Here is a 288,358-nt window from a genome sequence, read left to right as displayed (position 1 = left end):
CATAAATATTTATCATGTGGGATTTCTCACTATTTAATAAAAGCTGTTCATGATTAGATGAAATGCAAGCTTTGATAATTCAAGAAGGATTGCAGTAGTTTTGAATGAAAAAACCTGAGTTTTGAGAGCAGTTTAGAATGGGACACATTCATTTTTTAAAATAGAAAGACAAAAATTCTCCCTCTCTCCAAAATATCTTTGGCAAGGTCCTGCCAAATGTTTTTCCAGGGGTACTTGAGTACTGCTCTGTAGAAATGGAATCTCCCTCATGGACAACACTCTGCCTTCTTTTCTGAAAGGCACACTCCAAAATTCTGACTCTTAAGCAGAAGAATATAATGGCCCACATAGATTTTATGAGGATGGACAGCTGCTTCTGTTGACACAGGGAAAAAGTTCCTTGAGCCACTCAATTTGCTCTTGGCAGATTTCCAGTTGGTGCTGTGTGGCATCGACTATAAGGCTGCACTAGGAATATTTATTTTTAACATTCCAGGTAGAATAATGAATGAGTCTGCAGTAAATTTGGCACAACATGCCTTTAATCTGATAATGTATGATGGGAAGACTGCTGTATCTGTGATGTTAAAAAATTTCTCTGCTACTTGGCAGGTTTTATCTCATCTTTGTAGAAGGAAAAAATTAATAAAATTACAGATGTGCCATCATGTTTATTCACCCATCAGTCTTAGCTTCTGCTTGTGAATTTCACACATTCTGTGATTTCTTTTTTTTCATTCTTCTTTTACTGTTACAGAATGATTCTGATTCTTATGCAATTACTGATTTCAAAGGAAGCTGTCCTGCAGTGGGGAAGTTGTATTGGTGGAAGAAGTCCTTGAGCAGTGTGTCAGGATTAGTATGTACCTGTTTTGCATTTTGTAGCATTGTAGTATTAATGCTCTGAATAATATGTGGACGATTATTATGTGGATCATTGGTAGGGTGCAAGGTTTACTGCTCCTGTCATGCATTACCTTAAAACTGGGAATCATTCTTTCATTTTTATAGCAAACCTATTATCAGCTTATATAACACTACATTTTTAGTCAGCAGATGCTGACTACATTTTTAGTCAGGTGATGCTCCAGCTCAGAGGTAAGGGATTGCTTTGGCTTAACTAATATTTTCCCAAAGTTTATATTAATGTGTTTATTTAAAGCTATGGTCACACTAAGAAGCAAAATTACAGGCTGCATGCAGACTCTTGATAAGGAAACAGGGAAAATCTATATCAGGAAGATCAAAGAAGCACCTGAAGTTAATTATAAATTAGCACAGAAGAGTAGCTGCCAAAGCACTTTAATTATTACTGGAGGTTAACCAACCCTGGTATGATCTTGTGTGTGGTTAAGTTTACACCAGAGATCTTTCATTGTGTTCATTTGCACCTAAGATAACTGAAGGATGAATGACTTCCAGTCTAAAAGAAGACACTGGAGATGTCATTTCCATTTTTTGATGTTCTTTACATCATAGTGCCTTCTACATTGAGAGCAATTAGAAAACCCCATTAAAATAAGATGTAGGATTGATAAGTAAAACTAAATTTCACTGTTAAGATATTTTTTTCCATGATGAGATCAGTAAAGAACCTAAAACTTTATCATTGATTTAGTTTCAAAGCTGACACCTATCAGAGCACAGTGTGTCTCTGCTTTAGAATACATCTGGTCAAGACATAAGTATTTATTTGATGACTTTTTATCACCTGCATTTTCCAAAACATGCTTTCTTTCAATTTGAAAAGTATAATTTTATACTCGTGATAAAGGAATTATTCAAAGAGAATTATTTATTTGATTCATATGAGATTATTTTCTTGCTTATGAATCAGCAAGTAAGTTCTAATTAGAGCCAATGGAAAAACTTTTAACAATTCAAAAGTTCATTTACTCTGTTCTCTACCATTGCTGGTCCCTGTGGTTTCATTGAAACTATTTCAGTTTTTTAAAAACTAGAGTTGTGCACATTTGTGTAGAAATTCTCAGTCTTGGGTTTATGCCAAATCTTCTGCGTAACTGGAAAAAAAGACTTTTGCAGCAATTCTTTATATATTTGAAGGTTGTTATTGTATATTCCATAACATGTCTTCTGTAGGTGAAACAATGCCAGATCTTTCAGGTTTTCCCCACAGAATGTGGTCAGATTGTGTTGCATTTGTGGGGCTCCCAGACGAAAGGAGGAATGATGAATCTGACTCCATGTTCTCAGAAGACTAACTTATTATTTTATGATACTATATTATATTAAAGAATGCTATACTAAACTATACTAAAGAATACAGGAAGGATACTTACAGAAGGCTAAAAAGATATTTATGAAAACTTGTGACTCTTTCCAGAGCCCTGACACAGCTTGGCTCTGATTGGCCAAAGAGTGAAAACAACTCCCAGCAGAATCCAATGGAACAATCTCCTGTGGGTAAACAATCTCCAAACACATTGCACATGAGCAAAACACAGGAGAAACAAATGAGATAAAAATTGTTTTCCTTTTCTCTGAGGCTTCTCAGCTTCCCAGGAGAAGAATCCTGGGCAAAGGGATTTTTCCAGAAAATATGGCTGTGATAAGATGGTGTCCATTATCCATGCTACTATCTTTGATCCCCAAGGGATCTGCCTGAAAAAAAATATTAATACACAACAAATGCATACAGAACTAGACAAGACAGAGGCACCAATGAAGAAGAGCATGATGAGTGTGTGCAGTAGAGTTAGAATGTATAAATAAGTGCATAACGTAAATAATGAAGGGCTTCTGCTCAATCATAATGGTTACTCGTACAGGAGTTCTGTTTTCCTGCAGACTCCAATGATTGCAGAATGAAAATTTGAGAATTTGAGAATTTTCATATCATTGTGTCTCACAATAGTTATTTCCAGGGTTCTTTGGGAAAGCTTAACAAAAGTATATCCCCTTAACTGAAATTATCACATGAAAAGGGAAACAAACTCTCAAATTATATATCTGCAGCAAAGTTGGGGGCCGTCTTCTTCAGTATGAAATCAAGCTGCATCATGAGTAATAGGTTCTTACAGTAAAAATTGATTTACAATATTCAATTGAAATTAGACACATTATTATATTAAAAAATAGCTGAACCAGAATGTGCTTACTTCTATGTCATTCTTGATCTTTGGCTCTCTCTTTATTATCCCACAACTACCTGAATATAGTGAAACTTGTTTACTTCCATTGAAAAATCAGCTGTGCAAGCAACAGAACCCCGTTGGAAATATTGTGATGGAAGAGAGAAACTTGGCCAGTGCGACAGCACATTGATCTTCAGCTGCAAGGTGGGAGGTTTTCAAGTCTTTCTATAAACAATGCACTGGAATGGGTCATAGAATAAACCCTTTTCCACTGCACCATTGATAGTGGGTTAACCCCAATGCAAGAACACATAATGCAGCTGCCACAATATTCTATGTTTAGGGGTGGCTAGATTGCCAAAAATGTATTCTTGGGGCTAATGCTGAAAATGTATTTTTACCAATTTCTGTTGAACGAGTTATACACGTGTTAAAAAGTGTGATAACTCTAGTCATTGCTTTAATATCACTACCTGGCTGTTGCTTGCAAGAGCAGTGAAGATAAATCTGCTAAGTGCCCACCTGCTGCTTTTCTGGATTGTTTTCAATGTTCTCACTGGGAGGCATCAGACTGCAAAAGTGCTACAGGGAGGAAAAGGCTGTCTACCTAACAGCAGCCCTAACCCTAACTCTAACCGTGTTTTGATTACAACCAATGTGAAAACTGATGGTTCCTGAAGTGTACGAAGCTGAGCTACCTCCTATTTACACAAAATGGAGCAACTCCAGCCAAGTCAGTGGCAACAGTCCAGAGCCATACCAGAATCAGAGAACTTCAGCAGTGCATTCTTCCTTTCCTCAGTCCATGGGGGGATCCTGAACAAAACTCACAATGGAAGCTGAATTCATCAACGTTTCAAGCAAAAAATGTACTGGCATCTGCCTGTCTTTCAAGCTCAGATTAATTTGGCTGTGTGCCAGCTGGTTCACAAAAAATGTTCCAATTTGCAGATTCTTGCAATCAAAAATTAAGCAAAAAATATCCCGAGGAGTGTTTTTGGTATTCCAAATGTGCCTGTAAATTTCTGTGTGTCTTTGATATCCTCAGGCAATATTTGTGTCATTGATTTCTTTCTGAGGCTTAATCTGCATTTTAAGGTGCCTTATGATTATCTCAGAAGTACAGGTGTGGAATTTTCTAAAAAAAAAATTAAAACAAGATGTTTCTGAGGCGCAGGATGAGCTGGTTATGGTATAAAAAGCCCTACTGTATCAAGCTTTACTGCCTACTGTTTCTGTCCTCTCTATTCCTAAATCCTATAAATTTTCCAACTCTAAGTAGTGTTTACTGCAGGGATTATTTCAGTCAGATCCTTATGCATGTTTCTCTACCCAATGGCCAGCTTTATGTGCCAGATACATTGGTTTCATTCTCAACATGTTCTAAGTCTTTCTGCCTGCTTTTCAGGATGACTTGGTAGATGAAGTTTGTGTGCTTCAGTGATAATCCTGGAATTTGTTACTGGTTTTTCTTTTCTTTTTCTCTTAAATTATATTTAATTATTTTGTTGGCAACCTTTTTCTTTAGCTTTTTGAAACCTGTCTATAAACAAATTAGGGGGAACAAATTTTGCTGCAACTGGATTAGGAACCTTGGACACAGCATCAATTACATCACATTTGAAATAATAAATCCATTTTCTTATTTCCTTCCACATATTAATGAGAGATACACAAAGAAATTAAATTTTTACCATTTGATGGACTATTCCATTAGTTTTTACATTTAGATTGATTTTTTTTTCCATTTAAGAAAGAATGTACCTTTTTATAAAAAACCCTTTGGTCTGAGTTGTTCAAGTGTGAGTAAACATGATTCAGTTTTATGTAACATGGCCTATTAGTTATGCTTATGCTAGGGAGCTTTTAGCCTTTAAGAATAGCATGTTGCTTTTAAAATTAATTTGTAATTTATATAATATTTGCCAATGTAGCGTGCATTGTGTGACATATAAAAATCATGTTGCAACTGTCTGGAAAAACTCAAGAGACCTTTGTTGACAGATGCACAGCTTGAACCTAAGTTGCCAAATGTACCTGCAGTGTCTGGTACCTGGTAACTCAGGAAAACCTTTGCAATTAGATAAGTAAATTTAATTCTTTTGCTCTACTGTACATGTGATGAAAGCTGATGTACTGGAATTAAAGGTAATTGCTCAGAAATCTTGAGGGTCTTGGGGTGTTTTTCCTCCCTTTTTAAAGCATGGTCTTTCACAGAAGGGTGATTTAAAAGAAGTTATAGTGTTTGCCAGCAATGATCTACTAGGAGGTTTGGTGGCATTTGAAGCTTTATCAGGATGTATTGTGTTCTCAGTAAGAATTGATTGTGTGAATCATAAGGACAAATGCATTTCTTGAAACTAGGCAACTTTCCCTTACACCATTCCAGCGCCATTACTTGCAGGGACCAGAGTGTCCAGTCATGTAATGGAAGCCATTTGCAGAGAGAAATAATTTCAAGAGTCCCCCCCAAAAAAATTCAGCATCTAGGAGAAAATGAGAAACCCCAAGTTGATACTTTTGTAAGCAATTTACAAATTGATTAATATACAGCACTTTGGGGGAAAAAAGAGTGTCACTATATCTGGCTTGTCTCGTACTTTCACAGGAATTTGGTCCTTGTGGTCCTTTCAGAGGGTGCCCTTCCATGGTAACCCTGGTATGTGGTATTTGCTGGGTCCCCTGTACGAAAGAGAAATTGAGAATCTGACTCCATGTTCTCAGAAGGCATATTATGTTATGTTATGTTTGTTATAGTATATTAACTATACTAAAGAATAGAGAAAGGATACAGACAAAAGGCTTAACAAGAATGATAATCAAAACTCAAGACCTTCTCCAGAGTCCCGACACAGCTAGACTGTGATTGGTCATTAAGTAAAAACAATTCACATGTTGGATAAACAATCTCCAAACCACATTCCAAAGCAGCAAACACAGGAGAAGCAAATGAGATAATTATTGTTCTCCTTTTTCTCTGAGGCTTCTCAGCTTCCCAGGAGAAGAAATCCTGGCGAAGGGATTTTTCCAGAAAATGTGACCATGACACTGGTACTCACAGTTTGTTAGCTCCAGTAATTATCCACAGGGATGGAATTCAGGCCTGGGGTAGAGCTGCAGAACTGAGCAGTGTTCACTCCTTACATGTGGCTTTTCAGTTGTAACTGGGGGCTTCCAGGTCAATGTTCCCTGCAATATTTAAATTGACTGTCTTGAGGCGTTGTGGGTCTTGAGAGATGGGGGCATTGGGTGTAAATCCTGAGTGAAGAAGGCTGAAAACTGAAAACAAATTTTATTTATTTGTTTTTAAAGCTATCAGAGTCAAAGAATTAAAATGGTTATGTGTGGTTGACAAGCAGGAAGGCAGGAAAGCAAAAGATGGAATTGCAGTGTCTTGGCCCCATGACTGTTGCACAAACTCCGTGACCAGACTGTGTCAAAGCAGATTAATCCAGTAGTTATCAGCCCCAGCTGTAAGCAGGCAGTTGTGTAAATGCTACACGAGATACTGCCAGCAGGACTCTAGTTTAGACCCTTCTGTGGGCAGGAATTCATTCAGGCACATTTTGATTTGAAAGCAGGGGGCAGGCTCAGCTGGTTCCTTTGTCTTTCATACCAATTTAACACCTCCTTTCCATTGCTCCCTCCACTTCCCTCCCATTTCTTCATTTCTCCAAACTGACACTCTGTCAGGTTTTCCTTAACTGGCCAGGAAATGAAATGGCACCATGGGGTTGGCCCTCTTTGCCCCACTTGGCAGAAGTGGGGTACCAACATTGTCCTGCATTTGGGTCTCACTGCTGGGCAAATTATGAAAGAATCAGTGCAGATTTTAATTTTGAACAAGTCCTTTCTGTACCGCTAGATATTACTTACAAAAACATCGGATAATTTTTTGATGAAAATAGATTACACTTGCTTTTGCTTTCCTTTAAAAGATAAAATATGTCATGGTTTCTGGGGTCATGTTTTTCCATTTGTTTTGAAACAGAAGGGACTTTGCCTTACAAACGACATTCAAACATAGCCCATTCTCTTTTACATTTTTAAAAAATTTCTTTCTTTTTCAGTATTTTCTCTCCCTTGTGTTCAGCTTTGCTAAGGGCTGTTCAAGTGACAGCCAAATATTAGTCTACACTGCAAAACTACTTGCTACTTGGACAGGACTCCTGCACCCCTCTGCTCCAGGGAGAAGAATTGTTAGTCTATAAACACTTTGCCCTTTGAGGTTCATTTCAGAGTACATTTAATTTTCTACAGCCCTCTGTGCTCTCCCTCATTCTGGCGAGATGTAGAATGACTGACTCTAATGTGCTGGACAGGTAAGATCATAGCCCTGATGAGGAGAAACTCTTATTCAGCTTACAAAATCGTGGAGCAAGTGACAGAGAATGTTTCCAGGAGTGAAAATTTAGGAAATGGGGAAAGACTGTGATAATGCCTAGTCTCTCTCTGCCCTTGCCTTGTAAATTTGTGTGTCAGATGTAGGGTGCATTGACAGAGTGAGAATTTTACATGAGTTCTGCATCCCCTGGAGAAGATTTCAAGTCATAATTGGAGGCAGCCTGAATAAATATGAATCAGTAATGCGAGACAAAAGACCAGAATCCATTCAGATCCATTCAATTCCCAAGTGGGAAGGAGTGAGCAGCTCTTTGCAGAACACCAGTGGGGCACTTGCTGCACCCCTTGTGGCTGCTGATGCTTGTTTCTCCACATCACAAAATCTTAGCAGAGTGGGCAATGAGAACACTGCTGGAGCTTAAGCTCAAAATCTGTCTTTGCCCTGAGAACCAAATTTTGTTGTTTATGCCTCTGATATGTAATGTCTCACCCCAGATTAAATTTGACCTAGTGAAACAAGGTTTATGCTTTTCCTACTGTTCTCTCACAATCATTGAATCTGAATTTTAGTATAAATGATATTTTAAGTATTTGGGTGGTGGTTGTTTTTCTAATAGAGGCATGAGAATCCCTGCCTGCCTGCTAGATTTTAGTTGTTCTGCAGCTGCAGTGAGCTGTGTGAGTAACAATTCTTTAACCAAATAATAGTCTGGGATTTCAAGACTTCAGTCCTACACTCTTGCATACCACATCCATTTCCCTTTCAAACAATCCCTTGTAAAAGGGAGGAACTTCTTTTACCCCCAGAAACCTTTCCAGGGCTGGGAGTAAAGTCAAATGTCAGTGTTGAAATAAATTTAAAAGTTATATGTTTCATGTGCTTCTTTCTTGGATGCAGAAAACTTCTAGTTTTCTACAGTATGATTACTTCCCAAAGCATAAATAAATAGGACAGATTAGCCTTGCTTGGTGTTAGCAAGATCAGTCAGACCTTAATGAACTGTTGCATAGTAATTGGCCTTTGAAGAATTCTCTCACAGCTGCTAGTGAGATAGATAAAAAATTCCAAAATTTACTTGAAATTATTTGAACCTCTCCATACCTCATGTAAATAAGATTCTGTTATCTTATAAAATGAGGTTTAAAAAAAAAATTGAATCCAAATCAGATTGGTTCATAGGCTGTGGCTCAGTACATCCTACCTGATCCAATTGTAAGATAAATGGAAAGATGTAGGCTCTGCTTCTACTCTGAAATCACAAATGTTACTGCCACTAATGAGAACAAATCCCTGAATTGCTTTTAAGTGCTCCAGAAAGCAAAAGTTACTTACTGCAGCTGACTACTTTGCACAATTAGTGGATCCTCATCCTAAGATAATGGCACTTACCTGCCAACACAGAGTCAATTAACAGCTCTGAAGATTTCACAAGACAGCAGTAATTTCTGTCACCACAGGGACATTAGTACACTTCAGAACTAAAAGGGACCTGAAGGAATGTGGCTATTAGTAAATGCCCACATTTTTGTGCGTTCAAAGTCAGTTTCATGTGGGTTGATCCTGCTGCATAAATGCAGCTATACATTCATAATGAGCATCATGTTCCATTTGATGATGTCAGTGCCAATCCAGGAAGATTGCACTGAGGTGATGAAAGAATCCTCTGTTGGCTGAAGTTAATGGGACTTGCTTTTCGAGCGTTTAAATGAAGAGGTAGTGCTGGGTTCAGTCCCTAGATAACTGGAATCTATTAATGTTAACACAGTGGGATTACCAAACAAAGAGAGGCAGCAGGGTAATTCTGGTGCAGGCAGCTGGAGAGAGGACTCCCTTCCCCCTTTTCCCAGCACATGAAGAAATTAGTAACTTGTCACCATGATATTTTCTGAAAAATCCCTTCACCAGGATTTTTTTCTCCTGAGAAGCTGAGAAGCCTCAGAAAAGAAATGCAAACAATAATTATCTGATTGCTTGGAATGTGGTCTGGAGGTTGCTCACCAACAGGTGCATCTTGGATTGGTACCTTGTGAATTGTTTTTACTTAAAAACCAATCCCAGTCCAGCTGTGTCAAACTCTCTGGTCAGTTATGGGTTTTTATTATTCATTCTTCTTAAGCCTTCTGATGTCTCCTTTCTCTTTCTTTAGTACAGTTTTAGTCTATAATCGCTGGTGTTATATGATATTTTATAATTAATATAATTGATACGGTATGATATGATATATAACATAATTGATACAATATAATATAATATAATATAATATAATATAATATAATATAATATAATATAATATAATATAATATAATATAATATAATATAATATAATATAATATAATAATATAATAATATAATATAATATAATATAATATAATATAATATAATATAAATCAGCCTTCTGAGAACTTGGAGTCAATTCTCATCTCTCACCTCGTCCTGGGACCCACAACACCATTAATTAATTAATAACCACAAAATGCAGCCAGCAGATGTCCTGCATTTTCATGCTGGAGGCAGAAACAGTTGCTTCAAAATTGATGTGTAGAAGTGAGGATCAAGAGTGGAAATTACTTTAGAAGCTACTGGGAGATTTTAATCCCCTTCCGTGAGAATTATAACTCTGTCATGAGATAGCTGTAGGCCACAGGACACACACCAGAAAGAACAGAATAGTTCTCAGTGCCATGGGGATCAGTTGTGCGAAACTCAATGGCCTGGTTATTTCTTTCCTCTTTTTTTTTTTTTTCAGAGTGTGTGAGGTGTCCTTTCAGGCACTGTGGAAAAGCAGCATTGCATTCTGCTGCTTTCTATTCAGGTACTCTGAATCACAGCAGGAGGAATCTGATTGGGATACAGATGGTCATGTATCTGAGACTGAAACAGAAAAAATATAGAATATGTAGGATATTGCAAGTTTTTCTTTGATTAAAGGACACGTATGTCCACATTAATTAAAAAATCAACCACCTACACTTTTATTTTTCTCAGGCGCCATCTTTGCTTTCATTGCTAAGGACACAATAAATCAATCCTAATTAGAAACCTAATTGAACAGTCCAAGGAGTAATCAATATTAAACCAAATGTTTCCAATGATGATCTGTCAGTTTTCTTTTTAGGCTGCTGCCAAAGTCATATCTTTAATTGCTTCTTTTAAATTGATTTCTACAAAGATCTTTCAGCTGGATTTTAAACCAGCACCTAGTGGACTATCTAGGTTCATCATAAATCAATAGCCTTATTAGTAATTTGAAAGTCAAATGACTAGGTGACATCTAGTAAATTAATGAAAACTAATAGGTGGAAAAATATTATTTAAATATTTATAAAAACCCCACCACTCTCAGCTAAATCCCAAACTCTCTCTGCAACAGCGTTTCCACTGACACGTATCAGCTGATTTATGCCAGCTGAGGATCTTATGCTTACAGGAGGAGGCAAATTATGAGTTTTCCTTTTTTGTTCTAAATAATTTACACTAACATGTGAATAAAAGAGAGTATGAGAAACACTGTAGTAATCAAGAATTGAAAGAATGATGCTTGTCTGTCTCAAGAGCAGTGGCAGCAGCGAGTTAGCATAAAAACCCAGGGTATTTAAAGCTGTGCATTGCTGGGACAAATCCTTTCAGTTTGAAGAAAATTATTGGAAAATTCCATAAGAATTTCAAGCTTTCCGATGAAAATATAAATTAATTTTTTTAAAATAAGTATTCAGCTGAATTTTTTTCTGAATTTCTCTGAAGCCAAATGTGTGGCAGATCCTGACACCTCTGTTACAGGTGGAAAAAATAAATCAATGTGTTGTGGAGGAAAAAAATGCAACAACACTCTCTTCCCCCTCAACCAAAAATCAAGTTCTAAACTTTGGAAATTTTCATATGTATATATCCACTAACAAAATTTCAATGTGATATGAAGAGACCCATTTCTGACTGTTTAAAGTTTGAGTTTTCCTAGAGGATTGTCAGTGAAAAGTTACACAGGTGTGTTCTTTGGGACCTTAACTGATTACATCTTTAATCTTTGCAAAAATACAGTGAGTTTTATAAAATAACTTATGAAGTCTAAGAACAAAACAATAAAAATTGGATTTTTAAAACATAAAGTCCCTTCTCAAGAGACAGGGAGGATGAAAGTCTTCAAAGCTTTCAATATGTTTTGAGAAAAAGGAAAAAAAAATTAAGTCACATATGTTGAGAGTAATGGAGATGTGCTTGACATCTGCAAAGAAAGAGTGCAAATGCCCAAAATTTTGCTGATATATCAAGCAAAATCTCTGTGCAGGGAAAATAAATTGGTGTCCAAGTGAAAAAATGTAATTTTGGAAAATGAATTGGCATTCATTTAATAGCCCTGTAGCTTATGTTCAATAAAATCAAACCAAAACCAAAAAAAACCCCAAAAAATCCAAACAAACCCAACTTCAGGGAAACTATAATTATTCACCAATATACCTTTTGTTTTGCTTGGTTTGCTTTGTTGCTAAATACTTGTCTAGAGTCCTGGACACTCCATGTAAGTATTCTGATATAAACACGTCTGGTAAATTAATGTGTATTAAATGTTATGTTATGTTATGTTATGTTATGTTATGTTATGTTATGTTATGTTATGTTATGTTATGTTATGTTATGTTATGTTATATTTTAACTGGAAGTTTTCAGTTATGCCTTCCAGCTGGAAATATTTAAATTATTTGGTATCAGGGAACCATCCACCTTCAGTCATTCTCCACACATGCCCTCTCTTCCCGTGATTTGTTTATTGTTTATTCTGATGTGTTACCCTGCACTGTAAATATATACATCCTGATTTGTCAAGTGTCTTGGTAGCTAAAATGGTGCTATACCTGGGAGAGACATTTTCATAAACAAATATTTACAGCACATCTTATATTTGCCTATATCATGACATAAAAACACTTTATTTGCCTTAATTCTGTTCAGAATACGTCCACTGGGATAGCAGTTTTTTTAAAGAAATGCACATGGGGAAATAAGGGCCTAAAATATACAAAGCTGAAAATTTTTTTGGTTTTTTTTGTGTTTATTTTCATCTCTGCATTAAAAAAGTGAAACAGATGGTTGTCTGTTATCTTCCTTTTTAATATATTTTTTACACACATCTATGCCAGCTTCAGAGAGATAATTGTGAAAAGGCTTTGTCTTACAAAGCAAGTCTTTTCAAGTAGAAATTGATTTTGAGTATACTCGGGTGACACAATCACAGAGGGCACTTTCTTGAAGGGTTCAAGGCAGCTTTTAACCATAAGGGGAATGGAGTTTTTTAATGAATCTTGAGTGGTGAGAGCTAATGTATCTTTTGAAAACTAAGTGACTGAAATAGATTGTGCTTCTATGAAGTGATTTATGATTTTTCAGAACTTTTACATTAAAAAAAAAAAAAAAAGCCCAAACCATCAAAAAACCTCAAGTCCCTGCAAAGGATAACCAAGGCCCAAAGCCCCACTCTTTCCCTAGTATTCCTGAATCATTGGTATTCCACTAAAGAAATATTGCTTGAATGAAATTTAAGTAAGATCTTACCCCCAAATGAATGTATTAGATGTTAATTACTAAACTTCAGTCTTCTTTAATCTACAGTGCTTTTATTTACTTATGATTAAATTGATTATTTACTTAACGTGAAGGATTTGTGAGTCTAAAATATTTTTTTTCCAGCTTCATTAGTTGGCTTAATGAAAGACACTCTGCTTTTCTGCATCCATCACTCCTCATTAAAGCTATTTGTTTAGTTCAGTTAGCTGAGAGGTGCCTAGAGAGAACAATCAGTCCTGGCCAAAGAAAAATCTGAATCTGCGACCCTAAACTTGGGAGATAGGAATCCCTCAGAAGTAAATCAAGCCTCTCTACAGTGGTCATTTGCTAGGCAGAACAAATTTTAAACAGTACATTTTTGAGAAATATATTTTGTTTTTTCAGAAATGACTGGTTTTGCTAGTTTGGGTTGGTTTATATTAAAAAAAAAAAGAAAGACAGGACAGTGATTGCTCTTAAAAACCATTAAGCATCTGCTTTGCTCCATTTATTTCCTCTTGAAAGGACAGGTGAGAAGGAAATCAAAGCCTCCTAAAGGTATTTCAGATTAGCCATCCAAAATCATGAATAGTTGCTGAAAAGGACATGTTTTGTTACCATGTTTCATTGCAGTTATTCAGCATTTACAGATTAAATCCCAGATATCCCCATTTATCCAGGGTCTGCTCCTAGTAGTTTCTATTTCCACACAGTGGTAGAAAGAGAGGGCAGAATTTATTTTTCAATGAGAAATACCCTAAAGTAATATAAATAAAAATGGCATTGAGAATGTTAGATTGGAGAATTTAGTGAACTCTAGCTTTCCAGAGCAGGAATTCAGTTACTTGCCACATAGTTCTAAGAGCTTCTGAGTTATCAGCATTAGATTTTGGCACATTACTTTTGGTATCATATCATTTCTTCACATGCTAAAGCATTTCAGAGTTTGGCATAGTGTTCCTAAGTATAGAGTTGTATTGAACTGCAGTGTTTGAAGTACAGTGGGCATCAAATTCATCAAGAATTCTCTCTTGCACTTGTTATCAAATTTCAGTGATCACATTTAAGTATTTTAAAGAGGTTAAATGATACAAGTTCCAAATAAAATTAGAACCTTGATTAATACTTAATGTTTTCTAATCTCAGGGTTTTCTGTAAATCAATATGACTCTTGAAGAAACCATATTTAATATCTGAGAAGTACCTTAGCTCATAGGGTTATATCTCTACAGATACAAGCTTACTTTTCATAATTCAGAGTAACCTCAGTGGAATATGATGTCAAATAGAATCTCATTTCTTATTTAAAGTATCTAAACTTTTAAATACATCCATGAGCAGAGCAAAAGGCAATGTATACTGCATGAAAGATTTCTTCAGACAGTTCTGTGCCAGCATCATATGAAACTCTCTTAACATATTCATGAGGTCTGAACACCACAGTAATCTTACCTTGTGTTACTGGTTTAAAAACAGTGTTCACTTTTAAAGTTAATTTCACTTTAACCTTTCTTTTTTATTATTAAATAGTTTGTTTCAAACCAGCCGGTGAAAATAATATGTGTATGCATATTTCTGGCATATCTTATTTGCATAGAAATAAAAGATTAGACAGAAGTAACTATTAGCTGCCTATCTTCAGTGTGGTGGTTGGTGCTAGAGCTGAAGAGAGGAAATTGCCATTCTGTTGTATTGCAAGGTGCTTTGTGACTTTCAAGTGTTAGTTTTCTGTCTTGAAATCTATCTAAATAAAGGGGAAATAAAATTGGATGGGTGAAATCCTGAATGTAGTTACACAGAAGGCCAGGAAAAGATAGACAGCTTTTTATCAGAGAGAAGATTTTTCACAAGTATCAAATATCAGACCTCCTATTTCTCAAATCTAACTCTTAGTCTTCAAGGGAGATTTACAAAGTGCTTTTAAGGTCCGAGATGTAAACTAGATGTTACTCTTCAAATTGTCTTTTGATATTTGCACTGCCTGATATTTTGTGTTATGTGGGATGGTATTTCTTCATACAGATTACTTTGGCTGTATGAGCTTTATTGCTTTGTAGAAAAACAGTAACTTTTTTCTAATGTTTAACATTTTCTATTAAGAATCTATTTCTAAGCAAAGTTCATATTTATTCATCAGCAGATTGTAAAGATAATTTCCTGTCAAATCTTCTTCCCACAGAACATGGTTTAGCTCTTCCTGTGTTTTAACATACAGAGGTCCACTTTGTTTTCAAAAGAGGTTAGACTTTGATTATTAGTGCACAGTTATGAGGCTGAAATAATACTGAAACATTTCTGCCAACCTGGAAATTATGAGTGGAAGCAAACAATAAAATCCTCTGCATATATTTTAGTAATGTGCACATAAGGAAAAGCAATTTCATGCTGGGCCATGAAATTTATGGAATCCTCCTTTATGGAACTCACCCTATATCCAGCTCAGGACTTCTGCCACCATTTAGAGAACATCCTGCAGGTTGTCTTGTGCATTTTCCATTGCTTGTATTCTTCTCTTGAATATTGCACTGAATTTTCATATGCCTAAAATTTGCTTGAATTTAAAAATAAAATATCTGAACTTTTGAAATGCTGTCTCTGCTTTCCTAGTTGCCATTTATATGCAGAAGTTATATATGTGGTTGATATGCAGAGTATCTACTCAGTACAAAGTGAATTAGGAGCTGGTTCTAGTGAGGAGAGGATGAAGAGGTTTGATAAAAAAATCATCAGCAGAGTACAACATTTATTGTGAGCATGTTTTTAAAGAGTTTATTTCCCTGGATGCATGTCTTTAAATGTGGAGGCAAATTTTCTTGAATATGAGATAAATTTTGGGTTAAAAAATTGTATTTCCTGCAAACAAGTGCAAACAAGGCCTGTGGTCTTGTTCCTTTTCCAGTAAACCATCTGCTGCCCTCCAATGAATCTCTCATTAACACACTGTATTTCCACTGTAGAAGGAGCAATGAATGGCACTGTGATCAATTTATATCAGTCATTCAAAACAATTTTATTTTTACTACCAATACCAACTTGCCCATAGTTTTAGTTTAAAACATGTATTTAAATCTCTGTAAAAACCTTCAAGTGAATTTGGAGTCCTGTGCATTTTGCAGTCCCACCTAAGGCAATGTCATTTGTAATGATTCTGAGACTCACTTATTTTCTCAGCCTTCTCCAGGCTGCTTAAAGGAGGGAGATCTTTAGCACTGTCAGAGAGGGGTCCTGCTCTCCTGTAGCCACAGGAGTCTTATATGGTGTGGAAGATTGTCACTCTGGTTTTTTAAGATTTTGCAAGCCTTCTGATGTTGACTTTCTTGTAGTGAACTTTCTTACACACTTTCTGTAAAGAACTCATTGTTTTGCATTCCTTTATGGAAGAAGAGAGAGTTGATCGACTGTTGGTTTGACCAGTGTCATTGGAGAGGTGGCGCTGTCACCCTCCAATCCACCGTCACTTCTGTAAAACTATAAATATTGAAGTCAGAAAATAAACTTCTCTTTTTTCCTTCACCTTGAGAGCGGTGGTGTGCTTGTGCTCTTTTGTGTCCTGCAGCAACAGAGGATGCCATTTTATAGATTTGAATTTTGTATTTTTTGTTTTAATCTCAGTGCGATGGATTTACCCCAGCCAGCAGCTAAGCACCACATCTCCCCACACTGTGACAAAACTTCTGTTGAGGTAAAATGTTTAATAAAGGAGGAGGGAGGAAAAAACCACCCAAGATAATGATGTGAGACCCAGCCATTCAGCTCCATCGTGTAGTACAAACTCAGATGAGTCCCACAGGAAGTCATCAGCAGTGGAACAACAGGGCATGGATGGATGGTCAGTCCAAAAGGGGATGAAGCTCCTGTTCTGCAAGTCAAGGCACTTTCAGGGCTTGTACCACATCTGTTCTTCCTGGTGTTCTTGTCAAGCAGAAAATATAGTATTGATATTTTCTCTATTAAGCTGCTTGTTTTCTAGTAGAAAACAAGGAGAAAGGAAATTCTGTGTCCCTTTGCTTGTAATTTCATTCTATTAAACAAGACTGTTTAAGGGAAAAAAAGCCATGAACTGTGCCTCATAATCTAAAATCACTGATGCCAGCAGCTTCCAAATCGTTGCTCTGATTGTGGTTTAGTTTAATGTGTAGGTTATTTGACTTCATGTGGAGGGAAGCATTGCAAGACAAGGTACCAAGCTAAGAAATAAAAATTATTTTCTCCAGCTCCTTTTTGCATGTTGTTGTTATAATTCAATCACTATAGCATATTATTTGGAATATATTTCTAATAGACTGTAGTGTCTGTCTCTGTTTCTCTCACTGCACACCTGTCTTGTAAAGCATTCTGAGGTCTGCTCATGTGTTACTGTTATTCATTATCTTTGAATTGTTCCCAGTGAATTCTACCTGGATGTTTTCAGTCAGTTGTCCACAGAGTCTGGCCACTGCAGAGTGCCAGTGGGAATCTTGTGGAAGATCTTCCCTCTGTTCACACAATCCTGATATCAGATAGTCCAATGCTCTTGGTGCAACCAAATATGCATTGTCTTTCCTCAGGAATGGGCTGTGGGATTTGGTCAGAAATGGTCATTAGTATTGCTGATGCATTCACTCCTTAAGCTGTTACAACAAGGTCCCTGAACTCTTATCTTTGTTGTATTCATGTAACAGTTCTAAAGTCATACCCTTGGCTGAAATATCAACCCTCACAGAAATTTCTGTTGTAAAGACCCACAGGCGTTCATTTGTTTACCTGTTCTAAATTAAAGATTTTTTTTCTATTCTAGACTGTGAATAAAACAATAAGTCTTGAAAAACAGTTACTGAATGTGTTTTTAATTATTATTATTTAGGCTCAGGTTATCCTCCAAAAAGGGCTTAAACTGAATTAACCTTCTCTACCAACAGTAACTCAAGTAATTTGAATAATTGCAGAGATGCTTTTCACAGTCACCCACTCCAAGATGAAAAGGTTCAGCCTTCTGTGTATGATATTGTATCAGCCATCATGTGTAAAATGTACATGGATTTGATATGGAATCTAATAAAAAGAGTTTAATAAAAATAAAGTTTCTTCTGGCCTATTTCTAAAGGCTTGGCTGAGAAAATTTTGAGAGAAATGCAACTGTAGAATTATTTTGCATTTTCTCCAGAGATCTGCCCTTTTGTTTCTTCCCTTTTGCCCTTTTGTACCATGCTTATCGCACAGAAATCTTATTCTGTGAAAAATAGCTTTTAATTATCTTGTTGTGTGGAAGTTGCTTCTTGGAAATGGATGGTGCAATGAGTGCTAATATTTAATTTCTTGTGATCTGAGTGGAAAACTTAGGTAATAATATAAAGGGAAGGTTGCTGGCTGGATAGTAAAGGGAAGGGAATAATTGGTTTGATGTGAGAAACATCTCATATCAGAATTGAGAAGAGACATGCAATTGACTGAAAATATCCAGACAATTAATCAGGCAGAGAACATTCTCAGGAACGTGATGTCCCAGCATCATCTCAACATCAAAGATGAGTGTGGTTCCCAGGATTCAATCACTCCAGGATTCCACGAACTCTGGGATTCCACGGACCCATGGTGAGCAGGATTTTCATTTAGTCTGTAGTGTGAACCTCAGTGTCTGCAGGCTTACATATTAAATTTCTCTCTTGGTCATCACTTCATTATCATCACTAGAATTAAATCCTTACTGTAGTAAGAATTCCTTATCCCTCTCCTGTCTCCCTGCCCCACTGGGTAGGAGGAAGTAGAGCCTAGGAGGAAGGGAAAGGGTGGGAAGAAGGTGTTTTTAAGATTTGTTTTACTTTGGTTTTGATTGGTAATTAATTTCCCCAAGCTGAGTCTATTTGGCCCACAATGGTAACTGGTGAGTGATGTGTGAGTCCCTGTCCTTCAGCTCATGAAGCTTTCATTACATTCTCTCTCCCTTCTGTCCAGTTGTGGAGGAAGGTGACAGGGCACCTTTGGAGGGCGCCTGGAATCCAGCCAGAGTCAACCCACCACAGAAATCTACTTGACCTTAAAGATCCATTTTATGCCAGGGCCATTTATTTCTGTTATGCATAACTTTACAAATGTATTAACATAGAGATCAAAGTTTAGATCAATAAAAAATAAGGAGTTTGGGGCAGAATTGCCACTGAACATGAAATGATAGCCCTTCTTGAAAAATCTCAAGTGACTGTCACATTCACGTTTTCTGGAAAAATCCCTTCACCCAGGATTCGTCTCCTGGGAAGCTGAGAAGCCTCAGAGAAAAGGGGAAACAATAATTATCTAATTTGCTTCTCCTGTGTTGTGCTCATGTGGAATGTGTTTGGAGATTGTTTACCCACAGGAGGTTGTTTCATTGGATTCTGCTGTGAGTTGCTTTCACTCTTTGTCCAAACAGGGCCAAGCTGTGTCAGGACTCTGGAAAGAGTCAGGAGTTTTCATTATTATCTTTTTAGCATTCTGTAAGTATCCTTTCTGTATTCTTTAGTATAGTTTTGTTTAGTATTCTTTAATATAATATAGTATCATAAAATAATAAATTAGCCTTCTGAGAACATGGAGTCAGATTCATCATTCCTTCCTGCCACGGGGCTCCCTGCAAAGACAATAAGTGACCTAGGGGATTTACAGTCCAGTGTCTCAGTATTTCAAACCCCTGCTTGTTCACAGAAAGATTCTGATGTTTGTGCTGCCTAAGGAGTTCACAACTTGCATTCTCAATCCTGATATTGTGCACATATGAACAGAGTATGGCTGGTCTTGTTCAGGGCATCACTCCTAGGATTAGGAGAGCAAAAGCAGCTCCCACTGCACTGCAGCTCCCTAAACATGCATCTCACAGTGTCTGTTCTTGTTTACTGTGGTAAAAAATGTAAGTAAGAATCCCCCTAAACTCTTTTTTCTGTCATTGTTGCTACACAGTAGGAAAACTTGGCAGCTGTGTGACCACACTCTGGAATATTTTCCACTTGTAGAATCTGTTTGTTGGTTGCTCATTTAAACAATGATATTTTCTGCTGCCTGAATTTTAATTGAGCTGTTCTGTGCAAGTTTGTACATATAATCATCCAATGCTTTTCTTTAGCAGTAGGTGCAGCCAAAAATTATTATTCTAAGAGAGGAATTTCCTAATGACTCACAAAACTTCTCAGTAAACAGGTTATATTGTAGACTCATATTATGCAAGAACTGTTGCAGAATTTTCTTTCAGTTTCACTTAAAATATATAAAGGGTTTTGATGAAGCCTCACTACCTGTTTTAAATGGTATATTGAATAGTTTTTGGCATCACTGAGGTTGTACTGTACAATGCACTGGAACTGAGTAGAGTAATCAGATGATCTGCAGTATTCATAAACCAGATCTGATGGCACTCTTAAATCTCTTTTAAATAAAAGTTTTAAAATATGCATGGATAGTTATCTGAGTGTTGTTTCTTGTTTAAATCCATACCTTATGGCAAGCACTTTTCTTGCTGTCTACTTTCATGCCAGGAAGAATTTCCCCCTCAGTACATACGTTAAGTTCTAGGAAGGTCACTCTGTTCATTAATTATTTGCTGTGGTTAACAAAGTGATTTAAAGCTGTGTAATGTTTTTACTAGCAGGTTTCTTGCATTGTTAAGCAGAAAAGAAGAGGGAGGATAAAAAGTGGCTCAATAGGTACAAATTGGTGGCTCACAGATACATTCTGCTGACAGTTCTGATGGCAAAAGGCAGTAAGAGCACGTTACATTTTATGTAGATAAAGCAGGTGATTACAGAGTGAAATGTTTATCCGTATCTTTTAGCTAGTGTACTTTGTTGAAAATATAGTGTTTTATCTTAGATAGAGTGTCTAATTTTTTCTAAAAGCTGCCAAATCTTGCCTAATCTTTGCTGGTAGGAGATGTCAGATTTAGCTATTCATAAACTCAGGGCAATTCTCATTCAGTTCAAATTACTCTCTGTATTTGAACAAACAACGTGTGACCATCTCATTAAGATCACATTTCTCTGGTACCTCTACAGCATTACTGAGATGCTTTGTGTTTCCTGTGATGTAAAAGATCCCTTATTTATTAATAATTCTGTTGATGTAACAGTTCTTGTGGTACAGGTGAATCCCATGAGATGACAGGAAAGTGCAGTCTGTGAGAAGCAGAGCAAACCTTGCTGTGAAGTTCGTCAGGCAAGATCAAGGTGAAATTAGTGCAAAGTAAAAGGAGATTGGAGAACAATGTCTGTTTCAAAATAAAGCAAAATTTTATATATAGAGACCTGTTTGACGTTCCTAGACCTAGAGCCTAATTTAGATTTAAATATGGTATTAAAAGAAAATGTTGGTTATGGATACATTGTGGCCAATGCCTTCTCTTTTTCAGAACTTTTTAAGGAAAAAAAAAGTTCTTTATTCTTAGAATAAAAGTGGGGTGTTCTAGGCCAGGTCTGTAATTTAAAATGGGCATGGAAAGCAGACATTATTAATTTGGACTTCATTAATGAGAAACAACAGCAGTATCTGATCTGTACCAGCAGTGAAATAAATCAATGCATTGGGACCCCACTGAGCACTCAATAATTAGAGTGTAGATTTTGATCTATGAGAACTGTTATATTGAAAATTTATAGTAGTGGACAGGGAAAGTTTGAGAGAATCCCTTCTACCAAGAAGGCTTGGCATTGCCTGAACTTAAACCAGGTGAGAATAAGGATGATTGTGTGTGGCACAGGTCCACCTTTCACAGAAAATCTCTGAGCCTGATAATGAATTTAAAACTATTTTGAGAATGCTGAGACAGGCCAAAATTGTTGCACCAGTGGTGAGTGGAGAAAATGCCAGAGATAACCATGTTAAAAAAAATATTGTTTGGGCTGCTACCCAATGGCTTTTCTGCCTCTAACCGCTTTATCTTTAGTCCCTGCAAGTCAGGTCAGACATTTCAGACATTTAGTGATGTAAAACTCTTCTGACTCTGTAGCAGAACTTGCCAGCACAAGATCTGCTAATGGAATACCCAGTGCAAAGCAGCTGGAAAGCGTTCACATTGTTTCTGACCTTGCAAGAGACCACTGCAATATAATTTCAAAAACCAGCGGTGATTCAATTTGCTGAAATGCTTGGGGAGTCAAAGGCAGCTCTGAACCATTCTTTCTCTGGAGACATTTGTCTCCTGTAGATTGGCATGTTCTCTAGAATGAAAGAGTCATTCAGATATGAATCACCAGTAGGTTTTATCACCAGTAGGCCTTCATCACCAGCAGGCCTTTTGCTGACAATAATAATGAAATTTGGAGAAAATACCAAAACACCTCAGTTCTGAGGGTAGATTGTATCAAATGGCTTTGATTTGTATTTCCAGAATGAACCTGGTGTTTAGCTCCATCTTTCTCATCCCTTCTCCTTTTTCATTCTATCTCTCTTCCCCTCCCCAGGAAAGAAAGGATACAACAGAACTGTGTTACCAAGCAAGCTGAATTTCCAAGCATGCAAGTACCAGGCTGCACTACCCTGTAATGGTCACACATCACTATAAAGTGGCTGCATTGATGAAAGCACAATTTTACTTTGCTAACTCACCCATTTATCATGCTCCTTCAAGTGTTAATTTTTATAGCACCCAGAAACGTATATGGTACTTCACATATATGTATAAAAAATATATAACATATATATATATATACATATACACAAACACACACACATAGATAGATAGATAGATAGATAGATAGATAGATAGATAGATAGATAGATAGATAGATAGATAGATAGATAGATGTTAATAAATGGCAATGCAGATAATCTGGAGCACTTTGTTATAAGCAATGATGCTATATACACACAAAGTTCACAGGAACAGTTCCTGTGATTAACAGAAAAGGAGAAAACCAAATTATTTTATCTTGCAGTGTTTCATTTTGGGCAATTAGTAAAGTTCAGATTATTCCTTCTGGGGAAAATAGCTTATATTAATGATTTTTTCTACTAAACTGTGGCACTTTGTATTTGCTGTTTATTACTCATTACAGTAAGGAATTGACTTGAACTTAATAAAAATGAATAATTTTATGCTATTAAACACAGGAATGTCACAAATCCTCCCCTGCTGTCAACCACACCAAAGAACAAGGTCCTGTGATGCCTCTTTCCTCCCCTGAAGCCACCTGTGTAAACCTATATTCCAACTTCTGTAGTCAGAAAGTTGAAATGATCCTGTGAAGCTGTGTCTGAACTGCTTCAGACGTGGCTCGTTCATCAGCTCTGACAAATGGAGGTGTCCCAAGAAGCATTAAGGACTTTCACAGGCTTGGTTTTCTCTGTGTTTCTTTGTCCCACACAGGAACAAAGCTATGGCTGCTCACTTCCTATTGAGCTGACAGTCAGCAGATATTTTGTTTATTATTTTTATAATAATTATTATAAAATTTTATTATAACAATTATTTATTATTATATTATTATTGCTTTTATTATTATTAGAAGTGTCAGGCACGGTTTTTCCTTGTTGTTCTGTGTCAATTTGGAATTGCTTAAATCCAACATGACAGCAGCACTTTGCCTTCAGTGCACTCTTGCTTTGTTTCCATTTTAAAGACGTCTAATTTTGTTTCTAGGAGTATCAGTGAGTCTTTTTGCTATTAAGAAGGTCATGATATTTGGCATCATTAATTGAGCTGCATCACTGCTAGTAACAGGGTATCATTCACACATGTCTGGGATAATATATTATTAGCAGGACCCATTCATTAGTGTGCCAATTTGTTTATAATTAACTGAAGAAAGTTATGGCATTAGAAAAATTATTAAAGTAGCTGACATAAACACATTTAGTAATGATAGCAATGCCAAATGTAAAAGCTTCCAAGAGGAATTACTGATTTTAATACAATGATTACTATTAATGTTTGAAAGCCCTGTGTAGGTGTGGCAATTATTAATTCTATGTTCTTTTAAATCCCCTTTAAATATCAACTTGCAAGTTATTAGTATCTCTTTAGAAATGTTGCAGAAAGCCCCCCAAGGGCTTTAAAACTTTTTAGCACAAAATATGCATTTTGAATAATAAAGTAAACCTCTGAAATCTCAACACACTCAAATCGAAGAAAAACACTTGGATTTATCTTGCCTATGCCCTTTCTGACACCACTGTGAACTTAAAGGTAAGGTGGGGAATTGTGCTTGGAAAAAACTCATCCCATTAAATGCTGAAAACGAGAAGAAAAGATCTTGGTTAGAAAGCGTGAAAAATGGCTCTTGCATTTGAAGGTTGTATAGATTGGATTTTTAAAATAAATTACGCATTAGCTAAGTATTTCTGTTTTGTCTCTATGCTAGCAAGAAAGTGATATTTCATTTTGTGGCTGCAAAAAAAGCCGACATTTCAGAAAAATAATTAATAATTGCTGCTTTGTCTTAGCTGTACGAGAAATTTGATAAAATTTTCCTTAATTCCAGAAATACTGTGACTGAGGTGGGAAAAAATCAGACTACAAAGTAGCAAGATGTCTGCTCTATTAGTCTTAGATGGGAAAATTCAGGGTGCAACAATTCAAAGGTGAATGTGGGATTACTGCTCTCTTGAATTACATTTAGTTACTGGTACCAAGACTACAGGCAGATTGCAGAGTTTACACACTCACTTCCATAATTTTGGACTGAATTTCTCAAAGATCTAAGTGCTGCTAATCCTACTGATATTAAGGAATCACTTGGTAACCCACAGTTTTGAATGTCAGATCATTTGGGTCTAAAAAGAAGCACAGTTAATGCTACCTACAGGAAAGGCTGCCGGGTTTTTTTGGTGATTAGGCACTGTGGGTTTTTTGGTGTTATCAGCCACACAGTGTTGGACACAGGTTTTAAATAAAAGTTTTTAGAGAAAAAAACCATTCCAGTGAAACACTACTAAATAGAGAGCATATGTCTAAGCTTTTAGAATACATTTTTGTTTTTACAATTGCATGGATGAGACTAATTATGCCTGTTATACAGAGACAAAAATACTATCTGTCTAGATGCAACTTCAGTGCTTCAGTTTGGAATTCTGTTCACAAAAAAAAAAAAGTGAAAAGTAAATTCCAAGACTTCCTTAAAAATATGGCAGTAATTGAACCTCATGGTTAAGTAATATCACTTTCTTCTATGTGTAGAGGCAGTGAAAAAAAAAAAAAAGAGAATCCTCCCAGTATTTCTAATATGGAATAATTTGGCTGCAACATTTTCTTTTGGATTATAAAATTAAACCCACGTTCACTGCCAGGAAAAGTGATTCTTGGAGGCAGTAGTGTCTGTGCTCAAAAGCAAAAAAGCCAACTCAAACAGACTCACTGCCTGTTTTTCTGTTTTTCCATCATCTGAGAGTAACTGCAGCCATTTCTTAGAGGGACTCATCAGAGAGTACATCAAGGCAGGAAAATGGTAAAAAGGGGGAAAAAAAGTGTATGCATGAGAGAAACTCAAGTAAAATGCATTGAGCTGTTGTGAATTGGATAAATAAATTCTGTAAATGACAAACTTAGATTTAATTTATTTATATTTCCTCATTTATTCAATTTATTTTTTTCCTGACATCCAATTCAAACTTCCTTTGGTGCGACCTAAGCCATTTCCTCTCATTCTATCACTTGCTGCTTGGGAGACCAGCCACACCAGGCTACAATCTCCACTCATGTTCAGAGTAATTTGTAAACTGTCATTAAACTCCTAAACCCCCTTTGTTTCCTCAGCCAAATGCTTCTAACTTAAAATCCTAAACCCACAACCTTGAAAATATATTCATCACACCAATTGCTCTAGAAAAACCTCTGTGTGTGTTAGTGGGATATCCCTGTGAGTAAGTAAGTCAGCTCACTTACTAGTTCTTTACCACTCACACTCAAAATTGCATGCTATAGAGATAGAAGGTTAAATCTGAGTTAAATCCCTTGCAAAGAGATATTATTTTCATAGTGAACAAAATCCCACAAGAATTTGGGTTCGTAGGTTATGGTAATAACAAACATTGCGTACATCATCTACCATTTTCTATGTTTCATGTAGAAGTACAATAATTTCCTTTTAAATATGCAGTCAGAGCAGTATGATCATCATCATTAGGTTTTACATAAACAAGCAAAATGGTAATTTAGATGTAGTATCCATAGCAGTACTTTTTGCAAAGCAAAAGAGACCCATTAACCAGCATTACAATTTCCAAAGAAAAGCAGGATTGTGAATGTGTAAAACTAGGCAGCTTGGTTGCTGGAGAAAACATCCTGATTTTTCTTTGAAGCTGGATAAAATACTTAAAAGAACTCACTAAGAAAAGAATGAAAAAGGAAAAGAAAAGCCTGTGGCTATTACTCTATAAATAACACAATACTGGGGAGTCCAATTAATTTGAGAGTAAAATTAACTACACAGGCAATAACCATTAACATTCAGGTTCAGAATAATAACATTTTTTAGTACTGGACCACAAATTGCTTACTCAAATACTGTTTTTCATAACATAGAACAGTCTTAAAGCTCCTTGTAATATCATAGGTTTTCTTACTCATTAATATTACCTGTGCTCTTTGCAAGTAAAAGTGAGCAGGGGGGAGTCAATACAAATTAAAGTTGTTCCATGCCTGAGGAAGGAAGAATAGTGCAGTTGGAGTCTAGATAAATTGTTCCTAGATAAATTCTGGATGGAATGTGTTTTCTGTACTTGTAATTCATTTACACTAAGCATTTAATCTCTGAATGACAGTTAACTTGACAACCCATATAAATATTGCCAAGGATTTAATTTGTCAGAACATACAAGAAAAAGACATTGTGGTAACAAAACGTGAAAATGCCATGAAACATGAAGAATTTTATAATCTTTATTTTCAATATTTTATAATCTCAAAATGCTAGCAATACTGAATTAATTGCTAAAATTGTCATCATATTCCTCAGCCCTAGCTCTTCCTGCTTCCATGATTCCTTGTGATTCACTCAGTCTTGAAAGGAAAAAAATTAAATAATACAGGCTTGATGATTTTCTATCAGAGTGAAGTTTATCTAAACCAGCAGTTCTATAGTCAGAGGCAACAGTGTGGTGCTTTCTTGCTTGTGGACAGCTTTATCTCACTGAAAACGGCCTGAGGAATAAAATGGTTCATTGTAAGCATCTTATTACCAGATGAAAGGAAGAACACAAATATCTAAATGTAATATCTAAACAACTTCCTCAAAGCCAGCAGCAGTGTCTACCAAGTCTGTGTTGTCAATTATCTCACATGATCATTCTGAGACATGTTAAAAGCATAACAAATTAAAAAGAAACAAAAAGGACCTGCAGTCAACATTCTTAGAAAGCAAGTACCGTTTTCTGCCAACCAATGTGGTAAAGAATATTAGGTAACAAGCCCAGCATGGGCAATTTCCCTGGCATCAACAGAATTGTATTTGCTTATAATTGGGTTTATTTTGGCCCTACAGATTAACTGCAAACAGAGAACTTACTGCTGCATTGCACACAAAAAACAACTGATTCAGGAGTTTACATTCAGCAAAAGAATTTACAGTGAATGGTGAATCTTTTCAGCTTCTACGATGAATAAATTGTGCTATATCAACATGTTCATCATGCCCTTAATGTCTTCTGAAAAGGTTAGTCACAAAGAAGTACTGAATGCAATGGTGTAGATTTATTTTTTCCCCTGCATTTACAAACAAAAGTTAGGTCAATTAGAAGCAATCTAGCAGCAGGACTGATACTGGATTCTTCCTGCAAAGCGTATTTCACACACACGAAATGAGCACTTCTGTTCATACAAACAACAGACAGAAACATTTTCCCACAATACTGGAAAATCACAAAGATGGCACAGTAAAAAAACCCAATAAACTGGGTTTTAGGTTTTGCTCTTCAGCACTATCCATCACTCTTTGTCAAGGAACCTCACAGTTTAATACTGATCTTTGACCCTCTATCTATGCTCTCAGTGAACATTTGTATTCTATTAAAATTGGCTTTCCAGGTGATTTTTTAAATGCACCTAGAATGCACATTTCCTTCTTGACTTGTTTTTCATGTACCATTTGAGCTCAGAAATATATGCACATAAAGTTGGGCCCAACACAACTGAGGGGGTCACACAGAATATTTAGCCCCCCCACATTAATTTATTGTCATGTCAACAAAAGGAACAATGAGAAAATACATATTCACTCAGGAAGTATTTAATTAGTGCTGAATATATCTACTCATATTTATTGTATGAATAGACTAAAGAGTTAATCTTTGTATTCCCTTGTTTTCATTTACTTTTCAAGTTTCTCTTCAACTAAGATTAAAATATTCATCCAATGAATTCATGATAAAAAACAGATGGCAGCAAATGTCTGTCTAAATACTGTTAGACATTATTCTTGCCTAATCTTACATCTCACTGATTTTTTGTGGACTCCATTCACACCAAAAGATCATAACTTGGTCATTTTGTCAGCTGAACAGGGCTTTGTCTCTTCCTCCCTTGCCAGCCTGAGAGTTAATCACACAACTATAAAGTGCTGCTACACTTTTTGGGTTTGAGTCTTGCAAAAATTCAGAGGCAAAAGCTGAGCAACAGTTTCCATTGAAAAACACAAACCCAAAATCTTCACACATTTAACCACACTGAAATCAATTTAGTTCTGTGGCAGTGCTGACATGACTAACACTGGAAACCAGTGCAGGAGCTTGAACAAGTAAAGCCATTCCCTCTCCAGCTGGACTCAACTTTCCCTCCAACCCTCCCTTTTCCTGGATTCAGATTCACCCCCTAAATGTCTCCCTCCCTCCCCCTGTGAATAATGTGTGTTTTATGATTGGCTTTTTACAAATATTTAAATGAATATTAGATGTGTTATGTTAGAAAGTTATGCTGTATTAATTAAGTAGCGCATTAAATATAGTTTTAGGTTATAACATAATGTTAAAATAGAAGCTATGCTATGTAAGATACTTTTTCTAAAGAAAGGACTCGCACTGAGATAGCAGCCACAGGACACCTGAATCTTTCAGAGAAAAAGAATTTATTGCTCCATTATCAGGAGAAACAAACTTCTTCCTGCCTCGCTCAGCCCTGAAGACAACATTGGGATTAAGATGAAAAAGTTGTCACTGCCCAGACAGAATCCTGTGTTTGGAATTTATGCATCATGTATGAGGTGTATGAATATGCAACAGGCTGTTGCTTTTAATGGTTAATCCTCCATTAACGTGGGGCCTTTTTTTGCCCAGAAAAGGTACCTGGACCATCCGTAACTCTTTGTTTTTATTGTCTCATATTGTCCTAATCCAAATTGTCCACATTTTTATTACTCTAATTATATTGCTATGTTTATAACCATTTTATTACTATTAAACTTTTAGAATTTTAAAAATAAGTGATTGGCATTTTTCACACCCCCCAGGGCAAAGACTAGGTAATGTGTGTTGTAGCCAGTTCATCACAGTTCTTTTTTTAACTGCAGGTATCAGAAAATACTAAATAAGCTTGAAAAATATATTTCCATGAAAATCATCATAGTAAAGAGGCTCCATTTCATCGTGTTTTATAGAAAATTTTACCATTATCTTTGGATTGCAGATCTAAATTAAATTATTTTCAAAAAATCCCTGGAATTTTCAGTGTTATATGATTTTTAAAAGGGTTTCAGGAAAAGCAATAGTTATTTACTTTAAGAGTCCAAACAACTCTACATCTGGCTTTACATCTCCCTATAGCTTTAGACTCTAACGAGTCTGTCCATACTTTCAGTTTTTCTCCTCTGTAGAGTCTAGGAAAACTGAACATAAATCACCAATTGATTTCTTGCACTGACCCACACACTTAAATTCAGAAATTGTGAGGTTCTTAAAAAACAGCGAGCTCTTTGTTAAAGCAAACATACAAAAATTAAAAAAAATAAACGAATAAATAATCAGTCTGTCATCTCTCCAAAGCTTTGTGAATTCCTCACATTACTGTGTCTGGAAACAGGAAAACACCCCTGTGCAACGCTCCCGTTGCAGTGAAACAATTCAGATTAGCAAAAGAGGTTGTAACTTGCTGAGAGGGAAATTATAGGGCAGGGGGAGGATGGCTGGGAGGCCCCAGGTGCAAGCAATAAGATGGGACAGCACACACCTGCAGTCTGTTAATTGCATCAGATTTCTGCACCACCACCCCTGTGAGCTGAGAAGGTCTTGTGGTGCGAGGGAATTGGAGAGAGATAATAAATAAGGTTAGTGGCTTTAACTAATATCTTTCTGTCCATGTTTAACTGTGTCCTTCAGGTATAACTTTTATAATCCTGGGAGTTTCAGAGTGTGCAATGACTGGTGTCATGTTGTGAGGTCTCCAGGATGAGGTGAGAGATGAGAATTTGACTCCAAGTTCTCAGAAGGTTGATTTAATATTTTCTGATACAATATTATATTAAAAGAAGTTATATGCTAAAACTATACTAAAGAAAGAAAAAGGAGACATCAGAAGGCTAAACAAGAATGATAATGAAAGTTCATGACTCCTCAGAGTCCAACACAGCTGGCTGGGATTGGTAATTGAGTAAAAATAATTCACTTGTTTGGATAAACAATCTCCAGACCACACTCCAGAGGAGCAAAACATGGATACGCTGAGGCTTCTCATCTTCCCAGAAGAAGAAATCCCGGCGAAGGGATTTTTCAGAAAATACCACAGTGACAGACTGGAGTTTGTTTCTTGAGTAATATCACAACAGATATTATCTAAAAATGTGATAGCTTAGAAAAATTTAGAAACCTTTGAAAACTAGTGGATAAAGTAGCTACTTTATGAAACTTTATAAAGCTTGCCTATTATGTGCACAAAAAAAACCAACCCACAGGTCTCCACTTTTTTTTTTTTTTTTTTTTTTTTTTTTTTTTTAATTTCTAAATTCTCCTTCCTTTGCTTGAGGTAAACTTCTGAAAATCTAATTTACTCAATTACTGCCCTGACAGGGAGCTGTACAGAGCTGTGCTGCTAATCTTAATAGGGTGATGCCCCCCCTTATTTGTGCTTCTATTTGTCCTGTCCTAAGATAAGGGACATAGGAGGGGTTAGCCCACAGCCCTTTAGAATTTTTTCCTGAGTTTCTGATGAGTACAGACACACAAGATGAATTTTAAGTCTTTAAGTGCTTGAAGATAAATATGTACATCCTATTTGCTATCCTATTGTGACAAAGACCCTTATCTTCTCCTGTGGGCTTTTTTTTCTCCTGCAAAGGCTTTCATTTTTAGCTCTCTGGAGTCATTGTGTTTGTCTTCAAAGTTTGTGGTTATGGCTGCTTCCAGGGAAAAAGGCTCCAGGGTGGGTGAGATTCTTTAGGCTTTGCAGATGCACAGCTGCTTGTCATTGGTGTGCTTGTAGTGGTTGATGCTGTTATTTTGTGCTACCCATCAAAATTTAGTTTAGGATCTGTGACCTCCTGCTTGGACAATTAATTTGGAAGTAATGGAATACTGCTGCAGTGCAACACAGATTTCTAAGCTGTGTAAACTTTTAAAATGTGTATAAAACTATGCCACAATTCTCTACTGCTGCTTCTGTATTGCTGCTTTTATGATATAATAAATTGTGAAATCAAAGCCACTATTCTATTCTAGTGAGATAAATTAATTAGGAATTTTTTTTTTTGAGATAGTGACTTGCTGCTACTGCATGTAAAAGTAACCATTTATTAGCTTTCCACAGGGTATCGGCTTCAGGTTTTCCAGTGCCAAAAGATGTGGAGATTGTCTCAGCCTCTGGGGTGTTTTTTTTATGGACACGTACAAGCCTTAATCAGCTGAATCAAAATGTGGAAGAGAGGAGTTAAAGTTGTCATTAGCCTGCTGTAATTTGTAAAAAATAACAAAGCCATTTTTGTTGTGGTGTGGTCAGAAGGGTCTGATGCAGAGGCACCAGTGAAAACAGGGCTGATCTGGACAAGCATCTTGTGCTTTGGTCTCCTCTTCTCACAGCCCATGGAGCTGCTCCTTGGCCTCTCACTGCCTGGTCACACATGAGGGTGCAGCTTTCAGTGATTATTTTTATCTAATCAGTGATAATTTTTATCTAATCAGGCAGTCACTGCTTTCTGCAGACAGAGGCTGTGAACCTGGCAGCCTCTCTCTGTTGGGGCTTTATGAAGTGTGTGAATCACTGTTTATTGGTGGTTCCAACAGGTCCCTTTAGCTCCTTCCTTCTCCCTTTTCAAAGGCTTCCCTTGTCTTTTCTATGCTGGACCATTCATGATTTTCTGGGCAATATAAAGTATGAAGGTCTGTAATGAAATGAATAATACTGAGGTGTATGAATATTTTAATTTCATTCTTGAATACCTTTTCCATCTGACACTAAAAGGTTACTTGCTGTAATTATTAGAAGATGAAGTTACAGTAAAACACTCTGAATGCTGAGTCAGGGTCTCTTTAATATTTTGCTTATCAGAGTTAAAGAATGTAAAACATTTCTCTACACATCTAGGCTTCCTCATGAGACAGGAGTAGTAGCTCACACTGAGTAGTACATAAATTCTGTAAGAGATGTCCTTGTGTTATTTAAGGGATAAATCAATTTTTGGATAATTTCTTATAATGCTGAACAGCTGTGAGACACAGTTCTTTATCTGCTCTGGGGAGCTGTTTGGCCTGACCAAATAATGCAGGATTTGGCTTAGAACCTCTGCCAAATTAGTGTGCAGAATAAAAAAAAAAGAGATTTAAAATTCCAAACTCAGCAGACTTACATTTGTAAACCTCAAAGGTAAAATTATTAATGAATGTATTGAGTTTTTCTATTGCATCTTGTTTCAGATTTTTGCATGTAAAATTGTTAAATCTAGTCGTTGTCATTCTAAAAGCTAGGCAACAAGGAAAGGTTCATGTGCTCCAGGTTAGATAGCTACACAGTCACTTCATGTGTTTTTTCCTTTTTTCTCAAATAAGAGATTGTGTTATGTTGTGACAGTGAATGTGTTTGGGTTTTGTAAAAATATAAATGCTAATTGATATTAAATGGTAAAACTTTAAACAAACTCTGAGCAAATAGTTCAACAAATCAACATAAAACCCATGAGCACCCTTCCAGATTCACAAATCCTTTTGTTTAAATTTTAAAAAATCCCCTCTCTTCCAATGTAGGATGATACTGATGTGCTTTTTTTAAACTCACTGTTATCTCAGTGAAGTCTTTCAAAAGACAGACACCATACAGAATCTCACTTCAAGTTTAAAAAAAATTAGATTAATTTTTGGGCTGAAAATGTAATAATTTTACTTTTACTAAAACCATTTCTACTAAACCTGGAACAGATTTTCTAAAGCAAAGAATTTGTCTCATTGCTGGCATGGCTCCCATTGTTGGAAATATTATTGTTTATGCACTCCTTAGAAGAGTTTGCAAAACTCATTTTACTGAATGTGAGTTACTGTTATCGATGTAATTGTGAGAAAACCTCAATAATTATATCTCATGTGACTGCAGTTCTCTTTCCCTGGATAATGCCATCTGTGATTTTTCTCTGGCTGCAGGAGGACTGACTTTGGGGGATATCTCATCACCCTTTTGTGTGAAAGCAAGGAGCTGTAAAAGCCTGCAGAGCAGAGTTCAAGCAGCTGCTGGGAAATTATCACTGACTCGTTTTTTTCTCAATTCTGGATTTATCTCCAAGTGCCTGCAAAAATAATTCAGATGCAAGCTGTGCTTCCCTTGAGAGATGTGGGGTTTTTTGCTGGGTTTTCAAGTGAATATAGGAAGGCAGAAACTGGCTTGTGCAAGTCACTAAGTCACTGCAAACTGGCATTGTGGTTTTTTCTTAAGATTAAAAAAATGCAGTTTTCTGGAAGACAAGCTTTTGTTTGCCTAAAAGTTATGGATTGGATATGAGAATAATTTGAAGAAACTCTACATCCTGCTTAGCAGAGCAGCTACTTAAATCCTTTTTGGCATCAATTGTGTTGCTGTAAAGAGGTTTAAATCTTTCAAAGGGGAAAGCAAAATCTCTAAAGAAGAAATATTGATATATCAACTTAAAATAACTTCCAAACATTTCTTCAGAGGTTCTATATAGCAGAGCATAAAGAATGTCATTAGCAATGGTATGTAACTGCAAATGGAAATACTTTTGCAGTAGCACAGTAATGGGGAAGTAATAGGAATTAATGTGGATGAAGAAATAAGATTAGTCCTCCTAGAAAAATAAGGAAAAACAAATGGATCCCTTCAAAGCTATGAAGAGACTATGGGAAAAGTACTGTGGTACTCCTGGAGGAAAACCTCAAAAGAAGTGTAATTTCAACATAACCTGTGAGCCCTCTGAGTCACATATTTGAGGCCCCCCCATATGCTTTAGAGCTCTAAAAATCTCTTTGTATATGCAAGTCTGAGGCCATGAAACAGCTGGATAAAATTTACCTGGTTAGTATCAGTAAGTGGCAATGAAGGAGTAACCCAAGAAGAAAATGTACCTCTTAGCTGAATTGAGTTCTGGATCTAAATTTGGAGAGTGGCTTACTTCTTTCAATGGAGAAATGAGCATTCAGTGTGAAATTGTCTTGAACTTCAGAGAAATTTGGACATTTCTCTCCTTTTAGTCATACAGTTGCAAAATTTTGAGTAATAATATAAGAAGAATATTATAAGAATATTATAAGAATATGGAGCTTACAAGAACTATATAAGATATCCTTGCCTCTGAAAGTTGGCAGTTAAACTGACACAACTCATGGATAGATATCTTCAGTTGAGATTTGAGCACAGAAGTGGTTGATGGAGGGATGTGTGTGTTTGTTGCATTGGGGTTTATTTGTTTTAGTTTTGTTTGTTCATTTTATGTGTTTGGGTTTTATATAGCTGGGGGAAAAGGGAAGGTAAAAAAAGATGGTGGGAAAAATACTCTGGATGAATCAATTTAGCAGTGATTTGGAAAAAGCCCAGCCTTTTTCCTTTGTCTGATTGTGGATTTTTGTGTTTGTTTGGGGTTTATTGCTGTTGCTGGAGTAGAGGACAAGCTCAGATCCTTTGGGAAAGGAAAAAAAAGGCAGGAGTGGAAGCATCAGAAAAAAAAAGGTTGCTGGATTACCATAAGGAATACTATAAATGCTTAAGAAACCATGAAAACTATAACATCTCAACTTCAGCTTATCAGAGGAATGGACCTTTTTATAAAAAAGGGAGGAAAGAAGTGAATCAAATTTCTGTGCATTTTTGTTGTTCATCTCTGTCTAGCATTGGTTTTGGTTTAGAATATTTCTACTGTTTGGAGAGGTTATTATAAGATGAAGCTTAAATCTTAGGTGGAATATTTTGGATGACCAACGGATGACCATTTGCTTTTCTCTCATTCTGTTCAGAGCTGTAGCAGGTTATTAAGGTAACTCTCCATTAAAAGTGTGCAAAATGTCTAAGAATAAGAGTAGTTAATGGGCAATGTAAGACTGAAAAAGCTGGAGTCAGAAAGAAGAGGCTGGTAGCTGTCTCCATCTTTTTCCCTATTTTGAGATAGTATTGACTCCAAATCAATTATAGCCACAAAGTGGCATGCATTCCCCTCAAAAACTGAATTTAGTATCAGCAGTGACGTTGTTACAGTAATGATGAAAAGAATGATAGCTCTGTACAGGCTGCCAAATAAATGAAATTCAGTGAAAAGAAGCAGAACAGTGGTTGAATTATGCTTAAAACTTCAGTTGTCTAGTAGAAATATCTGGGAAGCATTCTATTTCTATACATTTCCTGCTTCCAAAATTTGACATCTCTGTAACTTTTATTTCCTTATGTATGCCCTTGTGGTTTTTATTGCAAGGGGACCTGTGTAAAAGGAAGACCTGCATTTCTGAATTGATGTTTTCCCTTTTCCTTCGAAATCCTTAGTATTTTACATATCTTCAGGTGATTAAAAAATTGTTTTAGATAGAAACATAACTACTGAATGACTCAGCTGCCATGACTCAATAGTATCTCTCAATTCAGTGAGTCAGACTCTTCATCCTGCAGAGCAGCAGCCCAGATGATTTCTGAAAGAACATTTGCAAAGGAAATTGTTCAGAATATAGCTTGAAATGTTTTAGTTAATGTGTGCAGATACTACACAAAGCCTTATACAGACAAGACTTACTGCTTTAATTTTGTACTCATATTCTTGTTTTAAAGAGTACTGAGGAGATTTTATTTTCCCTTTAGTATGATTTTATATTAGAAGCTTTTAGAGCTGAACTGGTGGCAAGAGGCTGAGTTTCTCTTTGCTGCTTCGTAAATATGAAATTTCAGGATTTAAATGGTCAAGTAGTTTTTTCTCAGGCAATTGAGTTGTCAAATTGACTATCAGCTCTTGAAGAGTCTGTTGACAGTCTGATAGATTCTTCAATAGTCCACAGCAATGCTTATGTTTATTTGCAAACACAGTGAAGCTAAAATAATCCTGGAAGCAATTACATTACATTTTTTTATCCAAGGATTTTTTTGCTTAGGTGCTTTAGATTCATTGATTTCTATTTTATATTTGCCACTGCTTTTAGCAACAGGAGATTCCTCATCTCTGACTTCTCTTCAGCATCAGACTGGACAAGTATTTTATGATGAGTTCTCTAGTCAGCAGGTAAATCCATTAGGGGTTTTTTTGGTGGTTTTTTCCCCTCCACATGAATGATTCAATAGAGAGAAAGCACAACTTGCATCCCTTCATCTGATGGGTATCAAGCAGTAGCACTGACTCAGGTTATCAGTGTCTTGTTAACATCTAGAGAAAGCTGAGCTCTGTGCTTCCCATTCACAGGAAACAAGCAATAAATTCTTGGTCCTAAAAGCATCCTTTGGAGTAAGGGATGCAAATAGGAAATGAAATAAGGAATAGCATATACAGGTTTCACAAGAGAAATTGGTGGCTGTTACCCTGGCAGGAATCTGGAAATAAACTCTTCAGCTGGTGAGCCCTTGCTGGTAAAAGGATGGGCTTGTAATCTTCTAAGATTATGGCTAAGAGTACATGCATAGAATTCTATACATCACAAACTTCTCTAAACAGATCAAAATTCTTAAATGTTCTTAAAAAGTTATTAGGGTGTCTTTAGTTGCCCCTGTTTAAAGGCTAGCTTTGCACAAGACATGTCATGAAAACAACTCTCTCCTGTTATTCCTAAAGGTAGAGATTGCCTTAATTAACAAGAACATGCACTCAGTCCCTTCAGCTTTCCATCTTTCATTGAGGACTGGGATTTAAGGAGCAGAATGTCCTTTTCAAGCTTCATTTTTTTAAAAGAATGCTCTGCTTTACTAGACCTGTTTTTCAAATTCTGTGTAAAAGACCTTAGGATTGTGAGGCCTTTAGTATAAGCCAGCTAGTTGAACCCCTTGTGAGAAAGCACAAGGAGTAATTAAACATAAAGAAGATGCTAGGGAAGTCATCTTTCTTTTCAGTTTGATTGACACCGTAGGTGTCACTGGGACCTGACTTTGCTCAGTTTCCCATTGAGAGATCATCAGAAAACACTTATGAAAAAAAAAAAAAAAAAAAACAAACAGGAGAAGTTTTGCTTCAAGCAGGTAGGAGATGGATTTTCTCAGACAGGAGGACATGAAAAGGAATGGGGGAGGCAGGAAAAGTAGCTTCATCTCTCCCCATCTTCTTCTTCAGTAGTTTCCAAGCAGTGCTTATAGCAGTCTCCGAGTTACTCAAAGGTGCAGCCTGAATTACACTGGAAGTGAATGAGTCCAAGGCTTCAACTTATTCATTTCCCCATTACCTCAAGGTATGACTGACTCAGTCCTTAAATTCTAGTGCTGTCACAAGGCTTGTATTTTTATGTTGGCTATGGCAAGCTCTACTGTCTGTTGCTCTTCTGAATTTGGGGGTTTATTCAGTGGAGCAAATTATGCTCCCACTGTCATCAGAGACAGGTTTTTAGGTCAGTAATAATAAAAACTGCTCAAGGTAATGTTAAACTCGAGTTTTTCTCCTTATAGCCTGTTCCAGCAGTTCTCTAAACCTACCTAGCTGATTTAAATTGCTAAGCAAGGCTTGTGAGAGGCAGGGATTTTCTTTTAGTCAGAGCTTCTAGAAACATGAATGTTCTCCTGAAGCAATTTATTTTAGCACATCTATTTGGGGGCTCGGAGACTAGAGAAAATATCCTGGAGTGCCTTTGAGCAGTAGTAAACTACTTAACCCTGAGTCCTAATGCCCTGACTAGAAAGAGTTGGTCTGTCTAATATGCAGCTCTTGTAACAGAGAGAAAAAAGAGGAAATATATTACAGGAATCACTGTTATTTTACAAGAAGAAAACAGGAAAAAAGTAATTGTGAATACCATATAGCACCTCTAAAATGTTCATTTGTTAGAATCTAGGTATCTCTTTCTTGGTTACTTCTGAGGTTAGTTAAGTGTATGTTGGTATTTGCAAAGACAGCCTCACTTCATCTCTTCTCTTTGCAGTGTCACATACTTAAATAAAATCCATTTCAGTCATGATCTATCAGGAATGCCAGCAAGAGATGTGAACTCATCAAACACTGCTGTTTATATGGATCCCATCTGAAGAGTCAGGAGAAAGGGGAAGGACATGGATTTTTGAGAACAAGAACTCTAACTCCTGCTTTTCTGCTAAAAATGAAGCCTTTTAGCCAAAGGTCTTCTGTTTACCGTTTAACTTGAAGGAGTTAAATTTTCATGCACTTCTAAACTCTGCATGCGGTCCCACTGACTTGCTGATACATGAAGTTGTAGCTAGGAATGAAAAAGCTTAAAGATACAAACCTGCAACAGACTTTTTAACAACATAAGGCCTTCCCTGATAAGGGGGAAGATATTTTATAGTTGCTTTACACACAGCCTGAATTAACATTTGTATGGCTGGAGAATTCATAAATTTTAAATTCTTGAATTGGAATATAATTCTTGCTGTATTAGTGCTATAGTGGGTTTTTGGTTTTTTGGTTAATTATTAGATAAAATGGTTTTGGTCCAATTTAGTGACTGTAGTTAAAGATGGTAGAAGACAATGTGGAATGAGCTCTGTGAAAAGAGATGCCCAGCCTGTGGGTTAAAGGAAAAAAAAAAAAAAAAAGAAGGGATATTTTGTGAGGTTTTTTTATTGTTTCTCAGTTAACTTTCTTTTTCTTAACACAAGAGAGAGCGTGTGAGAAGTGCAACTAAGAGCAACTACCTCTGGCCTGAAAAGGCCTTTACATTTCTATAGCTCCACGTGCCTCAGGAAGGAGCACAGTGCAAGGCTTGCTAGGGAGAGCAAGCAAACAAACAAACCAGTATGAATTAAGTACCCACTCCAGAGACCATGCTCATTTTAAAAGAATGTCAAGGTTGTATCATGTCATCTTACTGTGCTTACCAGCAGTAGCACCTGTTGTCAAAGTAGCAGGGCAGTAGGCTACAATGAGGCCTGCAAAACCACATGGATGAAATAGCTTGTTACAGCCTTTTCCCTTCCTTCCAGAATGTGGCATGAAGATATTTCTGATCCATCTGTCACAGCACCAGTAGTGGAATGTACCTGGGTATTAATTATTGATAATCATGCAGAGGTAGATTGTGGAATTTGCAGGCAATCCTGACATGGGAAGAGATGAGAATCTTGACTCCATGTTTCAGAAGGCTGACTTATTATTTTATGATATATATTATATTAAAAGAAAATTATATACTAAAACAATAGTAAAGAATAGAAGAAAGGATTTTATCAGAAGGCCAGCAAGGAATAGAAAGCAATGATAAAATCTTGTGACTGCTCACAGCCTCCACACTGTTGGCTGTCATTGGTTATCAAGTAAAAACAATTTCACATGCTGGGTAAACAATTCTGCAGATCACATTCCAAAGCAGCAAAACATGGAGAAGCTGAAGCTTCTCAGGAGAAAAGATCCTAATGACGGGATTTTTCAAAAAATATATCTGTGACAGTAGATGGTCACTGTTTGCATTCCAAAAGCACAGCTGGGGTCTACCTCTTCTTTCTTAACTTCATGGTTTGGAAGTCTAGCAGGAAAACATGATTAAATAGGCATTACAATACCAATCAGAGGTAAGAAAAACTAATTGAAAATACTATGAGAAGACTTTGGGGTCTTTTTTGTTTTAAAAGAAAAAATTGAACCATGGAGTTGATGTGGCCCAATAAGCTGTAAAAGTTAGAATGAGAAGAGAGTAGTCAGGGGCAAGGAAGAATCTGTGCTCACTAATTTGATTGTCAGTGTGACAGGAGTTTGTTCTAGTACCCTGAGGCTAGACTGTATCTTCCAAGTCCATTAGCAACTTCTCTTGACTGCCCTGTACAGCATTTCTTAACAGATTACTATTCTCCATATTCAACACCAACCAAAAATACTACAATGACTCTACTGCTCTTAAATGGAGGGAAATAAAGTGCTGATGTACAGCCCTTGGAACATTCTAGAAGAGCATTTGCTATCCATAGTGAGAAGCTGCATTTGAAGCAATATGCACTTGAAATCAAGTATAGTAGGGATTCAAGTGAGTGAAGGCAACAGTTGAAAATTATATGTAGCTCAACATGAGCATGTTCTCAAATTTGAAAATGTTTTATTAGAATTAGCGGGAGAGTAAAACGCTTTGTGGGGTGTGGCATATGTCTTTATTGACTTTCAGTTCTGTTAAATTAAGTTGTCAGGATTGTGAAATAAAACAGTTCCCCTAGGTGTGTGTGTATGTGTATAATGTAAGGTCAGCTGGTGATTTGCTCAGTGGTGACCCTCACACTCTGCACAGGGCACTGAGAAGGTCTTTTTGTGGAGGCAGCCTTTATCTCCAGAGGAAAGGAGCTAGATGGACGGAGAGAATTGAGGAGAAAGGGTTTGCATTTAGGTCAGCATACTCTGGGGTGCAGAGCTGCAGTGCAGGGAAGGACAGCAGGGTCAGCTGGACACCAGGATCCTAAGGGGGCTGAGAAAATGCTGCTGCTGTGCAGAAAACCATCATTTTTAAGTGCCCTGAGTTAGAAGGGCACCTACAAACCTCCTGAGTTTGGAGGATCTCAGCATTTTTGTGCTTAAGAAATAGAATTAAAATGAACAAGCAAAACATGGCAAAAACCTTCAAACAAAACAACAAAAAACCCCAACAAAAACACTCCTAAAATGTCACATTAGTTCAAATATGGTTTTGAGTTGTGGCAGCAAACTTTATGCCAGCTCTAATGCTATCTGCATTGAGAATTGAGTTATTCTTTCCTTGCAGTGGCACATGACTGGAATTATTAGAGTCCCTTTTCTTCTACAGTGGTATCTTTTGCCCCAGCAAGCTGCAAAGTTCAGCCCAGCTATCAGTGTGATTGATCAAAATGTAGAACTGATTTCTCAGAACCCTTATCTCCTCAGTTTACACAAGAAATTGGTTTAATTAATGGTCCATCAGCACTGCAGAACCAAGGGCACTGACAAGGTGCATCTGTGCATGTGCCCAGCATGTTCTGGGAACAATTTGGGAAATCTCAGTTTATGTAGTAGGATTTTGGAGTAATATTACTCATTTGGGACATATCAAGCCTACACTGATCGGAATAGCTCTGTTTCACGTCATTGAGAATAATTTTGTTTTGTTTTATATTTTCAAAATGATGACAAGTGTGCTTGGAGGGTCAAAAAGCCGCCCCAGATGTGATGAGAGATGTGAAATTATGATTTCCTCAGAGTGAACGAGAGGAAAATTAAACTGTCACTGGAACTGAGAGAGTGGAGCTTATGTTTTAGAGTGAAACTCCTGACAGATTATATGTTGTCTTTTATATGTGGTGTTTTCTTGTGTTGTGCACAGTAAAGAAAAAGCTATGTTTTAGGATACACAATGGTAGCAATTAATGGTGTTCCTTGGTTCTCATCTAGGCACTTAGCTTGTTTGCTAGACTCCCTTGCTTATATCTACTTTATTAATTTCACTTTAAGGTGTGCTTATAAAATGCAGCAGATGGGTTCCCCTCTAGAAATACATGCAAAAAGCTAAAAGAAATTAATAATGTCCTGTTTGTAAATTGTTCAAATGAGCATTATTTTCACCTTGGCCAGGTACATCTACATTTTGTTAGATATAGCTGTCAACTGGCTTGTTTTTTTGACAGCTCAATGTCAACAAGTGTCCAGATCTCAACAGCTTTTAGCAAATTTTGGTTCAAATCCTCCCTGAGTAGCGAGATTTTTAGGATCCTTAAAGACCTGCAGTAATGTCTGCCTTGGTTTGCGTGGCAGAGTATGATTAAAGGGGTTTTTTTTGGTTTGTAATTTTATTTTAAAAAACAATAGCAACAAAAGTTACAGACAGAAGGATAGCTCACTTTCTGTGGAGCATCTCTAATGAGGAAATGAGGTGCTGAAGTGAATGGTGTATTGACTTACTCTGCTGTAGCACATCAACAATGAATTTCAATTTTTAGAGCTGGAACAACTCCAGCAGTTGAGGCTTGTAGGAGTTTAACAGCTGAGCCTTGGCTGAGGATTTTGACAGCCCATCATCCATAGGAGGGAAATGGTAGTCAAACCAATGGCTGTGGGTAGTCTAGATACAGTTTTCTTATGGAGTTGAGGATTTTTGTTGTTTAATTTTATGATGCTTAAAAAGGAAATGAAGACAATAAGAAGGTCATTCAGTAGTAGGAAGTGGAAATGGACTTACCTTGATTTTTCTTGGGCCAACTTTCCCAGAAGCTGCACTGAAGTAAAGAGCACAAAATATCTCTAACCTACTTATCCCCTCACACATACCGCTGGGAAAGAAATGGTCTGACCATTTCAGGAGACAAAACTGAAACTTATTTTCTTCCACTTTCTGTCCTTCTCCCCTCCTAAAAGCACTGACAGTGCTGGAAGCTTAAAATTCACGGCTGAGATCCACAGTATTTATTTTCAAAATGGAAAGGCTTTTCTCTTAATAATTTCTGTCAGGCACTAAGAGCTGTACAGAGCTCAGCAGCAACAGACAGAAGTAACTACAGTTCATGTGTCTTTTCTTCCTTATCTCTGAACATGAGCAGAATAACTGAGCAGTTTCTTGTGAAGTTAAAACTGGACTTTTAGTGCTGCTGTTATTCAGAAATGGGCAACCACAAAAAACTGGCCATGTTTGGTTGAAGGGACAAGGGTATCCACAGTTGCTGCCTCTAACTAAATTCTTCTCAGCCCCTGGCCTCTGAAATATCCTTAACTCCACAGTTTCTCATTTCCCCTAAGGAACATGCAGTATTATAAAATAATTTTAAAATCTTTAGAGCCTTGCAGAGGGTTTCTCAGTGTCTGCACTTGTACACTCCATACCCTCTCTGTGTTCCGTATATTCTGGTTTTGATTGCAGTATTGATTGCCACCGGATTAAAGCCTCAGTCACACTGTTGGTTAACCCCATCACCTGGGACACACTAAATTAAATAGAAAATCTGCCAGCTGCTTACAGGAGCCTTTTACTACTCTTCTCAAGAAATGCACCTGAATATGCAGCTAAATTTATCTGCTTATAGTATGTATTGAATTTTCTTATACCATTTCCTACATACTCTTAATCTATTGAAAGATGAGGAATATTTTCTCCCAGTGGGTGTGGGGATGTGTTATTTAGTTTAATCTTTATAAAATGTGATTGTGCCTTTCTGCAAGAAGAGAGGGACTGTCAGGAAAATTCAATAATGGGGTAAAATTTACTTTTATCTGCTTCTGAAATTAACATAGAAAATAATCTTTAGTGAATTACCCCAGGTATAATACCACTCGATAAACCTGTCTGAAATAAATTTTATCCAGAGTTTGGTGAAAGATGAAAATTGAGAGGAGGTAAGAATAACTGGCTTGGCTGATCAAAGTATATCAGTTCATAAATAAAGAATGTAAAAGGTTTTGAAGATCTGAGCTTGTAGCTCAAGCTCCTGGGAAGACTGGGCTACCACGACTGGCACATCTCAGGTAATAAGCTGGCATTGCAAGGGCCCTGTTTTACAGGTATTCTCCAGGTATTTAATTTGTTGTAAAACAAATTAAACAAAAATTGTTGTTTTACAACAAATTAAATAATCCAGCAGAATTAAGTTTTCTATTTTGGGACGCAATTTTGAAAGATACATTAGCTGTTGTTTGTATCTGCCTATCAACTTTCTGCCAAATATTCAAGCTCTGAGCGTTTTCTCCTTTTCTAATACAGAAAGGCAGATATTGAAGAAAATTCTGTACTGTTTCAGTTATTATGCATTTTTTGTTCTTTTTAATACAAGAGCAGTGATGCTATGTCAAACTCTTAAGCCTATTGGGCAGCTATTAATATTTTTTTCTTTTCTTCCCCTGCAGCTAAGAATCAATCCCCATACACTTTTGTCTTACTTCTTTCTGTGTTAAAATTCTATCCTTGTCACCAGAATATGTTCATAGGTTTTTCCATTTGTCATTGAGCATGTAAATTCAGAGCGAGGGGGTTTTATTTGGGTTGAGTTTTTGGCCTTTGCTGGGGCTTTTGTTTGGTCTGGTTTTGTTTTCTTGGTACTGTTGACTTGTGTTTTGTTCTTCCAAATAAAACACAAGCAGTATAATTAGAGACTCCATGCCTGCGAACAAAATGTTTGCTCTCTCCAAGTACAGGAAGAGTGCTAAAATGTGAAGACACTGAATAGAGGAAATAAGAGATTTAAAATAATACTTGTTCAGCTAGTGCATTTCAAGGAGTTCAGGAGGTGAGAGAGAAGGGTGAAGAAGAGGGTCACATCCATTAGCATTTCAGCAAACTGTAATTGAGTGACCTAAATCGGTCACTTATTTATTTAAAGCTCCGGCTCGAATTTTCAGTAATTGCTGATGACTTCAGATTTTCTTTTGAAAGTTTGGTCACTTTGATTTCCATGTTTGGGATCAGTCATAAATGCCTTAGCTTTATGGAAAGTTTGAGAATGAAGGAACTTTTAGAAGGTGGTCTATGACAGCCTGGTGCAGACTGCCTTGAGTTTTTCTCAAATCCAGGACAGTTCTCAGTATTGGTGGTGGTATAGACAGTTACTAGTATTTTCCTTGTTTTTGTAGTTATTGAAATGAAGCAGTTTCAGAGCCTTAACTTCATTTACATCAGCAAAGAAGTACAGAAGAGAAGCTTTCCTCAATTTGTGCTTAATCTGTCTGACTTTTGGAGCTGTTAGAAATGGTGATAACCCCACTCAGACGCACTCTGTAAATATAAATTAGTGCTTGCTGAAATGGCACAGGTTTCTCCAGAACCCTTCAAAAGTCAGCACTAATTTAGAGCACAGCATCCTCCTGAAAAGTAACTTTCCATTAAGAGGACTTTTCTTCTAATTCCTGTATGGAATTCCAAAGTTCAAACTATTCTTTTCTCATTTCCCAAAGACTATGCATGACTGATTTCAGCTATAGGATTTTGCAGCTCAGCAGAAAGAACAGTTGAATTGCTTTCAGTTGAAGATCAAAAAAATCTGCTTCAAAGATTATGAGGATTTTCCTTTATATTTTAGTATTCTGCAGCAAGTTCTTTCCTTCAACATTCAGCACTGGAGATATTTGAGTGCTGTGGCACTGCTCTTATCTGTGTGCGTTCTTTTTAAAATCTTTATTGATTTTAGTATAAAATATTTCTGCTTCTTAAGGTTTTAGGAGGAAGTAAGACTGTTTATACACTGACAAATGTAAACATTAATAAGACAGGCTGGCCTGTAGCACATAGAGGATCTTGATCATTAATTGACAAGGAGAACCATTAATCTACAGAATTCCTTAAATACCATTTTGAAGATTTGCTTAGGGATTAGGTAGCCACTGGTATGAGATCAGGGTCTGAGAATAGTGGATTCTCATAAAGTGCTAAGAATAAAAGAGGACACATCAAACCTAAGTTCTGTATTTAAATTATTCATAGACATTCAGGGAATGAATTAGATTGGAAATCCATAAAAAAAAAACTGGATTGTGTGTGCCAGTAGCAAAAATATTCCTGTAAGACACAGGTTTTCTAAAACACGTTTCAGCAACTTTGCATTCTTCATCCTTTGTGGGCTGGTGCACAATCCAAATGCAGTTATCAACCAAAAGAAACTCTGAGCACTTCATAAAATCAGTGTTTATTCAGACCAGGAAGAGATACAAGCATCTGTATCCCCACCTAGACAGGCATGGAAGTGATCTGGGACTCACAGAAAGGGGTTGGATGTTTTCATTTGCTGTCCAAGAAATCTGCAGCACCAAACAGGGAAAAAGCATTTGTTGTGTTCTGCAGCAGATGAGGGAAGTGACCCCTCTGAATATCTGAACTCCAAAGTTTGTGCTCTGTGTGGTTTGCATTCACACTATTGAGGGGACTTGGGGCTGCTCAGTGTGTTGTCTCCCATCTGCGCCATGGCACAAAGAGCAGCTCTGGCTCCTCAAACAGATCAGGGATCCTCTGAACTCGAGTCATGAGCAAAGGAACTTTTGTGTCTGACTCGAGTTCAGGCTGAGTCTAAGTCTGTCATTATCTCTGACAAACTTCATGAGTCACCTTGGGCAAGGTATTTTCATAATCCTCCTTTGGTTTAGTTTTGTTGGGGGTTTTTTGCATTCCTTTCCTTTTTCCTTTCCTTTTTCCTTTCCTTTTTCCTTTCCTTTTTCCTTTCCTTTTTCCTTTCCTGTTTTTTTTTTTTGTTTTGTTTTTTGTTTTTTTTTTTTTTTGGGGGTTTTTTTTGGGTTTTTTTTTTGTTTGTTTGTGGTTTTTTTTGGTTTTTTTTTTGGGTTTTTTTTTTTTTTTGTTGTTGTTGTTGTTTTTTTTAGTGGGTTGATTTTGGGTGTTTTTTGGGTATTTGTGCAGCTGCTTCCTTGCTAAATATATTGGTTATTAGGTCATAGAGGAAAGGAAAATCTTCCAGTGGAAGGCACCACAGGACCACAGAGGTAGATCCTCAAATAAAATGCTGCAGGACAGGGTTATAATCATCATTATTCCAGGGTGCTTTGCTGAGGGCCTGCTACTCAGAGCACTACACAGAGTAAAATAAATCCTTTTTTTTTTTTTTTTGCACTGGGAGTTGCAAACTGTTATCTCCACTTCCTTGAAAGTGCCTCTCTCTCCTGCCTTTCACAAGCTGTCAAAAAGAAAATGAAACTCCTGGCCTGAAAAAAGAGAAATGCAGAGGGAAAGGCAAGTGTTTGCTCTGCATATCAAATTATGCCTTATCACAGGTGGGCTCAGAGCTGGCTGCAGCCGCCAGACCCCAAATTGCCCAAGGCTCCACAGCTGAGCTGGAACTGGTGCTCTGCAGCTGCCCAAGGAGGCAGGAGATTCTCAGGACCTGTAGTTTAGAAGTCATGGCCCTTGGACAGTTTCCATTATTGCTATTAAATTGTCTCTTGAGTGTAATATAATGAATTTCCCTTGATGCCTTTCCAGTGTATTTATTTGTTTAACTGTGGTGCTCCTTGGATGGAGAAATCTTTTCCCACAGTGTTGTTGGATTTTTGGGGTTTTTTTCTTCTTTCCCTCATTTCCTTCTTTTTACAAATGCACAGTTCACTCACGTGGTTTAGCCTTTATTTATAAAAACTCATTTTCATATTCTTTTATTGCAACTGTACCTTTCTTATATACTTCAGGGGCTTTTTTTTTTTTTGAATAAAGGGTGAAAACATGCCTCAGGAACACAAGGGAAGAAAGCTGGTACCTTCATTTAGCCTGGTGGGGAGGGTTGCTGTCTTCAAGTGCATGTTTTCTTCCTTTCTGCTGTCAGCCGCCCTTCTGAGCCTTTCTCACCTCAGATTAGTAAAGTTGTATTTACATCTCCTTAAATAGCAAAGGTAATTAAACCCCCACATTTCTAGCCTGCCCTGTTCAGATCCTATTAATCTAGGGAATGAGTTGCATAGGAAATATGTAATAAAATTTCAGTGGTTCAAAAAAGGAGGTGGGGACACTATTTATTAAAAAAGTAAATTGGAGGGGAATAGGCTATTTGTTTTGTTCCATATCTCAGGTGAAAATAATTGGCTCATTAATCACAATATCAGCTTGGTCATTTTAGGAAAGTCAGGCTAAAGAATGAATAGAAACAAAGCACAAGATTTTAAAATTTAAAAACAAACATTAAGAATGCCAGTGAAAGAAAATTCAGTAAATAAACCCTTGACATCTTGTTGCTTTTATATAAATAAACATTTAGAATTAAATGCTTTTCATGTGTCTTTCCCAGTTCTTTTAGAATTACACACTAGAAACATATGTATTTATATATACACACATACATATTCACACAGGAGCATGAAAGTTAAAGTTGATTTATTTCCTTCAGATTTTTCTGGTTAAGAGTTCTTTTGGCTCTGCTAGCTTTCCACAAATCCACCATTTCTTTCCCAAACTACCCTCTACTATCTTTGAATGCAAGTAGTTATTGCCAAAGCAGAAACCCTGGGATCCTCCCATTCTGAAAGGTCCCTTGATGTTTCAGGTGTCATAATTCCCTGAGGCAAGAAGAATTTTATTTTAGTCTCAGCTTTGAAATAGCAAATTTTCATTTTGCTGTCTGTTATTTATTTATTTTTTATTAAAGAACAAATATCAAGTACTTGGGGAGATCTCATCTAAATATATAGAAGCTAGAGAAGATATTTACCAATGAATAGTTTTTCATATAATGTTTAAAAATATTTTTTCCTAATTTGGAAGGCATTTGGCTGGGTGTGGCAGTGTAATCTGTCTGTCTCTTTGCTGCTGGATCTCACCTTTCTGTGTTTTCTCCCCTGAACATCCCCACAGTATTATTCTCTGATGTGGGTCTCCAGAGCAACAAAAACCCCAGAACTGCAGCACCACCACAGATTCCTAACTGCAGGATATCTCATGATGGCTTGCTTTTGCTTGCTGGTTTTGAAATTGAAAGAGAATTGTGTCATTAGACGAAGATAAGAGATATGGGAATTTTGCAAACAACAGTGATGATGATGGAATTCCTGGGTGATATGGAAGAGAAGCTATAGTGCCTGTGATGAAGAGCTCTGCTAAATGGCAAGAAAATATGTTCACACTTGACACTATTCCTCAGGGAGGATGGGAAATGCCAGAAGTAGGGCATGTGGCATGAATTACCCCCCTACAAGTGTACACACACTGAGTTCTTTTTTGGAAAAGGTCAAGAACTGGGTTGATCCACTGTCAGATGTAGAAAGCAGCTCCAGCAAAGAGCTGACTTCTCTGTTGTGTTCCTTTCGTTTCCTCTTCCAGAGCCCAGAACTTTCTGATGTGGGAAACACTCTTCACCAGTTGGAATGTCAAGCTTCATTCTCTGTTCATTCAATTGTCCTGAATGACCCAAGCTTAACATGTGATAGGGCAAATCAGCTACCAATGGATTTATTGTTTTTTACATCTGGAAGGACTTTAATACCTTTGCCTTACTCCTTTCTTCTTTTCATTTTTGTTCTCATGTTTTTCACTCTATTATCTCTTCTCTCACACATATCCCAACCACACCTGGTGAGGGATGTTCATGTTTTAAAGTTTGTCTACTCCTGCCTTATGGCCTCTTTTAGTCAAGGAAATGTTGACTCTTTCCTTACTAACCTTGCTTGAAATAAAACTCACACTAGGCGCAGTTTTGTCTCCAAAACTTTTGCTCAGAAACAAATCCAAACCAAAAAGCAGCCAGGAAATCAGGGCAATTTTCCCTTCACTTCAGAAAGGTAAATGAGAAGCCTGGTTTTGAAATTGTTTAGTACCTCTTGCCTCTCATCAGGTAATGTCCTACTATCAAGGAAGATTTGGTTTTTTTAATGTAAGTGTGAATTTCACTTACAGTGAAACCTGTACAGTTATGGAGAGGAGGAATGTGCAGCCTCCTCAAGTAAAACACATGTGGAATCAACATAAATTCTGCTCAGGCTGAGCCTGTAAGAGGATTTTCCAATTCAGCTATGCAAAATTGGGTCAGGCCAAAGCTTATATCATATTGTTGATTCTTCATGGGGTTTTTGGGTTTTTTAATGCTTCCATCCCTTACTCCATTACTTAGAAAAGTGAGTTCTGTTCTTCAAATTAGAACCTAAATAAGGATAAAATTTTGCATGGTAGAAAAATAATATTTTTCTTCTCTTCTCTTCTCTTCTCTTCTCTTCTCTTCTCTTCTCTTCTCTTCTCTTCTCTTCTCTCTCTTCTCTTCTCTTCTCTTCTCTTCTCTTCTCTTCTCTTCTCTTCTCTTCTCTTCTCTTCTCTTCTCTTCTCTTCTCTTCTCTTCTCTTCTCTCAACTTGTAGCTCTGAAATTTGAGATATTCAGAGCACACAGATGAAGGCCAAGGAGTTTTGACAATTATTTTTGCAGGTCCCCTATCAGCACATTGTGTTTGACAAATGGCTCCAAAATGGGAGAGCATGCTTTTATCCTTAGGTTTTGCACTGTACTGTAAATCTAAGCTGAAGAACTCTGGTTTTGAAATTAGCTCTTAGACATGTAAATAACAAATTGTTGGAATTTACTTTAAAACCTTCCCTATCACATTCCCATTGTCTGGATGGAACACAAGCCAATTAAAAAGATTGAAAAATATATGTCAGATATGTAATGTATGTAATATATAAATATCTCAATATAAATATATGAGTATGTGCATAAATCATTCAAACATCTGGAAATTTTAAGATCAAAGCATTCCAGCAATTGTTCAGCCATTTTCCCATGTAAACATTATATTAGTGCATTTTGCCATGGAAAGAAGAAGTTATTAGAAAAATACTTAATTTTTTAATATTAATTCTGAGTTGTGTTTATACTTAATTGTTTTATATTAATTCTGAATTTGTCTCTTCTACTGGTTAATTAATCATTCAAAGTTGAGTCCTCAAGTCCAATTTCCAGGTTGTTTTTCTGAGCTTCCAATTGGACAAATGAAATCTGGTCCTTCTTTGGTGACATTCATGAGAATACACAGCTGATTCTGATTGTCACCTAATTTCTCAGGCACAAAAGCCTGTTTGTACTGAGAAATTTGGTGAAAACGAGTAACTCATCTGCATCAGTGTGTGTCATGTTGCCAACGATTTCCCTAACACAAGGCAACTAAGAATATTTTCTCTCCAAACCAAATTGCTATTGGTTTTTAGTGAGGTTTGCTTTTCATTTAGTGGGCATTTGTGTTGATTAGGTTTGCATTGTTCCACTTTTTTATGAATTTTCTTGGTAGTAAAATTACCCAAATAGTACATATTAACATGAAAACTATTTCTGAGGAGGAATTTTCATGCTTTCATGTGACAGAGGTGTACTGCTGTCAATGCATCTCAAAGGGAAAAGAAATTAGATTATTTCTCTCCATAAAAGTCCTGCTTTTAAAGAACTATTAATGCAGATGAGTTCATCAAGCATTTATCATGCCCATATAATTCCTTTCTGAAACTTCACTTAGATAAAAAAAAAAGAAAGAAAACCAGTCACTGGTATTTGTGTTTAAAAAGCAGATAAAAGTGCTGCTGGAGATTGTACTCCAAGTGCACAGCTGTAAATGGAGAAAGCATCTTTGAAGAGTGATGCTCTGTACTTCAAACAGAAGTATTTTATGAGCTGCTTGCAATGGAAAACCAGAACTGGAATTATTGTTTGTCCCATGCCTCTGTTTGCTCAGCTCTAGAATATTCAAATGGTTGCTTGTGAACTCTGAAATCACAGATGGAGTTCTACAGAGCTCCCAGTCCACAGCATCATTTAAATATGTTGTGTGAAGACAGAAGCTTTCTCAAGAGGGAGTAAAGATGAATCCTAGGGGAGAAGGCAATGAAACCCCGCAATTTTTAAGGTTTTTCTCTCTGGTTGGTAATGTCAGCAAGGATAACAGGGGGCCAACAAAGAGCAAGTCCATCCTGAGCTCCTGTGTGCAGGTGAATAATCCCATAGAACCAGGGATGTTGATGCAGCTCCCCCTCTATCCTGATTACATCTGAGATTTCCAGAGATGTGCCTTGGCTGCAGTGTGTCACATTTCACACACTCGTGTGTGTAATAAACTCCCAGAGAAAATACCTTGCTGGAACCCTTGGCAGGCCATTTCAGCAAACTGGAGTAAAACACAAAGTTCATTAACAAGCTGTTTGTGTAAAACAGACCATTTCCACATATTTCAGTGGGTTTCATTGGTACAAGGAAAGGAGAACAGATTTTAAGATGTGTTTTCCTTTAGATGAGAGTGATACAAAGCACAACTGCTGTAAAACAGTATTTGTCCTCCTACTCTTCTGGCATGTGTTTTAGATTACATCAAAAGCATAGCTACTCGTTGGCAGTAAAAGGGCCACGGTAAAATGGGCGGGTAAAAAAAAAACTTCAGTGTGCTGAGAAATCTAATTTTGGACACCTGGATAAATCTTGAGAAGCTTTATCCATGCCTCATCAAAATATGACAGCTGGTACCTACAGCACCAGATTTTCCTAAAAGTTTTCAACATGTAGTTTGTGTTCTATGATCCTGATCCGTACTTGAACAGCAAGTTTTTAAGGAGGGTAACTGTAAAATCTTTATTTACATGAGTATTCTCTACCTGGGATTAAGTAAAGTCAGTAAATTCTGCCTGTGACCAAATTTTTCGACTCAGCCATTTCCTCAAAATGTATGAATCTCTGTGTACTGTGGCACAGCTGATGTATCCAGCAGGCATTTTAAGACTGGTAAATTTCTAGGGTTTAAGTGCTCCATTTTTGAACCTTCGTTCTACCTATTTTTTTTTTTTTCACCTCATATGAAACATGAAATCCAGGGGCTGGTGGTAAAGGTCTGACTACAAATTAAAAACTCCTTCTAATGTAACAATAAATCCTGTTTGCTTTTAAGAAGTTTGTTTGCATGTGTGATATGGCATTTTATTTTGGAAAAAGCCTGTGATTGGTCAGACACAGCAAAGTCTATGGTATCCAGTCATGTGCATTGCCTGGATAATACACTGTAGTTCAGAGAGGTTTGTCTTTGGCCCCTGAGTTTGATGGCTGGTATAACCTCTCTCACTAGTTGATAGACAGGAGGCAATCTTCAAGTAAAACTTGCTTTCCATTTTCAAGTCTGGGTTTGCCTAAATAATAAATTCAGAGTGGTAGTTTCACTGTCTTTGATTCTGTTCTGTCTTCCCTCATCCCTGCAGCTACCTTTGCTAAGTAAAGCAAAAGCTGTCTAATGCCAAATTATTCGCTGTACAGAAGTTGGGAGGGGAAAGTTGCTTTTCCACCTTGGTTTTCTGGAGCTGGCATTCCTGTTGGACAATCCTGGGAAGTGGGCACAGTCCAACAACAGCACTGAGCTGGCTGAGTGAGCTTCTGCCCTGAACCACCTCTGGATCACCTGCTAGGGAACTCCAGGGAGTCGTTTATGGACAGTCTTGGGCTAAAACAAGGCAATTCCCACCTGTCACATCTGTAAGTCACACATGCTGCTCTCCTGGAGGTTTGCAATGCTTTACAGGTTTGTTTTGCTGATGCTTGTCCTAGTTGAGGTTGCACTGAGTTGCAAAACTTGAGTTCTTCTGGGGCAGGAAAAAGCATTTGGCTTATCTTCTGGGCCCAGGGAGCTGTGAAAAGCTGCAGTGCAGAGATCAATAATTATGAATGAGAATCCCATTTCCCTCAACAGTGGAAGGAAGCAGGAGTAAATAATGTCTTTGCAAGAAGTTCCTTGTAAATCCAGACAGGCCATATCAGGTTTGAATGGACTGAGTCAGACTGACAAGTGCTGATAAGAATGATTCTTTGAAGACTTCAGATTCTCAGATAGAGAGGAATGGGTATTTCCACACATAAAAAGAACACTTTGAAGAAGGCAGTATCAGTGGTTACTGGAAGATCACACTATTTGGGAGATGGTAAACACAGCAGAAGACAGAATTCATTCTGCAGGTAGATTGTCATCATCCTATAACAATGAATAAAAAAGGTCAGGCACTGTGCATTCACTGTCAGTTTTTTCTGTCCTTGCCTTATTTATGTTCCTCTGCAGTTACTAGCCAGAACAGAGCACAAGAACTGCAGCTTGCACTGATGTATGGAGTTTGTTCATGGATTATGGATCTATTAATGATTCTAGTAATAGAAACTGTTCCTCAGTTCCATTGGACAATTTGCCTCCAGGTTAATTTTGTTCCAAAATGTGATGATCAGTCATCCACCAACCCTGTGGGAATTGCAATGGATTAATTTCCAAAACCATGAGGGACATCTTTTAAATCTCTCTTTTAAGGTGTGGGAGCTGGGAGTAAGATAAGCCCTGTTCCATGTTGGAGGTCACAAACTGTTTTGGGTTTTGTGGCCATGCATTTGCTCCTGTCCCTGGCATTAGATGGCCCCTGTACCACCAGTGTAGTTTGGAGAGGTTATGGTTGGGGTATGAGCAATACAATAATTTTGGCAGAAGTCTCTTAATGTTCCCTATGGTAGGCCAGGCTGGAAAATGACTGAATTTTGTGTTTATTTCTCCATATTCTCCATCCATCTTCTAATGATATCACTTTTGATCCCAGAGGGCTTGGCAAACCTTTCCTAAAGGAAAGAAAAAGGCCATTTGCTGACAGTATAATTTGAATGTGGAATTCTTATCTTGTAGCTGTTTCATGGCTGTGCAGAACAGCATAACAAATGAGTATGTGTGGGACTTATAAACTCTGCTTTTCTGGCTTCCTGGGGCAGGCAACAACAGAAAACATGAAGAAAGAATATTGAAACCCATTTTAGCTTTGTATTTTTTAATTATTAGTGCTGGGATTCAACATAATCCTTATGGGAATTAAACTGCATGAAACTAGTTTTTATAGCAGAGTTCAGATTATGTACCCCAGTCACTGTTTATTGCTTCACCCCAGGGGAAAAAATCCATCAGAAAAAAAATCAATGCCTTTGTACTAATTCTCATTGGACTCCTATTGATATTGTATGATTTAAGAATCTGCAGTTGCATATTTTTATGTCAGCAGACATTTGTATTGTGCCGTGCTGCATTTATGTGTCAGAACACACTGCTGCTTAGTTGTGCCTGCATTTTTTATTATTCAGGATAACAACAAGCAATTGCTTTCAAGACACAGTAAAGCACAACACTTAAGCTTGTAGATGAGTAGGATTTCAAATTCTGTCTGCTTCTTTTTTCACAGTGACTTACTAGGGATTTGAACCTATGGGAAAATGAGGGATGAGTGGACCATGTCACTGCAGTTATACTCTTGATTTATTTTTAGTGGTTTGGTTGGGGTTTTTCCCTTCAGTCCTATCAACTCTTTGCAGTGTTAGCAATTGTGTTAAGGCAAAAAAAAAATTAGTCAGATATTTCATTTTATTTGGGCAGCACAAAGTTATCTCTTAGAAAGTTCTCTCCTAGCTCTTAGAACTGTACAAGTGGTATAAATTAGATTTTGAACTACATTTATTTGTTACTTACTTTCTTTTGAACATTTAAAAATCTTGTTTATAATGTTTCCCTTTAGACTGGAGAGCCATCCTCTCCCTCAGAACCTTGTTCTGTTCTCATAGGACACCATCAGCTCTCAGAGATTTCTGTTCCCAACCCTCTCACCTCGAGCTCCTGCCTCACTTGTTCTTTGGGACAAGCAGCTCATGTGCTCCTGTGGCTGCTCCATGCTTTACCTCTCTTTACTCACCTCCAGCTCCTTTCCATTTTCTTTACTTTTTTTTCCCATCAATTATGTGTATTTTTGACCAGCATTCTTCACATTGCTGTTCTGTTTTTCAGCTGATTATTGAGCTTGGTGCAAATGCAAATAAATCAGCTGGGGCCAGAAGCCCAGAACTGGGGCAGTCTTGGGGCAAGTTTTGGAATTTTTAATCATACAGGAACTTGAATGCAGGCCTTAACCAGAGGGAAAAAGGAATCTTTTTATTTTAAGAACCAGTGGCATCTTGTCAGTTTTTCATCTTTAAAAAACCTCATCCCACAAGACCTATAATAAACAACAACAAAAGCAGACTGGAACTAAAGAATTTTCTCCCTCTGCTTTTCAGCTTTTTATTCTCCTGTCTTTCTCCTGTATCCCTAGAAACCAGAGAACTTTAAGCTCTCTTTCACTTCATCCTCTGGCCTGTCACCCCATTGCAGCAGACACAAATAACCTTTTCTTCCAGAGGCCTACTCTGAGAAAAATAATTTCCTTTTGATCATGCCAGTACCTGAATTGTTCATCCTGGTTTAATGATGGTGGTGTCTTTGTATTCCAGCTTGGCTTCCTCAGGATAAAGATTTGTTAATGAACAAGTGCCCCTAGATTCTGTCAGGCTGGTGCTGCCAGCTTTATCTCTGCTGGCACAGATACCTCCTCACCTTTACCTCCTCACACATTCAGCAGAACTACTCTTGTTTTCTTGGCAGGCTGCTACAATCATAATTTGCTTTCTTTTTGAACCTGGAACATCTTCCCAAAGGTTCATTTTTTTTTTTTTTTTTGTTACCATCTTGGCTGGATATACTCTTCTGTTTTTATTCCATTTCCCAGGTGCTAAAAGTTATTTAGAAGTGTAAGTGCAGGGATGATTTTTGCCTGTGCATGTTTGCCTGCCTGCATGCAGAGAACTCCTGGGACCAGAGAATTCATTATTTGTGCCTGTGCTATTCCTTCCCTCTGCTTTTATGTGCCTGGCAAATTGTGAATTCCTCAGAGCAGGGACGATGGCTCCTGATGTACTTGTAGGAGAGTGGGTGTTCTGTGAGTGGTATTGCAATAATATTTATTAGAAGTGTTTCTCCTTGGACTGAATGCCCTGAGAGGACAAAATTCAGTGAATAACGCACCATTGTCCCTTCTGGAAATTACCAGAACTCTCTGGATCAGTGTTTCACACCGAAATCCCACTTTCTCCTCTGACAATTCCACAGAGTCTCCTGTGACAAAGCACACAGTGCCAGGAAGGCAGGGGATGAACTTGAGCTGTCTGCAGTGCAAATCCAGCTTTCATGCACTCCTTGTACAATGTAAAAGCTTTTGTCTGCTGGGTTAGGTCTAGGAGAGAAAAATTGAAAGCAGCAATATTAAAAAATATCCTCCCAAAACATACAGGTATGCAGCTTTGTTTCTCTATTGTTTCACTCCTGGGCCTGGCCCACCCCCGTCTGCCCCCAGAAAAACAAAAATTAAAAACTCTTTAGGGTGCATATTTCCATGTTCTTCAGGAGTAACTTGCCAAATTTTAGTGCTAAACCCCTGCCTGGTTCTAATTCCCATTGACAGCAAAGTATATCACCAATCTGTGCTGCTTCACTTTTTCCCAGTGCAATGGATTTGGATTAACTTCTCTGCCTCTTAGCCTAGCAAAGTATATTTTTTATTAATTGAGTATTAATTAATTATTAAGTATTAATTAATTAGTTTCTAGCTGCACAATACAGTATGCATGTATTTTAGTAGTCAGATGGATTACCTTGGCGATTTTTTCCCTTAAAATCCTCTTTCACTGCTTGTGGATGTAACTCAGCATCTGTATCTTTGGAGAGAGTATTAAAATAGTAGGGGATTCATGGTGATTTAAAATGAACATACACTTCAAAAAATCTCATTTCTTATACTGGTCTAGTTCATAGATTGCTGGACAAAGCATTTCTTAATGCCTCATTTTAACTTGCTGTATAATAGAAATAAATTACCTATTTAATGGGAATGTTATAAAGACTAATAAATTATTTAGGCAGGATTGTAAAGTATGTGATCCACATTTGCCTTAGAATGGTACTGATTTATTCTGTGATATTCTTCACACTTTTATTTTTAGGTGGCAACTACCCACTGATATGGTAAAGAAACTGGAAAGTCAGAAATTTTAGCACTATTGTTTCAAAATGTTCAGCTAGAAATCCAAGCCAAACATCTAACTGGAATGAGAGGCGAAAATAACCTATTAAATGCTCACTGCAATAAATTAGAAACACTGTGATAAAGTACACTGAAGAGAGGAAAAACCCTTGCCAGACTACTTCAAAAAGGTGTTGTTTAGGAAAATCACTCCCCTGAAAGTTGGGAAAAGGAAAAATGGGCTTTTATTCCTGGGGAAAGAAGGTTATTTAATGGAACTGCCACTTCCGAGGGAGTGGCATTAATGGCTGACAAAAGGGAAAATGGGCACACCTTCTCATCCTGCTGGTTTTGAGTAGTGACTGAACTTACATGAGGGCTCAGAGAACATAACCAGCCACGTCTTCAGGAATTACATCCCATACTTCTGTACCTAACGATTTTTGGTGAAGCTGAAGCTTAAAAAAGGAGCCAGCTGCAGCAGAAGAGCATGTGATGAGCAAAACCTGGATCATGGCAGGATTCAGTGTTTAATCCACGAATGACTGAAATTAAACACTTCAGATCCTTTGAAATAGTCCAAATTTTTCTTTTTCTAGTGTACTATCATAGCTTTTACTGAGTTTGTCATAACAATTTCCCTGAAACTCCTTGTAGGCTAACAATTTCCACATGGCAACACTTGTAAGTGACAGAAGTTTGTTTCACTGAAATCTTGCAAAGCAATGTTGGCCAGTAGAAAAGAGTGTCTAAAAAGTAAAGAAGCTTGAGCACCTGTCAAGGTCTGAGAAGATATTCAAAACAATGAGCTTGAATTATATATATATATATATATATATATATATATAAAAAATATATAATGTATATAATATATAATATATAATGTATAATATACAATATTTATAAATTAAATATTATATATTATAGATCCTAGATTATATATATATTATAATATATATAATATATATAATATTATATATATATATAATATATAAATTGTACATTTGTTTATTTATCTATTTTTAAACTGTGACACCTAATTAGTGCTGCTCCAGAAATACTTTAAACCATATAATGTCATATATAATTGCTGTTTTATGAACAGCCTTAATTTTGGAAAGATTTAAAAGCTATTTTTCCTTTTTATTTTTTTTTCCTTTCTTTTGCCTAATTATATCCAGTCTCTTAATTCCAAGGTTGAGATATTGACACGTGCCCCCTTTTTTTTTTTTTTTTTTTTTTTTTTTTGGTAAATGGTAATTTAATTTTATTTTTATGGTAAATGTAAATACTTCATTATAATAGTATAAAATAAAGTCTAGTATTTTGGGGAAATTGCTGCTGTGACAAAATTATCAGCAATTACAAGGTATTAGTTCTGAAAATGTAAATGATTGCCAAGTTCAAATAGCTGTAATGCTTTATCTCATAATTCTATAACATCATTAGAGACATAATTATGTAATATCATTAGAGATGGAATCCTCACATCCAACTTGTTTTCCTGCCCAGTTTGTCTTTAGGAAAACTCAGAACAATTTGTGCGTTGCTTATTCGTAAATATGTGATGAAAGAGCTGGAAATATTTCTGTTGACTTAGCTGTTCTGAATGCAGAGCAGCGTTTAGAAGAGCAGCATTTACAAGCAGATAATTTTGGAACAAGGGTTTGTAGGAAACCATGGCTCACACAGGCTGGAGTGCTGTCTCCTCACACACATTTGCAAACAATTCCCTGCATGCAGCCGTTGCTTTATGTAAATATATACAGTGATAAGTTATAATGCACCCCATAAAAGAATTCCTTGGAGTGAGTTGTTGGGGAATTTCTCCTAGAGGAAGTTACACTTGAATGCACAGGCTGTGTAAAGTTACCAGTTTTCAGAAAACATTAAAAAATGAAAATGGTGCTCTGTTGTGTGAGGAATGGCAGCACTGGTGCAAAGTTATCTGAGCATCTGTGGCAGTGGGGGAGCAGAGCTGGCCCCAAATTACCCAGCTGCCAGAATGGATATTTGCACAACTGTGGCGTTCACTATTTCCAGTAACAGCTGGAAAAATCAGCTGGATCCTCACTGTGCATAGCCAGTGCCTGTGCTGCTTGCAGCTTCTAGGGGACATGGAATTACTTGTCTCCTAAGATGCTAAGAATAGAGAGAATGCAGCACTAAAAATATCTGCAAGATAATTACAAAAAAAAATGCATTTGAGACTTTAAGCAACATTATAAATAACCAGAATGCTGTGCTGGCTTGATTTCTCTGTGACCAGCTATTAAACTTGTTAATGTTCTTCCAAGACCTTGCAAACATCTGTGTGCAGTTCCTGTCTTCAGCACACGCTCCCACGTGCTGGAAGTTTTTAAACCTTAAAGTGGAATTCCTGTCTTATGCTCTCTGTGCTTTGAGCACCCTGCCTTGCCAGGCAAGAGGAAAGGCTCAACAACTGGAGAATCCCTCCTACCTTAAGAATTGTGAATTATTTTCTGATCTATGAGTCTGTCACGCCACATGTCTTATGCAAGGTGCTGCATGTTGAAGCACAGATTTGTCACCCCTGTGTGTCTTGCACCCTCTGCCAACAACTCAACTCTTCTCTTCTCTTCTCTTCTCTTCTCTTCTCTTCTCTTCTCTTCTCTTCTCTTCTCTTCTCTTCTCTTCTCTTCTCTTCTCTTCTCTTCTCTTCTCTTCTCTTCTCTTCTCTTCTCTTCTCTTCTCTTCTCTTCTCTCTTCTCTCTTCTCTCTTTTCTCTCTCTCACCCTTTCCAAGTGTCTGCAGCCACAGCTGGATGTGGTTCTCTCTTCCTGGTCTCTAGCAGGTGCTTCAGGCCAAACCGGCTGCTTTCACTGTTTGTGTAGAGTAGATTGGAAACATGTGGCTCTCTAAAAGTGCAGTATTCAAAAATTACAACATATGTAAAAGTGAGCCCCTGTTTCCTTTTTATAGACTGCTGAATAGTGAGATACATAAAAATATTTTGATCTCTGTGGTCACTGTTGCCTTGTGCTGTTATTGATCACTACAATTTATCTTTAAGACAAACATGGGCTCAAACTACCTATGGAGTGCAGGTGATGTTTTCTACAGACAAGTTGATGTTATCTCTGTTTCAGTAATTTTGTAGAAAAAAAACCTCGGGCTTTATACGGGCAAGAAGTTGGAGAAACAAATACCAGAACCTAGGGTGTTAATTGGAATTGTTATTATTCTGAGGGGTTAAGGGGAGATCTAAAACACATCCACATGTTGTTTCACAGGAAACTGTTGGCAGTATCATTCATGCCAGAGGAACTTCTGCTCAGTCAAGAGTAATACAGGTGCTGTTTCTGGGTAAAACACAAGGCACAGCAAAATCTGCTGGAAAACTCAATTTTCCTGTACCTCTGACTCATGTAATAATCTTTAACAATCTGTTGATTCCACTGTGCCCTTAACACTGCAAGGCATTATGCTGGGGTAAGAGCACAGCATGGATCCATAGGCCACGATGGAATTAATAATTCCATCCAAGAATTCCAAGAGGCAGGTTTTTATAATCATGTTCCTCCTGGAAAATGTGTCACTGCAAACTGCCCCACAGAAATTGATATACAAGAGACAATTATGGCTCTCCTGCTAATTTGACTCAGGTAATATTCATCTTTCATGAATGTTTTCCATAAAGTAAATGACCACTTCTGCAGACAATCTAAAGTCAAAGTGAACAGACAGGCTTCTGAAACTACCCCAATAAAACATGACTTGAGGGAGCTTAGATATGATACACAGCATTCTTTTCAGATCTTTCCAGATGATGAAATCTCCATGTGATTCAATCTCTCCTAGGAAAATTCAGTCAAGGATTTAATATCTGAAAGCTTTACTCTCAACAAGAATTATTTAGATTTGCCATCCTTGACAGGAGTTATGATTGTGAGACCAAGCAGAGGAAGTCATGCTACAAAACAAAAAAATTATTTAAATATGAACTGGTTCAAGCCTGAAATGACACTTTGAATGCTTCTGTCTCTCTGCTAAAAAAATTTGGTGTAAGAGAGGGGTTTTTCTTTAACTTTGTTCATTGTTAAATACACAGAAATCTAACATTTAAGTGCCTAGGCGCAATGCACACAGGTTAGAAAAATGGAGGTGGTACACATTGCATTCAGCTGCAGGCACAAGGATTGGTATCTCACACATACCCAATGTGCCTTCCAAGATATTCAGTTGATCTTTGGACTCTGATTTCTAAGAATAGGAAAGTAAGGCAGATTAGGAAAGTGATGCCTGACAGAAATGTAAAGCTATCTTTGATACGGGTTTGGTGGTTTTGTGGTATTTTTTTCCCTCCTGCAATGCATGCCCAGGTAAAAAGTGTTCAATAGCAAAGCATGTGAGGAACACTAAAAGCCAAGATAATTCACTTCTTTAGTGTGATGATCTTTCTTCATCTCTTAATAAAATAAGCTCTCTCTGAATGGCTGCCAGATCTGGTGAGATACAGTCAGCAAAAATGCCTAAAGCACGAGACATGTTTTGGAAAGTGCTGTCCAACTTTTAATTCTTGTCTTTGCACTGCTTGTGTTGCACTTTTTCTACTGTTTAGAAAGGTCTCAGCACCCAATATTGGTGGCAAGATCCTTTTTGTGCAACAGGATGCTTTTTGTGGTTGTCAGTGCTTATTCAAGGTGATCTGTCCACAAGTTTGGGACATATTTTTAGAATCTCCTCTTTAACTGTGAGCATTTCCAGAGCATTTAACTCAAGTGATACTTCTTGTTTTAACAGCTGAACAATGTCTATGAGAATACAGAAAGCTATAAAGTAATGGTAAATCACAAAAATATGATACACAGAAAACCCTTATTGACAGATGCTGAAAATAAGAATGTAACCTTTGGCGGCTTGTTTTGAATTTGAATGAGTGCTCTTGTCATCTGCAGCAAAATATTCATAACTGGTATGAGAATAACTGGCATTTATGGGCACCTAAATATTGTTATTTCCTATCTGTGTTTGCAGAAAAAGGGCAGATCTTCCTGAGGTTAGCTCTTGGTATGCCACTTCTAGGGCAGATGGGGAAATAAAACACTGAAATCAAGTGATTTTAGCAATGAGAGAAGGTAAGGGAGCATCAGTCCAAATGACAAGCTGAGGCTCACAACATTCATTCTCCATACAGGAGATTTGGTTCTCTAGGAGTAAGAAAGAGTCTCTATTTTAAAAATTTTGCCTGCTATTGTTTATTAAAGAAACCCCAAAAAACTACCATCCACACAGACTTCTGATCAAGAATGTCAGCAGAGTTTAAAGGCTGAACTCTTAATACTTTTAGGTCTGAGCAGCTACCACCTTCTAAACTGTGGTCTAGTTTATTTAGACTACTCAGTTTCTTTCCTTTTGAAATTTGAATTAAAATTTCATGCATCTTTGGCCTTTTGAGCTGATATATATTTGTTCTTTTCAAATCCTAAGATGATATTCTTTAATTGAAAAACCATCCTATCATATATGCACCTCAAATGAGACTACTTCACTGGAAACAATATATTATCATGAAAAGTATGTTTTTGTAGTGCTAAAAAGTTTTCAGATGGTTTATCACAAAAATCCCCTCAGACTATTCAGAACAAGACTGAATTCAGGTAAAATTGTCATTTCATGTGACAATGCAAAGCTAATGTTAGCCAGTAAACAACAATACATTGCTTTGCTGTTAAGAATATAGCCATGAATGACCAACCTGAGACTCTACTTTTGCACTTTTAAGTATTTTTAAAGCAAGGTGTGCAGCAGGGGGAAAATTTAGAAAATCACTAGAAAATGCCCTGTTAGATAAAAGCCTTGCTAATTGCCTCCAGAGCCTCTGTGTGAACACAGCTATTTTGTACTCTGGTTGGAGAAGTTATTGTGGAAAACTTCTAACATTCACTTGAAAAAATGTTGAAAAAGGATCATGTGTTCTGCATTTTTTATCAGCACTAAAAATAGCTGCAGTGCTGAAGGTGATCTGTGTAGCAGTGATGTAATTGTGAACCAAACCTGACATTTTGGTGTCTTATCTGCATGTCTTAAAAGACTGTAGTAGGATAAAGTGCACTTTAATGTAATTTTCCTTCTGTTGTGGTTGGCCAGTAAGCTGTCTGTGTACATGCATGCTTATGTTTTAGATATAAATTTACATGTATTTGATGATGTAGAGATATACACACACAAATACACGTCATTTAGGTCTGCAAGCAAAATTGCGCAAGCAAAATGATACTTACAGACACATTTTTACATTGATTGTAAAATCTAAGTATGACCTTCCAAAATCTGTTTCCCTTTATATCTCCAGCCAAGTAAGTATTCGGTGCTACCCAGTATAAAATGACATGTGACAGCTACTTGCTTAATTATAGTTTTTGCAACTACCTCTTGATTACCATACACAAAAAGGCTCAGTGATTAGTTTTGACTGAGTAACTCCTGTTTATAAACGACACAGAAAAAGACACATGGTGTTGGAGGATGAAATTTTGGTCCTTCAGAAAAATGAAACCAAAGAACCTCCCACAGCAAAAGAGGACAATCTCAATCCATGCTCTGCACAGTCACTGCCAGCAGATGTTGGCCAGGCTGGAAAGATCAGGCAGGCAAGGATAATCAGGAATTCTCCTGTCAGAGTTCCAGCTGGGAATGAATGGTATGGTGTCAGTAATCTGTGCTCCTGGAAACCGTAGCTTTGTAAAAATCAGTATATAAACATATAAATGAATAAATTCCTGGAACCTGGATCCCTTCTGAAGACTGTACAGCCCATCTCCCAAAGTATTACCCAGGGATCTCTGATAGCAACCAAGACCTAACACCTTTTCCCTAAGGATGTGGGGATGCTCTGCAGGCTGTGCTCACATCACCAGCACAGCTTTTCCTGCTGGGTGCTGGTGGCTTGCCCCAAGTGCAAACGTGGTGAGAGAACACACAGTGGGAGACCTTGGGAAACGACTCTAGGTGATATCCTGGTACAAGGGATGATACCTGAGAAGATATTTGCTGTCCATAAATATTTAAGCAAGTACTGTAGGAAGAAGGCTTAGGGTTTCTTGCAATGTTATATTTCCTTTAATTGTCAGTATATCCTTATCAGCTGGTAGATGTGCTAGGTGTTCTGCTATTTGTCAAGAAAAACTGATCAAAATGTGTGGGAACAGCTGTCAAGCAGCAGGAGGAAGAGGGAGCTGACTGGATCTTTCTGGTCATCTTCATCTCTGACTAGATTCAGTCGGGTTTTCTGACTTCTGGAATGGTATTCTTTGCTAGCTTTTCCTCTTTAAAACAAAAAAAAAAAAAAAATCAACCCCAAACACAAACAGCTATTGTTAGGGAATATATTTTACCTTTTGAGGAAACTGATGGTTGAATAAGGTTCTATAGTTTTCCAGAAAGTGAAGATGAGTTTTATTTTCCACTTGGTACTTTTGATTATTTTTTCTCTTTGACAGTGTGAGGCAGTGCTCCTCTATCTGTGTAATTTTTGTGCAGCTGAAAAAGCAGAGATGAGGCAGCTCATTGCTAAGAGTGTCCAGTGAAATGTGGCCATGTCCTTCAGTTCTGCTTGTGCTGTTGTGTTTTTCTGAGAAGCTAGTCAGAGAAAGTCTGTTCAGAGGCCTGAGGTCTCAGAGCACAATAATGGTAATGCTTATTACACTCACAGTTTTTACTGTACCTTGTAGGCTTACCCACAGATTTAAACCCCTTTCCCTTTTTATTATGTTATCAAATAAAAATGTTTGCTCCATGATAAAAAAAAAGGGAAAAGTAAATTCTAAATCGTGCATTTTACCTATAGCCAAATTGCTGCAGTATAAAGTAACTGTTCAAGTCCAGATTTATAGGGTTTCCCACCAAGAATTTTTATTCTGGTAATTCTGCTGTAGTTACCAGAATTGCAGTGTGCTCACATTTAAATCCACAGTCACCAGTGAGAGATTCCATGTAAGGCTGCTGATGAAAAGTGTTCCTGAGTGCAGACCCCATGGGAAGCTGAGAAGAAAAAACAGTATTATCTCATTTTCTTCTCCCTATTTTGATGCTTTTGGAATGTGGCTGGAGATTGTTTATCCACAGATGCATGTTTGATTGGTTCCATGTGAATTGTTCCTACTCAATGACCAATCACCATCAGCTGTGCCAGACTCTGAGGAGTCACTCACGAGCTTTTATTATTCATTCTTGTTACGCCTTCTGTCTGTATCATTTCTCTTTCTTCAGTATAGTTTTAGTATAGCATTCTCTTAATATAGTATAAGTACATATAAATAATGAATCACCCTTCTGAGAACATGGAGTCAGATCCTCATCTCTCACCTGGTCCTGGGGACCTCACAAACTCAACACTAGGGCAAGGAGCAATGGGGTCAGACTGAAAGAGGGGAAATTTAGGTTGGATATATGGACGAATTTTCTTGCTGTGTGGGTGGTGGGGCACAGGCTGTGCAGAGATGTGGATGTCCCATCCCTGGAGGGGATCAAGGCCAGGTTGGAAGGGGCTTGAGTGACCTGGTTGAGTGGAAGATGTCGCTGCCCATGGCAGGGGGGGTTGGTTCTCGAGATCTTTAAGGCATCTTCCAAACCAAACCATTCTGTGACTCTGTGGTTTGGCACCATGGTGTGGTTCACTTAAGTGAAGTGTTGTCACCCTGTTCTTCTAAGCCTTCTGATGTTTACATTCTTGTAATGAACTTTCCCACACACTTTTCTGTAAATAATTATTGTTTTACATTCTTTTCTGGATGAGGAAAAATTTGATGGACTGTTGTCTTGTCCAGTGTCATTGGAGAGGTGGCACTGTCATCCTCCAACCCATTGTCACTCTTGAAAGTCTATAAATGTTGGAGTCTGAAAATAAACTTCCCTTCTTTTTACTTTGGAGGTTCCAGCATGTGTGTCATTTTTATTTTGTCTTCTATAGCAACAGGGTGTGGGTTTTGGTTTTTTTTTTTGGTTGTTTTTTTTGGGTTTTTTCACTTGCCAATGGGCATCAGCACACTGCTGCAATGTGATTAGGAGTAACTCCAATCTTGTCTGGGCTGATTCTAGACATAGGCTGCTCATTATAGTATGAAATATAGCAATTCAGAGCTCAGCACCTTTCTTTCAAGTCTTTGCTAGGTATCTCCTTCTAGTGTTCTTAAAAAAAAACATCCCGAGACCAAAAATGTAGGTCCACATCAGCAAGCCTGCAGAAATCAAGAGGAGACTGATTTGATCCACAGCATTTGTGTTTTCCTTGCACCTCCATGCACCAAAGCCTCAGCATCTTTGCTGGAAGGAAGCTCAGTTCTTCTCTTGCTAACTCTGCATGTGTTCCATGCTTTTTGTGTCTGAACATGGAAGTGCTCAAAATGACTCTGCATTCTAATTGTAATTTTAATGTGTGTTTTTACTCAAAAAGGCCGAGGCCTCCAAAGTTAGTCAAAGATCAGATGTTCGGCCCATTCTCCACCTCTGTGATTTTTCTCCTGTTGTTGGACTTGGGGTTTTCCTCTTTGAGAAGCAGATTTATGGTAACTGTACATCTATCTATATGATAAATACATACAGCAGAAATTAGAATACCTTAAATTGATGTGCCCCAAGGGTTGTTGAACAGCCCAGGAAGCAATGCTGTGAGCTGATACTCAATGTGAAGCCAGTCTGTAAAAGACAGTCTGGCACTTAACCAGCTCCAAAACAGGTTAGGACTGTTGCTTAAGGTAGCAAACAGAATAAAAAGAACAAATAGAGAAGAGAAAGGAAATAAAAGAGAAGGAATTTACATACAAATAAAAGCTGCTGGAAATGGACTCTAGTAATCCCAGTGCTCTGGTTTACCTCATCAAATTTTATCTCCTCACCAATCTGAGCAGAGATGAAGTGATATGGAATTGCATTCACACATCTTTCAAGGCAGGGAGAAGAGCAGAGTGAATTCATACCTTTTTCTCTTGGATGGAGCCATTTTTACCCAAGTCTGCAGTACCCACAGAACAACTGCATTTAAAAAAAAAGGACTTGGAAGGATTGGAAGGAAAGTTCAGCCACTGAAATGGAGGCCAGCCCACTGTGAAATGTCAGGGTTTATATTTTAGTTTTCTTCCAGTAGCTGCTGCTTTTCTCTTGGGATATTTTTTTCCTTCTTTTTAATAAATTCTCTTTCTTGCCTCACTTGAGCCCTGGGGTTTTCTCAGGGGTTTTATTAAGTGGTACTGGAGAGGAAAAACACTTGGGGACATAACACCTCCACACCCCAGACCTTTGCCCTGTATTTGCACACCAGTAGCTACAGTGGCCTAGACAGATCTCTGGAGGGAGAATGGAGAAAATCCTCCCTTGCTGTAGCTATTGGTGCGCAGGTAGAACTTTCTATCAAAAGTCTGCAGAATTCTGATGCTCTGCAGCAACATGCTGAGATCAGGCTTGGGTTAATGAAAGCAATGAAACCAGCACTTAGCTTCCAAATTGATTTCCATGGAGACACCTACACAGTAATAGTGTTTGGACTTTTTTATTCAATAAAAGTTTGAGCTATAAATATTCTCCATTTGCTTAATATTTACAGTTGTAAAATACTTTAGGATAGCCTACCCGTCACCTGTCATTCAGCATCTCTATAAATGTCGTGAAAACATCATTGTGAAATAAAAACTTCTTGTTTCCAGCCCACAAACCCTATTTCCACACACTCACAAAATCAAATCAGAGACAAAAAAGGGGAGAGAAGGAGCTGGGGGGACAGGGAGCGGGAGGAATACAGTACAGCAGGCGACAATGCAGTACTTGCTACACAGTAGCAAAAGAAATGGGTACAAAATTTAGTCTGCTATAATGACAAGCTTCTCAGGACATTTGTGATGGACCAGCGTTGTCCAGTGCACTTCTGAAGGACCACTTGAAATCCAAATTCATTTTCACTGTTTTCCTGCAATTCCAGGCAGCGCTTGGATTTGCGGTTCTGGATAGGACCTCCCTGTAAAGATTGAGGCAAAAAGAAAAAGAAAAAGGGGTTTGTGTTAAACACTGACCTTGTTGCATTGCTGCTGTGGGCTAATACAAGTTATAAAACATTCCAGTGTCCATCTACTGTGAAGAACTTTACAGTCAGAGACAAGGTAAGTGCTGGATTTGGAATGAAGGTTCCTTTGTCACAGGCTGGTTTAATCTCTGATGCAGTTTGCAATAGTCTCAATTGCCTGGTTTCCATTTCAGCAAATGGGATTTCTGGAATTGAGCTGTGTTTCTACCCATGCATTTTAACCATAAAGAAGCCAAAGATTTCCTGTTTGCTTGAGTTCCCTGATTTTGTGGTTCTGCTGCACTTCTGAACACCAAATAAGGCAAAAGCCAGCCATGGTACGCTGCATAAATGATAAAATGCAAAACCTGTTTTTTTCCTTGAATACTGAAATGCCTTTTATAATATTTTCTTGCTAACTCTCAGTATTGATTCTGTTTAATTCCCAGCTTAATGCTGCCTCATTAAAGCCTTGTCTTCATTTTTGAGTTGCATCAAGCTTTAAATCTCTGCTATCACACAAAAACCTATAGACCTCAATTACAATTAAATTGTCATGCAGGTGACTTAAATTACATTTCCCCCTCTTTAAATCTATTTTCAGTTGGTTCTTTCCTCCTCTCTCATGTCTAAGGAAGGCAACAGATAACATGTACACATCAGTGTCTGGGAGGTTTCTTCCAAAATACATGGAGCGAGAGTAGAGCAATTGCTCTGAAAGTGGCTTTGTCTAAAAAGGACCTTGGACTTGTGTAGAGAATTACTGCCTTAATCTGTAAATCAAAGAAGGAATTTGGTGCAGATTAGTACACCTGAAGTATGGAAAGAGCAGAAGCATTGAAATTGCTTATATGTATGATGGGAAAAAAGAGTTTCTGTAAAAAACCCAAAGCAAACACCCAATTCCATACAAACCCCCACCACCTCATAGCTTGTTCAAGTCTGTGTTATACCTAGTATTATAAAGTCATTACAAACTGGGAAGGACATTGGCATAAACCCCACAGAAAGGCTGTGTGCTGCTCCCCAGCCAAGGGCAGCAGCCTGTGCCACTCAGTGCAGGTTCTGCTCCATGCACATAGGTGGCTGAGGGTCCCCTCCTACACCACCAGTAATGCTTAGAAAGAACTTTCTCAGCTCAGAACCTGCACTGGGAGCTGAGGAAAGTTGTCCCACTTTGTCTTGTTAGAAAACTGCCTTAGTTGGGGTCCATTATTTGCCTGACTTCTGGACTTGGGATATGACTCTGTGCATGGCACTCTTGGGCTTCTCCTGTCATTTCTAATTTAATGGCATAAGAATAGGAAAAGAATTCCCTCTCTCCATTTTTTTGTGAAGTACAGCACTTGGAGCTCTCTTAGGTAGAGGAAAGCACAATGTTAAAACTTAAAGACTGCCATGAGGAGTTGTAATTTTTCTGCTTAATTCCCATTTGTGTCAGTGGTTAAGGGTTTTTTTCACTTGAATGGGCTGAAATGCCATGTGGATTTGGGGGTAGAGGAAGGAGGCTGTTCACAGTGGAGACAACATTTTTTCCTTTTTTCTAAATTTTGTAGAGCAGACCTAGGTGTTATAGTAAATGTATTCATGAGAAACACTAATATAGGCAGCTACACAAAGTGTAAACCATTCCTAAGGAAAAACAAAACAAACAAGCAACCAAAAAAACATATAAAAAGCCCCCTCACACTCCTTCACTCTTTCTGAAGTGCCCTCATGTGAAATCTGGCTTTTATTTAACAGAAACAAGTGAGATGGGAGATAAAAAGCCAAGGAAGCTCTTTTTGATGTGGGGAAAGTGCTCTGCATTGGCTACTGAAAACCAGCCTGCTGAGCACACTGGAGCTGCTGTATGGAATATAAAGAGACATCAAAATTAAGCAGTGGTTAATGTGTGTGAATTGAGTATTGCAGAGAGCACAGATGCTTCTAGCAAGATGTGGTTTTTTTAACCACAAAAGGGAAATGTGAAGGCTCAAGCCCTGTGAGGAGCTAAGCTGTCCTGTTTCTGAGATGAGAGGCGTGTGCAGAGCCACTGCTTCAGCATTCAGAGTAGGTGCAGTGTACACTTTACTCAGACTCGTTAAGAAAATCAAATCCTCCCCAAAGAATTAGGCCCAAACATTCTGCAAGTGTTTTGAAACCCAGTGGCTGCACCCCGGGGGCTCTTGTGAAATCCAGCTGTGGTGAAGGTGTGAGGACAGGGCAGGAGCACAGCTGGATGAGCACTCACAGCTCCCCTCCACAGCAGCTCTGCAGGGAACTGGGCAGATCACTGAAATCCTCACAGAACCCTTGTTCTCCTCTGCACAGAGCCTTGCATGTGCCTTACAGCAATGGCCTGGGATGCAGCAAGGAGGAAAGGCAGCATGAACACTGCTGGCTCTCAGATCCACATGGACAGGGAGGTACAAGAGCAGTGCCTGCTTCAGCTCTGGCTCTGCTTTGGCTTTAGAACTGCTCTGAAGTACAGGGAGGAAGGTTTCTATGGTAGTTACTTAAAATTTCCTGTTACTTTTCTACTTAACTGTGTTTGTTTTCACCCCTTCATATGCCCAATCCAAGCCTGGGACAGTGGTATTGTCCTGTCAGCTCTGGATTGCTGACAGTGCACCTAATACAGGTTGCAAGGCCTGAACTAGTGAGCTGTGTAAGGATTAAAGCTCACAAACTGAGTAACTCCAGGAAAAAAAATGAGCAGGCAGGACTGAGGCATCAAAAGCTAACACTGTCTTTTGCTCCTCTACCTGGCTTGGCCTCCAAATTCCAGCATTCCTGAATGGTTTCTGCAGTCTGTTGTCATCACTAGCATTTGGAACCCTAAAGCCAAATGCAGGCAAAGGTGCCCTTTAAATTAATTATTATTTTGCCCTTTTTTTTATAGTAAGCAGTTATCCAAACTTGTATAAAACTCTCATAGCTGGATTTACTGCCTGCTTGGCAAAAGGGTTTACTGTGTTGCTACACTTCATGCTCAGTGAAAGGAGAGTTGCCCATCTGGGTTCCTTCCCCCATTCTAGGCAAGATCTCTGAACTTTTCCAATTTAAAGGCAAAAGTTGATAGCCCAGAGTAATGTCTTTAATCATGAAACATTAGACATAATTCTGTAGGCTGAAACAAGTTCCAAGAGGCATTGTGGGCAATTGAACAGAATTAGGATTAAGATCACTGATGATGAGAGACAGCACAATGGAGTCTCAAGAGGATAAATAAGCATCCAGGTCAACTCTTCTGTAAAAAATGGACTGAATGTGTCAGCACTAACAGGTTTGACTGAAAACTGCTTGGTTTTTGCAAAGCAAATTGAAGCAATTCTTGTGAGAAACACAAATGTTCTCAGCTCCTGCTGGTACTCAGACACACAGAAGACTGGTTGGGTGATTCGTAAGTGTACTTTTAATGCTAGCACTGTCTCAAGTCAACATCCTGGTACACAGAGTGGAAAGCAATGCTTTTGACTTCCTTTAGAGTTATTGCACTTTCTGCATTTCTACTGGATGTAAGGGGTTTCCTTTCCAGTCTTTCACTACTGCAGAATTTATCCAATAACATGGCATTTAAGGACACCATCTGATGTGTCTGCAAGCCCTTGCAGTACAAAGTTGTGACATGCTAGTTTTTGCTGAACTGTTCTATGGGATCTTTTTTGGTTTACTGGGGGTGGTGGATGCACAGTTACCAAACCTGATCACTTTGTAAGACCTGGTCACTTGTAGAGAAGAGGGATGTTAAATGAGGGCTGGAGGTGGTCAGCATTACTGAAAATCAGACTGATGGCTGTTTTTAAGGAGTTACTCTTAAGTGAACACTTTTCCTTTCAGAGTTTCAACCTGCTTTTTATATTAAAGCTCATTTTATTCTACCTGAAAGAGAAAAAACATGCTTGTCTAAACATGGATTTTTCAGAAAAAGGTCTTAAAAGGTTAATAAGTATATCCAGCCTCCTATCACAGACACTGTATAGATCACTGCATTCTCTAGTCTATTAACTTTCTATGTGGACCTCAATCAGTGACATCAAATATTTACATGTTCGCTCTGCCTTTGAGGCAGAAACTCTAATCTTTGCTGTTGCTTTGATACATTTGAATCAAAGAATTATGGTGAGGAGTATGAGACAATCTACACTTCAAACAGAACACTTGATCTCCTTGTGCATTTCCCAGGAAAACTGGGGTACATTTTCAGTGACTGTTAGTACACCAAATTTAAACCTAAAGAAAATTACTCAAATTATACAAGGCATTTTTTTCCTCCGTGTGATTCACCTCTGAATGGATGTGGAAGCAATAAGAAAATATTCACAGGAAGAAGGGAATAATTTATCCCATGCATTTTCAGTATTGCCCATTTCTTAGAAACATTGGATGATGTTATTCAGTTTAAATTTTCTGCTTTTTAGCTGTATAAAGGATATAGATATATATAATATAGAGGAAATTTATTAACCTCTTCTTGAATCCGAAGAAGTATGACAAATTTTCCAACTCTTTTGTCTAACAGGTGTGCTCTAAGTAAAGCAGGCGCTTTAAACTATCTTTTCCTGTTCAAATCTTTCATCAATTAACTTGAACTATTTTAATTCAAATATTTCTCCCTGAAGTATATTGATAGCTGCCCTTACTCAAAGACATGTTTCCTAATATATTTTATATGACTACTGTGAAAATGAGGTGCATTTAACTGCTTTTATATATATGAAAGCAGGTTTATATATTAAAAATACATTGTTATCTGTTCAGCTATTTGGATCTTTAGTTAAAGGGTAGCTAGGCACGTGAGAATTTTTACAAGACTCACTTAAAATGAGAATTTATTTTTCCAATACTAAGCAAAACAAATTATTATGAACAATGTAAACTTAGAGTGTTATAGTAGGCATCAGCCAAACCATTTGTTAAGGAAAATGTAATTTTTTTCCCTCCTCCTGCACTCAAGTTCTGTTGTCAGGTAGCCACCCAAGCACTTACATCCACTTGCTGGTACTCAGTGTGTAAATATTGTGAAACATCCTCTGACAGTGGGATTAAACACACCATTCAACAGTTACACAACTTCAATGTCTACATCACAATTTTGTCTCATTCCTTTCCCAAGACATCTGAGTGTTCAGGTTTTACATGATCATAAGTGCTAAATTCTCTAATGCTGCACTACATTTTTAATACTGCAGCTGTGACAAATCAAATGAAGCAGCCTCATCTGTATGTCCAGAGCAGGATTTAGTAACTAGGCGTCTGTGCAATCATTTTCTGATTTGCTTACTCTAAATTGGATGGTCTGATTTGCTTACTCTCTCCAGAATGTAGAAATACACAATATTGTTAATTAAGGTATTAAAATAAAAGCAAATAAACCTGCTACAAGGAAATGCAGCTTCATTCAGAGAATGTAATTGGAATAGAAAAGAAATTAGAGAGATGCAGCATAAAAATCAGAAATGGAACACATGGATCTATACCTATCACTAACATTTCTCCACATATCTCCACATATAAAAAAATTATCACAGATTTATAAAAGGTTGCAGTCCTGGAAATAGCAAAATTAAGAAAATAATAACTTGAAAATAATTAAATTCAAGCCTTTACTGAAATACCAAGAAGCTATTCAGGATATCACAGCTGGAAATGTGTTTCACTAGAGAAAATTGGGATTAGACTACAAAACCAGAAGTTTTGGAGAAGAATACATTAGCCAGACTAAGATATTTTACAGAAAGTAAACATGAATTATTACTCTATCAGCAATGGCCAGGAAATCTTCCTGACATGCTAGAAAAACACACAGAAACAACTATTCTAGGTGTATGATGTGATTTTTGTAATTAGTTATTGAACAGTCACAGGGCTGGGGGGTGGCTGTGGCAGAGTGGAAAGCAGATTAAAAAGGGAATCCTTTATCCATACACAGCCCTGATTAATAATTATGGTAAATGCAGAACTTACAGCTGCATGCATTGTTTGGATTTTATTTGGCAGCAAATCCAGGTGATGTTGTGTTATGTTGATCTTCCGAGAGCCAGGATTGCCTAGCAAGTCATTTGTGGAAAAGGAAGGACTGGCTTGATGCTCTGCAGTTGAGGGTGATGTGCTGGGTTTTCCTGAACACAGCTGTCCTGAGTAACCACTAACAAGACTCAGAAATCACTGCCTTTTTGGGAACTTAAGGGAGTAAGCTGCAGAGATGCATGTTGATGAGGGATGATTCACAGACTGATATTTCTGATTTTATTTTCCTCATCACTAAATGGGATGATGGTCACACTTGTCTTTTGTGCCTTCCTTTGCCCTAATCTGCCTGCTTATCCTACTGGGCAGCACTCAGAAAACTCCATGTGCAGAACCCACCACATTCAGTGCTCACTGGCTACTCAGTGCTCTAACTGTGATACTCAAGTACTAAATTAGAATTTAGGATGTGTTTCTAAACTATGTCAGCTTACAGCAACAACTACAACTGCTACATTTTATACTCTCTCTAGTAGAAGAGTTGGATATAGGCAAATCCTGCATTTTAAACACCTCTGGAGTTATATGTGAGACTTAACCTATGGAAAATATCCAAAGTTAATGCTTTGCCCAATGTTTTCTGCAGGGTAATTCTTCTCCAACTAAATCCAGAATTCTTTACTTTCTTTTCATTTATTGTACCATGCAACAGCTGCTTGTGTAGTGAAACAATACCTTGATACAACCAAGAAAAAAACAGGAATGCTGGAGATATTTGCTTCATTTGTTTTAATACTGCATTTTGTGAAACTCTCAGAGAAGTTACCTTTTTCATTCTAACATAAATTATTTCTGCAAAAACAACTCAGGCTTGATTCATCTGCTGTGATCTAGCCTTGCTTCAAGATGTTTAAAGTGTAAGACAGAGGAAGGCAACAAAGATGTTTTGAAGTGTGATGGACTATTCAGAGGGTGGGGAATTACAAAATACAGTAACATGAAATAAAAACAGGACTTTGCTTAGTAGGGGAATGAAAATTAGCGTTCAAAAGTGTGCATAGCTGTGAATAGCACTGAGGAACTGGTAAACAAAGCTTCTAAGGAAAAAATAAGTGTTAGGTTAAAAATTTGCTACAACTATTGGTGATTTATCAGAGTATAGGAAAACTGCTGAATTCATTGTCTCAGACATCAGTGCTCAGTGACTGACTAGATGTTTTTGATGGGCTGAGTTAATTTTAAGAGTGCTGATAACTCATTTTAGGCATGCTGAGATGATCATTCAGATAAACCAAGCCTCAATCTTCTCGAAGAGAGCAAGTCAGGGGTCAAGAAGGAAATCCTCCTCATGGACTTACAATGAATTGCTGGCTCACAACAGCTCATTTCTGTGAAACAGCAAGCACTGACCATTGCCTGGGGCAGTCTTCTGGATAAGGTAAATAATCCACTTAATTAATTTTGTGATCTGTGATGCAGCAAATTGCACACTCCTAGGTTTTGCCTTCCTATTTGGTTTTAATAAAAGTAATATCACTGTGGTACATAGAATTACAGAAGTGTCCTTTTAGATCATTGAGTTCAACCCTATCAATTCAACACTATCAATTTCATAACCCAACCAAACCATGTCCCTAAGTGCCACTTCATGGTGTCTTTTAAATATCTCCAGGAATTGGGACTGCACCCTGGGCAGCCTATTCCCCTGCCTGACAACCCTGTCCTGATATCCAATCTAAACCTCCTCTGGCACAACTCGAGGCCATTTCCTCTCGTCCTAGCACCGAGAAAGACACCAACACCCACCTGGCTAAACCTCCCCTCACACAGAGCAATGAGGGCCCCAGGAGCCTCCTTTTCTTCTGACTATACACCCCCATGTCACCATGATATTTTCTGAAAAATCTTCTTTGCCCGGGATTTTCTCCTGGGAAGCTGTGAAGCCTCAGAGAGGAATGAAAACAATAATTATCTGATTGCTGCTCCTGTGTTTGCTGCTTTGGAATGTGTCTTGGGCATTGTTTACCAACAGGTGAATGTTTGATTGGTTCCATGTGAATTGTTTTAATTTAATGACCAATCATGGTCCAGCTGTGTTGAGGCTCTGAGGAATCACAAGTTTTTATTATTCATTGTTGTTAAGCCTTCTGATGTATCCTTTCTCTTTAGTATAGTTTTAGTATAGCATAATGTAATGTAATATATAATATAATATGATATAATATGATATTATTAATATGATATGATATGATATGATATGATATATGATATGATATAAAATATAATATAATATAATATAATATAATATAATATAATATAATATAATATAATATAATATAATATAATATAATATAATATAATATAATATAATATAATATAATATAATATAATATAATATAATATAATATAATATAATATATCAGCCTTCTGAGAATATGGAGTCAGATTTTCATCTCTCACCTCATTCTGGGGACCTCACAAACATCATCACAAATCCCCGATAGTGAGGGATCCAAACCTATGCACATTCACATCTTGCAGCTGTAGCTCATGCCTAGGAGAACCTCACTGCCTTATTCTTTTTCTCTTTCTCTCCATGGATGAAAATACTGTTCTAATATAGCACAAATCTGTGAAGAACACAACTTCACATTGCTATTTACCAGCCTTAGCATAGGTTATACCTAGTTACTCTTCTTCAGCCAGATAAATGAGAAACTCCTTTCAGCACAACTAGGAAACCCAAGATTTTTATATTTTTCCCAGACATGTTAACAGATTTCCAAAGGTTTATGGGGTTTAGATGAGATTATTTGTGAGAAATAACTCCCTTGGAAAACAAAAATACTGAATGATGATTTTATTTCTTTTGTGTGTGTGTTGTATTTAATTAATCTAAGTTTTCTAATCTGAATGCTTCATAAGAAGGAGGCTTAATGCATTTTAACCCAGAAACTGAACTACTTGCACTATCATTATATGCTTATGGTTAAACCAGTCTCTAGGGCCTAAGAAATAAATTGAGTGCAAAGTGAAGAAAATTAGGAAATGAATTTGCACCAGTATTTCAATTGATCTGCATATTCTAACATGGAATTTAGGCTGGGCTCCTTGGGACTCTGATCATAGTGTCTAGTTATTGCAAATGGCTTTTTCACCACTAACCACACAAATCTGATTATAACTGATATTGGGAAAGTAATGTCCTTGCTGCTGCAGCACAAACCTTGTGCAGTTTACTCAGACAGCAATGAAAATAACCTATTTTTTTTGGTCTGATATACTGAGTGCCACCACTCTTGGTTTCAGGACACCAGACTTGATGGCCTGATCATTTCACTGAATAACAAACAGACGATTACTTGGTAGCCAGATCTCGCTTACACACATCCTGCTTTTGTCTCCATTGGGAGTAAAGATGCAACTTTTACTGACTTGATAGGGAGAGAGTCTTGGGGCTTTAGCTGCTCACAGTGACCCCAAGATGGGTTAGAAAGTCTCTTTTCCCAGGGCAGCGGTCGAAGAAATAGTCAGAGCTCTTCAGTTCTCGTTCTCAAGGTTGTTTTTTGTTTCTTATCTATAAAATTCTTTCTCTGGCCTGCTGAGGTCTGTTCAGCAGGACAGTCAGAGGCACTCTGCCTGTCCCTGGGGTGGTGTTATATTTTTATACTAAAAACTACGTGTATATTATTTACAAGAACTTCCCAACACCTATCACCGATGTTAGACAGTGAGCTTCTACTCTAAACCAATCCAAAAGTGCCAACATCACAGCAGAAGATGGAGGCTAGGAAGAAGAAGGAAAAAGGACAAGGAATGCCCAAATTCCTCCATCTTGGGACTCTGAGCCCCCATTCTAAAAACCACAAAAATCTATTTTTCACCCTGATAAACTCACTATCATTCTACTTAAACTTTTTTGACTTGTAATTTTTCATATAAAGGTTGGTAATTGTTTTTGTATGGGTCAAGATCAAAGGCACATGGGGGTCTTGGGCTCTGTGCCAAGGTCTCTGAGCTCCCTGGGCAGGGGCTGGAGCCATCCAGTGCAGCCAGAGGAATTTCCTGGGTTCCAACATCAGACTTTTGTTTTCAGCTGGGAATTTAGAAATAATAACAGCAAAACTCTTTCCATCCCTCCCACAGCTGGGGAATGCAGAAGCCAAGCAGAGACTGGTGATGCAAAGGAGGAAGCAAAAGCAGAGTTCAGATCTCCTGAACCTCAGGCCCTTCCCTTGCTGGTTATCACTCTGGTTGCAGGAGACATTCTGGATTTGGCCATGGTTTGGCATGCCTGACATGACAATGCCATGCAGAGCCTGGCAGCACCTGTCATCTGCAATTGCTGGATGCAGTCTGGACAGCTGAAATGAGCAAGAATCATGTGCAACTCAAACAAATAATTTCTTTGTAAACAGATGTGGTATTTAAAATTAGATGCTAAAATATGCAAATAGGGTATCTGTTTTGAACGAAAAACACGGGTATGTGCTAACTTTCTTCGAAATTAATTCAGCACAAGTGTCTTTGGAGCTTAAATGTGGTTCTCAGGAGAGTAAATACTGCATAATGTGATATGCTAGAAAAGATCTGAAATGCACCCACTAAAAGCTCGTTTTACTGCTGTATTCCACACCAACTTTCTAGCTGGCAAGTTCTACACCGATTTGCAAAAATTCAAACTTTCTGCTAGAAAATTACTCCAAATAGAAAACTGAACTGATACAATGAAATTTTGGTTACCACTAGCTATGGCAATAATTAACAAGTAAATTTAGCATCAGTTGGCAATAACTGCCAAGTAAATCTAACATTAGTTGTTAAAACACAATATTGTATAGTAATATTTCTTTTCCATTTTTTTTGTAAATGCTAATGTTTTTAGCATTGACATTTTCATATTTAAGTTGCAGTCAAGTATTCAAAATGGAGAAAACGTGTATGCATTTAAATTTTTGTACTTCTCCATTCCATTCTGCATAAATGATACTAAAGATGTTTATAGGCTTTTAGTAAGACATAGTCCACGATGAATAAAAAAGAAATATTTTAATGCACCTCTTTTAAAATTCATATTGTCATATTGAAATATGACAAGAATATTAAGTTACACATTTAGGGACCAATTTATGAGAGAAAAATGCAAATTGAAATATTAACTACAGTTTTCTCATGTCTAAGCAGAACAATGGCTCAGCTTCCTCATCCTCCAACTATCACACCTTCTGCTGTTACCCAGTTAGTTCAAATATGAAGTACAGGCAAGCTGGGGTAATATTTGAGAAAAAAATCAGCAAAGAAGACCTAAATATAGAAATGCTGCTGATACACTGGACCTCTACACCAACACTGAGCCATGGGGTTTGTGGAAGTGCTTTTTTATGTCTGAGGTTCAAAACTCCACACTTGGCAACACTGGTTACTTAAAAATCAGATTGCCTCACTAAAATACAGGGCTTAACCGAGTCTATTGGCTCATTTAATGGAATAATTAGGTTCTGTTTTTCTTTATATTTCTCCTGCAGGATGCAAGTCTGAATTTCTTTGAACAGGATCACCATCCCTTCCTGTTCTGAGCTGCCAGGCAAACAGCACTGCCTAATTACACAGCTCTGTAGCAGTACAGCATGGCTTAAACTACAGAGACACACTGAGAGTATTTGCATCCCTTGTGGTTAGAAATACCACATAAATCCAAATCCTTTGCAAATCAATGATGCTGCTTTGCCAGCCTGTGGCTCTCATCATGGAAGAATCTGATGAAGGGGATGGGGACCACTGTTCCCTCAGACACACAGAGCCCTGCTGAGATGAATCTCTCTTGTATGCTGGTGTCCTTGGCTAATGGATGGGATGCAAACAGGAGTGGACATCAGAATTTGGCTGCTGTAAAATGGTGTTGGGCTCTGCTTCTGCATGCTGTGTGCTCAGCAAGGGGGCATCTGAAATTGGTACAGAGAGATTCTCTGCTTGCTTCCTAGCCCATCAGTTTAATCTTGCTATGCAGCTGCACTCCTTTGCTTCTCTGGGCTGTGGCACTGGGTAACCTAGCACTGCACTACCTTTATTTTCACTAGATAAAGGTGGGTAAGAGAAACTTAAAGGCAAAAGCCTTTAGGAGGAACGAGATGTAAATTCAGTAATTTTAAGGTCTATTGTTTCTTTATACAGCTAAACAGATCTCCTTATCTAATACCTATTTAAATAAGATCTAAATAATCATATTTATCTGAGGACTACCTGTAACAACTCAGTAATTAATATGCTTGTCTGTCTTCCCTCTTCTTTCCCAAGCAATTCCTACTATGATATTTAGGAAACACATATTGTAACTACAGCCATCAGCAACAAATTTTATTTTCAATTTCTGGCCATAGCATAAACTACTCCCTCCAAGCATTTAAGAATAGGAAGACATCCTGTGGAAACCTTCAGCAGTGACTAGAATGACAATTCTCCACACCATGCACAAGATATGGGAACAGGAGGGTGCTGAGAGCAGGCCCTGCACATCTTCTCCCTCCCAGGAAGGAAGTGGTGAGTGCCCATCCCTAGAGATGCAGATTCTTCCTACCTTTCTATGGCAACCACACTGGAAGCTGAATTACTGAAATTAGCTAAGTATGAAACAGCTGTAAATGATTAATCCCAAGTTTGTAGCTCAGCCTGGTGTCCTTTCTTTTGCCTCTTTTTACACGGAGCTCTCCCCTGTTGCATTTCTCACAACAGCAAAAAGTGAGAGCGTGGCTTGTCTGGTTAGAATGGAATGGTCACATCCCTGTCCAACTAAACAGAATCAGGATAGCTCATGATAAAGAGTAATTACAGAAAAATTTTCCTCTTTTGCCTTTGTTATGCCTCTGGAGGAGCCCCAACGAGGTAAGTGAACAACTACTTTACTGCCACCCAGGTGAGTACATAGAGACAAATTTCACTTGTAGGCCAGGCAACTGACTCTGCATCAGCAATAAAGCTGGAAAATCAGATTGGAGACTGAGAGACTTCTTAAAATCCTGCAAACTTGGGATTTGTTCTCTGAAAAACCTGGTTGCAGCACTGAGAATGTACTGCTTCTCCAGAACATCAACAAACCTAATCCTATCAGAAAACTGACAGGATGGCCACAAGCAGTTTCTACCAAGAGATGTCCTGAGGCCTCACCTGCCCAGGTGCTCTGGCCTTCATTTCCCACAGCCCCTTCTCTGCCACCCACCAGACCCTGTAGCACCATCACTGCAGCAGTCCCAGCAGCTTCACTGAGCTCTGGGCACAGTGACACTGAGCACTGAGGATAGTGACACTGAGCTCTGGGCACTGGGGACAGTGACACTGAGCTCTGGGCACAGTGACACTGAGCACTGAGCTCTGGGCGCAGTGACACTGAGCACTGAGCACTGGGGATAGTGACACTGAGCTCTGGGCACAGTGACACTGAGCACTGGGCACAGTGACACTGAGCACTGAGCACTGGGGACAGTGACACTGTAAAATGGGTACAGAGACACTGAGCTCTGGGCACTGGGGACAGTGACACTGAGCTCTGGGCACAGTGACACTGAGCACTGGGGACAGTGACACTGAGCACTGGGCACAGTGACACTGAGCACTGAGCTCTGGGCACAGTGACACTGTAAAATGGGGACAGTGAGAAATGCTGCTGAGCTGGTGCTTCGTCCCAGCCCTGGATTCCATGGGAGCTGCTGCTGCTGCCAGCAGTGTCTGCACCTGCTCCTGGCCAAAACCAGCTCACAGCCTGAGGTTTTGCTTTCCTCATGCTTCATGATGCCAAAGCAGCTTCCTTGAGACCAAGTTTCAAATCATATTTTACTAAAATTCTGACCTTTTTCCACCAAATAATTCTTGCCTCTATCTCCTCTGCCTTGTCTAATTTCTAATCACTTACTGGGCTTTTTGCTGGAAGCTCTAACTTGGTTCTGATTAAATGAAAAAGTGATGAGACAGACTGAACTAGGTGAGCTGTCAAACACCTAGAAAACATTATAGCATAAAAGTATTTCCAAAACAAACACTTCTCTAAGAGAAGACTTGACAAACAGCCTGAACAATAAAATTTTTGAACACCACCCAGTCGATGGGACTCTTTTCTGGGCTAATTTACATAATTTGACATAATTACTGTTGTAAACACTTGAAGAAGCTTTGCAAGCAAGAATGCCACCAAAGTCTACATTTTATTGGGTCTCATTGCATTTGGCAGCTGTACAAAACTGTGGAGCATGGAAATGTGCTCAGATAGATCCTGATTATACAAACACATACTACAAGCTTTGAATGCTCAATGTAAGTTTCTATACAGGACAAAGATACCAGAGGTAGTGATTCCCTCCAAGTGCCTGCCCATCAAACCACAGTTTTGTCCACGAAGTAACAGTGGACATCTGGCTGCCTGACTCCAACTGCCTGCAACTGAAGATAGCCAGGGAATTTAAAACTTTAAAACCAAAGTAAAGGTAAAATAAAAAAAGAAATAAAGTTTGATATATATGCACAACATATATATATAGATGTGTATACACATACTTCTGATCTAAAAGATGTGGCTTAATAATTAATTAAATAGTTCTTTAATAGATCTACAGAAGCAAGGAGTCCCCTAACTGAGGGTAACCCATCTTCTTCTTTTGCCATGTGGAATTCACTCATCATAACACAGTACAAAGGAGGATGAAAGTGTTACCCAAAGGATTTTTTTTTTTAAAGCTGTACAGTTTTCTATCAACCAGACTGCTGTCCGTGTCCCATCACAGACTACTGTGGGGCCTCTCAGATTATAGTGCTTCCTCATTCAAACTAATTTACCATAAATGTCTGCCAGGAAAAATACAGATTTTTGTGCTGGTCAGGGAAATCTAGTACAGCTGGTTTATCCTGCTTTGGGTGGCCAGTCTTTTCCTGTTCCCCTTCTCAGAGAATTCCCCACTTGCCCTGCTGTATTTTTACTTACCTACACCATCAGACATTCCCATGGAATGGCTCAAGAGCCCAGAGAAGTCAAAGCATAGCTCCAGCTAAAAGAAAGTGCTACAAAAGGCTACAACCAGCATCTACATTTTAATTAGTAGTTCAAAAATTTCAAGGCAATATAAGCATCAGTACGATACAGTAGTCCTGCTCACTGCACATATGGAAAAGAAAAACCAGAGCTTTAAAGATGTAATGAAAAGAGTCGTTTTAGAGAGAACTTCCAAGATGGCCACACAAATACATCTTTTCACCAGGCTTAATGGCTGCACTTCATATGGAGTTCATCAGCTGATCTTGGCAAGCTCTGACTACATTCATTAACTTTCTTCTAACTTAGAGAATGTACCCCATTGAGCAATAATGGCATTTTAATTGTATTGGGTCTTAGCAAAATCCTTTTTGAACAGAAAACTTTTAAGTCTTTCATTTGTCTCTTAATTTATCATGAAGAAACAACTAACTAGCTTTCACTTCTCTCAGGGAAATGTTCCTTTGCAGAAGGAAGAGAGAGGCCATAGAGTTAAGTTTACCAGTGCTGCACCTTCCTTGAGAGATCGTAGCTGGAACGGAGAATTGCAACAATCCTGTACTGCTATATCCCATTTTTAAAGATTTTAACAGCTAAATTATCAAGGCCTTCTACTGCTGTCCCCTGCCCCCAAAGTAAGATCTAACATAATCAGTATTATGAAACAGCAGTAGTATCCTGGAGTAGAAACCATTAATTGTCACTAAAACCTTGGGGTATACAGTGCAATCACTGGAGAGGTGAACCATGCTAAAATGTTACTGAAATACTCTTCAATTTTAATTATACTTTTTAGTAATGGTATAAAAAAATCAAGTGCAGAGATGGATACACTGAGGCTCCCCTCATGAAAAGACTAGTGTTAAAATTTGTGAGAAAATATAATTGAAACTTTGCCCTTGAGTGGCCAACTTAGGGATTTAAGATCTGTTGCTTGAGAGTTACCTCCTAAAGACCTAGACAACTTTCAAGTATAAATACAAAATAAGCTAATACTATGCTTTAATGAATAATGTCCAGATGCTTTCTGCACCAAGATTGATACTAACTGTATTACAAATGTCCTAAAGTATATGGATAATGGCTCTTAAAGAAATTATTGGGTTGGCAGAAAAGATATTTGCAAATCCACATGGATGTTACAGAAAAATTAAATGTAGGAAAAAAAAATTGCTTTTAATGGTGGGCCTCAGCCTGTGGGCTGGAGTACCCAACTAGATTTGTTGACTCAAAACTGCAGAGGAGCAACTATGATACCACCAAACTCACACTGGACATGTAATTTCATTGATTCACCAGCGTGCCAGCAGCTGACATGGCAGAGTTCCACTGTGTTAAACTTACCTTAGGAAAAATTAATCTTTTTTTGAAAAACAGAATTTGACTGTCTTTGGCTTCCAACCATTGGAACCTGTTTTGTCTTCAGGACATGGGTTACCCTGAGGACAAACCACGTTCAAATGGTTGGAAGTGTTCCACTGTGGAAGCACTGAGATGCCTTGAGTCACCCTGCTATTTCCTCTGAGCTAAACCAGAGTGATCTCCCTCAGTCTTAGAGCACCTTTTCTAGCCCCAGAACTTTTGTGGCTTCTTTACTCTCCCTTATGTTTCTAAATCAGTTAGGAGCGCAGACACCAGGCCTGGCCTTAGTGTCCTACCAGCATTCTCATCACTGTGAAAGCACCTCTCAGCCTTTCCTTGAACCTCTTTCTGCCTCTCTCACACTCATGTGTAAAAGCCTGAGCCTTTTTAAAAAAGAAACTGCAGAACTAGCTCATTATGAGGCTGTTATCACCAATGATCCACTACCACCATTTGTGAGTAGCTACTTCTAAAAAAAAACCATACAGATTTCTGTTCCTCTTTCCTAAATAGGTTACTCTGCATTTGACTCCACTAAAATAACCTTTTTTTTCCACTCCCCATAACAGTACTCTGCCTTAGAAGCTATTAATGGTGAACTCAGAAAATATAATACAAGTTTTTTACCCTACTGAGGTAGCTGACATTGGGATCAAAACTAAACTTGCACAGAGCTTCCTGGCTCTGTGCAAAGCAAGCGAGGATAAATGTGGTTCTGTTCTGCTAATAAACAGATTACTCACACTTCAACACAGAAACAGAGCTTTAAAACTTTCTGAAATGGCTGCTGGGCAAGAATTACCTGAGTAAATTGCCAGTAAAGCTTCATTCTCTTGGCTTTGGCATAATTGCACTCAATGAGCCTGGGCCTGCTGTTCACATCCACCAGGCATCTGTTGTCATCATCGTCGATGGTGGGGCTCAGAACACCCACGTGGAGCTGCTGACTGCTTGTGTAATAAACATTCTGCAACAGGAAGCACAAACAGGATTTGTGGCCTCTACACAGAAGCAGCACTTTCACCCAAAAGCTAATGGCAAAGATAAATATGCTGAATGGCAGCAGGCTGACCCCATAGTGGCTTGGAAATTATCTCCTTTCATGCAGGAAGCAACACAACATTTTAAAAGTTGGTCTAAATTAACAATTAATTGCTTAAATATTAGTTAAGTATTTAAGAGGAAATATGCAAATACAACTGATTATTGTCTCATCATGTGACTTTTTACTTCTGTTTTCCTTTCTGTTTCTGAGGGTCTTCAAAGAGGAAGATAGACACCCTGGGATTGGCTTGAATATGGCCATTAGCTCTGATCAGACTATTTCATCTGAGGATAACACCTCACTGGAGAGGTAAAAACAGAGAACAGCAGCACAGGAGTTCAGAGCATCTCAGTCTTTTATAGGACAGGGAAAGATAAATTAAGTTTTCTGCAAACAAATGCTAAAATCCACACTTGAAGCAGTTACTATAGAGAAAAAAAAAAGTTGTTAGCAACTGGTGACAGATACAGGCATGAGAGAGAACAGAATGGCCACATTTCAAGGCATTTGTTCTCATTTTACATTTTATAAGTCAATACACAGACACAAGAGACAAGGAAAAGGGACAGACACTGGCTGCTCTGTATTTCTAGCAAAGAAGGGCCCTCAAAGGCCTCAGGGATTACACCTGGGACCAAAGACATGAGTTTATTATGTTATACAAATTCTTTCTAGTCTGTTTGACTACAAAGATATGTGGAAGGTTTCTCTAGAAGAAAGAAAGGAAGAGGAAGGATGGAGAGGATATGTCCTCTTTCAGATTGGCAGGTTACGTGTAAGCCCATGAAGGTAATACAGGATTATACCACGACTGCCTGATTGCTAATCACAAATAGACTTTATTTTGCTAAAATCAGACCTTTTCCTTGGAAGGACCATGAGAAAGTTTAAATGGAAATATCATGCTCCAGTTGTTAAGTCTGTGATAACTCAGTGGTGGCAGAGTCACAACAGACAAGAGTGGACAGAAGCACCAAATTAATGCCCCTGCCATTTACTGTAGCTATTCTATTTGTCTGTAACAAAAGGGAAACTGGAAATTATGCTGGATGTATTTGGGAATCTTTTTGGTGCCCAGATTTTCCTGTTTTTTGTTCATTGTTGGTGTTGGAAATTGTTTTATGTGTGAGTGTTCTCCTTTGTGAACACTCTGGTAAAATAAGAGAGAAAGCAGAAAAGCAGAACAAGCCAGGTCTGATGAAAGATTTTGGAGCTTCCTGTAATAAGTAAAAAAATAAAATGAAATTTTAAAAAATTGGAATGCTGTAAGTAGTCAATTCAGGGATTGAATACAACCACAACAAATGGTGGTGTTCTGGTCAAGACTGTGTCCCCAGTTTACCCTTCTGTAACACTGCCAGGGCAGACGTCACCTGGCATCTGAGCTGCATTAAAGTTAATTAATTTACCATTAATGGTTTAGACTAATCCAAGCTTTTGCCCCCTTAATGAAGTTTCATTGTTTTCACCCCACAGAAACAACAACAAGCTTGAGCTGGCAGAAGTGAGGTGAGTGGCTGAAGTTTTAAGAGGTTGAACAGAGAAAAGTTGAATAGTTTAGTCATGCCCTACAGGAGGAGAGCAGGGTAATACAAGGAACTGGCACAGCACAATTCCAGAATGGATGGTTATGATTGAAGTAAGGATAGAAGTAAACTCTACGAACTATAACAAGATCACTCTGCATCCACAACTCAGGTTATTAACATTCCTGCAAACAAAACTGATGCCTTAGAAAACTGTTAAACATTAAGAATGCACTTTCTAGACAAGCCAAGAGCAACTATTTTAGACATGTATATGATCTACTTAGACTTTTTTTGGAGAAACTGAGGTAGTGACTGAGCAAGGCTAAAAGATCAAGATGATCTTGCAAAGGGATTTTTAGGACACCCTACAGATGAACTTTTTGTTGCAGCTCGTTTACCTCTTACCTGAAAATACTACTAGAAAACATAAAGGGAAATTGTCAGTTATTTAAACTTTTAACTAATAGGAAGGGATATTTAATTTCAGCATGCTGTCACTATAGAAAACAGGATATGAGAACATAAAGGGGGGGTTGCATTTTTTTTCTTAATTATACGTATCAGTCACTGGAAACAGATGAGCAGGCTTGGCTGTAACTCTGAGAAGTGCACTCTATGGCATAAGGTCTGCACAAAGAAAGCAGTGTGCCTGCAAACCCTCGTGGCTGAGCTGTTTTTATCAGCTCACACCCCTCAGCCTTTTGCAGCAAAGGCTGCAGTAATCATTTCACCTTCTGCAGGGACAGAACAAACCCAGTTCATATTACAGCTCTGCCAGCTTCTTCTGGTGTCAGTGCAGCCATGGCTCAGCCTGAGCCTCCTTCTGGGCAGGAGCAGAGCCATGGCTCTGGCTGGAGGAACTACTCAATTGCTTGTTGGCAAAACTGTACAGAAGCACAACAATCAAACACAGATTCAATTAGCAGGTTGCCAATTAAGAGAGCTTACCTGCTAATATAACTGTGTTTTTCATTGTGGGCCAGTTGGAAACAGAGGTGAGAAATCCGGAATTCTCACCCAGCATTGGGAAAGGCACTTTTCAGCTTGGTAAGTGGCACAAGCTCAAACAAAAACAGAACGTGGGAGGGTGGCAGCCTGTCCAGCAAGGCTCTTCCAAGATGTTGCTTTGCTTATCCAGTAATGTGGAAATATTTAACTGTTCTATGTATCATTACAAACATTTTAGTCTCTTATACAATAAATCCATTTCTTATTTCACTTCAGAATTTAACACGTTGCACAACCTTGCAGCTTGACTGCTGTCTTTTTCTACTGGAGGAATCAAATTAAAACCACACAACTTCTAAAAATTCAATTTGAGCAGCATGTCAGCCAATAGGAAGGCACTGGTTTGTGTTGCACTTGGCCAGAAAACTTTTCTTAAAACCTACCAACAGCCCCTCGTTCCTCTCCCCTACTCTGAGACTTAAACAGTCCCTGCACAGAGAGAACACAATAATAACTCTGTTGGGATGAAGGGAGGAGATCCATTTGGTAAAAGAGAGTTAACTAATACTGATTACTGTTCTAGTCTGAAACCTAAAGCTACTAAACATGAAACCATGGTAAAGCATCCCTTTAAACAGTTTCATATATTCGAAATACTTTAATTGCTTTCATACAAGACCTTCCTGTTTCTATTTGCTTACTTGCATTTTCCAAACTACTTTCTGAAGGTTTGTTTTGTTTTGTTTGAGGTTTTTTTGTTTAAGGATGGTACACAAATTAGTTGTCTGGAACAGGCCATAGGAGATTACCTGAGTTACATGAACTGAATTACCCTCTCAAAATGTACATGTTAGCTATGCACACTCTCCCTTTTTTTGGAACATTTTTTAACTTGACCTTCAGGTAAAGTATGGCCTTACAGAATAAAACCATGCTCATGCTTTAACATCCTGTAGCTGTATAAACACACAGCTTGCACTTGTCATTTAAACAAGCTGTTAAATATATCCTCCTTCTTTAGGAGGATGCTTTTAAGAAGCATCAACAAGCACACAAGCTGTTTTGCAGTGCACTTCAGCACAAAATGGACAATTGAGGCACTCTTGTTTAAAACACTTGAAAAGATACAGGTGAAATGCATTTCACTGACACATTTGTTCTACAATATTGCAAACATTGCCATCAACCAACACAACAGGACAGAAATTCTGCAGTAATTCAGGGCAGTGATTTGTTGAACAACCCTCCAGTACTGTCCTAGAAGTCCAAATGACTGAATACTAAATATGAACTTCTGAATTGTTGGGGTAACTTTGAAATTTTTACTTAGAACTTGGACTTTTCATTTGAGCTACAACAGCAAATGTCACAGCAGTGTTTGTTCAAGGGATTAAGCCTTAGACAAAAATTTATTTCGATCCACTGCAGTCAAGACATTTGCTGTATGCTGATTTACAGCATTCATTCCAAGTTCCTTAGCAAAACAAGCACAGATTTTCACATCACCATCAAACACATACTCCCGGAGGAGCTACTGAATTTCCACAGGAAGAATCCTGCTTGAATATTGGTACCAAAGCACCAGGTAACAACTCTCTTTGTCTGTAACAAAATAAGCCTCCTTACATTTCATTAGTCTGTTCTAGCCCACAGCATTTTACCATCTTGTTTTTTCACTCCAGCAGCATTGATGTACAACTATGTCTCCTGGGCACCTGGCAGGGAGCACTTCTGTTCAGGAAATCACTTAGCTTTGACAAAAGGCACTCACCTTCTCAAAAAGGGAAGCTGCAAGAATTCAGCACTACTGTCAGTGAGAAACTCTGTAAAAACCTGGGAAGGATTTGTGATCCACAAAGGTTCAGAGTCAATGTGTGCCCTGAGCCTTTGGCACTGCCACCTCTCCTTCAAGCATTCTCCCACCACCATACAGGGACTAAACTCTTCCTAGGCAATCTTCCCCCAGACTGTAAAATGTGGGGGTTTCTTGTAAATTGTTTCCATTATTTTTAATATCTGCTGAGAAACTTGGCTTGCAAATACCCTTTTATGCAACTGAAGGAACAATAAGTCTGTAGCTTTCTTGAATTTATTTTACCAGAAGTGTCCTATCTAAAGCCATCACTTCATTTCCATTTGCTCTACCCAATAATCTGTCTATTCACATTAAGACAAGCAAACTGAGATTGGTATCACATAATTAAAACTAATTAAATGGTTCCCCAAACCCTCATATGAGGTGAAAGTGTGAGGTTTAGTCAAGGCATACTTGTTTTTGTTAAACAATTTATCTTTTATTCTTAAGAAAAAACATTTATTTGTCCTGGAAAAAGATATCTAAAGGATATTCAAAGGATTCATGAGAACATGAATGAGTGGTAGTTGAGAGCTGCACAGGATTCTCAGGAAATTATCATAATGACTAGGAACTATTAGAGAAAATTAGGTGTTTTAAATGTTCTTCACACATCCATTTCAGATGAACTTTTGCTCAATGTTATTTTTGCTCAATTTCTTTTTCTATTTAATACTCTAAGCTTAACATTTTCTAAGAGTTTGCTGCACTAAGAAAGCTTACAATATTGCCAAGAGCTGTATTCAGTACTGCTACTCAGACCAGCTCCCGAAGTAAGGAGAAGCAGCTTCACCCTTTATTTGTCATTGCACCAAGCCACACCCTCACTCATTTTTGGGGAATGCCAGGACTCTCCTCTCTCCTGATGCAATCTCACAAAGCAAATCAGCAGGGAAGAGAAAATTGAGAGTTTATGCTTGGAGTCATGGTCTCCCCTAAATCACAGTTGTTAAATTCATAACAAAGGGTCTCTTGGTTCTTCTTTTCCACCCATCTCCTCCGAGACAAATTCTGCTTTCAGCTGCAATCTTGAAATATCACTTGCACAGCCCTCTCATTGCTGAAGAGTTCATCCTCTGCTCAGCTAGCGCTCCCTGAAAAGCCCTGCAGAGTGCACACACAGGTGCCAGGGGGCAGGGAGGGAGCACAGCACAAAGCAGAGCTGAGCAAGGAGGCTCAAAATCAGAAAATAACAGTTAGTGATGTATAAAGGTTTAGAGCTGAGATAATGTATATGGAACCTACACGTGCATGTAGAATACTTCCTTGCTGATAGTAAAGATCTATGACAAGGTTTGGTTGCTTCTGTTTTACACAGGGGGATGATGCTAAGCACAAGCCACAGAATTTCCTCCTGCACTTCAGCTCTGATCCAGCCTGGTCAGCGAGAGCCAGACCAAAAGGCTGGGACAGACCTCACCGTACAGACCAGCCACTCAGTCAGGGCCTGCCAAACTGAAAGGTGCTGCTGCTCTTTCTGAAAACCACCAACTTGATCACCTTGGCAGGTTTCCTGTAGGGCTGGAAGGATAATTTTGGTGCAACACTCACATATCATGTAGCTGCGTCGCAGTGGCACGGAGCAGAACACACCTAAACCTGCCACGGGAGAAATTAAACCCAAGGTGATTCAGCCAACATTTTTTTGCCCAGTGAAAATATTTCAAACACTTACCCAAGATAAAATCTGCACAACCCCCCATGATGCTGTAGAGTACAGGGGAGGGTAAATGAACTCTGCTTACTTGGACACAAATGCACAGCTTTGGCATTTTCAATGATGTCATGTAGAACTTCTGTCCTTGAGAAGTTTGCCCTAAAAGGTCAAATTGTGACTCCCATTGCAATTAACACTGAAATTCCACTGACTTTGAGTGTGATGGGATTCTTGGATCCAAGTTTGTTATTAAACTTTGAAAAGCCACCAGACTTCATAAAGACTTCAGAGCTGAAGTGGGTTGCCAGTTGCAGTAAATTATTCATAGGAGCTGGTTTATCATGTAGCAAAAAATTACACTTAGATGTTCAACTTAACACAAGATGATTATCTGAAGGATAAATTGCCAACTCCCCACTGCAAGTTTAGAGCAGTACATACCAATTTTCAGGCTGAAAGCCATTTGTAATCCTTGTGGCAATGTTCCCAGATGAAATCATGCTGGAGACTGGTACATGTCTCTGCATTTATAATGAGCAAACTTAATGCTCACCACCAGCAGTATTTATTTGCTACTTTGCCTTTGGCATAATAACTGAGGGATATGAAGCCTGATTCACCACTGCTTTATTCCGTCTTTGAACCATATTTTTTTCCAAATGAATCCATGAAGCCATTTATTGTCAGGATTAATATATTAACATACCAGGTCCAAAGTCTCATAGCAGATTCATACTTGACTGTAACTCCAGATAAGGAGCAGTCTGATGGATTCCAGTAAATCCAAACTTAGCTCCCATTGCCTTTACTTGGCTGTCTGTATTGTTCCTGATTCCTATTCTGGAATTTCTTGCTACATAAATACATCAGAAAGAAAGAGCTTTCCATCCCTGATTAGAAAATGCCCAACAGAATCCAAGTGCATTCTGAACAACACAAACATATACATCACTAAGATAAAAATCAAGTGTTTTCCCATTTATTATTCATGTAGGAAGTGGCAGAGGAGAGAGGCTGTGCTGTCCTGTAGCAACAGCATCTCTGTGTCTTGTGCTGCCCTAAAACACTGCTGAGGAAGGAAATACACGAGAACATGGGCTGAGAATTATAGAAAGTTACTCCTAAGCCAAAGGTCAACCCTCAGAAGATTCATGCTGGTTTTGGAGGCAGGTTTTCAGCTTGATGGTTCAACTTTAAAACCATTATGATGATACTTTATCCATGCTGAGGATCAATTAACTTTGAATCTTGCCTCAGTGAAGAGCTGTCAGGCAGCTCTGGTATACCAAGTGTAGCAACACCTTAACTTAGATTTTAATGGTATTAAAGTGAGATTCACTATTTCACTTCAGTGTTCAGATTTTTATCTACTGAATTAAGGCACCAGCATACTGATTATTTGACCTACTTGTTCTTCTTCATGTCCATGCACTAATTAGGACCTGAACTCCAAGCAACAATATTTGATAGTAGTAAAACCAAGGTGCTCAGAAACCTTAAATAACACACTGTGGTGCTAGGAATACATGCTTAAAATCACAAATATGTTAACATTTTGATAGAAAATAGACAGGTACTAAATGCCAGATCTTTTCTTTTTAATTTAAATTCATGAACTCATATTGCAGTGGAATACTTAATTGTGGTTTTGCCTACTTTGGTATTCTGCATTGGTTTTATTTTAAACAAGCAGACAAAAATCCTATTACTTAAGCTCCACTTTTTAAATTGAATAAAGCTGTCAATCATGGGGTTTATATATGCTCTCAGTATTTACTGCCATAGTTCTCCTAATTCTGGTAAGTACAGAATTAACAGGACCTGGATAAATTAAAATTTACTTGATTTGGTTCCTAATGTTTCCCTGGGTTTTGCTCTTCTCTCTGCACAAGATCTCTACATCTCTTCCACAAGACAAAAAAAAAAAAAAACAAACAAAAAACCAAAAAAAAACCCCAAAAAAACAGTGCAGCCAAAAAATCCAGAACCATTCTGGCATCTGTGTCCTGATTTTTTAAAAACATGTTGCCTTATAGCTCCTGTGACTTGGACCTATCTGCAGTTTCCTTCACCCTTTCCCACTAACCTCTCTTTAACCTTCACAGTTTTCTTTCTCCTAAAGAATCCCATGTCTTTCTTACCCTGTTTTCTTTTCCTTCAACACATACTCCCCAGGAAACAAACAGCTTTTGTTTCCACACGCTGATGGACTGGCCCGTCCTTTAAAGCTGACTTCTAGGCAAATTAAAATCTCAGCTAGTTCACTGCCATCTGTGTATAAGCATTTGGTAACTCAGCATCAATAACTCTAAAAGCAGGGCTTTTTACCTTTTCATAGCTAGACCTCCAGATTAGAATGGGCACAGTCATGTTCAGATAATTGTGTGTTTATGTAATGCACATCTTCACCTTGAACCTCTTCTCAATCATCAAATCTTGCCATACAGCCTATTTTTCCTGCAATAAAATACAACTTTTCCACTTAAAGTTGACCCTTGCTGGTTTCCTCGCTGATGTCAAGATTCATGCCCACTTCAAATCCCTGAATGCTTCTTAATTTTGGTTTCCAGGCTACCTTTCTGAAAGGCAACATCTTTCCTCTTGTTCTGTTTTCCACACTGCTTAAACTCACTTGTCTTCATTTTCAAAGCCCTTCTGAACCCTTCTCACGTTACTTATCAGCCAAGCAAGTATTACTAGCTTATGATCCAGCTCCTAATTGCCAGCCTTCACTGTTCTCTGCCCATTCCACAGAGTTTCCCGAATGTTCAAAATGAAAAAAATAGAACAGTAATTTTAATTTTTCTGATTAATCCAAGAATGCTCTGTCAGTACCTCCTAGCATTCCCTTCTCCTCTCTCCCAGGATCTCCTGTTTCTAATACTGTGTAGGCTTTGGCTCTTCAAGTCAAGGGTGTACTGAGTGTATCAAGTCAAGGTTTCAAGTCAAGGGTGTATTGAGAGTATCAAGTCAAGGTTTTATTCTGAGGTTGTAGAGGACTAGATATAAAAGACATCTGGGTAATTATTGGAGTGCTTAGAACTGCAATAATAAGCATAACAATAAAAAAGATGCAGTGCCAGGGATGTATCATGTAGCTTACCACTCTTCAGAAACTGGTTCTTCTAGTGGTATAACTTGAGAGTTTTCTAAAAAAATTTTGTCATTTCTACCAGTATTATGTTTTCTAAACTAAATTTGATGAACTTTTTGTCTACAAGGGATAAGTTAATGCAAATTACAGCCAAATGCCACACCCTCTTAAGATGCTCTACAGTAAACACCTTGATCTCAAGGTTTTTGAAGTTCTTGCTTGTTTGTTTGAGGTTTTCAGTTTGTAGATTCATTTAGTTTTGCTTTGTAATCCAGTCCTGTCATGTTTAATTTTGTATGGCAGTGAGCAATGGCTGTGGAAACAGAGGTCCTTTAATTCCTCTTGTGTTCCACAAGTGCTGTAATTTTTCATCATTTTGTGACAGGAACAAAGGCAGGTAGTTAATGTACAACTGTGGAAGAATCCCCAGCTCCCTAAAGGTATAGCTTTACACATAAGCCTATTCCTTCTCCTGGCTTCACTTAAAGGAATCACAAATCTGTTTCTAAGATCAGATGAGCCAGTCTCACCCATTCTTAGAATCATGTCTGCATTTGATGTCAGTTTTCCAGAGGTACTATACTGACAGCAACACATGCAAATTCAAGAAAAAAATTATCTAAAATGTAGTTACTTTTTGTGCTAAAGACAATAAAATAGAGACATTAAAGCTTCTACATGGAAGTGAACACATTTTAACCTAAGTTGTTTTGTGACAATCTCTCTTTTGTTGCTTTTTTTTTTTAACTACTAGCAAGGACATATTCTCCCCCCACAGAGACACCTCAAAGAACAATACAACCACAAGAGTTCATCAGCCAGAGTTAAGTTTATAAAGTGACCCTCATGCAAGCACCTTTAAGAAGACAAACTGAAATATCAAACCACCTGCAACCAAAGAATCCGCTTAGAGACTTCAGTTACAATGGCAATGCCAAAATTATTATGCAAATTAAAACTAAAATAATAACTTAGAACATCCCAGTGTGTCAGAGCACTTTGACAGAAGTGAAGCTCGGAAGTTTTCACCTAGTCCCATTAGCAGTGTTTCCTTCAGCAGCAGTTTTAACCTCCCACTTGACCTCCTAACCTCTCTGAAATAATTCTACTCTGAAAGTCTTATTATGGATACTATAAAAGCTGGAACATGACCCTTCTGGAGACCCACAGGATGAGAAGCACCAATGGTCTGGAGCACTACCGGGGTTTCAACACAGTGAGGAGGGACAAAAGCCTCTGCAGTGCAGCAGAGGGCCTCAAACACCAAAACAAAAAGAATGAAAAAGAATTTCATTTTATTCAAGCACAAGAATGTGAGAGAAACTCAGCACAGATGCACAGCAGTAACACAGACAATCTTCTTCAGTGTTTTGTCTCTCACCTGGTTTCAGGAATTGTCTTACAGCTGAGACACTGCCATCGGGGAACAACATCTTAAAGGGTTATTACTTGCAGGTACATTGTGCATTTCCATGCACAGAACATTCAGTGCTGCACTTTCAGTGACAAACAACTGGTTTTGGATCAAGCTCCACCACTTGAGCTGCTCAGTGGGTACTTCTGTAGTCCTTTCCCAGGTTAGAATTAGTCACTTTTCAGAGTTAAACCTGGCACTATTTGCCTCAGGTTATCATGTCATACATGCCTACGTTGACAGAAAAGACAAATACTATATGTAGCCTAGTTTCATGCTCAGTAACATTATTTTTAATAAACTATAACAAATGAGATCTCTGTCAGGTTTAGCTGCATGCTTTGTCATAATATGAATAAAATTTCAGACATCTGATGTCTGTGCTGTGATGTGCTTTTCTTTGAATGACTTACATTACTTAACAGCCAACTTTACAACAGAGTATGGAGGAGACAGCTTGAATTCTGATGTTGCAGGCATGACTGATAACCATCAAAGCAAAGAGCACATTTACCATTTTTTGTTGATTATCTCTGTCATCAACAGATGAGCTTTTCTCTTTTTATAAAAGAACAAAGGCTTTCTTTCCCTTTGGGTTTGTGCTGTGGCTGTTCAGCAGGCAGGGGTGAGAGGGGCAGCTTGGTGCAGTCTCCCTTTCACAGACAAAAAAGGAAAGTTACTCTGTTCCCATCTGGGCGCACTCAGGAGTATTTTTTGTCTTAAACCACGTTAAGTCCATTAAGCTGAAGAAAATAATTTCTCCTATTTTAAATGGACAGCATCAAAATCCAAGCAAATCTTTAATCACAGTAGCCTACAAAAAGTAAAAATATTATTGTATTGTATTTTAAGTAATAAAGCCTATCACTTCAACTGATTTGTTTCACTCTTTACCGTTGCTCTCTCTCCATAGACAGACAGGAGCTCATGAAGTTTTATCCATCCCAACTGTATCCTAAAAGAAAATTTCTTCCCTGAAATACTTTTAAGCTTTCCAAGGCAAGTGGAAAAATATATGTGTCTTACTAGAATAGGCACTTTCCCTGCCTGCCAAATGCCTTGAAGGAGTGGCTCCACTGTTTTCAGGGTGACAGCAAATGACACTCAGAGAAAGAAGTCACACCTAAAATTTAAATGAGGATCCTGCACACTATGACCTCATGCAGAAGCTGGAGCTTCAATCCTGCCTGTGTTCATGAATAAATTGCCAAGTTCACAAGGCTCTGCAAGTCAGATTGAGATGTGTCTCAGGCTGGAATAGCGTGCTCATATCCCAGAGATTCCTCTTTTATTCTGCTCTTCTGGCACCCAAAAGAAGGGCAAAGAAAAGCATCATCTAATATATTTCTATCACTATATGTACTTTTTGTGCTAATGGCATTTTTAATGGAAAGATGGAAAAGAAGAATGCCCCTAGAAGCAACTATACACCAAGATTTCTTACCATGAGTATTTAAGTCTTAAAAGATTTTCTGAACTAGGAACAAATAAACAAACAAAGCAGTTCAAAAACTGCTCTGATGTCAAGGAGGACAATAATTCAACTGCCTGAGCTGTGAGGGAATCCTTACTGTGCTTGGCTGAGCGAGCTTCACTTCTCTTACACCTGCAAATGTTCCCAACTCTGTGTTATGCCCTTTGCACAAACCAGGCTGTAAACCTTGGCAAGAAATGAAACTGCAAATACTGTGATATGCAAAGGCATGTTGCTTAATCATGCAAATGGTATGATATATCCCCCCATTTTCATTCATTTCATTTAATTTCATTTCTGGGCCACTCAGTCATGCAGTGAAGGCTAGACATCAACTCAGGGCTTTGCAGGCTAAGCAGAAGAGGCTCAGATTTCTGACTAGCAGCTTATCAGATGGATGAGGCAGCAAAATAAAACCAACAGCTCTAAACCCAGGATGTTTAAATGACCTTCAAGTACAACACTGAATAGCTAAAATAGCTCTGCTAAGCTCCAGGCCCCAAGATACCACTGGGATGTGACGCTGAGCTGCCTTCAGCACCAAAGACAGATTATGTCAGGTTTTTCCCTGCATTTTCTGCATGCCTTAGGAGGTTTTATTTTAATATCTGAAGTAGATTATCTCATAACAGTATCAACAGGACACAGATTTAAAGAAAATAAAAAGCCTGCTGTTTTGCTGTTTAGAATTAATACAAAAACTAGGCACATCAGTCTCTCATAATTAAAAGTCACTGAATATTCACAATATAAATAATAGTTCTTTCAAGACTCTTTTAAGTAATTTAATTTTACAATATCCTTTTGATTGTTCTAAACCAACAACAATGCCTACTGTTAGCTTCTTAATTTGCATATGAATAGAAACACTAGTAAGGATTATTACAATTGTTTAGTGTACAATAAACTATTTAGTGATTTGTATTATTTTGTGCAGATTGTATCTAAAGCACAAATCTATGGCCCTACACAGGCCCTCTAGGGCTAGATGTTCCCTCAGAGGGCAAGGGCATGCTCTGGAGAAATATTGGTTTGGGAATTAATTAATAATTAGTGGAATGGAATTGTCCCCTCCTTCCTAGGGGACACTGGACCATGCCCACAACAGAGGGAATGCTGTGCTAGCACACTGCCAAGGGGAGACAACACATGGGGCAGTCCTGCCCCATGTATGCACCCCAAACTGTGCAGGGGGAGGACAGTGACCCTCTCAATTCCTAGAGACAGCTCCAAGGCCCAGAGAGCCTGTGCAGGAGCTCAGGAAAGATGCAGTTCATATCCTGTCCTTGTCCCAGCTGGGCTGTTACGACCTGTGATATGAAATGAGTGCCGCAAAACCCCAGAAGAGCAGAGCTAGGTTTGACCCAAAACCACACTAATTGTATCTAGCTTTTCCCCCTGACTAAACCAGACTGAAGTAAAGCATCAGATTTTTAGCCAACAAGCTGTTGGTCCAGATCTCCCCTAGCTACACACCTGGAGGACTCAACCACAGTCAGCTGCAAGTTATTCCTTCAGCATGCTCCTTTCCAAGCCCACTGCTGTCAGCCTCTTAAGCAGAGTCTCAGGGCAGAAATTTGTCAGTCTCCAGTGCAACTCACCCTGTGACTTGCACCTGTCAGATTCACTGCAGGAAGACAGTGGAACAGTTAAAATCACACCACCCACAGTCTTGATCATTCAATACGAAATCTCTTTGCATGCTTCAAGCAAACAGAGCCCTTTCCTCATGAACTAGATTGCATCAGCCCTAAAAAAAGGTGCCAGAAAATTTTATTCCTTCAACAGTCATAGAACAATCTGGGAGATGCATGGGAAGCTGAGGTGACAGGCTACATCCTCATCTGAGATGCTGAAGAACACTGATATACCTGATCCTGGTACAGGGCTGAGCACTCTCTAAATAAAACTAACTTCACATTCTCCATGGCACATGCGGCACCAGATTTACTTTCCTGTTACACAAAGTATTTCTCAGACGTTTCTGCAGCTGCTTTACACTTAAAGCCTGAATTAATTATTATTTAATTAAACTTATTTCATAGCTGTTATCCAGGAAGCATTTAATTAGGCACTGATTGAAATCCTTGGGCCAGGCTTGCTGAAATTAGAGCTTTAGTCACTGTCCTGTTATCCCAAAGCACCCAGAGTTTATGCTTCATGATCAGCTGGGGGGCTTCATCCCCACTGCTATTTACATTATTGACTGACTGCTGCCGCTGTTGGGTACTGAAGATGAAATATTTCATTGGGTTACTTTATTTGGTTAGAGTTACCTTATCTCTTTAATGATTGCTTTGCTCCTTTAAAGAAGAAGTGTCAGAAATACCAGAGATTCTTTTATATCTATCTCAAGTCTTGGAGAGCTTTTAGCCTTTTGGGGAAGTGATGGAGCTGAGATCATGGAACCTTTTTTCACCCCTGTCCAGACAACATATTTGTCTTGGAGTGGGCAAATTTGGGAAGAGATTGAATTATTTTCCCACACAGGGGACTCCTCTTGCCCAAGATGAACTGTGTTTCATCTGCATTTGTGGACAGAATAGGAAAATAAAGTATCATGAGATATTTTCCTTAAGCAGAGGAGTTGGACTAGATGAACTCCAGAGGTCCCTTCCCACCTCAAACATTCTGTGACTGTGGAAAATAGTTTCCCTTATGGAGGCTGAAAACGAGGCTGAAAACTGCTGAAGAGCAACGAAGTTGGAGGGACAGGAAGAATCCTAAGAGGTAAATGTCTAATTAACAAAAAAAGTTAATCAGTATTGATGTTTAGAAGTCTCAGCAGTGCCAAAGAAGCTGAAGTAAACATCTAACCTGACATAGTATTTGTAGGTGGTGTTGCTTCTTCTTAGTGACCTTAACTACAGTGTTATCTCAGGGAATATTGATCAAATTACAGAATTCCTTCAAATTTATATGCAGCAAGCTGAGTCTGCAGAGGGCAGATTTAACTTACTAGAGAACACATGACATAGGATATTAGAAGATATTTGGAAGCCAGAAATGGGCACTCTGCAGGATACAGTTACTCCATAATCATTGGGTGTGCTGAAAGTGGGGAAATTTGGTGCCTCAGAGGGCTAACCATGTATGTCACACATCTGGCAGAATGACATGCAGCTCACTTGACAGCTCAGATTTAAATGTACCTTGAGTGCTCAAGAAGGTCCCAAGAGTCTCAGTCTATCTTTACACAGACACTCACAGTGACTCTCGTTACTATCATACTGAATTTAAAAATGCCATCTGGGGAAAAAAACAACATGCTCCAGAAATGCTTAACACCCCCCCCCTCCAAATTCATAATTGCTAACAAGAATGAGGTTAAACTTGATGAGATGTTTAATTCAAGGCAGTAAGTGAAAGGACTAAGTGTTGTGACTGCATTGGACACAAATAAATTAAACTATGATTGATAATAATTTGATAATTGATCCAGCAGTGCAGACAGCACACAACCCCGAGATCAGCTGGTACCCAAAATATGTCCCATATAAAGAAAACACGTGCAGGCACAATTTAACAAAGGAAACCTTTTTAGCACACTGTATCCCTGTAATGCAATGGTATTTGATAATTTCTATTTGAACAATTGAAGATTTCCTCGCATAAACACATTTAAGGCCAAGTAAAAATTTTAAGGATCTGTGTTAATATAAAAGAGAAGATCAAATTAAACCTGCAAACCAACATGAAATTTACAGCTCTGATTTACCATGACCTAATTCTTCTATACTGAGTTCTGTCCCTGCCCTTTTGGTTGCAGACCTCCATCCCAAAGGCAAAGCAGCACTATCTAAAAAATTCCAAGTTTAATGCAGTAACCTCAGTTTTATCTTTTTAAAATATGTTATTTTTACCAAAACTAGTGAGTTCATGAACTGTGTTGATATTTTTAATTTTCCAAACTGCCATTTGTGAGTCAGTCAATGCAGACTTCACAGTTTTAAGGCTAATTTGAGAGCTTGAAAGCACCAAAAATAACTACTGAAATGGAATACGCATGCTCGACAAATCACGTCTTTAACACAGCAAGAGCAACAAAGCTCCAATGTCCACAATCAGTGCAGTTCCCAGCCAAAAAACTCCAAAGTTAATTCTGTAGTAACATCAGAATTACTTAAATGCATTCCTCAGCTTTTCCACTTGATTGCTTTGAGCCTTTTTGGACAGCCAGCTGAGCAGACAGGCCTGGGATAACACAGCTATTGCTGTACAATTTGTGCAATCAGACTTTAGGAGAAATAAAACAAAAAAAAAGAAAAGGAAAATTAATTCAAGAAATTCAACAACTGTTTTTAAATCTATACAGAAAAACACATTAAACTCCTACCCGCCAATTTATTTAAAGGCACACCATTATTCATCCACTGTAACAAGCAAGTGTTATTTCTGAACCCTCTCAACTGAACTGGAATTCCAAGAAGCCCTAGCTGCAATTGCCACTTGGCTGACATGTCAGCAGATTCATGAGCCAAAAAGAATCATCAGTTTTCCACTCTGCTCCCCCACATGCCACAAACTCCATATTTCCATGCGCTTACCTCTGAGTGCAATGATTTGTATTGTATTAAATTATAGTTTACAGAGTTGTGTCAGCTTTGATGATACCAACAATTACTTCCTGATGGCCACTGACCTGCTCTTACAGGAATATGCACCATATTCCTAATGAGCATCCAAATAGCTTTAATTTCTAGCCATTGGCTCTTGAAACCACCCTAGATTAAACTCTCCACTATCCCATATTTTCTTTGGGAGAAACACATCCACTTTGTAAATATATTCAGGTTTAGACTGAACTCAAATCTTGCTGAGAGCTAGTTTGATTGCTGATTTCAAGTAAATTATCTGACAAACACAGCTCCTTCCTTGGCTTCCAAATCAATGCAGGATTTCTTTTTTCAGAGTTACTCAGAAATATTCAATCAACATTTTATGTGAACAAATAATTTCTGACATTCTCTGTGCTTCCCAATTGGACAAATGCTGGTTAATCAGCAGGACAAAAAAAAATATCCCCCATTCACAGAAACACACTGTGGATACAATCATTCCATAAAATTTCTGCCAATAACCACACTCTGTAAGTGCAGAACAATATCAGGGAGAACCCAAGCTGAAGCTGAATTGCTGATCAGAATCTGAATGAAGGCTATGGAAGCAATATGGCTCATGTAATTACAGAGGGAGTTAAATGTGCTTTCATGGGAACTGAATTTGGCCCATGAATTTTAAATGAGCCAGTGGATGACTGCAATTAATGGACTGACATAATAAAGTTATCAATAAAACTAAAGTAACTATAAAGTGAATTTTCCATCTATTGTATTAACTACCTTCTCTTACAGTTAATAACACAGTGTTAAGAATTTGAGAAACAAAAATCTGACCTTCAGAACTTCTGTCTGATGAGGTAACAAGAGACAGTGTAATATTAATCAAAAGAATGTTTAAATTGACAACCATCCCACAATTACTACATCATCCATCTCCAAGTGCTCTACACGCACTCCAATAACTGTTAGTTTTATGCTGAATTTAGACTGTAAGTGACAATTGGTTTTAAAAACTGCTGATTGAACTGCCAATTTGCAATGAGAAGAGACATCTTTAAAATATGGATAACTCTAGTAATAGCTACATAACATCTTACTCTGATCTATTTCAAATTAATGCACTTACAAAATGTGAAATGCTCTCACAGCATTAGATTATGAGACTAGACTGCAGGTACCCAAAACAGCCGCTCTGTTTCTCCAAGAGTGTGAACTAAAACCATTTCCAAATTAGCAAAGGAAAGGCCTTCCCTTCTTTTATGGTAGTATTACTTCATCTCATACAAGAAGTGCTCATTTGCCAAGTGGCTGAGGGAGAGCTCAGAGGGGGCACCTTTGGGCCCCAAGATCAGGGCAGCAACCATGCACAAGAAAGTGGCAGCAGCCCCAAAACCATGATGCCTTGAGTATTTTGGGATAGTGGGCTTCAAAGCCCTTCAGCACCAGCCCACAGCTCTGAATCCAAATCTAAAATCTAGCATCAGGCTTCCCATCTAGCAGCCCATCAATATTTCACCTCCACATTTTATGATATTTTAACCTGTTGAGATCAATTTGACCAAAAGTAGCCTTACAAAAAGATCACTTGTTATAGCATAGCATAAGAAAAAAAAGAAAAAGCCTGGAAACGTATGTGCATTTTTTATTTCCTATATGAGAACAGTTCTAAACTGTTGTATAATATTCAGGGCAACAACTCTAATCTCTTCTAAATTAAAAAAGTACAAGAGAGCTTGAAATGCTCTGATAATTTGAAATTCTCAGGCACTGAAGTTGCTCTCAACAGTTTGTTTCAATTACATTTTCAATGCAGGAGGTTTTTCATTACAGATATTCTGGGCAAATTGCCTTAAAATGTAAACTAGGGAAGCAAGCTCCTACAGTGACCATGAGAAGCTCAATAATAATTATTTGAATAATATAAAATTCAAAAAAACTATCAAAAGAGGGCATTACATAGCCTGGAAGTCAATTAGTTTTATATTCTATTTGCCTTCTTCCTGCACCGTTCCTCACCTATTTAACAAAATGCTGAATAAATTGCTTCTGGTCAAAGTATAAAGACAGCAGATATATGCTCCTCTCCTTCCATATCAATAACAGACATAGCAACTGTGGACAAGATATCCAAGAAAGATGATAAAGATGGATTTAGGCATACAGAAAGGCAACAGAATTCAAGATGAAGAGAATAACCCAAAGGCTGAAAGGCAAATGAAACACCCAAGCAATACAGAAAACAGGCAAGGTAATGGTAACAAAACACAAAGTGAAAATACTTTATAAATTATTAAAATAAAATCTGTGAGGAATCTTCTATTATGTATGTTGTGGAGGCCGGTGCCCTACAGACAAAGGGTCCATGATGGTTCCTTGGAGGGACAGACCCTAAATTGGAAAAATCTCCCCTGTTCAAGGCAACTGAGCAGAGCCTCTCCCAGCATGCTTTGCTGTGTATGCAAATGAACCCCAGTTCTGCCTCCTGGTTGGCCCGTTGGCCTCTCCGCCCCTTTTTCCTTATGTGCACATCCCCTAGAATGTTCTCCCTTCCCTGCTCACCCATTGGCGCCTTTGCTGCAGTGCCCCGCCCCTTTACCCTATTGGTGCCACCCCTTGTCCCGCCCCTGCCCCGCCCTGAGCCCTCAGCCCATTGGCCCTGATGCTCTGCTCCGCCCCCCGTGCTCCATATTTAATTCTGGATGCTCCACTTTCCTTTTGTCTTTGTCCCTGGCTCCACTTTCCTTTTGTCTTTGTCCCGTGGGTGGCTGGAACAAAGCTTCTCAGAACTCCAAACAAAGACCCTTCCCACTTCTCTGTCATTAGTGATCCTGCAAGAGCTGCTGGAAGCATGTGCTGGAATGATGGCGTGTGAGTGATGGTGTGTGTGTGTTCCTGTGCCCCGGAGCGAGCGGCTCCCTTGCTGGATTGTCCTGGAAGGTCGCAGCACCGCTCCCTCTCGCTCGGCTGCCAATGGGCCGGTGGCTTATGACACTACAGCATCATCAATTAACCAGTTTTTCTTAAAAGCAAGAAATAAAAATCCTCCCAAAGACATCACACAGTGAGAAAGTCCCCAGTCTAAGCCATGTGGTCCAACAGAGGGGAACAGATATGTTAACTGATGAATTGAATAATCCCACTGTCTCTCCACAGGAGCATCCTCTGTGGTCCCAGAGTGGTGCTCGAGCACTCCACAAGCTCCCTCACTACTGTTTTTTTGCTGACACAATGCATTATTCTCTTCTGCAGTAATGTGAGGAAAGCTGAGTTTATCAAGTCTAGGTAAATTCCATCAGATTTTCTTGCCAGTTGAAGTTTCTATTATCTCTATAGAAATCCTGCTTTACCAGGCAAAAGCTGAAGAACTGAATGTCTTTGATAGCATTTTCTGAGTACCCTTCTGACATTGCTTCTGATCAGCATTTGAAATTTTTCCTCCCATTAAAGGTTAACGTATGCCTCTATCTTTTCAGCACATCTTTTAATATATCTGGAGAATTGCACCAGTGCCTCTACTGTAAAATATTAAATAGATCGGCTATCATAAAAGAGCTCTTATCCATTCTCTAAGATGAGCATTTCCCTCTTATTTAGAAGAATGGATGAGTGAACAGATACAACATATTACAGACAACTGCTCTTATTCCTGTTACCTTTTCTGGTTAGGGGTTTTATTTGCTTTTTCAAACACATGTCTTCTGTGCCACTGGCCAAGCTATCTTTGACTCTCCTGCTGCATCTATCCGCTTAAAGGAGCAGTCATTTCTTAATCAGAAAAATACTTGGCCTTTTTTTTTTTTTTCTTAAAGCCTTCTTGGCTCTAAGTTCTGAAGTAATTCAAGTTCTTAATACTCTTCCTCACAGCACTTAGAAGAATTCAACTACTTTTTGAATTCTTGTTTTTTCACTTCAGGTCAGGTCCTGAAACCTCAACATCAAGATTAAGGCTTTAGCCAGATCACTAATTTCACCTTACAGTGGTATTTTCCTTTTTCATTATTCATGCTCACCTTCAGCAGTAAGCTATACACTAGGGAAGAATACAGATTTCAGAGCATATAAGATATTTTAAAGTTCTTTTTCATTCTAGACCATTCTATTGAAACAAAGATAAAATTTCTTCAAAACAAAACCATTTCTCCAAGGCTACAAAAATTCTATATGCTTCCAAATGAGAAAATCGATGTTACTCTTAGGAAAAAAAAGATTATTTTTCAACTCTTTCATTTCACCATGGTTGGAGTTTCAATTCCAAGTGATCAGTTCTCTCAATTCTCACAGGTACACGCAATGTTTTCACACTATGGTTTTGAACACAAAAATAAATAAGCAGAAATATCCATTCCATTATTTTCAAATTGAGGGATGTAAAAAATATTCCCTCTGATACAGAATAATGCAGTTCTACAGCTTTTTCCCTCTGCTTTTGTTTTCAACCAGTGAAGTGTAACATACAAAAGACCTATCCCAGGTCTGCAAACCTGAAGAAGGACCTCTTGTGCTGATTCTTTTGAATTCCAGTGTCTTTTACCCTCTGAACAGAGAATGGCATTCATTATGTCTGATACTTTCATAAAATGAAGAGGCAAGTTGGTCTCTGTCCTATTAGTATAAAGACTCTTATTCAGTTGCAAAATAAGAGCGTGCAAATCTCTCAGACCCATCAGATCCACACTCAAAAGCTACAAATTCAACACCACTGATCTTTACCTGCAATGAAAAACTCTCTTATTAAAGTTGGAAAAGACTTTTAAGATTGACTCCAACTGCAAAATTAATGCCACCACAGCAAGTATGGAAAAAAATCACTCATGGCAAAAGGCTCAGTATAAAACTGCTCCAAACTCAGGAATCAGATTAACAGATTTTACCTCTGAAACTTTGCACTGAAGAAAATAATGAGAATTTGGCCAGAATCAATCTTAAGGAAAAAATACTTTAAAAAAAAAAGAAAGTATTATATAATGTGAAATATCTTCCTCCACAACACATCCCCAAGAAGAAAGCGTTGCACTGCCTATGCTAGGCAAATAAGGACTGGCTGGATTTGGAAGCCTTTGAAACTTTTCTGTAGCTCTCTGATGTACCTGATGTCATATATTCTAAAGAGGCTGCAGCTTTGAATTAATCTTTTCAGGTATACATAGGAAAACTCAACTTTGAAAAGGATTGCAAAAAACTAACACCAGATTTTGCTTCCCTTGCAAACAAGGTCACAATTCCTATTAACTTTACCATGATCAAAACCAGGATTTATGCACTAAAAGAAATCAGCAGAAATATAAATAGACTTAATAAACTACTCAGCAGGAATGTCTTATATAAGACATTAATTGCTACAACAATTCACAGAATATGTTTAAAATAAAAAATATAATCTAATAATGCTGATAACCATGCTTGCCAGGCATGGTAATGACTCTCTACATTATCTTCTATTACCTGGGCATCTACCAAACCAAGAAACCTAGATTTGGTGGGGGAGGGAAGGCTATTTATTGTGGAAAAGCATCCTTGTTCCCAGAAATCAAGTATGTACATAAAAGTTTGAGTTAGGCCCAATGCTTAGATCATTCCAGAAGAGTTCATAAAAAAGGCAAAGGACAACCTGTAGGACAACATCAGCTGGCAGTGCTGTCCGATGCTGCCCCTGGAAGAAGAGGAGCACATACCCTGGGAGTCAGAGTGCCCTGCCAGGCTGCCTCTCTGCATGGGAATAATGACAGACTCACGTTGGCTGGACAAAGAGAGCAGTGTGAAAATCCCTCAGATCCACACTCAGAAGCTAAAAATTCAACACCATTGATCTTCACCTGCAGTGAAAAACTCTCTCATGGAGTCTGGAAAAGAAGGTTCAGATCATCCAGTCCAACTGCAAACCCAACACTGCTACAGCAAGGACTTGCTCTGTTCACGGTCTGACTGCTCACTGAAAAAGCACCTGGCCCAGGATAGAACTGGATGGTTTGTACAGATCAGGTCTGTACAGCTCAGTCAGTAGAGCATGAGACTCTTAATCTCAGGGTTGTGGCTTTGAGCCCCACGTTGGGTGCCAGCTGTAAGATTGTCATGCCTGGCTGGGCTGTTCAGGTCCACTCTAGCTAGCTATGGATCCCAGCCCACATGATGGACAAAAGGCAAAAGACCCAAATTGCTCTTCCTCATGTAGGGACAAATGTCCTCAGTTTATTGACTTGATAGATCGAGACACCAGATCAGGCAACGTCCCAGACAGAAAAGAGAGCATCCCCTTCCCGTGGGGGGATTTTGAGCAGAGGAGAAGGGGGGCAGAGGAAGGGGGCAACAGCCAATGGGACACAAGTGAGGAGGGGTGAGGAGAGGGGTAAACCACAGAGAGACCACCAACACTGGCACTTGGGGGCTGGGGGGGAAGGGAAAGATCATGTGTTGACAGGACACAAATCATGTGAACAGTGCAAATTACCAAACACCCAGTGCAAACAACTAAATCATTATTTAGTGCAATGCAACAGCCCTCTGCGGGTCTGCACACATGAAAGGATCATCCTCAAGGAAGTGATGGCCCAGCTCAGCCTAACATGTTGGAAAGAAGTGGTGCTGTCAGGTCAGGCTGCCCTGTACACAGCTGCTGAATGCATCGAACATTTGCCTCAAGACAAACGTGAACAGCAACCCCGAGTTTTTGCGTAACTGAGAGCTGTTCAACAGCTGCTGTGCTCCCTTTTACTGCCTATAAAAGGCTGCCTGAAATGTTTTTATTGTAGACACTTCATTTTCAAGGCAGTGATTTTTTCAACTCTGAAGGGCCAGTCATTGATCCATCTGCAGGTTTTGTTGTTTTCTCCCTTATTCCCAGTCAGTCTGCATCTGTTGCATGGCAGGCCTTCTGGTAAACTATTTTCTTGCACTGAGTCTCAGTTTGCAATAATTATGTGTTTTACACACACACTTAACAAACTTCTAAATAACAGAAGACATTTTCTGAAATTTATGAAAAATATCTGTGTATGAACAATCACCATGCTAAGAGATTTGATAGAAGAAAAAATAGCTTTTATAAAAATATATATTATAAACACTTTAAAAGAAGCATTTGTGAACCATACAAAAAGAGTTTAGAAGTTTCTGGGGGTTTTTTGCAGCTACTCCCAGTACTTCAGAATACATTATGCTTTGAGGTCAGAGTCCTGTACAGTGTGAACTGGCACAGCTTTATGTGTGGCAGGACTCTCTTCCACTGCCTTGAGTGGAGATGCAATAATTCATACCAGGCAGAGCTGTAGTCACTGGTGTCAGTTCCACAATCTCTTGCAAGAATATGAAATTATATAAAAAGGGGTCCCTTCTCACCTGCATTTCTTTTCTAGTGACACTCCCCATTTAGTCTTCTGACCCTGCTCCTCAACCTGAATTCCTCAAAACCTAACTGGTTTCTATTGACTTTCACATTGCTGCATGAGCTTTGGGGTTTAACTGCTTATAAATTGAGAATTATAAGAGCCAGAAGCTATTGAACAAGGGAACAGAACTGCCCATTATCCCCTCAGTCACAAGCAATTTTCAAAGTAAATATCTACTTAAAATATCACTTCATTGATTTACGCTACTTATTTATTATGTAATAAAGTCTCTAATAATGTGGTATTTCATTCTCATAAAAGAATCTTTTAAACTATCACTCAGGAGCAGTTTTAATGCAAGTGACATGTTGTCATCAGCCTGCCTTCAAGATTACAAACCTGGTTAAACAGCAGTCTTCAACAACAACAAATAACCAGGCTCAGGCAGATCCCAGAACCAGGAAAGGAGTCAGGCCTGGGGCATGTATTTACTGCAACTACAACAACCATCTTTTCCATGCAGAACAGGGGCACAGCAGGAAATAGATCTTCTGAGACCTAAATGTAGGACTGAATTGTTGCTTTACTTTAACAAGTTCAGGAATTAAACCACTACCTTTATCCTCTTCTGTATGAAGCACATAAAAAAATAAACCTCAGCAAAACCCCCAGAGCCTCACATGAACTTTATGTTTTAGTTACTGTTTTGCCCGAACTGTTCTTCTGCCTTCACATTTATCTCCTCTCACTGCCACCTCATCTGTCAGTTTTCCTGATTCCCTTAATCATCACTCTGATGGGAAGCTGCTGTGTTTTCCCTCTGAGCTGATCTTACGTTATTAAAGGAACATGATTTCTAATACACTAAACAGTGTATTAGGAGCCTGGTTTAACTCCTGTAGTTAGATATTTTACCATGCTGCATTTACTTTTTGGCTGTTTCAAGAGTTGCAAAAGCCAGGTTTTGTCCAGCTGTGCTAAGCAGCTGCGCCACAGGAGAGCCTTGATGTGGCAGGCTAACACAGACACTGAAAGCCCCTTACAGTGGCCAGCAGCACATGAGAGGTACCTAAACCACCTGATGACCTTGGTCTGTGCACATCTAACAGCTGCCTGGCACTGTGGTGGCTGGAGGTGTGATGGTGATGTTCCTGCAGATGAGCTGGGGAGTTATGCCAACACTCTGTGCAGCTGTACAGATGGAGCAGAAATTACAGTGCTGGTTTGGGCAGACTGTCTAAAGGCAGGAATGGAAAGATGTGATTCTTAGGGAGAAATACTCTTCAGCAAAAGAACTGGGAGGATGAGCTACTTAGCCATGTTCAGATGCCACCACTTGGACAAGGATCCTCTCAGCAGAAACTCTAATTACCTGGGCAGCATTTTGTAATGAATTCATTCTTACAAAAGGTAAAGGAATAGCAATTCTTCACTTAAATTCATGTGAGTGCATTGCAGGATCATCACCGTTTTTGTTTTTTCCACCAGTCAAGCATTCAAGGTGCTCCACTCGGTACTGTAACTCCTGAAGTGTCCAGGCTCCTGGGGACTGGGACAAAATACAGTTGCCACAGAAGGCACCCTCTGAACATGAAGGGAGGGTAGGAAACACACCTAAGCACCGATTGCAGTTTTTCAAATACCTTCTGTCTTTTCAGGCCCAGCCAAACACCCTGCTGTGAGGAATTCTTTCACATTAGTAGTATCAGAGGACTACAGAAATGGAGAGATTAAATTTTGATTTTCTATTCCATCTTAGTATTTAAGCACACATAAGATTTGCATCAGTTTATCTGTAGAATGGAAGTATGAAATAAACACAGTTATAAAGCATTCAAAGATACTTGCAGGAATGAACTGTGAATATGTGACAGCAGACACAGAGTGGACTGTGGAAAGGTTTGGAAATCTGAATCACAGAAGTTTTAGCATCACTAATCCTGATTCTATTTAAAATGAAATAGAAACACCACGGGAAAATACACTGCTGATCATTTAATTGCAATATTTTAGGATATTTTCTACTGTTTTTAATTATGAAGCTATACGTGATGTTTTGATACTGTCTAAAAATAAAACAAGCATGGAATTTTAATATCAGGAATGCAGTTCCCTTTTTACTGCCTTTGATGATTTCTTTCCTATATAAAACATATTAAAAGGAAACAGTAGCTGTACCTATGACTGTAAAACAATTCCTTGATGTCAAACATCTTATCTAAGCCACTTCTCATGCAAAAAGATGAGAATTCAAAAACATCTGAAAGCAGTTAGTGGAGGAAAAAAAAGAAATTATCCAAGTTAGAAGAGAGGCTGTAGTAGTAACTAATAATAGCAACTTCACTACATATGAGGGAGTGGTTCCTGGCAGTCAGATATATTATTGCACATCTAGATGCAAGTGTGCCAAGTGGTGGCAGCAATAAAACTGTAAATGGAATAGCTACAACAGAAAACTTTGCATCTGAGCTAGGAACAGAATCACCCAAACACTCAACCAGCCAGTCCTGAATCAGGGCACTAATCTGTTTTGGTAAGGACTGCCAGGTAGGAAAAATAACAGCATTTCCCCACTACTAGAATAAAATTAACATTTTACCAGTATCTTTTGTGCTATTGGCGAGATCACTAAGATTAAAAGGAATATTTATAGAAATATTTCCAATATATAATAGAAAAAGTACATGGCTGGGCTGCAGCTCAGCTTAAGCAAGAGATGCAACATCGCAGTGGAAATCTCATAGGAGTATGCTGAGTGATGTTTGTTCTTTCCCTCTTAATACCATAATCCCTAACAGAAAAAGTCTAATTCTCTTTTGAAAAAGTTCTCTGTCATTACTGAGATCTTACCCAAATATGGGCTCTTTTGGATGTTGTTTTAACATTAGTTACAAAATGAAATACACAGTAATGGGGAGGAGACACCGCATTTTAATTATGAAGGAGCAGAGTCTTGTCTAGAAAAGCTCCCCTTGTCTCTTTCTCCTCACTCATTTGTTTGCTGCTATCTCATTTGTACAGAACTTGAGCTGACATTCAAAGGTAGTTCTTTATCTGGTGAATACTGCACTGTGCTAATTGAAGTGACTTTTGTTATTGTTCGTTGTCTCTCAACTATAATTAAAGTTTCTAACTGGAATTTACAGGCATGCCTGCAGCATGTTGTTCTCGCAGATGAGGTGCCACGAGAGTTATGGTGCCCTGCCAGGAGATGAGGAATAAAGGCTCTGGCCCAGGGGTGAATTGCACAGCTCCTTTGCAAACACTGAGGACTGTCTTGCAAAGCTTCTGCAGGCAAACAGTGGCTCCCACATCATTATGAGACAAATAAGGCACAGCCCATCCAGTGAGTGAGTCTGATGGATGGGATCTTCAGGTATTTCTGGCTTCTTCATCCATAATTTACTCAAGCACAATGCCACTAGTGATCAGTATGAAAGGTTCTCGGTGGAGGGAGCCGGTGCAGAAGAGAGCTGCAGCATGTGCAGCTGGGCAGGGCTGCAGAGAATCATATCTGCAGCTCACCCAGCCCATGCTCCCAGTTCACTATGGGGCACAGGGGACAAGGCCACCCTGCTGCTCTGTGCTTATTTCTGAGATACTGTGAGGATTCGTTTGCTGTATAGTCGGATCAGGTAACTGACAGCTCCTGGGTACAACCACATTGCATTACTCCACAGGGTCCTTTCAAGAAAGCAAATATAAAACGTAGTCATGTTGAAAAATCATTCAAACTGGAGGGATTTTTCAGTTTTTCTGGTCACTCCCACATTTCCTTTACATAATTTATGCATGCATTACTTTTAAGGTTAAGTAATCTGCTCATCTGTCTTTGACAACCATGTTCGAGGCCATGCAACATTATTTTTCCTGTCAAGACTTGCCTTGAAACTTTTTCACTTATGGCCTTAGCTGGGGAGACACAGGTCTTAACCATCTTGTCTGCCAAGTCAGTAAATCCAGCTGTTATGTAGGAAGATGGAAAGGTTTTTGGTAATTTGAGTCTTTGGCACATACTACAGTAACAGAACAACAGCAGAGAAAGAAAAAAAGGAGATTTATAGGAGGGGTTTTCACAAGAACAGGGTTTGGAATTTGACACAGCTGTATGGTGTGAAGAAGGTGGCTCCGCATTTCACATTTATGTAAATGACACAGTAAATAAAGTAAAAAAGCAGGCATCTTCAGATAATGCATAAATAAACTCTGAGTATACCTATGCATGTATGCAAAATGTTTTAAAATGCATTGCTTCATTCATATGACATATGCACAGTCTGCATAGGAACAGAAATGAAAGCTTTTATCAGCAAATCTGGGTCAGTGCTGACTCTCATATTCCTTAAATTCTTTCAAAATTAAAAAATCAGCTTCCTTGTCAAAGCATTATTATACCACAGCTTCTCCATTTACAGCAGAAATAATGCTGCCTCTGTTTAAAAGAGCTACTAAACATCTTACCAAGGGTTTGTTGCAGGAAAACAATGACAGGTACACAGTGGTTCCTCCCACACAATCTGCTAACAGCAGCAGCAAAATCAGAGATCATTAGACAAACTAACCTGTGGTGTCATTCCATGGCAGATATACATGATTGGGATATTCTCTGTGTCTGGCCCTTGATCAAGGCACAAATCACTTTTCAGGGAATTCTGCAGCTAAAACAAACAGAAGGAAAAAGAAATCAAGCAAGTTTTATATGAGAAAAAGGTGGTGTGATTACTTTCTTTTCTTTGAAAAAATAAATTGTATGTAGTTGAGGAAGGAAATATGCAAAATTAAAATATGTTACAGTGAAGATCTTGAACAGAAAGCATCTGGACTAAATACTTCCTTGCAGATAATCTAGCACCACTGATTTCAATAATGTTGCACAAAGTTTCAGGCAGGGTTTACTTCAAAAAGCCTTCAGAGATAGCAATAATTTTTTGATATATGTTTTAAAAATATTTAGTCTCTGGTACACACTATAGAGAGAACCTGAATATATCCTGCTGAGCAAGATAGATGAGGTATTAAATAGCTTTTAAGAATCTCTATGAGAATCTTCTGATTTCTGCAGATAATTCTAATAACTGCTTTTTTCAGCTGACATCTGGAGACTTCAGGGCAATTGTTATGCACCAGCTCCCCTGATTATTCTGGGCTAACCCACGCACAGCAATGAACAGACTGCAAAGTACTTGGCCCTGGTCAGCACAAAGCCCTGTGAAAAACCTAGGCTATGCTGAGACAGAGTTTCCTAATAGTGAAGTGCTAAATTAATGAGCACAGATAGCTGCGAGGTCTGTTCAGAATGTGAGGACAAAGATGTGGGCTGCATACCCATGGATGTGCATAAAGGTGTTCAGTGGTATTAGAGTGGCTCAGAGAACAGGGGACAACTGCCTGAAGGAATGGAGATGTGGTTTGCAACCACCTGTAATTAGCTGGGCAGTTCTGGTTTGGTTCCTTTGAGGAAACCAAATTAATATCTTTAGAAAGGAAGCCTAGAGCTGCATGTAACAAGAGCAGACAAATCAGAGGCTGAAGCCAGGCAGTGAATAAAATCAAAACCATCAACTCATCTCTACAAGACTTCCAACTCTAAACCTAACTCTAAATCCAGTAATGGACAGGATGCATCTCAACACTGGAGAGAAAATATGCATGAGGTATAAATACTGGCATTACTCTCAAAAATTAAAGCCTTGAGCATTACATAAAATCTTCTCTGTCAAAGCTTTCTACTTCTTATTCATAATGTCAGCATAGCCATGACTCTAATCACAAACAGATGTCTAAGCACCCCCTCTATCCAAACCAATGATAAATATCAGCCTTATTAATTCATGCCTGGGTCTACCATTACCTGTGAGAAATGACCTCACACTTTAAAATTTCAAAGGTTTATTAAACCTTAACAAATACAGCAACTGACTGAATAATGAGAAAGCACAGCACTGGAAGTGTGGAACTAAACCACCACGTGCTCCCCCACAAAGTGGCTGGCTCCACCTTTATACCACTGGTGTTCCATCAGGTAGCCCTGCCCTCCCAAAGTCTGTCAGTCAATTCTTCACTGTCCATCCTCTCTGTGAGAGGAATAGCAGATTTGTCTTTCCAAACAAGCTGTGGGTCTGCTGGTAGGTAAAACTAGCACTGGGAGATAAAAGAAACAATGGGAAGGATCCCACTGATTGATGGATGGAGAAAGATATTTGCTTTTACAAATAAACTTTAGGTTTGCTGAGAAATGAAATTAGACATTGAAAGATGAAAGAAACAATGGGGTAGAAAACCCCCTGAATTCCATAAGAATTAAAAATTAAAAGGCAGGGCTGTACATTAGAGGGAAATCTTCGGTATCAGGCATATCGGGGAGTCTGTATCTCTCAAGCACCTCAGCCAATGGGGAATGAGAGAAGGGAAATGCAGCCAGGAAATTAGGATAAAAAGGGAGGCGGCATCCTCCAAAAATGTGAAAGATCCCTGGGGAATTCCCTGTGGCCTCTCCCTTTATTCGATTAAAGTCAAAGGACTCCTCTGTCTCCCGTTTGGACATAAACCTCTGGTGTTTGTGGATTAATTTCCCTAACATTTTCAAAGCCTCTTCCATCAACTCCAATCCTAATGCTTGTCATGGTGTGAACGTTATAAACTTTTCCCATAATAAAGGTAGGAAAAAACCAGAAACAAAACAGCCACTGACCTGTTAACTAATACTGCTGTTTCAAAATCTGAGCCCCAGATTCTGAGGAACAATCACTTTACAAAATCTAGTGGCTTTGTGGCAACCAACAATTAACCTGAGTAATGCAATTTTGGCCTACCAAAACTTAATTTTAAAAACAATACAAAATATAACAGACAATCCGTGTGCTGAAACCCAGAAATAATGATTGTTACACTGAATACAACAACTTTTGGCCCAGTGACATTGCTTTCTTCTAAATAGGAGGGTACTGCACAATTTAGAAAGAAGTTTCCTTTCCAAATATTTACTCTGCTTCCAATCCCAAGCCTAGCTATATTCCACAGCATAAGTTGCACCTATTTCCCTAACTCTCACAGAACATGAGGAAATGTAGGATTTAGGAAATAAATATATGGGGTGTCTCTGTAAGTGCATATATCCTAGCCTTTACCCCCATTCTGACAGCTTTTTCAATTACTCAGGATTTTTTAAAATTGATGATAATGCTATAGTAGCAGTATCTCTATTTTCTAAAAAAAAAATGAAACCAGTTGATGAATGGAAGCATTTAGAGAATCAGAAAGCAGCTGACATGCTTTGAAATATCACACCTTTCTCTGTTGTAAGATGTGCAAGCAAACAGCAAAGCAGACACAAAAGATCAGACATCCAAGTGATTCTTTTACTAGAAGGATAGGGGCACTTAATCTTGTGTCATACAACAGTATTTCATAAAACAGTAAGCTGTGTATTTCACAATATGTGCCTTCTTTATCTGTTGTCATAGTTGTCCACTACTTTCTCTGTAATGGTACAAACAGGGTCTGCTCCTCACATCTCTCTCAGCTGATGATAATCATGTGTATTATTGGGCAGTACCTAAATCACAGGATCATAGAATGGCTTGGGTTGTGTTGAGGGTTGGGTTTCTTCTGTTCTTTCCTTGTTACCTGTGAAATTTCTTCCTACTGAGTTGCTAAGAAGCACTGATGGCTGGGTGCTTGAGAGGAACTCCTTTGGTTTTGGGGAGTTTCTCTGGGGGGCAGGCAGAGATACCACGATGTGAAAAATGTGTATTTTACAATTGGCTTTTTGCAAATATTAAAATGATTATTATATGTGTTATGTTAGAAAGTTATGCTGTATTAATTTTCTTAAATAGTGTGTTAAATATAGTTCTAGGTTATAACACAGTGTTAAAATAAAAACTATCCTATGTAGGATACTTTTTCTAAAGAGATTACTCACGGTGAGATAGCAGCCACAGGACACCTGAATCTTTCAGAGAAAGGGAATTTATTGCCCCATTATCAGAACAAATGAACTTCTTCCTGCCTTGCTCAGCCCTGAAGACACTGTCAGGATTCAGAGGAAGAAGTTGATACTGCCCAGACAGAATCCTGTGTTTGAATGGAATTTATGCATCATGGATGAGGTGTATGAATATGCAACAGGTTATTGCTTTTAAGGGTTAATGCTCTGCTAACGTGGCAGGCTTATTTTGCCCAGAAGAGGTACCTGGACTGTCCCTAACTCTTTGTTTCTATTGCCTCATAAATTCTAATTGCCCAAACTATTATTACTCAAATTATACTGCTATTTTTATAACCATTTTATTACTATTAAACTTTTAAAATTTTAAAAACAAGTGATTGGCATTTTTCACACACGAGAATGGGGGCAGGTGAAAAGAGACAGGCTTGGGGGCAGCTGTCCTCTTGCTCTCTGGCATTGGAAGAGAATGGCCAGGCTGTTGATCACTGCGAGGAGAACTCACCAGTACTGCTGGAGATCAGCTCTGAGGGACCAATTGCCACCTGCTTGTGTGCCCCAGGAATCCCGAACCTCGTGTGCCCCAGGAATGCTGAACCTCTCTTCTCCCTGCCCTGCTTGGAGCCAGGCAGCTGCTGTCCCGCTGTCCCCTGTCCTGGGGTGACATTGTGATGCTTGTATCCCCATTGGGGTGTTTTGTTTATGCTGGATATCATGTTCTGTGCCTTCAAGACTGGCTCTGAAGAGCAAATGTTTTGTTTTGGTTTTGCTCTCAGCCACTCCCCCACGGCTGGCGGAACACACAGACAGGGCAGTGCATTGTGCTGCTTTTGCTTTTTCCTTGGCTTTTTGCTTTGCTCTTGCTTCTGCTTTGCTCCTGCTCTTCGCTTCTGCTCATTAGTCAGTTTAGCTAAGCAGTCCAAATTTTTTCCTGGACTGTTTTTACTTTCTCTTTTTTGGACCTACTCGAGCCTGCTCCGCACTGGGCCCTGGGAACACCGCGAGTTTGCACCGTGTGGCCTAGTGGGGCCTACTCTGGGTAGCAGCTGCCCCAGTGCCAGAGGGAGTAATAACAGAGCAACCACCACCAAGAGAGACTTTCTGAATTTGTCATCTTTTCAGAGTGGTGAAAGTGTAATGTCATCCGGTATTGTTCCTTTTGTGTGCTGGGGGTGCTGTGCCTGTTAAATAAACAGGTTCTTTCCACTTGTCTCCAAGGGATCCTTCCCAAACCCGTTGGAGGGAAGGACTGTGTGGGTTTGTTTTTTGGAGAGGCCCCCTTTGGAGGCTTTCTCCCAAATTTGCCCTAAACCAGATCACCCTGCTGTTTGTCGGGTACTGCTGTGGGTTTCTGCACGCCGCAGCCACACCCTGAGCCTGGCCCACATGTCCCTGCAGTTCCACCTTCCACCAAACTGCTAATCCTCCTCGCCCACCAGCCCAAGATTCCTGCTCATTCCTGTGATAGATGAGTAATGCAATGATTGACTCTCACAATTAATGGACAAATATCATGTATACAGGTTAAGAAAGGTTTTATAGATTTATAGTTATGCTGTACCCCCTCGCACGACTATTAGGGGGCAGCTGGAGCTGGGACATCTGGGACGGCTGGCTTGTCATCACTATGGAACACCTGACCCCCAATCAGGATTTGAGGAAGAGATCTCCACCACCGGACAGTGAAGAAGGGGTTGATGGACAGAACTTTCGGAGGGGTTAAAGGGTTAAAAAGGGAAGACCTCCATTGTGAGGGGGCTGAGCACATGGCAGGGAAAAATCTTTTGCTCCCAGCACCATAACCTTTCTTCTTTATTCAGTCTTCTGTTGTACTTTTGATAAGGTTTAATAAACCTTCCTAAACTATGAAAAGTGAGTAGCTATTTCTCACATTCCTGCTGGCTGTGAACAACACAGGGGAGAGTGCCTGCAGTCAAGGAGACTGGTACTGGCTCCCTGGTTCTGTTTGTTGTTAAGGCCACAGTTCTTGTTTTGTTTTGTCTTGATATAGATACTAGTAAAGAACTGTAATTTCCTATTCTCATATCTTTGCCTGAGAGCCCCTTTAATTTCAAAATTATAGTAATTCGGAGGGAGGGAGGGGATTTGCATTCTCCATTCCAAGGGAGGCTTTCTGCCTTCCCTAGCAGACACACCTATCTTGTAAACGAAGACAGGTCAGAAGACACATTAAAGATTATCTCATTCCAACCCCCTTCCACTAGACCAGGTTACTCAAAGACTCATCCACCCTGGTTTCAAACATATCCAGGGACAAAGAGTCCATGATCTCTCTGGGCAACTTCTTCAGTGCCTCACCGCCCTTAAAGAATTTCTTCCAAATATCTAATTTAACCCTGCCTTTGTTCAGTTTAATGCCATTCCCTCTTGTTCTATCACTATACATCCTTGTGAAAAGTCCCTATCCAGCTCCATTTAGCCCTTTTTAGGTACTGAAAGGCTGCTCTAAGGTCTCCCTGAAGCTTTCTGTTCTCCAGGCTGACCACTGTGCTCAGTATTTCTGTAAAAAACTCTTCTTACTCTTTCTGGTTGATGAAAATCTCTCAGCAGAGTATAAAACCACTGTTGCTGATTTTCCTTTTGACTTGCACAATGTGAAGATGATCCTAAGATGAGTACTTCAGCTCTTCCACAACCCATCCTTTATTTATATTGTATCACTTCTACCTGTAAAGACTTTTTGTCCAGAGCTACCTACAAGCAGAACCATGCACTACTTAGCTGCTATGCCTCCTTCTCCTCAGGAAATCCCACACTTTATTGGATCACAGCATCACTGAGGGCAATTCCATGGTGTGGGGCAGAGGCTCCTTGCATGCAGGTGTGATTTTGGCATTGTTCTGAAATAATTTGGGAGGTAATCATTAAGTCATGCATTTAGCAATGACCTAAACCTTTGCTGGAAGTGCTTTTCTTGTATGACTGTATGAAAAGCCAGCATGGTTATTTTAAGCTATTATCACAGGGGCCATGGAACTTCACAAGGTGTACATCCCTTCATTTGCTGAAACACAGCAGCTGCTCTGTGGCACCCGCAGGTCACTTCCAGAGCCATACTGGCCAACTGCACAGCTCAGTTTTCTGAAGACAAACCTTTCACTAAGCAAGATCTGCTATCACATTTTCTATTTAGGATTGTCTTACAAAAAGAAAAAATTAATTCAAAGTCATCAATTTTTGTGAAAATGACAGTGGAAGAGAATGTGAAAAGGTCATTTTCACATAGTAGACCTACATCCTTGGTCTACTCCCTTATTATGGGCCTGTTTTCATTTACTCTGCTCATCTTTCATGCCATGCACACCTGCTCTCTCTGTTTGGGGCCCTACCAGTTTCTGAGGGGCAAAAATTGCTTCTGCCTTAATTAGCACCATGCAACTCAAGCTTGATTGCAACACAGACAAGGGCACTACTGTCCCACAAGGAATGATGAGCCCACAATGCATGGATTTAGCTGCCCTTTCTGTTGGATGCAATGTGATTCTTGAACCTCTCTAGTGGTGCTCTACATGGGTTAGCTATGTGAGATTGGGTTAACTTGGAATTTTAGTCTTTGATTGTGGTACCTGTTCTGGGGTGGACCAGGATTTCCCTTAAATGGCTAAGTCTAATAAGAGAAAGCATCAGCCCTTAACAGTTGGATTTGATGATATTAAAGGTCTTTCCATCCTAAATGACTCCATGATTCTAAATTAAGATCTGGCTACAATCTTAAGAAGGTTGCAGTTGAAATACTGAGTCTATTTTGTGAATTACCCTGCTGCCACAAACCTGTCAGCTCCAATGTGTCTGCAAAATCACACCTTGAGTATTTCTGTATGGAATGCAAGCCATGAAGCAAACAAACAAACAAACAACAAAAAATCAGAGGGGAAGGTAATGCTCAGGACATCTCAGCACAAATGACAGCAGAGCAGCTGTCTCTGTCAACTAACCATATTATTTAACCAGTGACTCTATACTGATCTGCTTCTTTTACTTGAGTCAGGCATTGTCTTCATTAATTACTCCCACTATTACACCTTTTTCCCCCATGTTTGCACAATGGGAAATGTAAACAGGATCCTTACCACCCCATAGGCGACAGTATCTGAGTACATTCTCATTTCTGGATACACGCTGACAAGATACCACCTAAAGGTCTTGCACTGGAGCTTTTTCCTTAGGGCCTTCCTCTCTGAAATATCACCAATATCAATTCCAGAGTCCTGCACAGGAAACAAAGGGCAGAAAAAGCCGTAGAGACATCAGTGATACACTTCTGTGTAAACTACACACTCAGAACCTCCCTCACTGCAGAATCGGAGAATAAACTGAGTTGGCAGGGACCCATCAGGATTATCGAGCCCAACCGCTGGCCCTGCAGAGCACCATCTCCAAGAGCCAAACATCATTTTGACTATGACAATAAACACATTTTTGTTGTGGAGTGCGTCTGTCACCCACACATACCCCAGAAGTGCCCCAGTTAAATATGATACAGTTCACCATGGCAGGGTCTCTTCCACAGTCTGCTTTGGTGAATGGCACTACTCCTGTTGACTCCAGTGGGGTTTAGATCCAGTTTCCAATGAATACAACTGATGTTCTCTAATTTCCTGGCACTTTCCAAATCCAAAAGGAATTGGCAGTAAGTAGCAAGTTGCCCTAGAAACATGGGCATTGCTGGTGTCCCACTGTGGCCTAATCAATAGTGTATGACACTTTCTGGCCATTTCTGAAGTCTGGATTACTGCTTGACTGTAAAATGGGAGCTCTGCTCACCTGTCTGAAATAGCACTTATTAAAGTTCTTTTGTAATGTAAAAAGAGAAGTTGTTATTTTTGTTAAAAGCAATTGCTGAATATTCTCTCCCATAATTTTTATTCTCTTTTACATTTCTGGCTAACCTAGTTTCTACTTTTCATACAAGCAGATCACAAAGCATCACTTTCATAAAGGCCCTGTATATAAAAATCAATAATTTATCACATCAAAATCACACAGCAGAAATTTTTAGAGATGGGTCTAAGTGCAAATATGTGGCTGCTCTTGACAGGAAGTAAAATGAGACATTTTGCTCCACGCTGTGCTCAATGAATTCTGCCTCAGAGCAAAACACAGGATAAATACATTTTCATAGGGAAATCTTATAATCTATCTCCTTAAACAACAGCCTTTACTGGGCCATGAAAACCCCAAAGATTTTGACAAGATTTTAAAAAAACATTGAAAGCACTGAATTTTCTTAGTTACACAAGAAAAAAGGAATCTGTATAAGTATCTATATTTCTGAGCTGCTGAAACAACCACTGCATCCCAAAGCACTGAATTAATGCTAATATGGAGCAACTATATTTTATTATGGAAGCATTTTCTAACTAAAGTAAAATCGACTTCTACTTTGGTAAAGAATGCTAAAAAGTAAGAAACAATGATCTGGCATTCACAAATTAGACATAACAATTTTAAAAATGGTGACTCCCCCTCTCAAGCCCTACATAATCCGTCAAACTTTATACAGAACTACTCCTAAAGTGGCAATTTTTTTCTGAATTTTGCAGCAAATTACTAAATAAAGAGGCTGTAGTGTGCTGAAAGACAATCAATGGATCTTGTGAACAAGATCCTGGGATCAAGTGCTAAACTGGTCCACTGCCTCCCAAATCCTTTCTCATGCAACCGTGAAGGCACCAGTGCCTGTTCCCTCACAGCTCACAGTATAAGAAAGAGCATTAAGGGCCTCAGTAATCACATCCTTTCATGCAGCTGGAGAAGAAAAATAGCTCACACGTAGCACACTGGCTTTATCACCACCAATAAGAGAGTGTGTTCCCCAAAGCTGAGAATATGATGGGGAAAAAAACCCAACAAACAAAACCAGAAGCACAGGCAGAACACATGCAAAGCACAGTTCCTGATTCTGGGACTTGAAGAACCTTTCCTCTGGGTTTCAAGTGCTTTTCTGAATCTATCCAAGTGTCAAGGATGCAGAAGTCACCATGGCAGCAGAGGTCTCCATTTGAAGCCCTCAGTACTTCAGAGAGAAGCTCACAGAGATCCCAAGAGGGCAGTCACAGCACAATGCAAAATGCACCTCACTCCTTCGGATTATTATTATTATTATTATTAGTAGTAGTAGTAGTAGTAGTAGCAGTAGTAGTAGTAGTAGTAGTAGTAGTAGTGCCCAAAGACTAAAACCTTTGGAAACATCTGATTTCTCAAAGATCTAGGAATTCTTCCATGGAAAAAATCAGGTCCCGTGTTTAACACTTTGGAATAACATATTTCATGGAAAGTCCTGACTATTGTAACTAAATACATTTCTATTACCTACATAGTCCATTACCAGTATTCATTAGCTTCCAGATAGAGAATTGCTCCTGTAATTGTCCAGCTGCAACTTAACTTGCGTCCTTTATTAATTTGTTCTCTAATTGCATTCAGATCTCAAATTTGCACAAGATTAAGCAACACCACCATCACCTCTGGATGAATATGATGCAAATCAGTGTATAGTGCTGTACATCCTTGTTAGCAAAAGGAATTTCTAAATTTTGTGTTAATGTTCTGTTTGCAAGTCAAAATATGAAAACTTGGATTAATCAATGAAGATTAACCAGTCTTCAAGAAAATAATTAACAATATGAAATAGAAACTGAAATGTAAATCTACCAGGCTATTCACAAATAAAATTCATTTGGGATTGCTTTGACCTAAAATAAGTAACCCTATCCTGTGCAGAAATGTCTTTATTCCTGTATGGACTTCTGTGCAACTATTCAAAACAGGGACATGTAGAGGAGAGTTTGGATTCCATGAACATGGAACTTTCAGAAAAGTCCTTTCCTATATCAGGTTATAGAGGATTTTTTTTCATGGTCATAGCAAATCATGTGACTAATGCTGCAACCTAAAACAGGACAATGACTTCCCCACTTTGCCAAAATTATCTAGTTTTAATCACAAGAGAAGCTTGTGCAAGAAGCTACTGAGAGCAGCTGAACCAACACCAGCTTTCATGTATTTAGCTGATTTTTTGTTTCTAACATTTTCTTCTAATTAAACTAAAGGAGAAGTACAGCATTTTATTTATTGACACAGAAATTGCAGCAAAAGCAGTTTCTCTGAACTGTTGTCAAATTAGAGATATTTTATTAAAGAAAAGCTAATCCGCCCTTTAATTTAAGTCCAGACTTTGCTTTTGCTGTAATGATGACAGCTGTACTAAGTTAAACTCCAAATTCAATAGAACCATGCTTCCCAGCTTCTAGGTGGAAACAATCACCCAGATTCTCAGTAAATACAGTCCCCTAGCTCTGAGCCCTTCAGCTCATCGCTGTTCACAGATTAAATACCATTGACTACAGAAATGAGGAACAGCTAAAATCAAACTGAACTCTGACGTTGGCCATCTGATATCATCTCTTCAATACAATGGACCAAGCAATACTCATCCATGGAAAAGAAATCAGGACAAACAGTCCAGTGGGGAGTCGCAGCAAGAATCTGCAACATGTCATGCCACCCACCAAGCCACCCTCGCTCTGATGTGAAATGCTTATCAGACACCCCACACTTGCAGCAATAGATGTCAACACCCCCTGGCAAATCTCTCCTCACAAATCTGATGGAATTATAGCTCTCTGTGATGGTAAATAGGAGACTAAAATTCAAATTAAGATGTGCAATGTAGATTTGATGGCTTTTCCCCACCGTATTTCTGCAGCTACTAGTTTAAAATATCCATGAAGAGTCATCAGTGAAGAGAATAAATTTGACAAGAAATTAATTTTTAAGGAACCTAAAGACAAAAAAAATATTCTAGAATAAGAGACAACAACAATTCACATATGTTTATATGAATTTGTGTACATATGGGTATATATCTTATGCCTGTATGTGAGACATAAATACATACATACATACAAATAAAACCCTACCAGAAAAAAATCAAAATTTAGGGTAGTAACTACTGTATTTGTGGGGTGCCCAGATGAAGGCAGGAATGATGAATCTGACTCCATGTTCTCAGAAGACTAATTTCTTATTTTATGATACTATATTATATTAAAGAATACTATACTAAACTATACTAAAGAATACATAAAGGATACTTACAGAAGGCTAAAAAGATAATAATGAAAACTCCTGACTCTTTCCAGAGCCCTGACACAGCTTGGCCCTGATTGGCCAAAGAGCCAAAACAACTCACATGAAACCAATGAAACAATCACCTGTGGGTAAACAATCTCCAAACACATTCCAAAGGAGCAAAATGCAGGAGAAGCAAATCAGATAATTATTGTTTTCCTTTTTCTCTGAGGCTTCTCAGCTTCCCAGGAGAAGAATCCTGGGCAAAGGGAATTTCAGAATATTCCAGAAAATATGACTGTGACAAGTAACCAAAAGGAAAAGGATCTAAAGCTAAAGCTCATATCTTTATGACTCACCTCCTGGGGTATGTTCCAGGCCATGTAGACATGGCTCTTAAACTCATCCATCCAGACCTCAGCCACTCTGAGCGCGTTCCTGCGGACGTGAGCAGTCAGATCCTCTGTGTACGGTTTATGCGCTCGTTCGATGTGGGCAATCCTGGAGCAAGGCAGAACCTCAACGCTTCCTCCACACTGCCACACCTAACGGGGAAAAAGAAAAGGACATTCTGCTAGTGGCAGCTCCCTACAGCACTGCTGGCCTCCAGCAAACACACTGCAATTTTTTTACTTCATTGTTAGTAAGGAGAATAACCACTCAAGACTTCTTGGACTACAAAGAGGTTGTGAGGGGAGGGTTATTACTTTGCCATACCATAAATTATTATTGCTACTTCACCTTACTACAGAGTTTCTACACTGCCAGTAGCCTCTCATTGCACTCTGCCTGGATCAATTCAGTTGTTTTCAGGATTATTAATAAAATTATTTATAGGGAATTCAAAATAATGACACCTGGTTCAAGTTTTAAGTCTTGCAAGACTTTTCCCTGAGGTTCTGCACAGTCCATACCAGACCATACATGCACCACTCAGAATCATAAACTAGGCAGGTTGTCATTGTAGGGAAACTAAGCTAACCGGCTTTTTAAGGCCACTGAAGTTTCAAGTCCCATGAAGATGAGGAACATAAATGCACCTTATACTTTACTTTAAACATGGTTGAGAAAGGACCAGATCTAGTCCTTCTGAGGAGAAATGAAGACCAAGAGTGCCTAATGAAAATGCTGTGTGAACAATTTAATTAGAAACTACTCTTATTATAGCTTCTTTATGTAGGTTACTCTACCTGCTCAATTAGATTTCAATTTTGCCCACTACCACAACTGAGCTAAAGTACACAATATTAATCATAATTACTGCTTTCATTTCTGATTTACTCTTTCTGCTTTCAACCAAAGAGAAAACCACTTTGGCAAACTTAAGAATCAGTGAAGTACATGAGTTATTTTACATAACAGCCCTTTTTCTGTGTATCTTGTATCATGTAAGCTTCCTAACAAGATCAAGGCAGCCCATTCATCATGGTTGAGTGGATGCTGCTCAGGTGAAAGACCAGATGTACCCAAACTGTTTGGTTCTGCTGAACAAGTACCTGGGTGTCCCAGAGGCAGATGTACTCACTGAGAAGTGACAGAGTTTGCCTTATGATAACTGCCAGCAGAAACTCCTGAGGCTTGGTACCTCATATGCTAAGAGAGCAAAACATGAGAGCAAGGGTGCTTCTTTCTTGTGCCTTCATCCATATTCTGGTCTCCCTCCTGGTGGCCAGAGATGTGGGCTGAAAAAACATTCTGTTCTGGAGCTGATCTCAGGCCCCTCAGATCTGTCCACCCTATAGGCATATGCTCTACTAAGGAGGCACTTTGTTCAGTCATTCATTTTATATATTTAGACATCTGGCTTGAATACAGCATTTAGGCATTTGGCAGCTCCTGAGACCAGAAAATGTGGCATGAATTCAGAATGTTTACAAAGCTTTTTTCTGAACTGGTGCCTAATTGCATTCAGCATATGCTGGGAGAAGAGATAGAGCCCAGGTTTTCAGAGCTCTGTGGAAAGGGAGCTAACCCATGAACCTGTTGTACAGTCAAAAAGGGAGATGAAAAGACTTCAGCACATCTCTGTGTCACCAGCCTGGAAGACCATTAGAGTAAATAAACATAACCATTATCAAAAGCAGGGCAAAACTGAGATGATCATAAATATTTAAAAATAAATATGCAACTGATCTGGCATAAAAATAAATAATCTGGAAACAAAATTGGTGTCCTGTCTTTCTAAATATCATATCAAGTGGGCAATCCAGTTTAACGATCTTACAAAAATTACAGTTTGTAAAACGTTTAATTATAAATGGTCCAGCTACACCTCCTAATAGAGATTAAATGTGAAGTACCACCAGACTGTGCTCACACAACGCCTGCTTTCAGTCCAAGTAGATTCTCAGTACAGCATGGACATCCAGCTATAAATTGTTTCAGAGTTACTCACTGTACACTGCCCAAATTAGTATCATAAAAGACAAGGAAGACGTAGAGATGGTCATAACTTAGCCCAGGACAGGGCAATTCACAATACACATGCACTGTGTACTCCGTCCTGCCTCTGCTCATTCCAACCAGGGATGGCCTTGAGCCAAGGCCAGCAAGGGAACACCAAATCTTTTGTGGGATTTTCAGAGCTAGGTCACAATGGTGTCTTGACAACAAGTTGAGCCAAAAAGTTCACAGTCTACAATAAGCTGAATTTCCAAGCAAATTTCTAGGAACTGAAATTTGGACGAGCAGTGTCATGTATAATTTCAGCATTGATTCAGTTATCAGGAAACTATGATTTGACTTAATAATGAAGTGAGATGTGTTCAAAAAACAACCTGATCAAGTCCTTAAGAGAGTTTGCAAATAAAAATTACCCACTACCTAAATAAACACCAACTAATCAATTCCAGTGGCCACTCCTTTCCTCCTTTCTCCCAGACACTGTCAGTCTTTGTTCTATTTTCAAAGAGTAATTAATTTCAATAAATTAATTAGCTATCAAAACAGAACTGCTAAGTTTCATTAAACAATTTAAAATCATATTATTTCCAGACAAAAATTTCCTAAAATGCACAAAAATTAGCTATAGCACTCAACAAAGAGCATGACCTTAGATACAGGCTATGAAACCTTGCTGAGTGGAAGCAGAGGCAATGCTTCAGAAAGGCAGAAAATACAATCCTGACATGCTCAGCTGGTCACATCTGGGACAAGCCAATGTCCTTTCTCCTTCCCACTGTTCTTTGCTAGTGGGATTACAGTCCAGCAAGAAATCTATTTTTTATCCAAATGTTCCATTGTATTTAAGGAGCGGTGAGTTAAAAAAAAAAAAAAAAAAAACGAAAAAAAACGAAAAAAAAAAAAAAAACCCCACACAATAGAAATGCAGGTAGCAGGCATTAAAGTAGGATTTTCAAATGAAATTATGCTCTTGTGGAATCTCATGGAAGTGAGGATTCCCAGCTGCCTAAAATATGTAAAATCTCCAGCCAAGGAATGAAGGGCTTTGCTATTCATACACTAAACACTACACTGAACTGCATGTATGAATACTAAACAATAAACATAATTAATTGCTACAAAACCCATCAGGTTTTCTTTTGAATTCTTCCCTGATTGTATTTTAAATAATGGAATTTCTTTCAGTTTCTTTCTCTTCTAGACCAAATGTCCACTTGAATCTGACCACTCCTACCTCCCCCCATCTCTTTCACTCATTTACATTAATCCCTAGTGCTCTAACTATTGTGTTGGAGCTATTGTGGACAGCTGGATGGTTTTTCAAGAGAAAAACCTTGAGGTGGCATAAATCTCACATGAGAAGTGCATAGAAAATACTAATTAATTACTCTCACCAAATACCTTTCAGTCAGATACAATTTTTATGTTTTTTTAAAAATTAGTATTTTAATACTAAGAAATACATTTTCTCAAAGACTCTACTCAGAGGGAAGCTGAGAAGCCTTTTAGAGTGGCCTGTTTTTAATCTAATAAAATTCCTGTAGACAAGAAGGAATAGCAACTGAGGAGTTAGTTCCTTGCAGCTTCACACACTTCCCCTGTGGATTTTGCAGCTATTTTTTGCTGTCATTAGCAATCTTTATTCAGGCTTTATCCACACTGAATAGCACCCTGCTAGTTTTCCTGTACTGCTATTTTGTTTGATGGCTATAAGCACATGCAAAAGTTAAAAATCAGTAGAGCTTTTTCAAATTATCACCCATGGCTATAGCGAGAAGTCTGAAGATAAGAAAACCATGTGTTTTGAAAGGCTTCAAAACCTTTTTCAAACCACATGGAATGGTTTGAAGTAAAATGTTATATTTCTGAGCATACTGTGGCTGCTATCAGTAATACTTAATGACTAACCTACTTCTACAAATTGCAAGGAAAACACTTGATTAATTTCCTAAACCATGGTTAAAAGGAAATTCAGCAACTTTATCTATTGCCCACAAAGATAATTTACCTATGAGAGGCAAGCAGTGGAAATTACCAGCAAAACTCTCAGTTTCCTGCCAAATCTTGAAATATGCATATGCAGTTGTAAAAAATCACTGTGACACAATAAATAGCAATTCACATGCCATGCTGTAAAAGCATCAATTGCAAAACTGTACCAGCAGGCCTCAGACTTTGCCTTAGAAAGTTTTGAAATGTGATCAGTGTGGTCAATGTATCTTTGGGAGTACTTTCCATGATTGCTGGAGTCCCAGATAGGCAAAACGTTTGCTTTACTCTGGAGGAATTTCCTGAGGTTCTGGTCCTGCTGGTTTACTTTGCAAAAACAGTCTTTCAGGAAAAGAACACAGCCATTGGAGTTTTCCTTCCAAAGAGCTCTGAGCCCACTTCAGTGCATTTTCAATGTTCCCTTCCAATGCAGCCTGAGAAAGGGCTCTTTATTCTTAAATTTCCTTAGGAGGTTCATATATTTGGTACGGCCCCAAGAAGGGCTTAGAGAGATTTCTCTTCTTGAAAACTTTCCTTGTTTCTTCATTGCTAACTAGCAAAATTCCATTAAAAAATTCTAGGTCCAAAGGGACAGTAGCAGTGCCAAGGTGAACACTTACAGAGCTGAAAGACTAAAATCAGCATAGCCCATGATCTAAACTAAGAAATCAAAGGATGACAGGGACATTAAATGAGTACAGAAAATCTACTGGAGGGGAGGTGAGGGGGAAAGGAGGGGAAAACTCTCTTTTGCATCTTCAGTTGTTGTGGCTTGTGGACAATCTGTCCACTCTAAGCACTTTATGCTGTTAATCTGCAGAATGTTTATTGGCACATTGTTATAACTGTGGCCCTAAATCTGTGAGTATTTCTGTTTACCAAGGTTAAAGCAGCACCTCAGAGTAAACAGAAAACAGGGGCTCCACACTGGGAGAGTCAGGAGAGCAACTTAAAAGCACGGAGAGGATACAGGTGGTGGCACAACAGCTGAGCTGTGAGCCCCCCTGTGTTGGAGAGGGACAGGACTGAGCATGGGGCAGTGCAGGGGGATGGCACAAGGGAGGCAGCCACAGGAGCAGGAACACACCAAGTGGCTTCTCAGAGCAACCTGTGAAGTCCTGAAAGCCCTATCAGCCCTCACTCACTCCCACCAGGCATCCCACAGCACTGCACAACCATGTGTCACTCACACTTTCTTACAAATACCCAAATCAATCTGCTAACAAGTTTTTTAAAGCAAATTCCATTCACATCTGGAAAACATCTTTCACTACATTATTTAGTAAATCCTCTCCAATTTCATTTAAATATATTTGAATTTGCATATTTAATGCAAACAGTTGCAACTCTGAAGTTGATCCCTTTCTCGATTATTTAATTTATACTTCATTATAAAATGATATAACACTTCTTCATTAGAAGTTTCTTTTTATCTCTTTAATCACTGAGTGTTCTTTTTATGTTCTAGAACCTTGATCTAATAACGAAACCAAAAACCTACAAGTCATCGAGCAGTTGATTAGCATGCACTGCATTCATTAAATTTACACAGAGCGTGCAGTTTCTCCAAGAGCTGATGTGACCTTGTTTGATACCATCACCTCATTTGGACTGCAAACAAAAACCTCTTAATAATTAAGTGATTTCTCAAAAAACTGAAGTAATTTCTAGCTTCTGTGAAGGTTGCAAACTACAAAATTAGAAGTACTCATTAAAGATGCCCCAAAGTTAAAAAAACAGTCAGTGTAAATTAATTACTACTGTGGATACAAACTAATTAGTTACCAGCATCTTTGAAAATATTTTTGGGAACAATTTATTGTAAAAACTTGCAAATCTTGTCATCCTTTGTAATTACCATTAATTGTTTACTGATAATCAGTATAATGAGCCTGATGTTTTACAGACAAGTATGAATAAGCTATTTTTATTTAATACCCTAATCATTTTGAATCGGCTTTTTTATTTTGGTATCTTGACAGATGACTGCAGAAAGGACAGAGAGAGCTGTCAGACACAAAGATCACTGAAATCAAGGTTCATATTTCTAGTTGCTATTAGTGGCTTTTCTATCACACCCTGGAAATTTTTGGATTGTCATGCACATTTGTTGGGTATCTGCCTCTGCAGAGCTAGAAACTATACCCACTGGATGGAATATGTTAATATTTATTTAGGTAATATCTCCACTGAATTCAGATAACCTTTACTAAATATATCTGATCATCACACAATCCTGTCATACTTTAAGATAAACTTATTTATTTCTATAGAAGAACAGCCTTTTTTCATAACCAAGCTGATAGTTTAATGTGAAACTCTAAGTAACCTACAAAAACAGCCCCCCATACACAATCTAAAAGGCTTTTTAAAAGAAAAATAAAAGACTTTAACATAACTAGAGCTAAATATGTAAATTATCCCTTAAATCTAACTTTTGAAGTCATCATTAATTGCCTCACAGGCCTCATTTTACATTAATTGTGCCTTCATAAACCACTCTCATTGAAAACCTAATACATGTAAAGATTCTTCCCAAATTAAATTGTCATTACTTTTCTTCCTCTTTTAGCTAATTGCTTCATTATGTACTTTTTAAATTGTTTTGTTCTGCAGGGATTAATTTTGCATGTATCTTCATGAGCTATGAAACTGTTACAGTGTGCTGTTAAACTGTGCATGGTGTGCTGCTGGTTTGAACTGCAGGAGCCACTCTCCACCTGTGTCACACCTGGGGTAACACATGCCAAGGGTCACTTATGGCCCCATTCAGTTCTCTTCCAAGCGTGTCCATCTCACTGCCAGGCACAGTAAATAACCCACACATCAATCACTATGTTGCCAAGTTTATGTTATCAACAGGAAGAAAAAGAAATCACTTTTTGTCTTAAAAAGCACAAAAGGAGACTGAAAAACAGGATTGCCACTGGTTTAGTATTCATGGAGCAATGTACTGTGCTGGCCATCTTTTATGGCTTTACCTTTCTCTCCTTACCACAGCTACACTTAGCCTGATCAGTCTCATTAATCTTGCACTGTGTCTAAAGACCTGACCATAGAATACAACATGGGGCTGGGAGGGACCCATAAGGATCATCAAAGTTCAATTACTGGCCCTGCACAGGACACCACAAGAGTCACACCACGTGTCTGAGAGCATTGTCCAAACACTTTCTCAGCTCTGTCAGGCTTGGTGTGGTGACCACTTCCCTGGGGAGCCTGTTCCAGTGCCCAGCCACCCTCTGTTGTCATGGTTATATTTTATGAAAAATCCCTTTGCCAGGATTTTCTCCTGAGAAGCTGCAACGCCTCAGAAAAGAAATGTAAACAATAATTATCTGATTGCTTGGAATGGTCTGGAGGTTGCTCACCAACAGGTGCATCTTTGATAGGTTCCATGTGAATTGTTTTTACTTAATGACCAATCCCAGTCCAGCTGTCAAGACTCTAGTCAGTCATGCGTTTTTTATTATTCATTCTTTGCTTGCATTCTGATGTCTTCTTTCTCTTTCTTTAGTATCGTTTTAATATAGCATTTTCATATCATATAACATCATATCATAATATAATAAATCAGCCTTCTAAAATATATAAAGTCAGATTAATCTCTCACCTCATCCTGGAAACCCTCACACCAACACCACAACAATTAATAACCACCCTCTGTGAAGAATCTTTTCCTAATATCTGAACTAAACCTCCCCTGACTCAGCTTCAGGCCATTCCCTTGGGTTCTCATGCTGGTCAGAGGAGAGGTCAGGCCTGCTCCTCCTCTTCCTCTCACAAGGAAATTGTAACTGCAGTGAGCATCAGTCTCCTCCCAGGCTGAACAGAACAAGTGCCCTCAGTCCCTCCTCACACAGCTTCCTCTCCAGACCCTTCATCATCTTCACTGCCCTTCTTTGGATGCTCTCTAACAGTTTAATGTCTCTTTTATATAGCAACACCCAAAACTGCCCTAGCACTCGAGGTGAGGCTGCTCCAGCTCAGAGCAGAGTGGGACAACCCCTCTCTTGCCCAGCTGGTGAGGCTGTGCTGATGTCCCCAGGACAGGGCTGGTCCTCCTGGCTGTGCCCCAGGACAGGGCTGGCTCTCCTGGCTGTGCTGATGTCCCCAGGACAGGGCTGGCCCTCCTGGCTGCAGGGCACTGCTGACCCACATTCAGTTTGCCATCGACCAGGTCCCTTTCCACAGCACAAATGCCCAAATTCTATCAGTATTATTAAAGACTGAGGCAAGAACTCCTGAAGAATTCCCTGTTCAGCTAGGCTGGTCCTTTGCCTCACTCACTTGCCTTACATACATAAAGGTATCTGGCCTTCACACCTGTGACCTGAACATGCTGCATCCATCCTGGTGAACCCATCTCAGTCATCTACTCACTTCTGTACTACCACAACAACCCCTTGCTCTCCCTCACTGGTCTTCCTCTAATCTTTGTTAGATTACTAAATCAGTCTTGCAATATTGAAATATCTCAATGAAATTAAATTCTAGAGGAAAGCCACAAATATGGAATCTTCCCAGCTTAGGCCATGAAGACTTGGAATATAAGAAGGTACAGTGGCAATTACACTATGACTTGAAAGTGCAGGAGAGCATTAAACATGAGGCTAATAATATACTAATTAACTTGCATCTCACCTGAGTCCATTAATATGTAAGTGTATATTGAGTTAAACTCTTTTACTATTTCCCATACCGCTATAAATAACACTTTCCTCTCATAAAACATATATATATATATATATATATATATATATATATATATATTACTTCCCAGTTGGTAATGTGCAACTACACATGCACAGTTGGTGAAAAAACACTTGTGAGAAATCTCCAAGTGCCTCCTCATCCTTCCTTGTAGGGTATAGTGATGTCCCGTGTTAGCTGCTGCTGTAATACTTTTCTTTCCTGTGGGAGCAGCTAATAAAATGTTCTCTCCCCAGAAATAGCAAAACCACAAAACTGATTCACTGGTAATGTATAATTACACATGCTGTAGCTGCAGATTACCTGCTGAGGCATTCATAAGAACAGAGGGAAAAACAATTATTCCAATGTAGGAGTGACTGAAACCAGAGCAAGCCAAAAAAACCCAATAATGTCATGACTGGCAGAATTTGGAGGCATGGCAATTACTTATTTTGTTCTCAATAGAGCCTTTCTTTTTTTAACCTGTTGGAATTACAATCCTGTAAATAGAGAATTTTAGTCTGTGTCATCTTGGGATTCAAATTGTTGACACAGTGAGGTACTTTGCAAAACAAAATTAACCTCAGGAATAATCCTGTGCACACAGATAAGCCACTGCTGGTTACACAGGGTGCCAGGCAAGTGCTTATGCCACACTTGCACTGCCAAGGAATTATTTTTGTCTTGGTGAAAGTGTGAGCTATGAAAAGCATTGGCTACATCTTGTAAGAAGTAACATTTGGTCATCTTTACAATTTTTTTCTTTCAGGCTTCAATCTAGAAATAGTCTCCTCTTAATTCACAACATGGAAAAAAGCAAAATAAACTTCTTTCTATTTAAAGCTTTAATGCAAATTTAAAGAGATATCATTATATGAAAAAGCAGTATTTAAAAGTTATTTCAGAGTAACAACTAAGGATATTTCTGGTTTTGGACTTCTCAGCCCTTTGCCTTTACACATCACCAACCTTGCACTGTTGAGCAGCACTTGTGATCACGTACTGAGGATGTTTTCCGTAGAGCCAATCATTCCCTAGCGGCAAAGGATATTGGCCTTCTTACTGAAAACAAGCTAAAAACATGGCTTTAAGCCTACAAGAAGTGATGGTAGCTGCAAGTGCAAGAATGGGGAACATCTTGATTAATTATCCTGAGGCATATTTGGGGAAGATCTCCTCCTCCGCTTCAGCATCATCCTGTGAGAGCAGCGGCGCTGTGCGCGACCCCTCGGGTTCCCCACCCAGAGCTGTCTTTAATAAAGGTCTTTTTAAAGGATTCTCCTGGCCATATTTATCACAGTGGCACACCAGCCTGTCAATCTGCCTAACAAAACAGTTTGTGAGGCAGCAGGGTAAATCACTAACTGATTAACATTGAAGTTAACCCTGTATTTGAAAGAAGATAAAAGTTTCCTGAAGCAGAGGTGTTCAGAGGCAGCAGGTATGGGGCAGACCACTGTGCTGGCAGGGCCAAAGCACTGGTGAGCTGCTGCAGGAACTAGAACAAGAGCATGGCAAGGAGAAGGAGAAAATGTAACCCAGTGTAGCCTATATGCTGTGAAACTTCACTTGAGCTTGAACACTGTTGGTGCACTTTAACATTATCCTCATCCTAAACCCAAAACACAGCACTGTACCAACTTCTAGGAACAAAATTATCTCCACCCCAGCCATGCCCAGGACAGCTGTGCAAAGGCTTTCCTTAATAAAATCAGACATCTATTTACATGCAATATAGTCACAGTTTCACGTCATTTATGGGCTGTGTAAGGAACACTGACAGGTAAAATTGCTGAAAACTTCCAGGTAAAGAGGAAAAAGGGCAAAATGTTTCCCCATAAACATGGAGATTTGGGGCCAAGTGTAAGTATCTTCACTTGCTTGTGATTAACAAAAAGAACACTATCCCAAGGGCAATATTATAAGAAAGATCTCAGGTGAGAAACAATCAGGATACACACACACTGTGGGGACTGGAAATGGCTGGAACATGTCAGCAGCCATCAGTTTCTAGGCACCAAATGGGAGAGACTCACTTAACTAACACATTATGAAAAATCATGATCCCAGAAGTATGTTGTGGGGGGAGGGAGTTAAAGAAAAGACAAGATAGGTAAGACCCAAAAACACATTAATAAACCCCAAACAAACAACAAACCAAGACCCAGCCCAAAACTAACAAACAAATAATAACTTCTGGAATTTAAAAACAATAGATCAGAGAGAGCCATGACAGACTTCACATCTCCTTGCTTTGCCACAGAGGGACCCTAATGTATGGAAAATACCCCGAAGAACACTGGGACTATTTTTTGCTCAAGTAACTAATTTCTCCATCTCTATTCATTAACTGCATTCCTCCAGTTCTCCACCATCAGAAACAGCATGAGATTCACAAAAGGTCTGCAGACAAACCACCAGACTAGCAAGAAATGAAGCAATTAATTTCACTACAGAAATATACTGTACAAAAGTAGTGTGCCACACTCAGCCTAACTATAAATGCAATTTTCCTCCTGGGTCAGCTGATGTAAAGTCCTGATATACCATTTAGTTGGAACAAGAGCCAATCCTTTTCCCTTAAAGAGCTTCTACCTTCTAATAAATTTTCCTCTTACCCATTTAAGAGGGCCATTATATCCTTGAGAACACGAATTCATCTGCAAGCACAAAGTCTTTGTGACACACAGAATTACTGTAAGTCAAAGCCTGGGCTTGCATTCCCATGACTCTGATGATGACTTAGTCTGGGACCTGAGGCAAATCACTGAGTATTTGTTAGGGAATCCCTAAAAATGGCACAAATAACATCTTGTAACAGATATTCCAGAGCTTTGTCAAGCATGTAGGCTGCTTTTAAAGACAAAAGAATTGCTACAGGGTTGCTTTTGATAGAAAATCTTCTTCTGACTTGAGTGGGAATTGGAAGAAGCCTTTAAGAAGCCTACTGCAAACTAGACATGAACCATCCAAAGCAGAATCTGACTGAATGCATCCAATTGATTGCAGAGGATGTGTAGGGTCTCCCATGGCCACAAGAACTGCTTGTGCAGGCACAAGAAGCTGAGCCCAAATGAGACTGAGAAACACCAGCCTTACACTCACATTCTTTTAAGGCAGTTATCAACACAGCTCCTGCTTGGTCACATGGATAAAAATGGGATTCCAGTCTGCCCTCTAAATGCAACCTGGTAATTTAAAAGCACACTTAAGTCCATTCAATTGGGAATGATTGAACAAAAAAGAAGCACCACTCATTCTAACTTGATTTTATAAATATGATGTTTCTTCACAGTAAATCAATCTTTTTAAACCCCAGTTAAAATGATGGAGCTGCTTAAAGAGGATTCTATTAAGTCTTGCATCAACCAGCCTGCCTTTTTTGTCTTATGAGGCAAATAAACAGATTTACAAGAAAACATTTGGTTGAAGAGTAAATAAAGAGTTTCTTCTAAGAATCAAATGCATTCATGTTTTGAACTCATCTGCCAGCTTCTAGCTCAAGGCAAAAGATTTCTATTAATATTTATTTAATTCCATAGACAAGGGTAAAAATCTTAGAAGTTAAAACAGTATTCCAAATCAGAGACCAAGAGAGCTGAGTAGCAGCTCGGAAACAAATTCAGAATCAAGAGAATAATCCTCCAAAGTCCTGTTCTCTGTGGCTTGTTATGGTTTGCCAGCAATGGATCCTTCAAATACAATTTACAATAGTTGGCGATTTTCTTGCACTCATATAACATAAATAACTAGATATTTGTGCAGATGATGAGGTGACAAACATAACTCCTGGGTGAGGATAGTGGGAAAAGTCTCCATTTGTCAGGGTCTAATTCCTCACAGACGTTTTACATCCTCTGGAACAAAATCAGTGATATGTGGACGTGGGACCATGCTCTACTCACTGTGTTTAAGATAAACAGGTAGCTCAAATGATTCTAACATGTGCTTTTTCTGCAGTCAAAAATAAACTCTCCAGTTCCTCTAGATGTTTGCTCTTACAAGCTTTTGCAAAAAATTTCCCTAGCAGGCCATTTTGGACAGACAGTGTCTGCTTGTCCATTATCCTGAACGATAATGCTTTTCACACAGCAGAATACTAGAAAAATCTAGATACTTCTTTAAAAAAAGGAAAATGACAATGAAAGAGGAGGTGCAGTGAGCCATGCATAGTCACAGATTGGAGAGCAGCATTTTAAAAGGGAAACATTATTTATGGCACTAATACCATAATTATAACGTCGTTTTTGTAGAACAATGACTATTTTGATTAAGGCATTCATCATCAGCCCCACAGGTGAAAGCAATACAAGTAATGTAGAGATGTTCCAGTGCCCGACCACCCTCTCAGTGAAAAACCTTTTCCTGATATCCAACCCAAACCTTCTGTGACACAACTTGAGGCCATTCCCTTGGGTCCTGTCAGTGGCCCCCAGAGTGAAGAGATCAGTGTCTGCACCTCTACCTCCCCTGGTGAGGATATTGAAGACCACAATGAGGTCTCCCCTCACTGAGTCTCATCCTTGTATGATCTCAGACACACTGAGGATTGTGAGAAGAGCATTAATAAACTGTTAAACATCTGTTTATTACAGCTCTGTGATTTGTTTTCATACAGCCAGATCCAAGCCAGCATAAATTCAGATAAGGAAGCATATATTATGCTACCTTGCACACTACAATCTGTTACAGATGAAAGTATTTTATGTAGGTCAGGCACTGCTTCCCTGGAGACAGAGAAAAAACCATAAGGAAATCAGAGCAGTGTCAGGCCTTATTTCAGTGATCCAGCATACTCCAAAATTTCAATTATGCAGAGATTGTGTCTCTTTGGCCTTGTCTACCAACATACCAACATCAACTCCTCCAAGGCCAAGTGTTACAGACCAGACAGGGTACATCTCATGATGCAAACCGAGAGAAAACTCCTTGCACTCACGAGGAAACAATAATTTTTTGTCAGTTGTAAAAAGAAGAGAAAAATCAAAGTGATGTTAATGTGTCCATGTTCACAGGGGTTCTTGGATGAGGCAAGAGACGAGAATGTTGACTCCATGATCAGAAGACCTGATTTATTATTTTATGATATATATATATATTACATTATAACTATACTAAAAAAAATAGAAAGAAAAGGTTTCCTCAGAAGGCTAGCTAAGCTAAGAAAAGAATGATAAAAAAGGCAGCTCTCAGACTCTGTCCAAGATAGCTCCGTCTTGATTGGCCATTAATTAATTATAAACATTCAAGATGGCCCAATCAAAAATCCACCTGTTGCATTCAACAGCAGCAGATAACCATTGTTTACATTCTTTTTCTGGGGCCTCAGCTTCCCAGAAGGGAAAATCCTAAAGAAAGGATTTTTAGTGAAAAAGATGTCTGCGACAATGTTAATTTTCAACTCATTGCAACACTGAGCTGCAAAGTAAGTTTTTGGGAGCAGAAGGCAGCTCTCTGACCCTTTCAGTGGGAAGAACAATGTTATTAAAAGAAGCAGTCTTGCATTTCTCTCTCCCTTTCCTTAAAAACGTGCTCTGCTGTAGCTGAAAGAGGGTCTGTGCTTCTCTCTGGCTGAAAAAACTCTTTAACAGGCGGAAGAAAAAGAACTTCAAGAAACCAGAAATAAAAATGAGTACTTTTGGTTATATCTTGCTGTCTCAGGAGATAATTCTGTATTCTTACACTAAGTTCCCTTTTTTTGCTATTGTACAACAGTATGCTTATATTCTGGCAACTAAAAGGCTCAAAACACAATGTTACCTCTCCCTTACATTTCCTAGCAGGGCTCAGAATTTAGTTTTATAACACACCACACCATTTTTCATTACCATTATCTACCTAGGAATTCCACTCTTATCAAAAACCTGAGAGATTCTCAAAGAGAACAGAAAGGTGTTTAACTGTGAAGAGATACAGAAAGAAGTACACAAATCACACACAATATTGCATTATAGTAAACAGGTGAAGAGTGTACAATGGAAAAAGAAAATATATGCACTTATGCACATTATGAATACCTTAATTCCCTTCTGTCTGGAAGGCAGCATTAATGCCTCTATATTCTACTTTGCTCCGCAATGATTTTCCTAATTCAAATAAACCAAGTAATCTAGAAAGGTTTTTCCCATCACACCTGAGAGAAACTGTTCTTACTGAGTCTGGGACCACAGGTAAGCAGGGAAATTTAGCTATCAACTCTGCAAAACTCTGTTGAAAGAACAATCCTAAATTCTATACATCTACCCTTGTCCCAGATTAAGTTCTGTAAAGAGAGCTATTGCTCTTTTTTCACTCCTCTCTCCTCAAATAAATGTACATGTATGCAGAGGTGTGGATCTCCTCTTCCTGCCACCATCCATGTTTTGGACTGCTTTCCCCCTCTGCAACAAGAAGTCAGCTATATTTTAAATGTAAGCCACTAGTACTGGCAAATTGTTTTCCTTACCCTGATTCCAAGCTCCACATTCTCTCCTCCATATACTTCCATGCCTTCATCCAGTAATCCAATCTCTTGGAAGTATTCTCTGTCTACTATGAAGCATCCAATCAGTGCAGGACTTCTGGAAGAATAAATCATCAGCAACCAAAATTAGCAGATAAATTATGAAGAATTTTATTTTTCAGGCACAGATTGTATTTATCATTGCTAGGTAAAATGATGCAGCAAAACAGATTCTTAAGGAAGTATTTTTCAAAGAGTTTTATTCAGCCTTGCCTTCTAACATTCCTAATTCTAAAGTGAAATGAGCACCACTGAAGGAAATTAGAGTCAAATTACTGGACATAAATATTCACCAGAGCAGTAGGGATTTCAGTGCTAGTAGTGTGAGATCCAGGTGCCCCAGTTGTTTCTCTGTAGTCTCTGTCCTTGCTAAGTCCTCAAGTCTCTTGTCTGTGACAATTGCAAATGATACCCACTGATGTGCAGCTCTGTGTCTTTAGCCAGAAGCTAGGTTCAGCTAGAGCTAAAAACTTTTGTCTGTAAGCTTACCTAAAAAAAAGAGATTATTTCTTGAATAGGACCATCCAGATAAATTTTTTTAATACAGAATCAAGAAAAGCCTGCCTTTACCAGCATAGCGTAACATTAGTCCATTACCCTGAGCCAAACCTAAACAAATCACATAGCTTTACTGGATCAGTAAACTCTATTTATGTCATGGTGTGAACCAACCAATTTTTACTATACAGAGCCAATTTTAATCAGGTAAGAGTTCAGCCACAGAGGGTACAATTTCACCTTATGAGTAGAGAAGGATATAGAGTCATTTAGCCTTTTCATTTTTCTCCTACCTTATAATCCACAACGGCAAGAAATAAATATGTCTTTTCAGATTATTATGCTGATATCAGGCACTCTAGTAATGACAGGATATTAATTAGCAGTACAGGAGAAATCACCCTGCTTTTATGGAGAACACTCAAGCTACAGCTAGTGGACACATCTGCTTTCAAACAGATCATAGGCTGTCTTAATCACAAATTGTACAGTTCTACAGAAATCTACATATTAATGCCTCCAAGTGCTATAGTACCCATTTTATAACAATGAAAGACCATCTTTGATGTATTTATTAATGAAGAAAATAGCAGAAAACTTATGCTTCTTTTATGATAAGGTACTTTTGCCTTCCTTGTTGTTTTTAAATGTTTCTCAGTGCACCTGCTTCCCTTTGCTATAATTCTAAAGGAATAATGCAGACACGATAGAAACCATGCATCAATACACATGGCTTTGTTTGTTGGTGTGTTTGTTTTAATTATCCAACACACACATGCAGCATATTGCACTGAATTAAAAAAATGTGCCAGGGAAAGAGCTAGGGAACAAACCTGAAATTCATAAAGTACACTCACTCCCCAGTCCTCATATGGAACAGAGTTTGGGGGTAAGATGGAAAAGTATATTCGCTCATCACTTTGTGTTTCACTACTTTTAATTTTAAAAATCATAATAATTACTCTATATAATTAATCACAGGATCATAAAATGGCTTGGGCTGGAAGGGACTTCAAAGATCATCTCATTCCAAACCCCAGCCATGAGCAGGTACATCTTCAAACAGATGAGGTTGCTCAGAGCCCCATTCAGCCTGGCTTTGAACACTTCCATGACTGGGACATCCACAAATTCCCTGGCAACCTGTTCCTGTGCCTCACCACCCTCACAGAAAAGAATTTCATCTCAATATCTAACATAACCCTGCCTTCTGTCAGTTTAAAGATGTTCCCTCTTGTCCTGTCACCACCCACTTTTGTCCCTCACCAGTTTTCTTGGAATCACCATTTAGGTACTGGAAGGTGCTGTAAATCTCCCTGGAGCCTTTTCTTCTCCAGGCTGGACAACCCGAACTCTCTCAACCTGTCTTCACAGGAACATTTTTATAGTGTCAACAGAGTTCATTAACAGCAATAACTATTTCTAATGATGCAGAAATTACCCCTTTTTACATTCTCTTTGGCAAACCTGTTAATTTTTATCTCCTGCTTTCCAATTCTAAGTTCTGTTCATAGGTCAGTGCAGTTCAGAGCGTGTTAAACTGACAGAACCTGAGAAATGCCTGCCTGCAAAGATAGCTACTGGACGAAAAACAGCTGCCAGTGCTGTTTGAGGTTCTGCTTTCAGGAGGCAAAAAACAGCATTCACACTTCCTTTCTGCAGGGAGCTGGAGCACAGGTACCAGTGAACTCCTTGGAATGAATGTGTGTCTACAAGAAAGGCCTGTAATCTCAGCAGAGCTGCTCAGTGGGTTCAGAGGGTACTGCTCCCCTCCCTGAGACAAAGGTTTTGTTCTGTACCAGTCTAACAACACTCTGGACATGGTAAGAAAGTACAGACCCAGACTGTCCCAAAGCAAGGACCCAGTACAGCCTTTGATCACAGTGTCAGGGACCAGACATTAACTCCTGGGACACAGCACAGCTGTACACCTATGTGACAACATTATAAAGAATACAGCTGTCAGATCACCTCTGCTTATATAATGTAACTGCAAAGAAAATTCCATTTCTGGCCTGTAAGCACTAAATTAGCAGGCAAGACATTTGGAGAATGGAATGCTGCTGAGCAGCCCTGCCTACCATTCCACTTGGGCAGAAAACCTATTTAAAAAGATCTACTGAAAACAAAAGTTTCCTTTAAAAACATCTACTGAAAACAAAAGTTTCTTGATGACTGTGTAGGCATCAAGGACATTTAAGTATTCAAAGTTTACAGTCAGTAAAACCTATCACACAGCTGAGCCCACTTGCACCCGTCACACCCAGGAGAGCTTTTAGACACTGTAATCTAGTTATTTATTACCTTATTGGAGCAGTTGTGTTCTCCAGTTTCCACCAGGACTTAGGAGGGTTCAGATACCTGCACCACAGCTCCCAGTCAAACCCTTGTGCTGAGAGGGGATACTCCTCTATTTCAAAATTATCATACTTAATGTTATCGAATGATGGAGAAATTACTCTTTTTCTGTTTTCTTTTATCCTGGTGAGCACTGGTTCAGCCCTAAAAAAAAATAAATACACTGTTAAGATTACACCCATGCAAGCATAGCACTGATGGAAATCATGGAGTAGTTTGGTTTGGAAGGAGCCCTTTAAGATTATTTAGTCCACCAGCAAATACACAATATAGCAGCTAATGCTGCATTTTTTAGAAGGAGCAAAGTCTAAAGCTGTTACCCAGTCAGAGCCCTTTCTGCTTCGAGATGGTGTTTTGACAGTGCAGGATTTGCCCCAAAATAATACAATGCAACATATTCTCTAGGATGCCCTGTTGTTAACCTTGATTTGAGCTGGTGGATGGAAGAAATGAGTATCTGCATACCATAGAGCATTTATACCCTTGCTACCAAGTAATGATAACTTCAGGCTCTCAACACTATCAAGGACATCAGGATCAGAGTTAATGATATATCTATCCTAGAGACAGAAGCTCTTGCCTTTTTACCATCACTTTTTCTTAAGGAGCAAGGGAGATATTAAATCCAGACTGAACACGTTAAAATACATTATTTTAGTTATGTTTATTTTTGCAGAGTGGCCAAAATAGCGCTTCTTTGTTTACACTGCAGAACGTAAAAGAAAGATAGTATTTTTTAATGAAGATACATTCACCCTCATGGGCAAAGGGCTACATTCCTGGAGGAGATTTTTAATGTGCGGTTTTCTAATATGATTTAACTACCTTGTAATTAGATCAGCAGATTACTCAAACCATAAAAATGTATCTAGATCATATTACACAGCACAAACACGTTTTTCCTGCTTGTGTCCATGATTATGTCTGAATTTTCATTAAAAAGCTCAGAATTCTAACTCACCCTCTAAATGCAAGAGGAATGCCAGTCAGTAATATAACATCAGTGCTTGGAAAAGGTCCCTGGGTCAGAGAAATGGAAGGAGGCACATACCAACCCACGTTGAATTCCACGTGGGCATCGAAGAGAGCGACGACCGGCGCTGTGGCTGCTCTCCAGCCGCTGACCCGCGAGCGGATCAGCCCCTCCTGCTTGCTGTGCCGGACAACCTTGATGAAACCAGGCTTGTGGGCATTCACCTCATCAACATACTTCTGCAGCTTCTCCTTGAGCTCCTCTGGAGAAGGGGAAGTATTAACGGTTAGCAAGAAATGTCAACTTGACAAGATGTAAAAATCCGTTCTTTCTGTCGTAGATGAGCGATCCCCATACGGGGAATAAAGTGCTCTGACTCCATGATTCCAGAAGGCTGAACAAATGCTGTATTAAGCTGTATTATATTACACTAATACCATATTAAAACTATACTAACGACATACTAAATGTTGCCAAAGAAAAATACATGACTGTCTGCAGACACTCACAACACAGCTTTGACCCAATTGGCCAAGCAATCCAAACAACCCTTACTGGTGTCCAGCTAACAAATCACTTCTGATAAACAATCTCCATAACACATTCCACATGTTCCAAACAGGAGCAGCAAGCAGAGATAAGAATTGTTTTCTCTTCTTCTCTGAGGTTTCTCACTGCCTTCCCCAGGAAAAATCCTGGGAGAGAGAATTCTATCTCTCTCTGTTCAGAGAATGTGAATACCACACTTTCAGTAAAACAGGAGTGGCCTTCACACAGCTACTCAGAATTCTCAAACAGTCAGTCTAAAAGGAGGCAAACAAAAAGAAGGACCATGAATTATTTAGCAATAAAAAATTTCTGATATAACTATTTAGCCTACATGACTGCCATCAGAATCCTGGCACTGTTTAACAGTAACAAGCCACAAAATGAAGTGTCATAGCTACATAAGAGCATGTTATTTCACTGTAACAAAAAACAAAGCACCTGTCCTATATTTCCAGGAAAATAAATAAAAAGCCTAAGTATTTTCCATATATCTTCTCTACCAATATTGCAAGAAAAAAAGAGAACTAAGAATAAAATGCATTATTTTTCTCTTTCCATTTTTCTTTCTAAACTTTGACAACTGGTTTCTGTCTCTACTAAAAAGTTCAACAACTTTTGCTCTTAGAACAAAGACCAGTAAAAGCTCTAGAGAAGAATCATTCCTAATTAAAATATAATAACTCTTAGATCAACAGCTATCATCTCTCTGGTTTAAAGAGAAAATGAGAAAATACAATATGTGGAGTATAAATATTGTGTTCACAAATATTATTAACTGAAAGTAATGTTCGCTTTATTCTTTATTAGCATTCCTATGTTCTATTTACATTATGGTATCACTCAAATTCCCTTTGGGACAATAAATTCCCTTTATTCTGAATCTCTCCACAAAACCAGGAATGTCTTTGCTCTGATGCAGAATAATGCTTCTGCGGCTATAATGCTATACTGGACATTATCCAATCTGCATTAAAGCTTAGTGCTGACTGTGAAAACTTGAGCAAGCCATTTAACTTCTCCTGAGGAACAGCACCAAACCTGCCTGAGTGCAGGAAGCATTTGGACAACCCTCCCAGAGGGTTTTCTCAAGTGAATTTTGGGGTGTCCTGCCATCGAGCCCCAGGCAGTTTGAGAATCTGAGAAATCAGCCTTTCACTCTGGGAGCTGGCCATCTCCAACAGATCTGGACTACCAGCATGCTGGAATGGGTAATGGCACAGAAAATTAAAAGCAAGCACGCTTTATCAGCCATATTAAAGATTCATCCTTGGAAAGGAAGAGGGTGTGTGCTCTCTTGAGCTGACAGAACAACAGAGCTTATCAAGTACAAGTTCATCCTAAAGTTCATCCCTGTTTGTAAAGGCTCTTGGACATTCACCAGGTGTGATGCAGCTGGTTCCTCCGGCCTTGCAGGACTCTGCATGCCACAGACCTTTGAATCAGTGAACTCTGCATGAACCGAGAATACCACAGAAAAATCCTGATACTTACAGGTTTTCATAAAAACAAGAATTAAAAAGAAACAGTCTGCTGATCATGTCCATCACAACATTTAAACTGCAGCAATATTTTAGGAATGGACTGGATATATTCCCAAAATTTTCAACATTACATTGCCAATATCTATTCAATTTGTTTGTCTGTGACTGCATCACCTGGAATAAACAAAATGGGCCACTTACATAGCATAGAACACTCTTCTATTTTGTATTAGACTTGCTGCTTATTGATCAATACACTTTTTCTCCTTTATGAAGTAAAAAAAACCCCACATTAATTTCTTTCATGCTTGTGCCAAACTACATGTTCTTACTGCTCACCCCCTAACAGAGATTTGTAGCAAGCACAGAACTATCAAACCAATCACTAGCTAACAGCACATTAAATTGAAGAGAAGACATTTATGTTACTGTAAGTCCATGCACCTAAAAATAGCAGAAACCTATTCTCTATTCCCAAAATGCAACAGTGCAGAGGATGAATATCAAAACATGAAGAATAAAGCTTTTTTCTTGGTGTAAGTGGTTGCTCACAGCTTTGCAATACCAGAGGTTTATTTGCCACATCAATGCAGCATCACCACTGAGGATAAAACATGTGAAAGGAAAGCAGGCTCTAATCAAGGACTCGAAAATCAGTAGCCTTGACAGAGTCATTGCTCTCTCAGTCACTCCACTTCAGTAAGTGGGCTATTCTTACTCCTGCTTTATGCATTTCCTAATGTGGACTGACTTTAGAAGCTTGAGTAAACACAAAATCTATTTCATAGCTAGGTGTAGAATGGAAAGAGATGGAAATGGAACAGAAGCCCAAACCTTGGCTTGCCACCAGCGTGACTTCAGCTGCACATCAGAGCTATGACACTCACTAAGCAGTGCACGCTTCGGATTTTCCGGTTGCACTGCAGCTCTTTGCAAATGAAGTGGATGGCCTGACAGCATCTCAGGGGAACCTGGGAGGCTTACCCGTGGTCAGTCAGCATGGAGGAACCATCCCCTGGGCTTCAGGATCACCACAGGAGACAGAGAAGTAGTTTTCGGCCAGGCACTTTCGGGCCTTTGTTATTTAAAACAGACCAGCTTTGCTCTGCAAAGGCAGAGTGCTGACCAGAGCTTTATCTGCGCCCTTTGTCTTACAAGACCTATTGGGCAGATACTCTCCCCCAGAACTATTCATGCAATTTGCTATGGCTCTGATGGTCTTCAGCAATATAATTTCAACCCAAGTTCTTTTTTTTTTTTTCACTTCAAGATATGTTGCCTGAATAATGAACAGGCTTCTTCATTTATTATTGTGCTTCACAGCTTTATGTCACCATAGAGAGAAGACAGGGAATAGGCAAATGTGTCATCTTCAATACACTGTTGATTCAGTGTCTAATTATGGAAACAAACAGGCTTATAAAGATAGATACATTAGCCTTTCAGTGCAGAATCTCTCAAATAAGGACTCAATTTGACTAAGCTGAATGAGGCTCTGCAATTGGAATGAAAGAGCAGCCATATATGGAATGGGAAAATGGCACTTGGAAATCTTGCACTCTACCACCTGTCTCTATATGGTACACATGTCTGGAAAGCACAGCACAACTCTCCTCACAAATGTAGAAAATATAATTAGTGTGCCATAATTATGTTTAATATTAACATAATTAAGTTCAAACTCTTCTAAGAGGTTGTTTGTTTATTTTTAAAAAATTGACAAAGATTTTGTTTGTCAAGTTCTCCTACTCAGTATGACAAAGCAGTGCTAAAGGATTCACACAATTTTGCCTTCTTAGGAATCAGCAGAAACTAGACAGGATGGAGAAAGGAGCATGAGGAGTTAGAGGCATGAGCCACTCCATTTTCTAGAATGGAAAACCATCTACAGATCATGCTTTTCATCCAGCTGCATGAAGTGTGCTACCTTTTGTAAGCCTCTGTCCCCACTAAGCTGAGAAGTGAGCAGGCTCAATGCCAGTGCTGTCAGGTGCCTCAGCCCCTTGGTGTCCTACAGCAGCTGTGGGTCTGGCCCCAGACTTCAAATTTCAAAGTAATTAATATAGACAGCCTTGCCATAAATAACAAATTACTGCCTCACAGTCATGGAGAAGGAGCTTAAAGAGCAGCTAATTAAGGCTAACTTTCAGGAACTTTCATACTTTGCCATCCTCCCACTCTGAGCGCTTGAATGAGCTTGCATCTCTCAGAAAAACCACGTTTATGAAGCCCCACTATGTTTGGCTGAGACATGCATTTTACTGACCTTTTTCTCAGCTGTAGCTTTGCCAAAAGAGCTAAAATAACAAATACATAAATAAAACAACACTCATAACATTCTGCATTTTCTAAAGCCTAAGAGTCCCTGCTGACTCTGGCCCAGCAACGCATGCTGCATTGCTACTGCCATCTCTGCAAACCTTGTGCTCTTCCTTTAGAGAAATATTTACTTTCATGTCAAAGGCCTGGGAATTACCATGCCCCTCTCCACCTTGGCCCTTGGCACGACCATGGCTTCTTTTACTGTGAAGGGAAAGAATTACTTTTCAATACAGAACTAGGTTTAAATTAATAATTGTGCCAAAACCAGTGGATTGACATGTTATATGAAAGGGGTAAAATCCTGCCAATTCATGTTTTAATCTCTGTGTGTTCACTGAGCTGCCTAGGCACACTCTGGTCCCCAGATAAAGGAAAGTGTTGGACATTTCCTTGGATCATAAAGGACACTTTTAAAGGCAGATCATTACAGCACCTGCAAGAATACAGGAGGAGTTTATGCTTGCATTTGGAGCCAAAAGACCACTGGCCAGCTTGCTTCTGGCAAGGATCCCAGAGCCTTCCTGAATTCCCTGTGCAGCAGGTCAGAGCAGGATCCACTGCCCTGCAGGAGGGCAAAACAGCCACCTGGCACAGTTCAAGAAGTTGTTCCACCACAAGGGCTGCTGCCACCCTGGAAACCTCTGTCTCATCAGGTACATCTTACTTCTGCATGAAAGACCAGTAAATTGGCAAAAAAGACAGAATTCACACAAGCCAATTAATTATAAACCAAGATTTTTCTATCTTTTTTACCCAATTTTTTTGGCTCGAAGTCTTAGCAACAGGAAGAGCTGCTTTTCCAACTTTAACATGTATTAACATAGCTAACTTACTTTCTGGCAAATAAAGAAAGCCTGTTGTAGCAGGTTTGCTGCAAAACCCCTCCTCTCTTCCCCCTAAGTCCCTCTGTAGGCAACCAGCCTGAATTCATGTAATAACTTGAATTCATGGCAGCAGCTAGGCATATAAGAGAACCTGTTTTGTTGCACTTTATCTAATAGCATATGTGGATTACATCACTTATTTCGTATGCAGCTCAGTGCTTCATCATTTTTATTTTTCTTACCTCTGGTCCCTTATCTGTCATGCTTAAGTGATCACCTCTCATCTGTGTAGCAGAAGCAGATAATTCCAAATGGAAAATATTTATAACCAGACAGAGGCATGTAATTTGTAATGCACATGTGTACAGAGAATGTCTGCAGCAGAGGGTAACAAGGCTCAAGCAGATAAGGAGGGCCTGCTGTGCACACCTATTTAATAGCCCTGTGTTATCTGGTAATAGATAAACCACCCAGGGGAAATTACCAACATGATGCAAGGAATTGATCTGGACAGACATCAGAAACAAAAAAGCAGTGGAATCCTTCTCCTCCACTCCCATACCTAACTTGCACCGTTGACAGAGATGCATTGTCTAATCTCAGAAGTTAGGCTATCCTCATGTAAAGACAGAGAGTGTAATGAACTTCTACAGTCACAACCTTTGCATTCAGCAAGCCCAAGTCCCGGCTGCTGTCAGACCTCCTCAGGTCTACTAAGATAAATTGCCTACAACAACCTATTACAGCTCACATCTTGGATTACAAGCCAAGGGTTTCTTTAGCACATGAACAGCACACTTCTGCCACAGTAAAAGCAGGGAAAAGAAATGCATTTCCCCTCTTACCCCTATACTCACACATCCTTTGAATTGCCCAGGAGAATCTATACAGAAGAATGGGAAGTTTTCAAGGGGTTTAATAGGGGCTGTTTTGATCCATTCTCAGCTCCTTCACAAACAATCCCTCTGCATTTCACTGAATCCTTGTGTAAGGTCCTAGGTATCCTATAGCAAAAGGACAACACATAGCAAATAAATCCACCTCAAAATAGCAATTAAACAGCTTCCAACAAAAAAACAGGCTTTGCAGAAGAAAACTGTGCCAGCAACTCTTCCATGAACCATCTAGCAGACATGTTCACTACTTATGTTTTTTTGTTTTTTTTCTAAAGGACATATATTTCCAATCCCAGCCATGAAAATGGGATGCGACACTTCAGATCATTAAGTCATACATAGAAATATTGCTGTGCCTTAATAAATCCCAAAATGTAAGGAAAGAACTATGAAAATTATCTTTTTGAAACTATGATAGATCAACACTCTGTTATAGAGGAGGGGGATACAGAACAAATAAATATTACAGTTGTTATTTTTTGTTACTACTAATCTTCTGTCTTTATTACAAGGGTTGTAAGTCCCTTTTATTTCCCTTCTGTTGTTTATTGAGTATTGTTTGAGTATGTATCTGTTTTCACAGCACTCAATTCATGTAAGGGGCATCCCATCTTAGGGATCACCAAGCCCACATTACAGCAGCAGTCTCCCAACACTTTGCAAGAAAGAGACATAAATTGAGATGCCAGATGAATCTTCAAGGTGACAGCAGAAGTTGGAGGAGGGGAGGAATAGAACCTGGATCTCCTAAATCCCAGGGCTGCACATAATCACCACACAACTTCCCTAAGGCTGTAATTCTGCATTTTGACCTGTGGCCCATATGGAGCCCTGAGAAGTCTGATTCAGAGCAGAATCAAGGGCTCTTCCACATCCCTGTGCCAGAATTAAGAGGCAGCTGATATCTGGGATCTTGCTAATGTCAACAGAAATGCACTGCACCAAAGGAGCTGAACACTGCCATTCCATCCCACCAACAATGGGAGACTCACATGCTTACCACTGAGTACAGAGCAGCGCTTACTGAAGCAAAGTGTTAGCATTTGGAGAGGAAAAGAAAACAAATTTCCTCTCAGGTGAACATTCCAGCTCTTTAGGAGGCAAGGCAGGACTAATAAAAAGGCACAAAATGTCTTTTCTTAGATTGCCAGTCAGGTGTGCACGTGTGGAACATGCAAACACAGCTGAACACAGAACAGGGACTTGGCAGGACCAGCCACACAGACATCAGAGGGACAGAGGCTGCCATCTATCCCTTCAGAGCCTCACCTAGAATCCTAGGAAGGTGCTTAAATTTCAAAACATCTTTAAATACAGAGTCAATTATATAAACTTAATGGCTCCACTCGATGTACAGATTGCTGGACGCTTGAATTAATCTCAGCAGGAACACTGTCCCACTCCAGCTCGCAGTGCATGACTGCTTCCTGTTTAGGGGCTGTTACTGCAGGGACCATGGCCACAATAATGTGACCACAATAATAGGCATTACTGCTGAAGTCAGATACTTCTATCACATCTGATGCAAGAATCACTTCTGACGTGTATTTGGATACAGTAGTTTTACAAAGGGGCTGTAGAGTGAGAGGCACAACAAGCACCAAGACCATGCATTAGAGCTGACACATTGATATAACACACTGGTGGAATAGCATCAGCCAAAATTCTGAGTTCATCATTTCATTCCTTAGTGTTCCTGGATTCATCTGTAAAATGACCTTTAAATGTTAAAAGAAGTGCTTGAGAAATGCGTTCTAGTCCCAGCTGTCTCCAGTAATCCAAATGGCACTTTTTTTTTTAATATATATCATTTAATTCTAAACTATTTCTCGAATGTGTGTGGAAAATCACTATTCAGAAAAGAAACTAAATGCCTGAACAGAGACAGATCAGATTGTATAAATAAAGAAAAAAACAATCTAAAGAGCACATTAGAAACCTCTGTACTTTCATAACCATAAAATGCAGCAAGCTGCTCACTCTACTGTAAACTTGATAAATAATCCTGAAAATAATAATAATAATAAAATAATCCTGATAAATAATCCTGATTCCAAGAAACAGTGTGACACTTCACGTTGTGATAATAGATTCACAAGGAAAAAAAACCCTGCCAATTAAAACCCACTAGTCCAAGTGCAACTACTTTATTTCAGGAGCGTATTCTGAGGAAATTAGTCACAAAAGTTGCATTAGAAATAGAATATGTAAATACTCAGTTAGAACAGGATGAAACAGAGCTGCTAATATTCCTCTCTGGGTCAAACCTCTCTCTGAGAACAGGACTATAATAGGAAGAGGAAACAAAGCAATCACCAAATACTTGCTGGAAGGGGACCTGTAGAATCCAATTCTTTACTAAAAACAGGTTCAAGTAAACAATACCAAGTAATATGCACTGTTAATTAGTTATTTAAAAGAATGACACAGAACATTAAAAGGCTTTGATTTGAATAAATAGGACTTAGCCTTGCATACCATGTTGATTTTTATTAAAATCTTACTTGATATCAGATATTATAATCTAACTTTATATGTGTTGCATACAATCCCTTCCCTGGGAGCAAACCAACATGCACAAAACCTGATTATACTATGAAAGTATTCTCAAGGGTCAGGACAGCAATAACACTATTTCACAGTGCCTTTTTCTTTATTTTAACCTTGCCCAAATGTAGAGTTACATTTGGTAGTTTTTTATTTTGACTGAATGACTCTTACTGTACCAGACAATTCCTAGATATCAGATGCAAACTGTTCTGTCCATATTCCAAGCCAGAAAGATTGATTTCTTGGCTACAAGTGATCATGTTGTGTGTGACCTGCTATTATCTTCTCTTTTCAATGGCTGCTTGCAGAATAATGCCATCCACACAGCGATAGCAATACAGCACCCAATTCACCAGGGAAAAATACAGCCTGCCTAGGCAGGAGGGCTCTTCTCAGCAGGTGGGACTGGTTCACAAAAAGGACTTGTTTTCTATCAGCAGAGCTGCAGATACAAGATGTTTGTCACACACAATGTTTCTGAGAATAAAAACGAAAGGAAATTATCCCAATCTGAGCAAATATGGTTGTTATTCTAATTGCTAATATTCTAATAGTTATTCTAATATTCTAATAGAAATCTGTTAGCTAATAGCTAATACATCTCTGGCAATACAGACAGAGTAGATAAGGTAATACGCCTTGCAGCTAAAAATTTTAAATGGGAAATACTGGAGGCACTGAAGTCAATGAGAACTTCTCAGAAAACACTTATATGTATGGGGCCCCACATGCAACATCACACATGACATCACTGGAAGTACAAGCTCAAATCACACCTCTGAAGAGTCAGCTCTCACATATCCTCTTATTTTTATCATACAGTCTTGAAAAATTCTGTCAAACACTATTTATTACCTGCACAGCCACTAAATCTTGCTCACCTGGCAAGGAGCAGGACTTACCCCATCACCTTCTAAGCAAGTAAAGATCTGCCTTCACAGTGCGCTTCCACTACAACCCTTTGAGGAATGTCACCTCAGAAACACTGCCAAGTTCATTTGGGACAACTTGGGAGACAGCTACTGTGCTACATAAGTCATGACTTTTAAATCACATCATTTTGAAGAACTTGGAAGTTGCAACTGCTCATTTTTGAAGTATGGATAAAATCCAAGTAGTTTTTATGCCTGTAAATCCTTCATTCAAATTAGAAATTATTTGGTTAGAATACCATAAGAGCCACAAGGTTTGTTTCCATCTACAGATAGAAATGTTTTTTGGAAGAAACAACTATGAACATTTTCAAATTAAAGCAACAAAGAGTCTTGCTTCTTTCCTAGCATATTTGCTTACTCCTTAGGAGTAACACAATAATGGGATGGTACTATTTGGTACCTGTGGAAAATCTCTAAATCCAGCACATGTGATTTCCAAGAAAACTGCTTATTACACTACTGTCATCCACTGCTTCCTAAAAACCCTGAACTCCAAGTCTTAAAAGAACACAATATCATAGAATTTGTATCTTTAAATATACCACCATGTTGCAAATTATTCCAAGCCTCTCATCAGTTATTAGAGAAAATTTCTTTGTAGGCACCTAAACATAATCAATCGTTATTTCTAATTGTTATATTACAACTGCTTTTTATGGCCTGCCTTTTTGCATCAGAAACATGTGAATGACAGCAGCAGCAATTCTTATGGTTTCAGAAAAAAAGGCTAGGCATTAAAAATAAGCCAGGTAGTAATTTGAACTAAAATTCAACATACCTTTTCAATTCAACACAGGAACAGCATTGATGTTAGCATCCTATTGCAATCTGGGAAAGGTTTGGTTAAATCCTGCTTAAGTGGGAGTATGTTATTTTAAAACTCAAGTAAGTTAATCTGGCTGTTAGCATGCCTCCCAGCAGGGTGGAAACCTTGCCTACATAAAACATGCACACACAAGAGCACACACCAGCCTTGCCTTTCCTGCACCCTAGAAGCAATTGGCAGTAGAGCCAATATTTTTTTTTTACATTATAAGCAGTAGAAGTGTATTTTCACTGTACTGAAGTAAGACAGTGTCCTGATTCAGGGCAAATTTGGGAGAGAACCCCCAAGGGGCTCCTCTAGAAAAGCAGATTCAATCGGCCTCTCACCCAACCAGTTCAGGAGAAAATAGCTCCTTGGAGAAAAGTGGAAAAAACCTGTTTATTAAACAATAATACAATAAAACCTAAACAATATTAAACAGTCAAACCCCTTGTTGCTCCAAGAGAGATGACAATTTATTTCCTTTTTTTTTTTTTTTTTTGTCGTTTAATTTTAGCCCTTTCCTTCAAAATTTACCGTCTGAAGCAAAGCTTGAACACCCATAGCCAAAGCAGAGATACCCTTGTGACCCATCAGTCACTGCCCATTAAGGACAACTCCAGATGTGTGAAACTGATTGTTCATGTGGAAGACTATGCACATGGACATATCCAGGCCCTCCCCCACCACATTTTTCAAATAGTTTCATTTTCTCAATAAACTGCAGCAAATTTAAATTACTTCCATAAGAGCTTCCAGCTTAATTTTTACTGACATTATTATTTTTTTACATCTTAAAATTCTGAATCCTGACATTGACATAAAATATTACTTGGGAAATTTAAAGGGTTTCTTTTTCAGGACATCTTTCTATGAAGGACTGTTAGCATTAAGTGCTACCTGTATCTCATTCAGCCAGCTGTGATGTAGTCTGTATCTTTGCAGAAAACCTACCAGACTCCATTTATTATAGATATCCAAAGGCTTGAAACTACCTCCTATTCAATTCTTCCAGTATCCTGTTTGACCTTTCACTGTGAATAATGATTTTGCACAGATAATGGCTAATTTCCTTGCACTGGATTTTATTTGCAATGATTTGCAGTTTGATTTGCAGTATATCCACATTTTTCAGAATAGTTAATGCCTGACTTCTCAGATTTAAACCCTTTAGCATCTTCAAAAGAACGCTCCCTGAACAGCTAAATTTGTAATAGAATTCCACTATTCAATTGCCTCCATCTATGAGCATTAAATCTCTACCTTGTCTGCATACTGCAATATGTTACATTGAAAACAACTTTGGACTGGTTAATGATCTCATTTTCCTACATAGCATTCATCTCAGTTAACTTCAGAGGGTTTATACAGCTCTATTCTTATGTCACAGGAGGAGGTTGCTTCCATGGGTACTAAACTCAGAGTTATAATTAATATCCTTAAACATCCTGAGGAGCATTTATTCCACACAGCAATAGCAAGAAGCTCCTTGAGGCATGTGGCTCTACCAACTCTAAGGCTCTCACATCACCCCCACTTTCTGAACCTGCTCTATGTTAAGTTAAAAATGTGGAAATTGTACCCTACACAGCAAACACAGCAATGCTACAGACACTGAGAGTGTTAAGTGGCCTAAACAAAGTGTAATTAATTTCTTCCTTATATCTTCTGTATACATGATCCAGTATGCTTAAAGCAAGGTTCTGCTCATGGAAACAAGACTAATTAACATTATTTGAATAAATCATATTGAGCACTAACTTTTTGGTTTCATAGCAGTACCACATAGATAATCCAGCATTTTCCACAGAGGAGCTTGACATAAACAAAAAATCAAATGCAGCCACTTGCATTCTGCACAGTATTTCTACCTGAGAGGTTTAAAGATTCTTCAGAAGAGCTACTTGTAAAGCTGTTGTCAAAGGAAGGGGCAGGGTTTGCAACCGGAGCTACAGTAGCAGATAATGTGAAGAACCTGAACCATATGCTACAATTCCAATTGGGGAACTCAAATCAGGAAAATAAGTAACTCCAGTAAATTCCATAAGCATATGACAAAATGCTTGAAGAGGGAAGCAAAAAGTGGTCACAGTTCAAATACTACAAATTGGAGACTAGTCAATGTTCCTTTCACCACAGACAAATCAGGAGAAGCAGATAGTTTCCTAACATCTCTTTGAAAAACATGGCAGGTGAGGTTTTTTTATTTTTTTCTATTTTTTTATTACCATCCAGAAGAACAAAAAGCTCAAACCTACAGCAAAAGCAAATAACTCTGAAAAGCAAAAAGACTACCAGCATCTAACAAGAAATTATTTTCAGTCTTTTTGCTAAGCTGCGCATGAAAGCTTAAAAAAAAAAGCTTTTTTTATTTGCTATGTGAGTGAATCTTCTTGGTAGCTGAAAAGCTAACATGGTATGTGTTAATTGGAAGCATTTGTGAAAACTAATTAAAATTGTTGTGCTGCAATCATGCTTCAGAAAAGGTTTTTTTGTATCAAATCCTAATAAAGATTTGTTCATCTTGTACATGCCTTATTTAATCCCTTCAGGTGGATAAACAAAGAACATATCAGTGGTATCTTAGCAGAGAGGCAGGCAATCTAAAGCCATTAATTAGGGAGCATGGTAGTAGTTATCCCTGGATAAAACTCAAAAGCATGAATGTCCCTTTAATACTAAACCACACCACCACTGTTTTCATGTGACCCTTCCCTAATAAATTCCTCTCCCCCATCCTTTTGCTCTCATCAAGACTATCCTTCCCTAATGATGTGAAATGAACCTGATGTTTGACATGCACTAGCGCTCACAAATCCCTCCAGAACCAGCTGGGATCAAACATATGTAAAATTCATGAGTAGTTGGATTAGCTACATCTCCACTTCCTCTTGGCTGTGTCCACACATAACACCTATCCTTATGAAACAATGCCTTCTTTTTCTCCACCCATCTGCTACTTTGGTTTTGGAACCCATAGATCCCATGGGTTTGACTTGCACTGTAATGAACAAAACTGTCACTGACATATTTTATGAAAATCCTTTCACTAGGATTTTTCTCCTGAGAAGCTGAGAGGCCTCAGAAACAAAATGTAAACAATAATTATCTGATTGCTTGGAATGTGGTTTGAAGGTTGCTTACCAACAGGTGCATCTTTGATTGGTCTCATGTGAATTGTTTTTACCTGATGACCAATCATGGTCCAGCTGTGTCAGACTCTCTGGTCAGTCACAAGATTTTATTATTCATTCCTTTCTAACCTTCTGATGTCTCCTTTCTCTTTCTTGGGCCATGGGATCAGGAGCAGCTTGGCTGAGCTCCTTGGGCCATGGTACCAAACCCCCTGAGCCAGTTCATGCACAGTTACCTCAGGTCTGCTGTTCTGTAACTGCAGTTCAATGCCAATACGGCATTCTTAAAATTCGACTAACTATTCTCTTTGAATCTGCATTTTAATAACCACAGTCTTTCAGTCGTATGAGAGGCTGCTCTGGAGCTCAATCCTTTTAATTGTTGAAGAGAAGGCACTTTTACAACTCCTAGCATCTGGCCATCAGAAATAATTCTATAAATTAAGATGACAAGAGCAGCTTTGGTGAGAGCTATTCAGCATCTGAATTAAATAAATACAGTCAGTGAGGCTCAGCTGGGCTCATAAATCAAAAATGATTATGTTTACATGCCAAAATGCAGTCAACACTTTTTAAAGTTTTAAACTTGTATTTCTGGCTTAAATTTTCAGTCACCACAAACCTTTTTAACTAGTGTAAGAAAGATATTACTAAGGTTGGAGATTTTGAAAGCTAACTGGATATGGTCTTGGGCAACTTGTTCTAGTTGACCCAGCTTTGAATAGGTGGATGGGACCAGAAGGTCTTCAGGGGTCACTTCTCACCTCAGACACGGTGTGACTGTGACAGAGTTCACATCTGCCTTGGAGAGGACACATTCATTTCTTGTGATGTACACCTACCTTCTGATAAAATAAACAGGCAGACACAGAACAGAAATTACAACACTGAGTAAATGGTTTGAGAGCAATACAGGAACTGGGATGTGACTGATTTGGCCCTTCTGTGAGCTTGCAACATTCAGTCATAATTTTACAGAATCTGATTTTGACAACAATATTTTTTCAATTTCCTAGGTAAAATGAAACCCTGCCAAGAAATTAAGCACATCTTTCTGACACTGCAAGGTCAAGGTTTTTGAAACAGATGTCTGAAGCTTCACTTCATAGCCCTTGCTTAGGTCATTGAGTAGAAGTTTCCTGATTTTCACAGACCTGCAGAGACTAAACACTACAGCATCCAGCTGAACAAACGGGCTCACCAGTTGTGAAATAATGGGATGGAGTCTGTTTATGAAACTCTACCTACCAGTGACTAAATAAAGTTATAAAACACTTCCACTTTTAATCCATGGAACAACAGTTAATAAATACCAATCAAGCTGTAGCTGTTCTGTGTCACAAGTCTTCCAACAGCAACAGTTTGATAAAGAAATTGAGCTTTGCAATTACTTGTTTGAAGATGGAAATGAGGAAGCATTAATGTGAAGGAATCTGGTGATCCTACGCACCACAGGCTGTTATGCAAAGAACAAGCTGTGAGCATTTTTATGTGAATTCTCCATACATAATTCAAACAGATTGCAGAGCCTGATGGCTTTTCTTCCATAAATAGGGATCTCTGTTTAAAAGTACATCTCAAAAACATTTTTTCACGTGGACACAGTCTATGGTGACCAAATACTTTGAATATTACAACACGAGAGATACCAAAGGTATCTCCAGCTCTGCCTATTGGCGGAAGAACATTCACAGGACTGTTAAGGCCTTTCAGAGAATTAATTTTTTCATATTTGTCCAGGCCTCACAAAATTTTGAGGTCAGAAATTATTTACAGTAAAATGAAAATAAACCTACCAAATACAGAGAGAAGTTTCTGCTGCTGGTTGCAACTCTGCCACCTTCCCTGTAACAGGAACAACAGCTTCTGAAATGTTTTTAAGGCAGGTCAGAAACTATAAGAGGTATCTTTGAATATGAAATCCCTGCCTGAATAAGCAATGAATGTTTATGAACTTCACCTTAGTGCTCCTCTGTTAAAAACCCCAAAATGGGGTTTTTTAACTAAATGGATTTTGAGAGATCATCAGGTCTTTCTTCTTGCCCCAACAAAAAGAGAAATTTGTTACAATTAGTCCTGACAGAAATTTGTCTCATCTCCTTTTAATTTTACTCAGCAAATATTTTCCCATGCTCCTTATAGATGGATCAAATGAAGCACACTATAAAGACAAATATATTAACAGTATACGTAAATCTGTTTTCTGACACAGTTAAAAAGCAGAAACCCCAAACCTACAGTGATTAAGTTTGCATTTGAAACCATAAAAATAACTTTCTTCAGGTTAACCACTTACAAGAGCCATAAGCCATAAAACCATAACGCTGGCATAAAAGATCTAAAACACTTTCTGCAACTCTCCACTGACAAGGATACCTTTTCCTCATAAATCTGACCAAGACCTACTCTTGAGTAACAAGAAGCCCCTTTGAACATTCATAAATATTAACATATTTCTGATGGCAAATTCATTGTAGCAACTTTGCTTTTCAAGCTGGTATTTTCGGATGCCCCTGGGACAGGGGAAATGGAATGACAGATAACACTATCTCCCATCACCAAGCTGCAAGAGAATCCTCCCACGAGCAATGCTGGATAGTCACAGCAGCAGCCTGGAGGGGGATGATAGCTTTAAGGATTTGGCAAGACACAGAGCTGGCTCTAAACCCCACACAGTCATCAGTAACATTTAAAAACTAGCTTTCATACAGAACACGGAAAAAACATCCAAATTTGCTCACTGCCAAATCACTTGAAGACATTAAAAAAAAGAGCAGGGAACTAGTTTGAGAAAAAACGCTTCAAATACAAATCTGCAGGAGGAATACAGGGAAGGTGTTAGAATATAAAGCTATCAATTTCAATAAAAGAAGGAAAAGTAAGTAATTTAAGTCTTAAAAGCCAAACTAGAAAAACATCAAATATATCAAATCCCACCAAGGACCCAACTGATTCAAGGAAAAGTATTTTACAGCACTTAAAAGAAATAAAATCAAAATTTACTAAAGTCAACTGATTAAGAATGAAACTAATCTACCATCTAAGACAAAAAGTCTACAATTGTCTTGTGATTTGCACTGAACTCCCTTCAGAAAGAAATTACTTTGATTATTTAATGTATTCTCGATGTTAAAAGGAATAATAGGATGACAGCAATTTGTAGCTTGCCTAATAAATATTCCAGACAGTTGTCACAGTACATACAGTTCCCTGGACTTTAAACTTTTTTTCCATGTGTATATCCAATCTGTGATGAATTATTACTCTCTTTATGGAAGACAAGAGATTGAAGTCATTGTTCATGAATTCTGGTACCATATGATACAAATAATTTCACTGAATGTATTGGCATCAAGGAGGATGGGATCCATTATGCATCTAATTGCTCTATAGCACCTAAACCTAGGAATACTTCCCTGTTTCCATGTGGGAGCTTACAAAATAACACAAATCACACAAGTAATCAGGCTTAGAAAATACACAACTGGCTGCATGATTAGGTGCTCATTCCATAATGCACAAAACAGAACAGTTCCAAGGGTTAGATACTTTTAAAAAGGAGACTAAATTTTAAGTGAGATTTTCTTGACCAGACTTGTTTCCATTTTAGCATCTGTGCCAGTAACAGCACATTAGCGTAAGAGCCTACTGAAAGAAATGCCAAATAAACACACTGAAGAACCTGGAATCAGATGCCAGGGGCAGACCTGAGCAAGCAGAATAATTCCTCAAGTCTTCCCCAGTGGAGCTGTGACTTGGCATACGTTGGAGAGGCATTTATTTCCTACAGAGAAAGGCAGAATCATCCTGCATGGCCCCACCACCAGCCTGCTGTCACTCCTGCCTGTGCTGGGAGGGCTCACCCATTCCAAGCACTCCTGGTCCTGTCCAGCAGGCACTTCTGTGCACTTCACTCACACAAACAAAGTTTTGTCTCCTGGGGGAGATGAAACAGTTGGAACCAGCATCGTGTTCAAGTATGTCTTGCAGAAGGTTTACAGAGAAATCTGACTAATTTTTTTTCCAGAAGAATGCTAGACAGGGCATTGCTGGTGCTTCATCCTACCAAAGATGTGGAACTGTCAGGCACCTATGCAGGTACTCTCAGGACTACTGTACAGTACCTACAGTGACAGGCCAAAGATCTGTTCACTACTCCCTTCAAAAATGGCTATTTATTCTCTATAATTCATGTATTTCTCAGCTGTCACTAGTTAATCCCCTTTAGGGATGCTACTGAGTTTCTGGGCTGAAGCTTAGTCAACACTTGTTCTGCTGGTAATAGGATGATGCAGGCAGTTTACTCCTCAATTTCAACAGCATCTTTAATCAAATTATCCAAAACTCACAGAGAATGACCTTCCATTTCTAAAAGGACACATTAAAAAATAGAAACATATTTATTTTATATTTACTCGTGCTTTTATAGGTCTTTATCAGACAGGAAACCACTGAACAAGTAACTGATTACACATGTAACTGCACATGGCATCACGTTTAAAAAATACAGTTCAAAGGCAGAGGAAACACATTTACCCTGCCACAGCTATTTATATAAATCACAGGAATTCCTTCTGGAATGGGTATGTATGGCACAGACAGAAATTCAGTTTCACACTGATATAAACCTTTAAAAATTACCAGAATCAGAAATCCACTTAGTTCAACTGGAGATGGGCAGATAGGGGGAGTTAAACCTGCAGAAAGCCTGGCTCTGATAACCAGACAAACCTGCTGTGATTAAAAGTTTCTGAGTGTGGAAACTTAATTGAAATAAAATCCATCTCCAGCAGAGAGGTGGATTTTATTTCAGTTAAGAGATATAACAGATTTGCGGTATCTGGTACAAACTAAGTGATCATTGCTCTACATTAAATGAATCACCCCACTACTGCTCTATTAGGATGGGGAAAGACAGCCAGAATAGCCAGTGGAGCAGAGTCCATCCAGAGAATTTAGAATTTTCTAGAAAACATTCTATATGAACTCTAAGCCACAGAATGCACACAACACTGTGCAACACCATAAAAATTCATGCACTTTTTGAAATATGCTTTGTCATCTATCAGAGCCAAGTCTTGATGCATAAGATCCTGAGATAGATAAATCATCCAGTGCTGTTTTTCATGTTACTTTGATAACTTTGATAATCCAAACCGAGGAAGTCAAGCAAACTATTGAACATGCATCTTCTTTTATAATTCTACAAAAAAAATTCCTCGACTTTCTTTCTTGCTGACCTCAAGCTGATTGAGCTATTATGCAGTAATGCACAGCTGATTAAACTCAGTTTGATATACTCTGAAGCAACAGGCATATTTTTCTAGGGTACTTTCCATTATAAGGAAAGCTGATTAGACCTAAGTAATTTCTCTCAGTGTTTCAAGTTCAGGGCCATAAAACGATGATAAGTTTAACAGACCATTATATTAAATCACCTTCCCTAAGGTTTTTCATTTTAGATACTTCCTAAATTTTTTGTGTTAGTGAGAGTGGTAAAAAGAACTAATATTGGCCATGTCTAAGCTGTGCAGAGCTTGCAGTATGAATTACAGACCTCTGGAAGCGACTCAGGCTCAGTTTTGCATTCCTCTTCCTGGCAGGCTCCGTTGGCTCTCAGATGGGTGCTCCAAGGAGCTGAAACTTCTGCTGAGAGCTGAGAGGTTCCAGTTACCTCCAGTTGGGAAGACCACTCTCTTTCAGTGGTGAACCACTTCTAATTTGAGGAGATGGGCTATGTGAGCTGACCTGACACCACTGAGGGACTGGATTTCCTTCATTCGGTGGTAACCCTCTCTGGACTAATCGTACAACTTTATGGATAATATTTTCCCAGGTCACAAAAAAGAGCCTATTAATGAAAAATTAAGTCCTAGGAGTCAGCACCTTTCAAGACTGGTCCACAAATTAGAAATAAAACTTAAAAGCTTTAGGCATTTGGTAAGGATGGAGTACTGACATAAGGATAAAAAAAGTTATAGAAAAAATAAAAGTAAAAAAAAACCCTAACACTTTTTAGCTGAAAATCCCCCTTTTTTCCCCTTTTGTTTTCAAAAACAATTTTCAACTGAAAGCTTTCATGTATCTAATCTTCTTAAGATTTAGTATCATGCTTAGTTTAATCTCAGCATCATTTGAGAAAGGCAGCACACCAGCACCAAGAGCTGTGATGGAAGCTTGAACACTAAAATTACTGCTCCTCTCTCACCTCAGGGACTACCACTGCACACATCTGCAAAACCGACCAAAAATCCCATTCCACAGCATGCAGTAAAGCAGTAATTTTGACTGCTTTGGACTGGATTTGCTGATCTGGCTCATGCATAAGTGCTCCTGCCCACATGATGTTTGGAGCTTTGCAGAGTACTCCAGGCTGCTCTATTTCCATCTGAGAAACACCGAGCAGTTCCCATGCTCAGTGTGTTTTCAGGAATATGAACTACCAACATTCCCTGCTATCAAACTCTTGCCAGAGCTCCTACTGGGGCATACAGTTATAGAGGCATTTAATTTCAGAAGAAGAGTAGATCAGTGAAAGTTTAGTTGGAGTTACATAAAATACTGCTCAGGGTCAACTGAGTATCAGGCAACCTGTAAAGTACTTCTGTATCACTGCGTACAACTTTTCAGGCCTGTAAGGTAAAACTAAAGTACAAATTCTCTTATTTAATCTGAAATTCTCTTCATATGATCTATATGATCATTCTGTGCCCACATGTGATGATGCTCCTTTTAACAAGCCATTGAGGTTTCCTCTAACTTCATAATTTTGTGATGTTCTCCTCTGGGAGATGTAACTGCTGAAGCATGGAGACACACTAAATGAAAATTTCCAAAGTCAGGTGTTAGATGCCGTGTACTTCAGATAGCTCTAGCAGTGTGCAGATCTAGACAATTAGAAAAAAAAAAAAAAAAAAAAAAAAAAAAAAAAAAAGGCAAAATAGCCTTGACTATTCCTGTTGCTCTTACTCAGTCTTTGGGCTCCCCAGGAGAAGGGAATTCTGCACAAAGTCTTTGCTTCTCAGTCAAAAAAAAGCCTCCCTTTCTTTTAACCAACCTAGCTTTTTTTTTTTCTTGGCTATGCTACAGCTGAATTTTTCTGGTGAAAAGCTTTCCTGAAGTACATTTTCACATATTGAACTAATGCTCTAAGCTCAGATGCCATAAGATTTATCCCTAGAAGAACAGGAACTTTCAGAGTCTAGCAGGTCTCCCTCTTGGACACAAGGCATTCCAGAGGTTGTCATGGCACAGCTTCATTCAGTTCCTGCCCTTTTACAGAACCCTGTGCCACACAAATAGCATTATAAAAATTAAAGCCAATTGTGGAATACATTTTGCCTTTGTATGGTTAATATGTTTGTGAGATATTAACCATACACACAGTCACACAACTTTTGCCTTAATATTCCTTGCAGTTTATCAACTTGTGTGTGGGGGAAATTGGCAAAGAGAAAAAAACCCATTTCTTTGGAAACAGAGATACCTGATGAGAGAAAACCAGACCCAGTGCTACTCAGTTTCATTTGCATGCTCCAAACTGGTTATCAAAGCCTATGAACTACCAACAAAGAAGTTTCAAGTGCACAAATATCACTAAAATGTAATCCTAGACATTTCATATAAGAAGCAGACCACGGGGAGATGTTTCAAACTTGTTGCCTGTACAGTAATAACACCACTAGAAGGCAGGGAATCACAGTCACTTATTTGACTTGGGAATGTGAATACATTTTTCAAGTACTGACACTGCAGTCTTTCGTGGTAATAAAAAACAGAAATCATTGTTTATTGGCTGGCAGACAAGTTGTCAACTTGTTTATTCGCTGGCAAATGAGTTGAAACTCGTTTCTCATTTTAGAAGACCTTGTTGTTCTCCTTCCACTTCATGTACATGAGCAAAGCTTGAGATTAGGAGCAATAGGTCAGAAGAAATAATTATTTCATAGCCTGTAAGACTGATAGATCATCTATTTAGCCACAGAAATATCTTGAGGCTTCCTTAAATTTCACCATAATTTGAATAGCTATGCAGATTTTTTCACTTTCATAAAACATTAATGCTGTTAACATCTCATTTCTTTTTTTTTTTGTTTTTTACTTTATTTTTCCAATTATTTCTATTTCTACTGTATGCAAATCTGCTGGTATTTGTACTGCTTGAAAAGATAGCTTCAAATAGAAGGTGGCAGCTTTTGAAACATTAAACAATGATTAGACAGGCACTGGGCCAAAGGAGTGTGTCAGTGAGGAGCAAAGGAACAATGCAGCAGCCAACACTGAGCATCTGGAGAAAACTGAAAGCACTTAGCAATTCCATCAATGTTTTCCCTGATGCCAAAGAAAAACAACAATGATTCATGCTGCCATGTTATTTAGCATTCATCATGATTCTGAATTACTCAGTTGAAAGTTCACACTGCAGTGCAGACAAACCCCTTTAAATTTAATGAAAGACAATTTGTCCTTTGAGTTGGTACCAAAAAGCATCTACCATTGCTCTCAGATTACAATTGAAAGGAAACTAATAAGAAGAAAATAAAAATAAAACCATCATTTTATTCACAAACTCCATTGCAAAATACCATAGGGATGTGGCAGAAGAATTCAGCTCCACACAGGTCCCCATTCAGACAGCCAGCAGAGTTAAGATTTGCCCAGTAGTGTAGGAAATTGCTGCAGAAGTTACCCAAAATCTAACAGACTCTAGACACTTGTGAAAATCAAAAAGACCACGAAGGGTGTTTAAATTTTCAGCATATAACCTGTATATCCATCCATACAAACTCATGCACTGCCAGACTCTCACAACAGAGTTCCACTGAGTGGTGATAACAACAACTCTGGTCATGGACGCCCAATGAAAACAAAACCTTTTTTTCCAAATAAACCAAGTGAGGAAAAACAAGTGGGAATTCTCATTCTCTCACAGTCTAACCCATATGTCCTCATTTTTCCCTTGTTATTCCATCATCAAAAATGAAAGTTTTAGCTTTCATTCACATTCATCACATTTTCCATAGGGTTTTAAACTGAGCTTCCCCAAAGTTCTCCCAGGCTGCTAGCTGAAGCACACTCCTTTAAATAGGTTGCTTTTCCAGGGTGAAAGGAAGGAACACCATTTCAGTAACATCCCCAGAAATCACTAGCAGTGAGCAAGTGGAGTCAAGTAATTTAAAATTTGGCCATCGAATATACTTTGAAAACACTTTTAAAGAACTCAATGACAAACATATCTACAGACAAACAGGCCAAAAGAAAAGCCAACATGAATTGGTTTAGTTCTTTTAGAATTCACATATCCACCAGCTCTGGAAGGAAGTGTTACCACTACTTAAACTTAAGAATTCAGCATTGATTCTGTGAAAGTTATCTTTTTATTTATTTTTCTTTTTAAGAAAATCATGCTTGTGTTGAGAAGGTAAATCTAAATGAAGTTCATTTAAAAGGCAATTTTCATTTCTTAACTTTCTGTAGGACAAAATCCTTTACCTCCTTTGTCTGACATCACAGAGTATTTTCCCCACACCCTGCCAAACTCTTTCAATTATAAGTGCCATTCTTTTGATAAGGAAAGAAAAAGAAATCCTTTAAGAAGTCATTCAGGCTCATAAGAGCTTACATTACTAGAATATCTCAAATACAATTTCTATTGAAGACTCCATGGGAAAAGACGTCAAGAGGAAATAATCTGATCAAAGCACAGTATCTTACTGACATCAACAGCTATTGGCACTTCTCTCACGAGTGTTTTCCACTGCACCAAATCTATACCTGTGGCTGCTACTTGAATTTAGTGACATGTGCTTGAGAACATTATCAACAGAAACCATTCAAGCATTTCTGAAGGCAAAATAATCTGACAAATGTGAGAGGAGGAAAAATGGGGAAAGAAAAAGGATTTTCAACCAAGCAACTTCTCAGAGCTCTCTAGAGATTAATTTTGATGCTAAAATCACAGAGATGGTACTGAGAAGTGCACCAAGGCAGTATTTATGTGCTGGCATCCTCAGAGTCAGGATGCCAGCAGCCGAGAGCACCTGCAAGGCACACAGGGTGAATTCCTCATCACCACCAGCAGAGCTTAAACCAAGCCTGTTCTCAGTGAATGTGACTGCAGCCTTTAAGTGTGGTCACCTTAGGCTTCTGAAGCACAGGTGACGCTATTTTCTGTTAGTTGACCCAAATAATTCTTCCAGAATACTCCAAATTGCCAGCGTGCAGCTATTTATCATCACCTAGAAACTGGAACTCATTCATCTGTTTCAGGCTTTGCTATGGGCAGGAACATGAGTATGCCCACACTAAGGGCTGTGTCATGAGAGGGTGGCAGGACAGGTGTGGGGATGAAGGATAAGAGCACCCTGACAGTGCATTGCACCACTTGTTATTCAGGGACACAGAAGATGGGGAAGAGAAGTGCAGCATGAAATGGCACACTGGGATTCAAGGTAAAACAGAGCCACCATAAAACGAGGCCAGTCCTATTAGACTTTGTGTGCTGAATGTGACACAGGAAAAGTATTCACCAGACTGCTACACCGCAAGTGGATCAGGACTGAACAAGCTAAATTACCTCACAGATGGAATAAGATAAGATGACCATACATTAATTTTGGCCCCTGTTGGCTAGGGAAGATTCAATTCATAGCATTATCTGAATGCTTAAGTCATAAAGCCTGATGTCAGAGCCTGCAATCAAAGCTCTGCCCTGCACAGCTGCCCCCTGATGTGGACAGTGGTTCTGCCATCAGCTGGCACACACACTGAAATGTTGCTTGTCCAGCCATACCAACAGATTGAACTATGGTGATTAAAATAACTGTTCTGCCGAAAGGCCACTTTGTCACTGCCACCTTTGGAGCACACAGAGCTTCCACAGAGGCAAATGGTCTCACAGCACTGGAACTCTCCTAATTGCCCAGAAAAGGAAAGCTAAGGACCTTGCACTGGAGTTATAAAGGAAGGAGACTGTGATGGTTCCCAACATGAAACTCCATGCTGGTTATCACACAGCTTTCACACAGCTATAGTGACAAGGACACAAACCCAGAGCCTTGCCTCCAGAAAGGGATGCTCTCCCTGGTCCCTCATGGGATGGAATGTGAGTCCTGGAATCTGATGGACTAGGAAGTTCAGGCATGGGGGAGTTAGGAAAGCTGCATGAAAAGTATACTTCATAATTGTTCTTAAATAAAAGCAAAAGAAAATGGAAAAACATGTATGAGAAGGAGGCAATGGATAGAGAAAGGAAGAAAGCGGGAAATGATAAAAATATGTCCCAAAAAGGAAGGAACAGACTGTTACTGGGGGTGGAGGAAGGCAGGGAGGGATGATTCAGGCAGGAGTTTAATTACTGCAGCTAAAAGCAAGGGAAAGCTAAATGGGGATGAGATGGAGGAATGCAGTTTGTGAGAAACTGCAGTAAGTGCTGGGATGGAGGAAATTGTAAGAGGCACAGGTACCCTGGAATTTGAGAACATGCAAAATGGAGACCCCACCTGAAGGACACAAGCTCACAAAGAAGTATGAGTTGTAGGGATTGGGAATGAGGAAGTAAGCATTCAAAAAGAGCAGACTGCCAGGGCAGGAGTCCAAGGAAAGTGGCTGAGACAATAAAGACCAAGGAACAAGACCATCCCTGGATGAACAGAAGAATGAATTAACACAGGAGGAGAAAAAGGTGTGAAGAGTCACAAAAAAAAAATTAACAAAAAAACCAACAAAAAAAAAAACCAAAAACCAAACAAAAACACGAACAAATTTTAAAACAAAACAAAACCAAACCCACCCTAAACCAACCAACTAATACACAAAACAAAACCCAAAAAAATCACATAGGGGGCAGAACAATTGGGACAAATGGCCTTATTCATCAGCAGTGTGCTTCTCTGCTCTGTTTCACACTTCATTTTGATATCCCACTCCACAACCTCTCCTCTTTAAAGTAGAAATCAAATTCATTGTCACAAGGACTGACAAGCAAGAGGAGAGAATAGTCCACAGCCAGTCCAGGACATCATCTTTAGGACCCAGCATCCTCACAAAAGTCTCACAGTCTATTTACATTAGTAGTTCATATTTTTTCCCACCAGAATTCTGAACTGCATGGCCAGGACATGGATAAGAAGAACATTATGCTCTAACTTCTGGTGGCAACTGGAACAGATGGCCAGAGGACAAGGGTTTGCCTCGGGTTATTTCCTTCTTCTGTCTTTCCAGATGCATCCACAGAAGCTGGCACGCCTCACTGCAGTCCCAGCAGCAGCACACAACATGTAGCAGCAGACATATGCTCAAAGAATTGCCTTCATTAATTCAAGTTGCAGCCCTAAACATTACTAAAGTAAAATGCACAGTTTTAACAATAGCCATTTTTTTTTTCTCAAATCCACACAGGAAGAGATTTCCTGCTCTATACATAAAGATATGCTTTTTAGCATTTGATTCCTAACCAGCACTGCACAGCCCTCTTTTCATGTCAATCCCCTGTCAACCCTTCTGAGAGCTTGCTTCTGTAAAGATGTGCAATAATGATTTCAGCAACAAGGTCATTAACTAATGCAGAGAATCAATCCAGGCAGATAAAGTAAAGCCTTCCTCATGCATAAACCACAGCCCAATAATGAATGCAGGTTTGGATAAACCTGGCCTGTTTCCTTGGTTTCAGATGTTTCTGTTTGTCTTGGCACTTTCCCAATATTCAGGTAAGGGAAGAACAAGAATCCAAACAGAGAGAAAGCAAGAGCAAAGGTTTTCCCCAGGAGATTGCTACCAACAGGCATTTCATAGCTGTATGATCTACAAGTTCAAACTACGCTGTGCTATGAAATCAAACATGCATCTGAACAGTAGTCTTGAGCTCATCACTGCTTTTGTAAAGGAAAAAAAAATCAGACAATCTTCTATTCCCAAATATCTCTTAAGAATTACCACAGAAATATAACTTTTAAATGAAAAGCTCTGGATGCTTCTGAAAAGTTTCTTTTCAGTCAGTGTTTTGAGGACAACCTTTCACAGGTGATATGGCTGCACCTGACCCACTTTTTACCAGTCTGTGCTAATTCTCAACACTGCAAGACAAAATTCACATCCTTTGATATCCAGCATTACCACTGCAGTTCAATAGCTGTATTCATGGAAATCTCAGGACAAAATGAGAATTATTACACTGAACATGTAAGAATATTTAATTCATAAGTAATGCTTCAAGGAAAAGGAAGGAACCTTGCAAAATCTGAGCCTCTACTGCAATATTATTAACTGTAATGTGAAATAAAAATGTCCTAGAGCATGATAATTACTGCTATAGTATGAAATTTTGCAAGGCATGCTCTGGACACACTAATGCCCACTGCCTCCCCATGAAGCTGAACTCATCATGGCTAAAAACCACCTTTATTAGAGAGATTTCAAATCATCTGAAAATACCTTCAAGAGGTCCTTTGTAATGCAGTGGTACTCAAAATCCAAACCAGGGCTCCAGTGGCACAGAAGGTCGCCACCCTGTTCCCAGAGGGCAGGATGCCACAAACCAGGGGAAATAAAACACAAATGCCAGTAGTTTACACCTCAGGCAATGCTTCTAAATATGTTTCTGAGGTCTAAATAAATATGTTTCTGAGGTCTAATTAACCACCAGCAGTCATGGGTGTGGTCAATTTTTTAAAGCTTCTTCTCTGAAAATAAAAATAAAATTCTGCTGCTTTTGAAGTAAAAAAAAAATAAAATTATATTGCCAAATTGTAAACTCATATGTACCTTATCTCTGCGAAGGAAACAGCACTACTGAGGAGAATGAGAAAGATTTTGATCTAACACCTAAAATACAGTAAAACACCTGAAATCTGTGCAGTTACTTAGTCACCAACATGACTAAGACCCAAATGAGACACAAATAAACAACACTGATACTTTACTTGTTTTAATAAAACTTCTGTTCTCATTATACAAGACACAGGTAGCCACTGAAATGTGCCTTTTTTATCCTTCAATTAAATTAAATTCTACTACTAATGTACCTATCAGCATATATGAAACAACACAGAGCAATCTCCATCAGAATTCTACCAGAAAAGATGGTATGATGAAATACACACATTAAGTCATGCAAACAGCTGTATTAAATAAAGAATCAAAATTTTAGGACCTACAAAATCTATTTTCTACTTTGAAATGGCACACATTGGCCTTTTCACAGTTTTCTAACGCCAAACACTTATTTTTAAAAAGGGAAACTTCACAGAGAGATTAATTGAGGTCTCCTGAAGCATAATTGGGAACTTGAAAAACTTGAGGGAAAGCCATAGATAATTTGCTTGACATCCCTTGAAGTACATGAAATAAAATGCTACAGCACATATTTTTCAAGACAAATGTACAGACTTTGGACCTATACTTGAATTAATGGTTTCTGAAATCAGCCTTCTGGAATTTAAAAAAAAAAAACATCTAGGTCTTGCACTGCTCTTTTCCAAAATACAGGTCTACAAAAATTTGGGATTCATTAAAACATGCCCATCTGGACTCTGGTCTCACTTTTTCTTTCTATTCACTTCCCACAGTGTGGTATTTCCTGCCTGTGAAGCCCATGGCTGTGGCACCACAAAAAAGAAATCTTGCATCAAGTTAAGAGAAGCTGCCATCCCTGGCGAATGCTGCAGAGTAAAAATACCACTTTTAATTAGGATTCTGACAGATCCCTGTGAGAAGCAGAGCTGGAGCCCACTGCAAGTACAGACCAAGTGTTTTCCCCTCAGGTAACATTACAGGGAAACCCAGAGTAACCCACTTATCTTACAAGCAGCAACACTTGCAAGCTGAAGAGCTACTAACAAAAACACAGAATGATACTAAATATAAAGGATTCATCTCAGCAATGCTAGAAGGGAGGAAAAAATGGAAAATAGAATATTGTAAAAGGAAAAGTAAGTTTTAAAATAAATATTTCAAGATTTAAACTAATAGTAGGAAAGCCTATAAATCATCTTTACAATCTCTCCCATTCCAAACATCCATCAGCTCCAAATATATGCCTATTACCAGGTCTTCAGCATACATTATGGGATAAAGAGGACTGTAGAAATCTAATTTAATACTGCAGGGAAGAGATGCCAGAGAAAGGGTTAGAGGAGTAGCATAAAATCCTGCAGAGGATTGAATTTTTCTGTGAGACTAACTATAGCTCTGCACAGTATGATTTTGTATAAAATGACATATAACACCAAGCCAAGGCAGCCAAACCAAAGGTTACCTTCCTCTCAATTTCTGTCTCCCTGCTTGGGGCCAGGAACCCAAGGATTTAAGGCACTGGAGTGTAAGAAAGGCAAGCCTAAATAAAAGGCACAGCAGATCATAAAAATATTATACAGTACAGTAATAACAAAAAAATGCAACTGGACAGGTTTTCCTGAAAGATAAAATAGTTCCTGTATTTTCTGTTCTATTTCAGGTATGAAATAATGAAAAATAATAATTTGGACGAGTCTGTAGAGCACAGTGCAAAGAGTGTTTGTTAGTGAGCTCATCACAGTGAGGACAGGCTCTCAGAATCACTGGTATTTGTGACACTGCTCTGCAATCTGCCCACTGCAATAACTGCCTGTAAAGCATACAATATCAGACTCAAACTCTAGAAGCCACTTTTTCTCCACCAGACTATTTCTCTCCTTTTATGTCTGCTTTGTGGCCACTTTATCAATGTCCAGAGACCTCCTCAGGCCCTGCAGCACCAGCAGCTACTCAGATTCTTTGAGCTGCCATTTGAAAGGGGCAGGAGTGGATTCACACAATTGCAGCCAAGTCCACCAGTCAAAGCTGTGTTTCAATGTTGTGTTCTTTCTATCAAATTGCTAGGTGTTGCACAAGGGACAAGACAAAACTTAGGGCATAGGCCTACACCAAGTTGGTGTGTTTTGTGTGCACTTTGAATAGTCAGGATTGTAGTTTTTCTTTCATTCATAGTCAGCAGAAGAGGGTATGATGATGTGCATAGCCTGGGGTGGGGAACTTACTTGCTTCCCAGTAAGTTTCTTCTCTGTACAAATCTGAGACACATTTGTGATCAGCAGCAAGTCACAGCATTAAGCTACAGGGATATAGCCAGATAACAGCAGTTGTGATGGCAAGGATAAGAGAAGCCCTTTGTTCCGCTTTTTCCTTCAACAAGGTAAGTTCAGATTCTCCTTGTATTTTAGCAGTTCAGAATTAACCCTCCCAGCACAGCAGAATTTTTCTTTAAGTTCAGCATTCTGTGCTTATTAAAATTTCATCATAAAGTTCCTAGAAAATAAGACTTGCAAATAGTGCCCAGCACGGCCTCACTGACAAATACCCTGGCAAGCACTGGACCATCAGAGACGGGCAGTGCAATCCTTCAGGTCGTGGAGAGCAACATCTAAGTACAGACAGCAGAGAAGCAGCAAGGTAAGTGGAGGAGAGGAAAACTGGAAATCTGAAGGAGAAGTCTAAGAAACACAGAAAGGCATTTTATGCATAACAGAGGGTACCCATGTGGAATCATACAGTGGAAGTAGAAGTGCAGAAACCATATGAGCTTGAAAAACACTCTGAGGCACTAAGAGTAAAACTTGCTAGGTCTAATCTATTGCTACATTCAAAACTCTGTCTACCAGACTGTCAGAATTCAGGACATCCTTCTGTCTGTCCTGGATTGCCAGAACCCCTCCCAGGGGGCTCAGAGACCCTGGCACAGAGCCCAAGGCACCTGTGACTTAGATTATGACTCATGGAAAGAAATCACCAACCTTATATGAGGATCTGCAAGCCACGAAAGTCTAAGTAGAATAATTCATTAGTTTGCCACAGGGTGAAAAATAGATTTTTGGGGTTTTTAGAGCGGGGGTTCAGGGGGCAAGATGGAGGAATCTGGATGTGTCCAGCCTTTCTCCTCCTTCTTCTTCTTGGTCTCCATCTTCTGCTGTGATGCTGGCACTTACAGATTGGTTTAGAGTAGAAGCTCACTGTCTAACATAGGTGACAGGTATTGGGAAGTAACTGTAAACATTGTATACATAATTCTTAGTATAAAAAGATAACATTGCCCTGAGAGCAGTCAGTGTGCCTCTGTCTGACCTGCTGAATGGACCTTGGCAGGCCAGAGAAAGAATTTTATAGATAAGAAACAATAAACAACCTTGAGAACGAGAACTGAAGAGCTCTGACTCCTTCTTGGACCACCGCACTGGGAAAAGAGACTTTCTAACACATCTTGGGGTCACTGTGAGCAGCAGAAGTCCCCAGACCAGACACCTCAAACATTCCTTCTTTTGTACACACTTTTAAACACGCCCCACTCGTGCAGAGTTCAAAACAGCCCAGCAAGAGAATGGGATGAAGAAGGGAGAAAACCCACCCATAACATCTGAAAGGCCAGAAGGATGAGCAAGAGCCAGAATTCCAGGCTTCTCTGGAAGGATCCAGCCTTAGGGCAGGGAGGGGGAAGAAGGAAAGCTCTTACCATTGTTACTGTTATCATCAACGAGGATGATCTCCTTGAGCAGGTGAGCAGGGGTGCGGTCGATGGCTGAGTGGATGGAGCGCAGGATCACCGAGAGGGCCTCGTTAACGAAAATGAACACAATGCTGACCTCGGGGAGGCTCTCAGGAAACGTCAGGTTCCTGCACCTACAGGGAAAGGTTGAAGGAAAAGAAAATACATAAATTTTTGGCAGCCGCAATGCAAACGAAAACTATTTCAGAGAAATCTACTCCCAGTTATAGGAACATATTAAAGATACAAAAAGAACATGCTGCTACTAAAGCTAAGACAGATGGTGCAGCCAGAAAAACCACATTAAAAAGTGGAAAACTTATCTGTAAGCACAGTCAAGGGGTTTAAACAGAAAGAGGAATACTCTCATAACATAGTGCATTTTTCTTTCCTTTTTCAAAAATAGATATTTCAGCCACATTCCAACTTGCTTATGGAAACAGCAGCATGGAAGTGCTGCCCACAACTTTAAAGCTCCTTAGTGTTTTATTGGGGTTTTTTCACCTCCTTCTTTCCAAAAAGGATTCAAATCTTTCAATTATATGAGTAGAAAGCTCTTTTACCACTTTACCTTTTTAAACTGTGAGCAAAGTATTTGCTTTTCAATAAAGCCAGAACTTAATTGAGTAAAAGGAATTAATTATTTTCTGTGAAACTTTTAGTATTTTAATGCAATGTTTCTGATTTTTCCTCAGATTTGAAACTACTTACTAGGATGAAATCAGGCACAGGCTGACTCAAGCAGCATTTTTAGATAGACTTTGTAGATGGAAATGATTGATGTTAATGCTTTTGTCTGCCTCCTGACAACACTGAGTGGCTATCCTCTCCAGATGCCAGGGTTCACTACATCCAGGAACCCCTGGAAACTGTGGAAAGGACAACTAACAGCCAATGTTTTGCATACAGAAAGCACAGAGAGATTCATTACTTTTACATAATGCTTGAATATGACTCCTTAACTAAATCTGTTCTTCAGTTCAAAGAGAAAAGTTCTTTTAGGATTTTGTATTTTAATTGGTGTAGCAAATAAATACAAAGTAGTATCACAAAAGCATTCCTCTTCATGTGCTGGATGTTGTACAAAATTTAGGTTAAATCAAGATGATCAATTTACTTCTCTGCTTTTAAGGGTTCTGGAAAAAAGTGCATAGGACACATGACATCCAAGCCAACTGAGATAGCACAATATTCAAAATTCAGCTGATCAACCAATTTTCTTAATTCAGTCATTGGTTTGAAAGTGATGGAAATCACATTAAATAAGCTATTTAATATTTTAGGTCCTTTTCTCTCTGTCACCATACAAAAGAGTTATAAGGACATATAAAACAGAAAATAAAGTCTAGAAAAAGTAGTGACAGTTCAAGTCTTAAAAAGCGTACAGTATATTTTTTAATAACCTGGTTCATACACCATTTAGAAACAAATATGAAACCTCATTGTTGCAGAGATTCACAGCTTTTTGTTCCATGGTGTCAATACCAGAGGGAAATATTTTAAATGGTGTTTGGATTTACTGATTCCCACTTGTGGCTTGATCTTCTGCAGCACAAGACACTAAAACTTTCTTTTCCAAATCAGTTTGTATTTTGACTGGTGTTTTAATCCTCCATTCATTGGTAAGACAGCTTTCAGCACCAGAATGAAAAGTTTTCTTTAAAGCATCCAGGAGTCGATTTTATGCAAAATAAAGCACCACCATAAGAGACAAGGGGAGCTGACTTTTTTTCCAGAAGAAGAGCAAGGCAGCACTGCTTTTCTCTTTTAGCCAGTAGTGCAGGACTTAAAACCTTCAGCCAGGATGGAGGGAGCATGAGTTCAATCTTCCCTGGTCTCCCCAGAGAGCCAGCCACTAGCCAGCTTGGTATGATTATTTTCAGGCCCCCTTTCCAGAGTCATTTCACTTTCTGTGGAGCAATTAAACTAAGCTGGAGTGATACCAGGTCTCTCTGACCTTATGTTTAGGGTAAATCCCTTGGAGGAAGAACCTGCAGCACATGTTCAAATAGATGTTTATGCATTTTAAACCCTAAACTCCACTCTTCATGGCTATTGCAAATCTAAATTATAATGCCACAAAAATTCTTGTGATCACTTTTTTCTTTCTTTTGCAAGATAATATTTATTATTTCCTTTTTACTAGTGACAATCTGCTGAAGAAACAAAGTCATTTTCACAGAGTCTACAAGTCAGGCATCAGGGCAATTTTCTATGATGCCACACAATCACAGGATGGATGAGGTTGGAATGGGCCTCGGGAAGGCATCCTGTCCAAGCCTTCCTTCAGCAGAGTCCCCTAGAGCCAGCTGCCCAGGAACAGCATCTTCCTGCAGCAGCATCTTCAGACAGGGTTGGGATGCCTCCAATGAGGGAAACTCTACAACCTGTCCTGCAGCTTGTGCCCTTTTGCCTCTGGGCAGCACTGAGAAGAGCCTGGCTCTGCCCTCTTTGCAGCCTCCCTTCAGATATTTACCTTGATTACATCCCCTCTAAGCTTCCTCTTCTTTAGGCTAAACAGTCCCAATGCTACAGACACACACTGGGGTAATCACACATCCTCTGAACAGAGAGAGACACGGCTGTCCCAGGATTCTCTTGGGAAGCTGTGAGAAAGCTCAGAGAAAGAATTTAAAAACAATTATTATCTCTCTTTCTGTAACTGTTTGTCACTGTCATATTTTCTGAAAAATTCTCTTTGCCCAGGATTCTTTTCCTGAGAAGCCTCTGAGAGAAATGAAAACAATAATTATTTAATTGCTTCTCTTTGTTTTGTTGTTTTGGAATGTGCCTTAGACATTGTTCACCAACTGGTCATTGTTTGATTGGTTTCATGTGAATTGTTTTAACTTAATCACCAATCACCATCAGCTGTGTCAGAATCTCTGAGTCAGTCACAAGTTTTTATTATTCATTCTTGTTCACCCTTCTGTCTGTATCCTCCTCTTTCTTTAGTATAGTTTTAGTATAGTATTCTTAAATATAATATAATATCATATATCATATCATAATACATCAGCCTTCTGAGAACATAGAGTCAAATTCTCATCTCTTCCCTCATCCTGAAAACCTTACAAATACCACAACTGTTGTTTATAGATATGGTTCTCCAGAGTGTGCTATTCATAGTTCACCACTAGTGTGAGAGAAGATTCCTAAAGGCCAATCAGGTCTTAGGGCCACCATTGTTTCCATAAGAACTGTACATTTCTAATAATAAAGTGCCTTTTCATGCCTCCTGGTGATGGAGTCTCTGTGTCACCTTTGGCTGTCCCCAGTACCCCTTTGGTGATAACACACCTGTTTCACATCTTCTTAAGGAGAAAAGATGGTTTCCACAACTGCCTCCTGTACCCCAGAGTGAGTATTTTAACCTCTGAAACTGTTCCTTAAAAGAAGATCACCTTCAGTGATGAACAAGCTCTGAAATTCCTGCTTAAAACAATCTCTAAAAGCCCTGCCCAGATGACTGAGTAGTTGAAATAGCTATAAATTTACTTGGGCTGAGCACTATCAAACCTGAGGCAAATCTTCAACAAATGTGAGTTTTAGGGACCATCAGGTTTAACTGGCATTTCACAGAAGGATTTCCATGTACATATTTCACGCTCAAAGTGACTGGGAGACCTCTTTACTTATAATCACATAATAATTCTTAAACACTAACACTCAAAGTTTTCCTAAAGATGCTAAAATTATTACAGATCTTGGTCCTTGAAGAACAGACCTGTTCATGCCAAATGGTGTGTACGCATCCAGATTTTGAAAATTTGTCTTCAAATAGACTATGAACTAGTTGACAGGTCTAAAGCTACTAAAATAATCTTCAGTATTATCCTTTAAAGAACCTACAATGCTTGTTATTTTAGTGATGTGCTTGCAGTCAAAATGAACAAATATGAAATGGTCCAGCAAACAAATCTACAGCCAATTTATCTTTTATCTGTCTACTTTAGGCATGGTAATATTTGTTATCTTCAGCCATAAGAAGATAAAATGATACTCTAGCAAAAAGTGAAACTCCATCTGGTAGGATATGGTACCTGTTAAATAATTAGGAAAAACTGAGGGATTTTTGAAAAATACTTTGAATGGCAATAAAAGTATATTGAAAATAGTTCAAAGAAGTTGCTTCCTTAAATACTGGTGGTTTTTTCTCCTCTGTCAATTAAGCTGAGCTTGAGATAAATGTAAAATATAATATTGCAATCAACTAGTGACAAATTATATTCCAAAAAGGTTCTTCATGGCAAAACAACCCTCAATGCACTGCTTCCCTGCCATAAATCCATGCATAAACTGACATGCTCAAACAAAATTTCTGCTTCTGATGAGTCTTCTATCCATTTAAAACAAACTATTTTTATTGGTTTTCCCAACTGCATTCATTTACATCTTACATATTTGCAATTTTTTATCACTCTGGACAAAATTTTTTATTGCTGGCAACTTGTAGAGACAAGAGCAATGATTACAATTCTGTGGATGCAATTTGATTCCCTTTTTGTACCACCATGTCTTAAAAGATAACTACAGATGACTTGAGAGAACAGAATTAGACTCCTGTTTTATCTAATTTCTTTAGTCTTTTCAAGAAGACTAATTTTCAAGGAGGGTTGATCCCTGAACTGAGTTCATGTTTTCCTTTTTTTTTTCCCATTCGGACTCATTTATTATCTTTACTTCCAGCTCAAATTCACTTTTTGTTTCAGTGTGTCTGTACATTTCAGAAAAACACCTTTTCCTCTCTACGTAATATTCCGTATCAGCTGATGATACTAAAAATGACCTACTTTTTTTTTTTTCTTTTAATTTAAACAAATCAGAATTAACTCAGCCCCAGATCCTGCACAGAATGTAAAGCGCTTGTGCTTCCACTGAATTTCAAATACAGATTCCAAACGGCACTTACAGCTGCAATAGTGAGTATTGCTTCAACAAAGCTAAAAATTACAGCCAGCAAAACCCACTCCACTCAATTACACTGGGCTAATAGCACTAAAGCAGCAGTTGCCATGGTTACCAGGAATTTAGAGAAACTCCTGGTGTTCTATTTCAAGCACAGCTCTGGTAAATGGAGAGCAGCATATATTATGAAGCTTCTTTCAAATATTTGTCCACAAGAAAACTCTATTCATCTATGCACTGTGATAATTCAATTTAGCCAGTCATTAGCCATTAAAATTAGTTTAGCATAACTATGTTTTAAAGCAGCAAAGCAAAATTTATTTTCTGGATTCATAACTTATCTCTGAGACTGTCTACAAATATGTACATAATTATGAACTCAAATTATTTTCTGCAAGCTTTGAAAAACTTTAACCAACAGTATCAGATCAAACAATAGTAAAACCCCATGTTTTTGTTTAGAAAAGAAATTGTAGCATATATTCCACTTTTTTTTCTTGTTTTGATGGTTTTGGGGTTTTTTTGGTTGTTTTTTGTTTAATACAAGATGCAATCAAGATGTTACTAAAAATGTTTGGGGTTAAAGTGTTGTTTCAGAAACAACACTTTAAGGAATAAGTATATGGGAGCAAGTTTTAGTTCCAACTAGGTAAGAATTTCTCAGAAGTGCAAGCAGAAACAGAATTGTCCTGGTAACATTTTGTCCACAGCCAAAATGGCCAACAGAAGTTCAAAATACATGGGAGTAAAAAAAAACAAAACATTCTGGCATAAATGAAATAAGTAGCAGCAAAACTCTGGGAAAAGAACTGAGTATTGTAATGTCAGCAATGAAGAGAGATGGAAGACTGATTTGGTGATCAGAATCTGATTTATTGTGGGACTCAAACATTTATATACTATTTTAGGGGGGCTAGTAGTGTTTTACTACAATGATTGGGTTAATAATCACATAAACAAACTTACACATTTTAAACATCTCTTGCTTGCAGAAGTCTGATGTAATTTCCTTTTTTCAGTAAACCTGTCTGATGCAATCTTCATGCAATCCTCAAAGCTCTGTTTGCTATTGCCAAGGCATCCTGTTATCAAATCTCTTATGTTAACTACATCCAAAGTCCATCATCTGTCTTGTGTCCCCCAGCATCCCAACACTGCAAGAACTCCTGCACAACTATTTTTGTATTTATGTTTATAATTTCATTGTGTGATCATACTTCATTTTTCCTTTTGCTATGATCAGTATTTTAAATGCTAACTGAGCTATGCCAACCAGGCTGGCATTGAACAGCATATAATAAGGTCTTTTTTCCTGTATAAGGGCATATCACCATTAACTTGGGCTATTAGAGCAGCCTGAAGACAGCAGCAGATTTGATATCACTGCCAGTGATATCAAACACTTGTAGAGCAGCCATTTGAGGTACATCTCAACAGGAAAAGCAAGGCTGAGCTCAGAATCCCAGAGGGATTCTGCTGGGAACCAATCTCATGGCAAAGGTGAGATGAGAAAGAGAAGAATCAGAGGTAGAGAGATACGTAAAAGAGAGCATGAAACAGGACAGCAGGAAAGATTAGTTATTTAACAAGAATGCTGAATACTCTGGAAATTTTAGAAGTTCTGTCCAAAACAATACATTATATGTACTGTATGTACTTTGTGCTCTTTTTAAATGGCTCCTTCAAAACATCAAAGCCAACAAGCAATATTCATGTTCTCTTTTACCACTGGCAACAAAAGAACTTGGTCAGAAATTAACAAGGAGCCATATCCATCACTAACATACACCCAGCAGAACAGAACTGTTTCACAGGGACATGTGGGGGCAAAGGTTTATGGAATGCAACTCTGGAGAAGCTGGCTTTTGGGGAGAAATAGAGATTACATACAAAAGCCCAGCCTGAACCTCACTATTTGAAATTACTTATTTTCCTTATATCAATTTTAATAAAGGAAAAAAATATAGAAGTCTGATGCATGTCACATCCAGGATTGTGTTTGCCACCATAAGACTAATGGACATTTTGGACAAGTGAACATACATGAAAAACTTTTTTCCCAAACCACATCTCTGTCCTCAACTAGCCAATGCTTGATTTTTCTTCCTTGTAGTCCTATCTGCATTCAGGGGATCTCTTGCCTGCTCTGTTTGTGCCCACTTTATCACAAACCTAATTTTGCTGTCTTCAAGGCTTCTACCACTGTCCCTTGCCAAACTGTGCCTCTAAATAATCAGTTTAGGAGCAGTGAATTGTTTGAAAGAAGTGCTTACAAAATAGCCAAAGCCCTTCTCCTAATCAGAAACAGGACCTCTCCTCTGCACTTTTCCTGATGACAAACTTTCAGCCAGGAAAAGGGCAAACCCACAGGCTATACCATGCTATTTGACAATCTCCAAAGAATTCAAACATCTGAGCTTTAAATGCTTCTTTTGCCTTCTACCCTTCATGCCTTTGCTTCTCTCTTTTGCTTCTTTGCTTTCTTCCAGTCAGTTACACTGACTGAAAAGGTTGCTTTGCATTTACTGGCCAGGTTTGTTTGTATCAGACAGTTTGTGCAGGAGCCAGACCCTTTGAAACAGCTCCTCTGCTGGGATCCTGCTGCAAACCTCCTTTCCTGCTATGCCTCCCTCGCTCATCACATAATCAAAGAAGAATATTACCTCCCTCTCCCATGTGTGCTTCAGCACAATGGATCAGGCAACAAAAATTTACAAGCCAACAAAGTAGAATCTTAAGTACATCCACTCGAAAGGAGTTTGGGAGACAGTTTCAAGACCCCTAAATAACCTACATTGTTTCAATGAATTTCTGCATGAGTTTGTTTCATTCACATTTCACTCAAAACAATCTCTGTGGGTACTGGCTGCCCTACTAGAAGTAATGAGCACAACAGAATTATAACTAACACAGAACTATTGTCCTCTGCTCCTGCATGCAGCAAGGGCAACACTACCTTCCTAAGTGCTTCCAGGCTAATTAGAGCTACTTGTCAGTCTGCAATGTAGATAAGGCTAACAGATGCACAGAATGTGGGGAACAGCACAGCACCCAGCTTCAGCAGCACAAAATTAGGTCCTGGCAGAGACAGTACTCCACAATAAACCCTGCACTGTCTACTGAGTATGGCAAAAACAGCCCACTTCACAGTGCAGTGATTACTTCAGGAGGCTAAAGTATCTAGGGCATCTCTTATTTGCTTCAAAGAGATTATTTTGGACTGTGCTGGGGACACCCCATGCTAGCAGAAATACTCACAGTGAAAAGGAGCTGAATTCAGAATGGGACAGGAGGCTCGTGGCTGTACAGAGGGTCAGAAACCACTCTGCAGTACGTAAAGCATGAGAAGGTCCTTCTGAAAGGTGTGACAACTGCCACAGCTTGACCCAACTGCGCTCTGCTGGATTTTTCCAACCAATGTGATAATCTTTTTCTAGAGAGGCCAGAGTTCAGAGGCTTGGGCAGAGTGCACTGCCCTAACTGCTAAATGTGTTCTACTGCCTCTTCATGCCACCCACGCTGAAGGACTGGACAAGGCTGGATTTTTGCCCTCTCTTCCATCTGTGTTGCAGGTCCACAATCTCTAACTGTCCTCTTCTTTTGTCATGGCATTTAATGTTGACAATCTCAACCCTAGAGAATGCTGCATGTTATAATTTGGTGTTATTACACCAGTGGAATGGCCTTTATCTCTGTAGAACCTTGTAAAGACACGCTGAGCTCTCCTGCTAAGATATGTAGATGTGAATTCTCAGAGGACTGCAGGCAGAAAGGTCAAAGCTGAGTCATACCAGTATGATATAAAGGACTAATATCACAATTTTGTCAGATCACTTAATTCTCCTGCTCTCATCTGGGGCTAACAATCTGTGAATTTCCTTAGGTTTCAGTTCTAAATATTGTTGTCCTCCCAAATTCCTGTACTCCATACGATAGGTTCTGAATACAGATGACAGACCACCATTGAGCCCAGACAGAACTATGTGAGCTCTGCTCCTTTATCTACCTGTCACAAGTCTTTGCTGGGATGCCACTGCCATGCTGACTCTTGCAGAATCACTGCTACATCCAGGCTAATGAGCTTGGTTGGACTTTGGCTAATTATGCCCAGGTACTGTGGTTATATCTGGGCTTTAATGCATTTCTAGTCAGAACAGAAATACCACAACTGACTGATTCCAGGAAAGGTGGCTAACTTGGGCTCCATGTCACTTGCTGTAGGCTCTCTTCACACCACACTGTCCTTGGCCTTTAGGCTGTGCTGCTTGAGCCCAGTACCTGCCCAAGGATAACTTAAATACAGACAGGGGAAGTGACTTCTGCACTTGGCTTAAAAACCAGGGGCTAGAAATCCCCAAAATGGATTATTACACTGGGAACATACTTTCACAGGGTAGATTTTTTCCCCCACAACATTCACGCATGTGCTCTCACACAAATGAGAATTTGCTTGTTGGGAGCAGGAATTCTTTTTTCAACAACAGGACTTAGAGAACACCTGTAGCTCTGCACTCCACAGGGTGCTATAGCTACAGCAAACAGTTTGCATACTGCCTGACAACACAATTCATTTTCCTCAGGGTCAGAACTTACTACATTCCAGTGTCTGAGTCTCTGCCTGCTCCCCAGCCTAAAGGGTGCAGGGAACCTACCTGAGCTACCATTACTAAGCCATTATTTTGCATGTATGTGTCCCTAAACACACTGTGATGTCTGTCATGTTTCTGGCACAGTCAGCAAAGGATCAAAACTTGCTCAGGATTAGGCTCATGATTCATTTCTAACTAGAGTTTCTTTTAAAATCCTGACCTTAATTTATTTTCAGCTACATTTCTACATTTTCTCTATATTTTAAATTTCTAAAACACAGCATTATAAAAAATTGATATTTAAATCATTCAGAAGAGTAATTTCAAAAGAGCCATAAGAACAGAAACATTTCTATTACTGATGTCTAGTTAAAAAGATTTCTTTTCCCTTCAGATCAGTCTACAATTAAAAAACAAAAAAGAGACTCTCCCTACAGGCATTGCTAAACTGATTCAACCAAAACACAAATACAATTGCACGGACTTTGATTTCTTCAAAGTCAGTATTACAGCAAATCTGCAACAAAAATATTTCTACAATGCAATATATAATAAAACATAGCATAGATACTGCTAGAGTGCTGCCTGGAATTGTGTTCATATATTTTTGCTATCATCAACTTAATGTGCAGCAAAATGCACTACTGCTTTAGTTATTAAAATGTTTGGTTAGAATAAGTGCATACAATCACATTTGATTCACCAAGTACCCAGCACATTTATTTTAATGATTTCTTTTTTTTAATGAGCTGCAAAAAAAGCAGTTTTCCCTCCACCTGCTTCTCCATCTCCGGAGCTGCTGCTTGTTCAAAGCATCAGATATATCACCAATGCTTCAAAAAGTTTGAGCACTAACTGTCTCTGTGAACAGTGCTGCCCAAACAGGCCCCAGATGCACTGAAGGGAAAGCTGTTCCCTTTTCTGCTCCCATCCAACTCCCCAAGCCATTGTGGAATAACCCTGGATGTGTTCACCCTGCCTGGCAGGCATGATTGCCAGCAGAGACCTGCCCAAGGAGGATCCCTGGGCTTTCAGTGCTTGGCTCAAAGGTGTATTTCACCACTGAAACTCACCAGCTTCACCTACCAAGCGACCTTAATCAGGCAGTTCTGTGCTTACAAAGAGAGCAGCTCTTATTTAGCCAATTATCTGATAAAACTGAAAACTGGCATTAAAAGGTTCTTCTTTTAGCAGAAAAAAACACACCTGCTATCTAATATAAATTGTAGGTGAGATAAAGCTTCCAACAGATGCTGAAGACTTAATGTTCATGAATACTTAGTGGGACTTTAACAGAACTGACTTTGGGCTCAGCAGTGCTTCAGAAGACAATTAAAATGTACAGCATTCATCTGTTTGATAGAAATTACTCATTCTGGCTGTTACCTGTGCCTAGACCTAGGAGGAAAGCCTTGCAGGTGGAAAAGAGCTGGAAGGCCATAGTGTGGCCCTGTAGGTGGAGAAGAACTGGAAGGCCACAGTGTGGGCCTGTGTTGTTATCATATTGTTGTTATCATATTTCTAGAGTCCCATACCTCCTGGGTGGTTTTCTCACAGCTCCTCGACTCAAAGGCCATGTTTCCCTACAGCTTCTTGACTCAAAGGCCATAATCTAACACAGCTCCTGGCTGCCACAGCTCCTTGATTCAACAGCCATACTTCTCCACAGCTCTAGGCTGTCCCACAGCTCTTGGCTGTCTTATCGTCTGCAATTCTCAGGCTGCCTAATCTCTTCCACAGCTCTTGGCTGCCACAGGTCTTGGCTGTCCTATCTTCTATCATGTCAGGGTCACCACTTGTTGTTATCATATTTCTAGAGCCCCATACCTTCTGGGTGGTTTTCTCATGAGCAGCTCTTCACAGCAGCATTGTTCCTGCTTCTTCATCAGGGCTCCTAGAAGGCTCTCCCTGACCAGCCAACCCACCCCCTTTTATCCCAGTTATCTTCACTAGCCACAGCTGCTGGCCAATTAAGGACATCACAGCTGTAACCCATCTAGAACAACTAGGATTGGGGCAAGGCCACTTATACAATACATAGATTTTACCGAGACTCATAGGCCACTTATACAATACATAGATTTTACTATGGCTCAAAGGCCACCTATACAATACATACTAAGATTCAATGGCCACCTATAGGCCTGCAGGTGGAGAAGAGCTGGAAGGCCACAGTGTGGCCCTGTAGGGGGAAAAGAGCTGGAAGGCCACAGTGTGGGCCCACAGGTGGAAAAGAAAGGCCGTAGTGTGGGCCCACAGGGGATGAAGAGCTGGAAGGCCGCAGTGGGGCCTGCAGGGAGGGCACCCCAGGACTCACGCGCTGGGCCGCAGGTCCGGCAGGGCCCTGTCCAGCGGCAGGCGGTCGCTCAGGTAGGCATTGTAGCCGTAGTACTGGAACTGCTTCAGGGCCAGCCTCCTGTTCTCAGGGCTCAGCTCCTGCCCCCAGTGAGCAAAGAGAGACGAGTCCGTGAATGCTTCTGCAGGGCTGTCTTCCAATTTTGGTGGAGCTTCTACGAGAGACAAAGACAAAAGGAAACAGTAAGGATCTGCTATTTTAAAAAGTGTAACTTCAGCTCCACTTGCTGTCTCTAAGTCTTTCCATGACATGCCCTCACATACTCTTGTGCAGGTGTAACTATTAGCACGTAAGGCTCAAAATTTAATAGTCAAATAAAGTTCGGTAGAAACAATTATTTTTTATCACAATCTGACTAAAGGCCAGGACTGATAAATCTAAATGAATTAAATTTCAGAAGGAGCTTTATCAGAAAAGAATGCTATTTTGCTTTTATATACTAAGATGAAATATTTCATTTCAGCCTGGATTATCTTGCTAGGAAATGACTGAAGTTTTGAAGAGGAAAAAAAGAATCTGTACAGAGTGCACAAAACAGCTGCCGAAGTTTGTGTGTAAATGAAGTTCTTTAAAACTACATATTCAACACAGAGAAAATTCACTGTACTAGGCATCCGTGTTTAAATAGCAAACTAATTTCAGTCATGCAATAACTCTATGCTTCAGTTTACCAATCCAGCATATTTGAGTTTTCAGTCCATATTTAGGTGCATGCGATGATGCTACTGGGATCATCACTTTGTAGTATTTGCTTGATTAGAAAAGGTTTTCATTTCATCAGGCCACATCTCTGGCTGTTATGCCAAAACAGAGAGAAGAGGGAAAGATATACCTAGAACTCAATTAAGAAGAGCTCCAGTACAATGAAATCACAGCATTCATTCTCAATGTTTAGTTGCTCAAAAAGTCTGTTCAAGATGTCTTGTGAGCTCTCTGTGAGAGTCACATCACATAATCTAACCAAGAGAAGCCCTTGTTTCTGTAAACACTTTACAATCCACAGCACACCAGTAAGGCAAGATCAAATGCCTTAACTGACTCAGATTTGTCAACAAGAGCCACACACACACACTAAAAAATCTTTAACAGTGACCCAACCAAATGAAGAGCTCTCCTTTCTAAAGGGCTGTACTTACAAACACAGAGACTTATGAAAATTAAAGTGAATCTTCTGAAAATCTGTCAATTGTCCCCAAAGTCCTCCTCAGCACCCAGAGCCACCTAAAGGCCTGAGAGCTGACTTAAACTTCATGGAAACACCTAAAGACAACAGTTTATGTACTAGCACAATATGCCATCAGAATCCCGACTCCCAAAGAATGTCAGGAAGCATCCTTTGATCTCCTACTAGAAAGAACCCAAAATGCAAAAACATAAAATGAGAAGACTAGGTTATTTGATTTGTTCAAGATGTTCTCCTTTTTCCTTCTGACAACACTGACAGGAAACTAATGGCACTCACTTCCTACACCATGTTCCAACCTCTGTAAACATGAAATGTTTCTTTACTTGTCAAAGTAATGTCTCTGAGCCTGAATTCAGGAATCAGCTCCCACTCTTCAAAGATGAAAGACAAACTAAACCCTCAGTCAAAGGAGGAAACTACTCTGACAGGCCCTGCTACCACACAGATAAATGTCTGAGAGAGGAGCTTGGCAACTACACAAGTTGGATAAACTCAGATCATTTTAGAGGGTCCTAACTTGAAAAAGGCAGGATAGCATTTGAATACCACTTTAAAAATCACAGCAGCATGGGAGGTCACAGATGTCTCTGTCTTTTCATGGATGAAGAGCCATCCCAGAAACAACTACCTTCACAGACTCACACATATATTGAATATATTGAATTTTATCTAATGATTTTGTGAATCTCTTGCTGTTTTCTCATTGAAAAAGTGCTCAGTAATCCAGGTTGTATCTCAGTTAAGATCTTCCAGTAATGGATATCTGTGAATTTAGTTTCCAAGTTCTACTAAACCACTTACCGAATGCAGTAATTTTTTGTATGCTAAGCAAACATGTTATTTCAATACATTGCTCTACAGGAAAAAAAAAACAAAAAAACAAACAAACAAACAAACAAAAAAAAAACATTAGCAGGAACTTCCAATTACAATTCCAAACAATGGAATTAACCTCGCATCTCTGATGACAAAGCCTTTCTTTCCTTTATTTGGCTGAAAACTCTTGGGGGAAGCAACTTTCTTCAGCCAGTCTCTCACAGTCTCTCACAAGAAATAAAAATAATGATGACAGACCATCAGCTGCCTTTTGACTGGTCAACAAGTGCATTTGATGCCTTATCCTCAGTAAACAGGTGATGGCCTGAGGCCAAGCCTGCTTCCCACTTGCTCCTGCAGGTACAGAATGATGGCAGGGAGCAGAGGCCCAAAGGTGACCCATGAGCAGTACTGCCTGAAGCAACACTAGGCAGGCACATTCATCTGCTCAGTTAGTACCAAAAAGGAAAGATCAGTTCCATTTCTCCTGTGGGAAGAAAGCCTGCTACCTGCAGCACATCACTGCAAATGTTATCTGGAGGTCCTCCCTGTATTAACTGCACATACCATGCAAAACTGTATCCAGACACGAGCCTGATATTAACTCCTGGCAGACTGACTCCTTGCAGCTCAATCAATTAGCAGCAGAAATTTATTACACAGATGTCAGCTGGCTGCACACCTGGGCCAAAGAAGTCTCCTTCCAGAAGACTGGCTGGTCATGGTATCAGCCTGGAGTTGGTCACACACTGCTTACCTGAGCCAAAAACCCCACAGTTTTTTTCCAAAATCATCTGTCTCTCTTCAGCTCATACATTTCCTAGTTAAGCAATTAATGTTTATAAAAATCCATTGCTTCATGTGATCTTTATGACCAGCTGCCAAGACAGAAATTCACTCTCCTCTTCCTATTGCTCATTCTATAAAATAAGTCAGAGACACCAAATCAAAAGATACCACTGAGATAATAAGGGATAGACATTTTGTTGTCTGATTGCTGCTTTGTTCTACGACCTCTGAAGAAAGCAAATCTTTTATTTATTACCAATTAACACAATCAATTAATAACTTTGATTTAATCTCCATGAAAGCCTTTGAAACTCATCGAGAGAGACCCATTTTTCAGCTCCATTCAGATTTCAACATGTCTTCCTAAGAAAAGTTACCATGAGCAGGTTTACAATTAAGAGAAAGGATCAAGTCAGAAAGGGTTGCAAAAATAGTTGCAGAGACAGATTCAGACATGCTGTTTGTTCTCACAAGTACCTAAGTTTCATTTTGGTTCTATCCCTTATTTGACTGCAGGTCTATTCACAAAAGCAGCAGTGTTTCACATCAAAGCTTTGCCATTGTGAAAACGCCTTCCTAGGAAACAAAACTGCTTTACAAAGCCTGCAGTGTAGCCTTATCTGCTGATTCCATTAAGTGGCAGTAACAAGAAGGTAGATAGAGTAAGTCAGCACAACCACCCTGTCTGAAAAAATACCCCTGTGTCAGCTGAAGACATCAATAGCTGCACTAAATGATACATGCTCAGGTGGAACAGACTGCTCACATAAAGGAGAATGAGCTGGAAATGATGCCAGAGAGTAGGAGGAAAGGCTTTGATCATGATCTCCAGTGCCTGACCCTCTGATTTCCCAGCCCAGAGAGGAAGGAACAGGCCATGATTACAGAGGTGATGCCACAGCTGTGCCTTGCCTCACCGTGCAAGGCGGACTCATGACGTGCATCTAACAGACCATCATGAAAGGCAAAACAAAGCTCAGCTCTCTCATGAGGCCTAATGGCCTCAAACTCTGGCTCTGGCTCCCAGCACTCAAAAGATCTATATTCTATTTCCTGCAGGCAGTAGCCTTTCAGCTTTCTGTGGAAGGAAGGAGCTTTTCATCCTTTTCCTCTACAGGTGCCCTTCACCTGTTCAGCAATCCATACCCTCTTGCCAGAGGCCGTTCAGTGTGACAGGTAAAAATCCCAGACTGGCATTGGATCACAGAGCCATGATACAGTGTTTAGAAGTGGAAAAACTTCACCTAAACTTTGTCACACAGCAAGATACACAGAGGAAAATCACACTTTTAAAATCTATTGTAATTCATGAAAACACTTTATCAGCATTCTCAAAAATTGCAGTTTGACAATTCCTGTCTTGCAAGGCTGCTCCCAAGCAGGACCCTGCTATAAATCCTGTATCAGATGAGTGAACCTCCAAATGAAAACATCCTTGTTTGCATGGTGTGGTGAAACACTGACAAGCAACAGCAGAAGCAGCTCACCAAGATGCACCACTGCATCAGCCACGGAGAAAAGTATATTCAGAGGACAAAAATTGAAAGTTACAGTAACAGGTCTCCCCTCAAAGAAGTTATTTTACTTATTCTCTCACCTCCCAAAAAATCACAATACTGCTGGCAAGGTGTCAACATCAATATAGCTTTGTACTAAAAAGTGAACTTCACTGTTTTGAATATTCAAGATAAGTTAATTCCTCTTAGCATTCTAGTCTTGTTCCCAAAGAAATGACTTCAGCAGAAGTGCTCCTAAGAAAAAAATGCAGTATCTAAGTGGGTTAAATCCTGCTACTGCTGCTTACTTACAGCTTAGTAAATCATACTGAAGTTGCCTGGGCTCCTCAGAGAGACTGACAGAGCCTGTCAGACTCTGTCTGCACAGATGACAGAGCAGGAGAACCCTAATCTTAAGAAAAAATAAACCTGATTTGAACTCCATACAAAACACACAACAACCCTGAGAGGATTCAGTCCATATCCAGTCTTTGCACACCCCAGCACACTCTGTAGTCAGTGTAAACAATGGACAGATGTAACCACTGTAGACAGACAGGGAATGGGGAAAAAACCCCAGCAAAAGAAAGGTGATCCTCTCCTCAACAGCTGTCAAGAAATCATGATAACACTATGAATAGTATACAGACAAAACTTTAAGGATTGAACTGTGTATGACAGCACATATTGAGAGAGTTTTAGCATTTCCTTCTATTTTAAAAATTTTTAGAACTTGAAACACAATTTATATGTTATTAATTTATATGCTATCTTGACTGCATTTTAAGCAGCCAATACACGCACATAATGCTATAAGCTATTAGCATGCTACTAACATATATTTTCATTTGTTTCTGTTAGGGGTTTTTTCTGATAAATAATCCCATGCTTGTTGTGCATATTAGGGTGGAAATTCAGTCCAGTTCTGCTGCATAGTGTAGGTGTGAAAGAAGGGATTACAAATGACCTCACACTGATAAATCACAGTTGTACTAATTACCAAAGAACAGCCTTGGCCTTAATGGGTCACAGCTATGACTAATAAAGATAAGTGTGATAAAAGGGGTGGGTTGGCTGGTCAGGGAGAGCCTGGAGGAACAGGACCTAGAGGAAGAAGGAATGATCCAGAGAAACAAAACACAGAAGAGAGCTGCTGCTCCAGAAGCTCTGCTGTGAGACCAAGCTGGGTCTGATGAAGTTAGAGCCTGCAGTCACAGTCGAGCTAGGTAAAGCCTGTGCTCAGAGGCAGCAAGGAAATCCTTGCAGTCATGCTCCAGCAGGAATAGGCAGCAGTCAGAGTCTGCCAGAGACACCAACAGCAGGAGCTTGCTGGAGTCACTCAGGATGGCTAAAGATGAATAAACCAGGCCCCTTTCCACGTTGTTAAATGGGAGTCTGTGTCTTGGCTCATTTCTACCCCTAACGAGAGGTCTGCTGCAACACTTGGCACCCAACAAGGACAGGCCTCCAGGCAGAGGAGGTGGATGCTTCCTGCCCTGGCAGACTTTCATAACCCAACAGCTCCTAAAATGTCATCTCACAAAAGTTACTTAACATCGAAGATGTCTGGAGATGACTCTCAAAACGCGCTCAGCGCTAGAGGGCAGTGTAAGAAACAGGAAAATTTGGGTCCTAAGAGAAATCTTAGGGTTTTGAGACTTCTAAAGAGCTTGTGAAAGAGCCGTCAGAACTACAAAACAATAAATTACTCATTAACCAGCAAATTCCATTATAGTGGTTATTTCCTATAGGTAAGAAAAATGAAATTTTTATTATGCTATTGAGTCAATGCTAAACTATTTGATGTGGGTGCACACAAACAACACTTTATAGGAATAAGGCCTTTATAAGGGCTCTATATTTCTTCTGTATGCACTCCATCTGGCCTGTTCTGATCTGAAAACACTATAAATCCTGGGCACTGTTGTTCCTACTAGATATGTTCTCGCTACCAGCCTATTAAATTCCCCTTTAGCCATAACTGTGCCATGGATATGAATCAGGCCAGACAAATCCATGCATCATTCTGGCAAAGTTAACGTAAAGTTACTACAAGCCTGGACAACTTGAAAACAGAGTAAAGGCTTCTAATTTACTGGAATGGGATGATCTAAAGAAATACAAATTTGCAAGTACAACCCATTTCCCCTCAGATGAAGACATAGAACTCTCTGACAGGTTCCAATACTACACTTTTAAGGCTTTCTGTATCCATTGACATAAATATTTTGTCAGGAACCAATTTTGTTTTCTCCATGCGTAAGATGTGTTTTCAAAAAACACACTATGAGGATATTAAAAACTAAGGAGTACCAAGTTCCAAGTCTTCCACTTTCTAAAACACAATTTTCAGCTTGTCCTAAGCAATACCTCTCTGCATGCCTTCTACTTGGAAACCAGATTTTAAGACAGTATAAATTCATTTAAAGCATTATAATTTCTTAACTACAGACCTCCAAAATAAAGAGTGCTCAGAATAATTATTTATTGACTATAATTTAAAGGATTACCTTTATTGACTATAAATTAAAGTTTCATTAAAAGAAGTAGGTATTTAATCGCAAAGTTATTTTCCTCATTTCAAATAATTCTGTACTTAAGGCCTTAACTTTAATCTGTAGGCAAACATACCACAATTTTTGGAATAACAGTCTAAAAATACAGTAATAATCTGCCAAAAACTGCCTGAAAATTGATTTGTTGATTTTTTTCAGTTGTGATACACAAATCCCAGTATCACAAACTGAGGTGTAAGTGCCCTGAACCAGCAGTGGTACCCATAAAGGAAAGAGAAGAATTATATGGGCACAATTGCCTCTCTAATTTTTCAGACAAGCAGAGTGACAGCCTTGTTTCAGGTCGTGGTTCTAGCTAGGAGGAATAAGGCCCCCTGCAATGCTGATTAGATCAGATTGTCAACGAAAATGCTAAACCAATTTAAGCCAATAATCTCTGATCTGTGCAATTTTGTAAGAATTACCTCACTGGCCTAAAATGTTTCCTGCCTTGGATAAAAAAGACATGTTATCATCACACATAACTGCCATTCTTTTAATTAATTGTGATAATATTTTCAAAATGCCCAGGAAATTTTATTGTGGTGAATCCTATACAAATGAAAAGAAGATACAAATTAAACACCAATTTTGCAAAACCAACAGTTTTTCATTAGGTTCATTGATTACACTCAGTATTTTTTCCCACGTAAGATTGGAAGACAACAGAATTTCACAGATGAGAGACCAGTTAGCATCCTGGAAACAGAGCTGTGCCAAAAATTGAGATTGCTTCTACTTGATGCTGAGGCACAAAACTGAATTTCTAATGACAACTTTCCTCACTTCCTTATCACTGTGAAAGAAATAAGTGGAAACAGAGGAGATTCACATATAAAGCACAGTTTGCAAAGGCCACAGAATAAACCAGGCTCCACATTAGGGCTTGGGGTCTGAGACCTCTCAAAGACAAGCACAGGGAGTCCTCTGCAAGACAGAAGATAAGAAGGTTCACAATATTCCACTGATTGTAACTGCACGTGTTCCTAAATTTAGGCATCTGCTAATGGGCTTACTAAAAAAGGAAACTCATCTGCATTTAATGAATAGCAGCCCACATTTTTCTTGGGGATTAGTGGCGTTTGCATCAGTGCAGCTGAGAGGCTTTAAAAGCTTTATATCCTAAACCCAAGTCTGTGTCACCTGGAGTAAACATGAAAGGCATTTAACTATTTTGAAAACCATTTTGCCAGGAGCGGTCAGGCTGTGACACAGCTAATTAGTCATATACGTACAGCTTTTCTTTTTATACAGAGCTGAGTAATCACACCAAAAGTAAAGTTCACACAAGGAAACAGGACTAACTCTCTTCCACAGTCACCCAACTCAAAGCACTGAAAATAGGCTTCCTCTTTCAGTAATCACACAAGCTGATATTTTTCTCTGCTTGCCAGGCTATACTGAGCTCTCTCAGATTAGCTCTACTTCAAAAACTTCCATTCAGTTCTTTCAGTTCTCTGAGGAATTTTGTTTGGCCACTTCTTTGCAAACACAGAAGTTTTAGAGAGCAACAGCTCCCTCACTCAAGGCATCCTTTCCTTTTTTTCCTAAGTGCTTCCAACATTGGACGTTGTGAGCTGCTCCACCCCTTCCACCACCCAGCAGCTCATTACACAAACACTCAGCTACCTGGGCTTCTGCTTGACAGGGCTCCCACTTCAAAAATACCTCTCAAACACTTGCAGGCATTGTTGCACAGTGGAGCTACTGCCCACTGCCAGGAATTTTCCTAAGCTCTCCCAAGAGACAGATGAGTTTCAGTTTTAAAAGGAACCTGAAGAATTCTGAAGAACAGGGCTGCTCTGAAGAGCCAGCATGCTCTTCTATAAAAGCATCTTCCATTCTCAGGTGCCACTGCCATTGTCATCCTGAAAGCACAGGGTGTAGACAAATGCAGCAGCAGGGAGCAGGTGTATTTCAAAGTTTTGTAAACTACACTTCAATTAAAAATTTAAAAAAAGTCAACTAAGCATAACATAGCTTCTCCTCTTGGCAGAAAAATATGAATGACAAATTAAAAGCATTCTCCCATCTTTGATACCAAGTAGATGATTTGTGCTAATGTTAACATCAATAATACACTGAGGCTACCAAGATGTCCACAATTCTCCTTGACATAGTAGGAAAAATTAAAGAAAATGCAATCAAATTAAGTTCTGTGGTTTCACAGGCATTTGGGTAAATGATGTGAGATGATACTTCAGCTTAATTTTGGAAATGGGAGAGTGAGTCAAAAACATGCTGAAAGGAGACAAAAAATCCTTGTTTTCTCCAAAAAGGAGAAAACAAACGTGGACAAGCAGCAGTCTGCATCAACAGAAGGCAAAGAGGAACTTCTAGATGGCACCCAGCAAATACTTTGGTTTGCTATTATTCTCAGCTCACTCTCTATCCTACAATGAGGAACTTGGAGAAATATCTATTACCTGAGAATTTTCCTCTATTGTCATAATTTAAGAACAGCAAAAAATGGCTTCACACTTAGAGCATTCTGCATTTTCTCTGCAAATTTAAAAAGCAGAATACCTTTTAAAAAATATTTTTGAAATTGCATTAGGTAGACTGTTCCTCTGCTGCAGTTATGTGAAGAATGGGAACATCTGGCTGGCTGGTTACTTCTGTTTTGGTTTTTTGGGTTTTCTTGTCTGATTTTTTTTTTAAGTCATCATAGTCCCGTCGGAATTTTAATTTTAAAAAAGAAAAAAGAAAACCCCAACAAAAAAAGGACAAAAAATACCTCAAACCCAAAATACAGCTAGATTAGAGAATGAAACAAACATAAAGCTAGAAATACAGTTTTAAACAGAAATAAGAAGCAAGAGGAAAAATGAGGAAGCCAAGAAAAACTGGACTTACTGCCAAAATAGGAAACTAAACAAAAATAATGGAAAATTTAATTTATTATGAAGGATACAATAGGCAATTTAGTTAGTAATTTCTCAACAAAAGACTACATATTTCCCTGCAGATCTCTGTGACTTTAGTGTGAGAAGCATTATTGAAAGGATCTGAGATTCACAAATCAACCTCTTGCAAATGTGCTACAGAAGAAGAGAAGTAGAAACTTCTTCTAAGGTTTTATATTTATTACCTCTCCTGCAACATAAACCAAAGTTATACTTTGGTAAAATTCAGACACATCTTTCTTCTTCCTGTCCTCACCCCACACCTGATGATGAGCTTCTGGTAAACCCACAAAGCAAAAAGGATGAGAGGAAAAACAGCTCCATCCCTTATTGGCACATATTTTGGAGTTGTGCAAGAATTTTCTTGTATTGTTTTAATAACCCTGTGTATCATGCATCCTGAAGAGAAAATCAACTTGTTCATTTTGTCTAAGATAAAAATCAAGACTCTTTGCTAAGAATCATTCCAGCCCTCAGCAGCACAGCATCCCAATTTAATCCAGGTCAAAGGAGCACTCTGCCTCTTGCCCTGCACCTACAGAAACATCCACATCTCACTGAGTCTCTGTGTGCAGTGCTAAGAGGCACAGCTGCAGTGGCATCCATGGCAAAGCTGCTTAAGTGAGTGGGACACAAAGGAGTTCCTACTGATTTCTGGCAGGCAAAGATCTAGGAGAGCATTTAAAATATTCTCCTAGAGGTAAAATTCTCATCTAAGCTATATTAAAATGGACATGAGTAGAGATTGCTTTATATTTAAAAGCTGCAGAAGCATGCCACAGTTATATTTCATGTGCATTAAACAGAGGAGAGCACTTAGGAGATAGCTCATATACACATAATCCCAGAGAGGTGCTTACTAAGCCTAGCTGCTCTAAACTGAAACAGAATTATCCAGGAGTGTTAGCAAACATCAGCAAAATGCCTAAATAAAAAGGTAATTAAAACAGACTTTCACCAGTTTTGTATAATATCTTTAGTAGACAATCAGGGACTTTATCATTATTGCTTGTAGTAGAGACTATTTAGGATAGATACCAGAATATATTCTGATAAAACAGCTCAGAACTGTGAGATATTTAATTTTGAATTTATACAGTGCTTTTAGGAATTGTTAAGCATGATACCAGATTTCATTAATCCTGAGGTCATGTCCAAAATGAGCAGTGTTTTTTTTCATTTGCTCCACCTGCCCTGCAGGTGTTTGAAATCCACAGGGCTTGCAAATTAATTACTGATCAGTCATTGGGGTGGGATGGGCTAATCAAACTCCATTTGAAAAAGAAAAGAAAAGAATGAAAAATTCATTTTACCATAAGAGTCAGGATATTAACTGCACAGTAGTAGTGAAGGAAGAAGTTCTAGAAGCAGCCAGCTCTGAACAGAAGACTAGGGAGAAGCTGCTGTCCCTTTGGAATAACTGTTCATCAATAAAACCAGTGATTTTCTATATTCAAAGTGCAAGTAATTTTCTCTAACAGCAAATGAAGTTTCTTAACAGTTTGTTTCCAATTAATCTTTGCTCCTGGAGAAAAGCTGCCCTTTAATACTCTGACACTTAAACACAGTTGGCAGTCAAGTAAAGGTAACAGCAGCAAAGGCTCCAGAAATTTTGTAAACAAATCCTAGCTTGAGGTAATGTCAGAGAATTAAATGTTTTACCTGGAAAATGGAGTATGGAATATTTTCATCCAATAAAAAGAAATAATTATGAGATTAATTGAAGCAAATTAGAAAGCAGGAGGGGATTTCTCTGGTAGGAGAACTAAGGCTCATTGCCTTGGTCCTAACAAACAACTCCAAACCTTAGCCACAAGAAATTTCCCAACCCCCCCTAGTGCTACTTCATGTCCCTGGGGAAGAGGATTTGGTAAGCCTGCTGAGGAGGCACAGCTTCTTCCATGAGCAGAGCCACCATTTGGCTGGAATTTTGTAATGCCTCTACTTCCCTGTCCAACTGACCAAAATGCACCTATGCAATCTCTTTGCCTGTTTAGCCAATGGTCATTGTGTGACAAGAGGTCAGCAGGTGCACAAGAGTTGGAGATTTTACTCCCAAGTTGCTTTTGCATGTTAAGTTCACTTACCACAAAAATATATCATTTGCATAATTAAGAGCTTAATGCTCCCAAGCAAGTTTTGGCTGGGTTACCCAGGGCCAAAAAACTTGCCAATGGATATTGAAACACTCCTGAAAGGAAAAGACACTGACACCAAGGGAACTCCTACACTAGTTTGGCTCCATCCTAAGTTTTGGAAGAGCAGCCTGCTAAAAGGCTCAGCAGAGCAGTGTTTCTGACTGTTATCAGCATCTCTCTGCAGCTGCATCTCTGCCAATGTAGGAGTCTAAAAAGCACATGCAAGGAAACACTGATGAGATCTCACTCATCCGTTATGATTTACATGAGAGTAGGCTGATCAGAATCAGATAATGGAGCAAAATCTTCTATGGTTTCTTCAATAAATGTTGTTACAGAAGGTTCTGTCCCTTCAGACATTTGCATCGATAACACTTCTTTGTTAATGCACTTTCCTGCCAAAGACCTAGCAAGCTGTGAAGGAAGGGGTGTCTGTTTTTCCATGACCACTTTTTTGGCTTCATTTACCACCACGTTTCTCCAGTTCTCCAATACTCCAAGAAGTGGAACCACAGATACCAGATTTCCACTCATTTAGGTCCTCAGCGTCACCTATAGTCAGTGGAAGATTTGTCACTCATACTCTCCAGTCTAATTTTACACAGTCTTCATAAACCAAACTGTCCACAGCCAGCAGCACATCCTTTGGCCTCCCGTGGAGGATGATGGTTGAATTGGGAACTTAGACTAAGGCTACTTTTCTCCTCTTGCTGCTCATAGTACCCTTCCACAGGGGTAAAGGAAAGAAGAGGATTTAGTTTTCTTCCTAAAATAATTCCTTGATTATCTCTGCACAGCTGAGCTCTCGCAGAAAAGCCAGAACGTTTTCCCCATGGATCTCATTTTGCCATTGTAAAACAGGAATAGCAACACATCCCCTGCCTTGCAGGAGTATTAAAACAAAGCTACATTTCAGAGCTGCTCAGTACCAGCCATCACTGAAATGCTTACAAAACCAATAAAAATCTTCTTTCTTCTCATCAGCAAAGACATTAAAGATCAGCCACTTCTCACAAATTCCTCTGCATCAGCAGACAGGCTGCACCAGCCCCAATGTTCAATTGCTTGCTGTCCCACAGGAAGTTAATCCTGACAATGCTGGTTCTGCTGTTCCCAAGCCACCAGCCTCCAACGCTCCCTGCATTACAAGGAGCAGATGTTTATGTTACAATTCCATTTCCTTAACTAGTATCAGAGGATTGGTTTTCTGTGTAAGGAGATTTACTAGATTTTTCCAACCTCTTTAGAGTGTGGCTTGTGAGGAATATCAGATATTTCAGTAGCACCATTTTCCCTGCAAGGAGTCATGTGGACTCAGATATTCGTTGTCTTACAGCCTGGTAAAAATTTGGTTCTGTGAACAATTGTTACCAAGAGGGTTTCCATCCTCAACTGACCCAATCATACAGCAGGTTAGAATATACTGCAGGCAAATAATTTTGTTCAGGCAAAATTCTTCCTTTAAACTGCATCTTTTAGCCCTAAAAACACATGCACTTCTTTGCTTAATTACACAGCCTGCTTTACCCCTCTCTTTTCCCATTCCCATTTTTGGGGTTTTTTGCTCAGAGGTATGCAAACCATCTGTGCAGTTAACATGGCCTAATGACTATCTGCAAATCTGTTCCCTGAAAGTGATCCTACAAAGCTGGGAGACCAAACAGTAAATAGTAGCAGCTATTAAGTGTTATGATTTATTCTTATGATGCTAGAGCAATCAAAACTTCTCTGAAGTGTTCCTGAAAAGATATATACATTTTATTCTCATAACACTAGCACAGTGTAGAAACATATACTTATTTTATCACTTTTTTTTTTTTTTTTGTAAAATTTAATTGTTTGGGATAATGAAAGAAACTCCTGGGAATTTACATGCAGAGGAACATTCCAGAGTCAAAAGATACATCCTTGGCCCACAAAACACCAAAGCATGTTTACAGAGTCTCTGAAAAGTCTGTCTTCAAATTTTCACACTGTTTTCCCTTAGGTTGTATTTTGGGAATCTGGTTTAGAGATTTACATTAAATTCTTCTCGTTATTTTTTAAAATTAAAATAGTAAATGTACAAGGGTATACCTAAGTGAGATATTACTTATAAAGTCATACCACCAGGCAGAACCTAAGTAAACAGCACTAATTATACTACAGGAGAAACACTGACATAATCTGACTTGGAATACTACTGATGTAAAGAACAAGTGCAGCTTTTCAACCACAAACAAGTGCTGCAACTGGAGCAAAGACAAACTTTTGACCAAAGCCAAAACCTGTCCCATAGGAAGAGCCCCCTTTTCCACATTTTGGGGGGGAAAAAGACCTAATTTAAATACACATAACAGAATCACAGGAGTTTCTTTTTAAAGGTATTTTCTTCTGGTAGCTCTCACGTGCTGATGCTCACAGCTTCCAACAATTAAAAAAAGCCATGTTGTATAAATCTTCAAACTCCTTTAAAACTTCTATTTCCAATTATTAACATTAATCTCAGCATAACCCTGAGTATGAGGATATCTCTTAATATATTTCTTACAATATATTTTTGCCATTGTAGAGAAGAGTAGAAGCAGAGGACAGGTAAGAGCAAGAAGAGGAAGTGTCATATTTATGCAGTGCCCCATGGCAGGGAGGAATGATGGACCTGACTCCATGTTCTCAGAAGGCTGATTTATTATTTTATGACACTGCATTATATTAAAGAATACTATACTAAACTATACTAAAGAATACAGAAAGAATACTTAGAGAGGACTAGAAAGATAATAATGAAAAATTTGTGACTCTTTCCAGAGCCCCAACACAGCTTGACCCCGATTGGCCAATGAGTGACAACAACTCACATGAATCCAATGGAACAATCACCTGTGGGTAAACAATCTCCAAACACATTCCACGTGAGCACAACACAGGAGAAGCAAATGAGATAAGAATTGTTTTCCTTTTACTCTGAGGTTTCTCAGCTTCCCAGAAGAATCCTGGGCAAAGAGATTTTTCAGAAAATATGATGGCGACAAGGAAGCACTTTCATTATATTCCATCCAACCAGCAATGAAGACTTACTGTGCAGAAAGCAGTAATTATGCAGGGGAAAAAAAGTCAATGTAAATCTCTTTTCTCTCAGAATAAAAGGACACTTTACATACCACAGTTTTGCTCCTTGTTGTGTTTTCTGCAGAGACTACTCAGATCTTCTACTGGGGACCAACTCAGCCCTTGCTAATGTTTAATTTAAATACTAATTGCTAAACCACACTTTTGAAACAAACATTCCTTAATGGAGAAGATAAAACATAAAGGAACATTGAAACGGTAATTCCAATGTTGTTTAAATATTTAAGGAAACTGAGTTATTCTTTCACGAGTATCAGTTAAATGAACAGCTTTATATAAAATATATTCAAACTGTAGAACTTACAAAATTATAATATATCTCTTCAAGAGGTAACAAGACATACTGACAGAAGAAAACAGCATGGCAAACTAGGGAGGGATAACCCAAAACTTTGTTTCACTTGTGACTGGCTGATGGATGATTGTGTCTTGCCAATGCTTAACTGGATTTCTTAGGTCTAACTTTTAACATCATCATCTGTCTTTTAGCCATCATTGACAAAGAAAATTAATTCATTTGGATTTATGCAAGCTTCTTCACAGAATTTCAATGTATAAACATAGAATTCTATTTTTAAATTTAATATTTCCCATTAGAAAAGGAGAGTGAGGAATGAGATTTTGTCATATTTGTCACATAATTCCATTTGATGTCATTCCTCTTTCAGTGATTTCTATCTGCATAATTTAATAGTTCATTAACATATTACAGCCACTGAATCTCAAACAGCTGGTAATTATCATACTTCAGCATCTGTTAGCACTCACTTGCTAAGATCTTATTCTTCCCATCTTCCATCTGAACCACCTCCAGCAAATGGGGGAGAAAGTGTTATTAAAATTAAAACAGCAAGGCAGAAAACTTGAACTCTAAAAAGCAACACCCCAAATTTTCAGGAGGATGTTTCCAACCAACATAAATAGGTTTCTGTGCAGCTTTTAGTAATACTTTCTATATGCATTATTTAAAAACAACCATACAGGTTAAATTCTTGGGGCTTTTTTCTTCTCATGTTTTCAAATATTAAAAGAGTGTCTTCTCCTGTAAGGGAAATAGCTCTGTGCATCTAAAATCATTCGTATTTCTTTCATCTCAGATGCTGCCCAGGTCATACTCTAAGTATTAAATAAAAACTGTATTTACATTGGAGCCAAGAGTATAAGCACAGTTAACTGAGCATGAAAAAACATATGGATCCCTCAGCCAGGAAATCAAGCTGCATTTTCTGCCTCTCCCCCATCTCATTTTCCCTCTCTTCTTCCTCAGAGTAGCTTCCAAGCAAGTCAGTGTTAGAAGCTGAAATATTTATCCTATAGACTGGGAAAAACTAGCTTTGGGGGACTGAAGAGCCCACAAGGACATTTGCAATTTCCTTGTAATTGCTCTTGATTCTCCATGATAAATCCAGGCAACGTCAGGACTCTTTCCAAGGTCAGGGAGGCCACTGTACATTATTATTAAGATTAATGCCTATTTACACAAAGTCACATCTGATAATTTATTCCCTCAGATCAAGAAAGCAAATTACTCTGTAGATGATAAAAACTCCCTAAAATGTCTGCAATTTCTCTGTTTTCACAAAGAAGAACCTGACCCTCAGTCTTCATCTTAGCAACAAAAAATCACGAGGGCCACGTGAATCTGCAGTTTCCATTTAATCAGTCTTTGATATGCAAACTTACAATTTTCACATCTTATTTTGCATTCAGTGCTTAATGAAAAATTGACTCAGATACATTTTCCCACAGCAGTCATAGAACACTAGGGTTTTTGGTTAAAAACTGTTTCTCGGGGTCACAGAACATTTCATCTCCCATCGGAAGAGACCCATAAGGATCACCAAGTCCACCTCCCTGCTCCTGGCAGGACTATTACAACTAAACCTGACTGAGAGTGTTGTCCAGGTGCTCCCTGAGCTGTGGCAGGCCTGGTGCCACGACCTCTTCCCTGGGAAGTCTGTCCCAGTGCCCAGCCACACCTGTGCTGAGCTTACACAAAGGGACACTGCAAACGTGCACCTTGCAATTCTACACACGTGCAAGTCTGTGATATGCAGAGAAATGTGGCCATTGGGCTGCCTTTCCTAATCCTACAGGCTGCCATGACCTATTGAATGTCAGCTTCTGGGTCGCTCATGTTTCCATCAACGTTGAACATCAGCTAGTTCTGAATGTGTAAAAAAAGGAATGTCCAGTAGGAAGGGATCAGGGAGCTTGTTCTGAGCAAAGAAACTATTGCAACCAAGACACTGAAGAAAAAAGATATGGATGAGAGCCACAAGAAATATTGGGCATCATTACAGAAGAAAACAAACATCCATTTTTAAGGGTAAATTATATACCAATTTAAACACATATTAATTTATGCCTTACTGATTAGGTATATCAGAATCTATCGTGGTATTCTAATACTTCAGAAAATTTTGCTAGCTACACTTAAAAAATGTTATTTGGAATAGTAAAGGGTAGATACAGCAGAGCGTTCCCACAATTTCTACAATGAAAACGTTTTTGTAATCAGTTAAAATTCATTGAAGCAAATATATTCATGCAAGCTTTTAGCTTACACGCAGATGAGATTAATTACTTGGATGAAAATTCAAAAACTTCTAGAAAGATCATTACTCTTTCTGTGAAATTAAATACCAAACTGTTCTCTTAATAAATGGAAGTCTTCACGAAAAGCCAATGAGAAACTATTGAATGAGAATTTAGATGAGCTTTGAGAATTCTGTCTTCAAGTTAGGGAAGCCGTTTGCATTCCTAATGGCCACCAGCACCATCAAGCTCAGTACTTAACAGGGGCAATCCAGCCTGGAAAACCAACTGGTAACTCAGAAGAAGCAGCTTTTAAGTCAGAAATGCTCTCTGGTGACACACTACTGATAATGGTTTTTATGTCAAGGGCTAGGAGAGATGCAAAACACGCAAAAGCCAGAGATTTTATCTGCAAGGTTGGACTATCAGATGTGCACAGCACTCCCTAGAATGCAGAGGGAAACATTACTTGATTTTAGTAGTCGCTGAGTGCAATTATCTATATCCTCTACCTTACAAAAATTAAAGTGATCTATAGAATAAAGTATTAAAAGCATTTTCCATGGGTTTGACTACTCTACTTATGCTTCTTTTCAAGAGCCCATAAAGCAACTTGTGAAACTGTGGTCCCCCATGCTGAGCAACTTGGTGATGGTGCTGACACATCAGCTTACTAATTAGCACATACTCTCCAATTGCAGCTATGCTTTGCTTCTTTTTAGAAGTCTTTGCCAATAGAAATCTTTCTATAGCTCTGTGATGTTCTTGATGCACAGTTAAAACCTTTACCATATTTATTACCTATCCTGAAGGCAATTCATGACAACAAGCTTTCTAAGGAGTATTAATGTTAATTGATACTGCTCAAGCCCTAACTCTGATTAGAAAATTTTACTTGATGGACATGAAAAAAAAAGTTTCATCCTGTTTTAAAGCTTTGGCATGGTAATTAGTAAGCAAAGCTCCACTACACAAGGTATGCTGTTACTTTCCTGTAGTCTCAGACAGATATGTTTCCTTTCTAAAAGCAGAAAAGCTGCTTTTGTGTCAGTGAAAAGTTCTCCCATTTTCTCCCCAGCTCTGAATAGGTTAGTAAGAAGCCTATTCTCCCACATGTGCTAGAGTCCTCATCCCACTGATCTCCCAGCTACTCTTCAGTTTGCAGATATACTTTATAGTCACAATATTTGTTTTTAAGCTTCCTTCTCCTCCCATCTGAACTTCTGTCCTCCACCTGAAGCTCATCTCTTTACAAACACTATTCTGCTAACAGTCCTCTCTGGGGCACGTATCACTATTTAGACTGGCTTTCTCATGGTTCTTTCCCTTGATTCTCCTGTCAGGTTTCCAGTCTCCGTTAGAATGATGCCTGTTCTCCCCTGAGGAGATCAGGATCTCATTTTGGTACCTGTACCTGCTTTGTTCATCACTCAAAAACATAGCGGATGTTATTTATTGGAAAGAGTCAGGAGATTTCACAAAAACAATACAGGAAGAAGATAAATCCTTTATTCCCAGGACTCTCAGACTAATCCAGCTTAGAGATCATTTTAGGTCAAAGAGAAGCCAAGGCTCAGTGTGTAAATTAGGGCAGAGAGACACACTGGCCTCTCTTTCCCTTCAGGCTCTGTCTCCTGCAAGCGCTGTATCCCCCAAAGGAGCCACCAGAGGAAACAGCTCTGCTGGGGGCTGGGGGAGCTCAGTTCTTTTGCAGGTTCCTGCCATCTGCGGCTCCTCCTTCCAGGAACAGGAGTGCCTTAACTCCCACTGTAGCATGAGGACAAGGACAGGAGTGCCAGTGTGATGCCAGGGTCCCAGTTCTGCCCACCTTGCCAGAACATTTTGTTTTCACACATGGACAGAGATTCCAGGGTACCATTCTGAAAACAGTGCAGCTTGTTAAAATTCTCTGCCAAGTCCTGCAGGACATGCCAAACAAGACCCAGTATTGAATAAAATGTAGTGTTAAGAGCACTTGGTTGCATTTTATGAGACCGGCTATCAATTGTGCTTACTTGCAAAAAGTTTTAAAATTTACTACTTTTACTGATTCAGAAGATGGGCAATGATCCATATTTTATTATCTGCTTATATTTTTGCATAGCCATCACTCTGGATAGCAAACAAAAGCTTTCAAGAAGGTACTATCCAACCAAAAAAAGACTGACGAGCTGAGAAAAAGTGACAGCAGAATGAAGTTATTTTCCATGAGATACACCTGGCTTGTGAAGCTGATCACATCAATTTGGCAGGTGGGTGGAAGAAGCAGCCAATGCAGACAGATAACCTGTTACCTCTTCCAAAGAATCTTGAAGGTCAACCAAATACCCAGAGTGATTTTGAGGTGTTGTGATAGCTGGTTAATCCTCCTGCAGGGAGCAACAGCAGTGAGCACAGCAGCAGGAGGTGCTGGCAGAAGCCTTTAACAAGCAGCCTTGTTTTCAGAGGAGATCACTAATTTGACATGAGTGCAACCTGTGTGAGTCAGATTTGCTGGGCTGCATTCAGTCTGTAATCCTTTCAGCCATAATCCATCCATAATAATAACGCAAGTTTAGTGCTTTACCAAAACGTTTCACTTTCACACACAAAACTGAAATCACTCATTAGCTGTAGCATTATTAAATCCTCACCGTTCAGTGACTTGTCAGGAATGCATTCTGGCAAGTGCTCTAAGGAGCAACAGATTCCAGTGCTCCCTTATAGTCTCAAGCATCAGGAGAGATGTTCTCAGTTTCTCTTCATCAGATGTACACACCTGCTACCTCTGTACAGCTGAGCTGTACTTGTGCTCCTAATGACACCCACTGGGAGCTGGGAATGCACAGCCTCAGCCAGGATTCCCTACAGCAAAACAAAGACATTGATTTTCCAGTTCAGGCAATAGCAGAAGGTTGCCTCAGCTTCTTGCCCAGTTTCATCTTCAGCAAGGCATTTGCATCTTTACAGTTATTAACCTCATCACTCCATGGTATAAAATACCACTTTATTTTTCATTTGTAACAGAAAGCTCTCTATGTCTCTAACATTTTGCTTATGGTTCTTTAGTGGTTAAAGCATAATTAATCAGGTGCTCAGATAAAGAAAAACAGCTCTTCATTCTTTTCAAGATTTATTGTTTAAAACTACAGGTATGTTTGGCATGTGAGTCCCACACTCTAAGTGATCAAAACACAGAAGTGTCATTAGCCTCAAGGAGTAGAAAAAATCTTCCAAAAAAATGAAGTCTACAGCTGCTGCTGAACTGGCTCATAATTAGCACGTGGCATTGGCATTAAGGCAATACATTTAAATCCTTTAAATAAATAATGCCTTTAATATGGTCCAGAAGAGGGATTTTTTGAATAAATTTTTTTCTTGTTCCTATTATTTATGATGAAACACTAGCCTGGGACCAGAAATAGAGAAAAAATGCTGAAAGAGTAAATGAGATACAGCAACTGGAATGAAAGAGCCTCAAGCATAATGCAGCAGTACCTAGCCAAAAGCTCTCTTCTCAACCTGCTGCACTCTGCAAGGCTGTCAAAGCAAAATTTAATACCTTTAAGAAAAATCCAGGAGCACCCACCATACTTGAAAATCAGTTTTTAGTTGGTACAAAGTGTATTTATACATTTTTTGTAAATGCTGGATTTGTTTAAATGTTGTCAGCTGTAGTTTTCAGAAGATCAAATGGAATAATAATAAAAAAACCCCTCAAGAAAGATTACCATTATCACAGAGAGTTTACAAAATGGAAAGCGGGCTGTGAGTAGAGGAGGTTATAAATTTTACAATGTTTTTTTGATTTTACACACTGCAGAATAACCTCAATCAGATTCGTTGCCTGCAAGGAACAGAAACTCTGGCTCTGCTTCCTGACAGCCACAGATGGTAATGGGCAGCCTGAGCTCAGCAAGCCTCCCTACAAATGGATTCCTGCAATACCGACCCAGCCACTGCATCTACGAGCTGCATCCTCTCCCAGAGAGCTCAGCAAATGCTGAGCTTGCTCCTGCACCACTGAAAATCCATCCTCAGCCAGCCTCAGAGATGCACAGTGCTGTTTGTTACACTGGAGTGGGATTCCAGTCCCACCCATGCCATAACTGTGCACGCCCCACCCTCGCTTCTCAAAATACCTTCCCACCTATGACACTCAAAGAATTTTTCTGCTGTGATTTTTTTCAGACCATACCATAGAAATGGTGCTTTGAGCACTCTGCTAACAAGACATTTTTGCTTAATAAGGACCACATTATACACAGCCTTGCATTCTGCTCCAGCTGTGCCTCACCCAGGCCTCTGGGGTCAAGAAGAGAAATGCCTGTGAAACCGGACAGATTTAAGATATGCCTCTTCCCAAAGCATTCATTATCAAAACAGATCAACACTCTAAAATAACAAATGTAGGACTAAGCTAGCAGAAATGCCTCTGAAATCTGAGCAACTCAGAAAGTGCTTCCATTGTCTCCCTACCTGTCTTTTTGGTTTTTAATAACCATTCACAACTCCAGACATGTTGACAACTTATTGAAAAGGATTTTTCTTCATAAAAGTTCTCATCACCAACTGTGTACCATCTTTATTACATTGGTACTGACATTTAACACTCAATAAATCTGCAGCCCTTCAGTGGAGCTCTGCCTGAGAGTTAAACTCAGACTTCTTCTTTTCCTTTGATACTTGAGGCTTTCCAGGGACCAGGAGTCAGTTCCAGATCTGGCACTTAATTATCATGCAAGCCACTTGCTTATACTCCTTCCCACTGGCAAGATGAAGCAAGAAGAAAGGGCAGGGGAAAAAAAATTCCTAAGGGTCTTTCACAAAATTTCACAGCAGTTTTTCTCCCAGCACGCAAAACCAAACTGCGGCATTCCACTGAGCTGCAGTCTGTAACTTCCCCAAGAACGATCACTGCAAAGTGAGTGAGTGGTGACAGCTCTCCCAGCTAAACCTTCTGGCACAAGCTCATCATGAGACTCGATGGGAAAGGGTCAGAGGATGTTGCTGATGGACAGCGTGTCACTGAAAATGGGGTGCTGTGAGAACTCAGTTAAAAATTCCTGCACAGTTAAAAATTTTTAACTCAGTTAAAAATTTAAGCAACCCAGCGAGGTAGGAAAGGCAAAGCACCAGTGCATAATGGCTAGGGGGGTTCTGAAAGAAAGAAAGGACTTCTACCCTCCAGCTCAGAAACCTTCTACCCCAGAGGAACTGCTCATATGTTTTTCAACTGGCAGCAGAACTCCTTCAAGCAGAGCACTTCACCGGGGTTTGCAGCAGGGCTCAAGTGCAAAGCACTTTGAATTCACTGAGCTATGACAAAAAAGAGAATTTGGTTGACTCACCTGAACTGGGAGCACACAGCTGATTCCAGAATACTTTTTTTATTTATGTTACTGGTAACAGCTGACATTATTATGTCCCAGAAGCAATTCCCTTCAACTCTTTTTATTTTCTAAGTGTCAAAAATTAATTACAACCAAGTCATTTGATCTACAGCAGATTTCCAGAAAATCCAAAGAGCACAGATGCCTGAAACAAGGATCTGACCCCTTCAGAGGGCTGTCAAACCACCCCATCTCTACAGGTAACCCTTTGTTAATACAGTCATACAAAAGTTACTGACTGGAAAAGCCACACTTGTGGTTCTCATCTGCCAGAAACTGCCACTTCTCCAGCAGCAGAAACAACCTTAATTCCCAGTAATTCTACAGATAACCTGACCCCTGCACATCACAGGTGAGAGTGAAGGAAGAGTGAAATGTGACAGCCGACGTATTCCTTGGGATTAGCTTCCACTCCAACCTGGAAATGGAGCATATGGAGTGCTTCACATGCATGCAGTGTGTGATACATGGCAAAACCCATTCTTGTTGGTTCTAGCTTTCTATTTCTTACCAATGTTTCTTTTAACCACAAACACTTAAATTGACAACTCCAGCTTTCCTTAAGAAAATAAAATTTCAACCACTCTGACTGCAGAACAAATCTGCAAGTCCTAAAATGAGGTTAAAATATTGAAATGCATCATGGAAACTCAGTATTTTTAAATTATACCTTTCTTGGCCAATTTTGTGATTCAGATATTTGAGTTAAAATTGCTTAGACTTGATAATGCTGTATTTCTTAATTACAGTTTTTCATTTTGGCATACAACATGCTTACACTTTAATATCAAATTTTATTATACGTTGTCAAGAAATAAAATTTAACTCTACTCCTTCCAGCAGCCACTTTTAGCTTTTAGCACAGCACTCAGCATTAATGTGCCATTACTGGGATGTGGAGCAGTCCCTTTCTTCCTTTGAGAGACTGTAATTCATTTCTTTAAACAAGAGCATGAATGCAACAAACAATTTTTGTGTACTGCAAACATTAAATGTTGTCATTTTGACTATTTACTCATTTGTCCATGACAGGTTTGCTTCAAAGAAACGTTCCAAACTGCAGTATGTCTCCATAATTGCCTCCTTCTCCCCTGCTCCTCCCCAGCAGTGCCAGCCCTCTCTTCAGCCGTATCTCCTACCTCAGGATAAGCACAGAAGGCATCTTGTGGCAAGATCAAGACTGCAATAATCTTTTTCTTCTCTTTGCCAGTCCCCATTTCATTTTAGTCAATACCTGAGTGCTCACAAAACATTTGACAAGAACACAGCCATTTTCCACCTGGTTCTTTGTCATTTGTGGCGGAGTAGGACAAACAGTTCCAGACAGACAGGACATGCTGTCTTTGAGTCACATTCTGCTAGTGACTCAAACACCACCTTGGCAAGTAAACCAAAGGTATCCCACAGGATCTTAGCTTTGTACCACAGCTAAAAGCTCCACAGCTTTCTGGTTTAAAGAGCTCCTGGCACTTGTGCAATGTGGTGTGAGACAGAGCCACCAGTGGCGAGGACTGACAAGAAGAAATGGTCACAAGGTGGCCCACAGGAGATTCAGCTTGGGTGTCAGGACAAAGCACTTCACTAAAAGAGTGGCTGAGCATTGGAACAAGCTCCCCAGGGAAGTGGGGGAGTCACCATCCCTGGAAGTGTTTAAAAATGAGTGGACATGGCCCTTAACAATGTGGCTGAGCAGGCACGGTGCTACTCTGTCAAAGGCTGGACCCAGTGCTCTTTTCCAGCCTTAATGGTTCCGTGATTCCCGAACTCAAACATTCCAAGTGTCATGGTTTGATGCTGGCGCAATGCCAGTGCCTGCATGAAAGTACATTCTCCCTGCATCTGCTGTGAAATATGACCAGGAATAGAGCAAAACAGGCTCCCACTTAGAAATAAAGAAGAGAAAACTTTATTAACCTTCAACTATATGTAAAAAGAAACACAGAAAAAGAATTAAAACCTTCCAAAAACATTCCTCCTCCCCCCACCAAATTTCCAACACATCCATCCCTCTGATGACCAACTCTCAGTCCACCACCACCCTTCAGATAATCAATTCTCAGTTTATCAAGGAGCGAGGAGTCCCTCTTGTACCATAGGCTTCCCCTGGAAACACAGTTGAGACCTCGTGTGTTTCCATGTCACACACGGCACCGCCCGGAGAACATTTGCCATCATGACATCTTCCTTCCATGCCCAGTGCTCTCACCACTGTGCATGGACCAGAGCTGCTTCTGGGGTTCCCCTTTTAAGGATGCTTTGCCCAGTTCCAAGAAAAAGCACAGTCTCTCACGTCTGGGACACCTGTCCCCCCCAAATTCACCCCCTGGGGCCGAGGGGTCTCAGGAACAGAGATCTTCTCCTCCACTGAAGATCAAGGGCACCAACCACCCTCCTCACCCATTGTCTCTGTCCATGCACTCTTTCACATAACATCACTGCACTCTCTTGGCTCCAAGCCATTGCCTCCCCCTAAATGCAGTCTCTGTGTCACAGGAAAAAAGGTTCTGTCCATGGCTATACAAAAAAAGTCCAGCCAAAGGCCACTCCATCACCTCCTCCAACCTAGGATTCTTCTCAGCTTCTCTCATCTCTATCTCTCTTCTCATTCACCTCCAGGAGGATCAGCATTTGTAAGGTTTCCATCATCCAAGAAAAGGGTTAAGGCTGCCCGATGCCTCTCAGTGCTCCTCCACCCCTCCATCCTGCAGGGTCCTTCACTTCCCCTCTCTGTCCAAGGCCTGGCCTACCTCACCCGGCCCCATGGCTTCCCCTGCATGGCCCGGGCAGGGCAGCTCTGACCTGTTTCCCTCACTGGAACCCTGGCAGTGCCCTGCTTTTAACCCCCTGTGTTCTCAGAGGTGTATCCATGTCCCCAGCGGCCACACCAGGTGCCAATATTCAAATCTGAGCACCCACTGGTTTGACCACAGCATCCCAAAAATCTCACTTCCTCTCAAACCAGGACACCAACAGAACGGGATGTTCCACAGCATTCCAGTCTCAGCAATGGGAGCAGCTAACACCTGGCTGAGATGGAGAGAGCAGCACTAAAGGCTGCCCAAGCCTTCAGGGATGTCTTTTTGATAACAGTCACACAAGCTTCCACCAGAGACACCGAGTCTGTGAACACGGCATTATTTCACCTTCCACTTCTTCTGACTCATATCCATGAGCTTGCTCAACAGCTTATGGTTTTTCCCTGGGGTTCTACACAATATGCCCTTTTTTTTTGCTCTCTGGACTAGATAAATTGGGAAAAAAAGATGGCCATTGCATAATTAATGCAGAATCACGTGCCATCACACAAGTTAGCTCAAGATATGATAAAATGCTTTACTTTGTTCATTTTCAGAGACAGAACTCGCCTTAAAACACAAGAGAAGATATCAAGCCACTGTGATGACATACTGTTAATAAAGTGTTCATTTAAGTGACTTTTCATTTTCCCTTATAAAAGAAAAGATCAGCAGATATATGTTTCAAAAACACAAAATAATTCTTCATTAAAAAATCTTCCATGGATAGTTTCCCAGTATATAGAACAAGGCATTGTGGCAGAGTTATATTTGAAGCCTGGTAATCATAGAGATGAAGAGTACAAATAGATATTTATTGACACTCCTCACGGATAATAACATTACTTATTTTACTGATTCATCTTGCTATCATGCAAGGGGAGTTCTTAATGCTAAAATTCAACATTTTATCAAAAGAGTAAGATACTGGGTATATTCAAGTTTTCCTATAAAAATCTAGAATTTCAACTACATACCTGGCACTTCAGATTACATTTTAACTCGGTTTTGATGGTCTCCACAGGATCATTGCCAAGTGCTAAATTTCATATTGCACACCAAGTTTTTTGAGGCAGTCATCATGAGGAAATCCAGCATTGTCAATTTTTTAATTTTATAAATTGTTACAGACTATGCAGCTTGGATTGGTTTTCCTGATTGGACTCCCCTCCCCAAGGATTACATAAATGAAACAAACCTTCAGGCTACATTTATGTTGCATCCGTTTTCCTTTTCTAAATGTCAAGTCTCTGATTAATTTCATTTTATCCAAAATGTGAACATGAAACACAAAGACCATTTAATCCACCATACACACAAAAAAATGTTTAAATAAAAAATAAATGTAAGCCATTAATACTCCTGAAGTGAAAGGCACATCTGTGGAGTTTCTTTTTTAATGCAATATTTAAAGCAGTCCAGCAAATAAATAAACTGCTATTCTACCTGTAACTCTGGCCTATCAGAAAACTTTAAATTATTGTAAGACAACCATGAATCACCAGAAAGAACTACATCTCTTGCTGAAATACATTCACTCATGTCACTCTTTCAAGGGTGAACCCTGAGCTGTAGAAGTTAAATTTTCCACAGTGCCAAAAAGATATTTAAACCTTCAGCTGGAAGAATTGAAAAAGAAAAATCAGAGATTTAAAGTCTCATCCCACACAAGCACTTTGGCTACTGATTGGTTACCACTGGAAGAATCAACCTATTCTCAAGTCCGTTTTTAATGATAACTGGCAGAAACTCTTTGGAAGTTATTAAATGAAAAACTTGACAATCCCTGAAAGCGTCTGATAATGACAAAATTGACTTCTAGATAGCTTTGCTCATATCATTAACAATATTCAGAGGGAGATGTCTTCGCAGATAGCTCTATATCCATTTTAAAATAATGTTTAGCTCAGTGAAATAAATCTATTTTTAATCAGCAATGCTTTAAAACCTAAATTGGAGCCAAAGTATGTAATGAAGAGATAAAACTCTCTGAATAAGAATCAAAATTAATATAAAGAAATTAAGTTTAATTGCTTGAGGACAGGGAACTATCTAACTTTATGAGATAGTTACAAAAGGCAAATCACAGTAGCTGCACAGAACTCTTTCTCAGAACCTGCATTTCTTCTAATCTCAAATTTTCTGAGGACCCAAAGCAGAATTTCTGTAAATTTTCAGGCAACATATAAAACCTGATGCCTCCAGGTCAGATTTGATAGAAGTATTTAATTTAGCAATTATTACCTTTCCCAAGGATTGAAAATGCTGCTACAGGGTGCTCATGAGTGGCATAAATCAATTTAGGAAGTCTGTTAAACACCAGCACCTTTCCCATTACCCAGGAGAAGCAGCAAGGCTCTCCTTGAAAGGTACACAAATGTTGCTCTAAGCACACTATGACAGGTTAATTCTTTGTCTGTAATAAAGATGTAATGTATATCTATGGATGTCTGTTTACTATTTATATTGGATATGTACTGCCTTAGTCCTTTGTTTTACTAAGTGTGAAAAATGCGTATTTTATTATTGGCTTTTGACAAATATTGAAATGAATATTATATGTGTTGTGTCAGAAAGTAATGCTATATTAATTTTCTTAAGTAGTGTGTTAAATATAGTTTTAGGCTATAACAAAATGTTAAAATAGAAACTATGCAATGTAAGATACTTTTTTCTAAAGAAAGGACTCAAACCTGATAGCAGCCACAGGACACCTGAATCTTTCAGAGAAAGAGAATTTATTGCTCCATTATCAGAACAAACAAACTTCTTCCTGCCTCACTCAGCCATGATGACGCCGTCAGGATTCAGAAGAAGCAGCTGACACTGCCCACACAGAATCCTGTGTTTGAATGGAATTTATGCATCATGGATAAGATGTATGAATATGCAACAGGCTGTTGCTTTTAAGGGTTAATCCTCTGTTAACGTGGGTCCCTTTTCAGGCTTATTTTGCTCAGAAAAGGTACCCAGACTGTCTGTAACACTTTGTTTCCATTGTCTCATATTGTCCTAATCCAAATTGTCCAAATTATTATTACTCTATTTATACTGCTATTTTTATAACCATTTTTTTACCATTAAACTTTTCAAAATTTTAAAAACAAGCAATGGGTGTTTTTCACACTAAGAATTTGTAGAAGTTAAAAAGTCCATGTTCTGAACATCATAGTGTTGAATCATAGAGGATGACTAGATCTAAATCCCACTGAAAGTATTGGGAAACTTTTTGGAGGTGTTGAGTCCTGAGAACAATGCAAGGTGTGAATGCATGAGCTCTCTTCAGGTAAAAATCCACCAGGTGCCACCTCTGGGTGCTTTGAATTAGGCTCTGCATTACCAGCTGACACCCTGCTAACACTGCAAGGCAGGATTTGTCACCACTGTCAGGCCCTGCAAAGCTCCTCAGACAAATTCTGAGTTACACCTTGCAGCCCAGCTGTGAACCAGCACCCTGAACTTAAGATTCCATTCAATGTAGGCTTTACTTCCATTTGAAAAATGGATTTCTGTTCAGGCAGCCTGGCTGCTGCCTTTGAAGCTTGTGAAAAACGCCAATCACTTGGTTTTTAAAATTTTTTAAAGTTTAATAGTAGTAAAATGGTTAAAAAATAGTAACACAATTAGAGTAATAACAATTTGAACAAACTGAATCAGGACAATATGAGACAATAAAAACAAAGAGTTATGGATGGTCCAGGTACCTTTTTCTGGGCTGCACGAGCCTGAAAAAGGACCCACATTAACAGAGGATTAATCCTTAAAAACAATAACTGGTTGCATATTCATACACCTCATACATGATGCATAAATTCCATTCAAACACAGGATTCTGTCTGGGCAGTGTCAGCTTCTTCCTCTGAATCCTCACAGCACCTCCAAGGTGGGAAGAAGTTTGTTTCTTCTGATAAGAGGGCAATAAATTCCCTTTCTCTGAAAGATTCAGGTGTCCTGTGGCTGCTATCTCGCTGCAAGCCCCTTCTGTTCAACAAAGCATCCTACATAGCATAGTTTCTGTTTTAACAATTTTTATAACCTAAAACTATATTTAACACAGTACTGAAGAGAATTAATACAGCATTACTTCCCTACACAACACATATAATATTCATTTTAATATTTGCGAAAAGCCAATCATAAAACACATGCATTTTCCACAAGCTTAATACAGCAACAGCTCTTGCGCTTTCTGAACGCACAGAGTCTTGCTCTGCCAGCAGCTTCACAGTTGCATGACCAAATGAATTAATCCAGACCACGCTGCCATTATTCAGAGCCACCACTCACACAGCCTTTTACCAGCAGGGCAGCATTGCAGTCTCACAGCTCTGCCCTCCATCACAGGTCAGCCCCTCTCAGCTGGTTTGCCACAGCAAATCCCCATTGCACTGGGTTAGACACCAAACCACTGCCTGCAGTCTGACACAACATCCCCTCACAGAGCCAAAATTAAACTTGTGGGGAACAGCAACTGGGAGAGAACTAAGGGAATGTCACTGTCACTGCAGAAACTTACCTGCCATACCTTCCTGCCATACCACAGGAACCAGCTGTACCTCAAATCCCAGCTGGAACAATGGGAGAAAGGAAGATACTTAGAGTGAACACTCAAATGAATCAAATGTCTGCATTCAGTTCTTCTAAAATTTAACTGCTTTGCTTCAAAGGAATCTGTAATCTCACAAAATCAGAATATAAGGTGTTCTCAAAACCTTTCAGACAAAAAAATACCTCATTTTCAGTCAGCATGAACAATACAGATACACCAGTATGGATTAACCTTAAAGTATCAACAAAGCAAGAAAAGGGGAACATATTTTCAAAACACTGCTTCTGTGATAAAGTAGATATTCATAAATTTATACCTGGAGAGACAGGTACTTTTCACAAATTAATTTATTTTCTGCAGCTTTTGTTTCTCTGCATAATCACATATTTATTTCATTAGTGTTTTTAATTTTCCCATTTTGAATTGTTTTTCTTTTTTCCTCCTCTTTCCCAAATGTCTAAACAAAAAGGGAGATTTCTCTACCACTTGAGAAAGAGACAATACTGGAATAAAGCCCTGACAACATGAATTAAACTCATAAGTTTTCTTTGACATATTTCTAGATAAAATATTAAAAGCATAAGAAAAGTATCTGTGACTTGAAAAGGAAGGGAAAATTCTAGAACTAAAATGAAGTTAAAACACAATTATTTCATTTTCTTTTCCCATAACCTCAGCAGATAATTGATATTACCGATTTAAAAGCTTAAAATTTTATATGTTCCTCTTTTTATTCCTGCAATAATCCATTTGAAGGATGTTCAGCACGTTTTTTTTTTCTTTCCTCCACATACAGGCTGCTGCCAGAGACAGGACAACACAGCAGAAAAACCATCCCTATGAGTAGCTCTATATTCATTATATAATACACATGTTATACCATGAATTATGCACTGTACAGTGCAGTGCTCATTACACAACACACGTCTTACATAACACAGTGGCAATTCCTGAAGCAGGTAATTATGCAATGTGACTTGTTAACCAAAATCTGTGCAGCAAACTGACCCTATGAAATATGTGTGATTAGACATTCTTATAAAGTAAGAGAGTAAAAAGAAATTTAGGAAGAGAAACTTGATCTGCTTCTGCTTGGTAATCAACACATTTTTTGACTCACAGGGTCCGATATGCAAAATCTGTAGCTGAAGTCCCAGATATTTCCATCAAGAGAAGGTCTGGCCAGGGAAACACAAGCCCCTTTGTTTCTCATGTAACGCTGGTCATGCAGAAATGAAACACATCACTTGTAGGTATTTGCAGGACTTAATTCAGAAAAGTAACCTTGTAGATTTTTGCAATGGCCTGAAAGAGGCTAAATAAAAATGCACATGCTTTCATCACTTTATCTGAAATGGGAGACCTGTTGGTGTGGAATGTTGAAGACATGAGTTACTACATTGAATTAAATGTATAGTATCCCTGTTCTCTGAATTTTAGTGAGAGGGACAGGATTAACTATTCATAACAGTGAGATATTTATTGATGGGAGCCTTAGTAACAAAGCAAAACAAACAGATTTCTTTCCAGTTTTACACAAGATATCCTTTTGGATGTCTTTCTTGGTGAGCCTTTGCCAAAAGGTGAAAGTATGACAGGTATTAAAGAGGGTCATTAATACAACACTTGTTTGTGCCTTACATTCTTTGTAAGGTAAAACACAAGGGCATGTCAGAAAAAGAGGTCAGTAGTAATCTGGGAGTGAGGAACTAATCTGCAGCATGAGCTGTGGTGTTTCAGATGACAGAGATTACATTAATCTGAGCGAGCTGCCTGCAGTGCCACGGCCGCGTGACACCACAACAGCCATCGTGGGGCTCCTGCAGACTGATGCTCCCTCAGGAGCAGGGCAGAGGCACTCAGTGCAGCTCAGCACCTCACAAGGAGTGCCACTGACAGCAGAAATAAGATAGATTTCCAAGCCAAGCACATCTTACTGAATTTCTGTGTCACTTTGGTGCGCTAGCGTTCAGCAACGTGCTTTCGTGCCTTGCTGCACACAACATTCCCTGGGTCCAAAGAGAAGTTTAGTAACAACCTCTTAAGGATGCAAATGTGAGACACCTCTTGTTTTCCAAGGGAAAACACCTCCTACTTGAACAGGAGTCCACTGGAGGACTCTCATGAATAAATCTCCTTGTGGAAATCCCAAGGTTGTTGCTGAACCAACAGCAGCACCTTTCAGAGGTGGCATGTCAGTGAACCTTCCCTGTCCCCATGAGCTGAGAAATGCACAGAGCCAAAAACCCCCAGGAAGGGCAGTCAGTCACACAAATGTGCTGCTTGAGTTGTACAAATAGCTCTCCATCCAGTGCCATTAAAAACAGTCATAAAACCCAGTTTATATTCCTGCAATATGCTTCCTTTCCCAGTTTAGGCTTGGTTTATACATTAAAGGTTGTTTTCTCTCAGGCAAACAGAGATGACTATCAGTGTTTTCATGGGACTCCACATGCCAAACACTTTATAGCCCAGGGACTGTATTACACACATCTTCCTGCCAGAATGTGAAATTACTGATCTTTCTTTCTTTTCCTGCACTTACCAACCTCCATCTGAAAGAAATCCAGCTACACAGTGCTTTGCTATAGTCAGTTTTTTCTAGGATCCAAGTTCCTTGGATCCCATATTCCAGCTGGAGTTTATTTTTAGTCCAGATCACTCCTGTTTTAAGAGTCACAATTTGCAAAGAGAGTTGGATCTAGTGTTTACTGTGGTTGGCATTAATTTCTCAGTGCAGAATTTTGTGTGGTGCAGGACCATTTCTGAGGACAATGGAGGATTGCATTCATTGATGATAACAGACACCTGATGAACCACTGGGGTTAAAAGGGCTGAAATTCATTCACATTCTGTTCAGGTTCAAACCTTTCATTGCCACAATTCCCAGCAAAATACCATAATGGAATCTTCCCTGCTAGCCTAGGTTCCCATTATTATATTTTTCCCATTATTATTATATTTTTTTCAAAACTTATTCTTTACCTCTCACTGCAGAGACAGCCAGAAAGGTCGGGGGTTTATTTCCTGTGGAAGATGATCGTGAATTTTTCTCTTCAAAACATAGAGAGACTTTAAAACAGAAGATGTAAACTGACAGAACTGTCAACTTCAAAGGACAGATGAATCCTATATTGCCCCAAGAAAGACTACCTGGGGCCAAGACTCAGGTGAATTCCCTTTGAAATACCCTTACCTGGCACAGAGCAGAACCTAATTCTGGAAAAGTACACAGAGCATGGTGAGAGCCCATTCTAAGGGAGTAGCAAATAATTGTGGAGTAAAAGGTTTTAAATGTATTTACTCAAAGTGAGTTTATAACTGATTCTAGCTACTCAAAATTCACAAAGTGAGTAGCCCTTCAAAAATTCATCAAAAATATGTCATTAATTTTTTTATTTTGAGAAATATTTATCCTATACAGAAAAATCTATGTGACCAGTAGTTAAGACACACTGGTTGAAATGAAATAAAAACAATACCAGTTGATTACTATCTTTATCTATGCCAATTAAGGATTTTGTATCATCCATTTTATTACAGACATCTGGATCTAACAAAGCTGTTGTCAGAGGCATTAAAATACTTTTCACCTTCCATAAAGAGATGTTTTAATAATAAATCAGACTCAAGGATACAAAGAGTACACATGAAATATAGCCTTTTGCATCCATGGAACTGTCCTGTGGCCACTTGTTCAGAACACTGATGTTGCTCTAGGAAAAAACCCAACCAATAAATTTCCTATCTTTTTCAATCTAAGCCTATTTTAACTCTTTTTACAGAGCACAGAGAAACCAGGGTGAACATTTTGTGTCTGAACTGATAGGTCAGAGTAGTGGTTGGTATCCAACTAAATGGCAAAAGGAAATGATGCATAAAGAAGAAAATTGTAATGCAGCCATGGATCACTTCTGACACTTTCAATTAAGGTTTTGTTTGGTTAAGCACTTACAAATTTTAATGAGTGGTTTTGCAAAAAATTAATTAAAATATTTCCACTTAAGTTGCCTGACTTCACAAAAACTCCCCCAAAAGCCTAAAACATCACATTTGTATTTGATTGTTTTCATACATTTTACTTTCAGATAACTGCACTCCAGAGCATTGCTAAACTCTGATGACGAATCCTCTGCAAACTAAACTCTGCACAGAGTTCTTTTTATTAGGAACATTTGCATGTCAAGATTCTTAAATTTGCATTATTAACATATTTTTAATAATTCTATTTCATTAAGGGAGGATTATTCCATCTATAGAAATGCATCTAGTGAGAATTGAAAATCAACTTCCAAACTGAAAATCTCTCCATAATTAAAGCACAACATAAGTAAATCCCTTGGGTGAACTCCAGCATGGTAGTTTTGTCTGGTAATGCTCTCCTTCCTGGTATTTACTGAGAAAGTGCGTTGTTATGATAGAGGAAAAAAATCTGCATATTTGTTCATACTCATTTTACAGCCCTGCTTGTAAAAACTCTGCATCTCTGAACGTGCTACTGTGAAAACTTCTGTCTTCCCTTGCAAAATAATTTTCATTCCTGCTGCTCTTGAATTTATCAATTACCTTCCCACTGGAAGCTGCTGGGGGGGTGGAAAGGTGAAACACTTTTATTTTTATTTTTATTTATTCTTGGATGCTAGAATCCTTTCCCAACCACAGACTGGTTTGATGAGAGCCACCAGGAATGAAAATCAGCACAGATTACAGAGCTTGAAATTATTTGCTTCAGAAAAGAAAAACAAATCTATCCCAAACCCACTACACACAGCAGGGCTGGCAATCCAGTTCATAGTGCTGCATTTCCTTGCTTTGGAACCCACAAGTACTGACATTATTTGCCAGAACACTGGAAAAAACTCTAAATTTCAAAATGTGCAATTATTGTACTTCAAGGACAGTTTTTACATGAAAGAAAACAATACAACTTGCAGAAAACCATTCCTAAGGAATTTCGCTATTTCAGTGTTTACAAACACTATTTCTTTCAATAAAGCTTAATGTTGGTCTTGAACTTGCTCAGGAAATTTACCCAAGTTCCATTCCCTCATAAAACAGGAGATTTGAGTCATAACATAAATATTCCAACAGTTCTGCACTTCTTATTAAACAGCAATACATTTCCACACCATCTAAAACAAGAGTAATGGAGTACCTATTCTCACAAAAATGAAATATGCTTTAAAAAAAATGACTTTGCTTTTATTCATTACAAGAAAAACTTTAAATTAGTTAAATAGTGACCTATGTTATCATACTTTCTAATTTAACTCCTTTTAATATTTCTCAAACACAGCCTGGAGAATGTGCTTGTTGAAAAGGCAGGAATGTGCCTTTTCCCATTGAGAAACCTCAGTCACAGAAAAGTGCTAAATTACTTTGCAAAATCATAGATGTTAATATCTAGTGGGCAATTAATTTGATTTCCCAAGAAGCCTGTACCCCGACTAAATTAATGTGCATGCATTTATGTTGTGTTGGACACTACTCTGGTCTGTCCTCTTAATCAGAATTAAACACAAGAGCTGAAGCCAAGGAGAAAAGGGCCTCTCTCTCCCTGTTTAACAGCTTGATGCTGTTAGTGCCATCACAGCTACTATGGACAAATAGCATGATTCTCATATTTCAGAGTCTCTGAGTGCTTCTGGGGAAAAGAGAACGGCACCAGGAACAAAAACCACAGAAAGGAGGAAAAAACCGCAAAATGTTCACAGCTTTCACTTTGGATAACAAAAGGTTTTCACAGGAGACAGGGCCACTTTCTCTGTTTCCATTTTCATTCTCAGGAATAAATATTACAGAATTAATTCCTCCCCTAACTTTCAGCCTCCTGTTTCCAGGAAGGTTGATTCTGACCGGACATTGATGGAAAGCAGTCAGATGCAGAGGAAATCATCTTCTAAGTCTACAAAACTTCTGCAACCATCTTCAATAACTTGCTCTGTTTGGTGCTCTGTCTCCAAAACAGCCTTCCAAATCGACCACCAATGTGTTACCTTTGTGCTGTTAGACTGATTTAATCTCTGTAACAATGCCTTCACTCGGCTTTGAAAGATAATTATTGAAGGCAGCTATTACAGCATCAACCCCAGAAATACCATTAAAATATATCTATACATTTATTCATGCATAAAGGTTAATATTGAAACTCTTATTACCGCAGTGTGCTGCTTTTCTATTCAGAAATTTTTTAGAAATATAAAATAATATATATTATTTTATATTTCTAAAATATAAATATATTACATATTTATATTTTATAATATATATTTTATATATATATTATATATAATATATAAATATATATTATATATTTATATGTTATATAGAATATATAATACAATACATATATTAGAATATATAATATATAATATACAATATATAATATATTTATATATTTATATTTTACATTATATATTATATATTTCTAAAATATAAATATTTATATTTATATAATAAATATAAATATAAATATAAATATAAATATAAATATAAATATAAATATAAATATAAATATAAATATAAATATAAATATAAATATAAATATAAATATAAATATAAATATAAATACTTACTTGCTTAAGGGCTGCCTACAGAGAGAGTTTACAATCACTTTTTATTTACTTCCCAATAAAGTCCAGAATTCGAGCTACATGGCATCATTTTGTGTCCTTTTTCCTCCATTTAAGATAGGTTCCCAGACTAATATATCACACCATATTTCCTTTTTCTGGGATGTATATTTAAAACAGCTTATTCACCATCAGTGCCAACATGCTGACATACCACAATATTTTTTTGCATGAAAAACACTACTTTGTCCCTTGCATTTATGCAACTAAGCAAGTTTAGGGGTTTTTTTTAAAGCAGAATTTTTGTTCTTTCCTATTTCTCACAGAAATCTATTCTAAAACTTACCCAGCACAGCAATTCTATTTTAGCTGTTGGGGAAGATGAAACAGGAAAGCCTTATAAATATGATTGCCTGGCAAAAGATTTTGAGAATGTGGAAACTATAAGCAAAATTGAAATGAAAGCAAGCTTTGAGATACCTCAGCTACTGAACAACAGGTGAATGTTTGACTGGTTCCATGTGAATTGTTTTTAATTAATGACCAATCACCATCAGTTGTGTTGGACTCTGAGGAGTCAGCCATGAGTTATTATTTCACTCTTGTTAAGCTTTCAAATGTATCCTTTCTCTTTCTTTGGTATAGTTTAGTATAGCATTCCTATAATGTAATATCATATCATAATAAATCAGCCTTCTGAAAACAAAGTCAAATTCTCATCTCTCACCTCATCCTGGGAAGCCTCACAAACACCACACACCTTCTACTGTAAAAAAAAAAATAAATAAATAAAAAGCTGCAGAAAGATTCCATGTATTACAGTGGAGGCAGTCCTGCATGTCTCCTATTTACTTCTATTGCCTAAACTTGTCTTACTGTGGGTTTTCAATCCAAAAATACCTTTTTACTTTCAAATTTACAAACGGGTCACAGAAGTCCCTATCTGCAGCACAAATCAATTATTCCACTATTTTGATGGAGTTAAAAGAACTCAAAAAATGCATCTTTTCTTCCAAAAACTGCACCACATCACTGTATTATCAGCACACCAAATAAATAAGCATTTGCTTTGTTTATCAGGAAAAAGGACTGTCCTAACTTTTTAAGTACTGTGGTTTTAAATGTGACTCCTGACTGGACAGCAAACAGCACATTAAGAGGTTCACAGGCTTTATGGATATAGATTTTTATTTGTTTACATAAAATCTATTTATTGCATGGAAAAGAACAGAAGTTGGCATTTGTAAGAGTAACTAGAACTTCAAATTTCATGTCTGTACACAACTCTGCCATCTGAAAACTGGCTGCAGTGAGAATTAATAATATTGTGACCTACCAAAGCAATGAAAAACAGACTGCCCATTTTATGATTTTTTTTATCTTTTCATTAATCCCACTCATTAGATGGAAATACTCTGGTTATTCAAGGAACTACTGTCAGTTTGTTCAGTGTGAAAAACATAACAGAAATAGAACTTGTGTGCATCTAAGAAAATAGAATTGTTCCATCTTTTGTATTGGCAGAGGCAAGAAAAAAAATACAATTTCAACGAAGTCACAATAACTTTAAACATTTACTTGGCCAAAATCTTGAGAAGGCATTCTTGTTGGCATGCCTTGGGGATGCTGGATGCTAAAACATCTCCACTGTGAACTTACAAAGATTTCAACTTGATAAATTGACTCATTCAAGGATTAAATACCCTCTCAACTCTGGAAATAACACACTTTCTCCAAAGTTAAAACTCTAGTGAATATATTCTTCCTAAGTGTGATGTTATGTGCCTCACAGAAGTGAAATGCTGAATACTTTTCAGCAGCCTTTTCAAGACATTAACATGTCTGGTGGAGGTGACAGCTCAGAGGAATCATCATGTAATCTAAACAACACAGTCATGACCCAAAACAGCTACATCAAGGTGCTAAAGGAAATTGCTCTCATTTTGTTTCCCAATACCAGTGGCCCAAGCAAGAAGCCCCAATGAAAGCCAGTTACTGTTCTGAAAAACAGAACAGGTTTTGCTGAAGAGCTTTAGCACACACACTGCTGCTGGGTGAGCATCTGAGCGTCCCTGTGTCTCACAAGGCACATTATTTCAACTGTGGATTTACATACATCTTCCCATGTTCAGTTCTCCAGCTTCACAGAGAGTGGAAATGTCCTCAAATCACAAGTTTAAAATAATCAGATAGGTTTTTAACAATCCTTATATGCCAACAAACTAATTAATACACTGACTCTTTCCTTGGATTTCGCCTCCAAGTTTGAAGACTTCTTTCCCATGTGGACTGAAGAATGGATTACAGGGAGATGCACGGACATAAAAATGCTCAAATACATTCATATGGCACCTTCACATAAATATTACAACAGCCAGCACATAAATGGGTGGGTGATTTGTGGAGTGAGGCCAATTCTCTACACTAATTTCTGCAGCCACTCCTGTTTGTTATTATAATATCCAAGGCTCCCCCCAGCATGCTGAATTTGCTGTTACAAGGAATATAAAGCAAGTGCTAATGGCACACAGAGCAAGGTAAGATGCAGGTCATGAGAAGGTGAAAAGAAAGTGAGGCCTGGGGAAAAGATCAGAAAGCACAAGCTCCTTTTGGCCTTATGCTCCATAATCAGCCATTTTGAGAGCACAGTTTATGTATGGTATGTTGCTATCCACATCAGCCAACCTCCCTGAAGTATCTTATATCACAGCTGGGAATAGTCAAACCCTAAAAATTGTATCCCAAAAGTCCTGTAAGAGCAACACATCTGTTTTCTAAGAGACGCTTAAGCACCTCTAATTGATCTGTCTCCCCGCATTGCCACTCTCAGCTTCTTGTTAAAATAGAAACTGTGCTATGTACTTTTTTTAAAGAGACTCCCAGCGAGATAGCAGCCACAGGACACCTAAATCTTTCAGAGAAAAAGACTTTATTGCTCTCTTTATCAAGTTCTTCCCACCTCACTCAGCCCTGAAGATTCAGAGGAAGAAGGTGACAGTGCCCAGACAGAATCCTGTGTTTGAATGGAATTTATGCATCATGGATGAGGTGTATGAATATGCAACAGGCTGTTGCTTTTAAGGGTTAATCCTCTGTTAATGTGTGTCCTTTTTCTGGGCTTATTTTGCCCAGAAAGAGGCACCCATACTGTCTGCAACTCTTTGTTTCTATTGTCTCATATTGTCCTAATCCAAATTGTCCAAATTATTATTACTCTAATTACATGGCTATTTTTACAACCATTTTATTACTATTAAACTTCTAAAATTCCAAAATCAAGTGATGGGCGTTTTTCACACTTCCCATGTCAGCTGTTTGGATAATCTTCTCCCAGAGAGAGAGGAAACTCGGGATTCCACATCAGCAAGGGAGATCAGTGTGCCAGAAAAGCAGAGGGGGAGCAGAGAACAAGGGAAGAGCAAAAGAATCACGGAAGAACAAAGGGAAAACACCACAAGGTGCTTAAGAGAATGAAACATAAATCACACTGCAAAAAGGAAAAGGGAGGGCACACAGAAAGAAAAGCTTGTGGAGATCTCAGGCAGTGACCTGAGGTGCATCTTCTGCAGCTACAGCTCACGGCACCCAATTCTGTGAAACAGGAGGTGAAACCTTTCTACCCCTTGTCACTGCCTGCAGTGGGGACAAAGCCAGGAACAATTCTGATGCCTCCAGAAATGACACAAGTAGGGGCCCTTCAGCCATAGCAACTGCAAGCAGAGAGTGACTTTTGTTTAACCTTCTTTTTTTTTTTTTCCTTTCCTAAATTCTTATTAGGTTAAAAAAAGAGGAGAATAAAGTCTTTGAGGACACCCTCCTCCCCTGTAACAAGCGATCTGACAATCAAGACACCCACTGCTCTGACTGGAAAAACACTCATTAATGATTTTCTGGATTGCAGGAGACAAAAAAATACTGCAGAAATAACTAACAGGCCAATTTAATCCCGTTGGATTTAAATAAAAGTATATATGGATGCAAAGGCATGTCTCTCAAAAAGCCATTATGCTTTCGGTAATTTCCTTCAAGGTTTTTGCTTTTTTAAACTATTTACTTTTGAAGGCTATTACGATGCATGAAAGTAATTGCACTGGAGCCATTCTAATGGCTAGCCAGACATTAAATTCACCACAAACAAATTTACTCATTCCACTTCTTCATGGAAGGACAACAAAGCAGTAACTTTAATTTATGATATTATTCCAACATTTAACTTACTTGGTACAATATAACTGATGACCTTAGACTGACCCACACTCCCCTATCCCTGCAATACATTACACTTCAATTTCACGCCCAAAGGAATTTTTTAGGAGTTCTTTGTGTCTACAGGCTAAGGGCAGAAAGCCCCACTGCTCCTGACATTGCACAGGAGCTCTCTAATCTCACCCAGTTTTACAGCAGGAACTCACAGTTTACACAAGTCTTTCCAAAATTTAACCCAGATTAGGTTTGTAAATTCTGCATCAAATTCAATTACTCAAATATGTCAGGCTCTGCTTTAGAACAGAAAGCATTAAGGACTAAATTTGAATTTTAAAAAACCCACTTTTGACATTTACTTTGATCATTAAAAATTAGTCTTCAATCTGGATTTACTTACTCTAAGGTTAAAACCTTTGCATCTTGCTATGTTTCTATCCAATGAACATACAATTACTCCTCACTCATTAAACACAGACGAAGGACAGTAAAACCAGCTTTTAATCTGGTTGGTTTTGTTTGGTTTTTTTTAACTAAAAAAAAGACTTCAAATCTCTGACTTGAAGAGACATTTCTAGTCATGGTGTCTAACCCCTTGGTAACCTGGGACGTCACCACAGCAAACAAAAACATTTGACAAAAATCAACCCTGATCTCACGGGTTCACCCTGCAGAAAAAAGCTTCACAAACAATACCTTGCATGGCAAGCACATGGCTGTTCATGTGCCACTGGCCTGACAGCATGGATTAGGAGAAAACAAGATTAAATGAAAAGCCTGACTTGGATTTATTTTTCCCTGCTAGGATTCCAAATGCCAGTGCTGGAAAGAAAAAACAAACTGAATTCTCCGCTGACCAATATTTCTTCAGTAAAACTGATAACTAGATTTTTATCACCGAGCATTTACACTGGGGGGACACGTGAGCCAGAAACAAAGAATCACCTCACCTAAACCAGACTGCTGGCCTTTGTCAACAGCCACTTGTTAATTTTAATCAAGGACATCAGGGTGAACAGCTGATGATTTCTCTTCCTAAAGGAACAACTGGCAGCACCTGCAAGGTGTTAACCCAGCACCTCTTTGAAAGTCACAGATGTAATGATGCAGAACTAGCTTGAGCAAAAATTCAACTAAAAAGTAACCCAGTATCACTATCATCTTCACTTTACAGGAATGTGGATCTTCCCACTGCACAGTTAGCACTGGCAATGAAACCCACCAAAATCTCTTCCTAGCGTTTCAAAAATATCCCGCCTTGCTTGTAGCATTTCTCATTCTAAGTGTGAGAAAATTAAAATCAAAACCTAAGGAAGGAGAGTAAAACAATGTCCATTTGCTGTTATTGTTGGTTTTACCCTGACCTGGGAAACAATCAATCATTTTCTGCTCTTAGGTAGGACATTAGATAGCTCTTATTTTCACATGGATTCATTACCAACAATTTTTCCTCCTGTTTAGTAAGCAACCAGATAGTGACAACCTTTTGTACAGCATCGGAGGTTTCTTAAATGCCATGTTTATAAATATTACCGCAGATACAAATTATTCTTGCCACCTGTCCCTTAAAATGTTAGGCTGCCCTTTAAATGTTTATTTTACCTGAAGTTCATGCATGTTGTGGAAGTTAATGAGCCTCCTGAAACTGCATCATAAATATCTCTCTCTCTGCAGCATTTCTTTTCTATGGGCAGTGTCTGGGGGACCTCTGTAAAGATCCATCAGATGTGGAAAGAGCCACAGCCTTTTGTCAATTTGTGCATCTTAAAAACAGAGTGAGAGTCCTTGTAGCAGCTGCACCCAAGGGGAGCTAGCACACAGATTGAGAAGTGACATTTCTCTCTCAGGTTCAAAATACAAACAATAATGAGAAAGTAGAAGGGCATTTTAATTCCAGACCATCTGCCTGTGGGCAGGAACCCAGGCTGGTACAAGGAGCTCTCACAAGCACACCTTTACAATTCCAGCCTGTTCATCACCTGTGCTTGTAAATGAATCAGGTTTCAGGACTGTTTTGCAGCAGACACCAAAACCCAGATTAGGACTGTGTGTAAACCCCTTTCTGGGTCAACTAATTGCCCTCACTTTCCTCACTTCTGGAACAAAACCACGGAGACAGATTTTGCTTTTAGGTTTTATCTCTGCAGTCATATTCCTTTCACTACTATCACATGGGAATAATTACGCTGGGATTTGGTTCAGTGGGTAGGAATCTTGAGGGTTTTGGTTTTTTTTTCCTGTGAAGAGCCATCTAGGGAAACTAATTGTAAAGAACTGTTTTGATAACATTATTTAATGGGAATAACGATTACAGTTTTAGACTTTGTTATTGTATTTTGCATTCCAGCTTTGCCAGACATCTTTCCTGTAGGCTGTTTGAGAATATGGAAGTAGCACTCATCAGGGGGTGAGCAACCTCCCAGCATCAGACACCTCCAAACATGCTAAGCTGCTGAGAGGAGCACTCATTAGCAACACTCCTTTTGGAAAGAAAGAGGAAAGGTGAGATAAAGAGAAGCTCAGACATTTTGACACAACTTCTGAAATAAACACAATCATAACTGTAAGGGTCATGGCACCTGTTAGGCTGCACAGCACAAAACCAGCGGTAACAATGGTTAGAGGACACAGCCTCCAGCTACATCAGGGAAGGTACAGGTTGGATATTAGGAAAAAGTTTTTCACCAAAAGAATAATAAGCACTGGAACGCTCTTCCCAGGGAGGTGGTGGAATCACCATCTCTGGATGCGTTTAAAAAAAAGACTGAACATGGCACTTGGGGGTCCCACACCTGTGACCCCACCTGCCAAAGTGCACAGCCCAGCCTCTGAGCTGACTGCACTGTGCTGAGAACACAGGACAAAGTAATAACATCACAAAGTCAGTTTCTTCCCCTCCACAAAGTATACAAGGAAGCAAACAGATTTGCTGAAGGGCAAATAGAGAAGGGAATCAGGAGAGTTGCACAGCCACCAGTGACAGGAATCTATCCATTTAAAAAGGCCATTTGGCAATAGCTTAAATCCAAAGCTTCCACTGCGGCCCCTGTATGAATTAATTCTGTAATACACAGAAAAGAAAAGAGTGGGTGTGCATTTGTGTGAGACTGAGTAAAATAGGGGAATAAATGCAGATAGCCTGACCTGTGAGATGCGATCACTGTCTATTTTTAAGAGCATTTACAGAAGGGCTATTGAGGATACCATATTAAATGAGTAAGTCTACTAAATCTGATAGCCCTGCTTGTACAGTGGTAATGCCTGTACCCACTCAGCCCAACCTAAATCCAAGACTGTTCATTTATTATTAGAAAAGAGAATAAATTAAAAGTATTCCGACTTGCCATGCCACGGCTAGATCATCATTTGACTCTGAATTTGAACTACTTACCACAGCCCCACCATGAAATATCATTACAGTGTTTTAGGTCTAACCAGCTTTGGTATGAAAGGTATCTCCATGCAGGGGTACATCCTGGTAAGCACAGCAAAGGACCCCCAAGCTGCATTATATCCAGGGAACTGCAAGGAATTCTGACCAGGAAGATTAGAGGGTGCTTACCATTGAAAGTTCTCCTGGCTGGGAGCACAGAGTGCTGCTGGGTGAAGAACAGGTCCTGCACTTTCTATATTTATGCTGAAGGTGTAGGAATTTCAGAAGAACAAGCAGAAAAAGGGTACATTGAAGCCACAAGAAGTTCACCGTTCCTCAGAACTCTTTGCCTAAATTTTTCTTGGTCCTTCAGATTAGTGTAATCCTTGTTTTAAGAAACAGTAAACAACAACAGAGAAATTATATTGTTGAAAAATGCACTGTTCTTTTGTAAGCTAAAAGTAAGTTTTACTGTGAGAGACTCCATAAATAAATCCTAAGACCCTCTTAAGCCCCCATTCAAGTACATTTTGTGGGAGCTGAGTAAGGCTACAATACAGACACAATCTGGTCTGTCAGCCTGTGCTGTGGATAACAACACCTAAGTGCTTCATCTTCTGCACCTCATGAGCACTTCACAGAGGTCACTGTCCCCAGGGTGTCCTTCTCACCCAGCTCACATCCCTTGCTAGGGATCTGCCCACACGTTTGCATTCCATGTAACATGTTAATCCAGAAAAACAACAAAAATGTGGAACACCTTAAAAAAAGTAATAAAAATATGTACTTTGAGTAGGCACTTCATGTTACAAGCTTCCTTTTCTTAGTGACAGTTACTCTTAGCTGATTTTTCCACTTCTAACATCGCTGCCAAATCACTGACAAGGACTTGCAGGAAAGAATAATGAAACAGAGAGAGAAAAAGCAAGGCATGTGCTGAGGTTATACTGGATCTTATGTTATCTCTTGTGACTTCCCAGACTGAGGAAAGATTTCAGTAACACATAATTGCTCTAACAATTGTTCTACATTATTAAAAGAAGGCAGTTTTTAAGTGGCATACGGTATACACACAACCACAGAGAGGAGCAGTTACACACTAAATTAATAAATGCCATTTATTCATTGTTGTCTAGGCCTGTCCAAAAAGCTCTTCAATAGTAGCCTCATCTCATAAGCTACTCACACAGTTAAAGTCCAAATGCGCTCAGCTCTATCTCAGAATGAAAACCATTAAATATTTTACTAGATCAAGGCAGGCCTAGATCAAAGCTAATTATTCAAACACCTTTATTTCAATCTTCTATAACAAGTTACTTTCTGCACTGCTGCTACCAGAGGTTGCCCAGACCATTCTGGGAGAAGAGCCACAGGTTCTGTTGGAAGGTTTGTCTGAAGGTGTTCCAGGATATGGGTTTGAAGGTTTTCTGATGCTTTCCAACATCTCACTTATCTCACCTGGGACATCAGATGACAGCCACAATAATGTTTGGGGTTTTTTTCAAAAACTGTGACATCCTTTCCTCTCAGGCTAACAAATCTACAGGCCAAAAGCCAGCAGTGTCTTCCTTCACAGGTGCCCATACTCAATGAGAACAGATCCCCAATGTGCAGGAGGAGAGCAAAGCTGGCATTGCAACAGGAGCATGAGAAACATCTCTGAATGCAAAGCTTGTGACCCCCAGAATCACACATTCCCTGCTCCCAGGCTCCCACCCCTTGTGTCCATGAATGAAGGGCAGCACATTACTGATATCAGCCTAATGCAAATGGAATGACATCACCAGCGTTTTCCTGCAGGCCTGCCTGACTGCTCAATCACCTTGCTTGTTACTTGGTTTGCCGCTATTTGTAAAATTTAATGTACATTTAGATGAAATATGTATGAGGGCAACACACAGCAAAATCAAAACCTTGAGCAGGCTGTGGCTTCTGCACAGGCATTCATCTTCCCTACAGGAAAGCTTTCAGGTGCATGGAGCTTTATCTTCCCCTCTGTAGTGAAATCTCACTACAGAGACGTTAAGAACAAAAAAAAAAAAAAAAAAAAACAACAAAAAAGACAACAACAACACCAAAACGCCCCCCCCCAAAAAAAAAAAAAAAAAAAAAAACACAAAAAAAAACCAACAAAAAAAACCCCACACCAAACCAAAAAAAAAAAAAACCAAACAGCTTTATTAGTTTTCTGGCTGATCTTTTTAGCAAATATATTTTCAACCTTTGTGTCAGAGCGCAGGTTATATGAAAACAGTATGTGAAGAAATGCAATTTTGAGAAACAAAGAATCCTAAAAGCCAAAGCCATAAAAAAGTCATTTTAAATAGCAGTCTAACAACACCTAGGAGAGTCTGCATCTTAACTTCATTTACTCTTCACTCCTAAGCTTTAAAGATATTTGAGACACACAATTCTGACAGAGAAAGTCAGAGTACCTTGTGTGCATTCAAGAGGCAATGAAACAAGAATATAATTTTTATGTAAAATAAAGCATCATCCAAAAAGTCACACTGACGAGTGAGTCAACCTGTCTTGCATGCCATCTTTAGCTATCAATGCTACCACTGGCTATATAAGGAAAGATATAATGTCAAGGAATTCATTTAAATTAGAACAAAATGTGGATAGGTACAGATCAGATGCATGTGTCACAGGGATGGAAGAGTGACCAAAAAAGCCCAGAAAATATTGTTTCTACATCAGTTATTTTCACAAGTTAATGTGAACTAGATCAGTGATATGCATTTTTACTGTCTGTTAGCCAGGCTATCAAATCTGTACAAGACATGACTGACTCCAAGGAAAAGACCTGGCAGAAGGAATGCTTGGCTTTGGAAGTGTTTGTCCAGCGTGGAAAGGAGCAGGAGAACATACTGATACAGGGGAAATGGAGGGTGTGGGCATGGAAAACCACAGGTAACATTAAACACTGAGACCTCACCTATCTCAGTAAATCCATGGGGTGAAAATGCTTGAAGCTTCAGAAGGGAATGGAAAACATTATCATGCATGCTTGCCCTGCTCTTGTTTATGGCTGCTGCTCAAGACAGGACATCTTTTATTTGATCCAGTACTGTTAGGTACTAAAAAGTGGTGTAACAGGAAAACAGACTGGAGAGATGCTACAAAGAACACCATATCACTGCCTACTAAAAGTACAATCCACATGGAACACAACAGTTTATTAAAATGCACTTCCACATCTAATGAAACTTAGTGGCAACATGACAAACCTGAACTGGCCTCAGTTTGTCACCATCTGAAGTGACAGATAAAACAGTGTTCTGTGGGCTGAAGGGATTGCTGAAAGGAATTGTGCACATAGTCAGACCAATAATAATGCAGTCTCTAATATCAAGTATCAGCTGCATAATGCAGTCCAAGTTTGGCTTTTATTTTAAACTGAATGCTCAACATCTCCAGCAACATCCCCATTCTCCTCCTGTTTGCTTCTCTCTCTCTCACATCTCTTGTTGATCCACTTTGGCTTCAGCCTAACTGAAGACAGTCTATCCATGAAAAGGGCTCTCCTCTTTCCATCTCTAAAGGAAACTGAAGACCCGAGGCAGTGTTAATTCATTTTAATTCATGTTGGTGTACAGAAGGCAATGAAACTGGCAGAGGAACAGGGCATCACTCTAACACATGGGGAGCTTTGCTGCCACTGGCTTCAAATGAGGATTCTTTTCCTTTTGGGAGCCTTGTGTTCGTTCACAGCACTTCTAACTTCAGTGTTACAGTTTGCTTTACTGCTCACAGAAAAGTCCAGGTTCATGTTCCCTCAGATCTCACTCTGGTTTGACATTTTTATATCCTGAGAAATAGGTACAAATATTAGCCAGGGAAGAGCTTTGTTTTGTCTCTGATCAGAATGTTAAAAGAAAATTTACAGTAGAAACACTGTGGGGGTATCCCTTAAAGCACATCACAGCAAAGCTGTGTTTTCCGGGGCTAAGGAAAAAGAAAATCTTCCTGCTACATTTCTTGGTTTTCTGCATAATATACCAAAGATTCACAATAACTTCATTCAAAATTTATCCACTTTGACAATGTTGTTGATGCCACATCTCTTCTTGCTTTGGTGATATTCTTAGAAAGTCAGAGATGTTGCCAATTTGCCTAATTTCTTATATAACACGGCAAAAATTAAGGACTCCTTTAACCTCATCTGTCTTTGCAAAACTACATCAATTTGACTTACAACTCAGCACTGCTCTCTCATATAGCTCTCAGATTTCTGAACAGATTTTCTTATGAATATTTTTAAAATTTCATTAAGTTTCTGGTCCTTACTATTCTTCACATCTCATCTGTGCTGTATCACTAGGATATTATCAAGCAGAATTAGATTCCAACAGCTTGACATTAATGCATCATCACAAAATGTTCCCAGACCTGGTGTTGCTGACCCTGTTCTCCAGGTAAAATCAAATGACAGCTGCATAGCAGAGGGGAATTAGGCTTGCAATCTCAGTGCAACAACAAAAATTCATATTTTCTTTGTCATTCTGAGTCTGAGATGTGTGTACAAGTAATCTTTTGGAGCAGATCCCCCAGAAAACCATTCTCCAGTCCTCCAGCGCACAAGGTCTGAAAAATAACATGGCTAAAGAGAACTTGTCTGATTTGCCTCCTAAACACAATGTGCTCCTGTTTTTCTTCACTCCCACTCCAGTTCCACACAAAACTTTTTATTTCTAGCAGCATAAAAGTGACTACATCTTTTTCTGTCGTACATGGAATTTTTAGCATACTTTTAAATAATTGAGCGGAAAGGCGAATATTACATGGCTTGTTCATTTATTGCCAGTTTTAAACTTGCTCTTCCTTTTCTGAATATCCTCCATACACCTGTCTGAAGTACATACAAGAAATCAAAGAAGGAAAAAATTGGTTCCTTTTCAGATCTCAAGTCTATCCTCTGCTATACTGTCATTTTTTAACACTTAAAAGAAAAGAAAAAGTGTTTTGAAAGTAAAAAGAGATGTCTGCTGTTGGAAAGCAAGAAGCACCCACGTGGTCAAACTAAGCAGTATTTGCTTATGAAAAGCTCATACAATGGGAAGAGTTCTTTGCCACATGAAGAAAATGACAGACACAAAGCTTTGAAAGCAGTCTTATTAAAGGGCCAGAATGCCTCATACAATCAGAGGGAGAAGGACTGCAAGAAGCTTAAAACCAGAAAAAAGGTGGGTGGATTCTAGGTAACACTGACAGCTTGAAGGCTATCAGTATTTCCAAAAGAAAATTCCTCATCTCACTTCACTTAGTGTCACCCATGACCAAATGCAGTAAGAAATAAACCAAGCTTTGCACTAATCTTTCATCCTCCCTCCCCTTCCCTGATACAGGGGCCTCCTCCAGCCAGGTCTTATGAGCTCTTGGAGACCTGTATCACACCCAAGATAGCTCAGCTACCCCAGATGGCATAAAATCAGCAGGATGGCTCCTGTGGTAGTGTTGGAAACAGAAAAGTTTTAATAAAAGGCAAAATAACAAAGCTCTTTACAGAGAAAAGCAGAGCCAGGGGCAATAGGCTCTTGCTCCAGGTAGAACACCTCACAGAAGCCATTATTTTCTTTGTTCTCATCTTTTTCTAGTAAATTGCTCAGGTGGGACTTTTTGGCTCCTGTCCAACTGGCTATCCTTAAGTTTGCGGTGAAGTTCCCCGGGTCCTATGAGGTGTCTTTCGACCTAATTGAGGAGAGAAACTTCTGGGCTTTTTTCCTTTTTAAGGAGACAAAGGAGAGTTCTGTCCAACCCCATGGCTGCCCCGATGTGGCATTCACATTCTCTGAAAAATCCCTTTTTTCTCCTGGGAAGCTGAGAAGCCTCAGAGAAAAGGAAAACAATTATTACCTCATTTGCTTCTCCTGCGTTTTGCTCACATGTGGAATGTGTTTGGAGATTGTTTCATTGGATTCTGCTGTGAGTTGTTTTGGCTCTTTGGCCAATCAATGCCAAGCTGTGTCAGGACTCTGGAGAGAGTCAGGAGTTTTCATTATTATCTTTTTAGCCTTCTGTAAGTGTCCTTTCTGTATTCTTTAGCATAGTTTAGTATAGCAGTCTTTAATACAATATAGTGTCATAAAATAATATAAAATAATTCCTCATCATTCCTCCCTGCCATGGGGATCCGTGCAAATACAGTACCCCAACATCAGTCCCTGTGGCTGGTCACCCTCAAATACACACCAAGAGATAAAAAACCTCTGGGCATTTACACATCACTTCAGCAGCACAAAGCACTTTTACAAACAGCAGTTGTGCCCCTGCTACAGAGTTGTGAATTTACAAACAACCTATTAGCCCTCTGTGTGGATACACTGAGAAAAGACTGAGTTCTGCAAAATCCTTATGACAACACAAAAGTCAAGAATGAATTCAGAGCATAATGAAGCCACAAAAAAAAAATTCCAAGATCACAGTAACTGCATTTACTTGAAACAGCTGCTCTCGAGCTCCTCAGCTGAAATTAAAAAGTGATAATAAGAAATTATTATGAAACTTAGAAGGGAAAATTCTCATGGTTTAGGGTAATTTTAAGACTCATTTGTTGCCTACAATATAATCTTGAGCAGTATTATTCCACATATTTTGCAATTTGAAAATATTCAAGACAGCAACTTTCCTCAGCCTCCTATTTCATCAGCAGCATCTCCTGGTGTATTTCAGATATTTGTGCTGCAGCTCCTCCAAAGCAAAACAGTGCACATGACCAAAGGATGTGGATCCAGCCATGCCTCAGCTTCCCATGTTTCTGTCTCCGGCTGACTGCTGCTAAGGAATGAAACATCAGACCTTGCAATGAGAACTCCAAGGCTGTTTTCAAACTCAGGGCTACCTCTGCAGGGTTTTGTTCATCCCCTCAGCAAGTGTCTTACTCTCTCTGCATGTGGGCATTCAGTGCTTTTACTGACCACAGAGCAATTAGGACATATTTATACAACCAATCTGCTTTAGTTTTTTGAAAGGGAAGGACAGGGATAACAGGTGAGGAAAGAAGTGGATACTGACCTTGTCAAAATTTCTCTTTTTTTCCCCCAAAGCAATGAAAAAAACATTCTTTCAGAAAAATATGGGGTTGAGCCAACAAATATAGCATTTGCATAATAAGTCCCAGCAGGCTGCACACTACAGAGTAAATTACTATTGGGAAATACTCCATATAGATGGTAATTTTTCTGGATACTCTCTACAGAACAACTCAAAAGTAGAGATGCATAAATGTTGTCATTATTCATAGAAATTATGTATACATCTCCACAGATGAAAAGAAATGCAAGGAAATACATGAAAAAATGTGCATATTATAAGGAAAAACATTATATGTTTATACAAATATAATCTAATATCTGTATAGCACAATTGTGCAATATATGTATTAAAATTATATGTAAATATTTAGAGATACACCATATATAGGTGCATTATATATTAAACATAAATCAAATCTGTGGGTAACATGATGAAAATTGATGTGAAATTGCAGCGCTACAAACAGTTGTTTTCTAGGCAAAAGCCAGGCAGGTAAAAGGCACCAAGCCCCAAGAAGCCTTAAAAAAAGAACCAGTACATTTTTTCACACCATCCCATTAGATTAGCAGCGTGAAAAACTGCAAATAGAGAAATTTTTGTCAAAACAATAAGGAGAGAAGTAGAGCTGCAGCTCCTTGTATTAACTTAGACAATCTGCTGTCAGTGTCCAGTGACATAAAAAACAAGGATTGACTTGTCTTCCTCAGCCTGTCAAAGACTGGCTGTATTTTACCTAATCTCACTGCAAACCTTTGGGAAACATGCTTACAGCACCTCTTTTTGCAACTCAGTCTGAGAGAGTCAGCTTTCCAGCAAGTCAAAGGGATTACAGTGTAATTCATCAGAATATCTAATAAATAAATATAAAAAAAAATAAATCACACATTCCTTCTTTAAGCCTCCAATGTAAATTTATAAATATTTTCCATTATAGTTATCACAAAACATCATCAGCCTCAAGCTCAAAGCACAGATTCAGTCACCACATGACAAAACAGTTCAGGAGTCCAGATGGAGTTTTCCACTCCATTTTCTCTCTGAGCAGTACCTTGACAGTAGGTGCTGCCTAGCATGGCCAGTTTAATTCCTGTTAGAATCTCATGCAACTCCAAAGACTTCTGAATGACTTCTGAGAAAATCTTTTATGCATGTAAATCTCAAGGATCAGTTTGAACACTGCTCCAAATTTACACTCATCATATCTGGGAAGACTCTCATCTCTGGAACTGTGGAGGGAAATGAAAAGATCCCGTCACCCTTCCCACTGCCCTCTGAAAAATCCAACAAACCCATCCTGACATTTTCAATTAATCCCCTCTTTGCTCGGAAGCTGAAAAACCACCAGTCATAATCCCATAGGGACTTTACTACTAGTCTTCAAATGCAGACTGTGGGAGGTTCTGGGAGCTCTCTAATCCTTAGCTGAGAGTCAAATATTATTTGAGTGAAAAAATAAGCTGATTTTCATCTTACTAATTACTTACCAGAAATTTTGTCTAAAATCTAATGCCACTGGATGTGCACTAAAGTTTTTATAGAAGCTGAATAGTTGGGATTTTTTGCTTTGTACTGAAATCTTCATGTTCCAGAACTGAAAAAAGTTAAATAGTAATGTCTGGCAAGAAAAACATCGCCTCTTTTGCAGAAGTTCCTTTTCTGCTCCAACTTCAAAGCCTACCATCTAATATTTCAAATAAATACAGTAAGAAGATCCAACATCCTAACTACTACTCCTTTACAGATGTTGAACATGAAAAATTGGTCTAATCATTTAAAACTATTTAAAAAAAAAAATCACAGCTGAAGCCCATCAAGAACAACAGGGACTTATCAAGGCAAGGCCTATATACAGATGTTCAAATACAATACAGATATTTTACTAGGACTCCTACTATATTTCCCCCTTTTCTTTTTCTTACAGCGACAGGTTTTACATATTCTACTTACAATTATACAATACATGTATTTTCCCAGCTCTCGACTGTACAATACAATACAACTGGGACTCCTACTATAGGGAAGTGACAGCAAAGCAGAGCAGAGCCAAGCTGAAAAAGCAGACTGAACAATTCCAGCCTTAGCATGTTAGGAACACATTTCAGACTGCAGCAAAACCCAGGAGCTGTCAGTGCTCACTGTTGTGGATCGAGCTGCAAAGCTTAGCCAGGAATTGGGTTGGAGTTACATAAACCCTAATTCAGAAAGGATTTCAGCTCATTGTCTGCTCCAGCTAACACAATTACAGAAGCAGCTTTGTCAATACACTGCAAAGATTTATTCTTTGCAAACGTTCCTGCTTCATTTACAACCGGACGGGAATTAGGACAGAGACAAACGATGCCCACTGTGCAGGCAAAGCTTCCAAAGGAGATGAGCAGTGGGGAGGAGTTTGGGTTCCTACTGACACACCACGGATGGCAAGGGAGTGAACCCTCCCAAACTTAAAATGGGGAAAAGGAAAAACACATGCTGCTTCCCCAGGAGATGTCAGCAATTGCTGTGCTGACTGAAATGAAAGTATAACTTTGTAAAGCTTTTAGTTAAAGCTGCTGTAAAATTCTACAATAACTGGCCAGTCACCTTAAACCGCAGAAGCATTTCAAGCAACTGATTGATAAAAAAAGCACGAAGAACAAAGAACCCCTAAGATTTCATCATCTTGCATTGGTTTGCATGTTTCAGGAGCGTGCAGCTATGCATAAAGCATCTGAGGAAAAGCTCTGGGCTCTGACATTATGATCTGCTGGCCAGCTCACCCTCTTTAACATTGTGAAAAAAGATGCGTGTTTTATGATTGGCTTTTGACAAATATTGAAATGAATATTATATGTGTTATGTTAGACAGTTATGCTGTATTATTTTGCTTAAGTAGAGTGTTAAATATAGCTTTAGGTTATAACAAAATGTTAAAATAGAAACTGTGCTATGTAAGATACCTTTTTTAGAGAGAACTCGCAGTGAGATAGCAGCCACAGGACACCTAAATCATTCAGAGAAAGAGAATTTATTGCTCCATTATGAGAACAAATAAACTTCTTCCTGCCTCGCTCAGCCCTGAAGACGCTGTCAGGATTCAGAGGAAGAGGCTGACACTGCCCAGACAGAATCCCGTGTTTGAATGGAATTTATGCATCATGCATGAGGTGTATGAATATGCAACAGGCTGTTGTTTTTAAGGGTTAATCCTCTGTTAATATGGATCCTTTTTTGGGCTTGTGCTGCCCAGAAAGAGGTACCTGGACCATCTGAACTCTTTGTTTCTATTGTCTCATATTGTCCTAATCCAAATTGTCCAAACTATTATTACTCTAATTATACTGCTATTTTTATAACCATTTTATTATTATTAAACTTTTAAAATGTTAAAAACAAGTGATTGGCGTTTTTAACAACATCCACATACCTACTAGCCCCCAGAAAAGCTGTCTCACCACCAGTGAGTGGGAGAAGGATCAATCTCAACTTTAGCATGTGTTACTGGACTTTGTATGACAAAACTCAAGTTCTCCACCTCTCACTCGTTTAAGATCCTGTTTATTCCAGAAGCTGGATTCTGCCTGTCCTGAGTTACACAGACAAGAGCTTTGGATAAACCTTTCAGAATTAGATAAGGTGTTAAGCCACATAACTTTGATACTCAATAGATATAAATACTCAAATCCATAATTCTGTCTCACATAGGTTGTTTAAAAGCTATTTGGACTAGGAGAAAAGTACTTGTACTGTTTTATGGAAATGTACAATTGACTCATAGTCACAGGGTTTGCCTGATGGAAGAGACATCTGGAGCAGAATTTTGTTAAGTAGGTTCTGTTAAAAGTTTAAAAAATATACCTGAAAATATAATTTATATCCATTCAAACTATAGGGGCTGAATCAGGATTCAAATACCTTCAACCTTTGGCACATCTGAAACACACAGCATTGCTACTTCTAGATACTTCCAAGTGCTGCTGGTGTTCTACACATTTTCACACACCTGTGGAAGACACAGGAATCATTAACTAACACAGAGTGCTGGGTAGGACAGGAGCTGCTCACAGCAGTCTGCCTTCAAGTTTCACATCTGTTACATTCCAATAACTGACAGGCATGAAAAACAACCTGGCATGTCTCTCATTTGAGGTGGGATATGCTGCAGGAACACACTCACTCTTACAAAATGCATCAACACATTCGCAACAGGGCTCTTGAGGATCCTTCCTCAAAATGTAAGACACTTTTTTTTTTTAACTGTAGGTGACTCAGTACTCACATAGTAGACTGTATAATTACAAATAAAGTCTCTCACTTTCCAGTACTGGTCATAACACCACAAAGAGATTTGCCTGTAGCATGCAGCAAAATCCTGTTTAGTCATTACATCTTTTGTGGTATTTTCCGGGTTCCCTCATGGCAGGAAGGAAATGATGGATCTGACTCCATGTTCTTAGAAGGCTAATTTATTATTATTATCTATATTATATTAAAGAACGCTATACTAAAACTACAGTAGAGAATTGAGAAAGGATACAGACAGAAGGCTTAACAAGATATCACTGAAAAACTCGTGACTCTCCAGAGCCTCGACACAGCTGGACAGTGATTAGTCATTAAGTAAAAACAATTCACATGAAACCAATCAAACACTCACCTGTTGGATAAACAATCTCCAAAACACATTCCAAAGCAGGAAAACACAGGAGAAGTGAACCAGATAATATTGTTTTCATTTTTCTCTGAGGCTTCTCATCTTTCCAGGAGAAGAAATCCCAGCAAAGGGATTTTTCAGAAAAGGTGACAGTGACAATCTTTACTGCTCTTTTCCAACCAAAACCAGATTTAACAGACTTCTGAGCAGCCAGAAGACTTGAAGGGTCTGAGTGGCAGTGTGAAAACGCAGAACTGAGAGAAGAGGCAGCAGCTAACCAAAGTAATGGCACACCAGTGGGTCCCTTCAGGGCATCACATAGGAATTTAGCATTCTCTCATGAAACAAGCCAGAGCTGCACAGGTGGGGATTTTAGGCAGACAGATCAAGGACTTTAAGAGTTCGTGGCAGAACACACATGCAAACCTGAGCACAGTCTTTCTGTCATCTCCTGAACCAATCATTGGGGTTCTGTTTTTGGACCTTTGAAATTATTCAGAGGAAGGGGGAAGAAAATGGGAATTCCCTGGATACCTCTGAGAAAAACAGAGTGACATGTAAGGCAGCTGTGGGAGTATTAGCAAATCCTGAGAATAAAGAAAAAAATAAAGACAAAGTACACATTACTTTGAGCCTTAGAAGAGTCTGGATTTAACTCAGAGGAAAGAAGGGAGAGGGCTCCCAGTCACTGCAATGAAATGCTACACTAACTGAACTGCAAAGCCATGAAAATTGGTTTCTGTTCACATCAAATCACACTAAATGTGCATTTCACCAAGGGATGAAGTTCAGGTGCTTAATATACAAAGCAATGGCATTTTTTGAAATTATATCTGTACACGGTCTACTCAATTTTAACACATTTTCACTACCTTGAAAGGTAGCACAAAAGGAGAGTAACACCTTGAAAAAACTAATGTGTTCAAAACATGAGTAAAATATCTTCAGAGAGGAACAAAGCTTTGACTGCATTTTAATTTCAATATTCCTCTATGATCTGTGGTGTCAGGCAAATGAACATATTCCAGGTATAACATGCAGCTTATTAGTTGCAAACTACTCCAGTGCTAAAAAGCATAATAAAAGAAATCTGTTAGTAGAAAGTAACCATGAGAAAAGTGTTGGTAAGAAAAAATCCAAATCTTCAGAATAAAGATTTGAGAAAGTAAACTCTTCTTTCGGAAATAAGAAAATATGTTTCTCAGAATGCCACAATGTTGATGGAAGTTTTAGGATACCAGGATTTCTGGCAGAAAAGGCCTTATAAATAAAGGGGAGACGACCGCTGAACTGTGGATGATGGAGTTCTGGGGCATGGCAGCCATTCAATAAGCTACCAGAAGTCAGGTTTTACATTCAAGTAGTGCAGCCTTTAGGATCAAGCTGTTTGAATTTACTCTCAGAAATGTTAGCCCCAGTGCTTACTGGTGTCACAGCTATTTTGAAATAGGGATCAGCAGTGCCCAGAGATAACACCAGTGCAGAATAAACACCTGCCAGCTAAACTGACAGCTCTTCCAAGAGGCCTCTGGACACCAATCCCACAAGAGCCAACAGCAGCTGAGTTAAGCTGGAGGTGCACAAATTGGCCAAGTGAAGAACTTCCTCTCTCAGCCTGAAGGCTCACTGTCCACAAGGTTCAGGAAAGCAAATTATATTATAATAATAATAATAATAATAATAATAATAATAATAATAATAATAATAATAATAATAATAATAATAATAATAATAATAATAATAATAATAATTATTATTATTATTATTATTATTATTATTATTATTATTATTATTATTATTATTATTATTATTATTATATGCTATATAATATGCTACAATATGATATGCTATATAATATATTATATAGCATATTATAATATGATATGCTATATACTATGCTATATACTATAATATAAATTATATACAACCAAATTCCTGCAGTTTGCAAGTAATTTTGCACATAAGCTAAGTAAGAATCTCCAAATCACATCCTAAATGGAATTACTTCAGGCATCTTGTCAGCCACACCAGTATGCAAACTGCAGTCAGGACTCAGGCACCACAAGCTGTGTTGTTGCTACATCAGCAACTTCCACAGTCAGCATGGCTTTTCTAAGCAAACAGAGACACAAATGGGAGGTGGTGTCACTTTGTTGATCCCAGTGGTGTGACTGCCAAGCTAAGCAGTGACAGATATGGATTTCCTGTATCAATCTCAAAATGTAGCAGCCTGTGAATCCGCAGAGAAGTGCACAGCCCAAATTCATAACCTTTCAGTGGTACTGTGGTGCAGTGTTGTTGGGGTCCCCAGGACGAGGTGAGGGATGAGAATTTAACTCCAAGTTCTCAGAAGGCTGATTTATTATTTTATGATACTATATTATATTAAAATAAATTATATACTAAAACTATACTAAAGAAGGAGAAAGGAGACTTCAGAAGGCTGGACAAGAATGAATAATAAAAACCCATGACTGACCAGAGAGTCTGACACAGCTGGACAGGGATTGGTTATTAAGTAAAAACAATTCACATGGCACCGATCAAAGATGCACCTGTTGGTGAGCAACCTGCAGACCACATTCCAAGCAATCAGATAATTATTGTTTGCATTTCTTTTCTGAGGCTTCTCAGGAGAAAAGTCGTGGTGAAGGGATTTTTCAGGAAATATCATGGGGACAGTACTGAGTAAATTGGTGCAAAGCAGTCACATTCCCATGCAGTGAATCCAACTGTTCTGAACTTCCCTTTAGCATTTTTAACTAAATAAATAGTGACATCAAATTAAAAAAAAAAAAAAAAGAAAAAAGAAAAAAAAATCAGTTTGAACTAAATGAGCAAATCTTGTACAAAATCATAACATGGAAGTGACAGGATTAGGGCAGCAGTCCCTCCCCTCTAATCCTCTTTGTTAATCAGTTCCTTCACCACAGGTAAAATGAGGCCCCACTTCTTCAATCAACTCTTCTCTGAGATACCACTCACTATCTACTTAAATATTTAGTCAAAGCTATTGAGTTTTACAAAGGTAAAAGGGTTGGAGAGCAGCAGAGAGGTCAGCTGCAAGGTCCTGGGGCAAAATTCAAGTATTCCAGAAATTACTACCAAAGTAAGATAAATGTACAAAGAAATAATGTCTTTAAGCCAAATAAATGCCATTTTGTGTATCTTTTTAAACAAATCAAGCTTCTAAATTACACACTGCCTCTTCTGTTTCTCTACTATTCCCTCATATCATTTAGATTGTAAAAAACCATTAGATTGAGCCCAAACTAATACTGCCAAGTCCACAACTAAACCACGTGTCTGTGGATGCAAAGAGATGTAAATCCAGTAGTCAGTGCAATGATACCGGACCTGGGACACTGCAAAGAGGTGCAAGACAGGAAACAAAGGATTTCTTAATATGGGAACAAGCAAGAGACAATGCAGAGCAGATACAGAATGCTTTAAAAACCTGAAACAGGTTTTTTGGGTTCCTCTATGACACAGACATTTAAATGCAGAAAATAATAATAATAACAATAATAACAATAACAATAATAACCACTGAAGAGAAAGAGTGAGCCACCTGACACCCTCCCTCCCTCCTAGCCTTCAGCCCACCAGTTGGCAAAAGAAATTCCTCACCATGCATCAGGAATCCTAACCAACATGGACATGAAACAAGGGGAAGCAGTGTTTTGTCACTCTGCTTGTGAAGGAAAGCGCAATATTGTCGCTGACTTTATTTAATCTGGCAACATAAAAAAGCATGACTGGAAAAGTCTGGAGCCTTCCTTGTTATTCCTGCCCACTCATAATGACAGGAAATGACCTGGAACACCACCCAAAAAGGACTAAACAAGGTTGCCTTGGCAGGGAATGCAATTTCCTTATGTAACCAAAGCAGAAGCTGAATATTTAGGCTCACTCCATTATCCTGGGGTACTCTAGCACAGGTACAGTGGGGCACACATCCACCCTTCAATGAAAATAAATGCCAAAGCATGGCTTTTCTTTGGGGAAATAGAAAACAGCTCGTCCAGCTGTTTAAACACACGTATGGTACGTGAGGGTTAACTTCCTTTTGCTTTCTCATCTCCTGCTCTGCAGGTTTGTTGATTCTGGTAAATCAGGACTCAAAAGCAATGCTGGATAAGGTGGGCAAAATATGCAGCTGTTTTAGGAACCTGAGAGAATTTCATTAATAACAGCTTACATTTATTTATAAAAATATACATGCAGAACAAAATCCTACATAGAAAAACAAATGCTGCTGTGCTATTACTGCCTACTTTCTTATGGCTTGGTTACAGCAGTCAAAAACATCCACTGTAAGGGTGGAACAACATCAACTGCAAAAACCTTACACAGGAAAAACATTCTGTGCTTCTAATAGGTTGCTATGGAAATATTTTTTCTTTTTTAATATGGAAGCAGCTTCACACACCCAAGCAGAAGATTGGTTGCTCAGACATTACTTTGAGAAGCTTCCTCCATTTACAGAATGGTAATAGGCTAAAATCCTAATTTTAAAAAAATCCCCCAAAAACCTCTTGTAAGTTGATATAAATAAATACAAGTCTAAATTGACAACTGGGAAAATAAAGCAGGTGAAGACATAAGTTACATCCCAGGAAAAAAATAGAATTTCATCAGTCAGAAGTCCTGCAGTTTGGTAGGAATCTGTGAAGTTCACAATAAAAAATTTCTCAGCTCAGTGCAAACTGTGCATTTCAAGGTTAGGTTCTCAAAAAAAAAATAAATGGAAAATCAGATAACTCACCTTGGCAGGAATCATTTCTTTGACTGAGAGTACTTCAGCAATGCTCAGATACATGCAGAAGATTTAGAAAGCAATAACAAAACAAGCCCACTTCAGTACAATTATGGTTTCACAACACAGGATAGCTCAAAGGTGGAGGGATGTGACAGCAATTAAATGTACCAAGCCCAGAGTGCAGAGACTCAGATTCAATTTGCAGCACTTTCACAGACACCCTGAGGCACACCTCTGCCCCCATCCATCTCTGCTCCCCATCAGAAAAAGTGCAGTGAACAGCACCTTCCCATTCCAGGGCAGGGCTGTGAGGGCAAACACTGCAAACATGACAGACACCCAGACATCACAGCAGTGGGATGTTGTTATAAATGAGAAGCTTGACTAGGCCAATATTCAAACAGCAATCAATTTATTATTTAATATGGTGAAGTAGGAGCAATACAGCACTGGGTACAGTGGGAGAAGTTTTCCCTCCAACTGCACACCCATAGTTGAGGCTTACAGGTATTTATAGGGGTACTCATCAGCTTTCTCAGCAGTTTCTATTCCCAATTTTTACATCACAATTCTATACACTATTGTGATTTAGTTCTTCTCAGGATGTATCCCAAAAGGAGTATCCCCAGATGGTGGTGGTCTGGTTTCCAAAAGAAGAAACACGAATCCCATCTGGTGAGGTCCAGCTCCCCAGATGTGGGTCAAACCCTTTAACTGCAAGGACTATAAATCTCCTAACAGTGATGTCCAGCTTCCCTTGGTCGAAACTATAAATCCTTGATTGATGTTCATCTTACTTTCTCAAGCTGCTTTTCTCTGTTTTGTTAAGACCTGAGACCTTAAGGCATGTTTCCTTTATATATATTCCAAAGCTATAGTTTCAAGGATACAAGCAATATTCTAAAATTATACTTCAAAAGGTTATTATTGCAGAACTCTTTAAGGCTTAACTACAAGCAAAGAGCAACATCCTTAACACTTTAATTCTAACGCTCCTAAATCAACCAAGGTTAATTGTGAACAACAGATAGGTTCAAAGGCCTTCTTCCATGCTTTACTTTCCTCAGTTATTATTAGAATTTGTCTTTATAACTGTCCCATGGTTGGTTTCCACACATATCACAATCCCAAATACACACATTGCCTGTATGTAGCTGACACGAAACACAGCTTTGTATTTCACACAGTGAACAGCGCCTTCCCATTTCCAGGGCAAGGAAGGTATGAGGACAAACACACTGCAAACATGAGATGCAAACATGAGAGGCACCCAGAGATCACTGAACAGCACCTTCCCATTCCAGGGCAGGGCTGTGAGGATAACCACACTGCAAACATGAGAGGTACCCAGAATCACAGCAGTGGGAGCAAACACATCCTCAGGCTGGCAGAGGAGTCAGTGCTGTGCACACACAGCTCCTCTCCTTCCTACACCTCTAACAGCTGAGCAACACCGTGCCTCAAAAAACAGGGCACAATTCCACATTGTCCAAGTTTCCAGCATCTCCTGAATTACTCTGGACAGTCCCACTGCAGGGGAATATAACCAACCACCTTCCTGGTTCAGGGCAAATTTGGGAGAGAACCCCTAAGGGGCTCCTCTAGGAAAGCAGATTCATTTTGACCCTTGCCCAACCGGTCTGGGAGAAAATAGCTCCTTGGAGAAAAGTGGAAAAACCCTGTTTATTAAACAATAAAACCTAAACAATATTAAACAATCAAACCCCTTGTTGCTCCAAGAGAGATGACAGACTGAGAAAGTCCCTCCCCGGGGTGCAGCTCAGCTCACTCAGGCTCTGATCAGTCCCTCAGTGCTGGAAATGTCGCGGGCCAGGCCCGGCCTGGTGGGCCTCAGGTGCAGCTGCCAGTGCTGCCCTGGGTGTTCAGGCCAGAGCAGGTTAAACAGGGCCAAAGAAAAGGGAAAAAACCCCAGTCCAGGGAACTTCTTTGCCTCAGGTAGCTAAACTAACTAAAAGCAAAGGAGAGCTCTGTCCTGCTGTCTGTCCATCTGCAGACAACACAGTCCAGGAGCAGGAATGTCGAGGAGTGAGTGCAGTGTCTGAAAACAAACTGCTGCTTCTCTCCCCGCCTTCACTCTCTGGAACAAGACTTAAAGGTGCAAAACTTATTATTCAGCATAAACAGAACAGACAGATTGGGAATAAAAGCATCATAAAGTCAACCCAGGAGACCACCTCACAGCCATGTACTGTCAACCAGCTGTTGGCCATGCTCCTCTGCCAGCACTTGCTACCCCACAGAGCCCAGGTTCCTCAGCTCTGGAGACATCCTCTACCTCCCCCATCCCTGCTGAAGGCAGAGTGACATCCACAGCAGTCAGGGACCATTACTGCTTCAGCTACTGCCTCCAAATCTGCTCTTCCACAATGCAGCCCTGTCTCCTTTCAGCTAACCTGAACGTGGTAGACCAAGCACAGCTGCACTTGCTGCTGACAGATGCCAGGAAAGCTTGTCACCCAGAAGTGACAAGAATCTTCCTGCACTCTCCCTTCAGCCAGTCTGCAAGCCTATAGGAGTGCATATTTAATACTTGTTAAAGGCATTTTAGGAGTTACCCAACAGGAACAAGGTCTGTGGTATTTTCGGGGTCTCCCATGGCAGAAAGGAAATGATGGATCTGACTCCATGTTCTTAGAAGGCTAATTTATTATTTTATGTACTTATATTATATTAAAGAATGCTATACTAAAACTATACTAAAGAATAGAGAAAGGATGCTTACAGAAGGCTTGGCAAGATACAAATTAAAAACTCATGACTCTCCAGAGCCTCAACATAGCTGGACTGTGATTGGTCATTAAGTCAAAACAATTTACATGAAACCAATCAAACAACCTGTCGTGGTTTGACCAGAAATGGGACATCTGGGATATGTTGTTTTTGCTGTGGTCACCAGTGGGTGTTCGGATTTTAAGATGAGCACCTGGTTTGACCAGTGGGGCATTGGATCCGCCTCAGAGACCACAAACCCAAGGAGTTAAAAGCAGGGCTCTTTTCCTTCAGACTCTCTTTGGATTTCCGGCGTGAAGGGTTGGGCCTCCCTCCCCCGGCTCAGTTGCTGCTGGGCTGGGGGAGGGGAAAGCCCCGTGGTCCATCTACGGTAGGCCCGGATTCGGTGGAAGGGTGGGGGAGCATTGAGCGACCTGTTTACCCCCCCCCCCACGCCCCATCTTTTTGGAGACAGAGAGAGAATGCAGCCTGTGCTTGCACTGTTACCTTGAAACTTGATATCATGCGCCGGCAGCACAGCTGGGAGGAGAAGGGGGGGGGGGGGCAGTGGCAGCCCAGCCGCTTGGGAGAGCTTTTAACCCTTGTGGATAATGAGAACTTCACAGACCATTACCTTTCCTAGGAAAGGGATAAGAGTGGAGGATGAAGGAAGAAATAGGCCAGTAAGGGGGTCTGGCAAAGAGAAAGAGAGATGTTGAAGGAATGGAGGAAGATGGAGTGGCAATTTTGCTGGACTCTTGTTGTAGAACCATGGACTGTTTCCTGGTGATACAAAGGCTGCATTGCAGGGGGAAGCGGAAGCTCGGAGCCAGGAGAGTTTGGTGTTGAGACCCCTCGGCCCCAGGGGGTGTAGAAGAAATGGGGGGGACAAAGGTCCCAGAGATGAGACTGTGCTCTGCTTGGAACGAGACAATGCATCCTTAAAAAGGTCCACCCTGAAATCAGGCCTCTGCCCCATCCCATGCCTGGTGGTGAGAGCACCTTGGCATGGAAAGAAGATGTCACGAGATAGCAGGACTCCGGGCGGTGCTAATTGTGACAAGAAGTCCATGGTACAAGGAAGGACTCCGTCTACTCTTCATGAGCTGAAGATTTGATTTTCTAAAGGGTGGTGCCAGACCGAGTGTGGATAATTTTGGGAAATGTAAATATACTGGGGATCTGGTAGGAGGAGGAGGGGGAAGTGTTTCTGTGTAGTCTTCATTTTCCTTGTTTTTTTTTTTTTTTTTTTTCCTTTGTGGTTTAGTTTTTGTAGTTTAGTTAATAAAGTTTTTTTTTTCCTTTTTCCTTAAGCAGGAGCCTGCTTTGCTTATTTCCGGGTACCACCTCACAGCAGATGCCAGGGAGAGGGAATTTCCATGGGGGCACTGGCATTGTGCCAGTGTCAAACCATAACACAACCACCTGTTGGTAAACAATCTCCAACCACATTCCAAATCAGCAAAACACAGGAGAAGCAAATCAGATAATTATTGTTTTCATTTCTCTGGGGCTTCTCAGCTTCCCAGGAGTAGAAATCCTGGCAAAGGGATTTTTCAGAAAATATGACAGTGACACTGTCTTATCTACTAGTGAAAGATATTTTCTTTTGATGACTCCTTCCCAGCCTTCACTGGTGGTGTGGAACAATGGAACAAATACAATGGAAAAATACCAAGATTTCAATGGGAAACAAGAAACACCCCACTCATATACTTACGGAACGTATGGACATTTTTTTTCAAAGTCACTCACAGGTATCTGATGATATAGCTACTATGAAGCCTACTACATTAAACACCTTTTTCACCTGCCTTTTCTCATTAGAAACGGGAAACATGCATTAAGAGAACACCTGCATCAAATTCCAACACAGATTAGGAAAAGGAGGCAATGCTTTTGGAAAAGTCAAGTACTGCCTTTTCTTTTTCAAATTACTGCAGACACATGCAAGATTTAAATTTGCATGTGAAGACATATCAGAGGCAATATATTAATGATTCCTTAACAGCTAGCACATTTCAAATCAAAACACTGGAAAAATATGTATGTGGTATCCTAATTACACAGAGCTGTCACCCCAGTAATCCCTGAAAGCAAAGGACTTTGGCAAATGAAAATGCAAATAGGTGCAGGAGGGCAGAAGGGAGATCCTTTCAATTCAGGCCAGTGCTTGCAGAAGTTTGAATGTGACTGTCAGAGGAGCTGCCTATCAGCATAAATGTCACTGCTGCAATCAAACATCCCCAAAAGGCAGAACTCAAGACTCAACTTGCCTCAAAGTACTTCACAACTAAACCACAACCACCTGAAACATCTGCTTCACCACAGGAACAACTGCAAAAGGTGTTATGGGTCTGATTTATAAACTGTATTGTTCCACTCCTTTTTTTCCCTAATGATCACTTTCCTACAAGGTACTTACAAGCTTTTCTTGCTGTTAAGTAGCAAACTCAAAAGTCAGTGGCAGAACTGGCATGTCAAAGATCTGTTTCAGCACTTGTTGAACTACAAAGAAGAATTCTTTTCATTCTTAAATAAAAATTCTTGATGACTGAAATTCAATGTAAGTTAGCAACTTTTAAAAGGTAATTTAAGCAGAGTACAGAGATCATGCAGCAGAAAAATCCATGCATGAGACTGTGCAGCATTTTTAAAGAGCAGCTCACTTTTTAAAGCTCCAATGTATACATTTGTAAGGAGCAGAAGTCTTGGTGATTTAACAGGCATTATGCACTCCAAAGAAGGTACATCTCTACCAGAGCTGGCTGAAAAAATGAAGAGCCTTAAATAGATTCCAATTACATGAAATGAACCACTAGGTCTCCTCAACTTTGTCATTTTCCCTCAAGATCAATATCTCAGTAAATCCAAAGACAGGCCTGAAAAAAATTGTACAGTACACATTTTTGACAAATAACACCGTATTAGCATATCCTTTAGCCATATGTATCTTGAAATTGATTGCTGGTTGAATACAAACTAAATATATATCCCCCTAGCACTGGCAAACTGCAATGCACACTCTCCTGTAGCAAACCAAGACCAGACAAAGGGATCTCTTGTAATTGAAACCATCACTGCTTTAAAATTTTGTTCAAGGCCTTGGTGCTAATTCCTACAGAATATTTTTGTCATAAAGCTTTCCATACCTCTCAGAGGTAAAACCTGCAGGTTTTTTATGATCAACAAAAGGAAATCAAATCCCAAAACTAAGAGTCTCTCAAGTTAAATGTCTTTCAGATACTGAGCTGCTTTCTCATCTCAGCTGTCTCTTTCTACCTTTCATATAATGGGGTAGGTACTAATACCTAAACATGGTTCACAGAGCAATTGTTTATTCTGTAAACATGGTTTATACTCACAAATATAATTTGTTTTCACCCCATACTGACTGTTAGGCTGAAATAGTATTTTTCACTGAATAAAAAATTCTAATAAATCCAAATGAAGAATGACTAAAATGTTTGACACTACAGCAGTAAGCAGCTCCTGGCTGCAGTACAAAACTCAGCAGCTACTGGCATTGCAGAACAAAAGTTTGTCTAGTCCTCATTCTTTAACTCTCCTTATTTTAAAGAGATTATTCTGGCCAAATTAAGGGACATTTTAGAACAAAATAATGTTTCATACAAAAATTCTGGAGACCAGATGCAGTAGGAGTGATGTGCTGTGCTTCTGCTCACTGTAGCTTTTTTTTTACAAGTTTCCACTGCAGATCTGTCCCCTGAGATCAGGGGGATGCTCCACTTTCCAGCCTCTTTTGCTGAGATTCAGAGTTTACCTTCACTACAGTAAGATTTGAAGCTGCACTGCAGCTGAGAGAGATGTCCCACTGAGAGGTGGATTAGTCCTGGAGCTTTGAGCCATGGCTTCCAAAGCAGGAAGAGATGCCTTCACTCTGCTCCAGAGCTGCATCAGGGACACTCTCACAGCCCACACACATTTCCCCACCAGGCTGGGCTGCTTCCAGAAAGGTCCCACCTGATGCCATCACAAAGGAAAAGATACCTGTACACCTATACATTAACATATTTTGAATGACAAGTTTCAGCACTCACAGTAAAATTTAGAATGATTCCACAGACTAATGTTATGCAATATGGACAACTTAAGTTTTAAATTTTGCCCTGAAATTTACTGTGGTTCCCAGTTGAAATAAAATTATTTGCTTAGCACTTAAATTTAAGGGAGTTTCACTCTGTTGCTTGTACAGTAAGGTTATGTGAAAATACAAATTTTATCAGGTGGTGACCAGATGCAAGAGGATTTGTAAGGAGACTGAGAGGAAGTGGAATGTTGAGTGATACATCCAGAAGCACAATGTAGGAATTCCAAACCAGAGATCTACTGTACTTTTTTTTTTCCTGTTAATTATTCAGAGACGCCAGACAGGATAATATAATGTCAGTCTTAATTTACATGTGACTTAACATGAACTTATGCTCCCAAATTCAATGTGTGCCTATGGCAGGAAGGGATCCTCAACTCAAACTTTATACTACCTTGAATTTCTTTCTTCTACTTTACAATTCAAATCACTTAACCTACATTTAATCTGCAATTATTTCCTTTAATTTTTCGCTGCTTAATAAATCGAGATCATTCTGTTTTGAACGTTCATAAATAAAATATTCATGTAGTCTATACAAAGGGAAGCATTTCTTAGGTTTAGTGCTGTACAACGTTCCCCTTATACAGAAAGGTACTCATATTTATATGCAATTTCCTATCACTTCACGAAAAGAGACTGCTTTAAAACTACAAATTAAAAGATCATTCTTTGGGGATGACAGGGATACTTTAATTGAAAGACTTGCAAGGCCAGACCCCAAGAAGATCATGCACAAAGACAGGAAAAGGCAGTGTTTAAAGAAAACTGTCATTGCTAAGTCCTGGCTGTTACTAAAGTAATATTTGGATATAATCTATATATTGCAGCATGTAGAGATTTAACTGATTTGCACTCCAGCAATAGCAAGTTTTGGCAGACACTAACTGGGGACATTTGCTTTATTACAAGCACAATTAGGACCCAGGTTTTATTTTTGTGCAATCTTACCTGCCAGAAGAAAAGTGCCAATTCAGTTAGTAAGAATAGTGGTGACATTTTGCAATCAAATTTCCTTTAAAAAAATATACATAGTCATACCTTTCTTCCCCTTGGCTTCATTAAAAATCAATACCATAAAAATAGTCACACCTTTCAAGCTTTGAATTATTTCCTTAGAGAAGCCACACCCTTCCCAAGCCCATTCTACAAATGGGAAGGATTTGACTTTACAGTTTGCCAAAACTGCGGTATCTAAATAAACCTGATTTTCTCAGCTCGTGCCTTGCTTGTTTAATTAAGTGAGGGGTCTGGAAAGGGCACGGGTTTCAAACTAGAACTGCTTTTACTTTGTCCATAGGGGCATTCATTAGATTTGAACATCAGCTGGAAACTCAGAATTTGTACTTACTTGCAGGTGTTGCTGGGATAAAAATTTCAAGGGCTTATCATCCATGAATACCTGCAGGCACTGACAGCTAGCCAGCAGGACTTGCTGGAAGGGTGAAGAACAAAAGCAGGAGGAAAAGTGCAGAAGACATTAATCTAGAGAAAATCCCAGGAGACAAGGTCAGTACATCGGTCACTGTCTGCCTGCGGTGAGAAATTCAATAAAGGCAGAGCCCTGTAAATCTCCCGATGAATCTTGGTAACATCTTTCATTTCAATAACAACTTTTATGGCTGGCAGAAGGTAAAACACTTTGTGATAAGCAGCTCTTGGAATGTCCCAGACAACTGCAGTTGCCAGCCTCAAAAAAACCCCAGAAACAGCTGTTGCCTTGAAATGTCTAACAAAATTTGGCAATTCAGCAGGATTTTCCTAGAAAAGCCCCAACTGTGCAGATTAACTTTTTAACACAAGCTGTTTACTTGTATCACAATACTCTTAGAGTCCCTATCACATTTTGGGACAATTTTATTCTGTCATGTATGGCCACATAGGTTAAAAGTCCTTAATTCCATAGGCAAAGGGCATAATATATTTCTGGACAAAAACCTTTTACTACCACTTTCTTCCACCCAGAGCTCAGGAAGAGCCTGTGCTGCTCCAGCACCACCAAACCAAGAAATTCAACAAATGCTCCTTATCAGAAGTAGAATTTAAACAATATAGTTCACTCCCAACCATCATGACTGATCTAATGGTATTAAGAATCTGGAACACCATGAACTGAACTAATTCTGTACTGAAGAAAAAAAATGTGAAAGGCTGCAAACTCACAGAAGTTTTAGACTGGACTTCTGATGGCAATCACTGAACAATCACCTGCCCTGCAGCCACACATAAAAAGCTCACAGAACAGTCTAAAACTTAATAAGAATGACATCATTTTCTGATGTCCATAAATAAAATATTCTTATCAGATAATGAATGAATCCTATAACCAGGAAAAACCTCCTTGATGAGATAACATACCATATGCTGTTTCACACACAGTTTAAGCACCCTAATTAGTATCTTACATATAATGAGCAGCAACTGATTCACTCTTTGATACAACCATGGTTAAGTGGACAGAACCAACCAGTTTTAATTTGCCTGATGCCTCAAATTATGCATCCATTTAACTTCAAGATGCACAATGTGCACAAGTCTTCTGCTTGTTTGCCTTTTTTTGCCTTGCCTTGAATCTTCCCTTTTTATGCCATGCCATTCTAGAAGTAAATTAATATACTGAATAAAATTAATTTGACACAGGAAAAAAACTTTAAAAGGTATCCTCAGAGAAATAAGAAGAAAAATATGAAAGGTAAATATTTAATATAAAAGCACTAAGGTGAGACCTGCATGACCTTCAGACTCTCTCCTGTCAGGAACACATCAAAACCTGTAAGGTAACAAGACAGGTAACAAGCTGTGACAACCTGCTGGCATCTATGCATAACATCATGCTATTCTAAAGCACGGGGTTATTTATATTCATCTTGTCATTACCCAGTCCAGCTCATCAGGTTGTTTTTTCTGCAGATGAAGAACACACAGATACCCAGGGCTTGCATTAAACCCAGGCTTCCTAAGTGGCAGCCTAGCACTGTAACTACCAGTGTGCTGATTTAATGAGGATTTAAGACCAGCAGAGAGAAGCCCAGCCTGGCTGTGCAGGGGCTGGTGCAGCCCAGGGCAAGGCTGGAGGAGCAGGGGCAGGGCTGGCCCTGTCAGCCTGGCCAGGGTGGGTCTGGTCAGCACAGGCACAGAGAGCACAGCCCAGCCCCTAGCACCAAACGCACCGAGCATGGCACGTCCTCAGCTGTGGAGGAGACTCAGATTTATTTCTCCTTGATCTCCAGAGAGCTGGAGACTATTTGAAGAATTTTAAACCACGCTATCACAGCTGCTTCTAGTTCATCGTTGTTTTGTGGGGGCTCATCCTCCCTAAAAACCAATATGCACATTTAAGTACTGGCACATGGCACAGGCTTTAAGAACAGATGCCCTTTTGGATCTCCAGTGGGTAAGGGATGACACACAAAATATTAAAATTACCTTAAAAGAGGTTCAGGTTACCGGGGAAACAGTTCATACTTCAACATTTTTTTTTTCAAATCTTGGACTTAACATAAATTCTTTAAAAATCAAACCATTCCATAATCTTTAGATGACAAATTCCTTCTAACTGGCAGCATTTGAAAGTATTCCTTTTGCTCCCATTTTTATTGTTTCCCTGCCTTCGCTTTTTAATGAAATGAAGAAATCCTTTAGTGTTTGTGAAAGTCATCAGATCAGTAGCCCTGAAGAACCAAGCCTAATTAAATTGTTTTCAGAGTGTGTGCCTTCCTTTTCCCATTAGATAAACAGAGGCTGGCAACCACCCAAGCTGCACTGAGGGTACCCTAAAAGCCAACAGCCGCTTCCCACTGAAGCCAAGGGTCTCAAATCCCTTGTGCTTTCCATTTTCACTTCTCCAACACTATCAGAATAGGTAATTTCCTGACCAGGAGAAAATATCCCCTTGGTATGGGAAATGCCCTTCAGCTCCAAGCCACAAAGTGCAGCAGGTCCTGCTGCACCACAGACAAAACCCTTCCTGTTCTTGTAACTTCCACAAGAAAGAACAAAACACAACAAATCCTTCTTGTCCATGACTGCTTCTTTATAATGCTAGGATTTTTTAAAGATAAACTGTAACCCAACTGCAAGCCTGTAACAGGCTATGCTGAGGTGACCCTGCCACTACTGTAATACTTCAGGATCAAGAGGAAAACAGAAAAAAGTCCGAACTTGTGCATTACACATGACGTGTTATCTCTGTGATGCTGCACTGAAATCTGCACAAAAGAACCCAATCTCATATTCCCAGTCCCCAGTGGAAGCAGCAGCCTAAAGGAAAAGCTAGAACTGAAGCACTGCTATAAATTGGTTTTTAGTACTCATAATGACTTGTCACTCAAAATTCCCAAATGGCAGCAGACATAATTTCCTGAATTTGTATATATAAATTAATGTCTTCAGTCTGCACAGAAGTACCTTGTTTGCTTACTAGCCTCCTGCCTTATCTATTAGTTTCTGCATTGCTACAACTGTGCACAATACATCCTAAGTCGACTGTTTTATTTAAATGAGCCTGAGCAGCCCAAGTAAAAGGCTCAATACAATGAAGATTTAACTACCATTGAAATAGGGGATTATTAAAGATGCAACCAGAACAAAGAGCCAGTATGTCAATGTATTTATGTATATATTCACAAATACAACAGACAACGCTATTTGTGCTAAAATACTGAGATAAACATCTTGGGACTGAATTTGTTTTAACAGTGTATTTTAGCCTCATTTATGGCTGACACAGCCAACCTAAAAGGGCCACAGCACCTCATAAGGAGAGCTAATGTCTAAGATGACACACAACAAAATACTGGTTTAGCAGAGAAGAAAAACCAGGCTTTTTTGCTTGCTAAAAGACATAGCTTAAAAACGGCCAAACTCATTCACATAATTAACTCTATTGATTTCAAGAGATTTAGACTGACAAACCATGACAGTGGGGCTGATCTCATCTAACTGTAAATACTTACAGGGTGGATATCTGCACATGGGTGAGTCAGCTTAAGCTCCTTTTACAGGAGGGACCTGCATGTGGGTTATTAAGCTCCAGTCCCTCTATGTTGTGGGGTTGTGAGAGTCCCCATGACAAGGTGAGAGATGAGAATTTAACTCCCAAGTTCTCAGAAGGCTGATGTATTATATTATGATATGATATTACATTAAAAGAAAGTATATACTAAAAAGAATAGAGAAAAGATACAGCAGGAGGCTAGAAAAGAATGATAATAAGAACTCATGACAGACCAGAGAGTCTGACATAGCTGGACTGGGATTGGTCATTAATTAAAAACAATTCACATCGAACCAAAGATGCACCTGTTGGTGAGCAACCTCCAGACCACATTCCAAGCAATCGACAATTATTGTTCACATTTCTTTTCTGAGGCTTCTCAGCTTCTCAAGAGAAAAACCCTGGCAAAGGGATTTTTCAGAAAATATCATGGTGACACCGCTACTGTTTGTGGAGAGAAGCAGGTGCTTCCATGGAGAAATGAAATGTTCTAGACTGGGCTGAGTAGAGCCTTTACAGGGAGCCTTGACACAAACTTTCCATCAGCTAAATCCCTCTCCCATTCTCTATAATGGTCACAAAAAAGGAAAGGAAGTGAAAACCAGAGTATTGCTCAAGATTTAAGGCAAAACAATTAAATAAAGTGCAGAGTCCTTTTTCATTATGAACAAAGGCATCTGTGAGCAGGAAGAAAGATAAGCAGAGCTCACACTAGACCTATGAATATCTTTATTGAAAGTATGCACTTTGGGCATGCTCCTGCTCTTTGTCATTCTGCAGAAGAAAGACTGTTGCTGTTTCAGAAGAGTTCCTGTAAAGCACTGATTTAAAATAAGCAATTTAAAATTATCATGCAAGATAGCAACCCAAGTGAAGCAAAACAGTCAAATGTTAGTGAGGAACAAAGTCACCCAAACTGCCAATCAAAATTATATCAGAAATAATTTGAAACAGTTACATTTAAAAATACACTTCCTTTAAAAATTAAGTTCTTGTTTTTTATTTTTTCTTTGAAAACAATAAATGATTTTTGTATCATTTCTATGACTTTTCCTCATCTTGTACGCGTTCATGCAAAAGCAAACCATTTAGGACAGCATCCAGAAGATTTGCACAAGGAATTAGCAAGAGGCCCAAGTACATTTAATTGTCACTGGAGTATTATTACAAAACTTGGCTCTAAGACAGGTTTCAGTCTCACAGAAACTTCCAGGAAGAAACATAAAAGACCGCAGAGGAACAGGAGCAACACTGAGACTTCCTTGACCTCCCTCTTTCTGGACACACCATAAGATGTAGAAATTGAGATAACTACTCAGTTTATTGCTGATGATCTTAATTCAACATTTGCCCACAACAGCAAATCCCCATGAACCTCATGCCCAGAACTGCTCTGTGCACTGCTCCCAGCCACAAACTGACCCTGCCACATGCATTCAAGGCACAAGTTCAACTCAGAAGTCAACTCCAGACCAAGCATGCCTTTTAAAATATATCCTGCCCCTCGACAAGTCCAAGGGAGCAGACTCTTGGCCAAGTTTGTGCATTTGGTGTGGGTTTAATTTTTCCCTCAAGTTGTGATCAACAGAAAAACCTCAGGCAAAATTCTAAAAGCTATCGCAGTAAAACTACTGAATCAGTAAATGTACTAGGAAGAAAGCAAGCTTCTAGCATATGTTTTTCTCTGCTTTGTTGTACAAATACCTTTGTGTGGAGGATTTGTGTTGCTATCTTGTTGTACTTTGTATTTCTAGAGTCCCATACCTTCTGGGTAGTTTTTTCGTAAACAGCTCTTCACAGCAGTGTTGTTCCTACTTCTTCATCAGGGCTCCTTCCAGGCTCTCCCTGACCAGCCAGCCCACCCCCTTTTATCCCAGTTATCTTCACTAGCCACAGCTGCTGCCCAATTAAGGTCATCACAGCTGCAGCCCATCTAGAACAACTAGGACTGGGGCAAGGCCCCTTATACAATACATAGATTTTACTAGGACTCCTACCATACTCCTCAACAAGTCTAAGGGAGCAGACTCTTGGCCAAGTTTGTGCATTTGGTGCGGGTTTAATTTTTCCCTCAAGTTGTGATCAACGGAAAAACCTCAGGCAAAATTCTAGAAGTTATCACAGTAAAACTACTGAATCAGTAAATGTACTAGGAAGAAAGCAAGCTTCTAGCATATGTTTTTCTCTGTTTTGTTGTACAAATACCTTTGTGTGGGGGATTTGTTTCCCCCTTCTTCCTCTCAGCTGCTTAAGGAAATGAATATATAGAAAAGCTGCTCTGAAATTCCCTCTCAAGATGGTTATTTCATAAAAATGTTTTTCAAAGTTTACCTTGGACTTTTTTTGCAAGGGAATAAATGTATTTTCCCAAGATGAATAATTAACATTTGCCCTCTCCATCTTAACTGGCACACAGGGATAAGCTGAACTCATCAATTTGACTGCCATAATAAATTTTAATGTTCTGAACACACATTTTCTTACTCTTATATGATTGAGGGGAAAAAAAACCCACAAAAAACTTGTAAGAAGAAAATACTACACGTTCATAACAGTCTGGAATATACATGCAGTGCCATGGCACTGTCTGGCTGTTTTCACTGTGAACGTGGTGCAGAGAGTGGGAGGGGCTTAGCCACAATGACAACTTGTGACAGCGAGAGGGATGACAGGAGAAAAATGATAAAACAGAGTAGGATGTAGCAGTTTAGCTTTGCAACATTCAACTAAGGAAAAAGCACAATTTTACTTTAAAATATATTTTAATGTATCTGTTTTGTTTTCTGTTCAATGTTTATGCTACACATTTAAGAGTGACTTTGAATTTGCTTTTCTGCTATTTGATGAGAACAGATGTTATTTTCTCCCAACTTCTTGACACCTGTAACTGTCAATATTCCCCATGCTCATTTAATTATCATCCAACAAGAAGGATTTAGTCAAGCAATTTACCTAAAAGGGCCAATTCAAAATAAGATACCCTTTTCACTGCTATTAAAGTAAGTTCAAGGAGTCCTGTTTATTTCATTCATTGGAATGGTTGGCTCTGTCTTCTAGATTAAAAAAATTAAAAAGCAACTTTATAAGTCACCTAAGACAGCAGGGATAATACTGGGAGTAAAAAGCCCAACCTGAAGGAATTTGCACATTTAAATTTCCCATCTTTCAGTTACAGTTTTTTAAAGGGAAGTCTTGCACCCCCACTTGCACAAACATAATTTCCCTACAGGTAACTGTTGTTATTGATACTTGAGACCTGAGCATGGTGTTTTAGCCACACCGAGCAGGATGTGTTTTCAAGCCATCTCATGTTGAGCAGTGCTTTTGTTTTAGCTTGCCTTTGCAGCTCTAAACCCAAAATGGGAACTAAAATGAATTGACTAGAGATAGGAAGGAGGTTGCAGTCAAGCAATTAGGATTTGGTTGAAAATTTAAATACTGTAATCCACTGCAGCAATGCCATGTGGCAGAATGTGCTTGAGGCCCAGTGCAGAGCATGATGATGTTTTCCCCTTTCCTTTTTTTTTCCCCTGTTAGTTAACATAATTAATATCTTATGTTTTCTAGGAGTTGTTTCCTGCCCCTTCCATCATTACCTTGATTATTTAAAACTTGTGCACCTGTGTTGTACTAAGTTAGGAGTTTTCAGTTGGGGGAGTTTGTGACCTTGCAGATAAAAGTAGTTAGGAAAAGATAAGTTTGGCTATGGGATGTGTGTTACAAATGTGCAGGGGTTCCCATGCTGCCTATGTCTTTGAAAGAGATTTTTGAAAACTAAGTGACTGCTGAAAAGGTCTTTGCTAAACTCTGTAAGCAGCCAAATTTCAGTGAGTGCTTGCAGTGCAAAATACCATAAGGGGGAATGAAAATTCATTTTTCTCTAGCAACTTGATCCACTTCACTAAAAAGCCCCAGAAGGTACGGTTAGTCTCCTTCTGTTCTTGTTATAACTTGCTTTCCAGGAACGTGGAAGCAGCCAGTTGGCCAACATGCTTCCTTTCTACTTTCTCAAGAATGCCATTCTTTGACTGCCTCAGCCTTGGATCCCCATATAGAATTGTAAGAAGGGCTCCAGGGTCTGAATGCAAGTTATTTCCAGCTGTTCAGCATGGGCAACTTCTTGAATGACTTTGTTTGTTGATATATAAATTTTAAATTTGCTCTTGATTGCTGTGACATGGTTTAGGCACTGCCTCTTACCTGACACAAAAAGTGCAGTCAAATCATTCGTGTGAGTAAAAACCTTAAAATTAGAAATGATGACAAAAGACACAGCTGTCAGAGAAGCAGAATTTCAGTAAAATGTTTTTTAAAAACTTGTGAGTCCCATTTCTACACGTCTCTTAGGTTTTGAATTTTTTTTTCTGTAAGTTACTTTGATGCCTCCAGTGCTTAATCTCCCTTAGCGTGTCTTACCTTTCCAAGAAAAAAAAATAAATTGCTGGAGGCATACCTCAGAATTTTCCCACAGGGAACTGGAGGTAAAATACCAGCTAATAGAAATTCTGAGGAATTCACCCAATACATTTTAGCTATTATGTAATTGCTTAAAATTATTACCAGTAATGTTGGTGTTAAAAGGAGGAATCAGATACCTGCTGGGTTATCTCATAAGTTTTCTGGGTTTTATTTCTGAATCTGAATTATTAAGAAAGCAATCTGTCTACCTTTCTAGTAGCTTCGGAACCTAGCAGTCAAATAATCAGAGGTTAAAAATCTTGGAAATAACTATATCCATATCAGTCTCCTCCAGCTAATAGAGGGAGACACTGTAGGTACTCTCTTGTGCCAGTTGAAAAGCTGCATGTTTTAATATTCCCTGTCAGACAATGTGCATGGGAAAGAACACTCACCTGTTCCCAGCAATTTCCTGAACATTGCAAAATTTTCAAAAGTGCTTGCATTAACCCCAGAACTAAGTCCAAAAGAAAACTGGTATTATCTGCTCTTGTTCTCAGTGATCTGATTTATTTAATCATGTCCCAGGTCCTTCCTAAGCTTTTGGGAAGAATTTCTGAGCAGAAATGGGACTGTTTGTTCTACTAAGATGACTGCCAGGTCCTGGTCTGTGCTGTGTTTCATTTTCCATCATTTAAACTGAATCCTGATTGCAGATGGATGAGAAACTGGGGCACAGCAAAATTAGCAGCAGTATTAGTAAATGAGACAGAAAGTGTACTTTGCTATTTCCAGATACCGTGCAGAAGATCCATGTGCTCAGCTTGGTGGGATCACATGGGCTTTCAGAGGCTGGGAGCAGGAAACAGAGCAGCTGTTGAAATTCAGCATCTCTGGGAATGAGACAGGGAAGCATGAAGATGGGTCTTCACCACTTCAGTTCTCATTTTGGGAGCCAGCTGTCCCATTTGCAAGGATCAGAGAACGTAAAATAAATGAAAACAAGATGGAGAATTGCCAGGTTGCATGTGCACACTAGCAGAGCTTGGGAGCCTCAGTCAGTGGGAGGGGCTGAGCTTTTGACGTGTTTTGGACTTTTTTATTACAAGCCTGGCAATGTCAAAACATGCACCATCCTAGTGGGATGGATAAAGTTTTCAGTGTTTGAGGAGGATCATTTCTATCAGTATCTGAAGATTTTTCCTGTTTGCTCAGCTTGTGTGGTATCCTCCTATAAGAAATTACCATTTCACAGCAGAGGGTGGTGGTTTTGCATCCTTCAGAGCACTGACTGCACCGCTTCAGTTAGCCAGTTGAGTTTTGCCCTTCTGGGGGCACCTGAACTTGGAAAACAAGTAGTCAGTAAAGTTCTTTGCCACTGAACAGCAGGAGGTAAGAATGTCAGTGAGACCTGCTGGTGGCCAAGCTGCAGTTAAGAATTTTGGTGAACTATTCCCTGACATCTAATTATTTAGATGTTTTCTAATTATTCTTAAACTAAAGGCAGATTTCCAAGACGTAAGATCATTATTGCTACTGGGTTGATCAGTTATAGAAAAGGTGAGTGTCTGGTGGAAACCTGCCTGTTGGAATAGCTGGGATACAGAGTAGTTCTTGCAGTGACTGGTCCTGCCTCATTTGGATATTACTGGTGGGGATGATTTTTCTTCCGTTCTGGCGCAGGTGACACACTGAACTTGCTGAGCTGATTAATATCCCTAAACAAAAGCTTCAGTGTTTCCTGTTCTAGAAGGAGCCTTGTCAAATTCCATCAGTCATTATATTTACATGGCAAATTGTTTTGGGGGTGTATCATAATCAGCCTCTGTATGAATATTTTTCTGAAACAAAGCACAGAAACTTAAAATTGTTTGGAACCCTTTGCAACAAACAGAGTGGCTAAAGGAATGTTTGCAGCAGGAAGATAAATGTTGTTACATTTTTAATAAGTGTGGGGTTTTTCTTCCACAGTGAAAATTCTTTTGCTGTTTTTGCTGGGAATCTTCTTTGTCAGAGGACATGTTTATCTCGTCTTGTTGAGGCTCAATTTATATGCTAACTGCTTTGGTAAAATGCCAGCTGACCTCGTGACAATTTTGTGCACATTGGGACTGGGGCCCTTATGGTGTTTGTTTCTGTCACTAGTCTGGATGAAATTCCTTTTCTTGCTTTGCACTGCACAGGGAATGCTGCCTTATACTTTTACATTTGTGAAGAAGAAATAAAGATGTGCAAGGAAGGCACTGTGTTTCTTTTTTAGGAACAGATTTTTATGGTGCAGATGTAGTTTCAACCCCCCTTTTTGAAACTGTGTGCTATTTCAAGGTGGCAGAGCAGGCACATTTGCAGGTTTACCATGTTGAGTTCAGGAAGAAAAAAAAACAATTGTGCAGTTTGACCTAGCAAGGGAAATTCTGATAGTCCATCAGTTGGTGCTGTCAGCTCTGTGCCTTATATTACCTTGGCAAAATTTCAGCTAGCAGGCTTTTGTAGAGTTATGGACTGTCTTGACAATAACTGAAACTTGTAAAAAAATCTTATTTGATGACTACAGCATGGTTGCTTTGTAAAGCATATATTTTCTGTGGTTTTCTGTAATGTAATTTAATGCTGTAACAAATGTTTTATTCCTTGTTAGAACGTCCCCAAATGAAGTATGAAAATTTACTGCAGGGGCAACAAAGTCATTAAGAACTGTAGTAGTACTATACAAGAACAAGAATTCCTGTCCATTATGCTGAGCTGATACTTTCACAGTAAAACCTGTTTTAATTCCTGCCTTAGTAAGAACTGTCTAGCAGCTTATTGACAGAAGCCAATTGTTTTTCTTTTAAAATTTCACTTTCATGAAATTCTTTACACACGGATTACCAAAAACCCTCAAACAACAAAACCAAACCACAACCCTCAAACCAATGTAATCACTTAAATCTTTCTGTAGAAGAACAATAAAGACAATTCTGGTAGGTAACTAGGAATATTTTGTGAATCATTACAAGCTTTAAACACAACACTGTAAGGAACTACAGTTGAGAAATTCATGAGTTTAGCATTAATTTGATAGAGTAATGACAGATATGAGTGATATAAATAGAAACCTACAGAAGAGCTGAGTTGCCATTTACTCTGTTAATATCTTAATTTCATTGAGCTTGTGCAAATGGCCTCAGTGCCATGAACACTCTCCTTCTAATGGAATATTCTGAGCTATTGATTCTTGGGCTGTGTTCATTGCATACCTTAAGGTACAAACCAAGTCAGGGCCAGCTCTTTGTGCTCCAGGTTTACTTCAGAAGTGCTTCTGTACAGGTCAGAAAAAGGGTTCCAAGGCAAGTTGCCTACCCCTATGTTTCACTGAGTTTTAGGTGCTGTCTCTTTCAAGAGAGCATGAATAGTTCTGGGGTTTGAAACTAAATTCCCTTTCCTCAGTAACCACAGCTGTTTTTTCCTCTCATAAATGTTGAATGTAAAGATGGGATTTTGGAGAAGTCCTTTTCCTCTAGCATTTGAGTAGCCTGGGCTGTGAACCACAAACCTCTTGCCATAAAAACTTTTTTTGTTTTGTTATTAAAAGTCTGATTTCTGTGGACAAAGTCATAAGTTTAGGACAAAGATTTTCTTTTTAATGGGACTAACTTGAGAAGGAGTCTTCACTCGGTAGGAAAAACTGTGCTGAGTATTATAGGCCTCAGAGTCATCTACCATGAAGCTTTTTGGTCATAAGTGTTCCTGAAAACTGATTCTGGCAGGAAAACCTTCGTGTCCCACCTTGGCAATCCTCCACAGTCAGTAGGACTGGTCTCTGTGGCAGACTGCAAAATTCTCTTTGGGCAATGCTATTTGGAGTTTTTGATGATGTTAATGGCTCCCACAAGGAGCAAGCAATTTTAATAAAGAGGCTTTACTAAGACATGAGTTTAATTAATGAGAATGCACATTTTGTACATCCATTTCCTCTTCCACACATAGATTTTCCCACAATGACTCTTTAGAATAGAAGCATTCAATATTTGCATGTTTGATTTTTCTGATCTTGAGAACATGTGCTGCCTCAGATTAATGTCCCAATTGCCTTCTAAAAGTTACTTAATTATATTTTTTTCCTTGTTTTGGAGATGGAAGATTTCCAGAAAAAATATTATATTTTCTGAATTGCATAGTACTGTACTCTTTTCTTAATCCTAATGACTCCTGCAGTCCTACTGGCTTGGTCTGTAAAGCCACAGTCAGCATGAGTGACACTGGGATAATCTGCTTCACTATGCATTTTGATAGAAATTAATTCCACCCTGACCCTGTTGTTTTTCCAGACCAATCTGTAGCCTGTTCCTTGACCAATTTTTGAGAACTATGGCTGGAGCAGTTACTGTTGAGTTTTTAGGAGTACAGAAATGCCACTGAGCTGCCAGCTCAGCACAAGCCTGAAAAACAGACAGGCAGTAGGGAATACATTGGTTCATATTTGACACACTATAATAATTACATTATCTTTCATGCTAGTGAATACTTTGATTCTCCTTTCCCTTGCCCATCTTCATGCTTCAGACCCAGGGCTTAAAGGGGATAAGGAAAAGAGCAGCTCCACAGATGTCAGGTGAGGAAGGGCCTCCCTACATGAACCCAGGGTGGCCTGTGAGTAACGCAGGGCACAATTCTGGGTCAGCAGAGGGGACAGGGAGAGTGAGTCCCTGCTTTTCATCCTGCTCTGATGCATCATTCTGCTCCTTCCCCAGCCCCACAGAGCCTCAGATCTATGAGCTACTGCAGCATGGCCATGACAGCAATTTATGGGAGTCCAACAGAAGTAAGATTTTAGGGCAAGGACTTTGTATTGTACTTGCAGGGAGCTCCATGGCAGGAAGGAATGATGAATCTGACTCCATGTTCTCAGAAGGCTAATTTATTATTTTATGGTACTATATTATATTAAAGAATGCTATACTAAACTGTACTAAAGAATACAGAAAGGATACTTACAGAAGGCTAAAAAGATAATTATGAAAACTCCTGACTCTTCCAGAGTCCCAACACAGCTTGGCCCCGATTGGCCAAAGAGTGAAAACAACTCACAGCAGAATCCAATGAAACAATCACCTGTGGGTAAACAATCTCCAAACACATTCCACATGAGCACAACACAGGAGAAGCAAATGAGGTAATAACTGCTTTCCTTTTGTCTGAGGCTTCTCAGCTTCCCAGGAGAAAAATCCTGGGCAAAGGGATTTTTCAGAGAATGTGAATGTGACAAATTTGAGTCCAATCACACTGAGAACTCAATCCAGGGGCTCTCTGTTACATTCTTTCTGTGGGAAGAATGCAGTCTAAAAAATAATTAAATATCTATCAATATCTTAAGGTTTTAAAGGTAAGGAAAAAATCTTATGACAGAACAGTCATACCCAGGACTGCCTTGTTCTCACTTTCAAATAAAAATCTTGTATCTTTCTTTTAGTAACAGAAAGGGTGTAAATGTACAGTGCCTTCAGAGATGACTTTACTCCTTTAAATTGGTCTTAACTGGACAGTTAGAAATGATAATCCAGTTGCTGGAGAAACAAATATCCAGAATTATCTTCCACTGAATCTGTGCCAGCATAAAGAGCACATTGAATAATTTCTTCTCGCTGTTCCTTCTTTCCCTAAACAGATAAACAAAATTTTTAAGGAAGTTACATGGCATTCTTACCTGGCAAAAGCCAGGTTAAACGCACAAGGTTTTTGTCTTAACCTGCCAAGAAACATTCCCTGTGGCTGACCCAACACTTCAAACACGCTGAGAGTTCTTGTTCCTGTAAGCATTCTGTTCTACTTCAGGGCAGCCACTCTCAGCCCAACAGCCACTCACACAAGGACCTTTGGAAAATACAGGAATCAGAAAATCACTGATGAGTAGAACTCAGCATAATCCCAAAAAAATCCCTCTCCACGGCCACCTCAGTTTTGTATTTACCACCTCAATATTTTAGCAGCACTTGGGGTATGGGGATTACTCTGTAATTAACCCATGGAGTTAATGACTGCAGTTAAGGTATTTATTTCCCTGCTGACAGACACGCACAGGGTGCTTTGGGCCGAGGGGCTGCTTATCCACCACTCCCTAGAAAAGTGATACAGGTGGTGAGCACACAGCCACGTGGGACAGGGTTTGTAATTGCACTTTTGCACCACATCTCCTCGTACCTCTTTGCTTTTTTGCCTGACAACATCTCTCTCCCCATATCGTGAAGACAATACTGGTATTTCACCAGGTATTGCAACCCTTTGCCTGCCTTTGTTTTCCTCATCATCTCAGAACACAAACAGAAACAGTCCTTGAAGTATATTTAGACTAAACTTTTTTTTAAATGTTAACTTTTAGGAATGTTGCCAATTCACTTTTAGCAGATGGTTTGCTATTTAATGTCTCTAGGCAGACAGAAAAGCTTTAATCAATAGAATCAAAAGAAATGTTGAGAAATTACAAGCAATTTTACAAAATCAAAGGCATTTCCTACATATTGTCAAGCAGACAAAAATATATTGACAAGTTGTTACTGCAAGGAGCTGAGGAATGCTTCCCACATTACAACACTGAATTTCCTTTAACATGTTTTCCAATCTCCAGGTTTCCTCATAACAAGGTATTTTACCCTGTCATAAATTTAGAAGTTCTCCAAGAGCAGCTTAATTAAGAAAAAATGGATCCAGGGCTGAGCAATTAAAAACCTACCCTCAACAGCTGGCATTGCCCACATACAAAGCTTTACATCTGCTTACTTCTTTGAACAAGAAATCCGTGGTGTGGTTCCCCATTTCCCTGGGGCCCAGTATTCCACCTGCACCTGCAGTCAGCCAGGAAAAGAGGCAAAACAGGCAGGGATCAGCCTAGCCACCAGCTATCACTCAGTTACTGCAGAGAGCACTGAGAGCTGTCTGGAAACCTGATTCCAACACTTCAGGCAACACTTCCATCCTCTGTTCTGCCAGGCTGCACTGCCTGCTCCTGCTGCTGCCACACTCAGAGATTTTGCCAACACACTCCCATGAGCTCTAACCAAGCTCTTGCTTTTGTGAAAAATGCGTATTTTATGATTGGCTTTTGGCAAATATTTAAATGAATATTATATGTGTTATGTTAGAAAGTTATGCTGTTTTAATTTTCTTAAGTAGAGTGTTAAATATAGTTTTAGGTTATAACAAAATGTTAAAATAGAAACTGTGCTATGTAAGATACTTTTTTTTCAAGAAAGGACTCACACTGAGGTAGCAGCCACAGGACACCTGAATCCTTCAAAGAAAGAGAATTTATTGCTCCATTATCAGAACAAACAAACTTCTTGCCTCGCTCAGCCCTGAAGATGCCATCAGGATTCAGAGGAAGAAGCTGACACTGCCCAGACAGAATCCTGTGTTTGAATGGAATTTATGCATCATGGATGAGGTGTATGAATATGCAACAGGCTATTGCTGCTAAGGGTTAATCCTCTGTTAACGTGGGTCCTTTTTCAGGCTTATTTTGCCCAGAAAAGGTACCTGGACTGTCCCTAACTCTTTGTTTCTATTGTCTCATTGTTCTAATCCTTATTGTCCAAAATTATTACTACTCTAATTGTATTACTATTTTTATGACCATTTTATTATTATTAAACTTTTAAAATGTTAAAAGCAAGTGATTGGCGTTTTTCACACTTTGCTGCTTGCATTACCATTCAAAAACTCTTTCATGTAAGCCCCTGTCAGGCAATAGTGGAGCCCCTTCCTACCTTCCAGACAAGACATATGGATCCTTAGCTCGACCATATTTTCAGAGAGAGATATGATATAGAAAATATTTTAGATATTTAACACTTCCATATTCATGTACATGCAAAATTTTGTCTCAGTATTTAAATGAGAGTAATAGAATGAGCACTGTGAAGGTGCTTCAAACAAATTTTATGTCTTTTTATGTAAGAAAGACATAAACTGTGCTGAAAACTCATGTGTGTTGATAGAATTGCACTTATGGGAAGTGTAACAATGAACCAATGATATTTAAATATTTCCATACCAAAAGCATTCCTGTTACAATGGGAGCAAGTGGCAATGATATGTATCCAAATATGTCTTGTGTTGTCATCTTGTTACAGCTTTCTCCAGTGTTGCTGCTTTCAGTGCCTAAATTCACCAGTGATCTTGGCACTGTGTACAAGTTTTCACATCCCTTTGGAACTTGTGTTTTTCTCTTGCTGGCTTGTTTGGTTTATGTGTAACAGTTTTGCATGCATTTTAAACTTGTACGGCTTTACAGCCACGTGAAAACATTACCTGAAATACCTCATTCTGTTACATCTCAGTTTAATGATGTCATAATCCTTTACGGCTGACATCATGTTGTAAAGTCACAGAGTTCTAACTCTGAAAAAGCAGGATCAAAACAACAATGCACAATTATAATATTTAAGACCAACAGCATCACAATTTTGGTTCCAGGCCCAGTATTTTGCTTATAATAGTCTGGCTGCACGCAAAAAAAATTCTTACTTCATTAAAGGTGCTACACATGTTTTATAAGATCCATATAATCTAAAGCAAATAGATTTAAGTATTCAATTTTTGAAGATTTGGGGTTAATTAACAAGAAAATATTTTTAGCAATCTTCTAGATGTGAAATTGGTTTTGAGAGTGGCAGGAAAGCAAAAGGCTTTCAGAAGAGAATAAAAAATGGTGCATAACTTCTTTCCACTCCATGGAAACTCACTAGCACTAGTTTCACCAGTTTCAATAAAACCAGTGCAGAATCCAGAGTTTCTGCTCAATATCAACTAAGAAAGGATAAAACATTCAGGTATTCTTGTGCAGCCTGTAGCCTTTTGCTGTACTTTTCTGCCCCTTCACCCTCCTTGTCCTTCAAACTGTTAAATATGAACACATCTAATCAGAAATTCCACAGAAATTACAGCATACTACTCCCACACCCTTCACTTGAGCAACTTAAAATATTCCTGTTAGCACAAGTAGAAGAGGGAAAGGCTGGCATAACATAATCATTCCATATACAGCTGGGAAAATTACAAATACCTCAGAGAAAGACAAATACAGAGAACAAAGTTATTTTTAAAATGGTTCTGTGCTCAGTTCTGCAAGCCCTTTTTATTCTGTGCACAGAGAAATCCCAGAAGAGGTTTTCTCCAACCTTAATTTCAATGCAATGATAATCCTGTAATGGATGAGTACAGACTCACTGAGTCTGCAGTGCTTGAAAAGTTTATCTGACAAGTTTTACTTTTACCTCCAGCATGCCAAATCTTCTTGCAAAGCCTCTGGCAAGTCATGACTTGATGCAAAAAGAAAAGCTTCAAAGCAATTTGAATCCACCATGAAAGCAGGGACAGGTAATTCTCTGCATTAGTTGGATGATTCATGAAAGAGATCTTTAGCTAGATTCAGATTACATATGAGCAAGTAACACAGTCTAAAAATCTTCATTATCTCCCTAAAATGAAGGCTGGAATGATCATTTATCTACGAAGGAAAAAACCCACAGAAATACTATCTTTTTCTTATACTCTTCAGAAAGCTGCTTATGGAAATCCTATTTTCTCAGAGATCACCTGTGACAGCTCTAATAAAAGGAAAACTCAAACATTCACGTTTAAAATATGGGGCTTGATTTAGGAGATGAGAAATGCCAAAACCAAATCTGCAACAGGATTTCCACACCCCTACTGACATTACTGACACCAGGTCACTGAGCTCCTGAATTTTTAGCATAAAAGCAGAGATTTAGGCAGCTGTGTGGTATTTAAGATGGGCTAGTTAAAACCTGCATGTTGGGAGAGTTACCTGAGCTCATACTTCAGGGTTCATGTCAGCCTCAAATTTGTGTCTCTGGCAGATGTGGCTACTGCACCACACCTCAGCATCTCCTGGGGGGAAGAAGGGACCTTGTGTCTGATTCTTCTGAGCAGCTCCAGCAGTCAAACCTGCCACCAACAGTCTGTAAAAGTGGGGCCAAAGCAGTTCTCTCTACCCCCTCCTCTGCCCTGCTCCTGCAGGCCTCATCCATAGGGGTGAAGGCTCCAAGTCAGGGCTTCCACTACACACTCACACGGCACTGATCACAGGACAGCTCGGATTCCTGCCAGCTGCCACAGCCCTGTTGTCATAGAAATAATACATTTTTAAAATCTCATGTCTTTAAAACACAACTGAAGTAGCGAATATAGCAAGAATCCCTCCCAGACTTGAGAAGACACATTGACATTTTAAAGACCAAGCACTTCAAGGCAGCACATTGCACCTTCCACCTTCATATTCTAAAACAGAAATCAGAATATTCTCATATTCTGATTAACATTTTGTTAATTTTCAAAGCACTGGAGAACTGCAATAACAACCATCAGGTTTGCAGCTCCTAAACATCTCTGCCTTTCCCTCAGAAAATTGAGGGTATCATGTTAAAAACAGAACTTTAAGTACAAAACAGCAGTTGAGCAGAGAAAAACTGTGTAGAAAACAGAAACAAAATGTTGTTTCACAGAGAATATATCTGCACTGCACAACCATAGAACAGATTTAGGTATATACAGGTATATAGATTCAGGTATATAGCACCAGGAAGTCAAAGCATTAAGATTCATGTATCTGAGAATTTCAGTGTCTATGCAGAGTATCTGTCCACACTAATCCAGCAGCTTGTTAGTGAGCTGTTTATCATGTTCCTAAAAGGAAGGAGCCCAGAAGTTTCTAAAGAGGCTATAGATAGCACTGCAAGGCCAAGGGCAGCACAGAAAACTGCCTCTGGAGATAGTTAAATGGAAAATAATACAGCAGACCAATCAAAAGGGATTTGCCTCAGAGGAATGAAGTTAGTTTTCACAATATGAAGTTAGTTGTCACTTTTGCACTAGTCAGAAATTAAACTTCATTAATTTTGTTAATTGTGGACCAGTAAATCCCCTCACCGCTCTGGACTCAGGGACAATCCCAAGACACCAGAGAGCCCAGTCTCCAATCTCCAGGCCAATTGTGGCTGACAACATAATCTTATGGCTGCATGCAATGAGAACAGCCATTAACCAGCTCCAGAGGATTCATGTCCCATTGTGTCCCTTTCCACATTCCATACTGTATTAATAGCTGAGAATCAAGGTCCTGGGCTGTTCCTAAGACAAACAAGGATCCCCCATTACCCTCAGGAGGCAGCTAAGCCATCTTCAAACTGCCACTGCTGTCTCAAGATTTGAGCCCAATGTTTGCTTTTTAAAATCACCATAGATTTTCTTTATACATCATGTCCCTAAAAGTCAAATAGATAACATCCGCTTACCCCAACACTCCCCACACTTACGCACACTTTCACAGGGTGACATTGATGACAAGACCTTTCTGTTGAAGGCAGAATTAAAGTAAACTGCTTCTGTGTATTGTCACAGGCAATGGAGCAATGTTGGGTGGAGACTGGCAAAAACTGCCTTATGTGATGCCAGAAAGAGTGAGAGTCCAGCACCAAGCTGATCTCACACATTACACACAATTCCCAGCAGCTGTGTGTAGGTCTTGCTTTATGTTTCTTTTCAGATGTATTTACCTCTATTCTGGTCATACAGATAAAAATCACTTGTTAGTACTGAAGTGGGCACCACAAGCTGGCAGGAAAACCCTCAGCTGGAACCCCTGCACAGCTGCAGGCTGCTCGTGCCAACCTGAGCAACACAGCCCAAAGTGACACCAGAGTGGCACAAATGAAGCACCGGGTGCAGAACCTGGAGCAGAACAGCTCTCTCCATCCCTGCACAGCCCATCCATCCTCTCCTCAAACACTGCACTGAAAACCCCCCTCCTTCCACAAAGGCTGGGCCACTATGCAGAGATAACAAATGTCAACAAAAATTGTATTTTTCAGAGAAAAATGCAAACTTTTCTAGCTTAGCAATGAGGGAATTTGTGGAGGTCATGGAAGTCACAGCTCCGCTCCCGACTAATTTTTTTAACCTTCTGTTGAATACTTCTTTCATGTGAACTACAGAAGTTGTCAGGACTGAAGGAAAAGGAATCCAGATCAATTCCCTTCCCAACTACAAAGCTATCATTCACTCTCACTCTGTGGCCAAATAAAACTTTCCTTACTTCTGTCAAAAGAAACAATCTCAATTGTTTCTTTCTCTTTTATGCCATTTCCATTGTATAAACCTCAAGAGCAACCCAGATGACAATCAAAAAATGGAAAATAAATTTGAAAAAAGAAACCTCATTCTGAAGAAAACAGAATAATTCAATATCCACCAATGAAATCCAGTTACCTTAATAAGGCCAAAGTAGCACGCCTCAGTTTTGCCCACTGCATCCTAACCCCAGTGACATAAATCCTCAGTGGAAGAACTGGCAAGAATGCAATTAGGAGGGAGCTGAAGATATTCAAAGCGCAAAGAAGTTAATTTAATAACAGTAATAACACGCAATCAAGGTGTAGTCAACAGAATCAATATTAAGTCTTCAGTAGATTGTCCTTGAAATACCTACACCTCCAGTGTTGCTTGAAAATTTACAGCAAATTAAGTCTTCCAACTGAAATAACTATATTAAGGTTTCTTTGGTGTGCTCATCCCTAAGCATGGAAGAACATGAAAGTTAAATCCCAATTAATCTGCACTGACATGCAGCCATCTAGAATGACTTGAGAAGTCACAGTTTAAAGAGGAAAAATAATGGGATTAATCCTGTCTCTCTTACATATGCAAGTAGCTGCTTCCATTGCAATTAACTGCATTGGGACAGCAGATCTCTGTGCTTGTTCAGAGACAGGGAATTCAGAGCCCTCTGCAGTGGAGCAAGAGCTGAGCGTTCCCAGGGCTCCTGCCTGCTGCTCATTTGTTTCTCAGAAGAATAAATATGTTGCAACATACAGTGATAAACATGCCTAATTGCTTTTGAGCTTGAGGGAAATAAACTGAGGGGATTTAGCCATTAATTATTCCCAAAAGGGAAGTACCTCAGAAGTAAGAGACTTCAAATGGTGGAGTGACCATTTGAATCCTGGTGAGCTGGCTTTATGGAACCCAGCTAGAGTTAGTTAGCCAGGCTGCAAAAGACAGAAGACATCCTACTTTGTGTTGAGATCAAGAAATAAAGGGTAGATAAGAAATGTGACATTTACTTACTCAAATTTTCCCAGGCTAAAATTAAGAATGTGGATTGATCTAGTCTCCAAGCTCAAAATATGCAGTTTCTGAGAGCAAATCATTTCCCCCTAATACCTCACCCAGGGACAGAATGAATCCCACCGTGGAGACCTCTCCCTCGCCCAGCTGACCACAGATAGTGATCAGATATCCAACTGTGGGATAGCTAATATTAGCTCAAGTAAATCCACAGCAAATCATTCTAAGCAGCAGAATGAAAGACAATGTAAACAGCTCTTCTCTCACAAATTTTCCCAAGTCCATACAGTGCCTGATATTCCACTGATAAGAACAGACACAGCAGCTTGCAAGGATGGAGGACCAAAATCCTGCTAGGACACAGACATCTTAGTTAACATCTATCAACCTTAAAAATTCAGCTAGTGCAGAAATGAACTGTGGGTTACAGCTTCAATTTAGATCTAGCCTCTGTCTTTACTGTTTAGTAATTCTGCTTAGGTCCAAGGGCTTGGGAGGAAGAATGGGTGAGGGCAAGGAAGCAAGTTCATGTCATAAACCTCACAGTCTATAACCTTTTAAGATAATTACATAACAAAAACATCATCTGATTAAAACTAGGAAGGCTGAAAAATACTAAAATGGCATTGAGTAATAAGACAGGATGATGTGCAGTGGTGTTTTGAGTGATAGGGGTTTAATCATAGCTTAGTTTCTCAAGGAAAATTAAACTATGAACTATGATGGCCTAAAGTGAGGCTGTAGAAAATGACACAATTCTCCCCTCTGGATGCTGTTTTTCACTTTGTCACTGATACAAACTATCAGATTAAGAGCAGCTTGCCCACTCCCCTGATCTTCCCACTGCACATATGATTTAGGGTGAGTTTTTGGTGTCAGAGCCAATGCATGATGCATTATTAAGACGAAGGATATGTTGTGATCTGTCTGAAGCACTCTCGTATTGATTTTAATAACCTGAGAGTGTCTGGGGTTTCTTGAGCCACTTTGGTGCTTGTGAACTCAACAGAACACAGTTTTTCTACCCCATTTAACACTTGTTAACCTTAGCCCTCTAAGGTATACTTTCTGGGAATAGAGCTCGGTGCTACTACACAGTCCATGTGCCACAGACCTCTGTCAGGCATGAAAAGGGCTGCATTTTGCATCAAGCTACCCATCTGGTCCTTTACTCAGTTTCTTTCACACACATAAACACACACATACACAACTGATCTCCACAAAGACACCATCCTGTCTGCAACCTCCAAAGGAGGTGGGAACTAGAAGTTTCTCTCAGTGGGCTGCCTGCTATCATGGAGCATATGCCTCCTACTGAAGAGCTGGGCTGAGGGAAGAGATTCTCTTTGGTTGTGGAGCACTCAGATGTGATCAACACCACAATCTCACCACACACTGCCACAGAAAATCCTGCAGGTCACCATCACTGCCAAAAGGTAAAGTCACTTGGCCAAAACCATCTTGTGTGCTGAGTGTGGCCACAAGGCAGGAACTCAGGATTCCCAGGGTTCAGGCAGCTCAAGTTTCAGCATCCAGCTTTAGCTCCACAAGCTTCTTTCTGTGCCCTGGGATTTCCCTGTCCATACCATTCCTTCCGAACAACAGGCAAACCAGCTTTGATTCCCTCCAAACCTCTCTTGTCTGGAAATCTCTTTTCAGTCCATACTTTTCTTCCCGTGAAAATGTCTTTTTAAAATACATACTTTAAAAGGGTTTTTTATGAAGGCATATCCTATTTCTTCTCATTTCCAGGACACTTGATAAAATATTACAAGATTGCAATTTATATGCTAAAGGAATTCCCAGATGGCATCTAATCACACAATCAGAAAGCAAATTAAAATGAAATATTAGGGTAACACCATGTGTAAAATGCAGCAGCTATAGCTCTCTGGCATTTGCAGGATATCCTATGGAATGTAATTCTATTACCTGTGCTAACTTCATGATGCCTGTTGGGCATTGCAGAACATCTGAGCTACTGAGACCTCTGCCTGACACAAAAAAGAAGTGGTCCAAGGAAAAGTTTAATAGCAAACTACAGATAACCCTTATAACCATGTCTAGAACCATTACAGCAGCTGACAACAACTCTCAAACATGTAATTTCTTAAAGCTGGCCTTCAAGTTCAAATCAAACCCAGTCAAGCTTGGGATATTTATTTCAATAACTTCAGTGAGTTTTGCACCATGACCCAGAATTCACAGTATCTCACAGTTCTGAACAAAATCTGGTTAAAGTAAGACCCTATTCTGCAGTATCTGCCACAGGAATTCCTGTGAGTACCTCATTTATAATTATTTGGCAAATAAAAGTATAGAAAACCCACTCTGAGCTAAGGATCTGTGATTTTTATTTTATTCATTTATCTTAAACACTAAGTAGTTTCAATAAGGCATGAGAAGCTTGTAAAGCTTTTTATTTTATTACCCTAATATTTTAGTACTTATCACCAAACAGTTCACTCAGTTAATTTAGAAAGACCTCTTCAACTTTAAAAGCATTATTTGAGGGAAAAAAACATCTGGTTTGGCTTATGGATAGTCACCAAAAACAAAAGCTTATGTTCTAATCCATGCTATACCCTCCCCTGATTTAAGTGAACATTTTCTCTACTACTCTAAGAACTGGCGACCAAAGGCACCAATATGGTTAATTTCCTTGAAAACAGTCAGTTTCCTTGAAAATAAACAAGGCTATTTGAGTTTCACACCAACAAACATGAAGCAGTCCAGCCTCATAAGGGAAGTCAATTAACTTTGCCTACCTCGTTCTTAGCCAGAGCCTTTTGGAAAATCCCTGCCTTCATATGTGCTTCCACAGTGCACTCCACTGGCACACAGACAAGAATACATTTGCTTTTAAAAATCCATTTCAGGAATCAAGACAAACTTAAGGACTGTATGATAGAACTTAAAACTTGAAGAAGCTGCTATAACCCATTCTCCAGAGAAGAAAGGGGAAAAAATTATGAAAGCAGCATTTACTTTGAACAAGATGAGAAGACTGTCTGAGATACGAGCGCATATACAAAATGAATGATGATAAGCCATATTTAGAAAGATATTAACACAAGTCAAAGCAAAGTAGCTGGGCTTTAATAGCACTACAAAGTATGTGCATTGACAAGCAGGGAAGCCCAGCACACCTGGGGCTACCCAGCCTGCTCGCTCCATTTGCTTCATATTCCCACAAGACCAGTTGGTCAAAGCTGCTTGAAGTGAGCAAGGGTTTTTGCACCTTCATCACATGGTCTACTCTTCTTCTTCAGGTTTAGGAGACTAGAACTGGGGTTTGAGTATTTGGTGGAGGTTATACAGAAGTGGAGAAAGATGGTTCATCTAGATTTTGTACAGGTTCTCACCTACCCCCAAGCCTCATCACCAACCAATTCACTTGGCAGGCTGAGAGAGAGACGGTGTGATGCCATGCAGATGATGAAAGTATAAAGGAAGACACTAAAGATCCCCCAGTAAAGCATAAGTCATGTAAAATCCCAAACTCGCAGGAAATAATCATATTCTCTCCCAGTGCCTCCCCACTTCAACCCTCCTCCCAGGGCACCCATTAAAAGGCAATCAAATTAAAAGGCATTACATAAAGAGAGATCGCCCCAGTTATAACCTCAAGAGGCTCCCGGCACCACAGCGGCACTAAGGGAAAACCTTCATCATCCCAAGGAACACAGAGACTCAGCACGGATTAGCAGAGCCGGGTTTAAAGGGGGAGGAGAACAAGAATTCCACTAGCAGCAAACCATTTTGAAAAATAACAAATAGAAATTAAAAATAAAAATATTTAAAATAAATAGCAGGATGAGAAGCGGGTCTTGGCTCCGAGCCCCCCGGCGGAGCCCTGTTCGGGGAAGGCAAGGCAGGAGCTGAGGGCGGCTCCAGGCCGAGCCCCGCGGGCGGGGGCGGCTCCCGCAGGGCCCCCGGCTCCGGGAGGGCTCGGGGAGGCTCCTCCGGCCATCCCGCACGCTCCGGGCTGGCCACGGCTCCGCCGATCGCGACAGACACGACACACACACACACACACACGGCGAGAGGGGATGGAGCCGCACACGGCGGGCGGAGAGGGCGAGCAAGCGGGGGTGAGGTGGTACCTTGGATGTGCTGCTTGATGACATTTTCCAAATGGTCCAGCCTTTCTATAATCCTTAAAGTGTCCCCTTTGTCTTCCTCTAACTTTTTTTCTGAGATCGGCTCCTGCACTTTCACATAAACACTGGCAATGTAGTTGGTGACCCAGCCCACGTACAGCAGGCAGACGATGTTAGTCATTCCACTCAAAATCACGCAAGTGGACACTAAAGTTTTGGTTTTCCTGGTGCACACCATCCTGAGATCCCTCCATATAGCTCCAGAAATCCTGTGATCCAGAAAACAAAAATAAGCTGCGACGAATACAAATCCTTTTCCCCCTTTCCCCGAAACGGAGACCACTCCGAAGTCAGTAAATTTCCATGCAAAAAGTTCTCTGATCCACAGAATAAAAAAATACTTGTCGCCTACCTAGAAGGAGCGGTGGGGGCAGGGAGGGCTGAGAATTAGAATCCCGGCTTTGAGCACATGAAAATCGCGGAAAGTTTGCGATGGCAGTGCCGAGAGCAGACAGCGAGGCGTGCCCGCCGCCCGGCTGCCCGCTGCCCTCAGGCACCGCCCCCGGCCCCGAGCATCACGGACGGGGCCAGCCCAGCGCCCGAGCCTGGCAAACTTTGTTCCCAGCGCCGCCGCCGCTTCCCATCGCCACCGGCCGCGGCGGAGCCCGGGCGCCGGGAGAGCCTGCCGGGGAGCGGGGCTGGCCCGGGACTGACAGCGCCCGGCTCCAATGGCAGCGGCGCTGCGCGGGGCCGCGGGGCGGGGATGCGGCGGGGCCCACCTGCTCCGCGCTCCGCACCGAGCGGCGCCGCGGCCGGCACGCCGCCTCCCTCCTTCTCTCCCTGCCTGCCTCCTTCCCTCCCTCCTTCCCTGCCTGCCTCCCTGCCGTGCCCGGGGCTGGCTGCGCAGGATCCCCAGCCTGGAGCAGCAGAGGCGGCAGCCGCCGGTGCCGTTCGCTGCGAGAGCAGCGGTGCCGCCGCTCGCACGCAGAGGCGTCCATTTGCCTGAGCGGTGACACCGGAGACGTGCCTTGGCCTCGGCGGAGCTCTGCGCTCCCAGCGACCCCCCAGCACTGCGATGTGTTCGGCTTTGAGCCTCTCGGCGTGCGCGCTCCCCGCCGAGGTTGGGCTGGCAATGCCGAATGGTTGCGCGCATTCGCACCGGCGAGCCCCGTATCCGTCCGTTCATCGCCTCCCCCACCTCCGGAGGGACACGCTCTAGCCGAGAACATCCAGAATTAGCTTCAGTATCAGGGGCAGAATCAGTAACTCACAATTTAGTTCAGCATACCCTGCTGCTTTCCTCTTTTCACCTCATATTTTACATTATTTTTGAAAGCACATTAAAAAGGCAAATTCCTCTCAATATGAAATATCACGCATTTGAGAGAAGGCACATGATTAATCTTTTCCATTCCTATTAAATAGGGACTTTTGTTCTATATGAGATAATTTTCTTTTGATAGTTTCAAGACAGAAATATAACCTGCATTTCCAGTATTAGAAACAATGAAGCACGTGTTAATTAACATTCTAAAATTATTTTGAATACTTATCCAATGAAAGCAAGAATATCAAATGTTGCGGATTGTCTGCGCTGTGTAGTCACGCTCCAGAACTGATTGTGCCACCAGGGTTTGCCAGTGTGCAGAAAGCCCAGCAAGGTGCCAGGACGTACTGCTCTGAAGTATAAACATGTGAGTGCCCAAACTCTTCAACATCTCCAATGTACATTCCAACATCTTAAGGGAAATAAAAGCAGATGATTTGTCTTAGGTCTTCGGGTTGTTATTTTTAAATAAATTTCAAGCAAGACCCAGTATTCAAGAGAGAAGGCTGCCAAACTGTCCTGCCAAAAGGCAGAATGATTTCTTCCTTTCCATCAGTTGGTACTCCATAGAAACAGTAAAAATGACGAGTACTCAGACACATACAAACCAGCACCAACAGAAGCTGCAGTCAGCTCTGCCAACAAAGCTGAAAAAACAAACTGCCCTCTCAGCCTTCTGAGCCGCTCTGAAAACTAACTGAAATTTTGGCCAGTTTAAAAGTAACACTAGAAGAGCTGAGCCCAAGATAACTCCCTTGTAAATTAGAATATATAACACAAGGTATTTGAATTAGAAAACGATATTGACATTTTAAGGAAAAATATTTTCAATAATACAGGGAAGTTTGCTGGACAAAGCAGTCAATGAACAAGTTCAAGCTTTGTAAAAGACAAAACACTGACAGAATATATTAGAACAGTTCAACCCTCTAAGTCAGTCAATCCACTTGGTCTGCAATAAATGTTTGTCTACACCATCGTTTATTTTCCTATTTCCTGTCTTTGTGTAACACTTCAGTGTTACAGCTTTGCTTCTGGTAGCAACTGAGTGCTATGGCTGAAGCCTTTAATAATAGTGTTACCTAGACTTCCTTTAATCTTTGTAAACCCTGCCTGCAGTCACAAACTACAAATTCCTCAGCAATTTAGGCAGAATCCAGGACTTAGCCCGGGACTTCTCAATTTAAAGCACAACTTATCTGAAATCAGACCAAGTAAGGGATGAGTAACAAGCATTAATAAGTCATAATTGCCATGGAAATGTATAAAAAACTAAGCACTCACTGCTTTTATAACCAAATATGAACATTAGTACTTCTTATTAATGACTGTAAGCACATCCATAAGTGATACAAGCATTTGGAAAAAGGTGGATAATGTGTCTCACAGCCTTAATAGGTTGCTTATAACAGTAGATAATTGATTAACCTACAGTAACTATTCATAGTTCTTTAGCCTTTTGTTCCCATCAGCTCTCTGATAATGTTTAAAATACATTTTCATTTATAACCACATTCTCCTACTGCCAAAGCTGCACTCCTGTCTCCTAACCTGAGCCTCGAATTTACTGAAGCTACTCTTAATACTGACTTAATAGCAAAACCTCCAGATGCTTTGATACACACCAAAAAAACAAATTCTTGCTTTCATGCCTGTGGTAATAATATTCTAAACAGGTCTCTTTAAAAGTCTTTCTTTATTGGTTTATATGAAGTTAGAAGCATCTAAGTGTATGCCATTTAGAAATTGGTTGGTTTTGTAATTTTGATGTATTGTTTAGTATTACAGTCCAGATGAGCCCCCTTTGTGTGACATATTACATAAATACATAAGCAGTCCACTTCAATAATTTAATGGGAACAAAAACAGGAAAAGGAACAATAGGAGAATAGAAATGCTGCCAGCCTCACATTGTAGTCAGGGAGAAAATTAGGTGGTAAAACCCTGAAATGTTTCTTTTTTGAACATTTAAATTATAGGGGAACACAAGGTCTATGAAATATTTTTGCTTAAATGAAAGTGGTATTTTCTGCTTCAGATATTTAAGCTTGAGGCAGTACAATCTACTGTGCAGGTTATTAAAATATGTGTCCTGATTTTATCCTTGTCCTGATACTGCTGTGCTATGTCATGCTATGCAAATTATTATATTATTATATTATAATATTTTATTTTATTATTTTATATTTTATTTTAATATTTTATATTTTTATATTTTATATATTTATATTTTAATTTCTTATATTTTGTATTTTATTTTTATTTCAACATAATTATTTCACATTTCTTAAAACATGGTATGTATTACAAGCCTTAATGCAGATTTCCTCCAACTACACTGCTGTAATAGGGTACCATTTCAAACAGTGCTGAGGAAATATTAACCTCACAATCTAGCAAATAATGCAAGATAAGTGGCAGCTGTAAAGTGACCTATAAGTAATTCGGTTAGTGTTTCTTACTTATCATTACAATTCATGGAAGTGAAATGTTTAAGAACTGCATTTTTATTGCAGCATTTTGATGCAGGTTAAAACATTTTTATGTCTAAGAAAACATCAGAACCTTGATGCTTGAAACATCAGAACCAAAAATACTTACTCAATTTTATAAGAACAAGTTTCTTACACCTCATTAGAAATCAGTGGAAAAGCTTAACTTTTAAATTTTATTTTTATCACATTCTATTGAGATTCTTAGCTGAAATCCTATTAGTTTGTGGAGATATAATCTTCATTATTATCTAGTCTGAGGAGATTTTCTTCTACTTCTTCCCTCTCACCCATGATTATCACATCTTTTGTTTGAAAAGGTGATAAAAAATTCCAAAGACACTCACTAAGCAACACAGCATTTTACATTGTGGAGAGAGATGACTAAATAAATTTAGGAAAGTCTGAATTACTCTGAGAAGGTAATTTTTTGGAAGCTCTGATGTCTGAGCTTGCACACACAAATCAAGACCTGTACATCTCAAGCAGAGATTACCCCTTCTGCAGATGAGATCTTTCCAACAATTCAAAATATAAAACTGGGGTTTTAGCCCTCAACAGAGGCAGCTTTCTCTGTTTTGAAGATAAAGGTCAGGTGTTTGGTCCCCAGGGAAGTGATCTGATGATCTTTGGAATCTATTCTCCCTAGTCATCATTAACACTGATTTTAAACTGATCTGAAACTTTTATTAAACCACAAAAAGACGTATGCAGGAAATGCAAAGATGCCTTTGCATTTTCTGGAGCTGGGTTTTGGAGTAAGGGATTTGGTAAGTGGATGTTGTCAGATAATTAATAGGAACGGAATTCAAAACAAAAAGAAAGGAAGAAAATTTGGAAAAAAGCTGAATTAATGAAAAGTAGGATGGAGAAAGACAAGAGAAAAACAAAAACTACTTTTCCTTGTTATGCTGGGACACATTCTCATTATCCTTATCCTCTGGCATTTTTTCTTTGTCTCTCTCTTGCCTTCTTTGGGTCATATCTGCTCTGTCCTTTTACTATTATTCCCTGTCATCTTTGCCATTCCTCATTTAAAAATCACCACATTTAAGTTTAACTAGTTTTTTTACACATTGCCCTGTGTAACATTTTTAGCAATCACCAGCTCATTTAGGTCACGCAGGACTCCTCATTTTTCACTGCTCAGCAAAGCACCAACTACAGCAAAACTCAGCTCCACATGGCCACTGCAGCCTCCTGAGGAGGAGAGTAAATTTGTGCTGAGCAGAGACATCCAAAGGCATTCACATAACTAACATCCATGAGTCACAGAAGCACTGAGGTTGGAAAACATCTACAGGATGATTAGACTAAAAAGCAACCTCCAAGAGCCAGGAGCACATGGGCGAGTGTTGTCTTCATCACCAGATTCATGGCTTCGAAGGTATTTTCCATCTCCCTGATACAGCTGCTATAAAATTTATGTCTGTATTTTCTGTTTTCAGGTGCCATTTTCCATTCTCAGTGTTTGCCAAGCTTATCTTGTCCATTTGTCTTTCCAAAATGTTTTTCTATCAAAACCATCAAAAATCACTTTATACTGTAATTGATCTCTGCTGTGCTGCTGTATTAGCTACTTTTATGTGCTGGTGTGATTTAGTTTTTTCTGGCAGCATTACACTGTACCATTTTTTGCCTCAAAACTATCAGTTAATCCATCTCAAGTGACTCATGTGTGACCAGCAATTCACCAGCAGGAGTAAAAGATGCAACATATGGTCCTTTGTGAATGGCATGTCTACAGTTTCTCAGAGAAGCATTATGTTCCATTCTCCTCAAAGCTGTCATATGTCCACACCCTACCCCTCCAATGACAACCTTGTCCTCAAGCAACTTTAAGTCTCTTCATTTTGGAGTGTTAAACTTTGGAAACAACTGAAACAGATTTCCAGAGATTGCAGCCCACTCAATTTCTGAATCTTTCTATATTCAGATTAAGGGAAGGAAAAAAAAATAAAGTAGTAAATGCAGAATAATTTTTACACCTAGAAATCTTGGCTTTCTCAAATAATTCCTCAATGCTGTTTTATTTCTATCTTTAA

The 288,358-nt window shown here is 39.1% G+C and overlaps 1 protein-coding gene across 2 annotated transcripts; it reads right to left on the bottom strand.

Moving 5' to 3' along the window:
• Positions 1-68,137: 68,137 nt before the first annotated feature.
• Positions 68,138-283,156, bottom strand: GALNT18 (polypeptide N-acetylgalactosaminyltransferase 18). Of its 2 annotated transcripts, XM_058026635.1 has the most exons (12): positions 282,907-283,155; positions 282,498-282,763; positions 188,170-188,362; positions 176,323-176,489; positions 145,426-145,609; positions 144,321-144,518; positions 141,462-141,576; positions 126,289-126,474; positions 121,927-122,064; positions 114,450-114,545; positions 85,790-85,954; positions 68,138-68,615 (listed from the first exon to the last, which is right to left on the bottom strand). In XM_058026635.1, the coding sequence occupies exons 2-12, from the start codon at positions 282,730-282,732 to the stop codon at positions 68,469-68,471; spliced, it is 1,824 nt and encodes a 607-aa protein (XP_057882618.1). In that variant the 5' UTR covers positions 282,733-282,763; positions 282,907-283,155; the 3' UTR covers positions 68,138-68,468. The 2 variants fall into 2 exon arrangements, with proteins under 2 accessions (XP_057882618.1, XP_057882619.1); XM_058026636.1 differs by lacking the exon at positions 85,790-85,954 and having other exon boundaries at positions 282,907-283,156.
• Positions 283,157-288,358: the final 5,202 nt, after the last annotated feature.

This window comes from Melospiza georgiana, chromosome 6, assembly GCF_028018845.1.
Source record: "Melospiza georgiana isolate bMelGeo1 chromosome 6, bMelGeo1.pri, whole genome shotgun sequence".
In the NCBI taxonomy this organism is placed as follows: Eukaryota; Metazoa; Chordata; class Aves; order Passeriformes; family Passerellidae; genus Melospiza; species Melospiza georgiana.
This window is presented reverse-complemented; position numbering and strand designations above follow the sequence as displayed.

Bases quoted from the DNA above. Each gene is read 5' to 3' on its own strand.
- GALNT18 (XM_058026635.1), bottom strand. From the start codon at position 282,732: ATGGTGTGCACCAGGAAAACCAAAACTTTAGTGTCCACTTGCGTGATT. The intron at 176,490-188,169 runs GTGAGTCCTGGG...CTTTCCCTGTAG, and splicing joins CCGGACCTGCGGCCCAGCGC to GTGCAGGAACCTGACGTTTC. The intron at 141,577-144,320 runs GTAATAAATAAC...TTATTCTTCCAG, and splicing joins AACACAACTGCTCCAATAAG to AAGTCCTGCACTGATTGGAT.